The sequence below is a fragment of the Abramis brama genome (genome assembly GCF_963993115.1).
Source record: "Abramis brama genome assembly, chromosome: 17".
Taxonomy (NCBI): Eukaryota; Metazoa; Chordata; class Actinopteri; order Cypriniformes; family Leuciscidae; genus Abramis; species Abramis brama.
This window is the reverse complement of record NC_139979.1, coordinates 9,886,114-10,174,471: the sequence shown is the minus strand read 5'-3', so window position 1 is coordinate 10,174,471 and position 288,358 is coordinate 9,886,114. Positions and strand designations below refer to the sequence as shown.

At 36.9% G+C, this 288,358-nt stretch overlaps 2 protein-coding genes and 1 long non-coding RNA gene across 8 annotated transcripts; 2 read left to right on the top strand and 1 right to left on the bottom strand.

The window, feature by feature from the left end:
- Positions 1-33,008: 33,008 nt before the first annotated feature.
- Positions 33,009-123,108, bottom strand: adgrb1a (adhesion G protein-coupled receptor B1a). Of its 6 annotated transcripts, none has more exons than XM_084089453.1 (31): positions 122,611-123,108; positions 100,119-101,065; positions 84,958-85,116; positions 84,650-84,724; positions 82,737-82,904; positions 80,993-81,172; positions 80,315-80,644; positions 79,138-79,239; positions 78,833-78,939; positions 78,555-78,749; positions 78,394-78,462; positions 77,749-77,857; positions 76,066-76,209; positions 72,126-72,201; positions 71,038-71,140; positions 70,258-70,301; positions 59,001-59,127; positions 54,561-54,664; positions 53,182-53,284; positions 52,905-53,055; positions 50,424-50,493; positions 50,118-50,184; positions 48,728-48,813; positions 44,913-45,011; positions 42,222-42,393; positions 42,012-42,107; positions 41,885-41,924; positions 39,715-40,370; positions 37,085-37,120; positions 36,828-36,986; positions 33,009-34,643 (listed from the first exon to the last, which is right to left on the bottom strand). In XM_084089453.1, exons 2-31 carry the CDS (start codon positions 100,834-100,836, stop codon positions 34,449-34,451), a joined length of 4,740 nt encoding a protein of 1,579 aa, XP_083945579.1. In that variant the 5' UTR covers positions 100,837-101,065; positions 122,611-123,108; the 3' UTR covers positions 33,009-34,448. The 6 variants fall into 6 exon arrangements, with proteins under 6 accessions (XP_083945579.1, XP_083945577.1, XP_083945578.1 ...); XM_084089451.1 differs by lacking the exon at positions 84,650-84,724 and adding an exon at positions 84,091-84,195; XM_084089452.1 differs by lacking the exon at positions 84,650-84,724 and adding an exon at positions 84,091-84,195 and having other exon boundaries at positions 80,993-81,157.
- Positions 123,109-134,971: 11,863 nt separating this feature from the next.
- LOC311067404 lies at positions 134,972-140,148 on the top strand. Its single transcript, XR_014603219.1, has 4 exons — positions 134,972-135,786; positions 136,191-136,266; positions 138,384-138,449; positions 139,496-140,148. It is a non-coding gene; the product is annotated as an uncharacterized lncRNA (long non-coding RNA).
- A 17,102-nt stretch (positions 140,149-157,250) lies between these two features.
- Positions 157,251-281,811, top strand: tsnare1 (T-SNARE Domain Containing 1). Its single transcript, XM_084088506.1, has 12 exons — positions 157,251-157,338; positions 181,861-181,991; positions 190,229-190,306; positions 190,421-190,490; positions 208,529-208,619; positions 208,867-208,941; positions 211,957-212,013; positions 217,474-217,629; positions 242,484-242,556; positions 252,904-252,986; positions 262,733-262,842; positions 281,671-281,811. Exons 2-11 carry the CDS (start codon positions 181,907-181,909, stop codon positions 262,826-262,828), a joined length of 864 nt encoding a protein of 287 aa, XP_083944632.1. The 5' UTR covers positions 157,251-157,338; positions 181,861-181,906; the 3' UTR covers positions 262,829-262,842; positions 281,671-281,811.
- Positions 281,812-288,358: the final 6,547 nt, after the last annotated feature.

Sequence of the window (288,358 nt, the reverse complement as noted above, 5' to 3'; positions counted from 1 at the left end):
TATTGAAGCTGGGGTTTTTTTTCTTTCTTTTTTTTTCTTTTCTTTTTTCTCCTCTTTCTGTCACAACAGAGAGTCAGAAATCATAGTTCTTCTAACCGCTCAATAGGTCTAACTAATGGTAACTGTCTGTTTGGCGTTTTGGCTGAAGACATGCATATTGCATTGATTACACCATTGATTTACCGTATTATTTACCGTATTACACCATTGACATACCTGTATGCATGCCTGAATATACAGATGCATTTTTATTACTTTTGACATTGTTTTGTTCGACTGTTTTCAGGTTAAACTATATAATTTTGCATTCATCTCTTTTATTCTCTGGAATGGGTTGAGGGCCAACTTTTATACATCCATGTGTATGCAGAGACTAGCCTATTTATTTATCTTAAGGTTTCTTTTTCTTCATACTATTGTATTGCAAAATCACTTGGTTGCCTCATAGCTGGCAATTGCACCTTAAAAACTAATATATATATATATGTATATATATATGTATATATATATGTATATATGTATATATATATGTATATATATATATATATATGTATATATATATATATATATGTATATATATATATATATATGTATATGTATATGTATATGTATATATATATATATATATATATTTTATTTATTTATTTTTTATTTTTTTATTTTGGTGTGTTGAGGCTCTTCCCTTTTGTTTTATAGGGCTTACTATTGGAACAGGGCAATGAGATCCAGAAGGATAGAAGCGGTAGCGGAAGTCGAGATTAAGTGTTCAGGCAAGTTAGTTGTTAAAGGTGGGTGGGGGTGGGACGGGGGGTGTTGGGGAATTTGATCTCCCTTCACTTTTCACCGTTTTTTTTTTGTTTTTTTTGTTTTGTTCTTTGTCTCATTTTCTCTCCTATATTTGGATCCAGAATACTTTCTGCCAGTTCAATGCTATCCTGTTTCGTTAACCTCTCAGAATGGTTAATACCATCATGTTGGGGGATGGGAACCTGCACCTAGTGTCCTAGAACACCAAGGAGATGAACAGTGCCATCAAAGCTAGTAAGATTTTAGCGCATTTACGGGATCTTAAGGCAGATATTATGTTTCTACAAGAAACTCACCTGCGAATGGTAGATATACCATATCAAGAGATCATGGATGGGTCACCTGTTTCATTCTAAATTCTCTCAGAGAGCTCACGGGGCTGCTATCATTATTCATAAAAGAGTTATGTTTGAACACACTGAGACTATTATAGATTCAAATGGCCATTTTGTTATGGTCTCGGGCAAGCTCCGTAACACACCAGTAATTTTAGCTTCCATATACGCCCCCAACTGGGACAATGATGAGTTTTTCGTTAAGTTTTTTTCAAGCTTACCCAAAGTAGATGAACATCATATAATTATCGGAGGGGATTTTAACTTGGTTCAAGATGCATCCATGGACAGGTCTTCCTCTAAACAGTCTACTCTAACAAAATCAGCCAACGTGGTGCTAAACAATGCCTCACAACTGGGACTCTCTGACCCTTGGAGATTTAAAAACCCTCAAGGAAAGGCTTTTTCATTCTTTTCTCATGTTCATCATACATTTTCTAGAATTGATTTATTTTTGGTAGATAATAAATTGTTACACTATTACCACGTGCACTTATCACACATTAGTGGTCTCTGATCATGCCCCAGTATCTATTGACGTAACTTTGCCACCTAACAGACCGTCGCCCCCACCCTGGAGATTCAACTCCTCCAGACTATCAGATTCAAAGATTTCCTTTCCTCGTAGATTAATTTTTACTTCAAACTCAATCAGACTCCAGACATTAGCAGTCACACCTTATGGGAGGCTTTCAAAGCATTATTTGTGGCCAGGTAATATCATATTCCTCACAAGTGAGGAAAGCCAAAAAACTTAGACTATCTACAATAGCTGAGGATCTGTCTTAAGTTAGATGTCTCTTATGCCTCTTCCCCTTCGCCTGTCCTCTATGCTAAAAGAGTTCAATTACATTCAGAATTCAACCTGCAGTTGACAGATCTAACAGAGAGACAGCTTAGGCAATGTAGACAGCATTTTTTTGAGCATGGAGAAAAGGCTGGTAAGCTCTTGGCCTACCAGGCTCAATCGGCTAGCACTTCATGATGGATTTCTGGTATCAGATCCCCAACAGGTGAATTAGTAACGGAACCGGCTGAAATTAACCTGGTTTTCTCAGACTATTATGCCAGACTGTAAAGCCCTCCTAATAATACTACAAATTTAGATCTTCTCAACTCGCTTGAATATCCCACAATTGATGAAAACACTGCTAAGAGTCTAGGCGACCCAATCACAGAATCAGAGATACAGGTAGCAATTAATTCTATGAACCGGGAAAATCTCCTGGCCCTGATGGCTTTACTGTTGAGTTTTATAAAGCTTTTGCTCCCCTTTTAGTTCCTACTTTAGCAAAGCTTTTCAATGACTCCTTTAAGGATAAAGATCCTATGTCTTGGTATAGACCAATATCACTTCTTAATGTAGATTTAAAAATTCTGGCTAAAGTTTATGTTTTCGCCTTGAACATGTATTACCATGTTTAATTTTCCATGAGCAGACAGGCTTCACCCCAGGAAGACACTCTTTTTTTTAACACTAGAAGGCTTCTCAACATTTTCTCTTCCCGCCCATCTGACTTCCTACCCGAAATTATTGTGTCTCTGGATGCTGAGAAGGTGAGAAGGCCTTCGACAGGGTGGAATGGGGTTACTTTAAAGTTTGGGTTCGATTTTAATTTTATCTCCTGGATCCGACTTCTTTACTCCTCCCCTATGGCATCTGTACATACTAATGGCATACAATCACCCTATTTCTCACAGGGATGCCCCTTTTCTCCCTTAATTTTTAATCTAGCCATAGAACCTTTATGCTGACAACCTTTTATTATATATCTCAAACCCGGCTGCCTCTCTACCCCCAGTTTTGGATATCCTAGACAAATTTAGTCAACTATCTGGCTACAAGATAAATTTATAAATTCATAAAAAGTTAAGTTTTTTTGGTTAACTCTGAAGCTAAAAAACTTCCACGATCACTCTTACCCTTCAAGACTGCGCCTGATAGTTTCAGATACCTGGGGTTCTTCTTTACGAATTCATATAATAATCTATTTGCAAAAAAATTTCAACTGCTTGTGGACAAATCCAAACTAGATATGTGTAGGTGGGCCTCTCTCCCTTTATCCCTTGTAGGTCGCATTAACTTGGTCAAAATGGTTATTCTACCCAAATTTATGTACCTCTTTTAACACTTAGCCTACCTATTTGTATTAGTAAATCTTTCTTTACTGGCTTCGAGAGTCTTTTGCGTTCATTTCTATGGGGGAATAAACCTGCTCGCCTTAAGAAATCAATTCTGCAACTTCCTAAAGCTAAAGGAGGCCTTTCACTTCCCAACTTTCAGCAGTATTACTGGGCCTGTAACATCAACAAGCTTCTTTTTTGGAAGATACCTACTCTGACAGTCCACCATGGGTACATACGGAAACGTCATCAATGAAAAGCACTCTGTATTCGGTTGTCTGTTCTCAGCTTCCCTTAGTTGTAAACTGAGTTTCAGATAAACCAGTAGTCACTAGCTCCCTTAAAATGTGGGTCCAATTTAGGAAACATAGAAGCTCCACTTACAGTCACCTAAAGGATTATTAGGAACACCTGTTAAATTTCTCATTAATGCAATTATCTAATCAACCAATCACATGGCAGTTGCTTCAATGCATTTAGGGGTGTGATCCTGGTCAAGACAATCTCCTGAACTCCAAACTGAATGTCAGAATGGGAAAGAAAGGTGATTTAAGCAATTTTGAGCGTGGCATGGTTGTTGGTGCCAGACGGGCCGGTCTGAGTATTTCACAATCTGCTCAGTTACTGGGATTTTCACGCACAGCCATTTCTAGGGTTTACAAAGAATGGTGTGAAAAGGGGAAAAAAAATCCAGTATGCGGCAGTCCTGTGGGCGAAAATGCCTTGTTGATGCTAGAGGTCAGAGGAGAATGGGCCGACTGATTTAAGCTGATAGAAGAGCAACTTTGACTGAAATAACCACTCGTTACAACCGAGGTATGCAGCAAAGCATTTGTGAAGCCACAACACGCACAAACTTGAGGCGGATGGGCTACAACAGCAGAAGACCCCACCGGGTACCTCTCATCTACACTACAAATAGGAAAAAGAGGCTACAATTTGCACAAGCGCACCAAAATTGGACAGTTGAAGACTGGAAAAATGTTGCCTGGTCTGATGAGTCTCGATTTCTGTTGAGACATTCAGATGGTAGAGTCAGAATTTGGCGTAAACAGAATGAGAACATGGATCCATCATGCCTTGTTACCACTGTGCAGGCTGGTGGTGGTGGTGTAATGGTGTGGGGGATGTTTTCTTGGCACACTTTAGGCCCCTTAGTGCCAATTGGGCATCGTTTAAATGCCACGGCCTACCTGAGCATTGTTTCTGACCATGTCCATCCCTTTATGACCACCATGTACCCATCCTCTGATGGCTACTTCCAGCAGGATAATGCACCATGTCACAAAGCTCGAATCATTTCAAATTGGTTTCTTGAACATGACTAGTGTTGTTTTTGGCGGCCTGTTTTAATTTTAGTTTTAGTCTAGTCTTTGTGTCAAGCTTTCGTTTTAGTTTTTATTAGTTTTAGTCACGTTCATACTCTTTTTAGTCTAGTCAAGTTTTAGTCGACGAAAACTGATGACATTTTAGTCTAGTTTTAGTCAACGAAAACTGATGACATTTTAGTCTAGTTTTAGTCGACGAAAACTGATGACATTATAGTCTAGTTTTAGTCAATGAAAATTGTATTTTAGTTTCTTTTTAGTAATGTAATTCTATTTAACCCAGTCAATATAGAATTTCAAACAAGGTTATCTTATTATATTTAGTATAGGGCTGTGACGGTGGCAGTTTTTTTTACCACCGCGGTAATGGACCAACTACCGGCGGTGGTTGGGGGTTATTTAAAAAAATAAAAACTCGTTTTATATTTCCACACAAAGACGCGTGATAGCCTACCACTCTGCGCTTTGAGAGGGATGTGGGACACGAGCAGGAAAGAGACCATCGATCTCTTTATGATATCTTCGTGTTTTCTACTTGATGTAAATTGGTCTGAAGAGCGAATTTTATTCTCCACAAGGGCGAGATATTTAGGCTATGTTTGAGATTGCGCTGCCAGAGAAAGTGAAACTAAAAATCACCCGCGCGTGTGAAACGCGCTTTACAACTAAACTTGACGCGCCCTATGTCTAATATAACAAGCACAAACTGTGTTAAAAATAATTTGACATGCAAGTACAAATGTAGGCTATCTGTCCTACAGTGTTTTTCTACTTTACCACAGTAAAGAATACGAATATAATAGGCCTAATTAAAAGCAAACCAATGAAGACACGTTTATAATCCCTTTAGAAAATGGGTGAGACGTGAGTGAAGATTTGGGAAAAGAAACAAGAGATTCCATGCAGGGATGAGTCACGATTTTTGGATATTCGATTAGTTTATTTAATTCTAGAATATTGAATAGGTTGTGCGATTATTCTCTAAAATAAAATCTCCATGTTCTGGTGCTGATGCGGTGACGCGTTCATGTAACCAGAGACACTGCTAATAACGCACATAACAGCTGTCACAAAGAACCGGCAAAAGTAATGATTATGAATGTGTCAAATATACCAATGAGACATTTTAATGGAATAACTAATGGAGTAATATTGTTAAATTCGCTGATAATCGGGTCGGGTGACCAGATCGCAAACCAGAATTTAAAGCTGACAAAGCTGGGTTCACGCACAACGTTCTCATTCGTCGTGACGTTATAACATTTCGGGCCCTATCTTGCACCCAGCGCAATTGACTTTGTACACCGACGCATGTATCATTCCTATTTTGCACCCGCGCAAAGCGCGCTTTTCCCTCCACAAAAGCACGTCGCTAAACTAGGGAATGAACTTGCGCTCCCTGGGCGGTTCAGCGCAAAAAAGGAGGCGTGTTCCGGCGCAAACGTTCCTTCATGCTATTTTGCAGGTTTAGAAAACAATTGCGCCACTAACCAGGAAAAAATAGTTTAAAGTCAGTGGCGGGTTGCGCATGTTATTCATATGCTATTTTAAGGGCGCATGCTTGGCCATAATCAATGTAGCGTGTGCACAACGCGCATACACTTTGATTCTCTCATCTACACAGAAGCAGCAGTTTTCATTTTTGCAAATCATATATTATTACGATAGATAGATAGATAGATAGATAGATAGATAGATAGATAGATAGATAGATAGATGATAGATAGATAGATAGATAGATAGATAGATAGATAGATAGATAGATAGATAGATAGACAATTTATTATAAAAGCATACATCTAGCTTACACATTTACCCAAATTATCATACGCCTTTTTAACCGAAGTTAATTTGGGTGGGTTTCTCCATCCCCAACGTCCCTGACGAGAGCGTTGCTCTCCTTGGCTGTGAACCGCTCCTGGCGCGCGCCTGGCAAATACACCGTTATAATAGGAATCCGCTTTAGAACAAAGCGCGCCTGCTCTTAAAGGGAATGTGAGATGTCGCTCTGATTGGTTTATTTCACGATACGCCCAAACCAAACCTATGAATAATGAAGCTACTTCAGACCAACCCATTTTAGATTTGCGCCTGGCGCAAGAGTCATTTATCCCGCTGGGAAAATAGCAACAGCGCCAAGACCCGCCCACAAAGTTACTTGCGCTTTGCGCTTTGACACTTGGGTTTCAGATCGTTAAAATAGGGCCCATTGTCTCGTCTCGTTTTGGTCAACGAAAATGAAGAAACATTTTAGCATAGTTTTTATTGTGTAAATCACATTTAGTCTCGTTTTTATTCGTCAACGATATTGCATTATACATGTTTTTTAGTCATCGTCACATGACCAGCATTTACGTCTCGTCTCGTCTCGTTTTCGTCAGGTGATAACGGTTCGTTGACGACAATATTTCGTCATAATTTTCGTTGACGAAAGCAACACTACATGACAATGAGTTCACTGTACTAAAATGGCCCCCACAGTCACCAGATCTCAACCCAATAGAGCATCTTTGGGATGTGGTGGAACAGGAGCTTCGTGCCCTGGATGTGCATCCCACAAATCTCCATCAACTGCAAGATGCTATCCTATCAATATGGGCCAACATTTCTAAAGAATGCTTTCAGCACCTTGTTGAATCAATGCCACGTAGAATTAAGGCAGTTCTGAAGGTGAAAGGGGGTCAAACACAGTATTAGTATGGTGTTCCTAATAATCCTTTAGGTGAGTGTATATGCCCAACGTCAATAATTACTTTTCCCCCCCAGTCTAGTTCAGACCCTGCATTTCGCCTCTGGTCTTCTAATGGCCTTCTTAAGATTAGTAACCTCTATGAGGAGGGAGTATTTGTCTCTTTCTCCTCCTTATCTAAAAAGTATAACCTACCCAGTCATCACTTATTTCGGTTCTTTCAAATCAGACACTTCATACACAAGCAGTTCCCCTACTTTCCCAATTGTCCCCCTGAAACAAAAATTGATCACTTTCTTGCTTTAAGTGCCAACCACAGGCATTTAATCTCAGTCGTTTAGAATTTAATAAATTCTATTAATTCAGACCTTAATGACACTCTCAAAGATACCTGGGAGCAAGACCTCTGTGTTATTATTACAGAGGATCTATGGCATAACATCTTGAACTAGGTACATACCTCTTCCATATGTGCCAGGCATGGCTTAATGCAATGTAAAATACTATTCCGAGCGCACTTAACCAATGCCAAATTGGCAAAAAAAATTCCAGACAAGAGTGCTGCCTGCAACTGTAGTAAGCATTCACCTGCCAACTATCTACACGTTTTGGACTTGCCCGCAGCTGGTAACCTTTTGGTCTTATGTATTTCAGACGCTTAAAAAAGCTCTCAACACTAATATTGACCCTGATCCAATTATAGCCCTATTTGGGGTCTCAACTATGCCTGATTTGGTTGCCAGAGATCGTAAAGTCATTGCTTTTACTACAATCTTGGCCAGACGGGCCATCCTTCTTAAGTGGAGGCATGCTTCTCCTCCAACACATGACAGGTGGATACAGGACATTTTCTACTGTATTGGACTTGAAAAGTTAAGATACTCACTCTCTGGTTCACTTAAATCCTTTTACAAGACTTGGGATCCTTTTTTAAATTACATTAAGGGTTTACCTTGTTCACCTGTGACTGGCAATGGTACATCATTTTGCTTATTAGAAGGATCTTTGTAGGGGGAATTTATTTATTATTATTTTTAATATTTTTTTCAATTTTCAAATTTATGTTGTTTCCTTGTCCCATTTTTTCTTTTTTCTTTGATGGGGGGGGGGGGGGGGGGGGGTCAATTGGTAGCGATCACATCGTTATCTACATAGCACAGCTGATTGGTTGCTGTTGGACCAGCGGCCAATGAGCGGCGGCTCAACATTCAAATACTGGTAGTGTTGCTGTTAGCAGTCTGCAGTGCACTTTCAGAGAACCTCCACCTTCCCTAGCTCCACCTGAATAGATCTACCATGGGGGTTATTTCATACATGCTGTATGTGCAGAAGCAGCAGCATATCTGTGAATGTATTGGCGGTAGCAAGTCTCAGTACTCTGCAGCAGCAGCAGCGTAGCAGCATATCTATTCCGCCAAGACCAAATACATTAGCATTGCCCTATTAACATGCCAATCTCTTCGAGAGTTACAGAACTTCCCAAAATTCCACAAATATGACTCTATATCAAAACTATATCACAATATTAAAACTATATCACAACTTTAAAAGCTCAAATATAGCCCTTTTGTAATTAATTTCTGTTCTATGCCATACTAAGACGCGTGTTCTTTTCTTGTTACTCTCTTCTGCTTCTTTTCCCACATAATACACTGCATTTTAGTACTATAATCAACACATTCATCTTCATTCACATCCTAAACAAAAGCAAATGCAAGACAGAAGCTTTTTAAATGGTAAATGATGCTTGTCCTTCTGCATATTGATGTTCATTTCTTTTAATGTTTGTAAAAGACAAAGATCTGTCCCTTCTAGTCAAAACAGAGTGCTTGAGACAGACCAAACCATATAATGTACACTAACCTTGTTTAAAACATCTCATTTAATGTATAGGTTACCACAGCAATTGGGCACTATTCAGTGTATTTTGAATGATGTTAGCTTTTTTTATATATACTTTTGATCATGCAAATTGTATGAAATCATTTGCTCTGCCTTAGGACAACCAGTGTGGATGTTTTCCATGTATTTTTGCTGGATATGTAATGACTAAGGGGTTAGTTTGAGCATGTTCTTATGTTGGGCTTGGCAACAGACTATGCTTAACCAGAAATAAAGAACTAGAAATGCCACTGAGAAAAACAGGTGATAAAAAAGATGGGATAGTGTTTTCCAGTATGTGGCTGGCAGAAATTGTAGTTTAGAATAAGAAATATTGGTTCATATTGTGTTCTTTTCAATTCTTTCGTCAAATTAAAAAATACACAGCAAAGTGGAATAAAACACACACTTCCGAGTCACTGAATTATTAATGTTTTTCTCTTTTTAAGTGCTGAAAGACTAAATGCACCTACTTTTTTCCCCTTATCTTTCTTTTTTAGGTGTTTCCTAACTTAAAAGTGCATTAAGTCACTCCAGTCTGCTCTCTCCAGGTATCTAGGGAAGAGACGAGCAGTTTAATTGCTACAACATGATTTATTTGACAGAGCCTGAGGCAGTTACAATGTCCTATCCTCCTCATGCAGCACTGCAGAAATGCCAACGCCAACAGTTCGCTTGAAAAAGTGAAATAGATGAGGAAAAACTCCTCAAGAAGGGTGAAAAAAGAAACAATTTAGCCTAATAAAAAAACAATAACAATTACTTAGATTAACGAAGGCCTATGGAGCATTACATAAACTTGTTTTCTTTTTGAAGAGATAAGGAAATATCTGGTTAAGGGAATACTTGCGCAAAAATGAAGATTATGTCATTATCTACACATCCTCTTGATGTTCTAAACTGCTGCTAACCCTTATGCACTATTCATTTTAATGTACACTCAGGATGTTGGGGTCTCCAGAGACCCCAGGCAATTCAATGGTGATTTTGTAACATAATAATATAATACATAAAAAAAAGAAAAAAAAAAGTAATATCACTCACTTTATTAATGTTTTTACTCTTCATTTGTGCAGTGTTGGGGGAATTTAACTTTTTAAAAATAAATAAATTAAAAAAAAAATTTTAAAATAGGTTTTTATAATATATATATAAAAAAATTAACTTTTTATGTAAAATCCAGATGAATGCATCCTTCGAATGCAGCATTTTTAAGATTACGCAGCCCAAGATTTTGAACGAATTGTTTGAATGAACGTTCCTGAATGAATCAGCGTTTTTGAACTAATAGAATGAGCGAATGCAGTCATTTGCCGATTCAGGCATTTTGATGTAACATGCGAGTCTGAAAGATCTCCACCACGAATCCTGTGAAAACTAGTCCCAGTGCTGTCGGACAATGTTATAAATAAATAAATAAATAAATTAATTAATTAATTAATCGTGCCAATAAAATATTCATATTTTCATTTAACCATATTATTATTTACAAAATTCAGAAAGATTTTTTTTTCTTCTCCAAACTAACTACAGATTGTTTAACAGATGATGTCTGCTGTTGAATAATAGCCCTTGAGGACAGTCTACTGTAATATACTGTAACACAGAGGGAGGGCTAGGCAAGCTTAAGCCTGTGTAAAGCAGTGAAGCAGAGTATAAGAAAGGAATGTGGGGTGACCTCAGTGTGGGTTGTGTGGAAAGCCCGACTAAACGGCATTCACGGCCACATTATTTCAGATGTTGAGCAGCATGATGATGGGGCACATATGTGAACACCTCTCACGTATGGAAATGTTCTGAAGAGGAGACTGCTGAGGGTACTAAAGAATGCCTAACCTCTTATTGCCAATGTGACTCACAGGTTACTGAAAACTGAACCAATGCAAAACAGCTCTTATATGATGGACAATAAAGAATGATCCAGAGAGACTTGTGGGTCGGTGCAGTAATTTGACTCTGTGACTAAACCATCATGGCTGCCATGGTGAAATACAAGTTTCAGTTCTCAATTATATCTTATGCTCCGTCCCAATTTGCCTACTTATACTATGGACTAAAAGTATGTAGCCTACTGTTTTTGTGAAGAAAAAGTACATACTTTTGAGCGTGTAGCAGAATAGTAGGCAAGCTTTGGGATATACTAATTCGTCATAATTGTCTCTTTAACAGACTGCTCTGTCACTTAGTTACATGCATCCTGTTACCGTTTAAACTGCCGTCAATCATCTTGTCACAGTTCAATTTAATTTAATTTCCTACCATATCAGAGAGAAATGTAGTAGTACGTTGATCTGCCAGGCTGCGTTTAAGTCAAATTTTTTATGCCCTTCCCTCGCTAACTTCCCTTCGTGAGTCTGTCTCGTTACCTCGGATGTACGTCATTGTACGTCACTGCACGAGTGCCCACTACTGGTGGAACCCTTGAAATGTGTTTTAAGGAAACACACTAAACCCTTGATCACTTGTAATCTGCTATGGAGCAGATTTATTATTTACAGGTTTTTTCCTCCTTATGAATTAGTTTTATGCACCAGATTGCACACATACATCTGCAAGATGTTTTTTAAAGAGTGCTTTATCTGGAAAGCATATGCTGTGTACAAACATCTGAGAGACGTCTTTAAGATGTCAGTTTTACATAGTCTAAATCAAAAACATCTTAAAGACATTTTCTAAATGTCTATTTAACGTCTGACAGGAAACGTCCAAGAGACGTATGGCAGATGAGCAAACACTCTAAAAAATACATCTTCCAGATGTAAACACGGACATCAATTAGACGTCTCTGAGATGTACGTGATTTAATATTTGTTTATATTAAATTTTTTAGTAGCCCGAGGATACATACATGCCTATAGGCTATTAAAAAAAGAAATATAAAAAATATTAAATATAAAAAAATACACAAACAAAAATGATAATACAATAAACTATAGCTGTGTTAAAAACAGCCAGCTTAGGGAAGTTTGCGAGTGTATGTCTAAAAGTGAAGTGGAACACACTCTCTGTCAAAACCGAGGGGTCGAGGATCTGTCCAAATAAACTTCCCTTGTCCACTTGACGAAGTTGAACGCTGAAAAATTTAAAGAAAAATGATAATAATAATAAATAAATTAATATTATATGATTTAGAATTTTTATATTGTTTTATGTTATTTTGGGATAATTAAATACATTTCTATCGATAATACTTTCATCTATTTCTATATTTCTATATACATTTCTAGATAAAACAAAATATTATTAGGTAACATTAATATATACAACAATATGATTTTTTTTATTATTATTATTTTTTTTAATAAAATAAGTATCTTAGGAAGTAGCCTAGTTTAGTTACCTTTCTTTGGAACAGGACATTGTGAGTACACCTATAACGCTCTACAATGCTGAAAAGTCTTTCTTTTCAGGTGGGCTGAATAAGAAATGATTGATCCTACTAAGATGGTTGCAGACAATAGACTTGATCAATACGCCTCTTCATTGGTCTGGCAGGGGTTCTTCACAGAGAATCGAACTCTCTGTGCATTTGTCTTCCTTCTTCAGCCATGGCATTTCCCTCTCACCTGTCATAGACTGTCTCTAATCAATTTGGCTGCATGCCTGTCATTTCTGTTCACTTGCATTCATGTCTATAGCTATAAACAATAATAAACACATAGCCTGAGATGCAGGCTTCATATAATTCTGTTCAAGTCACGGAATCCTGAGATATTTTTTGTCATACTTGTTGCTGCAACAGAATGCTGCTGTGGCATATAATCGTCCGGACGCTATGTTCCAACTAGAATATTTTTCTTCTGGCACCATTCTGCAAGTCCCAGTGAAATATACAGTGTCGTACAAGGAGAGGTTATTTTCTGAGTAGTGCTGATAGGTCAGTGGCACTCACAGAACCATTTGCATTTAACGCTGAACACCATGACCTTAAGCGATGTCTGAGGGGCAGAAGACCATGCCGGAATGACATTATCACCGAGTCTGAATAAGAGATGAAAGAAAGAAAAAGATTTCCCTCTATGGACCAACATGCAGTCTGTACAGAACATAAACTGTAAAAAAATATGGACATAGACGTCCGTGACGTTACCCGTAGGTTTCTGAAGAGGCCGTCGCCATCTTGGTAGTGCATCACCACACATCACTCCCGGATAAACGAAAACGGGCAAAAAGGCGTGATTAGCTGAGATGACTTAACAGTTAACAGAAAGCAGACAAACAGACAAAAGTAATGACAGCAGCGACAATCCACCTGTCACTCAAGTGGCCACGCCCTTAATTATGCAGAAATTTAAGGCTTAAAGGGATAGTTCGCCCAAAAATGATATTTAAGCCATGATTTACTCACCCTCAAGCCGTTCGAGATGCATATGTCAATCTTTTTTCAGACGAACACATTTTCAGTTATTTTAGAAAATGTCTTAGATCTTTCAGTGGTTATAATGTGAAGCAATGGGGTCCAGCTGCTTCAAGTCCGAAAATAGCATGCATCCTTCACAAAAGTAATCCATCCGGCTCCAGGGGGATAAACGAAGGCCTTCTGAGGGTAATCCGTGCGGTTTTGTCGTAAAAATATACATATTTAAAACTTTATAAACAAAAATAACTGGCTTCCGGTGGCGGTCGGCGTGCGTTCATGGAGATGGATGCTGGCGTATGACGTAGGACGTAGCGTTATTACAAAATAATAATAATAATAATAGGCTAATAATATTGCGTGTCAATTATTTTGTCAAATCATTTTTATACGAAATAAAATGTGATGATTTTGACTCGCGACTGTGCATTAAAATCCATAAACTGGCCGAAAACCGTGCGATCATTTAGACACAAAAAACGTAGGCTACATGATTGCTAATGTCCATCGGTTCACCTGACTGTGGAGGAAACCTGTGATTTGAACTCCTATATGACAAACATTAATTGTTAATGTATTTTAATCTTGACTGTCTTCCGTAATAGTCTCTGCTTTAATGTTCCGTCTGTGTGTTTATAGTAGCCTATTCACGTCCTAGTCGATAGGCGTCCTGCAATTGCGCGAGGAACCTGATTGGTTTAGGCGCGAAACAGGCACCCTCTAATTCGCTCGCGCTTCCTGTCATTCAAGCTCAGGTTTTGACAGCTCGAAGATAGCGTTATCTTAAAGCTAAACGCCTACCACAACGACAGATGGATAAAATGGTAAGATGATACTAAAAACCACACACAATCAGGGAAAATAAATTGAATAAAAATCTAGTAGGCTGTACTGGCAGAATGAATGAATGAAAAATATTCATTAAGAAGAATTTTCATGAATTACAATTATAAAGATGAAAGTGTTAAGCATGAACGAATGAAATACATAAATCAAATAAATACCTTCACCCTCATCTTCTCTTATTGTCAATTATTTTACATATTGAATTACGATGTACAGTAGGATAAAAAGGGGGGGGGGGTCATTCAGAATCATTTCAGACAGTCTTCTTAATGTCAAAACAGCCATTATGCGTCAACAAAAGTGCCATGATGGTTTGATTGTTGATTTTCCAAACAGATTCTATGTATTTCAGACGCGTCACATCCATAACAGGGTTTTTGTCACATCCATAACGTTGGTTTTTCCTCATAATACACTTCAGAAAAATATATATATTTTAAACATTGATATTTTTATGTTCAGCTAAGACCCCTTCATCATGTGGATAGCAATATTTATACATTGGACTTAAAAGTTCACAGACTTTAAAGGAAATCGAACAGCATACCAAAAACTCTGTCATTTCCCGTCACATTCATAACGCATGCATATTTTCCTTTTTTGGGGGTGCTTAAATATATTTTAGAAAAACATATTTTGCCTGTCAATTCCCCAGATTGGGTGCTCTGAGAATATGCATTTCCAATTTAAATATTGTAAGAAGTTTTTTTTTTCTGAGACATTTCACCTGTCATTATGAGTTCAAATGTCACATCCATAACGCTGGAATTGCCCCACTTCCATGTTGGTTTCAAGAGACAGGAAGGTTGCCGCTTGGAACAGAGCAACAAAAAATAAAACACAAAACCAAACAAATTTCCTGAAATGGATTGGTCCTTAAATAGGCTTAGTATTGTATGAGGAAAATATAATTTCTTTTTTTTTTTCTCATTCTGATTTTGTTGTGAAATATTGTTCTTGACAGATTTTGTGAGATTCGCCAACTCGCATCAACACAACAGGTGTGAAATGAGATATGGGAAATTTTAACCTTCCTCAATCTCTTAATTTAGGGGTATTGTTTGACTCAGAACTTAAAATTGACAAGCAAATAAATTCTGTGGTCAAATCATGCTTTTTTAATTTGAGACTTTTAGCGAAGTTGAAGCCTTTGCTTTCTTTCAGAGACCTAGAGACAGTATTCATGCTAGTATTTTTTCACGTCTGGACTACTGTAACACTCTCAGAGGTGTAAAGTCCAGGTTCAGAAAGTAAAGGTCCTCCTCAGTATTTTGTTCCAATCACCTGGATTTGCTAATTAGCACAGTTTTTCAGCCAGGAGATTGAACTAATTAGTGAAATCAGCTGTCTGAGTTCATGGGTGGAATAAACACATGGCAGGACTTTTACTTTCTGACCCCTGGACTTTACACCTCTGAACACTCTCTATACGTTAGCCAGAAAGTCCTTGCCCGTCTACAGTTCAAAATGCGGCTGCGAGATTGTTGACAGGCACTCGAAAGTGTGATCATATTACTCCTATTTTATCTTCTCTCAAATGGCTGCCGGTCCGTTTCTGGATCGAATTTAAACATTTATTGTTTGTCTTTAAGTCTTTGAACGGGTTGGCACCAAAATACCTGGAGACATTAGTGAACTGGCACTCCTCTGTGAGGCCCCTGAGATCCTCTGATCAGTTTCTCTTTGTGGTTCCCAGATCCAGATTAAAACTTAAGGGGGATCGTGCTTTTTCAGTTGCTGCCCCCAAACTTTGGAATTAATTGCCTTTTTGCATTATCTGCTCAGATCATTTCCAGTTTTAAATCTTTGCTAAAAACTCATTTATTAATGACGGCTTTCAATTACCCGGATTATTATTTTTTAGGTGTGTGGTTGTTTTATGTTGTTTCCTTGTTGTATGTTTGTTTTTATTATTATTATTATTATTATTATTATTTGTATTATTATTATTAATGTACAGCACTTTGGGCAACCTTGGTTGTATTGAAATGTGCTTTATAAAAAAAATAATAATAAAAAAAAAATGTGCAGGATACACCCATAAAAAAAAGAGAGAAAAAAAAACCCAAGGCAGCTGGGTCATTTACGAGATTTACTCTAAGTAAGGGGATTTCAAAGATTGACTATGTGTCCAATACACAGAATTCAGCTGGCAGTAATGTGTCCTCTTTGTTTGCGAGAGAGACTCTATGTATTGAGCACTAGAAACACTTTTCCCCTGCCATTTTCCCCCTGCATGGTTTCTTCAACACTTTGTCGATATAATTATTCCATTTATTCAGTCCATAGTCTGAGATCCCTCATCACATACTCTTGAAAAAGAATCTCCTAGTAAGGACCTGAATTACAATGCAATTGATTTTAAAGAAAAACTCACTTTGACATAATGGAGAAAATCTGTTTTATCACCAGCTTGCAAAGGTTCATGACATATTCTGATGTGTGTGCAAATATAGACCATGCTAAATTGGGTAACACTTTATTTTGATGGTCCCCTTTGAACATTCTGTTGACTATAAGTAACTTTGCAATTACATGTCAGCTAACTCTCATTGGAGTATTAGTAGACTGTCTGCTTAATATCTGCTAACTCTTTATTGTAATGGTCCTCCAACAGACATTCCGTAGTCAATAAGTAACTTTGCAACTGCATGTCAACTTATTTTAACCCTAACCCTACCAGTCAACTAATACTCTAATGAGAGTAAGTAGACATGTAGGTGCAGAGTTACTTATAGTCAACAGAATGTGTTAAAGGGACCATCAAAATAAAGTGAAATCCTAAATGATCAGTTAAAACCATCAGGGCTCAATAGGGTGATACAAAGTTATGCTACTTTCCTACTCCATAATGCCTCTGTAACCCAAAATTCTATCCATTATTCACCCTCATGTTGTTTCAAAGTACACACACAGAAGATGAAATTCTGAAGAAAATTCTAGCCACTCTTCTCAGTATAATGAAAGCGAATGAGAATCTGTGCTGTCAGCGTCAAGCTCCATAACCTACTATAAAATCATCACTAGTCTACATGTCATCTGAAGCCACATGATCGCTTTGTATGATAAATAGATCCAATTTAATTATTACTCACTGGAAACTTTGTAATTGATTAATTTTTTGGTGAACCATTCCTTTAAGGATTCTGGCTGCCAAGATGAAGGTGGTTCAAACCTTTGTAAGGCTGAAATTTGCAAAGATCCCAGCAGCGTGCCTCTGCTGCTTTGATTTGAATAAAAATATGTAAATAAAGAATGATTGTCTCAGCTATACAACTTGAGTGTACACTGTAAAAATAAAAGGTGACTGGAGGAACCTTTTGGGGTTCTTCACTTTGCCACACCAGCGGAACCGTCTGTAGATCCTCTAGGCACCCTTTAAAAAGGGGCGGTTCTCTGAGGAACCACACACGTTTCCTGAGGAACTCTTATATAAGGCACTGTGTGGAACCACTTTGGGTGCCTCCAGGAACCAAATTTCACTTCTATTATAATAAACAAATTGAAACAAATACAAAATAAGAATTGTTTATTACATATTTGATATTCATTTTTATACATACACTTCCATGCACATGGGAAAAAAAGTACTATAAATATAAATTATAAATTATAAACTATAAATTAAAATCAATGAATACACAAATAAAATAGTATAATACATAAGCAAAATGAATAATCAACCATGTATATATAATAGATAAACAAGAAAATACATCTCAACAAAATGCATGGAAACACATATGTTCCACAAAATAAATCAATGTAAAAAAATTACATTTTGACTAATTAAAAATGTCCATCTTTACTTAACTTTAAAACATTTGTTTCAGTCTGATGGTAAGTCTGACATCACTGTTTCCAAGTCCAAAAGCTCTATCAGATGCCAAAAACAAACAAACAGTGCTAATATGCACTCATTGTGCTGTAATATTCCTGAAAATTATGATCCTAACCTTTATCTCTATACTGAAATCTTAGATGGTTAGTTATTCAGTTATTTTGAATCATAAAATGTTGAAGTCTGGGCTGCCGTGAGACTGGACACTGTAATGTACACTATGGCTTTTGAAAAGCTTAAATGTGTGACTTGAATCAACAGTATTCATAAATGGTTGTTGAGTATTCTCATGAAACAAGATAGAGGAAGTAGAAGTAGAGGCTTCGACCCAGAAACAGTATTAAGGTGCAGTAAAATGATCTGTTGTTCTGTGAATGTTCACTGGTGAATTCCAGTCATTTCAATAAGAATTTACATGGTCAGCAATTTCGTTTGTGGTCAGAAATGTCACTATGGGACCAAGTTGGTGTGAGGTACTTAAAGAGTTAGAAAAGTGAAAAGGTACAGCAGATTCGTTTTCCGTTTGTTTTTCCTCTGTTCTGGTGGATGGTCCAGGCACTTCAGTGATTTTCAGGTCTACAGGAGGATTTTTATTCTTGTTCAAACTTGTATTTCAGCTTACCGAGATCCCTGTGAAGTACAAAATTTACTGTTAGTAAGGTTATTAAAGTGATAGTTGTGAAATTTAAATAATTTCCTCAGCCTTGTGACGTTCCAAATCTGTTTGACTTTCTGTCTGTGGAACCCAAAAGCAGATCTCAGGCATAATGCAACCCCAGCCATTCAATTTCACTGCATGAAACACAAGCAGAAAACAATTGTGTAAATCATTCAGGAAACCATTCTTATGTACACTTGTCTAGCTCAATTCAATGCAACAATTTATGTAAAAATAGTTAAGCTCCAAAAATGTCCCAGAAAAGATCCTAAAAATAATCATGGGTTGTGTTGTAAGTCTTCTGAAGCCATATAATAGCTTTTTATAGTGATAATAATAATATAAAATAATAGTGATATTATTTTTCTGAGTAACATGAATGAGATTTGAGAGCATGAGGGAAGATTTTCAGAGAATAACTGATTAAAAAAACACAAGTACACAGTCAAACAATACAATTTCACACAGAGAAAGTTAGTAATAAAGTACATGCATGTGGTGCAGGTAATTTACTGTAATTCAATGTTGCCTCAGAAATGTTCAGATTATTTTAGAAATGTAGCCTAATGGTTGTTCTGGGGAAACAAAAGAACAAAGCTGATTATTCACAACATAATATTTATTGACCAGTAAATGGCTTTAAAATGGTAACGTTATTTGAGAGAATAAGGGCACCTGTAGTAAGTAAAGTTAGGCTAAACAAAAACAGACCAAACTATATTAACCTGCTTTTGTTATTCATAACAAACGCCAATGACGACAGCAGGAATCAGCTAAATTAGTTAGGCTATATCAGCAATTTGTACAGAATATGTTGAATTGAATGACTAAATCGATCTAAGACAATAAGTCAATAATTTGCATATGTTCATTAGATCAACGTAAGTTAGTTAGCATCGCGGCTAAAACTTTCATACCAGATACTGTGCAATAAACGAGTGGTAAACACTGTAAAAACATAGTAATGTATAATAAATTTAGTTTATATATGTGTGTGTGTGTGTGTGTGTGTGTGTTTGAATATATAGTGAGTAAACTCTGTATTTATATTTATTTGGCGAGTTTACAAACCTTGTAATGGAGAGCCGAACAAACGGCGGAAGCTTTGATGAGAGGAGCCGTTACTTTCAAACCATGTTTCAAACCTGATGACGTCGATCAGCTGAGCTTTGTTGCGCGCGAGCAGCGCGAGCATCACTGAAGCGACGACAGCAGCAGTTTCGTGACAGAATAAAACTTCTCTCCTCCTGGTTCTTCTTCTTCATATTATTAATATTATTATTATTTAGTGTTGTTGTTTAAGGTTTAAATTACTTAATAAAATAGGCCTATACTAAATAAATGTAAGCTACCCAGGTGAAAAAGACATAGGCTACTGTTAAATGTATTAAAAATGCATTAAAGTAGGCTATATTTGTATTGTAGGTCTACTAAAAACACACTCAAGTACATTTTTAATACATTTAATAGTATGTCTTTTTCACCTGGGTATGTATACTGAATCAAACTTAAGCAGCCTATAATAATAATAATAATAATAGGATAATAATAATCTTATTCTGGCCTCACTGAACCATTGGGTTACTCCAGATGCTGGCTTTAACATAAGAGATCTTCCAGGAACCACTTAAATGTTAAAAGATCTTCCAATAACCCTTTTATCGCATTCAAGTTCCTCTGTTTTCCCCCAAAGCACTTCGAGGTCTCATGGTAATGAAAAGGTGACTCCAGAACCTCTGAACTAAATACAAAGTGCTTAAAGGATCCCATAAGTTCCAGCAAGAACCTCAAAGATTGTCAATGCTCCTCCAGTAACCCTACTATAGGAGAAAGAGCTTTGAGGCACCTAAATTACATTTTGAAGTTCCTTGAGTATCTGACAGGATATTTGAGGCTCCTTTAGTTTTTACAGTGTCAATTTCTCTCTATTTTCTTTGTCTTGTGTAATTAGTAAGTTTCGAGATAACGTAATGCAAGAGCAGCGTCAGCGTCTACTGTTATTCTTGGAAATAACGTGATTTCCTGAACAGTAGCCATCTGTTGAGTGGGAGGTGCTGCGGCGATTAAACAGCTTTAATGACTGAGCTGTAGAAAACACCTAGCTGCAATGCCACTCACTAACAACAGCTTTACGCAAGAACATCCGTTCCATCCCCATGACTGTCATTCACCCTCAGTGTCAGCTGAAGACCTTCCTCTGATGAAGAGCATGCCAAAGCATACTTATCTTTCAGCAGCGCTGTCAAAACACCATTCTTAGCTCACCAGACAACTCTGAGAGTAAGGAAGAAGTAAAATGAACTAGTGGGAAGTGTTTTGGATTCTTTGATGGGTATAAAGATAATGGTTATACAATGAGCCGTTGATGTGAAATTTTGCCCAGTTTGAGCTAGATAAAATCATTCAGGAGTGTGATCCCAGCAGGGAGGTTTAAAGCACAGAGGTAGCGCTGAGGAGATGATCTCTGCATGGGGGTTTTGAGTCTTTGCAAAAAAAATCTTTAAAATCATTTTTTCTTTTTTCTTTTGTGTTTTGCACAGTGATAATTTGCCAAGGGAATCAAAAAGTCAGATTTAGCATATAAATTATTTATGCAAATAAATTGTATTATAATGAGTTAAAAATTAATGATGTAATTTGATCGTATAAAAATAATTAATTATATAATGTCAATTATATATGACTTTAGCTTAATAATTAATGATACAATTATATATAACTTTATCATAATAACAATTATACTTAATGAATTATATATCAGTTTATCTTTTATTAAGTACAAATAAAAAGCTTTCATTTTATAAGATGGTCCTCTTATTTTGGGGTTAGTATGGGGAAAAAAATACTATGGAACATAACATCAACTGTTTGGTTACCGACGATATTCTTCAAAATATCTTCTTTTATGTTCAGCAGAAGAAAGAGATCCATACAGGTTTGGAACAACTTGAGGGTGAGTAAATGATGACACAACGCATTCTCATCCCAAGACGTCATATACTGACGCTTTTGAAATTTCGTCTACATTCGACGCACATGGCACCCTTTAGCGTCAATATGTGACGCAGATTTTGGGTAGGTTTAGGTCTGGGGTAGGGTTAGGGTTAGACCGCTAGGAGGCGCCTTCTGGCCCATATTTATCTGCGTCTCATATTGACGCTAAAGGGTGCCATGTGCGTCGAATGTAGACGAAATTTCAAAAGCGTCAGTATATGACGCCTTGGGATGACAGCATTTTCATTTTTGGGTGAACTATCCCTTTAAGGAAGAAGAAGGAAAGAACAAAATTGAGGATGAAGGTAGAACAATAAAAATGACTTTTACAGAGAGCAAAGAGTGAGCCATGCCAATAAAACATCCCTACACTGCCTCAATATAGCCTGAATACAGAGGCAGTGCATCTCCCAGCCTGATATTTTCATTGACAGGCCCTTTTAAGCCTGTCTCACCATGTGAGATGGAAAGTACAAGGAATCTGACAGAACACAATAAAAATAGTAAAATTTTCTGTAGGTAAAGCATATCTTCCCTTGTTATTCCCCACACTGTTATAACGTTGCTTTGCGTCATTTCTCTGCTAGATTGCCACCCTCTCAATGCATTTAAAATGCAATTAAAATGTCTGTTGTGATCTGATAAATGTCTTTATCTGACTCGGCAAGGATAAATCTTTAATGCGTACAGTGATGACAGTAATTTTATGTACACCCAAAAGAGAAAAGCATGCAAACTAATTTGTTAAAGCCTTCTAGAATGCATTGGTGAAGCCTTCTAGAATGCCTAGACTATTAGATTGACTGTAATTTTTGTATAATAAAAAGGTATCATTTTTGTATTTACAAATACTTTATCTTGGGTTTTTATATCCAAAGACAAGTCATTTGATTTGCTAAAAATATATAATTGGTGTGACAATCTGTTTGACTCTGACCAGAACCCGGAAGTCTAATTCGCTGCTGGTTCCATCGAGACTTTCCGATCGTGTTTTATAATGTTTTTTTTTTTTTTTTTTTATGAGTAAAATAAAGCCTGTATTAAACACAATTTTACACAATTTTTACACAATTTTAATCAGTACTTTGAAGTTTTGTTCTACAACATACACTGCAGTGCACACACTCACACCCCAAGTTGTCTTATCTAGTTACATATTATAAATGTACGTTTTCAAAAAGTGGACATAACTGCTTCAAAATTCGTGTTTTCGGTATGGGTGTGTGTACTTAGGTTGTAGAACAAAACGTCAAAGTATACTTTGCCACAGGCTTTACACATAAATCGAAAAACCCTAATATTAAACCCAAAGGAAAATTTTGAAGGAACCAACAGCGAATTAGTCTTCTGGGTTCTGATGTCATACCTGCACCACTCTATTGAGAGCTAATTTTTGTAGTTCCGTTTGCAATATTGAACATAAAGAAACGATGACCCCTTTTTTTAGCTGTTGTAACATTATCAACAGTTTCCTCACCCTGAACTTAATTGTTGAGATGAAAAGTTCTATATGTATTTATTAAAATTAATGTCAGTTCCAGTCAATTCAATTCCAATCATTAAGATTTAATAGCAGTCTATAGAAATTATTTACCATTAAATAGGCTACATAAAGTGTGTGCAAATGCAATTTACTTCCTGTCGCTTGTGCTTTAAAAACTGGTGTATGGTGTTCTTGTTCCAAAAAGTAGTAATTATGATAAAATTAACTCAATTAGCCACTCACCTAAAACTACCCTTTGATGGCTACTCTTCCGGTAAAAATGTTCTCCCCAGAATTTATCTCCAAGCCCTTGGGGCATCATAAATATGTTTGAAACTATAAATAAAAATATTGTATGAATACATAATCATTTCTGTGTCATATTCCAGATTTAAATATCTTTTCTAAAACGCATCAGATGGTAATTTGCCTTACATCTTTGTGTGTTGAATGCTATAAGCGGACATGCTGGCGGTTGAATAATTGCCCTTTGGACAGGATATTGTGTTTTACAGGAAATGAAAAACTCAGAACAAAAGATGAAAAATGTACCCCCAAAGATTACGTTTCAGCCCTCATATTTTTTTAAAACAACACCCACGTCCATTTCTAAAAGCAATAAGATGACCCTTGTTCCCCATGTAAACCTTTCACAGACATGCGTTGCTGATTATTGACCACATTTCCGCTCTGTTGACTAACAGGGCGCGGTAATGGAATATCGTCATATCTTTATGAAGTCCCTTTTAAGTTGGCTCCCTTTCTCCAGGTAGAAATTGGGCTTTGACGGAAACAAAATGTACGGGGAATAGGCTGGCTCTGTTGCTCCTCATTACCGCCAGAGCCTGGCTATTCTAGCCCGACCGCAGCCCTGACTCATTTCTACAGTGAGTGAAAGCCACCGCTCCACTCTCCTTCATTAGCATGAAAGCTTTTCTGGCAGATCGCGCGCTCTGAAGAGATCCCTCGCAACGGCATCCATTTGTCCCTTTAGTGACGGCATTATTCGAACACCTCGGGAAGGTAGAGACGTCATTATTAATAATTGACTGCTCATGCAGTGCATTTTATTTTGATTTTGTGGAGTTAGTGTAAGCTGATCAAGAATGTTGCCTCGGTAGGAGAGTGCCACTTGTGCTTCGTATATTGCAGATTTTTAATGCACACTGAATTTTCATAGCTAGAGCTCTGGTTATACCCTAGCTCTATATTGTGAGTCTCCAATGAACGAATCATGTCTCACTCAGGCTCAGATGGCAAGGTGTAAGAAAAAGGGTATATATCTAAGATGAAAGCTGATCATAAAACACTAAACAACTCATAAACCTGTAAACAATCAAAGCAATTTCAAGTCTCAAACGTAGGCCTATGTTTGACAGCAACAGGCTACATGCAGTACAAAACAATAATATCTATTTAGACTGAGATAATCTTATTTAAATTTATTATGAACTGTTTTTCCCCAACAAACACAACATAAAGAATATTAAAAGTCAAAGTAAAACCTTTTTTCTAACTTTTTATGTTAAAATCATCATGAAATCAAAACTGACCCTATTTACTTTGTTGGCGCAAATTACTAGTCTTATGGTGAACAATGAATCTGTGCAAGTTAATACACAGAAAAAAAATTTTGTTTGGACATGCCTCTACCTACAGTACTATCACGATCTGTTGTGTTTTCTGTTTCATTTCAAGGACTTTTAGTTTGTCATTCATCATTTCCTGTGTTTGCAAACTCAAAATGTGACAATACTATTATTTCAGGTAGATTTTCGAGGGGCGTTGCTGAGTTTGAAATCGAACATCCCTACTTTAAAGTATGCGAAAAACAGTATGCCAAAAGAGTATGTCTAAATACATACTGTAGTATTCGAAAAACAGTATAGGCAGAAAGTCCCCAGATGACCTATTACATCTGTTCTGACCGAGTTCCGGAAGTGCGTATTCGATGTACACTTTACCATCCCATGAGGCCACGAGAGAGGATTTATGAATGGCAGTGAAGGGATGCAACTGACACTGGTAGGTCAAGTGATAACAACATGGCGGATGTAGTACATCTGAATTTCATTCATACTACCAATATTCATACTATATAGAACATACTTTTTTAATGGTCTCAAAGTAAGTTCAAATGTAGTAGTACGTGATTTCGGATGCAGCGTGTGTCTCAATCAGCTCCCTAGTTCAGTAATCAAGGCACTGATCATGGAGTCTCAGTCGCAGAATCTTTCCAATGCACGGACACGTTAGCTCCGAAAAAGTCCCACAATGCACTGTGAAAACCAGGGAGCATCGTATGACAATGATAATGTCTGGTGCAGATTATGTGCTTTATTTAATGTAAAAATAATTTAATGTGAGTCTGAATATAATTTTTCGTGACCTTTATTGATGTAGCCTACTGAAAGCTACGGAGCCCCTAAAGGGACATGGTGGTGGAAAAAATATGGGATGGGAGGAAAAATATTTTTCAAAGCTTTTCCGTTCTCTCGCAAAACTTTTGCATTCCCCCAAGACACTTTGCGATCTCTCCAACGCTATCTCACAACCAATTCATACGTATTCGTACGAGTGAGTACGAGGTGGCTAATTCGTACGACCTCGCTTGTACGAATTCGTACGATTTGTCTAAACCCCAGTGATGGGTATAGGGCGAGGTCAGGGGTAGGTGATTCGTACTAATTCATACGAATTGAGCAACATGTAAAATATGTACGATTTAGCAAAAATCGTACGAATTGGTACGAGTGAAGTCATATAAATTAGCCACCTTGTAAAATACGTACGAATTGCCGTGAGATCGGGTTGGTCTCTCACAAAAATGAATATATATGCCTCCACTCATGCTGATTGGGTTGATTTTCTGAACGTGCTCCTCCTGAACTTTGTTAATAAAACATTTAGTTCCTGTGTAATTCCCTCAGTTTCATTTGCTCATTGTCTGGATTACCCTCTTTTTTTTAAAGTACGCTGCAAACCTCACCTCATCTTCATCCCCAGCCCAGCCGTGACACCTACATTTTTGCAAAACTTCAAAAATATACCTATACATACAACTCACTGCAGTTTGACAACTTATGATAACAGGGACAGATTATCATTAGTGAGTGAAACATAAAAATAATATATTTTTATTTCTTTCATTTCTCGAGGGACTAAAATAATAAGACTTTTCTTCTAAAATATAAATATTTAAAAGTATAATTTTCCATTTTAGATGCTCATGTCTCAGCTATTGTACCTTGAAAAGGTGACTGATGTTTGACTAATACCGCTATGCACACTAAGAATTGTTGTTCATTTATTTTTAATAGCTTTTCCAATCATGCAAGCAACAATATTCATTAGAAGTTATTGCTGATGCAATTGGACATAATGTTGAAATTTATGTTTATTGTTGAAGTTTATGCTGAAGGTGATTTTACCATCTTAGAACTGTTTTTTTTCTTTGCTGCTAACCAACACTAACCGATCCATACATGGACAGTTAATGACCGCAAGATACTGGCTTCATCCAAAAGCGCATACTTCCCTACTATACAGTAGATGAAAAACAGTTTGTGACAAAAAAAGTATGTCCGAATTCACAAAAGAGTGGACAAAAAGTACCTGGATGACCTATTACTTCAGACACAACTGATGCTGGTAGGTCAAAAGAGAATGACAAAATGGCAAATGTAAAGTATTACGTCTGAATGACACACACATACTATATAGAACATACTTTTGCAGTCACAAAGTAATTACTTATTCAAATATACTTATTTCAGACGCAGCCACTGTCTTACTTAACACTATTTTGTTAAAGTCGGCATGAAACGGAAGCTGTGATAGTCTGTTCTTCCCTTTTGTGACGTACAGTGAATATACAAAAGTTGCAATAGTTCCTATTGTGACGTATATATCCGAGTGAAACAGCTTCTCGAACAAGAAAAATCGTAGGGTGGGGCTTGGATTTGTCCATCAGAAACAGATTGGATCATTGTGGTTTGCTATTGCTGTGATGTCATTTGAGTGACAGGTCGCCCCGCCTTCGTGCCGAAAACACGTCATCAGAAAAGAGAAGTCGCTGATTTCAATACGTAATTCTTCACTTAGGCTTTTTTATTGCAGCTGTATGTGTCAAGTATGAATAAGTCTGTAGAGTTGCGTGCGAGTCTTTGTATCCCCATCTGTCAATGAACGTGCATGAATGAATGTGAGCGCGTGTTTTCTGAGGAAGGTGTTAAAAATAGGGAAACATTAATCACTGACAGAAGCAGAAACAGATCAGTTTGGATGGGCCGTGGCCGCGCGTCTCTGGCAGACCTCAGTGTCTGAGAGTGAGACTGACAGGTTTTAAATCAGGGCCTGTCAGTGGTTGTCACAGCAGATGGATTCGAGACAGATTTACCACCAGGGTGGACCAGGAGGCTGGAGGGAGGTCAGTAAGCACAGACCAAAACGCTGAGTGGGACAGAAGGAGAAATCCCAAGGGTGAAATTCTTAAAAATTGCTTTTGAAAGATCTAATTTTTTTTCTCCCATTGGAAAGCGTTTGGAGCAGGCTCTTAAACAAACAAAAATCAATGAGCATCCAAATCCCCTCTAACCAGCAAATGGATGTGTGATGCAGTTCTCGTCTTCAATAGGTCAAATAGCTGAATTTCCTCTCATAAACATGATCATACTACACTGTAAAATATGATTATTGGAGTATGTTTCATAAGAAAATATTATTTTAGTGTTTGTACTTCAAATTTTTACATTTAATTCAACGTTTGCTATTTCTTTGTACACTGTAAAAAATTATATGATCAATAAGTCATAACAACATGTTTTTACATTGCTTTAACTTGTAATATTAACAACTATTAATAACTAGCATTGCTATTTTCAGCTTTTTTATAAGTTATACAAGATTCAAATCATTTTTAAGTCAGTAATGCAATTTCAGTTGAAATAACTTAAACATCCAAGTTGATTGTACTTAAAAATTTAAGGCAGCAACTTTTTTTTTTCACAGTGTAGTTTTTTGTGTGAAATTTACATGCAATTTCTGAGTTAAAGTTGTTTAAGAGTAAATCCTACACCTACAAAACCCCAAATCCTCCAGTTGATTAAATTTTGCATTTTGTAAAATAAATAGGCTAGTTATGGTGTTGACACCTTAAGTATCGCAAAACTTTTTCCACTTTGAAAGGGAACATCTTATATTAAACCAAAAATTTGGGAAAAATGTATATATTTATTTTACAAAATGAAAAAAATTGTCAGCTTCAAAGTATTATTTCTATTCTGTTCAATTCCATTCTATTGAGCTTATTCACAACAAGGCCATCTTCGATTTTTAACGGGAATGAAAGTGAGGCTGTGAGGGATACGCATCTCTTCAGTGGTGTGTAATGTGTTTTTGGATTGTGCTGGTGAAGAAACTGCAAAAATATCTTTCCAAGAGATTTCAGTAGACAAAAAAATACCAGACACATGAGCTGTGGAAAATTATAAGTGATCTAGGAGCTTCATACAGCTTTTTACAGCTGATGCCATTGAAAACACGGTAAGTCTATTCCTTCTCCAGCTTCCTGCTTACAAACTCTCAAAACAAATGAATTAAAATATCAGCAGTATAAACTGCTAAAGAGCTGCATATAAATAGAGGAAGATGAAGCTGCAAGTCAATTTTGATACTTTCAGACAGCACCTATCTATTTTTAATAATGCAATTAGATCTGGCTGGTACGCTCATTTCACTAAATTGGTCTCTGAGAACCAGAACACCCCAAGGGTGCTATTCTGGACTATTGACAGGCTTCTAAACGCCTCTCTTAGAAGTCATCCTGACACAATCCCAGGCTTTAAATGTGATAAGTTGGCAATGTTCCCTAGAAAAGTATCAACTGTTAGGTTGGATATAAACAGAGCATTTGAAAATAGTACATTTGAGACTGTTATTACATCATTTACCATGGCAAGAATCTAATTTAGTTTTTAATGTTGTTGAGGAAAGTGATTTAGTTTGGTCGTTTGAACATAAGCTCCTCATCAGGTTCAAACCAAATACCAAATCTTGCCTTAAAGCTGTTTAGTGCAGTAATTGCCTTCATTGTTTTAGAAATGTTGCATGATGTTGGTCAAGTCCAGGAAAAAATTTTGATATTGGTAAGAATTTTTAATGTTTTTGAAAGAAGTCTGTTATTATGCTCACCAAGGCTGCATTCATTTGAAGAAAAATAGATAGTAATATTGTGAGATATTATTACAATTTAAAGTAACTTTTTTCTATTTTAATATATTTTAAAATGTAATTAAGTCCTGTGATGGCAAAGCTGGATTTTCAGCATCATTACTCCAGTCTTCAGTGTCACATGATCCTTCAGAAATCATTCTAATATGCTGATTTAGTGCTCAAGAAACATCTTATTTTCAATGTTAAAAACAGTTGTGCTTATTCATATTTTTGTGGAAACCGTGACCAGAACAGCATTTCTTTGAAATCATTTGCAAATTATACATTTATTTACTGTCACTTTTTATCAATTTAATGCATCCTTGAATACAAAAGTATACATTTCTTATATTAAAAATATAAATAAATAAATAAATAACTGACCCCAAACTTTTGAACGGCAGTGTACATATACTTTTTTTTAAAGACTTTTTATAATGTTAATTATTAGACTTAAACTTATATTGTTATTTATTGATTTTTTTTAAATCCCTTTTGGTGTTTTTATTGAAAGGTGCAATAGAAATTTGCATAGATTTATTGATGGAGCTGCATCAGATGAAAACTAATGAGAATGACAGCAGCGAGTGCTTTCCAAGCAATATTGTCAATTTTACCTGATGAACAAACACATATGCAGCAAAATTGCATTGCTGAAATACTGAGAGTGGTGATTTCCATATAATTCAATCCAGATTACATTTAACTAGGCCTCATCTGACATTCCTGGAACACATCCCTGGAACACACACATACGCCTTTTAAAGCCTCAAAGAAAGTAATTTGTCTATTTAGATGTTATATTATGACTTAATGTTACTATGTGCTGAGAATTTTTTTTTAATTTTTTTTTACAGTTAATGGTCTGCAGCACACTGCAAAATATTATTTTGATTCAGTACGTTTATACATACAACCTGATTTCACCAAGTGCAACATTCTAATCAATTAATCAGATTTGAGGGACAAGTTTACAGTTTATATCAAGATTAGGCTTACAACCAGGGTTAGTCTCACCAATCATTTACCTCTAATTTTAGGGATAAGCTATGGGTAAGGTTAGGTTTAGGGGTAGGGATATGATTAGGATTACATTTTCAGACAGGAATGTTTTTCCAGGATCAACAAAATACGCTGACCACGCGTCTAACTCAGCAAAATCTTGACACAGTAGGACTATACGAGGAATGTTGTCCTGCGGTGTGACATCTAAAACTCTAAAACTATTTTATAAATGTATATTTTATAATTATAAGGCAAGTGCCTTTCATATTAATTGATATGGGTTTTTAAAAAATTGCTTGCCGGACTGTAGGACTGTTTAAAATAAACTAGTGCAAAAAGTCAACCCAAATAAAGCAATGTTGCAGAAAACACTATACAGAGCACCAGAGTAAAATAATGGCAAATCTGCCTGTTAGGAAGCTGCAGAAAAATGTCTGTCAGACTGACAGATGGATGGGTGATAATCTGTAGTCTATTGTCAGACTTTCCATATTGCTTCACTCCCTGCTATTTAAAAATGAATCCAGACTTACATTTAGTTTGTATACATTTGAATTATAATATTTTTAATGCTGTTGGCCTATTGGATGTTTATGATAAATGTCATGGAAGCTGCAGAATTGACTAGTTTGCATGGCTGACATTTACACACACACACACACACACACACACACACACACACACACACACACACACACACACACACACACACACACACACACACACACACACACACACACACACACACAAAAACAACTAAAAGATTCAAAGTATCCACCTATAAATAACCTGAAGCTTACTTATAGTGCAACTCATTAGTGCTTATTTAATTAGATGGTGGAATCAAAACATTCCATAAGGTTCTGTTCAAATCAGAGGTCAAATTATCACAGCATACATTAATTTGTCGGAACACACTTTCTTATGTCCCTATGAGATAAACATCCAGCAGTTTGTTCGGTCTCATCTTAACACGCTTCGTTAGCTCAGGGTGTTTAATTAGAATATGTTCTCCAGTCACCCGGCGCTTTGTAGCGTATATCTCACCAAGCTTTCCAGCTGCACAGGTTATTAAAGGTCCTTTTTTTATAGCATACACTTCTAAAAGATCTATTTAGCAGTACTGTAACTGAGCATTAAGCTTCGTGGACTTGTTTATTGGTCTAAACAGCCTGAACTTGTCATGATTAGCGCTCAAGTACATGGGAAACTTTGAAAACAGATGTCCTTATGCATTAGTGAACTGAATATAAAAAATTAACACACACCATGAGACAAAGCCAGTGGGGTTATGTTCATTTAATTATTACTTTGATGTTCCTCTGCTGTGATTTCTCCTCTCAGCTGTGTCTATGTACAGTATGTCTTTGGTTTGTTGTTTAATTTTGTTTACACGAATCATATATACAGTATACATGGAGCTTGTCTTTAAAAAATAACTCTCCGTGTTCACAATTGAAATCTTACGAAACCTTAATTTTCTAATACTGAAATTTCGATAAAACTGCCTAGTGTTTGTCAATTTTTATTTATTTTTATATTATACTATTTATCATATTTTGCTTTTACCTCTACTACTGCAACCTATAACCGTTATAATATTTTCCTTCTTGTCACTTTCCTCTGTGTTATTATTTATTTACAATTTATTTCATATATAATTCATAAATATTATTATTTGTTCTAGCAGCAGTGGATCTATTAACGGGCATTTTATAGATCCATTCACTATAACATTACTCTTTCCATTTTATTGCAACCAGTGATGTATTTAAAAAAAAGTGTTGAGCAACTAATGCTGACATAATTAGGTTCAGGACACTGGCTGCTCTGTGCTGACATGAAATTAATGTCCTTCATTTCCAGCACGGCCACAGTTTCCCTCCCACCAGATTCCCATGACTCCAATCCTAATGTATTCTTTTAATCGAATAATAACACACATTTATCATCATCAGCATTTGCAATTAGTTAAATCTTTATCAGTGGATTTATGGGCTCTTCATTTGAAAATGCAGTGCAGTGTTGTTTTAGGATTATATGTTATTGTATTTATTTTGAATTAGCAAACATTTTTTTATTATATATTTGTAGTTTAAAAAAAAAAATCTATCCTTCATCTATCTTTATATATAACAGTCTGTCCATCTATATGTCGATCTTACTACAGTATCTATCTATCTATCTATCTATCTATCTATCTATCTATCTATCTATCTATCTGACTTTATATCATCTATCTATCTATATTACTGTCTGTCTGTCCATCCATCCATCCATCCATCCATCCATATTACTGTCTCTGTCTTTCCATCCATCCCTCTATCTGTCGGTCTCTCTATCTTTCTATATAACTGTCTGTCCATCTTTCTTTCTATCTGTCTGTTTATCTGTCTATCTATGACACAGCAGCCTGGGCAAATTCAACAAGTTTTGCAGCATCAATATGACATATTTCCCTTTATTATATAGATATACTTTTTTATTAGAAATATGACACATTCATTTTGTGCTCTGAAAACTGTACAATAACAAAGAAACCCCAGTGAAATTAAAAAAGTAAGTGTGGAAAGGCAGGGAGTTCATGGTGGAGAATTCAGGCAAGTACGTATCATCTGGAGTGACAGTCAGTGATATCGAAATACACACTGTTACATGATGTTACAGAACACTCATATAGTCCAGTAACCCGATGAGAGTTGGGTGGGGGATCTCAGAATCGCAATGATATCTATAATAATGATAACAATAGTCCCCAAGCACAGTAAGAAAGATATTTATAGGCTAAAATTCATTTTGTAGAACTCTTCTGGAAATAATTACAATGCTGTACAACAGGACTCTGAGGAGTGAGTCTTGTGCTTGCTCTGTGTGCGACCACATCTAGCCAGAGAATAACACCCCTCTGCAGTTTCATATATAAGACTATTTATAATATATATTTATATATTCGTATTCATCTCCGTTTTCTCTTTCAAACTTGATTCTGCACATATTCTGAGACACAGCAGTTTGTTTCAGGTCTCTCAGCTCCAGTAATTCTGATGAAAACATCAAGCGAATGAAAACGTGAACCCACCAACTGGACTTCGACCTGCTTCCAAACTGAATCCCACGCCGATGTCACTTCGCCACTGACCGACTTCCGAAGGATCCGCAGGTGGATGCGGTGCATGGGACAGCACAGTGGCTAAGTTGTGGCTGTACTGGCTCAGGAGGGCTTTCGAGACAGATTAACAGTCATATGCAGATGGCTTTGGGCAATCACGTCACCTCTTGTGCCCCAAGCGTACGCATGTGTCACACTGATCAACAACGATGATGATAATACTAAGAATAGTCAAGAATTTGATTTTGAATGACGTGTAGCACACCTGATTCCTGTCGGCAGTTGTAGCGCTACGTCTCTCTCTCTTTCATAACGCTCTCAAATGTGACATGAACACTAATATGTATCCAGAGGTGTAAGAAATTGAAGGCCACTCACTAAGGCTCATCTGCTCTTAGCCTGAATTCCAGCCCTTCCTTTTAGTCAGTCATTCCCAATGTTCCCATGGTAACATCCCGGGTCACTACTTAACTTGCCCAGTTCAGCCGTTCTTGGTAGCGCCAGCTCATTACCATAGCAACAGACTCAGACCTGGATTTTCTAAAGTGTTATGATTTGCTTTGACATTGAGGAAAAGGCCATTCCAGGATTACCAAAAAAAAAAAAAAAAAAACACAAATAAAAATTGCACAGCCATGTTGCTTTCACTCTCTTTCAGTGTCTTTCTTGCATACTTTTTTTTTTGCCTATACTCTCGCTCAATTATCTTCCCCTCTCCTTATCCCTGTTTCCCTGCGAGTAGAGTTTGTTCTGTTTCTCTGTATGTTCTGTTGGTCTTTCAGACCTCCGTCTGCAGGTCCATGATCTCTTGGCCCACCAGAGGGATGGTGGCACTGGCCTTCTCCCACTCCACCGCTTGCATCTCCAGGGGAGAGGCCTGTAGGGGCTCCAGCTCCTTACGCACCCATGATGGTGGCGAGTGGGTCTTCCTGATGCCCTCCCACACCCGCTTACTGGGGGTCTGCTGCTTGTCCTACATTATCAAACATAAAAAAAATATATATATTTGAAATTTATGTGAAATGTTAAGAACTTTTTTTGGCTATACTTCAGCATTAAAAAAACAAAAACACAAAACCAAAAATGGATTATATATTCAATACAGGAAATTAATATTATTGTTAGGGCAATTATTATTATTATTGTATTTAATATACATTTAGTTGAATACAGGACATGAATATTGTTAGGACAAGTATTATTATTATTTTATTTAATATTTATTTAATGGAATACAGAAAATTTATATTATTGTTAGGACAATTATTATTATTATTATTGTATTTAATATACATTTAATTGCATACAGGCAATTAATCAATTATCAATATTGTTTTATTTAATTAATATTACTTTAAGGGAAAACAAAATGAACATTATATTTAGTAAAATGATTTAATATTATTTGTAATAAATTTTAATTCATTGTTATATATTATATTTAGGGATGTCAAATCTATTAATCGTGATTGTATCTAACATAAAAGTTTATTAATATATATGTGTATATATATATATATATATATATATATATATATATATATATATATATGTATATATATATATATATGTATATATATATATATATATATATATATATATATGTATATATATATATGTATATATATATATATGTATATATATATATATATATATATATATATATGTATGTATATATATATATATATATATATATATATATATATATGAAGAGTTCAGATGCAAAAGCCTCTAAGTGCCATCTGAAATTTTCTTCTAGAATGATCATTTTTATTAAGGTTGTATATTTAAGTTCAGTAATTTCACTTAAATGGCAATGAAAAGTTAAACATACGAGCTTGATAAAAATGATCATTCTAGAAGAAAATTTCAGATGGCACTTAGAGGCTTTTGCATCTGAACTCTTCATATATATATATATATATATATATATATATATATATATATATATATATATATATATATATATATATATATATATACAGGTGCTGGTCATATAATTAGAATATCATCAAAAAGTTGATTTATTTCAGTAATTCCGTTAAAAAAGTGAAACTTGTATATTATATAGACTCATTACATGCAAAGTGAGATATCTCAAGCCTTTATTTGTTATAATTTTGATGATTATGGCTTACAGCTTGTGAAAACCACAAAATCAAAATCTCAGAAAATTAGAATATTACATGAAATCACACAGTAATTACACAGTAATGGTCATTGAACCAGGTTTTGGTTCTTTTGGCAGTGTGGGCAGGTGTAAATCCTGCTGGAAAATGAAGGAAGCATGAAGTGCTCTGAAAATGTCCTGGTAGACGGCTGCGTTGACTCTGGATTTAATAAAGCACAGTGGACCAAAGTCCTCTTTTCTGATGAGAGCAAATTTTGCATCTAATTTGGAAACCAAGGTCCCAGAGTCTGGAGGAAGAATGGAGAGGCACACAATCCAAGATGCTTGAAGTCCAGTGTGAAGTTTCCACAGTCTGTGTTGGTTTGGGGAGCCATGTCATCGGCTGGTGTTGGTCCACTGTGCTGTCCACTCAACGCAGCCGTCTACCAGGACATTTTCAGAGCACTTCATGCTTCCTTCAGCAGACAAGCTTTATGGAGATGCTGACTTCATTTTCCAGCAGGATTTGCACCTGCCCACACTGCCAAAATAACCAAAACCTGGTTCAATGACCATGGGATTACTGTGTAATTACTGTGTGATTTCATGTAATATTCTAATTTTCTGAGATTTTGATTTTGTGGTTTTCACAAGCTGTAAGCCATAATCATCAAAATTATAACAAATAAAGGCTTGAGATATCTCACTTTGCATGTAATGAGTCTATATAATATACAAGTTTCACTTTTCTAACGCAATTACTGAAATAAATCAACTTTTTGATGATATTCTAATTATATGACCAGCACCTGTATATATAGTACAACCTTTTATGTTAGATGATTAATCACAATTTGACAGCACTAATTATATTATATTATATTAACTGTCAAGAAATTAATGTCATTTAACCTGAATTCTGCTAAATGCAAAGTACAATTTAGCTTTCCTTTTGATTTTGGGAAGAAACTACTTATTTTTTCCACAAGATCCCATTACCGACAAATACATTGAGACATGTAAGACGTGATTAATGTAAATTCGTACACTAAGGTTGGTTTTATCGCTGCCTCCTGACGACACACTCCATCTCTTCCCAGGCTTCCCATCCACTGGGGGAGAATCTCTGTCCTTCTCTGCATGCTGCAGTTTCCTGTTTAAATCCTGGAACATGTCCTGGTGGCGCTTCCGTGTATGCATGATCTTCTGCAAGACAAAACCGGACTTAGAACCACTGCAGTGATGAATGAATCTGCACCACGCAAGACTGCTGTCATTTGTGGAAAGATTTACATTACACTGACCTCAAAGTCCAGCTCTGCATAGCGTGATTTTCGTCTCTAAAGGACAAATAAGAATAAAGGTTGTTATTGTGTGTTCTTCCAGAGTGGTCTTGGGGAAAAACAGCAAATGGGTCATTCTCAAAATACAGTGATAAACATGTCCTTAGACATTTAAGTCATTAAAAAGATTTCAGATATTTAAAAACAAATACTTTATAAAAGACATCATTAACATCATAACATAATATTACAATACATAAATGTAATGGTTTAATGTTGAACAATCTATGTTGAAAACTATATTTATACTCATTTTGTTTTTCTATTTTAAACATTAGTGCATGAAGCAAAACAATTTTTTTAAATAAAATACAATTAACATTTAAATTCAATTAATCAATTTTAATATAATATAATGTAATATATGATTTTGTTTTTCCAGTTTAAACAGCAAAAAAAGTTTGAATATAAAATACTTTAAATACTTTAAATTAACATTTAATGCAACTAACATACAATCTTTTAATAATATAAATTATTAATTTAGTTATTAGTTAAACTATTATTCTGATTTTAAAAAAATACAAAAAGTTTACAAAAAAATGTATATAGGAAAAACTGAACTTCAAACATTTTATAATATTTTGTATGTCAGAAAGTCAATACTGTTTGAGAATGACCCAAAAGCAATAAGTAGGGGGGAAAAATTAGGCACTTAGGGCAGACTTTGAGAAAGCATTGTGTCGCTTGTATATTGCATGTTTCCGCCGAGCTCCTGGCAAGAGTGTGCAGTAAACAGCTTGTGACCGAATGGCCTTTCTTTAGCCTGTCGGAGAGCGTCTGAGGGCAGTCTGACATTCTGCCTGTGCTGTGCGTGGCTGCAGCTGTGTGCCCGCAATGCATTCTGGGAGCATGTTTGGCCTGAGGTGAGGAGGAATCCATGCTTGTCATCTGCTCCCTTTTAAAGCATGAGCAAAATCTGACCTTTGCAGAGACTTTCTTTTCTAAGCGGGATAATTGCAAATGCAAAGAGGCATAATTTATGTAGCCTTCTTTCATTTCTTCCTTTTTAAAACAGCAGGTCTTTCATTCCATTAAGCGTTCCAATGCAGTTTTCATTGAAACCGAGTGCATGTGCATTGGCTGATGTCAGTTGAAATGTAATTCTGAGCCACGTAATGACAGACACTCTCGACAAACATGCTTTTTTTCACTCCGCACATAAATTAGGACACTCGCTCCCTTGTGGCAGATATGACAAACATTGATGTGAATTCACAGCATCATAGGCAGATAGGTCTACAACACTTTCCTCTGAACCAGAAACCAAAGTGTCCATCAGTTTTCAGTAATAATCACGGCTGAGAAAAGAAAGTGTATAAGATGAAGATGAAAAGATGTCTTGATTTAGGACCGCGAAAACAGCATCCACAGAGCTGTAAGACACACGCAGATTTGTGCTGTTGGCCATCAAATGTTAATGTCACTGGGATTCTGAATCATTTAAGCTGTCAATCTTTCCATACAAACTGTGAAGAGCGTTTTCATTATTTAGACAAAATTAAGTCAATCATGCTCGTCTACAATGAGGAAACAGGTACAGGATATCTATCAGAACGTCTCTATGCAAAAGAATCGCATTTTTCTAGAAAATTTACCAGACTGAGTATGTGTAAAGTGTGCTTGAGAAAATATTGGTGGTCCAGTGTTTCTGTAAAAAAAAAACTTACTGTAATACTAATAAAATATTACTACCAATCCTACTAATTCTAACTAACTAATCAGCTGCAGGGCTCATGAATATTAAACATGTTGTCTGAAATCAAAACATGGATGTAAAAGGTGAGAGCAAGCCAATGAGATTGCAGCTTGCGCATTAGTTCCGCCCACTACCAAAGGATCTGGCAGTGACTTCTGCTTCAGTCATTTCAAACAACCTCAGTCACTTTGACAAGAAAAAAACAAGAAAGAATCCCATTGACATGTAGCACATCAATTCTACATGGTGTGTAAGACTCTCTTGCTTTCTCTCTCTTTGAGTGCATGTGAGAAAAAAAAACATTCTTAGCAAAGCGACAGAGTAGGCGCCCATGCACTAGAGTTTACAGTTCATCACAATACGCTGCGCATACATTTACATGATATCAATAGGAATAGTTTGCTGTAAAGATGGCAAGAAAAAAACTCAAACACTCAGTCAGAGTGGTAAGTGTAGGTGAGAGAACATATATCTGTGCTACATTTATAGTTTAATGTTGAACAACCCTTTTATTTGGTATACCACTTGTTACACAAGCACTGGCTGAGTGAGACCCTCTCTGGCTCAGCAGCGCTAATCATACCTGATCATATGTGATCATAAGTTAGACCAGCCTATAGTGAACAACTCTGATCTTTGGTTTTAGAAGGTAGCCAATAAAGTATTTTCAAGTCAGAGGGCTCAAGTCCAGGTCAAGTCGCAAGTCATTATTGTCAAAGTCTAAGTCGAGTCGCAAGTCTTCTTTGATTGTGTCAAGTTGAGTCGCAAGTCAAGTCCAAGTCATGCAACTCGAGTCCACATTTTTGAACGATACCCAACTCTATATGTGAGTGATTTACTTGTAATGTAGAGAGTTGCATTGTTTGATCTCATGATTATCGTTGTTTCTTACCTCCAAAGAGCTCATAGACAGTGTGGAGATGGTCTCGCTCTTAGACATCATGCCGGAGTTCCCAGAGTCCCCTTGCTCACAACTGTTTATCATCTGGGATTCGCTGGAGATGTTCTGAACTGTCTGCCCCGGGGAGTCCCTCTCTGAGCAGGAAATGCTGACTCTGTCAGTGGGCAAGCTCTTTAGCCCGAAGCCTGGCACGGGATCGGTGCCAGCAGGGTTGGCCAGGTGGATGAGCCTGGTCTGGGGTAACTGTTCGATGCCGATGCTGTACTTGGTGGCTTGGTCCTCCTTGCCACCCTTCGAGGGCCTAAGGGTGTTGTTGTTGTTGGGCAAGAGCACGTAACCCTGGCCCGACCCTCCTCCTCCGCCGCCTTCAAGACCGCCGCTGTCTCCCGGAGCTCCGTCCAGCTGCTTGAAGAGCTCGCCGTCACAGATGTAAATAGATTTGGCTCCGGGTAGTTCGGTGCTGACCCCCGCAATGCCGCCTTTGTCGCGGCGCATGGTGAGTGTGTGGCTGGAGTAATCAGCAACGTTTTGCAGGTGGACCTTTGCCATGCTGGCAGGAAGGGTGTTGAAGTTGGAGCCTTTCTGTACCGTGATCTGCTGTGAAGCTACCTTCTCCTCACCTTGTTGGGAGGAACGCTTAAGGGTGCCTGCAAATCAGAACGAAAAAGCCTTAGTAAGTGAAAAGGGATCATGCTGATTTGATAGCAGTGCTACATTTTACTGCCCTTTCAGCAGCTTAAATCATCATTTCTTCAAGTTAACAAGATTTTTTATTTGTTTTGGCAATGATGGTCATGAAGACCTTTGAGTTTCTGTAGGTATTTCACATATCATGAGTGTCACATGTGCTTAAGTATATGTGTAGTAGTTGAAACTACATCACTCATTCACAACAAGAAGATTCTATATTTCAGATTCCATTTGAATAATTACTGATGCTAGTCCATATTACATTTTACAGGCCTACTTTTGATTTATTAATGAAAAATCTGACAATCGCATACTTTCCTACTACATAGTAGGCGAAAAACAGTATGTGACAAAAGAAGTACGTCCAAATTCACAGTTCTCAAAAGAGTAGGCAAAAAGCACCCGGATGACCTACTACTTCTGGCAAGATTCTGAAGTGCACATACAATGGACACTTTACTATCCCATGAGGCCACGGGAGAGGATTTGTGAATGGCAGTGAAGCGACGCAGCTGATGCTGGTCGGTCACATGATAATGACAACATGGTGCATGTAATACGTCCGGATTACATTCATACTACACACATTCATACTATATAGAACGTACCTTTTTAGTGGTCATGATTACTTATTTAAAGTGCACCTATTACTGATTTTTGAAAATTACCTTTCATGTAGTGTATAACATAGCTCTAAGTGAATGGAAACATCCTGCAACATTTTAAATCTGAAAGTGCACCATATATAAAGTTATTGTCTTTCAAAAGTACGAGTCGACTCTGAGTTAATGAAATGAATCGTTTTTCAAACAAGCCTTTAGCCGTTCATTGTGACGTCAAGATGAAACATTAGCATATTGCCCGTCCACTTACTGCGGACACCAGGGAAAACTTGAACCTCAAACACTACAGCTGATTGTTCTCAGTGATGCGCAAGCAAAGTTGAGATTGTCTGAACTTTGAGGGTCTTGTAAGTATAATTTTTGGTTTGAATAATAATGTGGCCAAAACTTTAGCTTCAGCAAGTCATGTGAAAGGGTCTTTTGAGTAACCAAGTGAAGGGGGGCTGATGGAAGGCTTAATTTTTAGTCCTTCACACTTCAAAAAAGCAAAAAATATCACATCACGCGCCTCTATTTCTAGATGCTAGCTTGATGTGTCGTCTTGACAAATAATCAGAATCCCATTTCCGATAGATATCAGAGAAGAAAGCTGCTATCTGATAATGAAATGTCGGGAGGGACTTAATTAGGACAGGCCGGCAGATCTGAGGCACGGCAAGGGAACAGACAAGTCTATTTATCTGCATTTTGCTGCTTGCCAGCAATCAGATCGTGTTCTGAATCTCCTCGTAGAAAATGCATTATGGGGCCTGTAAAATGGCACTTGTCTTGTATAAACAGCCGGCTGCACCTCTCAGATGGACATCACAGCAAATTTAAATGACCAGAGAGTGTGTTGAGGGACTCACCTGATCGGCAAGCAATGTCTACATCCTTTTCAAAGTCAGTCTGGAGAAAACAGAGAGAATGAGAGTTTTTATTCCCAATTTTATGTTTTATGTGTAACAGAAATACAGAAATGTAGTCGGAAGTCACCATCAGCTGAGCATGGCCATTCTGGAAAGATCCACCAGAGTCACCGTTTCCATCTTCTTGACGATCAACAACGCGACACTTTACTGCCTCTTGGACCTAATCGATTGTAAAAATCGTGTCACGTAAAAAAGTATTTTAATTTGCATCTAAAATGGGAAGTCTGCCTTTAAATTTGAAAACCGATTCAGGTATGGGACAAGGTTCACGCACCTCTCTGCGTAGGATGCAATGCACCATCACGATAACGAAGCCCTCGAGAGAGTCAAAGACAGCAAAAAGAATCTGAAACAAGGCTGAGCGGCGGTCGGTGATGGCCAGGACCGCCGACATCCAAGTGAGAGCCAGCAGTGGAAGCACAACACAGGAGCTCCACAGCGACGCCCTAAAGGACAGGAGCAGAATTACAGTGAGTAAAGGTTTATATCACCGTTGGCATACAAAAAAGACAAAGAGGGCAAAACTAAAGGATAAGCCTCTCTTTCGGAGTGACTTTAGTTGATATTTAGAAATTTCTTATAAAACTAATTAATACTTATAAAGCATATTATTGATTTCTTGGATATCTGATGAGTGTTTTAAAAGACATGAGTCTGGTGTTGCAGTAAAAAGCATTAATATATGACTACACAGATCGATACAGTGCTCAATATGAGCTAGAGTTGCCCTTTTTGTTGATTATACTCTAAACAATATCAATATTCTCAAAACATGGTTCAATCACAGTTCAAAACATATGTGAACAGGTGCAACAGGTAAAAATAAGCCAAAAGAAGCAATAAAAAGGAGCAATGGATGATGAAAAAGAGGAAGACAAATGAGAGGGTGATAGATGAAGGAATGTAGACACATCAGTGGTCTTTAGAGACAAACTCTCCCCTGATCATGGATTTGGAGGAAAGGGCCAGCATGCTCAGCAAGTCCTACTTCTCACTATTTTTACTATTTTATTCCTCCCTTTTATTTTACAAATGTATTCTTGATCTGCTTCAGTTGATCACTGCATTTGTATCTTTTAAACTCACCAACAAACACACTGCCAATCACACACACATCAAAGAATGCTCACACTCTCTTAAAAATAAAGGTTCTTTATTGGCATCGATGGTTCCATTCTTGTTCAGTGGCTACACTAGAACACTGGTGTGGGAAATAATCACAATTCATTCATTTCATTGATATACATTATGGTTTTAATATATATTTATATTATGAACAGAAAAGGATGTACATAATCATCTTTATGAAGTACTTTGCCCTACAAAGCTTTCACCTGACATCCTTTTCACAAGCACTGCTAAACAGAAACGTAGTCAACCCCGGGCATCTACACACATATATCAACACATGCATAATGCGGTAAAACATCATCGACCTTTCACCCTACTGTACATGTCTGCTGAGGTATGTTTACAAATTTCTGCAATTTACCGTATTGCAGGTTGCATCATTTTAACCTCTGTTATTGTTTCTTAGCTGCCGCCACATACAAAAACATCCTACAGATTCTCACGTACATTAATAAAGGGCTGGTCAACTTTATCTCATATTATAGAGTAAAACACACAGCCAGCAGAAAGCTAATGACAGAAACCAGACCAACATGGCTCATTTCAGTCTCACAGTCAAAAAAGCCATTCTTGGCATGGCTGCTATTATTAGCCCTTAAAAAAAAAAGTCCCATGGCAACCATTGCTTCCATCAAAATACCACAGAGTCCAACCAAAATACCATTCAGTTAGTGTTACTGTGAAAAATGATAACTTGGCCACCATTCATCAAAAAAGAAATGAAAAAATATAATGACAGAAAGATGCAGAAAGATTCCTGTACTGTTTGAAGAATAGTGGTTGACCAGTTTGAGGTTTTCAATATCCTATATCTACAGTATACAGTATGCAGTATGCGATATAGGTTAATTCGTTCGAATTATAACAACTGAGATGTATATAAATGTGCTGAAATGTGTTTAATTTTAGCTCATCTGTGAAATTTTAACATGTTTTATCAGAATGTTTTTTGTATTTTATTTCATTTTTTTGAATTAGCTTAGTTAATAATTTTGTTGTGCTTTTATGTTTCTGGTTAGCTTTATTTTATATAATTTTATTTCAGTTTTAATTTAATTTAATTTTTTAATTTTTCAACTTATTTATTTTATTTAGTTGCCAAGGCAACATTAATTACATTTAATTTTATTTAAGCTTTTTATTTCCAAAAACAATTTTTAAAAGTTTTAATTAACAATAACATCACTGAATATTACTCAAAATGTATTAAAATATCTGAAAGTGCCAACACATATGTCAACTGCCTAAGCAGGCATTGCAGATTTCTCAAAATGACCAAATACTGTCAAATTTACCAATTTTAAAGCTGGATGATATATTGATCTATCGCTTATTCAAAAATTGGTAGAGCATTATACTAGCAACACCAAGGCGATGGGTTTGAACCCAGGGTTTTGAACATACTGAATGCACTGAAAGTAGTTTTGGATGAAAGCGCCTGCCAAATGCATGAACTAATTTATTATAACTAAACCTATGCTACTTTGACAGAAATTATGGTTACCATGGTACCATCTTGAGCAAGGAACTGTCTGGTCAACTGCGCACTACAAACACACTTGCACACTCACACACACATACACAACAGGGCTTCAAGATGGGCTCCTATTGCAATCTGCATGATTTAGCAGTGCAACAGCATAAAAGCTCTGTCTCTTTTTATCGCTTCTGACATAACAGCTAAGGAGCAATAGCAGGGTGAGGGAAATGAATGGGGGAGAAAACCAGAAAAGGAAATAAAGAGGGGTGAGGTAAGAAATATGCAGAAAAAAAAAGGAAAAATAGAACCGAAGGCAGAGCATCAAAGAGTTGGTAAATAATTAGCGGGACTAACATGGCGTTACTGGTAGCTGTGGTGGAAACGTCAGCCGACGAGATAACTCCGCACTTGGCACATTTGAGCGTCATATTGTACAGTGGCACTGTCATCTGACTGCAAAGTCAAATCAACACACTGAAATACACATGTACGCTGATATATAACCACACACACGCTCTCGCACACACACACAAACACAGAGACACATACACCTACATACATGTTGATACACAGACCTAGCGGACACAGAATCCCCTTCAAGCTCCCACTCAAGGCAGATCTCTGTCAAGGCTTTGGGAAGAGTGCAGGAATGATGGAAAAGATGCTGTCACGATAGTTTTATTTCTAAATAGGCCTGATTGAATATGTGGGACAAAGAGCTAGCAAGTAAAAAAACAAATCAACTCTATATGTCATGCATGTATGTATGGATTACCATCACTTATTTCCACTGACAGTCTACGTAAAATATTTCATGATAGGATTTTGATTCTGTCATATCAATGACATCAAAATCTTCTTTTGCATTAGTATGCCATACGGAATTTGCTTGATTTAGGCTGCGAGCAGTTTATCCGTCCCACACTGCATCTGTCTTTGGTCGCTGGAGAGAGACATGGGAACTCGAAAAAGCTGGCTGAAAAACATACACACAAACATTCATGCGTGCTGACAGCCGGAGATCGTGCATTCACAGACGCGAGCTAAATCACGGTCATTTTGGGAGACACATTATAGTCATCCACAGCCATAACTGCCAATATCCCGCATGCACGAACTCTCCATTATATCTATGTGTGGCTTGTTTCTTTTATTAATATTAAATAAACTGCAGTATACATTATTTAAGTCTGCAATGCCACTGTTGAGACAGAGACTATTTACTTTTATCCTAAAATATGCTTTTACTGAGAATCTCAAATGCATTTTAATATTTGCAGACAGCTTATGAAATGTGAAAAATATGCAAAATATGCATCTGCTTTTTGGAAAAATCTAGTTAAAATAACCAATAAATAATAGAGGCTGCATTAGCATTGTCCAACATTTTCCAAAAACACACTACTGTTAAAAATGTTGGGGTCGGTAAGATTTTTAAAAAAATGTTTTTGAAAGAAATCTCTTATACTCACCAAGGATGCATTTATTTGATAAAAAATACAGTAATATTGTGAAATGTTATTACAATTTAAAATAACAGTTTTTTTATTCAAATATATTTTAAATTGTAATTTATTCCTATGATGGCAAAGCTGAATTTTCATCAGCCATTACTCCAGTCCTCAAAGTCACATTTCTTATTACGTCACAATTGCGCAGCTCAGTATTTTTGTGGAAATTGTAATTATTTTCTTTTTTTTTCAGGATTCTTTGATGAATGGAAAGAAATATTATGTAACAAAAAATGTCTTTACAAGTCAATTTTGATCAATTTAATGTTTCTTTGCTAATTAGAAGTATTTATTTATTTAAAAAAAAAAAATCTTACTGACTCTTACGGTAATGCATGTAATAAAACTGTTGCACACAAAATAGCCACCTGCAAAAAACTAAAATAAAGATAAAAATAAAGCCATCAGATTGGCATGGCTGCCCAAACGTATAGGAAGTTGATTCTGTTACTGGCAGACATGTAGATTAAACCCTGAATAATATAAGAAATTCAATTCCAAGCAAAAGGCCAATGCCACCAATAAAACCTCAGTAAAGGCAGTGATATTAAAAAGCAATCAGCATTTTTTTTTTTTTTATACAAGACATCTTTCTAGTCCTCATGGAGGAACTTCAAAGACCTAGCTCATATGATCCTATATCAAACATTACAATGACGTTCTCATTTTTTTACCCTCCATTTTTGAAACAGTTCATCTGTTGTTTTGTCTTGCCACAGGTAGTAAATTAATGTGAAAGCTCTTGATGTGGACCACAGCAATTTATCAAAATGCCCTTTGTTATTCTAAAACTGAAGAAAATGGCATAATTTACAGGTGTACAGAGACTACCCAAAATGCTGCGGCTGCACTACGCATAATTAACAGCTGTGCTTATTAGTTAGGCTAATGAAAAATGTTTTGTTTAAGAACAAGGGTGAGGGAGGGAGGGAAAAGTGATAAAAATCCTCCCTCTAAATGTGATTCACCCTTCCCATCTATCAGCACCAAACAACGGCAGCCAGCCTTGAGTTTATCTATTTCCGCAGAGAATGCAATGCGGCTGGAAAATACTCAAACAAACATGTTGATAAGAGTTTCGGAATTGCAAAAATATTTCCCATTATTACTTAGACACAAACAGAACTCTGACTTTCCAAAAAAAAAAAAAAAAAAATCCGATCCAAAATGTCCAAACAATGAAATCCACATACTTTCTCATACAAGCGTACAATTGCACACTCCCAAACACACACACACAAACAAACTAATTTATGGATCCAAACTGAACCTACAGCTATTCTAAATCTAAATGTCTAATCTAAAGCACATTTAATCTAACCAGCATGCTTCCATCAGAATTAATAAGAAAGGGCTGAGTCCTAAAAGATTGCATCAGGCAAATGTAAGCGCTAAATTGTGGGAAAGGCTAAATTAGAGGATGGGCGGACCTGCATCTCAGCCAATCGGTGGCGGGTGGGCGGGGCAGAGAGGAGAGCCCTGAGTGTGAGCGAGGGGATGCTGTGGTAACTCTGATACAATGTCTCAAACAGCACAAAAACAAACACAATCAAGCAGAGAGATCATAGCAGAGGCAAACACAATGTAAATGAAATGAAATAATCAAAATAACAATCTAAAAACACAAAGCAAAGAGAAGGAACAAGAGAAAGAAAACGCTCGGATGCAAAAATGATGCCAGTAAGGGCACGCGTCAGCCTGCAGGCAGTGGAGCACAGCCCAGAAAAGGAAACACAGACAGTCAATCATGAGTCATAGCATGAGTAATATTCGTCTTCTCTGTAATAAATCGCAGGACACATTTCTGCTGTAAAGCCTGATTGGTAGAAGACATGTGAATCTTGGAAGATTAACAAATCCAGTGTGTAATTGATGGTCAATGGCACGGAGATGGACAGCGTACGATTGAGAAACCCTTATAATGAGGTCTATAATAACAATTCTCAGTTCATACTTCAGCTTCAATGGCATTTAATTCGCACGACTGAAAACTTGTTAAAATCAATGGATATAAATTGAGAAATTCACTCAGCTTGAGTGCTATCGATCAGACGCATGAAGCTGACGCCTTATGTGAGATTTCCTTTGCCGGCTCCTTTGCGACTGCCCCTCAAATAAACATTTCACACACAGAAACATGACTTTGAATCAAGATGCACAGCAACACCTAAAAATCAAGAGAAGCTGGAGACATGATTAAGCGACACATGGCAAATCGCCAACGGAAATGTAAAAGAAATGCAATGAGTGAGCAAAGGTGTCATCTTGCTTTTGACAGCACCAATAACCAGTCCATATCAATCTCTTCCCCTCTGAAGGACAAAAAATTCAAAGCATAAACATTTAAAGTTTGTTTGCTCATTTATATGTAAAACAAGATTAACTCAATTCAACATATATTACAGAAAAAGATCATGTAAGTAAATCTACTGATATTATGTGATATTATTTTAGTGGAAAACAAGACAAAATAATTTGATTTGATGATACATTTGGTAATAAATGCAGTGCAAAACAATTTTTCAATTTAATTTATTCATGCTAATTTGTGTCCTGTTGGAGGAGGGAGAGATGTTATGAAAGGTCTGGCCAATGAATGTATTTCCCAGAGCTGGTTAGAGGTCAGCCAATGAGATGAATGAATACTGTGAGGCATACCCGGCCCTCTCCTTGAGTTTCATATCAGTTATGCCATCTTTGGACACCAGTTTGTTAAAAACCAGAATCCCGATTACCATGTTAACCTGGTGAAGAGAGAGGAAAAAGGTGAACACATCACAAATACAGCCTCACAAAAGATACACGGTTCTAGTGACTTCTCCTGTGTGCTACAAAATGGCTGGTTTTTATCTGGTTTAGGAGGATTCTGTAAAGCCTCCTTTACTTTGTGGTTTTGTTGTATTTTAATAAGAAAATCTTAGATTTTAGAGTAAGTAGTGTTTTAAAGTCCCACTGTGGTAAATTTTTTTATATGTCTATGTGGTGTTTTTAATATGCTTTAAGACAAACCATGTACAAATTCATAAGTCAACACCATTGCTGAGTATTTTCTCTTTAAAACTGCAGTGAACCAAAGACAGTCTCAAAAACGCCATATGAAATCGCTGGTGTTTTTTTGACGTCACAAACTACCTTGTAACCAATCACGTCAACGTGTGATCGACAATGAGTGGATCTCTGAGCTGGTGTGAGCGAGTGGAGGCGGGGCTAATTTGCATATTCATACTGTAGAACCACGTATACTAAATGAGGCAAGTGTTTAGAGTTACATTCAAGCTATTTTAAGGCATGACAATTTATTTTTCAAGGAATTTTCTTTTTTAAATGCCATTTTGGTGATCAAAGAGTAGTTTTAAGGGATACAATTCCTGACTACAGGGGGACTTTAACGGTACTGTAAATTTGCCTTTAATTTATGACTTTTGCACTGTATCTCATATACTAGTTTGCTCACTGCTAACGTGTTCAGACATTATGAAGTCAATAAAAATATCAATAATAGTTGTTGTTCAAGCTACTTCTGATAATACTAATATTTTAGCAGTCAATTTCCAATTTTATGATTTTGGATACCGATATTTCACACCACAGTAAATACTAATATGCTACTAAATTTACACCTTCATTTTTCAACTGGTATATTAATATACAATTTTAAAAATGTACAGAATCCTCTGAAACAAGGTTGAAAAATGCTTTGGTTCTACACAGAAAAACGGCACTAGAATGACGTTACACCATATCAGTGTCTGACTAAATAAAATCTGTTGTCCAATAAAAGAGATACTGCTGTAATCCATGTTAATATTGTGTAAGCCCAGATCAGGTTTAATTAATCTGCAGTGGTTACTATGACCACACTAGCATACGCTGTTTAAACAGATCCACTAAAATACGTGTTTGCTAGATATTATGTTGTGGTGTTATGAGGGTAAAATTTGGATTGTCTGCATTCTCATTCACTTCCATTCTAAGTGCTTGTCACTAAAGCTGGAAATGAAGGACAGAAGATTTCTGTGAATAAATCAAACAGAGAGAGAAACTGTACCAAGACGACAGCAGCAGCTGGTCCCACAAATGCATACAACAATCCACCTTCCAGAGACAGCCAGCAACTAACACAAAACACAAAAGCAGAAAAGAAAGAGTAAGAACGAGAGAGATGGAAGAAATAAAAGGATAAAGAGACTAAAAGGAAAACAGTAATCAGTGATGTCATATATTGTGGTTGTCATTACTTGTTCTTAACATTTTCAAGTGTCTACTTGAAGGATACAAGGCAGGGAAGGACTGGCCATAGGGAGCACTAGAAATTTCAGAAATATCATGATCACTTCATCATGATCATACTTACTAGTTAACAGTGCCATATCCCTTTGCCTTGGTGAATCCAACAGAAATTGCAACAACAAGAGCAGGTAAACCTATAATAAAGGAACAGAAATGAGTGGAGAGCTCATGTCAGTATCAAGATGTTACATTCAGTTAAATTTAAATTTTAGATCAATTATAGCATGTAGAATCAAACAATGCTGCTAAAACAAACTGAAATGTTATATCAGCTACCCAGTTTGGTCATTATTTGCAGAGAAGACTTGCAGAGTTAAGCACTGACATTTCATGAAATCATTATCCAGAAGTTACAATATGTTTATGTTAATTTAAATAGAAATATTTGTAGTGGATGCGCTGCTTTTGAACACTTTTCCTGTGGAATGCTGTGTTTTAATGTTTTAACTACAGCAATGGCGCATGATAATTCCGCTTTGAATTGTGTTCTAAACAGCAGCACTTACGTTCTGAGAAAATATTTTCATGCAAATAATGAACAATGATGAGCACTTCGTCTAAGCAGATGGCTTAGCAACATAGACAGTAGGCCTATAATGAAAGACAATGAAGGACTCGCTCCGTGATCGAACGGTCCATTGTCCGGTTTGAATAAGTCCGATGACAGTAGGGTGTAAAACCTCTGCTGCACACAGGTGCTGTTGGTGTCGTGCACAGACAGACACAGCCTAATGAAAACAATTTTTGGGGTATTCCCAATATTCTAAAAAATTTGAAGGATAGAATTTAAAGGAAAACTTCAGATATGTACGTTTTATTTTTTTTAAATGTTTTGTCAGTGAGCTGAGTCAGACAATTATTTACACTGCAAAAAGATATGGCCTATCTGTTTCCATTAAAAATATATAAACCATCCTTAAATACATGTTTATCTTATAGGCAAAATTGCTAAAAAATATATTTGCATAAAGCAATTAAAAATAGCCTACTATTTGGCCAGTGGAAAAGATTGAGAAAAAACATTCTCTGAAATGTTTTTAAATCTATATATATATATATATATATATATATATATATATATAATATTGATTTATTTATTCTAAAACAAGGCAAGGCAACTGAATGATTTTTAATAATGTAATGTGACCTTATATGTAGTCCTTATTTCATATTTTCCTAATGTTTTGTGTTAAACATGGTATCACATGGATGGGAATATGCATGGAAATGATATGCAGATGCCGTTATGCATAGTAATAGTGTTATGCGTTGTAAGCTCCATATATGGTTATTTCGGGAAGGAGACGGGATATGCACAATCTTCCGCTGACTGGGTTTTAGAAAGGGAATTTTGTGCAGGTTCTAGGTTTTGTGCGTACACACACTGCACAAGGTTTCATACATGAGGCCCCTGGTCACTTCATACATTTTCTCTGATCAGATAGCTATCCAGTGTAGAGACAGTGTAAATGCCCTCTAAAACATTTGTGAGACAGATTAAAATCCGATCATTCAAACCACTTCAGGAGGTGGTTTGTTATGCATTACATATGAAACTGGACAAGTGTAAATGCATCTGGTTGTGTTAAAACCACATATGTAAATTTTCCTTCCCAAAATACCATTTACAGACATCCTACCGTGCAATATATAATTTCTGGGAGATGGCACGATACAACCACCCCCCACCACCATAATATAAAAAATTATATTAAACCAATTGTATTCATTCGCGTAAGCTGCCTAATATGGGTTTGTTCACTCAATAGAATTCCTGTGCCAAAAGTGAAAGGATGTAGTTGAGTGTGACTAAAAAAGATGAACAAATCTGAACCAAGTGGTCACAGAAGACGCATTTGAAAAGTGTGATAATACCATGTGTAACGCTAACGAATCTTGGCTGACTACTTGTGATCAGTTTTCATTGAAAACACATCTTAATACCAGGTGGAAACATGCTTTCTGTCTTACTCGCTCGATTTCTGCGATATTGTATATAATTTGCGGGCACCAGGGAGCAAATTATATACCAGTATGCGGAGTATACCATATCAGTATGCGGAAGACTCCTGGACCTTCTGGAAGAGGTGGGATGTCTGCATTTACTATTTCCCGAAATGGAAAAAAATTAAACGTGAGAGTGTGTTATACCAGCTCCTGTTACAGCAAACCGATGTGCAAACTGCAGCAAATGAAACTGAAAGTTCGGCATTGCATCATGAAGCTTGACACACAATCACCTTCTTTAAAAGTAGTGAGGTTAAATTATCTCACCAGTTAGTATCACTTTATCATCTATTGCAGCCTTTGATCTTGAAAGTAGCTGATAATAAATCAAATGCAGCTCATATCTGTTGACCTTGACGTGAATTCCACTGAATATAGCGAAGATCGGATTTATATTTGTTTTGCAGAGACAGATTTATTTGGCCAAGTGTAAATGGAACAGTTTTAACAAATCGGATAGATATTCGATCAGTAAAAACGCGTGAAGTAACTAGTTGTAAATAGGCCCATAATAGGAAGTCAAAGGGACAAGCCTCACCCCAACCAAGGCAGAGGAAACGCTTGCGTATGATGCGGTTTCTAAGACGGCCAGTCACGGCCATGTAAGACTGCCATGCCTCCGTGAGAACCCAACAGAAAGAGGACAGGAAGAAGAAGTGCAGAAATGCAGCCACAAGAGTACAAACAACCTGAGAGCAAGAAAATAGAGACAGAAAGAGAGAGTTATGTAAAAAGGAAAATAGGAAGATTATGAAACATATTTTGTTGTATATCAAGGATTTTTTATCAATTTATTTGTGTTTGTTTGGCCTGACCTTGTTCCGTGTCTGGGTTTGTCCAATAAGTATGAGTGCATTGGAGGAGATGATGGACAGACAAAAGTTGATGAGGATGACAGAACGTTCTGAGCGGATATACCTGAAGGAAAACACACAGAAACACTGAGCCAATACATCTGAATGACGCCTATTGCTCACAATCATTTACTCACAATGCTTTTAATAAATAGGCACATCAGTGGAACCTGAACTGCTGTATAATAGCCAGTGGTGATAACCAAGATGCCACACTGTGACTGCCTCTGTACAGACTACTGAAGCACAAGATGCTTTTTGGATTACTCTTAAATCAGGCTCCAGCTTTTGGAGTTCTTGCAGCTGTCATTAAAGCTAACAGAGCACATAACAAAGACTAAGACACTGTGAAATTAATTTAGACTTTTTAAAAACTTTTATTTCAAATATAATTTGTACGACAAAAAATAGGTTTTGTAAATGTAAAACAACAGTACTTTGGATGCCTCTATATATACACTACAACGTGTTTTTTATGTTTTTGAAAGAAGTCTCGTATGCTCACCATATCTGCATTTATTTGATCAAAAATCAAATAAATGCAATATTCCTGAAATATTGGAAAATATTATTACAATTTAAAATAAAATAGTTTTCTATTTTAATATTTTAAAATGTAATTTATAGCTTTGATGGCAAAGCTGAATTTTCAGCATCATTCATTACTCCAGTCTTGATCCAGTCACATGATCCATCAGAAATCATTATAATATGCTGATATGATGGTCAAGCAACTTTCTTATCATTATCAATGTTGAAAACATTGAAATATTGATAACAAATGTTGGGCTGATTAAGTGGAAACCGTGATACATTTCTTTCAAGATTCAGTAATGTTCAAGACAACAGCATTTATTTGATTTTTTTTTAACAATGTAAAAGTCTATTTACTGCCACTTTTGATCAATTTAACATATTCCTTCTAAATAAAAGTATTAATTTAAACATTTTTCACTGACCCCACATTCACTTAAATTTACTATTTACTTAAAATGAATTTAGAAATAATACAAAATGTGAAATGACCATGGACAAGGCTGTTGGTAGTTTTTGGAACTTAAAGTAAACTGCCTGACCACTTAGTTAATGTGCCAATTAAGCACAATCAAGCACACTAATAACCACAACTGAATCATAAATAACAACCTGACTTGTTTAGGATTACATCATGTCAAATAATTGATTTGAATCTCAAACTCCAAAGCATCACAAAGCTCTTTATACAAAAATATGTCGCTGTCCATGGTGCTGAAGCCCCTGTGGCTTCCCATTAATGTCTATGAGTTTCTTTTACTGGTGAACAGCCAAATTGTGTTTTAGCAGTGGAAGATCTTGCTTACCTCCAAACAGACACATAGATGATGATGAGGAGAAGCAGGGTGAGGGACGACACCCCGCAGCCCACGATCAGAGTCACAGATGGAAGCTGGGACTTATCCATGTTCTGTCAACACAAGAAAATAGACTCAGTTAGTGCTCACAGATGCAAACGGTGCATCAGGCTAGCCGCCTGCCGTCCTCCATGCGATTCTGTGCTGAAGAGAGCTGGGGAGAGTGGGCTGCTGTCCGTGTGGCTCCGGCTAAGGAACAAGGTGAGATGAAGGTCACTCGGCAAAGGGCTGATACTGAGATATCCAGAGGGCACAGCAGAGAGCTACAGTATAGCAACCTATGACTGCCTTTAATGCCATAAAGACCACCGGAAAAGCTTAATGCTTGATGATGTGAATTACTCATACACAGATTGTGAACCAAAAGCTTCAAATATAACACATTTGCAGGCTTGCGCAACCATTGTCTTGGTTGCCATGGTGATGTGTTGGAGAAACAGCGGCCACTGCAGTGGTGTACGCAGCATTAACTGTACCATAGGTGTGAGTAGTGCATGCCTGTGTGTTCATGAATATCTGCATCCCTTGCTTAAGTGTTAAGCCATTATAATGCATGTCCATAACTACTTGCCTTTCAACATTTTAAATACATTTATGTGGTACTGTGGAGTTAAGGATGTCCACAGGGTGTGGACTTCTCACCTTAGCTCAAAAACACACAGACTTACACTTACACACAAAGATAATTGGTTGCATTTATAGCCTGTCTTGTCTCCAGGTTTAATGTGCGCACAGGGCCAAGTTAATTAAATCCCTCTGATTAATCTGCACTGCAGTGTGGTCCCCACTGACAATCAAGAAAGAAATGCATCCTCTGAGACTAAGTTTGTCTTCCCCTAGCCAATCAAACACCTGACTAAGCCTAAGCTGTGGAAGACAGGCTAGTACTCAGAGCAACCTCTATCGAACCAAGGGAATTATTTAGTCCATCAGTGCAGATGGAGACCCATGGCAAGTTGGGAATAGAAACTCTAGAGTATCAAGTCCCGTCACTTCTGAAATGTTTGAAGGAGGCTTGGGAAGTTGAAATGATAGCACATATACTACATCATCTGCATACAATTTGTTCAGTTTTGTAATAATTTAGGCCATTTGTAATTATTATCTGCTGTCATAGGTGTCAGGACAATAAGAGGACATTTGCCAACACTTAAAATAGAGACTGGCCAATATTGCTTCATTGATGACCAATACAGATTATTATTATGCAAGTGTCTCATAACCAATATTCAGAACCACAATTGTTTTGTTTCAGATTGAGATGCAATAATCACTAAATGATACAATGAAAACATAATATGCATTAGGGATAAACAAACAAACAAACCTTACTGATAATGAATGATACAATGTATACCTTGAATGCAACGTTAGTTCCTTTGGATAAAAGCCCCAAATGCAAAAATGTAAATAAATAAATATAATTGTTAAGACAGAATATACTTGAAAATGTAGTGGGTGTTACATAAAAAGCTATTCTAAACAATACATAAGTTACTTTACCTTTGAATACTGCAGTTAAAATACAGTCATTGGTCTAACCATTTATTTTAAAACTTGCCAAACTGTATGCAAATGCATAAAAAGAACATAAAATCTAGACTTGCAAAGGCAATACTAAATCTTGTGCAAGAGATGAGCAAAAAGACAATGGCCTACCTCAGAGGAATGTACTAACATGAAATACCCCAACACAGCGTGTGGTTTCTTGTTCTCGCCATCTTTACTGACCCATATTCAAGAATGATGTATTCAGAGCTTCATCCAAGTACAACTGCAGTGTAACTGTGCATTTCTACAAGCTTTAGCTCATAAATATTCAGTCGGGGCAAAATCACCTCCCGTATCAAACTGCTTCTAAAGCGCAAGACAATCTGACCCATGTACACAAGAGTCTGGCTCAAAGCTGGAAACATCTGTAGAAAGACTGGCGTGTGATTAAAATAGCTGCAGTGTACTATCTCCCTTTATTGTTTTTCGTCTCTTTCCATGAGCACTGCAGCTGACTGTATATTCAGACTCAGAATGTGGGAGGGAAAGAGAGGAAGAGAAGTGTTTCTCTGGCTCTTTATCATTCTGAAGCTGTAGGACGCCAGTTGCCAGCGGAGGGGCCGTTGGATGGGCCATTTTGAGGTGGCAAGTGGAGCTGCAGGAATAATTAGCAGCAGAGCAGTGGGGGTCTGGAGCGAGAAGGCTAGAGAACGAAAGAGACAGACAGGGAGTGGAGCCAAGGGGAGGAGCGGTCCTCCTTTCTGCTGGCACACGGCAATACAAATGAAATCCCCACAATATGCTTCCCATGAGGGCACGGAAAGAGCTAACTGCGACACTCCCTTAGTTCACGTCCATCTGACCAGGTAGAGCAGGACATGGAGCCATCATAAGGCGAGAGATTAGCATACCGCTATGGCTCTCTGGTTCACCGTGAACTGAAGAGACGTGCAAATCATGCTGTCTTTACACACACATCCATGAAAGCAAATAGCAGCACATAAATGCACACAGGGGCCCTTAAAACACAGATACAAATGTGTATAATGTAAACTGGCTTCAAGATGGGGCAATATATCAATATGGTCAAATACATATTTTGTTGACATATTTTCAACATTCCTGCCTGAAAATTCTGTCCTAACCATATCCCTAAACCTAACCCTACCCTACCCATAACTTATCCCTAAAATCAGAGGTAAATGATAGGTGAATAACACTGATGGAGAAGCACCTAACCCTGGTTGTAAGCCTAAACTTGATATAACTTGTTGCATCAAAAGATTGGTTGAGAATGTTGAACAAAAAGAGTTGATCCAGGAACAGGTTGTACTTGGTGAAATCACGTTCACCATATCAATATATTCCAAAGACATTGCTTGAATGAAACATCAACCTTTGGTTAGCAAAAAATAAAAATGAACTTTCTTATTGCACTTTCCTGGATTTATTGTCAATGACCAGTCAGTACGTATGTTGTTTCAAATAAAAATATAGTTTGTCTTTTTAATTTTGTTAGCAACTTGTTTTTCCTCTGAAACAAATTTTTTTTTTTGCTGACATCACTTAGGCCGAGAGGGCAGTAAGATGTTAACAAATAGCCAAATAGCTATTCAGGCATAATTGTAGCGAATTCTGACTTCTAAAGCCCATATTTCCAATTGATTTCCAAAGCAAAGCATCACGCTATACAATTTTTTTCCTCTTTCACTTGGAAAACTTCACATTAAGCAAGTAAAATGTTTTTTATGGACACCATATTGCAGCTTTATGCAAAATGGCCTGTATGTAATAGTGAGATCATAATTCTGTTTTGTTATGATGTCCTTTTTTCGCTTGGTTTCCCAAATCAAAACAGTGTCACAACAGTGACTTCTGTTCTTGAAGCAGTCAATCTGAAACATCTTGGCAGAGCAAATGAGAGAAGACGTGGCCATTGTTTTGGCCAGTAGGGTGTCAAGCTTCCTCTTCCTCTTTTTTTTTTCTTTTTTCTGGGCTCTCTGGCTCATATCTGGGCCAAGCTGCACAAAGAGAGTGTTATAGCGTGTTCTATAGCTTTAAGAACTTCCACTGCCCATGCTGTTTCCAAGGCAACTGGTGAATAAACTGCTTCAGAGGCAGTTTCCAGTCTAATAATAACTAATCACACTGAATGAAAATTCCACACAAAGACACGACCCTTCCCTGCATTAAACCAAACCAAATCCCGTCATTTTATAGAAATATGGCATTTTAAAGGTATACATATTTACACAAAGACAACCCTCTAAGGCCCAAATGAACCAATGGTGTGTATTTAAGATATATACATTTTTACACTCATTAAATGACAACAAAAACACTATGAACATTAAATGTACCAAGTAAAATGTATTTGAGGTGTCCACACAGCACAAAATAAGAATACAAATATATATGTGTGTTGGAGTGTTTTAAACAAAATGTATTCCATTACAAATAATAGAGATTGTCTTATTTAACATATGTAGTTAGAGAGCTATTTTGAACCATTATATTATTAATCACATGTATTTTCTCTGTACAAACATTTAATGTATGCAAATCCAATATGAATGGCAGCATGGTTAATGCACTGCGTTCTGGCATTAAACAAACATAGCAAAACATCATTTTGTCATAAATATATATGCATATACTCAGAACACATTAAAGATGGAAACATGTCTTAAAATGTTTGCATTAAATCTGCTGTATGGTTCTGTCATGTCGTGAAGAGGAGGAGAGGGGGGAGTGAGAGAGAGAGAGGGATCTGTTGATACATAATGACAATGCCGCCTATGACCAAAAAGCGGTACATTAAAATCACAAAATATCACACAAACGCACATTTTTACATTCTTCGGCATAAAAGGATACAAAAGAAATGGCTAGACTTACCACATCGGGATTGAGGCGTGCTAAAATGGCGAAGGTGGAGAGTCTGTCACACAAGCATTTGGTTGTGCTGGAGTCGACGGGCACGGCTCTACAGCCTCGCGCAGACCAGGAGCCCAGCAACGACGAGCTGCGGAGCGGAGACACACAAGAGCGCGGAATGAGATCAAATCCCTACGCGATAAAACAGCTATTTTCCCTAATCCAGCGCACACAGATCCCACCGGATGAGAGCCGGAGCGCGAGAAAAGACAGTGAAAAGACAGATGAATGGACGATGTGATGCAGCGCACACCTCTGCTTTCTGCATGGCCAGGTTAGCTGATGTAAAAACAGCTACAAAATGTAAGAAATTATTAAGTTTTTAAGAAATTATTTAGTAAATAAGTGCTGAAATAAAATAAAATAAAATAAAATAACAAATACTGTTTAAATTGCACATAATTTAATAATTTACCACTATTGAATTTTATAATTATAATTATAATTATTATTATTATTATTCATTATTAGGCTATGCTAAAAAGAAGGCACATTCTTAACCCGGGGTAAATATAATCCTGGGTTATCCTTCCTGTTTCACACTGCACACATTTTATTCAGGGTTAGGCTAATCTTGGGTAGCCAGGTTATATTTCACACGATACAGTAAATACGGGGTTAACCTTCCTATCAGCTTATTTATGAAGATCTATATTTTTTTTATTTTTTATTTTTTATTTTTTTATGTCAGCATATTCATTCGGTGGCCGGAACGAATTTACGAGACTAAACTTAATTTTCTGTGTTCCGCTCCGTCTCGCGCACATTTTAAAGTATACTCTTTTGGTCGTGAGCGAGGAAAGATGCGTTTGGCGCGTGCGCTTATCCCGTGGACTTTTAGTTTTCAAGCGCTCAAGTCAGTCGAACATGTGCCGTTCTACACCGTCCGCGCGGTCACAAAAGACTGCGTCCGAAAACTGATTATGTTGCCTTCGGAGGACTCATTCCAAGGTCGGAAGGCATCAAGGCACGTCCGAATGCAATGCTAATTTCACTTCCTGTCTCCTGAGATACCTTCATCTGATCGATTTTCGAAGGCAGCATAGATGTATCCTTCACTGCCTTTGATATCCCACAATCCTGTGCTTTCCATTCTGTGACAGCTGAGCTAGAAAAATAAAGATGGCGTCTGAAAGTTGCGGCTGGTCGGTTTGTGTGTACATTTTTGATCAACGTTTTCCACTTATGTAATTTATAGTGATACATTTTTTCACCAAAGCTCGCTCTATTTTGCTGTAGATAATTAAACTGTTACGCTGCCTCAGACATCTGTTTCGCGAGATACCTTCGTGTGCAAACGCTGCCTGCAAAGTCATTGCTTGATAGGGCAGCGAGGCAACAAGCCAGCTGCCTAAGTTTTCAGATGCAGCCAAAAACTGGGTTTAACGCCACAGTGTACCTTCCTGATGATGAAAATTACGTCATACGGGGACGCGGACGGCTGAAGTAAACTTTGGCATCACAGTTCAACGGCATTATCACTCAGACGCTGAAACGTAAAAAAAACTAAAAAACAATGCTTTTCTGGGCACGAAAATTTGATGAGGGAAGCAGTTGTCTGTTGGTGAACAATTCACCATTCTAGCACCGCATCGTTTCACACTATCGTTGACACTGGAATTTGGTGTAACTGCCTACATTTTATTTTAATAATATTATAATAATAGGCCCATTGTTGTTGTTGTTGTTGTTGTTGCACTGGTTCTAGAGCTTGCTGCATTGCAAAACACCAAATACCTCCAGTCCAAACTACACAGAATCACTTTGAAATGAAAGTTCCCATAGGACAGTTTGGGGTAGTCTTTTCACACTGTGTTTAGCCTGCAGCAAGTCGATTTTACAAGTAGAGTAAAGAACAGTCTCTTTTACCTGTCAAAACTTTGCACGTTTATAAAGTATGGAGGAAAAGTGCAATGGAGCAGAGGATGGATATTACACTGGGACATTGAGACCTTGGCCAGAGGATAACTAGCCCCCCAACTGAGCCCGGTTTCTCCCAAGGTTTTTTTCTCTCCATTCTGTCACCTGATGAAGCTTGGGTTGCTTGTCACTGTCGCCTCTGGCTTGCTTAGTAGGGGACACTTAATATTCAACAATATTATTGGTCTGACTGTACTGACTAAGCTGGACGATGACATCATTTTTTGCAGAATTGCTTTATAGATGAAATCAACTAATTGAATAATTGATTATCTTTACAACTGAACTGAATCAACACTGTCCTGACTCCAGCCGAACAACAGCCAAAATGCCTAATTTTTCTGTTATCAATCTGTATGATGTTTGAAACATATTGTATAAAGACCTATATAAATAAAGGTGACTTGACTTAACTGGGGCACAACACAAGGAAAACAGTAAGTGTCTTATGTTTACTTTATTATCTATAATTTGGTAATGTAAGATTAGCATACAATGTCCCACATGTTCATATACAGAATAATAAACAAACTAATAATTTACTGGTTAAACTTCAATAAGGTTCCATTTGTTAACATTAGTTAACATGAACTACAATGAAAATCACTTCTAAAACATTTTTAAATCTTAGTTAATGTTAATTTCAACATTTACTAATACACTGTTAAAATCAAATGTTGTATCTGTTAATAATCTTAAATGGACTAAGCTAACATGAACTAAAAACGGACAGTTGTATTTTATATGAACTAACGTTAACAAAGATGAATAAATACTGTATAAAATGTGTAACCCATTTACTCAATGCAGACCCGGATGAATGTTTTTTTTAAATCACTATGTGATTGACTGGAACAGGAAACTATGAATAATATTAAAATATCACATAATATTATAATATATGGAGAGATTAAGACATGCGCTACAAATAAATGTTGTCAAAAAAAGCTGGCATTTCATAGGACCCAAAGGAACATCAATCCACATCTTTCTATTATTCTTTGCAAGAAATTGTGTCAGTTTTATGCTCGCCATTAAACTTGCATCAAAGCAGATGACAGTAAAAGCATAAATATCATAAATACAACTAAAGAAACCTTTATTACGTTGTGGGTGGTGCCAAAAGCCACTAAATAATTAGCCACCTACACAAATTTGAATCTCATAATCTTGACGAGGAACCCTCTTGACAGCATGATTCGGCGGTGTCTGATCTGATGCTCGAATAATTATAACAAAGACCTCATATTGACATCAATGAAAGTGATATGAAAGTCATATCAAAACATACCCACTCCATGCACAACTGATCCTAATAGCAAGCCATCAATCACGTAGCATCCTCTTCATGCAGCTGCAACGGGGAGTCAATATAGTCACGCACACACACAGGCGCTTTTCCACACAGACTCAAGGCTACCGGCACCATTCCAAACCCACTGTGCGGTAGAGCTCTGCAGTCTGGGATACCCACAATGCACTGGGGCTAGAGGAGCGTTGAGGGCCAAACAGTACAGAGCTGGAAGCACAGCGTGTTGCAGCCCCAGGGGAGGGCTCAGTGTTAACATTAGCACATAAACCTGAAACTCAATATATTATCACTCACTGCACAGACACTGTGCATGATACGATTAAGACTTTGTGTCGACCACACAAATATAAAGACAGCGCAGCACGGCTGTGTAATTGGATCACCGGGCTTGCAGTCCAGCTGTAGTGTGCGTGTTTGCGGACAACATGCCAAGTGCAAATGCATGAGAAAAGCAAGCTTGCATCATGTAAACAATTAATTATACAACAGTATATATACATTTATAGTATATGTAGTATAGTAAGTATATGAATGCACGCAAAATGCCTCAAAGTCAACAGAATATTACAGTATTAACTATAAATTATTTATCCGTGCTAATTTAAAATTCAAGTGTCCTCGTAATCTTTAATCAAAATAACTTCTCCCTCTTGCAGCGACATCTCTTCTCTGATGACGTGTTTACTGGCGCGAGGGCGGAACAAACTGTCTCTCACATAAGACTGCATCAATAGCAAACCACAATGATCCAATCAATTCCCGTTGGACTAAACCAAGTCCTGCCCTACATTTGTTCTTGTTTGAGAAGCTGTTTCACTCTGATATACGTCACAATAGCGAAGAAAAGGCTGTCGCAACTTCCGTTTCATGCCGACTTTAACGATGACCTATTATGCTTTTTTAAATTTTCAACTTTCTTTAGTGTGTGATGTTGCCGTTTAAGGCAAGACGCCCCAGGTGAATAGGGTAAAAAATAAAAAATAACTAATATATATCAACACTTCACTAGTTGATTGATTACATTGATAATTGCAAAAAAAAACGTTATGTTTAAATATGCAAATGAGGCATTATCTAATTAAATATGCACTATTTTGCATACATTTCTAGAACAAAAAACTGAACATTGAATGAAGTCAGGTTCAAAACTCTTGTTTTTTGATATTTTAGAGTCAAAGGTTTTTACTGAGGGGATTTTGGATATCTCTATGCAATCATCCACAAATCAGAAAATACTGTCTGAAATAAATAAATAATGTTTTTTTGATTTTTTTTTTAGGAATAAAATGTATAAAGTCAGGAACATTATATATGTTCAAACCCCTTACTGTATAGATACAATAAGAATAAAACTAAAGGTTGTGTAAGTGCAACTGAAGTGGAGATTCATGGCTCAATGTAAGAAAAACAAATTTTGAGAAAACAGCCTTTAAAGATATATATTGTAATTGAAATCTACAGACGCAAATAGATAAACTGCTCTAAAATATACAATTAAAAGTGTATTTTGGATGTTTTCTTTCCACTAGTCTGAAAAAACACTTAATGCCCAAAATCTCAAAATTGACAGATGCATGAAAAAACACAGTTTTTGCCTGTAGTGTCGCATGATAAAGGTCTAACAAAGTTACAAAACACAAAGTCCACTCCAAAGTGAGTTATTCTCTATATAAGCGAGCACCGTTTATGAACTCTGATTGTAGTCTTGTGCTTTCTTCCAGGAACATACATGTCACAATATTTCTAATTTAAATAATTCCTGCCCAAGGCATTCAAGCATGAAAACCTGTTCTATTAGACCCCAAAAACAAAATCAAGAATTTGTAAAAGGGCATTATATGGCTACTTTAAATAAATGTATGAATGAGAAGGATCATGTATGAACCAGCAAGAAAAATAAAAAATAAAATCCTGGCTTGTATTGCTATGGTGTGATTGAAGTGCGAGTCAACAGAAAGCCCACACTCTTTAAAGCTGTTAAGTAAAAGACAGTCGGTGACAAGGACGCCTCCTCGCATTCCAATTTCTCTCCCAAATATGAACTCATTAATCATAGCAGCTGTCCAAGATGGATTTTAATTTTGCACCGAACACACACCAGCCCCGACTCCTCTGCCTCGCTCAATGCGGGCAGATTACATTTCACTGTCCTCTTCCTGTCTCTCACCCTCTCTCTCTTTCACTCCCTTTATCTCACTCCTTCCTCTCTGTCACCCTTCTCCTTGTCTCTCCTTTTCGTCTTCTCATTTCTCTGGACTAATGTTTTTATTTTTTTATTCTTTTGTTATAAGTGGTGCTTGGTACGTCTTTTGCTTTTGTAAGAAATTAGATTTATGATGTTTTTGTCAGCTGAAAGTTAAAACGGGCAAAAAAAAATTCCGTAGACTTACATACTGCATACACTGTACCATTTACAAGAATAACATAAATGCTGACTTTCTAATGTTTTTGAAAGAAGTCTCTTGTGCTCACCAAGGCTGCATTTATTTGATAAAAATACAGTAAATCACAGTAACTGTTATATATATATTGTAGAATGTAATTTATTCATGTGATGGAAAAGATGAATTTTCAGCACACATTACTTTTTTCAGTGTCAGATGATCCTTCAGAAATAATGGATTAAACGACTTCAGATTCGACATTTATGTGATAAAAGTCGAGTCGACATTGACTAGTCGTGATGACGTCATTACTGAACAAATAAGCCTGAACCTTGAGCTGAGACTGGAACACGGGTTGCCTTGTGCACAGCTATGGCATATGACACAGTGCTCATACATAACAGCTTATTTTTATCAGTTCTTTTGCCTTTTGGTCGTTATGTTTCTCACAGGTTTGTGCTTGTTCTAAATCAGATACTGATAAAGTAGCACAGAAAAGATTACATTTCTATGAATGCATTAGTGAGAGAGCGACTGAATTTGACCCTTTTCACATTTCCAGGTTTCTCAGAAGCGGTAGTCGTCATAGTAGAGTAAAATTCTATATACCTTATGTAGCCCCACCCCTTTCCAACGCTGCTCTTCTTGTGTTCTGTCTTCCGGTTTGTATTTCCACAGCATGAAGGTAAGATCTTATGGATTTATGAATGAACCTCTCATTTTAAAATCTTTCCAGTCCCCTAACATTTGTTATGACATCCGCTTCAAACATTACAGTGCACATAACTTTCGTTAACTCTACAATAAATAAATCCACTTCACCAGCTAAATAATCTTCGACCGATGCCATGGAAATGCACATAGCAACCGCAAAAGCACGCTTGTTTCTCTTGTGCCATAAGGTCTATAGCGGTGAATGAGAGACTACATTAAACGCCCTTTAAAATCGTATTTACCACTGGGAAGCTCGGGGATAATTTTTTATTACCCAAGTTTCTGAGTTGCCATAAACTTTAAATATGGTGGAGGGGAGAACAATTGCTGCTGCGACTGCTATTCTTTCGTTTTTTCCACAAAAAGCTACATCACCTTGTTTTGTTGTTAAATTAGCACATATTTACATATCTGAATAACCATTTGAAGAGTATTGTATGTTTTATACACAGCAAAAATAGCCTGTATTTGACCAAAATTCCACAATCATCAGCAAGCTATCTAGATAGAGTTGGTTATTTGGTTGTCAATGAATGGGACGTTAAATATAATTTTGGCTTTAATACGATTTTTCCAATAGAATAAACCTGGTGTCCTCCACGAATCCTGTTCTTTCTGACAACAAAACATTTGAATGCGACAAGCTCGTAATCACGACTTCAGAAGTGGGAAATAGGAAATTTACAATAGCACGTGAAGGCAGCATTAATTCTACCTGGCAGCGTCTCTCTACTAATAGAGAAGCTGTGGGTTTTAGTTACTAAGAAATATATGCTAGAACTTTTCAGTTTCTAAGCAGTTTTACTGATAAATCACAGAACAGTGTTGACAATACATTTCTGCGCTCCTGGATGTTTCTGTGTGCGTGCGATCTGCACGTGATGTGCGAGCTACTGTCTGTGTGTATGTTACAATACAGACCATTAGTTTAGAACTGCGTTTAATTAACTTACGTTTACAATAAGCTGTTTAAAACGTGCATTCACCTGGTATAATCAAACATAACTTGTGGATCGCTCTCGGAGAATGCATTTATTCGTCATTTTAAAAGTTGGAAACGGAGCAAAAGATTTCTTATCCTGTTGCGCCCTCTATAGACCTTGTTCACAGCAGCGCCATCTTTGATTTTTAATGGGAATGAAAGCGAGGCTGTGAGGGATAGACATACATCTCTTTAGTGGGTTATGCTGTTATTTAAGGTGTTTTGGGATTGTTCTGCTGATGAAACACTGCAGAAATATCTTTCCTTAGAAATTAAAATACCCAAACAATATGAGCTGTGGAAAAATAGAAGTAATCTAGGAGCTTCATACAGCTTTTGGATGCTATTGAAAAACGGTTAAAGCATCATGGCAGAGCAAAGTTGAGTAGTGTGCAACCCCTATCTGAAATCATTATAATATTCTGATTTGGTGCTCAAGAAACATTTCTAATTTTAACAATGTTGAAAATGGTTGTGCTGCTTAATATTTTTGTGGAAACCATGATGAAAAAAAATTTCCCTTTAGGATTCTTTGATGAACAAAGTACAAAAAAACAATTATTTTAATGTATCCTTGCTAAATGATTGTAAAAAAAAAATGCACTGACCCCAATGAACACCCTGAACTGCACAGCAACACACTAAAAACCACATGAAGCACCTTAGCAATAATGGCACAGCAATGATAACCCTGATAACCACTAGCAGCATCAGTATTGCACTCACACTTTCTTCAGATAATTTTTTATTTTTATTCTATTGTTCTCTGTCTTTTTTTCCCCCTTGAGGCAACAGCAGGAAAAAAAAAACTTTTTATATCTGTAACATATCTATATGTATCTATCTAAATGCAAATGTTCCACCTACACTGCATTAAGTGCTATGGGCACAGACTAGTCTTTCACAGTTTTAAAAGACAAAAGAGATGTGTAGGGGGTGAAAGCACAAGCATGACCAGGAGGCCCACAGTTCTTTGTTAAAGTACAAAATAATCCTGGTGCTTCTCTGTCTGTCTCTTTCAATAGAACCTTGCTTCAGAGACGCAGTCTACATTTTTTTTCTGGCTCTCTCTGCAGAGAAAGAAGAAATTATTTTCAGTTCATGTTTGCAAATGAAACTGAACTTATTCTCATGGTAATACATACTGATTCTTCTATTTCAACTCTGCACTGTGTATTTTGAATGTGACAATAATAATTCAGATGTAAATTCTGCAGCTGAAGCACTTAGAGCGACGCTGTCATGATTGACCTGTTATGTTTCTCGACACTGGTAAAGACGAACCAATCATGTTGGTGATAACAGGCTAAGCATTCATTTATTCAGATGACTGAGATGATTATTGAGATGGCAGGATGGATTTGCATTTGAATGTCAGGTGCCAATCCTTTTACCTAATGATATAAGCCTTTATATATAGTGAATAAAACTTCCTGAGATCTGAATGCAGCTTATAGGAGGATTGTTTTGTTTTTTTAAAAGAACATATAATGAAAACATTTGATTAATTCTACATCTGTGTAACTGTTATTTCTTTAACACAGTCAGGAAATACATACTTTATAATAAGGTTCAATTTGTTAAAGTAAAAATATGATATAATGAATAATACAATAATTTACAGCATTTATGAATCTATAGGTTAAGGTTAATTCCTACATATAAAATGACTACTGTTAACAAATTGAACCTTATTGTAAAGTGTTATCATTATTTTTTATAAGTATAAAGAAGTAATAATGAATAATACAATAATTTACAGCATTTATGAATCTATAGGTTAAGGTTAATTCCTACATATAATACACTTTTAACATGTAAAGTTGTATAAATAACCATACACTACAGTTTAAAAGTTTGGGGTCTGTTTTTTTTCATATTAAAATTTCTTTTTCTCAACAAGGCTGCATTTATTTGATCAAAAATACATGAAAACAGTAATATTCTGAAATATGAAAATAACTGTTTTCAGTTTTATATGTTTTAAATTATATTTATTATCATTTATTTTTTATATATTTAGGCTTGCTCGCTTCAGGTTGGTGGAGAGTTCCTGCCTCAAGTGGAGGAGTTCAAGTATCTAGGGGTCTTGTTCACGAGTGAGGGAAGGATGGAACGGGAGATTGACAGAACGGGTGCAGCTTCTGCGGTAACGCGGTCGATGTACCGGTCTGTCGTGGTGAAGAAGGAGCCGAGCTGCAAGGCGAAGCTCTCGATTTACCGGTCGATCCACGTTCCAGCTCTCACCTATGGTCATGAGCTGTGGGGTCATGACCGAAAGGACAAGATCCCGGATACAGGCGGCCGAAATGAGCTTTCTCCAGTGCTCCCTTAGAGATAGGGTGAGGAGCTCGGTCACTCGGGAGGAGCTCAGAGTAGAGCCGCTGCTCCTCCACATCGAGAGCAGCCAGCTGAGGTGGCTCGGGCATCTGTTCCGGATGCCTCCTGGACGCCTTCCCGGGGAGGTGTTCCGGGCGTGTCCCACCGGGAGGAGACCCCGGGGAAGACCTAGGACACGCTGGGGGGATTATGTCTCCCGGCTGGCCTGGGAACGCCTCGATATTCCCCCGGAAGAGCTGGAGGAAGTGTCTAGGGAGAGGGAAGTCTGGGCGTCTCTGCTTAAACTGCTGTCCCCGCGACCCGGCCAGACAAGCGGAAGAAGATGAGATATTTAGTATCAAAAAGTAATTTATTCCTGTGGTGGCAAAGCTGAATTTTCAGCATCATTACTCCAGTCTTCAGTGTCACATGATCCTTCAGAAATCATTCTAAATATGCTGATTTGGTGCTTTTATTATTTTCAATGCATTTTGTAGCATTTTACATGTATTTACTGTTAGCCTACCTTTGATCAATTTAATCCTTGATAAATAAAAGTATTAATTTCTTTCATAAAAATCTTACTGACCCCAAACTTTTGAATTGTACATTATGTTATATATAACTAATATGAGCAATTGTATATCTATAAATAAACACCATTCTATATTAATAGATGCTGTAAAAAATTGTTGTTCCTTGTTGGTTCATAATACCTAATGCACTAACAAACTGAACAGTTTTGTAATGTATTTCCAAGTCAATAACACGAAAACACAAGTTGGTCTTAAATTATTCTAAAAATAGTTTTAATATGGTTTATGACAACCCGATCTTTTATGATGTTGCTAATTCGTACATATTTTACGAGTTGCCAAATTCGTATGAATTCGTACGAATGACCTACCCCTGACCCCACCCCTAAACCATCACGTGGGTCTAGACAAATCGCACGAATTAGCCACCTTTTAATCACTCGTACGAATTGGTCGTGAGATAGCGTTGGATATGACACTGGCTGTCTAACACTTTTTTGTGACATAAACAACACTAGCTGTATCATATATAAATAAGACAACATAAATAGAAAAATAAAATGTCTACATCCATAAAAATTCCTTTTGTTAACATTCCAACAACATTATCTTTGCGACGTAATTCCGTTCTTTTACAGAGAGCGCATGTGACGTCACAGGCAGACCCTTCTTGTCTCTTTCACTCTTTCTCCTCTTTCTAACTGCTTTTCACTGTAGCTTGCTTTGTGTCTCTCTTCTCTGCTTAAAATGGATGTGTGATTTCCATAATTGCTGCTGATGTTTAAAGTACAGAAGGAGCGTTGCGTGCGACAATCATCCGGTGTCAAAGTGGAGTCAAAGCCGGGTCATCTCAAGATCAGTTATCTGCAGCGTTCAGAATCCCCTGTCACCAACGTTCCATCAACATTTTAACATTCTTTAACAGCACGTTGTCTCTAACCCTTTATCAACACACCCCTCCTAAAGGGAAATACACCTACTGTGACTGAAGACTCCTTGCAAAAGCTCAGCAGACAGCGAAACAGAATTAAATCAATAACCGGGTTCTCACCTGTCATTCTCATCCCAGGAAATGCAGGTTTGGTTTGTGGTACCCTGTGGAGAGAGTAAGAGGGCGAGAGAGAGAAGAATGTCACCTTGTGATTTTGCCTTGCAAATATATATTGGTGATTCTTCAATTAGAGGCACTTTTGACCACCTGAAATCTTAAAATATGAAGCTTCTTCAAACCATTTTTCATTTAAAACAGTTTTTACATCTCCTGCGATAAAGATCTGATCATTACCATCAGCTTTCAAGTGGACTTTTTGATGCCGTGTGTGATGCTAATGATATGTGATGGTAATCTTTTTTCTTTTTCTTTTTTTTGGCAAAAAAGTTGGAGCCAAAGTCAATTAAGTTAATTCTAAAAAGAAAAAGAAAAACTTGGCAGAATGATAATGACAGCAGTATTGAGGACAGTGATTTTAACCATTTTTATTTACACATAAACACAAACCTAAATAAAAATAATTAAAAAATAATCGTCTTTTCCCAAAATAGTGGAATTCTGGTAAATGACTAAACACTATTAACAATTTTATAAGCTAAAGCTATTATAATCTAACCTTTAAAACTAGAATGAATGTTTCTAATAAGCATTTTTAAAATCATCCTACAGTATGTGAGGGAAAAATTCCTCTATGTGAAGAATTACACAAAAAATCAAATAAAAAATGAATTCATTTTAATGCGTCAGAGTGACAGTTTTCTAGTCTAGCCTAGTTTGAATATTATTAGAAAATGATCCCATTGGGTGCAACATATGGGTTTAAAGGGCAGGCTGACTTACATTGTAAAGGTGTGAGAACTCAATCTCTAGAGGAGTTGATAGAGTATTGGGAGTGGGTTTGATTGTCACAGAGATCATCTTGGAGTTCAGCACTGTGCTATTTCTGTGAAGAAGAAAAAAAAGGAAGATGAGAGAAAACATGAGGAGGACTGCAAAAAACAGTGGGGGAAGAAGAATGGAGGTCATGGCCTTCAGAGAAGCTGCCACTTTCCCGTGTGACACATGAGACTCTTCACTGTGCACTGTCTCACTTCGTGATGTTGTAAATGTACATGCCATTAGCTAATAACAACATATACTGTACACATTTATCCATATACTACAGTCATACACGTTTTGATCCATACAAAATAACAAAAAGTGTTTGTGTCACAAGATATCTGTTTCAAAATCACATTTCAAGAAATGAGGACTGCAGTCAGTTTAGAATAAAGAACAAAAAGTACTAACCTTTCTGCTGAATTTTAAATACATTTAAATAAATGTAGACATTTTTCAGCTATTCAGAAAGGCTATATAATATTACAAGGCAAAGTGTGTTTTCATGAATTTTTTATGAAAAGAGACACTTTGTGTGAAGTCCCTTCAAAGGAATAATAGTTCACCCAAAAATGAAAATTGTGCATTCTATAAAATATTCAAGAAAAACAATATAGTAAAGAAAAAACATTATTTAAATATCTTCTTCTGTGTCCTGTAGAATACAGAAAGTCGTGAATGTTTGGAGCGACACAAGGGTGAGTAAGATGATGTAAATGATGCTACTGTAAATCATTTTTAAAATATTCAGTTCACTTGGTGATAGGCATACAAGTATAGCTTCTATCTGCTTGAATTGTGGAAAAAATAAAAGCTCCAACAATGTTTGTCAAGATAAATAAAATATAAAATCTGACAACAATGGTATTAAAAATGATGCTACTTTAGCTTAAATAATGCTGTAACTAGAAAAATAAAAACAACTAATAACATGGTGCAGCTAAAGCATATGCAGCCTAAACAAACAATATCAAAAAGGCAGTCTTACTTTGTGTGCTACCAATTTATGTAAAATTAGAGAATCCAATTTGAAATGCACAAAGTCTCACCTCTGTAGAGAGAGAATACTGCCCAAGTTTCTGTACAGTACGATGCCAGCCACAAATGCTGATGCGTCGTCTTCATCTATAGCACAAACACATACAAAAAACAGATATGTTAATTCAGGTCCTGTGAAATAAGTAGCCATAAAGCAGAGGGATTTGGGAAAGAAATGCTATTAAAGATGAGGTCATTGAGATATATCCTTGATTTGTGTGTTATCAAACCCTTCATTTAGAGGCCTGTAATGTAACTGCAGGACTGTATAGCTGAGATTGCATGGTTGCCTCCAACTCCTCACCGTATGAGTTGGCCAACATGACTAAGCACTTAACATATGTGTATCACACACACACAAATGTGCATAGAATCCACTTTAATCTGCATTTTAAATCTCTATTTAAATTGGATGAATGGATGGATGGATGGAAACCACTTGTATTCAGCAAGGGTGCATTTAATTGATTATAGTTAACAGTAAAGTAATTTATAATTGTACAATATATATATATATATATATTATTATTATTATTTTTTTTTTTTTAACTTTCTATTCATCAAAAGAGCTTGATTTTTTTTATCTCAGTTTTCACAAAAATATTAGGCAGCACATCTGTTATTAACATTAATAATAATAAAAAAAAAAATCTGATTTCTGAAGGATCACATTACACTGAAGACTGCTGAAAATTCATTGTTGAAATGTCATGTTTGAGAGTTTGTATTCATTTTCTGTCAGTTTGTTAATTAGTTTTCCTCCTTTGTTTGTTAGCAGTTATCTTCCTCCTTGCCTGTTTGTCTCCTTGGTTACTGATTGAGTTAGTTCTGTTCAGGTGTGTCTTGTTCATCGGTCTCATTAGTCCCTCTGTTTTCTGTGTATTAAGCCCTGTGTTTAGTCCTGTCTAGTTGTCTGTTATTGTCATTACTAAGTTGGTTGTTCTGTTCAAGTCCCATGTGATTCCTGAATGTTGTGTAAAGATTTGAGTTTATTTCTAATTAAAGACCTAGATCCTGCCCACCTTCCTTTTAGCTGCAACCAGCGCCTGTGACATGAAATCACATGGATACCATACAATTTAAAATATAATAGAAAATAATGAACAGTTGTTTTGAATTGCAATTATATTTCACAATATTAATGTTTTTATGATCACACAAATGCAACATTGGTGAGCATAAGAGACGGCTTTCAAAAACATTTAAAAAAATCTTACCAAACTTACTAAACTTTTGAACAGCAATTTATATATAGCAAATCATGGTTGTATCGTAATGACAAGGTGATATTCCCTGTGCTAATGAAGAGACTGATGCAAGTTAAAAAGGCAAGTGTGAGGGTAAAGGGCAGCGGTCCAGCCTCTGTCACACTCGCACTGCATCACTGTCAGTGAACAGCATGGAGTAGAATCCCCTGAAATAATGAACACACACACACACACACACACACACACACACACACACACACACACACACACACACACACACACACACACGCATGCATACACATGAAGTCCATCTGGTCTGTAGCTACTGTACACTGCTCCAGCTCATGCCAAAACATGTGGCAGGCTGGCATGCGCTGTAGGGGGAAGAAAGAGAGAGAGTCTGTGGTGCCAGGCGGCAGACAGAGGCCACAGCTCCAGGACTGCAGCTGAGGTCCCATTGGCAAGAACACAGACTGATGGAGGGGGACAGGGGCTGGGGGCATGACAGTTTTGAGCACCCTCAGGGTAATTGAATTTTTGCTTGCCCACCCCTCTTCCCCTCCGACTAATATGCCAAAGCCACAATAATGGAAACAGATGAGACCCGAGGGGGCATTTACGTATAACAGAGAGTACTAGAGGAATGTACACTGTGTAAAAACTTCATATTAAGCTAGTGATTTTCGTGTTTTATGGTAAGAAGAACTGAAGAAAAATGATGTTTCAAAAATGTTAAATTTTTTTCAGAAATTGCTAGTAAATTTCACAATAATCACAAAACGGCAAATAACGCATACAATTAAACATGGCATTTTGAAGTAAAGACTAAAATATTATTTTCTTTTCAAATGTATTTCAATAATATTTGCTTTATTTACAACTTAGATTTTCTTTTTACATAATATTTTACGTACACACAAGAACTTTACTTAATTTAGTTCAATTTAAAATAATAACAAACAACAATTAACCATTTAGATGAATTAGATTTACCTGAGTTACTGAGTAACTCAATTTTTAAGTTGTATCAACTTAAAGAAGTGATGAAATGGAAGAAGCGACAAATCTTTTCTTCCATATTGTGGTGTACATCTGAGTGTAACAGATTTCATTTATGATCATTTGAATAAGCATTATGAGGTTGAATTTTTAAAAAAAAAATGAAACATGCACGGATAAGATATAAGATATATATAAGATAGACAATAAGATATATAAAATGCATTTAGAAAATATATAGGGTGAGTTTTCATTTCATGCAGACTTACAGTAAATAGTGTTTTTTTCATTAGGTGCACGAATCATACTCATATTTATTTTTATTCACTGCTTTGATGCCTTTAAAGACTGACTATAGAACCGATAGCAGTCAAGTAAAGGCTGTGAAGGCACATATTATTGGTTAGACCTACTAAACGAACACACCTCTTCACTGAATGAGTGAGTGAGACATCTTGTTTGACCAACTAAATAAGAGCAGATCCTGATGAAAGTGTTTCGTTCACTCTGTGAGAATGTGTTTCATTGGATTCAATCCGTCAAATCCCTCTCTCATTCGCCTCATTCTAAAGCATCTTTAATATAAAAGCTCATCACAGCATGTCCAAAGCTTGATGACCTGTCAATCCACCGCTGGTGGCATGGCAACAGATCTCCCAATGGGAAGGGGAATTAAACCTAATTGTGCCTGATTGGCTCCTGCCGACTCCTGATTAAGTAGCAACTCCTCTATTAGTATACTCGCGGGGGGAAGGAGCTTCTTTAATGGCCTGTAAAGTCGGACATGGCAAGGATTGATCAGCCTACAGCAATATGCTCTCAAACAAAGGAATGGAAAAAACCCTCAAACAAACACAAAGATTTGTTAATGAACCAGGTTTTGTACTGTTTTACAAGCAAAAACAGCAGAGAAGAGACATGAAATTATTCAGCAAGAAAAAAAGGGAATGGGAATACCGGTATAAAAAATGGATTTTACTGTATACTGTTAAATGTCACAGAATTTGGCAAATTTTGGATTACTAAATCAAAAGTAACACTGTTAAATTAATCAAATTGTGATGTGAACTACCGTCTGAAATTATTAAACAGCAAAAAGGACTGCTATTTTAATGTAATCTGATTGGTGCGTCTCTGAGTGAATAAGCGGCATCTACCACATACTCAAACACACTCATGGTGTTTTCAGTGTCTGCCATCTTACTATATTATGAGGACACTCCACGTGAACTTTATCTCCAGAGCTGCTTTGGGATTTGGGACAAGCATTTCACCATTTCATTTGGAAAAATGAAATAAACTTGTGGCATGTCAAAACGCAAAGATCTTTATGACAATCTGCCAAAATAAAAGTTTAACTAAAAAATAATGATAGAAATATATAACTATAATATAGTAAAGTGTACTTCTGGAAGTAATAATAACAATATTGATGTTCGATTATTATTATTATAAGGAATATCATAATGAAGAGATTTTTACATTCAAGTTTTAATTTAATTTAATTTTACTTTTCATTTGGTTACAATAAAAGAATGATAAATTGTTTTCCGATTAAAAACGCAAAGCACAGAATTTAAGAAAAAAATAAAATGGATTTCATAATGAACAAAAAGCAGGCCAGATTCAAACCTGCTTCCCATATGAGCACCACGGCTCATTGTATCTGTAGCATACGTACCACTAGACCACTGTGGTTACAAGCATATGTGTGTGCAGTCGTGTAAGATTGTGTGTTTCGTACCTGGATTTCCAGTGACCAGGATGTTTTTAGCCACTCTGACTCTGTCCTCAGTGTTGCGAGCCCAGTCCACCATCCCCCTCCATCCTTTCATTGGGAAAGTGATATCTGCATTTCCCATGACAGGCCTCTTCTGAATACTCAACACTAGAGGAAGAATCCAGAGGGAACTGTAAGATCCATGGCAACACCAATATCCTGACTCATTGCACAGCGATCACATCTCAGCTAGAGAAAGTGTCATGCTGTCAGACGACTCCGCCATACAAACTCTCTCGGCTCAAACTCTTTCATTCTCTTATGATCTCAGCCTTCTTCTGCCAGTCATATTATCTGTACCATATCACACTGACCACATTCCAAACACAGAAAGAATTTACAATACCCATTTAAAAACTCATTTATTTATTTATTTTTGAAACTCAAAAAAAAAAAAAAAAAATCTGTGAAATAAATGTTTCATAAAGCCATTTGTACTTTATGGTTGAACAATTGTTTATTATACATTGAAAGTTATTACATTCAATGTAATGGAACAATTAACATACAAATGGTTTTACGACTGATTTACTCAGATATTTGCTTTGCTTGTGTTTCTCAACTAACCAAACAACCAAGTAACCAACTAATTAATTCTCAGCCTCAGAAATTGTGTAAACAAGATACCGGGCTGATATAATGACATGTTGGACATGACATTTTTCCAAATTTTTATTGACAAAGACATATTTTGAATGAGATCGTCTTGCAGTGCAGGTCAAACTAGAACCTATGCTGGTTCTTAGCACCAAAAACTTCTTAGAAAACCATTTAAAAAATCATATTGACCCCAAACTTTTAAATTATATTCTATCTAGAACATATCCGCTAGACTTTAGCTCTGAAAAAACATCAAATAGTTTTGTGTGGAGTAAACATTAATTGTTTTGAGAATAAGAGCGAAAATGAATTGAACTTGCCCTCCCACACTAGAACCAAGCCTCAATGGGTGTGTGCGCTAACTGTTACTAACTATCCCTCATGACACAGTTCTATTCCAGTCTGTTGATGAATGTGTGCTGTTACGTATATATGTCTTTGTGCCTCAAAGCTATGTGTGGGACTGATAGGTCATTGCTGTAGGACAGGTGTTGGCACTATGGGACAATCAGAGCTCATAGGCAGCTCAGTGATTCAGAGGTAAACAGAACCTAATACCGCCCCTCACACCTCCTTTTAAACTCTACAGCTGCGGCCCACAACGTACTGTATGACCATGGCGGTTCATCTTCCCTCTGTTCTTGCGAACCTGGGGGCTGAGTAAACCAGAGTCTTCCTTGTGCAGGAGAGATGTGCGTGGTTTAGAGTGTGATTCGAAAGCTACAGAAATGTCTAGATCTACACATAGTTATTGTGTATCACTGCTTTCAGATAAGTGTGAAACTGTTCAAGGTGTATGTCAGTAATAGAGTTGGGGGATGTCAGTTGGTCATCTATTTCAGTACCATCAAAAGCCTATAATGATGTTAAACGTTATACACTTGTATACTTTTAATTAGCCTCTTGCAAATCTCCAGTTCTTTCTTGGGTTTGTAGCTGCAACTTCTAGGCTGCCAGCACAAATATTCAACCCCTAAAGTACATGACCACCATCCTCTGAAATTATTGCAGGGGTGTAAACCGAGGTAAATGTCAGCGGAAACTGACCCAGATTGTCGGTGACCTCATAAGTATCCTGGAAGTCCTTCATGCGGAGACTAATGACGTCCACAAAGTCCTCCACTAGACGAAAAAGCTCCTTAACATTGGGCCCCAGCTGTCAGAAAGGAAAACAGAGCTGAATGTTAAAATGTTTGTTAGCTCTTCTTTCACTGTGAGATTCTGTAAGTTCATTTTAAATATTTTTGAACAAAGTAATTATATATTTATCTAAAAATAACCATAATCATGCAGTTTTGCCGCTCTACAAGCCTAATGATATCCTTCCTTCAGAATGTAAACTGAAGCTTGTGTTAAGACATAAATTGTAAACTAACTAATGATCTAACTAAACAGCAGGAGACAAACAGCTGAAAGAAAGATGTGCAGTGAAGAGAAGAGAATTAGCCAATTAATCACCTTTAGAACCAGCTGAAACTCACATAATTACTAAGTGAAAGAGAGTGAGACAATACCAACATTAGAAAGACAGAATGAGTGCATGATGATTGAGTTAGTGAAAAAATGAATGAATGAATGAAATAATGAAATAATGAATTAATGAATGAATGAATGAATGAATGAATGAATGAATGAATGAATGAATGACAGAGACATGGAGATAGAGAGGAAAGAGCGTGAAGGCTGACTCACCAGTTGTGCTTCCTCCCACCTTTCCCTGTTTTCCTCCATCAGTAAGTTACTCACTGACTGCACAAAATTCTGCGAACAAAACCACATGAAAGAAACATTCAGGGTCAATCTGGATCAAAATGGTCCTTTATTTGGAACTAAGTAAATAACGCTCCACTAACTCTCATGTCTGTATTACTGGGGCTGTAGTGGGGCTTCCTAAATATCTCCGTCATGTTTTTCAGTACATCTATGATAGCCAGAAGGTCTCCACTGTAGCTTGTTCCATCACTGGACGTCACCCTCAGCTTTGTCATGACTTCAGAGACCCCATCGCCCACAAGCCCTCGTTGAGCCTTGGAAAGGTGATCTCTGGTCTGGAGAAGGAGCAAAACCAACCTTAGCTTTGGAGACACTTCTGGTGTTAGCCTAGCTAGGGTTTAGTTTGGAGATCACCAACCAGTGTTTGGATACTTCGGTAATCATTCGAGACACACTTCATGTAAGTCGGGTTCTCCCAGTATGCATTGCCCTCATCGTCCAACGAACATCGCCGAAGAATTAGTCCTGCATAACAGAAATGGTTTGTCATAACCATATCTTGAACAAGGATTGGTTAAAAACTGTATGCTACATGTTGTTTTGCTTGTTTCCTTGTTTCCAGCTTCTGGAGCTGTCCGTGGACCTAAAAATGTCTGTCTACAACATTAAGGAACGGTTTAGAAAGTTATTCCATTATTTGTGTTTGCATGAGTCATGTCTTACCTACAGCATTCGGAGGGCAGCGGACAGCCGCCGTGTCCCCTGAAGGTGTTTTCTTCCACACTACGTTTGAGAAATTCTCCTCTTCACAAATCTCATGCGGCTCTGCACAAAACCACAAGTCAGAAAAGACAAAATATCCCAATCAATCCCGCAAAAACTTGAGGTCTTTCAAATGTGAACAAAACAAAAAATAAGTTACAGCAATGGAACATCGTTGTTTCTAAAGGAACTTTAAGTCCATAAAGAGTGAAAAAACAGGGGTGGGCGATATGTTAATGGTTATATTTTTTCTGGGAATAAGATTGTTACAATGCCACCATTTTATATGCAATTAAATTTCACAATTTTTGATTTTAATATCACAGCAAAAACCATTACTAGCCCAACCAATATAAGTAAAATGTTCTTAATTAAGTTGAAGACACATAAACCATCAGTAATGAAATAAGATCAATGAAATTAATTATATGCAAATAAATAGGACAAATAAACACAATAGGCAAACATATAAATGAATGTGCTTTTAGCTTTTCATGTAGGTCAAAAGTAAGAAATGCTACAGAAATGATATCAGATGTAAAATCAAACACTGCATAGTCTTCACTGTATGAAATGAACAGTGATTCTTATTAAATCTACAAAGGGTATACAGTGATTTTCTCTTTTTCTTTTGTTATTTAACAGGACACAGACAGCAGCAGGTTAATTAGGCTTCTGTCACTTTAAGACCTAATGCATCAATGTAATATATTGACACACTTCTGAATTCCTTCCAACATTTTTTAACATTCAATTAAGACACCATTTTGACATAACTTTGTGTGTATTTGACCGTTTGAGTGCAATAAATCACAAAAAAGAACTAACAGCACAATAAGATGCTGAAGAGGTCTCAAGTTGGTATTTGCATGCTGTTCTGACAGAACCTGAAGCGTGTACACAGAAAACTGAATTGAGACCTCTTTCACATCAGTTCAAAATCATTTAAAGTGGAAAAATTTAAAAATACATGAAAATGATAAACTTCTGTGACGCCACAAATCTGCAACGCCACATGAGCATTACCATGATAGACGATGATTCAAAATGTATACCAGTTATCAAATTTCTACCAGTTTATTGTGTCTACCAGTATATTGCCCAATGAATTTTGGCTACAACCACTTGATCGTCTCACCTGGACACCTCTTCTCATTGCAACGTTTAACTTCCTCTCTGTCCCCTGGGCATTGCTCCCCTCCAAAAAAGGGCCCATGACACACCCTCTGTCTCTGCTGGCTTCCTCCACCACAAGTTTTGGTACAACCAGCCCAAGAGCTCCAGAGTTGCCATTGGCCATCCACAGGACACTCTCTGAGGAAACAATCACGTGTCTGACGCCACTCGCCCTGACACTCTAGGCCCCCGTACGAGGGCCCGTTACATTCCCGAGTGCGCTTCATTGTTCCATTCGAACAGGACGAGGAACAGGAACTCCAGATGGACCACTCATTCCACACTCCATCCACTACAGAGGAAAAGACATGAACTCAGAAGAAGACACTAAAGATTATTCTGAATATAGAGGATACAAAGCAACATTAGGTAGACAAAAGTGAGGGATTGAGAGTGGAATGTGATAAAGGGACATTATTGAAATATACAGTATTTTGCAGGGGAAAGGAAGAAGAGCTTTGGGTTGCCAAACTCTAGTTCAATCCGTAGTGAATCACCATCATTTGCTATGAACTTCACAGTGGTTCCTTTCAATCTCCTTCTCCTACAGTGCCTCACATTAGGCTTTAATTGTGCTCCTTGATGGAAGTTGTCATTAAATCTGTATGAGGCAGTATGTATTCAAAGACCCAAAGATCACCTGGGCATACAGCAATGTTGCAGAATTTGGTCTGTTTCTCCGGACCCTCACAGGGGTTTCCTCCGAACTGCGGTGGCTTGCAGGAGCGAGTGCGGTCCCTGTAGCCGCGGCCGCACGTTGAAGAACACAAGCTCCATGGAGACCACTCATCCCATGCCCCGTGCACTGCAATCAGAGCGGCTAGGGTATGATTTATAGAGAGAAAAACGCACCTCGATAACACACACACACACACGCACTAGAGGAAAAATAAAGAGGGGTTCACACTGACAACGATCTGCATTTATTTTAATTGATTTATTTTCAATGGGAGTTGAAGATTTCCCGATGTCATGAGTGACCGTTTGGGATGAAATAAAGTTGAGAAACGTATAATGAGAGGCGAAGTAATGGGGCGACTACCAATAGAAGTTAAGACATTGGAGCACATTGAGCAGTATGCATTGATCGTTGTAAATCTTGTATTGCTGCAATTTTACGAATATTTTCCACTCCCATTTTTTAGCAGCAAGAAATCTGATTCCCTATCCAAGCAGAAGAACATAATTATTATTTTTTACATCACAATTTCACGATTTCACAATACATCACATTTGTGATCAGATATTCTGAAGCTATAGCCATTTACGTAGCCAACCAATAATGTTGCGAAAGGAATACCTACTAGAAAAGACAAAATGGTTCACTTGTATTGCTATGTACTGGAGAAACTGCAACAAACAATATGGCGGCTCTAGTAGTCCCGACTGTGTTAAAATGTGTTATTTAAATGTGAGTTTTTAGCATGGACGAAGGCCTTGCAAATACGGCCATCAAGTGAACTTACTTTCGTTCCAAAGGGACTTTGCTACTAGCAACCAACAATACAGCACAAAACAGCAGTCAGTGTGAACAGAGAATTACAGGGGATGTAAAACACAAATATACATGGAACTCTTAAGGCCCATTCACACCAAGGACGATAGCTATAAAGATAACGATAAAGATTTAGTTCTATAAATCGTTCTCAATATTAAAGAATAGCAAAGTTCTCACCACAGCTACAACAATAACGGCACAGAGAAACAACATCGATGGAATCACTTTCAGCACGATTTTATCCAGCTGATGAACGATCTTTTTTTTTTACAGACAGCCAATCAGAATCCATCCTGCTGTAACGAGCTTGAGCATATAAAGTGGCAGACAAGCACGTGCTTAGGATAAACAGAACGATATTGTCCGCTGGTGTGGACACTAATATAGTTATCTTTATAGTTATCGTTCTTGGTGTGAATGGGCCTTTAGTGTTTAAAGACTACTATAATTTGCAGTTGCAAGTTCTGAATGTTAAAGTGAAAAACATTCATTTTATTCCTGCATAAAATGATTAGGACTTAATACAACATTGTGCTTGGCTATACACGTGTTTTTAACTGAATAACATGTTTATATGTCCCCCTGAGATGCTGAAATGGTGGAATGAAAAGAGACTGAGAGAGACCACCATACATGCAGTGGGAACTAAAGGGATTTAGCTGATAATGCTGCACTTAAACCCATTACCATCTTACCACGGCTCTCCAGGATCCAAGGTTTAGAGGGGAGTAGCCATACATGAAGCCCAGGAAGAGTTAGTCTCAGATGGGCAGCGACTGGAAGGTGAGTGGCAAAGCTAATGGACCTGAGTGTAGGGAGATGGGAGATGGGAGGTGGATAAGGACAATGGTGGGGTGAGGAGAGGCCTGAGGTGGGCTGTGCTTACCTGGACACACAGCAGTGTTATTGCAGGGTCTCTGTTCGCGCAGCGGCCCGCTGCACTGCGTGCTGTACGACACGGAGACGCAGAAGCGTGTGCGGCTCTGCCAGCCCTCACCGCACGTGGCCGAACACACGCTCCACGCAGACCACTCCTCACCCGACGGAGGATCCACTGAGAGGGACGGGGGGAAGTGGGGGCGGGGATGGGATGGGGTAAGGTGCGGAGGAAAGGGTAGGAAAAGGGCCAAAACTAATTAACATGCGGGATTAGCCACCTCATCTAACAGGGGAGGCTTAAATAATTTCATTGCTGATTCCATATTCTCAGCATTTCATTTTATGCTTTTAGTTTTAGGATATGTAGGTCAGCCATCTATACAAGGATTTCACAAGGCTGTCCAATTGATCAGACTTTAATATCTGAGCAACTGGGAAAGCCAAGGAATCATGTGTAATCCCAAAGAAATGTGAAGATATTAAATGTCCAATTGGAAACACTTGGCTATCCTGACATTCCAATAGATAATATGGGCTGTCATGGCAATCCAACAGGAAGAGTTAGGCTATAATTACCATCCAGTGGAAATGGAGAATCAAGAATGTCCAATAGAATGATATTGAATGTCAAAACGAAAACTGATAAGGAGGAAAAGATTTAATCTAATTCTGACAACATTAGAGGCATTAAAATGATAAGTTTCCATACTAATACCCTGCATAGGCATACTAAACAATATGCATTTACAGTAGTTGTTACCATCTCCTTCCAAAAGTAAATAAAAAATGGTAAAACCATGCACAATTTATTAAAACACAATTTCTGATTAGCTAAGTTTTTATAAGCATTCATAGAGGAAAATGACATTCATTTTGAACAGTTACTCATATTGGTGGTAACTGTAAATATGATAATTTGATACATTTTTATATGATAAATATGACAAATTCATGCAGTACTCACAAAGAAAAGACAAAATACAAGGGATTACATCATTATTAGTAGCCCAATATTTATTTTATATTAAAGCATGCAAATCAAGCTTCACCACCCCCTTGTTCTTGGTTGTTTCATAATACGGGGTTACGACCCTTTCAAAACTCTTTTATCTTCCTTGTAAGCAATGGTGTCCATGATTCATGGATATCACGATGTTCTGCCATGAACCATGCCATAATACACATGACAAAGACAAACAAAACTTAAATCACAAGGACAGCAGCATAAAAAAACAAGGCCAAAGCCACATACGCATCCAGTCTACTCCCCTGTATGTGAACTAGTGAGTGAAACGGTTGCAAGTGTGTGTATGCGTGTGACCCCAAGCTGAAGTGGAGGCTGATGCCACCTGTCTTCTTACCTGTTTGGGAAGACTGCTGTCCACTGCGGGTCTTATCAGAGTCCTCTCGTTTACGGCTGTCCACCGAGCGCAGGGATTGGCTACGAGTGCCAAGTCTGCCTTTGCCTGCAGGATGGGGTGGGGTTAGCAACTACAGTCGACTTCTGATCGGGCAGTGCTGTGCGAACTGAACATCTAAACCAGCATCAGCCATGCTTGGGATTTTGTGTGAAGTTTAAGGTTACATATCTGAGAAGTGGACCTGTGTTTGGTTTGATACTCTCCATGCGAACATGAGACTGTGTGAGAGTTTGGACACTTCTGAGTTTGCGTGACCTTGAAACGTGAGCTTTGAACATCGAAAAGTGTGCTGAAAGAGGGCAAGATGGAGCGAGCAGTGGATGGCAGATGAAAAATAAGCAGACTATGCGGAACAGAGACACAGACAATCGAGGTAAAGACATCTGCAGCCGATGGCCTTGACCATGGAGTGGGGTTTACTCATGGCCTCCATCCGAACTGAGTGAAAATCTACTCACTACAGTCACATTCATACTGACTTGGTCAGTGACGCCCTTACCAAGCATGGCCTCTTGCATTCCTTTGTATTTCACTGGACTTAAACCCTTGCCTTTAGAGGAATACTGCCTGTAGCCTATGGGTCCAATGAAAAGCACACAAAAACGCTCATTCTATCATTGGTCTATCATTGTATCATCCTTATTGCTCTATCATTACATCACACAGGAAGCAGAAACATTTTTTTTTTAAAGTGAAATGTGAGGAATGTAAAAAAATGAGGTGTCAGATAGTGATAGAGAGAGAAAGCAAGAGAACAAGTAGATGTGCGAATGGTCACATGCATTTGTGTATGAGCGTAGAACTTACCAATGCACGACTGAGAGTTGCAGGGACGACCTTCTTCAAGAACACCTTCGCACTGGTACGCCTCCTCGGGAGGTGATTGACAGGTGCGTGTGCGCGTCTGAACTCCGCCCCCACATTCACTGCTGCACTCTGCCCAGTTGCCCCAAACACTCCAGCCACCTGTATTAAACCCACACACAGACATGAACAATCCATGTGAGTGTAATTTCCAAGAAAAAGACATTTCTTAATAAATTTCCATGACACAAATTAAATTTCCATCCCTGCTAAGCAATAATGTTCTGATTTCGTAATCCATTATGATGGCACTAAGATGTAGAAATGGACCCATAAATACCAGTAGGATATGAGTCCCTGTGTTCTGCTCCCTCATGAATGTTTAATAGCAGACATTGCTGCCTGTCTGATCCCGGAGGCCCCGACAAATATGTATTAATCTGCATGAATAGAACATGAAGCTGGACCATGTCCAACTGCAGACATTTTTAATTACTCACAAATCAATTGTACGGGGGAGGGTATGTAATTCTACTCTCAGTGCAGCTCTACCAGGAAACTGGGAACTGAAATGAAAGTGAAAAAGAATCAGATACAGCCCATATTTAAAATGTTCATCAGAAGATTTGGGCATCTATGGGGAGTGTCCATATACAGACAATGTAAAGATCAGTTAATAGGGTCAATGGTATATGTTGAAAAGAAAAATAATAGTTAAAAAAAAAAAATGAAAAAAATGCTAAAAATGCATTTAAATGAAGTGTCAAGTTCCATATTTTTGAAAAACATTTAGAGTATTTTCAAAAACTCATAATAATAAATAATACAAAATATTTTATAAGAATTTATAGCCTTGATAGAATTTAAATTTATACTGTAGAATGTTTATTGAATTTATATTTATATTTAAGATTTATAGCCTTTTAATGAGACATTTTTACTACAAAAAAACAGACAACATAGAACCTACACACATTTTTAATTCACCTCCAAACAATTTTAAGTATTGAAATTGTCCGGCCTAGGAAAAATGACATCTTCACCCTTTAGTCAAACAGTATTAAAAATGTGTTCAAGATTTTGTAAGCATAGTTGTGCTTGGAGTCAAATTGTGTGGACATAATTTTCGACCAGGCTAATGAAATAATGAACACATGCAAAAACGAGAGAACTGGTGAGATTTTTTGTTTTTCTATTTATTTGTTTGCATTGTAAAATAAAACCTACTTTGCCTTTTTTTGGCCAAATTATTTTGTAAGATAAATACCTAGGTGTCTTGTTCTTCCCTCATATTTAAAATATTTAAATATATATATATATATATATATATATATATATATATATATATATATATATATAAATTATTTTCCTCATATTTTGATGGTTTATTCAAACTTGTAGGGTCACTAAAATCAAATATCCCCTCCCCCGGGCATAGCTTTTGGCCACTACTGTATGGATACAAATTAGGAATTGCATTTTAACATATCTTTTAATACCTTAATAAAGCAAGAAAAAAAGCAAAAAAAACAACAACAAAAAAACAGTGCCACATCACTGACCCTAAATATCAACCGACCCCTTCCTATACTGTTACACTCGAAACAACTCTCATGCAAAGCCCAAGTTAATACATTATGCTACATAAAGGCCAGATATAAAAATAATTTATGCCTTTTCTGCAGCGCTGATACAAATCTGCCAGCAAGCGTGTGCTGAAAAGCAGAATCAATATCTATTTGTTTGAGCAGGATGAGCGATTAATGGCAAATTGTTTACTTGGGGTGCTGAGATTGGCTTTGTCTGCAAAAAATCCATCATGTTGTGCGATACACATTCACCTGATAAAACATAACGGATTCTAATCTTCAGTGCCACGGCCTTGAATTTAGCATCACATGTCCTCCTTGCACAGCAAGTGACAATCGCATGCAAAATTAACCGGGACGGCTCTCAGCCCGCTGTCCTGATTAATCCCATCCACCAATCACGCTTCAAGTCAGATGGCTTCATCAACCAATCGCACATGGCATAAACAGCACGCTTAACCAATCCCTTCTCCAGGGGAAACTGTAAGTCCTGAAAATCAGTCTTAAATAAGCTTCTCAGCCTCTGTGCTGAATAACTTCAATCTTATTTTAAACACTGAAAATGGCTGGAATTAGTATGGTGAGAATATTCGTAAGGCAAGCAATCTTTAGAAAAGCAAATAAGTCAAAAAGTCCAAATAGGGGGGAAAAATACTCTATTTAGAGATAAGATTTTCTCTCTCTGTGAAAAACGATGGGAGACTGCGACCTTTTTTTGACTCAATAATCAGTGGCTGAAGGAGAAAAAGGGGGGCATAATAATGTAGTGTTTTCTTTCTGTATCCCCAAGGACATTTTATTATGCTTTCAATAATTTAGTGCGCTTCTCTTGTTCGGTGGTAGCTTCCTTACATCCAGACTCTTTGCAGCAAACGCTATGTCATCTTTAAACGCTCATATTCGTCCTCTGCTCGGATGTTTCTTTCTATTCATCAGCCCTTCCTCTATCATTCTGTCTTTTTCCCTGTTTTTCAAATTGCAGCTGCAGCATGCACCTGTTTTTCAAAGGATGAGTGTGTGGATATACATCATTCTGCCCATTAGTAATATCATCTTGTTGGAAGGCTTACGAAAACCCCAAAGTGACCTTCACTTTCCCTCAATGGTGTAATAACATCTCAAGTGACAGTGATCTGAAATCATCAATATAAGATCTAACCATAATCTGACCCACCACAGGCCCTTGCATATCTGCTACAAGCCAAGATCGGTCAGTACATCTAAATTACACCCTACATTTGACTTCATGCATTGTTTTTGTTCATGCACAGATTGTGGATCAGTGATGGATAGCGAAACATGGGAAGTGCTGACACCCAGAGGATGCTACTCGTCATTGGCATCCACACCGGCAACAAAAGAGCATGCAAGCAAAAAGAAAAAAGTTGATTTAAAAAATAAATAAATAAAGAATATTTTAAATTGACATTTTGGTTAAAAAAAAAAAAAAAACCTTATCTGATCTCTTTTAAAAAAGTTTCTTTTAACGTCTTTTCTTATTGATGTAGAAATTAAATGGATAAAATCTGATTTCTGAAAGACTTTCAGAAAGACTTCTGAAAGTGTTTGAGCGAAAAGAAATGAGCCATCCATCATCTCACAACTTTTTTTTTTCTTTTTTTTCTCTGCCCGTCTCTAACTGTCCCTCTGATGGCTGAAGCTCACAGGTCTAATCCACTGTTCTGTGTGTGTGCACTTCTTCTGTCAGTATCCTGCTTAGAATAAATATTTGAACAGCTGTGCTTACACATCTCATTGATTAACCTCACTCCAGGGGCAGGAAACACAACTTAGGTTTGCACCCTTGCCGCTTCACATAATCTTTCCTCTCTTGCGCAGCAGTGCCCAAAATGGTCCACGCAAACCGATACACGCATTTAGTACAAATCAGTATTATATTATTATAGGCCCCAGGCCCTACAGAGGATAAGCGAATTGGAGAATGGATGGATGGATATTATTATATTAAAATAAGTAATATTATTAATAATGTTTTTTGAATATACATTTATGAGTAAATTGTCCACGTTTATATTAAAACATACATTTTATAAGTAGCATATTTCGTGCTATTATTCATTAAACACTGCTTATTAATGAGCCAATGAGAGTGTGACTGACAACGTCAAAGATAATAATAAATAATTATTATGAACAATTAATTATTCACTTAGAATAGCAGTGGATAAAGTTAGTAAACCAGCCTTATTACTTATTCAACGTGATAAACAAAATATACATTTATAAGGCTTTCATAATAATAAAGCAAGGGATTTGGGTGGGGGTTACAAATAAACGAAGAGGGGTATTTTTATTCATCTTAACTTTAAGTTTCTTATCTTCCCAGCATGGCCTATTATTTGATCTTTATATATTTCAAAGATGGAAAGTAGCTGCAAACTGAATATTTTGTAAAAACAGAGAAATAAGGTTCTGTCTTCATAATTATAGATAATCTACCCAGAACCACCATAAAGTTAATACAAAAATTCTGCATTTTTTTTAATCCAACAACATTCCAATTACAATATGATGTCTAGAAAAAAGTAAGCAGTGATTGGACCATTGTTTCCAAACAATAAGATGCATCTTCCCAAAAAATATTAGAGTGCTGCAGCACACTACCTTAGTCTAATTGATTTCTCAAAACTGGCAACCATTCAGATGAGATTATATGTGGTGGATTGTCTATTAATCTCAATTAAAACACAATTATTGTTTTTATTTTTTAATAATGTAATTTTTTAAATAACAAAAACGAGTGATATTTACTCAAAATTCACACAGACTGACACAAAGCATGTTTAACACAATTAAACATTTTGTTCTGTTGTCGTCTTCTCTGGTGACATGTGATTAATCATGTTCTCTCATTGGCTCACTAATGAGCAATGGGCCTGGGTCTCTCTCTATCTCATAGGTTCATCCTGGTGACTGTGATACCTGTTTAGTGATGATGATAACCACTTCTGCTCTGTCTTTCAATGTTCACACAATGACAACAGCAGTGACTTCTCATCAGTGGAGTGTATGCGTTACAGGATAACTGACTGTGTCAGGTGGGGAGCTCAGAGTCTACACTGTTTACTGATGCGCAAGTAGATAAACAGATCAAAAGTACGACAGAGGTATGAATAGGGGTTTGGTTGAATGTTCTTTGGTTGCAGGTGCGGGTCAGAGAAGTCGACGTTTCAATTCCGAAGATGGATGCCTCTCCTCAGCAGGAACAAAAGGGGAAAAATCTAGCTCGAATCAAAAACACCTTCACTAAAAGGATCAGATGGGCCTCCCACTTTTCACAGGCCCAGATGAGTGGGAAAATAACAGGGTTTTCTTATTTTCCCCTTGCACATCAATCTTCAGCAGAGAAACATCTGCTCATAAGAGCAAAAGGATGTGGGTGCACATGTGAACACACACACAACAAACATGCCATCTTGCCCTCACTTCCACGCACTTTCAGCTCTTGGATCAGTGATCGCCAAAATGGATCATCACACTGGGGCTGAACTACCCAGAACAGCATCTAACTCTCCAAAACTCAGTGACATTTACAGAGAAATAAATGTATCTTAAATAAGTTTATTTTATTTTCTAGTTTTAAATGCTAAGGAGAAAGTATATATAGTATGTATAGGCTGCATATGAAATTGCAATTATGATACTGATATATATATACATAGAGATAGATATATATTAAGGTTGATTAAATGAGAACACCTAGGGAAATGCAGTATTTAAGACTGCAAAACCATTAATAGACATATAATGAAAAATAGCATAATCAGCACCAGTCAACTGTGAGAAAGTTGTTTTGCTTAAAAACAACTATTTGAATGATTTACTTATGAATGAATGTAATGAATTTCAGTGGGTACATCTTGTAAACCCGCCTTATAATTGCAGCAAGTTAGTTTAATTGATTTCTCAAAAAAAAACTGGCAACTGCTGGTACAAAAATGCAGATGGATGTTCAATGATGCTACTATTCCTAGCCAGATGTGATGATATGTGGAATGCAAAGTCTACTGATTCATCTTAATTAAAACACAATATATATCATTATGGTAAATGGATTTAAGGTGTCAATCTCAAATCATAAAAAGGCTTTCGATAAACGATTACGAATAACACTACACTGGACAACAAAACTAAATCAGAATTAGTTGATGAATGGTGTGACATGATGCTTCTGACTGAAATACAATTATTTTATAAAATCATGAATAAAACTGAAAGCAACTTTCGATTCTTTCTGTGTATGTGCAATTAAAATGTCTTGTTATACTAAAGCAGACCTTAAAACGTTTTTTTTTTTTTTTTTTTAACCAATGCATTTCCATAAATAAAATAATATAAAATTAACACCTGAAGCTACTAACTTGATGAATTTCAGTGGGTCAATGTCTAGTAAACTAGCCTTTGCACTCCAACAGCAGTTAAAAGAGATATAAAAGTGCATCCCAATTTTTCCCCATGTGCCCTCATAATCTTTAATCAAAATAACCTTCCCTCCGACATGCAGTGACATCTCTTCTCTGATTATGTGTTTCCGGCGCAAGAAAGGGAAAACCTGTCAATCACATGAGATTGAATATCAAACCACAATTCAATGATCCAATCAATTCCTGATGGCCAAAACAAGTCCCGTCCTTCATTTTCTCTGACGTGTAACTCTTAAATGTTATATAGGGAACAAAAAACAATTGCAATGTCCATTTAAAGGCACACTATGTAACTTTTCGCCACTAGAGGTCGTTTATTCAAAACAAAGTGAGACAGGTTGCTCACCTGTCTAACTAACACATAATATATTAAAGCGTCTTTGGTGTTTCCATGGTTTCTACAAAAATCGACAGAAAATTGAGGGTAACGCGGGTATGATGTAATTTATAGGCAACGCAAGGACATGGTCTGTGTCCTGGTTAGAACTGCTTATTTCTCTGGATTTAAACATTCTTAGAAATGTGGGATAATGTAAGTACACAAATCAACTAAATATATAACATTGTTCTAGTAGTTTTTGGATATTTTGATGCAAAAATCTTACATAGTGTGCCTTTAAAGGAGACATATCATGCTTTTAAATCATTCCTTTTTACATATAAATCATACATTTGTAGTCTATATAAAGCGGAACTGCAATGCTTGGGTGAGAATTCCTCATTATTATAGCTCCACAGGCCCCTTTTCTACCCCTTTTCTGATGTGCGTCTGAGAGCAACTCGTTTTGGTGCGGTCTCTTTAAATACAATTGAGACACTTCATACCCCGCCCCCTCTCCAGGTTGTAGCGGTGACACTCGGTTCAACTCCACCCCGTTCGGCCATTTTTGTAGTTTGATAGCAGAGATACGATTATCTAGCGGCACAGAAACGTTTTATTCACACGTTATTAACAAAATGTCAACAACGGAAGACTTGTCCAGCCAGCCTTACATGTTCGAGCCAGAGTCGGAGCCGGAGTGAGATGAAAATGAAGACGACGAACCTGCAGAACAACGTCTTCATATGGATGTATCGCAATGGTGTGTTACTCTATTTACACATGAAACTTTGGTCTTCCGACCTTTTACCACCGTGTCGATTTATTTTGATTAATATGTGCGAGGGAGAGAGAGCAAGACAGCGTCTAGTTTGGAGACGGTGAAGTCTTGTTTACACTTTCGCCTGGCTCCGAAGAGAGAGAGTGCGCGCGCGACCGGGTCTCTCTCTGCTCGCTCTTTCAGTTAAACATGCGCCCTGTCACAACCGCAGCAGTTCATCTACATTAGACGGTGTAATGAAGCGTGTGGGTTACTACATCCAACAACCGAACATTTTAACTTACCCTCTCGTAACTTCTGCATCCTTTAGCTTGGACTACAAAATTGCAGCGAGAAATAAAAATGGCGGATTGCTCGAAGTGTTGGGCCGGAAGTCAATGTCCTTATTTGGCAGTTCCGCTGCAAATACTGTGACGTAATAGTTCAAAAAACGTCATAGAGAACAGAAAAATCGGAACAGGTTGACAAATATGACCAAAACAGAATATAAAGATATCAACGAAGCACCTGAAGAGAATCATTTCAACTTTTCTGTACTTCTAAACACTCCAAATATACAACAAAATGTATTTAAGGGCTAAAAAAGTGGATTTAGCATGATATGTCCCCTTTAATGTTGACAATAAGAGAGAAGGAAAAAAGATGCATTAGTAAGAGTAAACTTGATTAAAACAGCCTTCAGATTGGGGACTTGACAGCGCACATACTGAGTGTCTCACTCTGAGCTAATGTTCCTATGGAAACCACTTTGGTGGCACATGCATGTTCCAGAGCCTTAGGTGCATTAGGCATTCCTACATGCCCATCTGTGGTGCCTCTCAAAAGTGTATGGCTTTATCAGACAAATAACCCCTAATCCCCCTAATCAAACCATTCATCTCTCCTCTCTCAATCTCCCCTGCTCGCTTTCACTGGGTCAATCTCAGCATGTTAGAAGAGATTTTCTATCTTTTATAGATTCTATTTTGTATGGACTGCAGGTTAGATGTGACTCTAGAGATGTGAGAGGGGGTAATCATACAGATAGGTCGGGGAGCTCTTAACAGCACTGTTGTCTTTCGCTCTCCATCACAGACACACACATACTCCCACACACAAACACAACAGGTCTATCTGCAGGAGCATGTGTTCACTAATAAGCAGCTCCCTTGGATTTTTTAAAGCTCATCCAGGGCCAGACAACAATCTGAGATGAGTGTATATGTTTGCGTGAGTAATTTTAAGCATTTTGATATTGAACAAGAAACATTTTTTGTCCGCCGCTTGATTTTGGCCATCGGGAATTGATTAGATCATTGTGGTTGTCCCGCACTCGCGCCAGTAAACATGTCATCAGAGAAGAGGAGAGGTGTCATCAGAGAAGGAGGGGAAGTTATTTTTGTTTAAGATTATGAGGGCACATGAATGTTTAAAAAAAATATTGTGCACAGATAAATTATTTATAAAAAATACTGCAAAATTCCATTAAAAAAAATTGTCGATTTTGATTTCATGATGACGTAATGTAATTGGTTGAAGTGTAATGATAACTGCCTTATCTGCCTCTACCTCTTCTTCTTTACTGGACTGATATATTTTCTTTTCAAGCAATTAAAGAAAGACAATGTGCAAAACTTCAAATAATAAATTATTAAATAATTGCAAAAACGTTTTAACTTAAAGGTTGGGTATAGGCAATTTCAGACAGGCTAGCAAAAGCAAGCTAGCTTTGAAAGCATAAGATCCCACCCTCCCTTCAGAGTGTCTCCAAAACGCTGCCTCCTTCAAAACACATGAAAGCACACAGCAGAGTCTGCAAAGCGTCAAGAGATGAGACAGAGCTAAATTACCTCATGTCTCAAAGCACATAACATTACATTAATAATGAAAACAGCTTACAGAGCTCTTACTTGTACCACCTGACTGCTGCATATTCATTTCAGCATTGATAGCGTTGACACAGAAACGCATATATTCGTGTCTGAGGACATGAACGGCGGGTAGAACATCACGGGTTGCCATGTCATAATTACTGTTACAACATGGCGTGAGCGCAGCTTAAAGCTCGTTGTTTTAGTTCAGGAGGAACTGTGTTGGAGGAATGTTGATATCCTATATTTTTACAATAAAACTTACGACAAACATGTCTTCTAATATCCTCAGTTGTTGCGTATACCGAGCTGCATCGAACACATTTGTAAATTACTTTCCTTGAACCCATTGTGCGAGTTCACTTTAATACCGCATGCTTTATATACATGTTGCTGCTGATTGGACTGCAGTTCTGACACACCCACCAAACAAGAGAAAACGTATCTCAAACCCCGTTGCACACCGGTCCACGCCGTTTCCAGGAAACATGACGTTCAACCTAGCCTAGAAATCTAGACGCACCCTAGCGGCAGCAAAATGTATTTCGCAGCCAGGGGGGTCTAGCAACTCTCAATAGACCTTCTAGCTGCAAAAACCTAAATTGGGTCAGGCCAATCACGTCGTGTATAGAGTAGGCGGGGGCGGGCTTAACATATGACGACAGAGTTGCGACGGCTGCCACTTGACAACAAAGAATGGCAGCTGCTGATGGAGAACAACGGTCTTTCGAATCGGCTTTGGCCGCGACTCTGGAGGACTTGGAGTTAAGTTTTTCTTTGAGAAAAGAGCAAAGAACGGCACTTAAGTCATTCTTAAAAAAAGGAAGATGTGTTCGTCGTTTTGCCGGCCAGATATGGCAAAAGTTGAATCTATCAACTAAGCTCCGCTGTTGGGAAAACGCTCTGGTTGGTTGAAGCGCTGTCCTATTGCGTGCAGAGGGAATTTGAAAGACAGCCATTTATCCCGCCCCTCGGATTAAACCGCGTCTATGGTGAGTTTCCAGACCTAACATCTTGATGTAGGTCTGGCTTGCCAGGCTACGTTCAACCCGGAAACCCGGTAATGAAATAAAAGGTAGGCAATACTCTTTACAACCAAAGGTGGAAAAAAATTCAGGAGGAGAAAGGAAAGAAGAATTTGAAATTTCCAGACTCTATAGGCCATAGGGTTAAATAATAATTACTGTGCATAAGCACCCGACAGGTTGGTGTAATTGGTGTTGAAAATGAAATAGAGAAACAGTAGAGCATGTAATTATACAGTGTAAGAAATATTCAAATGAAAGATATCATTTTTTGAGGAATTAATGAAGAAAGGAGAAGTGTCAATAACTCTGAAGAGTATTTTAAATCCTGATTATATGAAAAAAGAAAGTATCATCATTGATAGATTATAGGCTTTCTAAAGATAGCTAATCTGTAGCCTATACAATAATTTAGGATCGGAGCTTCACTAGAGCTGAACAACACGCTAGTGTGGCTTGGATCATTAAATGTCTTGGACGGAGAGAGTAGCCTATGTCTCTGATTCAGTTCCCAGTAGGTGGCGTTAATGTACATATGCAACCCGCCATTTAAACCAGAAAGAAGAAGAAGATCGACTAATTTATAAATCGCGAACCAGACCGGTACTTTTCTCAAGACAGACAAGAGCACTCCAAAAATTTCAAGCTGTTGATAGACTTCAGAAGACTTGAAATTTAGCACAAGTCATATGGATTCTTACTACAAAGTCCTTTTTGAAGTTTGAAGTTTCAGTCCCTGTTCAATGCAGTTGTGTCAAAAGAAAATGAAATTATGTTGTGTAGGCTATACCACAAGAAAGTTATATGGGTCGAACAAATGTCTTGAGGGTGAGTATACTGACAGCAGTTTTCCTTTTTTTTCCATTTTTTTTTTCATTTGTGACATTAATTTCTTGACTATTTTCTCTCAAATTTATATTACCATAACGTACCTGGATATTTTACAAAATACAGTAATTTTACCACAGATAAAGACAGTATTAGCCTATTACTTTGACAAATATGAGGATGTGTCATTGTAAACAGAGATTATATAGCTGAAACAACTTTAGTCATAAAGTAAACAATGAAAAACGGATATTCTCCTGAACAACAATGTAACAGCTTCTTGGAACAAACACCCTCAAAAAAATCCCCTGGTGAAAGTGTGCATTAAATAGCGATGAACCCCTACAGCAAGACAGATGTCTGACAAATCCCCCCCCCCCCCTTTCCACCTCCCCCCCCCCATCCCCCGTCCATCATCCATCCCCTGTGAATGTTTACAATGGACTAGTCACAGTCTCATAGCTAACATACATTCCTAAAACACATATAAACCCTAATGCGCACCCAACCTGGAGCGTTTTTTATTATCAAGCATTGAGGCAGTAAAACTGCTTAATTAAAACATTAATATTTCATGAGCTCTGGAGAGTGGAGGGGCCATGAGCTAGCATTAGCAACGTTAAGAGAACGAGAGCGAGAGAGTGAAAAAGATACAGAGACAGACTATCCCTCCAGTAGAGATAAGCACTGTGCTTATCCCTCTCACAGCAGTGGGAGCAGTTTTGTAAGCTGCACGTCTAAAAACGATTGTGCCCCTGGTGGCCAAACATGCTCATAACACATATAAACCCACACGCAGTGACAGAGTGCCGCCCGCAGAACCGTTTTCAGCCATCCACAATGAAATGGCTCAGCATGGAACGGCTCACTAGTGTGCAGGACTGTGTGTGTGTGTGTGAGATAGAGAAAAGAAACATGACAATAAAACAGTGATAAGTTAAATCTCGTTATTGCGTCTGATGAAGAACTGACGACTATGGGGGCAGTGAATTTAAATTCCTTCGTTTAGCAACATTACAGCCAAGCTATTATCAGCTCTGCTCTCAATTCAAAGCACCTCGCTGAGAAATAACAAGTATGTGCTTTCATCTTGCTTAACCAAAGCTCTGAGACGCATCGGTTTTGAATAGCGAAAAAGTGCAAGTCATGAGGACAGGATTTTCTTCTCTCTGGTGTTGTCACCTCACACCTCTTTCTCACTCGACTCCACTTCCATTCTGTCTCTCAAATCCAGCCTGTAATCTGTCACTGCTCTGAGCTGCGAGAGATGAATCTACTCATCTCCCATGATGCCTTGCCTCTGCGCAATGGGTCACATTCACACAATAGAAAGGCATTTAGCATTTTAAGATGGGATGCACACTCTCTCCCTCTTGAGTCCCTCTATTTAACTCTCCACTTTCCCTCTTAGGAATCAGAGGGAGGTGGGCCACTTACACCTATGGGGGATGTAGATGGGGCACATCTCCAAATTGGCCTCAGATAAAATGGACAGCCTGCCAATAAAGGGATGGTTCGGAGTAATTTCAACCTAGGGTCCTTTGCACCATGACCTCGAGCCAAACATGCCCCCAGAAGCTTTTTTTCCCTTGGTCGAACATTATTAAAGTTAGAGCTTATTTAGAGATATCAGCCAAATGGCTTAGTGCAGGCGCTAATGGATCCAAGGTTGTATCTCGTAAATTACCCCACTAAAAATGCTTGGAATGGTACCAAACTTATACAGTAGTACAAATAGGTTCTGTACTCATAAAATGAGGTATTGGAAAGTTTGTAAGTACATCAGGAGTTTATTTAAATAACACTTGCCTGATGGCTTATGCTACCTTGGATCCATTGGCGCCTGCACTAAACCATTCGGCTGATATAAATAAGCTCTAACTTTAATAATGTTCGCCAAGGGAAAAAAAGCTTCTGGGGGAGTGTTTGGCTCGAGGTCATGGTGCAAAGGATCCTATAGGTTGAAATTACTCTGAACCATCCCTTTAAGAATGAGCTGGGGATAACCATGGAGCGATAAATCTTAGAGAGTAGCATCGTAATGATGCACAGCCTGTCTTTCAAAAGTCATCTTTCATTTGCCTTTCTATCCTGGCTCCATCCAGTGGGCACAGCCGGACATTCCTGGCTTGCCTCCCAAGCTCACGATCAATTTATGAGATGTTCACTCTTTATCATGCCCTGCCCTCCGTCCATCTATTCATCTGCCTTGCTTGTCTTAGGGGCCATTCACACATGATAAGTTCTTGCTATGCATCATACAGTGTATTTGACTTATGATGTTATGTTATAATATCTAATTTATTTATTGAAATGCTGCAAAGCTCAACAATGAGGATGGGCCACTGGCCGCTGAGAATTTGACATACATTGAGCTTGTTCATCCATTTTTTTTATGCCTTGCAAGTTTAAATGTTTGGTTTTCTGCAATGTATTCTGCATTGTTGTAAATTGTATAAGATAATCAAATGTATTTCCCAATTTGCATACTTATGCTCTATTCTATGATGTTTTTTTAGTATAATTAGTGTGAGCAGTGTGCTCACACTGAAAATACCAAATAGAAAAAGTGCACTAAATACCTGGATGATGCACTTAATTAACCAAAAAATGTGGAATGTTTGTCACTTCATGCACTCAACTGTCGCAGTTTTACATAGTGGAGGGGCAGGGGCTATCAGACTCAGATGGTAAATGACAATAACCTTATAAAATTCATACACTACATGGTTAAGTACATAGTGTATAAGTGCGTATTGTGTAGTGTGTCATTCAGGACACAACTAATGTTACCTAGCTGGGCAACATAAATGTGGATTTGTTGAAATTACTAAAATAATCTGTGATTATTCTCAAGAATGTTGGTAAAAACACATGGGAAGCATCAATAATGTGTTGTTGAAAACTGCAAACTGTTTTGCATCGTTTGCCTTTTTTTTTTTTTCTTTTTTTTTTTAGCAAAAGTGTGTTTATGAATTTATGGAGTTACATTTAGGCTATAGCTGTCCAATTGTATTAAACAAAACTTCATATTTAATGAAAATATACATATTTATACTAAATGTATACACTACTGTTAAAATTATGATACTGATAATATTTTTTTGAGTCTCTTATGGTCACACATGCTGCATTTATTTGGTGAAAAAAAAAAAACAGTAATATTGTGAAATATTATTACAAATAAAAAAAATATATATATTTTTTTTCTCGGTTTGAATACATTTTAAAATGTAATGAACTCCTGTAATTGCAAAGTTGAATTTTCAGTAGCCATTACTTTCAACCTTCGGTGAGAAATCATTCTAATATGCTGATTTGGCTTTCTGATTATACTCAATGTTGAAAACAGTTATGCTGCTTAATATTTTTGTGGAAACTGTGAATGTGATATTTTTTTCTGGATTCTTTGATAAATAGAAAGTTCAAAAGAACAGCATTTGTCTTTTGTAACATTATAAATGTATTTACTGATCAATTTAATGTATCCTTGCTGATTAAAATAATTACGTTTTTTTAAAAAACAAATCTTACTGACCCCAAACTTTTGAATATGAGTTAATGCCAAAATGGACATTACAACCAAAATACACTTAAATTAATCTCCATTTCTGTTTTTGAATGCAAGAACATATTCTCTGAGAACGGCTTTCTGTTCAATCACTCATATTATCCATTACATGAATTTAGTGCTTTTTTTCAGACATTTTTGGACACTGTGAGGTGTGGAGATCCGTCACCCCCTTATGTTTTTTTTGTTTTAAACTAGCAGAAAAAAGGAAGGCATATAAGAAAAGAAGTCCACAGAAAGGTCACATGGTGCAATGGGGTGAGTGATCTTCCACTCCAATGGCTGTAGCCTCTCCTAGGGGTTGAGTTTCTGTGCCACATCTACTCTTGGAAAAGAGATCAAATCATAGCTTTGAACTCAGTAACCGGCCCCATTCCCTTCCTTATAATCAATCTCCAAGCGCAGCATCACTGCTATCCCATGTCACTCCCAGAGCATGTAAGCTGCATCAACTGTCCCACGGGCCGATCCGATATCCCTATCTGAACCCTCACAGGATTACACATGGTGCCAAGAAGCCAAGGTCACCCAGCTAGGAGACATCAGCTGAAACCTAAAACTCCTATTTTCCCTCTTCTTTTTTTTTAAACCTCCATCAGTTCTCTCTGAACTCCTGTTTTTTCAGCTTTAATTGTTCTGTTGTTTTGCTACTAAATATGACAAGCTACCAACTGCACAGTGGTAGAACAACATTTTTAAATTCAATAACCATTGAACCACGCTAAATAATAACTAGACAAAAACTGTTTAGCTCACCACTTGTGTCAGTGTCAGCGGTTCCTTCTTTCACAACAGGGATGCAGTTCTCCAAGTATACCCCATCTCGGTAGCATCCATTGGTTTCTTTGTCTGGCGGGGGCTGGTCCCAACATTGGCATGGTGTCTGCATGATGCCACAGGGCCGGCTGGAGGTACTGTAGGTAAGGCAGTCCTCCAACCATTGGCACAGCATTTGACAGGCAGCCATGCTGGGGTTACGCTTCCCAACCACAAGATACTCCACTTTAAATTCCCCATCCCCATTCCTGGACCCAGCACCTACTCTGGGCAGCCCTTTCCGGATCTGCAGGAATTGTTTCCCAGCTTCCAGGAAGGCAACGTGGGTAGAAGCATCACACAACTTCACCACCTCGTCGAAGCTCTCCATTCCGAGGAAGGTTCGTGTTGTCTCCAAGAAGGAGTCAAACTGGAAGGTCCGGTGTTGTCGAGGAATGCAGTCTCTGGTTGGTTTTGTGACCTTGATGAAGATGGTGTAGCGCCGTGGGTCGGGGTTCTGCAAGGTCCAAGAGCAGGGTGTGCTGGGATATACAGAGGACGAGAGGAAGAATCCAAAGAAGCGGCTCTGGACCAATGTGGAGCAGGTGTCAGACTCCGGACCAGAGGGAGCAGCGTTGAGCATGTCCAGCCGCAGCAGTTGGAGAAGAGGTAACAGCAGCACCAATGATGAACAGTTCCGTAAGAATTTTGATATCATGGCTGTAAACGACAGTACGGTTTGCAGAAAGGGGTGAGGCTGAAGATATCTGAACTCAATTTTTTCTGCGTCTTTTCTTGTGAATGTAGGATCAACAGCCTTGTTTTGTTGACAAGCCAATATTCTCAGATGATTGCAGGACTATCTGAACCAACAGCTCAGGATGAGAGGGAACTTTGGCTCATTGATCCAGTTTGCTGTCCATGATGCCAGTCGCCCTCAGAGAGATCTGCAGGATTAGAGAAGACACAAAAAATACTGTTTGAGCCAGATGGAAAAACAACAGTAAGTATCCATTGACCTGAGTGAAAGTGTAAGAGTGAACATAGTAACTTCAAAAGTGTGTAGATACCGACATGACTGACTTTGGTACTTAGGAATTACCACGCTGGGCTATATCGATCTAGAAGTGCCACACTTGTGCTTCACATTCAAAAAGAACTCTTTGTACCCTGCAAGCAGTCACTTTCTACAAAAACGTCATCCTCAATCTTGTATTTCATCAGTGAGCTCAATAATTTGTCCAATTATGGGGCAATCAATTACAAAAATATGAACACCTGCTGTCATTCATTATTTCCAGTGCATTTGCTTCATGCCAAAATGATCAATAGCCTCAGTCCTCAGCAAATCATTAGACTAAAAGCGGCTGGATCATTTCTCAGACGGGCCTGATTGGCTTTTCCCTGACAATTGAGTGTCTTGTGCAGTTTTACAGCACATAAAGACAAGAAATATGTGAGGTCACATGCAAGAGCAGTAGACAGACATCTTGGAGACTATTCTGACGTAATCGCAAAATTTCCATGTGCCATTAGTCACTTTACAAAGTGAGCGCCCCAGCATAGGCTCACCCCGAGAGCCATATACTATACAGGAAGATACCCTGCAGATTTTATTCTAGGTTAATAATCCTTATCTAAAGGCATTAGATTTGTTCCTCATATTCAGCATCATAAGAAATGAGATGAACCCAGACAGGGGAAAAAAAGTGCAAGAGTCATATGGGTTTTAAATACGCTAAACATGGGAGGATTCTGGAAATGGATGAAGACAAATGGGAAGCTTCACATTAAGTGATGTGATATTTATAATCATCATTTCTCCTTTAATATGTGTAATGAATATGTTCAGCAAACTTAGTACGTTCCTTCCTCTCAGCATTATTACTAAATATGGTAGTCCTATTGCCGTATATAGCGGAGTATTGTCTGAGATTAGGAGTTTCCACAAACATGCTGGATAAAGCTGTTATGAATGTGTGTGGGTGAGATCGATGTATGTGTCTATGAGAGTGTGCATTCTTTAGCAAATGAATGAAACCGAAAGATGCATGTCTGTGTGTATTACAATCACAGAACTGAATCCAGTTTTGTGAATGTGCAAGAGAGAGTATGTGTAATTAAGTGCTAATTTGTGCACCGTATTTTGTTTTAGTCATACAATTTGTCTTCGATGAAAATGTCCTTTCAGTCAGTAATTCATCATGCTTTATTCATTCATTTTAGTTCATTTTACTTTATCTGAAATGGCATATTAATTTGAGTGAGCAAAAAAAAAAAAACATTAGCAAAGAAGTTCAGTTAACCCTGTTCAGCTCTTGCAGTTCAAGCAGGATAAACCCAAACATATCATGACTGGATTATTTGAATTAATGCGGTATACATTTTTCTTCTCTTTAAAACTTTGTTGGTGCATTGTTCTTATCTCGCAGCAATGTTCCCCATAGAACTATTATGTATATTAAAACATACAATACTGCATGTTGACCTATGGACAACCAATAATTAATGATATTCATTCAAGTTTCACAAACCTGTTTCACAAAAGTTTTCACTGAAGCAATGTTAACTTGCTGTTCAGTAAATGAGTCAGATTCAGTAACCACTCTAGAGTTATTTTGTGAATCATTTTGACTGATTCTTTAAAAGAACCAAGTCATTTGCTTGTGAACTGGTTCATAGAAGCCATTTGTTTATAATTCAGACTGCATGAGATCTCAACACAAAGATCTGTTTTCTTGACATTATTTTATGGTATATGTTTTTTTTTGTTTTTTTGGGGGGTTTTTTGGTCAACAAACGTTTTCATCAGTAACTTTGTTGATGAGATTAAAAGTTTAAGATAGGGGTGTCCAATCCTGCTCCTGGAGGGCCACTGTCTTGCAGAGTTCAGATCCAACCCCAATTAAACACCCCTGAACCAGCGAATCAAGGTCTAACTAGGCATACTAGAAACTTCCAGGCAATGTGGTGAGGCAGGTTGAAGTTAAGTTCTCCAGAACAGTGGCCCTCCAGGACCTGCTATTATTTTTATTGTACTTTTGTAAAAAAAAAAAAAAAAACTAAACCCCCAAACCTTAACCTCTTTCACCACAGACTGTATCCTGGAGTCCCAGTGGCACAGCCTTGAGTGAAAAGCAGACCAAAATACATTGATGTGGCTGACTGCACAGGTAGTTTCATTTTTTTATGGGCTGATAATATAAAAAAACCTCCATTTGATCTCAGCATGACCTCAAACATTGCCTTACACACACACACACAATGGCACGTATCTGTTTGGTCAAAGATAAACTGTGTTCAGGATGCTCAGAGCAATAGTCTTTAAATGAAAGAGTGGGTGTTTTTTGAACAGAATAAACAGTGCTTTTTATGCCAGTAGCATCCGTAATGAAGCTGGAGGGTGTAATCATATAATCCATGGCTTAACTTAGCCTTGACGTTAACCAGGACATTCTCATGGCTGAACCACATGAAACACCTCTACTGATGCAGGGATGAGCACTCATCCATTCTCCTCTTCCCCAAGAAATGTTACTATCCCAGCATGTCCTGAACGAGGTCGGCAAGTGTTGCGCAGTGGCCTGCTCATTACAGGCATGTCTTGTTTATTGATCGGCAGCAGTGACACAACGAAAACTGCTATTCGGTTTATTTGAGCCCAAGATTGTACGCATATGTCACTCTGGGAGAAAAGCTGTAAAATGTACATTCTGGATACAAAAGAGCCAGGTGAGAAAAAAAAGATGACTGACTGACTAGTTGTAGCTTCAAGGCCAATTCACACTGCACCAACGCCGACAGTCACCAGATTACAGTACGTCACTTCTCAGACATTCCAAGACCGACAAATGCAGATTCAGCATGTTCAACCGGTGAAAACAAGCTCTGGCAACAGACTGCGACTGGGTAAACATATTTCTCAATATCCACTTTTGTGTCCACAGAAAAAGGAAAGTCATACAGATTTGTGCCGAGATGAGGATGATCAAAAAAACAAATTTTCATTTTTTGATAAACTCACCTGCATTGGCGTTCATAGTCAAAATCATTTCCAAATCTGTCAATCACGTGCATGTCAAGTAGGTGTGTGCAGTGGAGCCAATATCTGTATTTTTATCTCTAATTGTCCCAAAATGATTTCTGTATACTATTCAGATACAGTAAATCCGAAAGTGGGCGTTATGGAAACATACTATTGGCAGCATTGGATTCTGAATATAGAAGTGGCTCATGTACCGCCACTGGCTTCTGGGAAGGTGAGTAAAAAGGAGACCGCATTGAAAATATAGGTATTTTCTCATAGCAGGATTATGCCATGATGGGGCGTGCTTTCCACATTCATTAGGCAGAAAAGAAGCGTGATGTCTCCAACCTCTCGGAAAATGCAACCACCTTCATTCAATTAGACTTCTGCCCTGTTACACTGTTGCATGCTATTTCATTATTCTTTTCACTGTCTGTCATGGACAGCATGCCATCATAGTATATCATGGAAATTGTGCTTTAAGAATCGCTGTTAGTTTGTGTAAAAACATTGGGTAGGGGGGAAAGATGCAGGAGTTAGAGGACAAATTGACAGGAAAGAGAGTGACAGATAAAGTGAAAGATAGAGGGATAGAGAAGGAAGAGAAGACAGGCTGTCATGTCTCATGGGTACTCTCGTTCATCGGCGTCTCTTTCCGCACTCCGCCCCTTATTTATTTTTTTCAAATTAAAGAACAACAATGACACCCAGCGAACAAGGTTATTTGAGCAAACAGAAGGCAACAAGTATTGCAGCCTCTTTCAAGACCAACCTCATTCTCCTCTATTTGCACTCCAACGTCTGTGACAACAAGCGCTAGGCCTTACGCGGTCGTGGAATTAAAGAGATAATTATCTGTCTCTGGTGATGAATGTGTTTACCGTGCTAAATGCCAGGCCTTCTTTCATCAACTTATAAACCGTTGCTTTTCCTATCAGACAAAGTACATGATGAGGAGGGATCTTGCATCAGAAAACAGTTAATGTCAGCCGGAGGTTCTTTTGTTCTTAAAAAGTCCTTTTGAGTCCCTCTTACAGGGAGAGTTCAGCCAAAAAGTGATAATTTACTCAACCTTGTTCCAAACCTGTATGATTTATTTGTTTCTGCAGAACAAGCAACAATAGACTTTATGTTGTGTATTCACTATTGTGTATTGTATATTCTGTTGTGTTCAAAAAAATGTTATACAAGTTTGAATTTAAAATAGTAAGTGAATTATTATTATTATTTTAGTGAATTGTATTTTGTTAATAGTTAAGTTGACTTGCTCACAGCAATGCCAGATATAAATGTTTTTTGTTTTTTTTTTGCAGATGTTAAAGTGAAGTTACATTTTCAAAACTCAGTTTATTTAGTCATCTAGAATCATACAAACAAAATGTGGTTCCCCGCGAACAGTAGGAATTTAGAAGCACATTTTGAGTTGTTTGGACTATTTTTTGAGCTTGGCTTTGCAATTCTTTTTCTTTTTTCTTTTCTTTTCTATTTTATACTTCTTGTATGGAAAAGAGCAGTTTATTCTGCCACAAAAATATCTGTTTTGTTCCACAGAAGAAAAAAAAAATCATGGTTTCCAAATTTTGTGAGCTTGAATATTTTTCTCTGAACTAGGCTATCACATGTTCAGTGCTTCCTGGGTTAACCATAAGCTAGGTAAACAGATTTAGCAGTATTCTTGCTCTGGAAAGGGGTGCGGAGCAGACTTATCTCTGCTGTCTCATGCTCTCTGTGAACTATAGGATCAGAGCTTGCCTGGGAGATTTACTGAACAAAGCTAAAATCGTCTTAAGTCTAAAATTAGGAGAGGGGTTAAGGATAGAGATCAGCACACCCTTAAAAACACACTATATTGTTTATCTGATATATTTTGTAAACTTTTGTCATGAATACAGAATGTTACAGCTCTTTTTCTTCTCCGTAATTTTTCGGTTCATACCCATTTATTTTAGATGTGATTCTTGTGGAAGGTATTCATAACTCTTAACCTAAACCAACAGGTCAAGATCAGAAAAATGATAAATTACAATAGCTTTTCACTGGGACAATACCTTCAAAATGCACACCTCTGCACATAATAATACTTTATGGATGCATATCAGTATATACAATTACATATGGGACTGCTCCAGTTACAAGCTCTACACATAACACACCACCGTACTGTATGCATTTATGTGTATTTATTAATTGATTTAAGGCTCTTAAATGAGCCTTCCCAGCTCCTTGCCTTTATCACAGCTCAAGATCATTGCCATCAACCAATCAGTGTTGTCACTATAATTTCTTTCTGGCTCCAGAGTGATTAGTCACATGGCATTTACATCTCAGGTGCTTGACTCAAAAGATTCTGTGGTAGCATTGAATTCAAATGACGTACTTGATGAACCATTGGGAATGGGAATGCTTGAATGGGAAGGCTAAGATGGCTTTCGCTAGGTATTATAGACCTATATGACCTAAACCAAACCTGTTGTTTCTTAACGCAAAACTCAGATGGATGTATCGGACAGAGGCTGCTCAGAGACAGGCAGAGGTCGACATCATGATTTGAAGAGACAAAGAGAAGGACAAACTGGCAGGGGACGGAGAGAGTGTTAGAAGGACAAATGTTGAGGGGGAAAGAGATAAAACTGAACATCTGTTTGTGTGATGATCTAACAGGCTGCGTCTGCATGCACTCTTTCCCCTGGCACGCCTGCTCCGGCACTGTTTGTTTTCTCTGTCATCTCTGCCACAGACTAGTGCTTACCTGACGCTAATTTCAATTAGGTGTCTAACTGTCTGAAAAAATGAATAAAGCTGAAGAGCCACATCAGAGACAACAACAGAGGCAGACTGTAGGAGACAGATAAAATATAAACAAAATGGACCAATGCATGCCTAGGAAACCAACATCAAGTATTTAGTAGCGTCTTATCAAGTGTGCACTGTGCTTTAAAAAAAAAAGAAAAAAAAGGTCCTTTACGATTGTTGCGGTTCAAATTGTATGATATGAGCCCTGTGGGATCTTGTGTAAAAGCCAAGGCATAGGGATTTTTTATGTCAGACAATTTATCTTAAGCCCTATTCGACGGGATTAGTTTTACAAGGGTAGATGGAGTAATGTAATTTTACCACAGGACATCTGTAACAATAATGGCCAAGTCACACGGGATAAGAAATCTCAGTAAAACTAGCAGAAGTGGGAGGGGTAACTTGATTTACGCACCGCCGTCACCTTCCTGATATTATGTGCGCAAACATATAACCTATATTTATGTAAATAAAACAGTTGGGTCCGGTCGAACGATGTATTAATTCAATTCTGATTGGATTATGTTGGTAATAGGCACTTACCTAGCGCTAAAATAAGTTTCGTGCCTCTAACAAGTGCTTTCGACCTTCTTTTTGTTCTGAATGGTATGTGGAAAACACTTGAGTTTTCAAGCGGCTCCATACTTGAAAAAACATTCTTTTAATCAGGAAATGACGGAATATTTACGTACATATTTACAGAGGGTCTATTCGCAGGGGATTAGTATTACCTGAGGTAATTTTTCTGGACCTTTTTACAGAAATTAAAGTCGGCGTAATCTTTACTGACGTTGTCCGTAATGATTACTGAGATGGCACAATCGTACAGGACTAAAATCACTGACAAGCTCTGGTAATAATTGCTTTACCCCACCTCTCCATGTTAAACTAATCCCATCCGAATAGGGCTTTAGGATGCTTTTAATTAAAGGCAACTCAAACCACACATCTATCATTTTAATGACTGTAACTCAATCAGCTCCTTGAGTTCAGAACTGCACTGCAACTTTTGTGTATGTGTGTAAAGTGTTTCTGACCAATGGCTAAACAGGAGCAATTGTGTGGAAAGTCCCTATATGGAGATGTTTGGGGTATGTATTATGCTAATTACTTACTGTGGACTCCCTCATATAGAATAATCCAGATTCATCAACATCAGAATGAGGATAAGAACAAACCGAAATGCACACGCCACTGTTGTGAATCTGAAGATTCTGCTTGAGAATCAGTTCTGCATGCGTAAGACTTAGTGAATGAAACCCAGAGTCTCTAATGAATCTATTTTAAGCTCTTTTCATTTCTGGCTAACATGCGTGTAATTGATGCCTCTTCATTACCTTCACCGATTGATTATATGTGAACCAACAGTTCATTAAATAAATATTTCCTCTTCTTATCCAGCTTCCACATCTGTGTGCGCTTTGTCCATCCGTCCAGAAGATAACCAGAGGCATCATCCCTTCACATGAAAGAAAGCAATTATCTTCTCCCGTACACAACACCCGAGCAGGGGCTTGGGAAGGATACGGCGCTGAATACTACCCTAATTGGGTTTCACGCCAGTAGAATTTACAACATCTGTAACTCAGATTATAGTGGTGCCAAACAAAGGAAATTACAAAAGTTGTTTTACAAACACATTCATTGTTGCAGTGGGTCATCACAAACATTTACAATCGGGCTCAGTTAGCTTAAAAGGGGTCCTTTTTTCCTGGAAGCAGGATGACAAAATGAATCAAGCCTGGCTGGGAAAAACACTGGCCTCTGTGTGTGTGAGAGAGAGCAAGTGCATTTCATCGTGCAGACAGTGTTTGGGAGAGTTCGGGAGATGAAATGGCTAATCGCTCATAATTCATACATCTCACAGTGGGGCTGTTGCAGATGGCGTCGAGACTGTCCTCTTTTCTCTCCATCAGAATCAATCCCACAGATAATGAGTGCTTTGTGCCTGAACATAATCAGATACATATGAGAGGGAATTGTAGTGAACATCAAATCCAATCAAGCCATATCACGTCCACTGCAAATGAGCCAGACAGCGGATTTGGGTTTAAGAGCAGGGATAAAGGTTTCGTACTCTGAGGTCTTATGTTGCCAGACTGAACCCAGTTGTTCAGGGACAACATCGCATAGGTTTGATTTCATCATCTTCTCTCATGTTTCTTATTTCTTTTATCGTAATCTTTATTGTCATGTATATGTATTTATCATCCAGGTATAATTTTTATTAGATCCACCCTTTCTAAGATTCTTTCTTTCTTTCTTTCTTTCTTTCTTTCTTTCTGCTTGACATACCTCCTTCCCACCATTAGTTAATCCAATCATCCATCCACCCATCATCAATCTATCTAATCTATCATCATTTATCCATCCATTCATCCATCCATGTGCATATCTATAGGTTTGTCTATTTATCCTTCATCCATCCATTCATTTATCTCTCTCATCCATCCTTCCATCCATCCATCCATCCATATCTTTCTTTCTTTCTTGGTCCATCCATCCATCTTTCTCTTTCTTTCTTTCTTTCTTTCTTTCTTTCTTTCTTTCTTTCTTTTTTGGTCCGCCGTCCATCTTTCTTTCTTTCTTTCTTTCTTTCTTTCTTTCTTTCTTTCTTGGTCCGTCCGTCCATCCATCCATCCTTCTTTCTTTTCACTCTTACAGTTCCTTTCTTTCGTCCTTCTACAGCAGACCATTACACAACAGCTCATGCGACAATGTTTAGACTTAGAGGAAGACCGCAAGGGCTGAGGTTGCCATTTGGAAAATAACCTAAAAAGACACGCTCTAGCTAATTAAAAATTAAAAGCATCCACTCGTTCAGTATTATTGTACAAAGCTCTGATAGCACATGATGCAGAACTGAGGTCTTGACTCCAGCAGCTGAGAAACTAATGACCTCACATCATCCACAGGGTGACATTGGGGCCAAACATTGCATGCTTCTTCTAATACACACAGACACAGTATGGCTCTCATCAGTTCCATAACAGAACTAGCAATCCCACTCTGTTAGCATGAGTCAGTTCTCACCCAATGACAATGACTATAGGGGACATCTGCGGCGGGACACGAAAGGGGGGAGTAGTTTGCTAAGGACAACCCTTGGTACTTTGACGCACAAAAAAAAATAGTGTTTTTTTTTATACAGTTCTTTTCTTTTCTTTCTTTATTTTTTTTTTGTGTTAATCCAGAATAACATGTCCTAAATTTGAATGGCACTCTTTTAGGGAGAAAGGAAGAGCTGTCACACATAATCAGGCTTTAATGTTTCAGATAATAGCCTTTGTTAATGCATTAGTCAGAGACCTTATTATCATTTCATATTTTTTCCAGGTTCCTTCACTTCGAACACTTGTAAATGATATAGAAGACGTCCTAAGAACATTGCTCCTTTACTGGTAAATTGTAACATATTTAGATATGAGTTCAGTATATACAAATTAGTATATTAGTAGGGTTAATTAAAGGAAAACATTTGCTAATTTTGTAATTTGGTATTGCACAAAATTGAAAACCATATGCCAGAATGATACATCTATGTAATGTGAAATGTGAAATGTAATATAATATGTCAAATTATTTTGATAATTTCTTCAATGGTTTCATAAATGTATTCTTTTCATTATCTTTTGTAAAAACAAAAAAACAAATAAAAAAACAAACAAACAATTAATCTAAATGAAAATACTGTTAAAATCACCCATTAATTGGCAAAAATGTATTTAATATAATAAATACAGTATTATTCAATACATTATGTAAAATCAATTAACCTCAATTTCCTGGTGTAAAATCAGAATAAAAGTAAACTCTTAATATTTATATGTATAATAATTTATAATATAATATAAATTATGATATATGTATATGTGTAAGGAATATTGTGTATCTTTCACTCACCTTGACTTGATCTCACACTCAACCACACGTCACCCATCTCATACTTTGTGTATTTCTGTCTCTATATCTTTCTCTGTCTATAGCCTACTGACCTCACGGCTGCTCTAGAGAAACAAGCGCACAAGTGTGTTTGTAGATACGTGGGACTGAGGGTGCTCTGGGCGTACAATGCCCATCCAGTGATAGAGAGCCGTGGCAGACCTCGAGAGAGAGGGCGTTTGGGTGTGGGAGTGTGTGAGCGTGAGAGAGTGTGGGAGCTGAAGGGACCCATTGAGCCAGAGTCCCTCGCCTCTGCCTTCATTAACATGCAGATGGGAACAGCTGTCGACACTTTGCTGTGACGGCTGAAATATTTACGACTCGCTGTTTGCTGAAAGACTCTCGGACTGACTTGCCCACAAGTCCGTTCCTCGCTTTTTCTCCTCCTCGGCTGTTTCTCTTATTGTCTCCGAGTTATCTGGTCTTCTCTTCTCGCATCCGTTCTGAGCGCGGCACTCTCGTTTGGTTTGATAATGGAACAATTGAGTGACAGCTTTTAATCCAGCCTCCTCTCTAATTATATTAGCTTTTTTTTTCCCCAGTACATCTCCAGCTATCAAAATGTCACAGTCAGATTTACACAAGGCTGGTCTATCAAACAAAGCTTATTTCACCCCACCACTTTAGAGAGAGAGAGGAAATCCATATCTACTACAAATCAATGGCAGGAAATTTACGAGTTTTACCTATAGGCTAACATTTCACTACACAGGCAGGAATAAATGAATACATAAACAAGGCGGATGGGTTTCGAGAAGCTAATGGCGGATATAGAGGCTGAGAGTGAGCTCTGTCGCGGGGGTCAATGGCACTGGCACGCAGATGTCTTGCAAACAAACAAAAAGTCAATGAGTGTGTTAACATTACGCTTAGTGGCTAATTACATTAAACGCTCGCTGGGTTGATCGCAGTGCCATCGAAGCAATAAAAGTTTAAAGAATTATCCCTGCTTTGTCTTTTCCCCTTTTCTCTTTTGCTATTTGTCTTCATTCTGCCCTGCACAGCCTGAGGGGCCTGCCACTGTTGCTCATCACGAAACTAAATAAAACACAACAGACCTTCAGGGCACAATTACCCAATGTCAACAATTAGCTCTCCACGCAGGCATTTCACAGAGGGGTCTCTGAAGGCACACGCTGTCCATATGGAGCCCGAAGGAACTTGTGTGTATCCTTAACCTCACTTTAAAAAGTACTGAGGTGTTTTTGCAATTATTGTTATTTTATTTAAAAAAAAATTGGGACATGTAGCATAAATGTGTATGTAACATCATTCAGTACCATGATATATTATCTTTAGCTGTGAGCGATTTTGAGCCTGTCCACTTTATTTTCTAAAACAAACAACAAATTTGTACTCATTTTTCAGTGAACATTGTTCAGGATTTTATTCATTGTACATACAGGTCATGTTTTTTCCCCCCTGGAAGTCATGACTATTTCCACCACATCTGAAATTATGTATTGGAAATTATATATTTTTATTTTATTTTTATTTTTTCATTTTAGAATAAAATGACCAACACCTTTGTCTTAATAAAGCTATTTTCATAACTACCATTGAAAAATATATTTTCACAGTTTTTGCATAATTTTTCTAAATTGGAAATGATGCACTAAAATATTATATTATATTATATTATATTATATTATATTATATTATATTATATTATATTATATTATATTTTGTGGATTTTTTTTAAAGTTTTTGTCTAGAGAATATAAATAATATTATTAATGATTTTTTAACTGATTAAAGATAAAAAATCAGTAAAACTGTAAAATCTACATGTAAAAGTCATTGATCGCTAAAATAAACAACGGGATGGTAAAAAGTCACTCATATAACCATAAGAAAAAACTGCACTGTTTTTCCATTGTTTTTGTAGTAGATGGATGTCTTTGACTGCTTGTGTCTTGCGTCTTTTGCAGTGTCTCAGATAGCACAGCATTCTAAAAACAGAATTTAAGTTAAAAGAAGTTAAACTTTAAAAAACACGCCTTTTTCCCCAATTCCACTGCCCTTGTATTACAATACAGCGTATATTCTATGCGAATGACCCCTAAAACTATTAGTTCATGATACTGTTAATGTGTGGGTTTTTTTTTTTTTTTTTTTTTTTTTTGTAAATAACATCCAGCTAGAACCAGATTTGTATAGTATCTGTGTTTTGGAACTGGTTTCAGTTGGTTTCTAGCTGGTCCAAGCTGGTAATTTGTTGGTTCGAGCTGGTTTAGGTGGTTGACCAGCTGCACTACCAGCTGGTGAAGACCTGGCTGGACTGGTAGAACATATTGAACCAGCAAAGAAAAAAAAAAGAAAAAAGAAAAAAAAACATTCACCATGTTCCAAAAACCAGCTTGACCACCTTATGCTAGTATGACCTGGTTTCCCAGCAGAGTTGTGAGTGAGAAGCCAAGTTACGCAGACTCCACAGGGGGATATGGATGATTACACGCATTGACTGTACCGGTGGGACACTATTTAATGCCAGCAAAGACATACAGAGTAACCCAAACCTCTTTCTGAGGTAACCCCACCCCATCTGTCCTCAGTACAGTAATGATAACACTAAAAAGACAGGGGGAGGGAATGAGAGCAACTGAGCCTTGTCACTATCTGAGGGCTGACACAGGCTATCACTGTCAGCGCCTGAGAGATGACCTGCTTCATCCATCAAACTGTCCCGACCTGAGAGCGAGAGAAAGACGAAGACAGATTACAGCCTGTTTAATCTCTCTCGTTCACTCTCATTAGAAAAGATATATAGTCCTATTATAAGAATCTGTATGGACAATGTAGACAGATTGACATTTTCAAGACAGAGTGAAGTGGGGAATAAGTCCTTTAGAAGCAAGTCACACAAAAACTGTAGCTATAAAACAGGTAAGTTTTAGCCAACCTTGAACACCACATTAATCTGAATTCTTCAAGAACGGTGCAATCACAGTCTGGTACTCAATATGTGTTACTACGTGAACTGACGTGAATTTTTGCTTACATCTCTGCTAAATCTGTAAATTATGGTAAAGGTCAGTGTTTCAGACTGCTTTGGAACTGGTAATTTGTCTTTTTGAAACTATCCATTAACAGAATCAACTCATAAGACTAATTTGTGAATCAGGACACACTGGTCACACTGTATATTTTTGATTCACTACAAAGAAAACGGTTCATAAGAGTCATTTGAAATAGTGCTACGCTGGTCATGCTGTTTTGATTCACTAAAAAGTATTGGTTCATAAGAGTCATTGGTTATCAGCTTCAAATTCAATGCAAATGACAAACTCACATTCACAACTCAGGTCAAATATGAGTTTCTATGACTTCTGAACAGAAGCCCTGCAGTCGTCTATGCTTAATTTCCCAGTGTTAAAAACGTTAAATTGTTTTTAATGTGGATTTCAGAAAAGACACATGACCCCTTCAAATCTGGACCTCACACACACCACATCATATGTGCAGTAAACAGAAATACAGCTGCAGATTGCCTGAGGAAAACCACATTTGTGCAGAATTTGGAAATTAATGGGATGAAAAGTAAGAGTTTTCACTGCCACAGATACACATTCTACTTCACCAGAGTCTACAAAAAGGCTGACATGGCCAGATTGGACAGTCTGCACTTCCATGAGCAGATGTTGTCACTTTTCTTCTGCATTTCTCATCCTTGTACTTGTTTATCGAAGGCGGAAAAAATACAAAATACTTTAAACACAGAAAAAAAAAAAAAAAAAGCAAGTCTAATTACTCGCAGATGTGTATTTTGTTCAAAAGACTGATTTGGTTACAGCATGTTAGGCAGAAAAAGAATCACAGATGAGGAACACTGGGGTTCATCTGTTCTTGTTGGCCTTTCAACATATCCCGGCAGACGTCGCTTCTCTCATTGCTTTTTTTGCCTGTGTAGACATAAAAAGCAACAAGAAAACCGACGTCTGCCGCGATATGTTAAAAGACCACTATGAGCTCAGAACCGAAAGACGAACGACTACAGAACAGAAGAAAAATAACGCTGCTCCCTCAGAACACTGACGCTCGGTGACTTAAAGTCACAACCATGTCTTCAGGTAACAAACAGTTACTATGATGGAGTCAGGTATATCACAATAGCAAACACGCAGTGCTGACAGCTATTCAAGCATTACAACGGTGCCGAGAGTGACACACGGCGCAGTGGGGGAGTTAACACGGCTCCGGAGACGCAGGCCTTCTGAGATTTGAGGGGGCTTTACTCCGCGACAGAGATGCAAAGTCAGATACAGAGGATTATGCATGCACTTCACATCAAAGACAGCTTTGTTCTCACAAGAGAACATAGACAGGCGGAAAAAGAGCGACTACATTCATTCATTCGCTATTACAGACCTCTTTGATTGAAGTTTGTACACAAAATGGCCTTAAACCAATGTGGCACAAAGCCCCGAAAAGTCTTTAATAGAGGTGTTTTGTACAAAATTGCATAGGCACTCCAGGATGTAACGATTTTGAGCTATTCAGTCTTGCAAGCGTTGCTTTAGACAGGGACTCCCTTTGTGTAAACTGTTTTAGCATGAATAACACTCTATTTTATCAGAAAACAGATTACTAAAGAGTAAAGGGAAAAAAGAATTATAAAAAGTGAACCAAAGATAAAAGCAAGTCACTTTGCCGGTTTTTGTCTTTTTTATAAATGTTCTTGGTCGATGCAAATGAAGGGTGAAACTAATATTTGAAATTAAATCACAGAGATACAGAACGCTCGCCATCTGTGATATGTATCATAGCTTCACTCTAGTTTTCTTTCTCTCTTTTCACCTTTGTATAACTGACTCATTTTATGTGTTTAAAGGCAGCATGAAATGGAAATTGCAATCTTTTCTTCTCTATTGTTGACATATGTGAGCGAAACGGATTCTCAAAATGGAAAAAAATGTATGTAGACGGGCCTTGATATTGTCCAATACTTATATGCATGCGAGATGTATATATATATATATATGTGTGTGTGTGTGTGTGTGTGTGTGAATTTATAGGGTGAATTCAGTTTGGTTGGGACACTTTTTCCAATACATATATTTCCCCATAAAGTATTGTGACTCAAATGTATGAATATCATTGCCTTACATAACATAATATCATACCAAGTGTTTTTTTTGTTTTTTTAAAGAAAGGTTGCACAAGCATACTTTCCAAGCAAAATAATTCTGTAATTTTTGACGGTTTCAATTGTAAAACAAAAATGTAATTTTGTGATTAACTTGTGAACTTGAAGAGCTGATTTCATGCATACACTAAAAATCATCTTGAGACCTGTTGGTTAAAATTTTATTGCAAAAACGGCTTGAAAAAGAGAAGCTAGGCCTGAAAAAAAAAAAAAAAAAAACTTGGTTTGATATCTTCTTATCAAACTTATTACTTTAATGTGCCCACTGTAAATATGAATGGAAGATCACTATCTGACTTTTTACTGAACATGCTCAGCGACATAGCATTGGAAGTCGGTCCAATTCAGTTATGTATCAAATCAACAGAAAAACATATCTGAGCGTAGTCCTGCATGTCTGCCAGGCTAATATTCACTTCATAAATAGTGAGAAATACTGCTGAAAGAACACATGCTATCTTCAAGTTAGCAGAACAGTGGCCTTATTTGATGCTTTGCTTAGAGGAGAGAAGATAATTAATATTTACATTGTGTAGAGGTGGTTTGGTTGTGGCATCCATATGGATGTCAGTGAAACAATGAAACGCCTCTGTGCACATAGATTTGACATTTAAAAATATGAATATGCACATAGCCAAGAAAAAGCTTTCCGTCATCATGCTCTAGTCGTACTCTGCCATCTATAATTAGCTGACAAAGGTTTCATACAGCTCCGGTGTCCTCACACATTGTGTCATCGGCCATCCTTGCACTCTTGGAGTTTCACTGCATAATTTAGGTTAAAAAACACACATACAGAGAGCTGTGTGTATGTGTGTGAGGAAAGCGCTTTCAAACAAGGTGTTTCCCTCCCTGAAGCAATCACAGCTTTATTTTGAGCTCAGATCTGTGAGACTGGAGCAACACCATCTCAGCTTGACTCTCAGTCAAGACACAGAGGCTTCATGTTCTTCACCTTTACTTGGGGAACGACTGGTGAACCAATGAGTCAATGAGGATGTTGATTTTGGTTGAGTTGTTCCTAGATAGAGCAGATTGCCGACAATCACAGGAGAGGATAATGAGTTGGATCTGAAAAGATGAACTGGGTGATTATTTTTTATTTATTATATTATTATTTTAAAAAAGCTTTGCCTTTTATAATATAAACTTTTCAGAATTAAAGAATGATGACTTTAAAATAATTGATGATTTAATAAGTGATACAAATAATAATATTTATAAGAAATAAAGGGAAAAAATATTATACAAAGAAATGTTAGATTGATTTTACAACAAGCACACGGATAAAGTGAACGATATTTTATCTATCATTACAAAGCAATGGTGAGTCTGTGAAGCCAATGATTGAAAATGTGCACGATGTGATTTCGAGTTCAGATTGGATGGCCGCGTTTCAGTTTCCATTTTGTGTGCAGGTCTCAGAAACTTGCCAACTTAAACTTTCTTGAACTTTGTTTTTAACCTTCTGAGCAAGATATGCAATAACATGCTTCTGGCACACAAAATGTATTTTCTGAACAATAAGGGTTTTCCCTTCCTTTTTTCTTTTTGTTAATTTTATACAATGAATATTTGCTACATAAACAGTTACAGCTGTAGCTGTAACAGAACAGATACATAGAACTGTTAATGGAACAGTTATACGTCTAAACATTTTTCATTTAGATTTGACACACTTTTGGTTTAAGCCTCACCCACATCCGCATCTATCCAAATTAGATACAGCTCATTTTGTTATTGCAACATATACATAATGGCTTCATTGCACATCCATAGTACACTCACATTTACTCTTTTACTCTTAAGCAACCAAAGTTGCATCATGCGGCACCAAAACAAACACACACAGTGGCAAAGCCATCTGTGCAGCATTTGAAAACCAGCCATTAATACACTTTCATGGCAAGGATCTAAGATGGGATGCTGGATACCTCGCCTCCATATTCCAAGCCTGGTTTCCCTTTCTCTCAGCTCTCTGTCTAAGATTCATTAGACAGGAGCACAGGCTCTGATTAAGACCCTAATTAGAGAGTGAACGGCCAAATGCGCTGTGTTCCAGCCCTGATCATTGTGCTCAACGAGGATGGCTAGGGGCCACGGGCTCCTGCACAATCATGCCACTAATCGGTTAGCACCTTGCAAACATACCGACCTCATTCGCTCAACACCTGCCTCCCTCTCTGTACCAACTCCATCATAAGAGGACAAAAGAGTCAGCAACCTATAGTTTAACGGAAGTATGCAGCATCACTGAGTCTTAATTGGACCATGGTGCGGCTACATTGACTGTAAGTTTGGCCTGTAATGTGTCCCAATCCTATCCCCTATTTCTGTACACAGTCATTTCCAGTCTACTGTATATCTACACTACTGGTCAAAAGATTGGAATATTTACAATTATTTAATGTTTTTGAAAGTCTCTTATTCTCACAAGGCTGCGTTTATTTGAGGAAAAATACAATTAAAACAGTTGTATTGTGAAATATTATTAAAATTTAAAATAACTGCTTTCTATTTTAATATATTTATGTCAAAGCTGAATTTTCAGTAAAATTTCTTCAGTCTTCAGTGTCACATGATCCTTCAGAATTCATTCTAATATGCTGATTTGGTGCTCAGTTGGTAATAATGGGTATTCGTTGATGAATAGACTGTTCAATGAACAGCATTCATTTATTTGAAATAGTTAATATTTTGTAACATTATAAATCTTTACTATAAATCTTTACCTCTTGATGGAAATAACATCACAACATTTATTTCCATCAAGTGGTGCATACATTTTTGGTCAAGATCTTGTATTGACAATGCAAGAGTCAAGCAATCTATAAAGTCTACTCCAGCACATCCCAAAGACTTTCAATGAATTTAAGGTCTGGAGTCACAGGTACCAATTCATGTGTGAAAATGATTCTTCATGCTCCTTCCCAACCATTCTTTCACAGTTTGAGCCTGATGAATCTTGACATTGTCATCCTGGAATATGGCCATGATGTGTCTTCCAACATGGCTGTTTAAGAAATAAAAAGCTCCACACTCCATCAGTTAGGGTTAGAAGAACTGTTGCCAAACATATAACATGCTAGAAAGATAATAACCACTGCAATAATGATCCAATCATTTGTCTATTTATACTTTTGCCGGGCAGTATAAATACCTTTTTAAATTTTAATTACCTTCTTGAAGCAGCAAAAACAATATTGATAATAAGAAATGTTTCTTGAGGACAATATCAGCATAATTACCTCTAAAGATTTTCTGAAGAGTAATGGATGCTGAAAATTCAGCTTTGACATCACATGATTTAAAAAAAAATTGTTTTTAAAAAATATATTAAAATCGAAAACAGTTATTTTAAATAATAATATTTCCCAATATTACTGTTTTTCTGTTTATGTGATTGCAGCCTTGGTGAGCATAAGAGACTTCTTTCAAAAACATTAAAAAAAAATAAAAAATCATAAATTAATCTTTTGACCGGTAGTGTCTTCAAAATATTTATTGTGGCTTATTGAGTGAGACATCAGGAGAGCATTTTTTCATTGTCGATTGACTATCATTAAACTGTGTACTGAATTCCCTTCCAAGTTTCTCTACTACGAAAAGCCTCAAACGCTATTTTCAGAACATGAGGTGTTGTGTAAACCAAGGGAGAGAGTGTGTGAAGTGTTTCTGTGTAGGTCAGGAACCTGCCACAAACAGACCAGTCGAGAGGCAAATCTGGTGCGACTCTCTTTTGAATATTGTTCCTGTTTGCATTTGTGGTCTACGCACCTCATTTTGGATGAGGTGTGGTGATTTCCTGGTTATTTTTTGATTGTGCTAAACGAGATGTGCTCTGCGATTTCTGATTCATATTGGCTTGACAAGGAATGGAAGATGAGAAAGGGGAATAAGAAGACAGGAAGTGAACGACAGAATAAGGATGTACAGGAGAAAGACAAAAGCGTGACATCTAGGTTAAAAGGCATGCATGGCTGCCCTCTGAAAAAGCCAATAGTTCCAGCTTGCCCAATTTCACTCCAGCTCTTGATTCAGAACTATGGTGTCAGCCTGATCTATTTTTATTCTCAATGAATCATCCCTTCTCCTTTCCTCAGATGAAGAAAACACAGCCGTCCAAATATCTGTGGCCACAGGGCAAGCGCTACGTTCTATGTTTGCCTCTTAAGCTCAAAACTCCCTGGAGACTCGTGGCAAACATGTATCTCAAAACGGGCAGTCGGGCAGAACTGATATGACTGTGCCATTTAGATTTAACACAAAGATTGTGACATGCATATTTCACCAAAATCATTCAGAGTGATGACGTATCTTGTGTGATGATACTGAAAGAAATGCAAAAATAATGTTTTATTAATAATAATAGTAATGTGAGCTCAAATCATATAGCGTATTGAAGAGAGCAATCAGGCATACAAAAAGCGACTGAAATCCCACAGACTTAAATGGGATCAGAGGCGTCATATCTTCAGATAATAGAGTAGGCTAATAAAAACTTGGAGGTGGGCTTTTTAACTCAAGCCATTCACTAAAACACTATACTTCCAAGCCACACCCTAACAACCAGCCAGAACACCCTAGCAACCGTATAGCAATTCGCACCAGCCAAACTAGAATATCACAGACACATCAAGGTGGTCTCTTTTGACTTGGGCCAATGTACTGAGAGCCCTCGGTGTGCCATAGAGAGGCACATTACAACATTTTGGCAACGAGTTTCATAACTGCAAATCTAGCTGTTATTATTATTATTATTATTATTATTACGCATTTACCCTTGTTGCTATTATTGGTGATGCTGATGAAATATAGCTATAGTATAAATATGTTTAGTAGATGATTGAAAAGTTAGGTCGATCACCATCATAACCTGTTGTTGTGGAGCTTGGCTGTGTGCTTCAGACGTCTGCTGCAGTCAGAGGCTCTTGTGAGTCTCAAAGTGCGCAGTGAGGCATCTCCTGCTCCGTGATCGCCGTTTATTCCCCTATTCCCACGGAGGGAATTGAGCGCTGGCACAGTCCCCCCTACTGTACAAACACGGAACTTCTACACACTCACTCACCATCAGTAACTCTCCGCCAAACACCAGCAAACCACATCTATTATTATTACCAAACGAGAAGTTTCTATACTGTCGGTGTGTAATGGCGCATGCAGCTTTCTTTCGACACTGTAAGCAGCATGTGGTAATACAGTTTAACAGAAAGAGAAAAATGGAGAGTCAAAAAGAGAGCCAGTGGTGTTGTTATTGTTAATTAATACTTTGCTGTTTCCTACTTTATATTGTATATTGTAAAAAATATTTTAGTAAAATTACTGGCTTCCTTTTTTGTATATAGGAGATTATATATATATATATATATATATATATATATATATATATATATATATATATATATATATATAATGTACATATATGTAGGCCTATTGTGTGTGTGTGTGTGTGTGTGTGTGTGTGTGTGTGTGTGTGTGTGTGTGTGTGTGTGTGCAACAACATGCAAATAAGATAATCTGCAATCGAAAATTGAGAGATAGAGAGAGGCAAAGAGAAAAAGAGAGTTTGCCTTTTTATTCTCATTGTTAAAGAAGGACATCATCACTTAACCGGACAAAACACGAGCTCTCAACCTTTTCTTTCTCTCCATGTGCTGCTGAACACTGCACTGGCTCTACATCACAGGAGTTTAGTTTTTAATATGAAGTGACACACAGGTTCTGTAATACTATTTAAAGAAGACTATAGGCTATGTCACATAAAATGCTTCAAAACGCGAAACTGTTTGCATTAAAATAACCGAATACAAAATCCCATCTCGTTGGAATTGCGAAATAGGCAATGTGTTGTTGCAATTATAATGGTAAATCGATCTAAAAAAATGTGACCAATACGATTAAAAAACAGACAAAGTTGTGAAAAAAACAACCGTCTTATGGTGTAAAAATCTTAACTAGAGGAAAACTTTGTTCCTGGTTTATGTTGGAAACAGTTTTGCAAATAGCATAAAGTATTAGACTGTTTATCCATTTATGTTGTGTAGGGGAAGCGAAGGAGACACGAGACGGGAAGGTGTATTCCCATTCCACAAGGGAGATATGAGCAGCAACTATTGCGCACAATAGAAAACCAATGTAAAATACATAGCCAGCACCTGCATAAATGCTTGTAGCGAAGCTAAAATGATCAAATGTTGTTTGTTCTGAAACCATGTTCTCACGTCAAAACTGTTTTGGACACTGGACTGGTCAACAACGCAGTTTGGTACCTTGGACAGCGAAAGCTTTCTGACGAGAACCGCAAGCACAGCATAATCTTTTTCAAAATGAATTATACAGATTTGTCATGTCATTCTCTGATGTAGCACTTATAAATAGTAGACAAAGATGCAACAGAGTTGATGAGAATAACCCTATACCAATGCATGCGTAAAAGGAGATATCACTATCACTCAATTATTGTTAACAATAATTGATTCAAATGCATATATTATTATGTGTAAGCAAACGCATTTCATTCAATTGCCCTGTCATGTGGGTCTCTAATCACATTATAAATATCAGCAATCATAATGAGGGTTTACCTCCAAAAAAGTTGGCATGTCCCATCTGTTTGTCTGCACATAAAAAGCCTTCGAATATTCCTCCAACTTGTTCAAAATAAGTTCGGTGTATTCATTCTTTCAACAGGCAATATCTGCTTGAACAATGACACAAAAGGAGGTCTGTTTGCTCCAGTGGAAGAGAGGTGCTCATAGGACCGAATAAAGCAACAAGCATCCATAAATTCACAGCGGATCCTGTTAATGTGTGTTTCTGTTCTGTCACTTCTGATAATGTTACTCTTTTCCCCAAATGTTTATTATTTAATCCAGACCGCAAGTCGTTATGGTTCTCCCGTTTTCCGGATAAAAAGTCCTCAAGTAGTGTGTGAAGGCTCCAGGGAAGTGTGCGGTGAGTGTAGCCCAGGCTCGGGTCGGGTGTTCTCTCCTGTCGAGGCAGTGGGAGTCTTCCTCTCCTCGCCCGCTCTGTCCACACAAACTGGATTCAGTGTTTGAAGGCAGGGAGTTGGGCACTAAAGCATATATCCAGCAGCCCCCCCTTGTGGAGCAACAGCATTGCGTGGGTCACACAAGAATGAAGGAGACACAACGATGAGAAAGTGAAAATGAAGCGCACAGAGAGAAAGAAAGGGAGAGAGAGAGAGAGAGAGAGAGAGAGAGAGAGAGAGAGAGAGAGAGAGAGAGAGCGTGCGTGTACGGAGGCAGTTGTTTAACCCATTCAAAGCCGATTTAAAAAAATTATATTACAAAAAAAATATTAAAATTATATTTTAATTTAAACATAAAGATTAATGTATAATTTCAGGCTATATATATATGTTAAACAAATAATATATAGGCTATATATATATATAACTTAAGTATGTTTTCCATCACTTCTGTGAGACTTATTTTAAACAGTGGTCATACGGATTCTACCGCATACAAAAATGCATTTTTGTGGATATTTATTAAATTGTACAGGGGAAATCGTGATACACAACAATATGCATCAACTTGAACGTAAATTGTGCTTTCACAGATATTTGACCCCTAACCACCGGAGGTGTGCTTGGAAAACGCGCTTCGGCTTCTCGCGGTTTCTCCAGCGTTTGGCTCGTGGGCGGCCACCTGCTCACCGCGCGCGCTCGAGCTGGAGACTCTGGGTTCTCCAGCTCGAGGGCGGGGAGTGGGAGGATTCTGATGCTTAATCTGTTCCTCGTGGAAGCGATCGGAGTCTGACAGAAGCGGGGAGAGCAATATTACGCAAAAAAAAAAAAAAAACATGTCGTCATGGCACCAGGCTCAACTTTCCTGTGCGCAAAGGATGCAAATCTGGATCAGCTGCTGGGCTACCTGTGGGGAAGTGTGAACTCTTTGCAACATAATGTGTAATGATGATATAGGGTGTTTAAAAGAAAAAAAACGATTAGCGCAAATAGCCTTAAATACTGTTCCATACTGGTTCATACATCTACATTAGGGTGTCATACCTTCATGTTCCAATAACTCTTTATTTATTAGAGCTTAGTGCTCAAACAGCACAGCTGAGAAAACTCTCTGATACGAGATGTGAAAAGAAGGGCTTGCAGGAACATATATAATAAGTAAAGGTTTCCTGTTCTTTTCTCATGTTTCTACAATACAATACAAATATACTCTGAGTTTTTCTCCGCTTGGAGCATTTCTCCTTTTGTGTTTCACAGAAAAAAAGGTCACTTGGGTTTGGAATGGGGTTATTAAATATTGAAAGGATTTTCATTTTGGGGTAAATAATTCCTATAAGTGCCACCCTGGGGCATACATATCTCTATTTGGGTTTTTATTGATCTATATTTTAACTTTCAGTTAATGCTATCATCTTTTCCACTGCCTATTCAGATGCCAGGCACAAATGTGTCGCCTTTATGTTCAAATAACTTGTATTTATTTCAGTTTTGCCCTTGGCTTGGACATCACAGCAGGAAAAACCCTCTGATGTGAGATTGAAGGAGAAAAATGTGTTTCCGAGCAGGAGCACGAGTAACGGTTTTCCAGTTATTTTCTCACATATCTGCATGAAATACAGAGATACACTGAGATGCATATGTTTGTAATGTCAGCTTCAATCCCTTACCCCAACCCACACAAATCTATATACACTCTGCATTTTCAGCCATTACAAGTTATGATTTATTCACCATAATATAAATTTGTCCAAACGTTTAACCAAGCATAACTGCAAATACTGTCATTACAGATGGGCTTCGGATTTGTTCTTTCACATGCATATTTGATTTATATGTAGACAGAAAAACGAATGTCCACATGTATGATAGATGCCTGAAGAAGCTCAAAGTAAGCGGCGATGCTGATGTCATGTCTCAGCTATTAAACTATCCTCTCATCTCATCTCATCCTTCAGTTAGATTGGAGTTATTGTTTTGCTCTTTATTTAGTCTCAGTTATAAATGGAAGCGTACTGTGAAAAACGTACACTTCAAGCTTTCACCTTAGAAGTTCCTGTAAATGGATCTAATGTTAGATGAGAGTCAATGATGTGGTGTAAGTATTCTAATTATAATCTGGGGGCTACCAGAACAATCTATGGAACAGATGAAGAGTTATATTACTTCTAGTTGCCAGGTGTGGTTGAAGCAAAGGTCCTCCCTGCTGAAAATACAAGCTTAGATTATGCTGGTTAGTGCTGGTTTGATGTATAGGCATAGCCGTGCATCTATCCATCCATCTGGTCTATAATTCACACTTTAAGGCTTTTTAAAAAAAAAATTCAAACAAAGCTTTGATTTTTAGTTAAAGACGACATGAAACGGAAGTTGTGTTGGTCTTTCTTCCCCAATTGTGACGTATATCCGGGTAAAACGTTTCTTGAGCAAGAAAAAAATGTAGGGCGGGATTGTCCATTGGGAATTGATTGGATCGTTGTGGTTTGCTACTGTTGCGATCTCTGAGTGACAGGTTGTCCCGCTCTCGCTCCAATAAACGTCATCAGGGAAGAGAAAAGATGTCATTTCAAGAGGGAGGGGAATGTTTTTGATTAAAAGGTTAGTTCATCCATAAGTTTTAATTCTTTGAGAATTCTTTGTTATAATTTACTCACCCTTATATCATTCCAAACCTGTAAGACTTACATTCATCTTCGGAGCACAAATGAAGATATTTTTTTATCAAATCTGAGAGATTCCTGTCCCTCCTTTGACAGTCCACGCTACCACTTTGACCCTTCAAAAAGTTCATAAAGAGATCGTAAAACTAATCCATATGAATTGCGTGGTTTAGTCCAAATTTTAGAACACATAAACAGAAGCTCAACTGAACAATCCTCATTGGTTCTTTGGGAAGCTCAGAAGTGCTGCGTAACACGAGAATGAACCTCATTGGTTCTTGCAGAAGCTCAATTGTGCTGTGTAACATGAGAAGGAACCTCATTGGTTCTCGCATGTCAAGTGAATAAGCTTGAGCTTCCGTTTACCACAACTGATCTGTGAGTTGAATGTTTATATGTGAATAAAAGCATAAATTAAATCTGTTCATCATATAAAGCAACCGTGTCTCTTCAGAAAACTTGGACTAAACCGTTCAATTAATTTGGATTAGTTTTACAATCTCTTTATGAACTTTTTAAAGCATCAAAGTGGTACAGTAGTTGCATAGACTGTCAATGGAGGGACATTTTGTTTCGAGGATGAACGAAAGTCTTGTGGGTTTGTAACGACATGAGGGTGAGTAAATGATGACAGAATTTTCATTTTTGGGTGAACATCCCTAAAGATTCTAAGGGCACATGAATTAAAAAAATGAGCACGGATAAATCTTTTATAATAAATAGGCTACTGCAATATTCCATTAAAAAATAAGAATTGTCAATTTTGATTTAATGGTGAATTTAAAAAGGATGGTTATATTCATTTCTTTGAATATTATTTTGTTTTAATAATTCTTCTTTATTACATTTGCAATTGCATCCAGTTTGCTTCCTCAATTCAAACTAAATTCAAATTTAAATGGCTTTGATGGACAACCCTGACAACCCTGTGGGACAAACCTAGAGTTTTAGAACACCATTAGGTCACTTGATGGAGTTTTTTCGGTTCCTTGCCACTGTTGCCTTTGGCTTGCTCAGTTGGGGATATTTTGGGGATATTTAATTTTATTTTATCAATCAATAAATTCCACTAGAAACAAACCTTGTTGTATTATTTTATTTTAATTTAATACTGTGAAGCTGCTTTGATACAATCTGTATTGTGAAAAGCGCTATACAAATATACTTGATTTGATTTGATTTGGTGAAACACCAGCATGTTAAAAGCACAACATATGCAAGTTCATGAGAGATTATTACTATTTTATACAACTAAGTAAATGCTTTGAAAATATAGCTTAAACCTTTTGGCAGTAAGTTGGTGGTTGATTGTTTTTGGGAGGTCATTCTCACATTGAAAAGCAACAGAGTTTCACAGCTGCACCGGAGGCCAGAAAAGCTGTCTTGAGTCTTATTCCTGCCACAAAGGCATAGCGTGTGAAAATTTTCTGCAGATTGAATACAAGTCAGACAGCAGGCAGTGTTTTGGTTGTGCTCAAGGGGGGCTAATGACGGATGCAGGCCAACCAGAAACGAGTGAGCTGCAATAATCTATTGGAGAGATAACTAAGGCCTGGGTGAGGCAGGAATGTACAAAGGGCATAAGTTTTGAATTATTTCTTATCTATGTTAGTACAATCTAACTCGTCATTTTCACAGCCCAAGCTTGTTAGAAATCCTATTACAGACATTAAAGGCACGTCTGCTGGCATACTTGCGTAAAATTTCCTCAGCCGTACCCTGAGGTTTTTCAGTCATTTAAAGTCAGATTCGGGTGCATGCAAACTGTGGCAAGATATGGGGATAAACAAATACTGTATGTGAATAAAATAAGTGCAACACAAAATACTGTCGGTTAAGCACAAGCTTCATGTAAACATGGCTCGGAATCTATGGAGCATACAAAAAGTGTTTTAATCATGCCTTATTTATGAAGCAAGTGACTTTGTTGGTTTGCTGACTTGTTTGTTTATTTGTCTTAGGTGTGTTTTTTTCACTGGTGTGGCTGCTGCAAAGATGGCGAGGCTTTGGTTCTATCTAAGCGTCTCGTCTTGCTGGAATACGGGGGAGGTTTGGACGTGTGAACGCACAGCACTGTGGGCCGTGATTCTGCTGAGAAAGGAAGAAGGAGAGGGGGATGAAAATATGTGTCAGTTTTAGAGTCTCAGATGAGTAATGCAACCATCTGCCTCTGCATGTGAGTGTTTGCATGCACAATCTCGGATATGGACCTTCAAACGCACAAAAACGCACGTAAACACCTTGTTAGAGAAGTAGCTAAAGAAATAGTTAAACAAACAAACAAGAAATGTTCCACAAATCACTATAAAAGTACACCACAAGTCTTGAAGTCACACAATTTTTTTTTTTTTTTATCAAAATTTCATTCATACTTACAAACACAGCCAGATCACTGAATCAGTTGAATTTGAGAACCAGATCATTGAACAAATTATCCTTGTTAATTTTTTTTTTTAATGAACCAGTTCACAAAGTGGACTGAACAACGTTGACTGAACTCACTGATTTGTTCAAGATTCAACAATCACCTCACTGAATCATTGATTTGGTTAACACGTTGGATAGAATGATTCAGTTGAGTGATTTGTTCAATAATCAAAGGTCAAGTCACATAGACTCACTGAACCAGTTGGCTTGGTTCACAAACTGATGTGTTCACGATTTAGGTGGGGGCCGTGATGATGGTTTTGTCCAAACCCTAAGAATTGCCAACTGCAGACTTGACTTGATGTAACAAGAAAAGGAAAACAATCTCTAAAGAAAAAATAAAAAAAAACCTTCTTCTGAGTCCAGCATGTTATGGAGGGGTCAGATGTAACTTGGCAGGGTTTAGCTCTGTTCCTGTGCTGAAATGTGCTGTGCTAGTCATTCAGCTGAATGCTCGCTCTGCTCTATTTGGTTCAGCATCCCGACTGTTTTCCCTCCAAAGGAGAGCGAGAGAAGTGATTCTCCATGTTCGGATGAGTGTCAGACATTTTGACCTCAGGGTAGAAAGGTCATGGTTGTGGAAACAGAGTAAGCATTTCATGTGCTATTGTGAAAGCCTAGAGGTCATTACAATCCTCCCTCTCTCAGGGAAAACCTGTATAATATACACACACACAGATATAAACAAACAGCCGGCCCATATGCTGTCACAGCTGAAAATAACAAACACTTTCACACCATGCATATGGATGCTTTTCTCAGGGTTAAACCCACCGGACTTCCTTTTTTTTTAGATGGATATTATTAATCTTGCTGATCTATTATTCCCAACACGCAAGAAAACTTCAAAAGCTAGCATATTTCACATGAAAGACAACCCGCTATTTCAACAGACTCAACGAATCAGTTCCACATGAAACAATCTGATAGCTTTGAATATGAGAATAATCCAGATGAGATGAACTTGAAACAGCAACCATATGCTGGCACTAAATTCAGGAAGGAGACACATCCACCGTTCGGCTCTGATGGGAGGAATGGTGTTTGATGTGGTGTGATAATAATTGTTTCCTCCCTTTGCTCACTTCTTCATATACTTTCATTCTTATACACATCTCTAATCTCCTTCATTGACTTTTTCCTCATCTACCTAAAGCCTTTGATTCTGTAAAACCGCTGATTGATTTGCCTTGAAAAAAAGAAATGGAGACACTGTTCAGTTTAACTAATTTACACTGCCGTTCAAAGGTTTTGGATCGGATATATTTTTAATGTTTTTAAAAGAAGTCTCCTGTTCACCAAGGCTGCATTTATTTGATAAAAAAAAAAAAAAAAAAAAAAAAAAAAAAAAGCTTAATATTGTGAAATATTATTACAATTTAAAACAGCTCTCTATGTGAATATGTAAAGTGTAATTTATTCCTGTGATCAAAGCTGAATTTTCAGCATCATTACTCCAGTCTTCAGTGTCACATGATTCTTCAGAAATCATTCTAATATAATGATTTGATGCTCAAGAAACATTTCTCATTATTATCAATGTTGAAAACAGTTATTTACATTTTTATTTCAGGATTCTTTGATGAATAGAAAGTTCAAAAGTACAGCATTTATCTGATATAGTAAGCTTTTGTAACATTAAACACTAGCATTTTTTAGGGTCATTGTTTAGAGCTTTTTTTTTTTTTGGGGGGGGGGGGGATAAAAGAAATCAGTACTTTTATTCATCAAGGATGAATTAAATTGATCAAAAGTTACAATGTTACAAAAGATTCTATTTCAAATAAATGCTGTTCTTTTGAACTTTTTATTCATCAAAGAATCCTGATTTTTTTTTTCACAACTATTTTCAACATTGATAATAATAATTAATGTTTTTTGAGCATCAAATCCGCATATTAGAATGATTTCTGAAGGATCATGTGACACTGAAGACTGGAGTAATGATGCTGAAAATTCAACTTTGATCACAGGAATAAATTACATTTTAAAATATATTAAAATAGAAAACAGTTATTTTAAATTGTTATAATATTTAACAATATTACTGTTTTTTTTTTTTTTTGTATTTTTAATCAAATAAATGCAGCCTTGGTGAGCAGAAGAGACTTCTTTTAAAAACATTAAAAATTGTACCTTACCGACACACCTACACACACACACACACACACACACACACACACACACACACCCCGGTATAATACCGTATAAAATACAAAAACAAAAATTTGGAAAGTTTTTTTTTTATGTTTTTGAACATTGAAGGCTGCATTTATATATATATATATATATAAATCCGAATTCTCCATTTAACTCAATGCCATCTGGGGGGCACAGCTTAAAAATTAAAGAGATCTTAGAGATCTCATAAGTTAGAAGAGTGGTGCTTTTTCATTTGACCATAAAACAGCTCGATAAATGTGAGAACAAGGAGACTCTTTTCAAAAATCTGTTCTGTCTCTCTTTAGCCCTTCAGGAGGGATTTTCTCGCCCTGTTCTTTCTATTCTTGGTGTTCAGTGAGTGATGGATGCAGTGAGAGGCTGGCATGGAACCTTTCCACACCTTTAATTAACAACTTATCTTAAACAGGATCAGTCAGTTAAAGCTAATTCACAGGATTCTGCTATTTTGCTGCATGTGAGTGATTCCTTGAAGCTGTAGCACCTCACACATTTCCACATCCACTTCCATCTTACAAACACATGGTAGAAAAAAGACAATTTTTCATGCTTTTCTAAATTTGATCATTTAGAAACGTCTGTGTAAGGTTATTCGACTGTGACCTACGCTTTTGGTTTACGGCGCAAGAAATGTTATCTGATGAGAAGCTAGTCTGCAATTCACAAAGCTCTTAATGGAAATTGGTCTGTTCATTGAGAGAAATTGTGAAGATGATATCAGGTTCCTCCTACTTTAATGCGGCAGTCCAAGGGAAATTAAGTAGTTGTCCAGAAGCACAGGGGAAAAAATGAAGATTAAGGGAGAGTGCTTTTGAAATATTAAAGGGATAACCTGCTGAAAAATAACAGCATAAACCAACCTGAATTCCATGTTGGTCCAGGCTGGATTATGCTGGTTAGATATAGTGCTGGTCAAGCTGGTAGACCAACATTGTCATGCTGTTCTCAAGCAAAATTGAGTCCATCAGCAACCAGCATCCCATGCTGGTCCCAAAACATGCCTTATGCTGGTGACCAGCAATGTGGAATTTTTCAACAGGGTAGTTCACCCAAAAATGTAAATTCCTCATGCTGCTTCATACCCATTTGACTTCTGTGAAACACAAGAGAGGTTTTGAAGAATGTTCACACCCCTGTACAATAAACAAATGGATGTGGATCAGGTATTGTCAAGTTAAAAAAGGCTTCATATTATTATTTTATTCAATTTGTGCCATATATTCAAAGTCTTCTGAAGTCATATGATAATCTCTATATGAGCAACAGATTTGAATTGTTATTCAATTCTACATTCTACATTCAATTCTATACATATATTAAAAAAAACGAAGTTTTTGTCTCATGGAAGATGAGTCATTGTTGGCAGTTGCATCAGATCTAGCTGTTTCTCAGCAGTTTTCTTAAAATGAATCACACTAAATAAATTGTTTGTTTCCACAAAATATTGAGCAGCACACATATTTCAACATTTATAATAATACGAAATGTTTCTTGAGCAGCAAATAAGCATATTAGAATGATTTCTGAAAGATCATGTGACACTGAAGACTAGAGTAATGATGCTGAAAATTCAGCTTTGCCATCACAGGAATTAATTACAGTAATAATATTAAAAAAGTTCAAATAGAAAACATTTATTTAAAACAATATTTTGCAATTTTTTTGTTTTTACTTGGTGAGCATGAGACACTTCTTTCAAAAACACAAATCTTACCAACCCCAAACTTTGGAACGGTCAGGTTATCTGGGTTCATGGGCGAGGAAAACAACTTCACAACGAGGACAACTTACAGTCAGAGGTTATGAGCAGTTGCGCACAGCGGGATGAGGAAGAAGACAAGGAACCAATGTTGTCTCATGGCAGCAGGTGGGAAAAAAATCTCCAGGAGGGTTTCTTACAACACTGTGGTAGAATAAATCAGTTTTTAAAGGCACAGATCATTACAGAGAAGAACTGCTTGTAATGTTCTGTTTCATCATCTTCTCTGCCACTCTCTCCAGTGAGTCCAGTGTGAGACCATTAAGACACATTTATTTTTCTTCATCAGCTGGTTCAGGTATACAGTGTAGTATTGCAACACCTCCACAGTATCTCATAGAACAATCATTGTAGCAGGTCTCCAAAAGAGATCCTCTGTTTAAAATTTGTGTGGTTTTACTGTCACCATGAAATCAAAATTCATGTGCCTTCATAATCTTTAATCAAAATAACATGATCACATGAGATCGCAGCAATAGCAAACTACAACGATCCAATCAGTTCCTGATGGACAAAATCAAGTCCCGCCCTACGTTTTTTCTTTTTTTGAGGAGCTGTTTTACTTTGATATACATCAAAATATGTGTTATATATATATATTTATTTATATATATACAACCATTAATCGCGATTAATTGCATCTAAAATAAAAGTTTGTGTTTACATAATATATGTGTATAATTATTTTGTATATATATATATAAATACACACATATGCATGTATATATTTAAGAAATATTTGCATGTATATACTGTATTTATATTTATTCATAATTTATATTATATTTAAATATAAATATTTTATATATAAATAACACATTTTTCTTAAATATATACATGTATGTGTGTGTGTATTTATATATGCAAAATAATTATACACAGTACACACACATATATTATGTAAATACAAACTTTTATTTTAGATGCGATTAATCGCGATTAATCATTGATTAAAAATATTATTTTTAAACCATTAATATAATATTATTATATTATAAAAAAAAAAAAAAAAAAAAATATATATATATATATATATATATATATATATATTATAATATAATAATATTATATTAATGGTTTAAAAATAATATTCATTTTAAAGTTAATATAATATCCTGATCTCAGTTTTATATCTCATGGTAAAATTGGGAGTTGTTGTATAATTAAAAGATAGTGTAATTTTTAAGTGTAAAATTGATTTTAATCAGCTGAGGTTTTACCATCTGTCTACAAACAACAGCTTTTGAAATAAATTTGACATGATTAAAACTGTAATGCTTTCAATGTCATTATACTGGTCTGTGATGCAAGATAAATACCACACACACGCATGCACACACAAACGCACGCACGCACACACACAGCTTTCTGCTTCTGATGACAAGTGGAGCCAGTTTGCGATGTCATCCATTCAGGCAAGGTGAAGCCGCCTGGGGAGAATTGGACTGCACATTGCATAATTCACCACAAGATGCTCAAAACTGATAAAAGATTAATGTTTATAGAGTCTTTGTGGAGGCAAACAAAAAGGAGTGACGTCAAAAGAACAGTGTACACTTAGATTTGGAACATAAACTAGTATGAAAAGACTCAGAAGACAATGTTAGTGCTCAAAGGTTGCTCTGTCAGAGATGAACAAAAGTATGTTAGGAGAAATAAAAATATAAACATATGAGATCATTGTTATCATAATCATACCGTAATTATGAAATTTGCATATACTCCATATAATTTGGTCTTGAAAGAATTGAATGGGAAATGTTTACGTTTGTGATCTGAGAGGTAGGGCTAAAGGAAAATGAAAGATCTTCTTTAAGATGTTTTCTTTTTACAGTACTACAAAATTTGAGTGGAGGATCATGGCTTTAGAAACAGCAAGCAGTCAATAAAAAACAAAACAAGAAAAAACAGAAATGCATCAATATCTTTTTAGTAGCATTCTTGCTGCTAGAACCAAAGCTGTTTTATGAGAAATAGACAGTGTATAATCCTAATAGCCAATCGAAACCTCTGCAGTGAGTCCCATTCATAGACGCATATGATTCAGCGTTGTGTCCCTGGGCATCATCAAACCAATCAGGCAACTCAACAGACCATGTTTATAAGCTACCAATCAGACACGCCTCACCAGCAGCTCTACCCCCTCAGTCACCGTGATTTTGCCAAGTAAGACATGTTCCTGGATCAACACCTTTTTACTGGAATAACATTCCTGTACAAAAACATAGTCCTATCCATATTCCACCCCTAAACCTAACCCTACCCATAACTTATCCCTAAAATCAGAGGGAAATGATTGGTGAATAAGTATGGTGTAGAAGCCCCTAACCCTTGTTATAAGCTTAAACTTGACATTAACTGTAAACCTGTCCTTCAAATCTGATTGGTTAATTGTAATGTTCTACTTGGTGAAATCACGTTCTGTCATGACAAATCTCGGATAGATTGGCATGTTAATGGATATGGCAATGCTAATGTATTTCGGTCTTGGCGGAATAGATATGCTAAGCTGCTGCTGATTATTTCTGCTGCAGAGAAAGTACAGATACTTTCTATTGCCAATATATTCACAGACATGCTGCTGCTACACATAACATACATAAAATAAGCACTGTAGCAGATCTTTACAGGTGGAGCTGGGGAAGGTGGAGGGTTTCTGAAAGTGTGCTGCAGACTGCTAACAGCAAACAATACCAAGTATTTGAATGTTGAGCAGCGAGCTCATTGGCTGTTGATGCCACAGCAACCAATTAGCTGAGCTATGAAGATAATGATGTGATCGCTAAGTGAGAGACAGAGAGATATCAGGGAAAATGAAGAGACTGAACAGGAACATGGAAGTGAAGTTGCAGTTCAAGAGAGAACTTTTAATTATTTTGCACTGCCTCAGCCTAAGGATTTAAAACCTATTTATGTGATGGACATACACTCTCAGAAAAAAAGGTACACGGTGGTACAAATAATGTTCCTCAAAGAACAGTTTTGTACCTTTTCAATAATAGTACCTTTAATGGTACAGGAAAGACCACTGATGATACTGTTTGGTACCTGTTAAGGTACAATTGAAATGAAGGTACATAATTGTTCTCACATCAAGGGTACAGTGATGGACCAAATTACTGTTTCATTCATGATTGGTTGCTGTGTTGAGTATTTTGCATAGCAACAAGACACTGATTGGTCGAAATCGCTTCAGCCACGGAAATTTCCGAATTGACAGCTGGGAAGCAGCACAGGCTAACATTACACACTGCAGCGCGGTCGAGATTATTTTATCAAACTTGAAGACGAAATTTAAAGGTGAGTTCTGATAATTTATGTATATATTTAGTTCACAAGTCTAAAATATAAATGTTTCAGCCACTTAACGTTATTTTAGCGAGTTGCTTTGCTCCAAATGCTTTTTAGCCATTTGACTTGTAAGTTATAACGTTACACTTTTTAATTTTTTTAATGCAATTATTGACTATTATTAAGTCATCACGTGTACAATATATGGCGTTTGTTCTCCATTATCCACCATAACGTTAACTGTTAAATGTTAACTTTGCTATTAGGCGACATGAAACTGATTGCCCAAGGTTGCTGCAGCCGTTACTGCATTTTCAAATAGACCGGAGAGCGGGAACTTCGCGAAGCAGATTACGAGCCCGGAGCACCACCACAAGCCATGGCTTCGCCCTCGTCAGAAGTACTTTAGTGGCTGGACTCGAATTATAAGACGAAGAGAAGAGGAAATTCAAAGGTGGGTTTTATGTTTATGTTTAACCAAATAAAATGTATAAAACGTTACAGCTACTCAACATGATAATAGCGAGTGTAACGTTAAATAGCTTAATTGTACGAATCCAGTCAGTGATAGCCGTCTGCATATGTTTTAAAGCAATTGAGTTTCTGTGTCGTAAGTTCACATTTAAAACATTGTTGTAAATGAATGCTCAACCAGAGGTGCCATGCTGGTGTAGCCTACTTTACATTAGTCCACAATACTGTATGCGGTTTTGGAACAACGTGATTGAGCGCCAACGAACAGTGCGCAGATAAAATAGTTGATCACTCGTTCTGTTTTTGAATGCGATTACCTGATTCTGTCCTAAGTCATATAAAGTTACATGTCATATACTCAGCTAATGTGTCTTTGATTTTTAGATCATGATGGGGTAAACTGCATGGTAAACTGTCAGTGCTGGTCATCTGAAAGTCTTCCTGCGTCCTCAGCTGTGAGGCAAGTATCAGTACAATGTGTTATTTGAGTTTCTTAATCTTATGATATTCTTTTTTCTGATGAGGTTGAATTTATATTTCTAAGACAAAATGTTTGCCATAATGACAGAGTGATGTCAATCTTGATAAAGCACAGTAACTGCACTTCAAATGAACTCTGAAAGATTTCTGTCACTTAACTGAAAGTATATTCACCTAAAACTCTGACACTCACAAAGTATGGTAACGTTAGCATACCGGTACCAAATGTCAATATGAAATGTAACGTGCAAAATGGCAATGTATTTCTGTATTTATATTAACATTTTCTATATGATATGTGCAACATCTGGAGCAAAAAAAATATTCAAAATCAATAATATAATAATTTGCATTACTACACTAGCTTTAACATAAAATTAAAACATACATTGAAAATTTTTTAAGTTCAAAAATAAAAAATGAAATGTATTACAGAAATTAGATGTTTAAAATGTTCAAGCAAATATTATAGCAAAACTATAATTTAGGTTATTTTTCCTAGTTGCTTTTACACTCAAAGTTAAGGCACTTGATGCAATGATCATCTTGGAATCCTTTTTTTAAATCCAGATTGAATTTTGCCACGTTCATCGCGGGTATTTAATAAAAATGCAATCATAAGTGTCTTAACTGTGAGTGTAAATGCAATTAAGGAAAATAGCATTTAAATGATCATTTTGCTACAATTTTACGTTGAACATGTTAAAGGGTTAGTTCACCCAAAAATGAAAATTCTTTCATCAATTACTCATCAATTACGAGCTTTCTGACCCCCCATAGACAGCTAAGCAAATACCACTTTGACGCTTTAAAAAGTTCCTAAAGTGATTGTAAAACTAATCCATATGAATTGAGTGTTTTAGTCTAAATTTTGTGCTTTACGATGAACAGGTTGAAATTAGGCTTTTATTCATCAATTCACATCAGATAATACGGTAAAAGGAAGCTCTAGCATGTTCCCTTGACATGCGAAAATAAATGAGGTTCATTCTCGTGTGTTGCGCAGCACGTTTGAGAAAGAGGTTTGTTCTCACGTGTCAAGCATGTTCGGTTGAGCTTCTGAAATCTGTTCATCATATAAAGCGATCATGTCTCTTCAGAAAATTTGAACTACGGTAAACTGCTCGATTCAAATGGATTGGTCTTACGATCTCTTTATGAACTTTTTGAAGCATCAAAGTTTTAGTTGCATGGACTGTCAATGGGGGGACAGAAAGCTCTCAGATTTCATTAAAAAGATCTTCATTTGTGTTCCAAAGATGAACGAAAGTCTTACAGGTTTGGAACAACATGAGAGTGAATAATTAATGAGTTTTTTTAAATTTTGGGTGAATTATGCCTTTAAACATCTCTAATCATTTTTGTAATATGTTTAAATTACCGGTATATGTTAAAACAAGTGTAGGAGATGGCTAATTTAATTATATTATTGATTTTGAATTGTCACTTTGCCCCAAACATTGCACATATGGTATGGAAAATGTAAATTTAAATAAGAAGATTGCCATTTTATATATTACATTGCCATTTTGCATATTAAATTTCAAAATGTCTTTTGATACCTGAATGCTACCATAATAAAGAGATCGTAAAATAATTTGAATTGAGCAGTTTAGTCCAAGTTTTTCTGTAGAGATACGATCATTTTATATGATGAACAGATTTAATTTAGGCTTTTATTCACATAAAAATATACATCAATTCACACATCAGTTGCGGTAAACGGAAGCTCAATCATGTTTGCTAGACGTGCGAAAACCGATGATGTTCATTCTCGTGTGTTTTGCAGCACGCTTGAGCTTCCGCAAGAACCATTGAGGTTTGTTCTCGCTTGTCAAAGCAACTGCGGTCGAGCTTCTGTTTGTTCAATGTTTAAATGTGAATAAAATCCTAAATTTAATCTGTTTATTATACTAAGCGGTAGTCTGTTCAGACATTTTTTACCAAACTTCTCAATTCAAATGGATTAGTTTAACATTTTACTTTTCTGGGTATTTTATATGAAGCTTTAAGTGAATCATTTAAAACTTTGTGGGAAATGTAAAAATGCAGAAAGTTTTTTTGTGTGTGAAACTTGTTTTCTTATCTGCATTTCAGTTATTCCAGAAAATGGACCGAATGCATGCTGTGGTTGATTTAAGGTGTTTCCAGGATTCCTTAAAGGTATAGTTCAGCAATTTTTTTTAATTCTGTCATTAATTATACACCCTCATGTCATTCCGAACCTGTAAGACCATCGTTTATCTTCGGAACACAAATGAAGATATTTTTTATGAAATCCAAGAGCTTTCTGTTCCTCCATTGGTAGCCTACGCAACTAATACATTCAAGCCCCAGAAAGGTAGTAAAGACACCATTAAACTAATCCAAGTGACTCCAGTGGTTTCACCTCAATTTTATGAAGCGATGTAAGCTTTGTTTTGCCAAAAAAAAAAAAAAAGCATAATTTACCTCTATATTTACAAAATAATATTATCTAAAGCACATTCACGGAACAACACCCGGTCTTGAGTCAACACAATTCGCATGCGTCGTAGTGCTCCCCCTACTAAATAAAGTGTTAAATTGTGTTTTTTGCTAAAACAAAGCACCTGCACCGCTTCATAAAATTGGTTAAACCACTGGAGTCACATGGATTACTTCAATGATGTCTTTCCTATCGTTCTGGGCCTTGAATGTGTTAGTTGCATTGCTCCCAATGGAAGGACAGAAAGCTCTCAGAATTTCATTAAAAATATCTTCATTTGTGTTCCGAAGATGAACAAAGGTCTTATAGGTGTGAAATGACATGAGGGTGAGTAATTAACAAAATCATTTTCAGGTTGAGGTTGTTTATTTGAGGTTGGCTAAGCTGAAATCCGTTATAGAAGCACATTACATGGATGCCAAACGAGATGTTGAAGGATGTGTAGTTCACCCAAAAAATGAAACAGTCAATGGGGCCCCATTGACTTCCATAGTATGAAAAATATTCTATGGAAGTTAATTGGGGCCCCATCAACTGTTTCACTTTCGATTCTCAAAATATCTTCTTTTTTGTTCAAGTAAACAGATTTGGAACAACTTGAGTGCGAGTAAATGACAGAATTTTCAGTTCTAGGTGAACTATCCCTTTAAGTCTAGAAGTCAAATTTGAGCTTGTCATTGGGAGTATAAATTTAATACATTTACATCTGTCTTTACTAATATTGATTCTTCATTATGTTCAGGAAGAACCGGCTATCTCAACCCACTGCAGATCTTGGGAACTTCTTGACTGGACGTGTCTTCAGTGAGAGGAGAATCTTCAGCACTGTAAAAATGGAGGGATCTGAAATTGCCGAGCAGTTCGGTTGGATGATGGTGTTTTAAAAAGTTAAATAAATGCAAGGGTATTGTGTGAAAAGTGGGGAAAAAAAAACAAGTCTAGCTTTGTTGTAGATGAGAAAATATATTTTATGTACTGTAACATTTTTGCATTTTAAATTCTTTCAAATCTTTTTAAAGAAGTGATATTCTGTTAATTTTGCTAAGTCTTTATTGTATTGTGAAGTCTTTGATGTATTTACACAAAGAAATACTTTACTGTAAGTTGGAATGAAAGTATTCAAATGTTCATATGAATTTGATATGTATTTACAGAAATTATTAAATTGATGCCTTTTGGATTCAGTTGTTGAATGTGCTTGTTATTCAATAGAAAAATAGCCTTTAATAGTTCTCGTAGGAACAAATTTGACACAGTTAAGGTACAAAGGGGCTTGTCACTGGGGCGGTACCTTAAAAGATCAAATTTGTACCTTTGATAAAAGGTACAATATTGTACCAACAAGTTTTTAAAAACAAAAGGTACATTTTGGTTGCCCATGGTACAAATCATGTCCTTTAAGGTACAAACTGGAATGGAACAAATTTGTTCTTCTATATTAAGGTACAATTTTGTACCAGTAAAAGGTACCGCCCCAGTGACAAGGGTTTGTACCTTCTTTGGTACAAAATTGTACCTTTTTTTCTGAGAGTGTAGGCAACAAAAATAGGGTTGTCTGTGGTTCCAATCCAGAGGTATTTAATAAAAGAATAAACTCAGATAATCCAACACAGTATAACAGCGTATCTACACACAAACAGTAGTCAACAATGAATAGAGGAAACCAAGGAACTTAAGTATACAACGATAATGAACTAAAAGAATAACAGGTGTAATGATCAAATGAAATGTAATGGTAACTGATAAGAGCAGGAACAAAGGAACTTAAACAAAGGAAACAGATGACTGCTGATAAGCAAAGTTCATGAATAAGAAACTAAACAAACAAATGACTAAATATATGTGACACATACACTGTGATCAGGGTAGTGAGATTCTGAAATGACTCATTTAAGTCAGTTCGTTTTACTGAATCAAAAACATATAGCCACTGTAGTCTAATTCCTGAAGGAATCACTATTGTGAGTATGTTCTTTTTAGTGAATCAAACACATATCTAAACTAACTTTGAGATTTAAACCAGTGTAGTAACTGAATCACTGAAAATCATGCCCAGTAATGTACACTGAAATGTATTTCTTATAAAAAATCTCATCAGCATCTTCTGAGCTTCGTCTGTTAGTTGGTCAGTATTACTAATTACTATCCCTAACCATGTGACTAACCGACTTTACAATATCCTTACAATATTTGTAAAGTTCTGCTTTAGCTACTGTATGTTTTTGTGATAAAGTTGGTTGCATATTGATATGTTTGCTTGTTCTCATTGCCTTGCTTGGTTTTTTCACTAATGTTCTAATGTGTCTTAATAATTGCTGTGCTCATCAACACTCTGATCCAAGTCAAGTAAGGCGTGCATTAATTTAGCAATTTATTACATTATAATCTGTCCAAAGGAAACACATTATTGGCAGACATGGAACACTCTAACTACTATTCACGTTTTTATTGGACAGTTTATGTGTAGGGCTGCCAATGTGTAATTTCAGCCTTTCAGTTCACTTTACTTCCTCTGCCAGTGTATATGTGTGTGTGTGTGTGGGACTGATTAGATGGGTGTTTTTTTGCTGTGTTTAGTGATAATAATTACAAAGGCCCATCCAGATTGATCAGGTCCACAGAGCATCTGAGCAGGCCGCCCATAGGGACGCATGGTGGTGAATGGGCACACTCTGCGAAAAAAAAAAAAAAACCTGGACAGGATTCCCAGAGCCTCTTCATAAACCCAAGGAGCGACAGGAAATCCATTTCTGTCGCATGCAATTATAGCCATGCTGATTCAGTGAAAAAAAGCTCCTTTTTTTATTTATCATCAAGGCCATGGAAGAGCTGAGGTGGTCCGTACCCTGACAGCCAGGTTCACGGGGCAATCCAATTGTTTCTCACTGAAGCACACCAACACGGTGACACATTCACACTACTGCGCTCATGTGTACACAGAACCTACATACGCAATCTTCACACTGTCACAAGGAAGACATAAATACAAGCAGTTTCTAGACAATGATGCACACACACACACAATCTGGTCAAGGATGCATATTAAACTGAATTCAATTATAATGAAGGACTTAAAATCTTGTGTATCTCATTGGCATACAAGACACTTCCAATTATATTGATATTGACCAATTATATTATGGTAAATTGCCTGTCTAAAGCTATTTAATCAAGTGGGAAATATCTCAAATAGGCCTACATTTATTTCAGTTATTTTCACAGGAAACAATGTAGATTGCGTTTCAGTGACTCTTTCTGCAGATTCCATCATTACAACAGTAGGAGACGACAGGTGACTGTCTTTATGAGAGAGTGAGTCATTGAATCACTCATTCAACCGATTCTTTCAAACACAAAGATAAATTGCGGTCATTGAGTCATTCACTCAACCAAAAATGCTTATTCATTGAGGAACAAAACAAGTAACTTTCTTTATGAGTGAGGCACACTATAAAGAAAGTCAACTGATTTGTTCAAACACACTGATTTAATGAAGTAAATAAGTGTGTTCGACTTGAAGCGGCATTGCACAGTGGCGTTTTATTTTATGATGATGATGATGATGATGATGATGATAAATTTGAATCTGAGATTTATTTTGTGTGTGAATCCCCTGGCTGTGATTAGTCAGACAGATATATAGTTCCAAATACAGTAGTTTTGATAACATCACAGTGTTTACACTTACAGGGGAATGATTATAAATAATAATAACTTAATATTATTTGATATAACTTTGTGGCTGAGAATAAAACTTTTTTTGTGTGTGTGTGTCCCTTGGCTGTATTTAGACAGACATATAGTTCCAAATATAGTAGATTTGATAGCGTCACAGTGTTTACACTTTTCAGAGGAATCAGCGAATGCTTTTCTTACAGTTGGCATAATAGTTCTCTCTGCATATTAAACTAGAATAGGAAAAGCGTCGTAGCACCGTCAAACAGGTTTTAACCATGGCGGACAAACTAAAGACAGATTATACTCTATTGTCCAGTTAAGACTATTTATAGTTAAGCTCATGTTAAATTATCTCGCCAATAGTAACACACACTGTCAAGGCTGAATCATGAAGTCATCTTCTATAACTCAAGACTGTACCCCCGGCCGGGCGGATTCCATGCCGAGGAGGAAGCAGAAAACAGCCCAGCTGACATACATTTTCCCCAGTCCCTTTGCCAACCCCCCTCCCAGTTAGTCACACACCACCACGCCAACACTGCCTCTGGCACACAGGAGCTGGAGCAGTACCAAATGATTATATACGCTTATTTTCATACAAACACACATCATCCCTCTCTCACGTACATCTGTAGACAGTCAGGAAGACTGTCGCACTTAATGGATTTGTCATAAATGGATTCCATGTTGTGCACACAATTGTCTCACTTGCTGACCATGTTTTATGCGCACGGCCTCTTGTTACCGATTGCACCTGGTTTGCCAGAACAGAAGAAGGAAAAAAATCCACACAGCCTAATTAATGTACCGTGTCAGTAAAGCCTCTTTGCTTGTAGCCTGAAATCTTTCACTGCTTAATACAGGATAATTATGCTGGATTCTCCCTCTCTAATAAAGAAGAATGCTTTGAAAGCACTGGCAGGCTGAGCATCAGCCCCTCTGATGAGAGAATAAGAGATATCTGTGTAATTATTCACTTCTCTTTGTGCAAATGGCATGATTACGGTGCGATCAGACTAATGCACCTGAACCAGTACAGACATATACATGAGTACAATGCACAAAAGATTCTCTAAAAATACACACACCTGTGTAGACACACACACCGGGGTAAGTGAGAGGTGCTGATTGGGGGTTTAGGTATAAATACAATTGGCAGTAGTAAAATGCTAAATAGTCTACAAATGAATCACCATCACTAAGTTTCTGACAACACCTTCATTTTTTTTTTTTTTTTTTCTACATGTTGGAATGTTTGAGGTAGAATAGTTGGTAACACTTTATTTCAATGGTCCACTTTAGACATTCTACTAACTATAGTGACTTTGCAATTACATGTCAACTAACTCTCATTAAAGTATTAGTACTGTCTGCTTAATATCTGCAATAATTTTGATGGTCCCCCAAAAGACATTCTACTGACATTCTACACAGACAAGGCTTAAGCCTAGTCCCAGACTAAAATGCATGTTTGAGCTGTTTTAATTATCGGCAACTTGCACTGACATATCTTAAAATAGCCTATGCCATTGTTTTGTCTCAAGATGCACACCAGTAATGTTTTTTCCAAGGCATGTTTATAAAAAGCTACTTAAATGTCCTGGTTGAACTAATCCTGGCTTAGTCTAAGCCCTGTCTGTGAAACCGAGCCAGAATGTCTAAAGTGAACCATCGAAATAAAGTGTAACCAAATAGTTTACAAGAGCACAAGTCTAAACATGAAACTGTAAAAGTGGACTAGCGAGTAGATGAGTTTACCTGTTAAAAGCTTTGACGTTTAATGTACCAACAACCTCTTTAGTCCCATTTAGAGTTGGGTTTTACTGATGCAGTTTATGCTGTAGAATAAAATGGGAACATGAGCTTGTGTTAACCTCAGACATTATTTTAGGCATTTAATCAAAAACCAATTAACTTTGCGATTGATGATGGAACCAGAAGTTCAAAAAGGATTTCCCCTCAGAGTGAGAAATGGAAAACCTGGAATGGACTCAGAGCGACCAAAAAATGGTTCTTCCATGACATTGCATGGAAATTTGTTTATGAACTGCAAATTACATACAGTAGGCCCCATAAACAACATGAATATCGTTCTGTTCATTGTCTTCAAATAACCATGGAATCGCGTGTGACTGTTTTACTAAGTGAAAGTGTCACTTCCCTGGATTTTCTCAGCACCCAACTCTCCAAACCCCGACAGGTCTATCCCCACTCCTGCTAGGTGAGAAGGAGATGACAGAGAAGCAGAAATTGAAGTTTCTCAGCAAGTGGGAGCCCACGCAGACACGCTTTGACACTTGTCTGGAGGCTAAATATAAATGCTTGTTAGCTGAGCATCATATATCGATCCTTTGCGCTCCTGGCACCTGTCAGGGTGTTTTCTTTCTTCACATGGTTGACGTGTCACCCTTTGCCCAGTCACTCTTATTCTTATATATTGTGTTTACTGTATGGTCCTTCCACAGCCCCTTCTGAGGCGCTGATATAGATGTTGTCAGCTCAGTCATCTGATCGAACGATATGCTGAACGATTTAATAATAAAGAGCCTGATATGTGTGACAAGGCATCAGCATTTCTACACGGATATGACAGACGTCTGTAAAAGGATGTCTTCACAGTCTGAGATGTGATACACAGGTCAGCATGTCTGGCTGCTGATATTTTCATGCTTAGCTACTTTGAAACTGCTAAGATAATTATAGTTTAACAGTAATCAATCTAGTAATCTTATCGACACTCTTTGGCTTAATTCAATCATATAGTGACTCCATAAACTGGAAATAAGTTTTCTTAAATACTTTGTGGTAAATAACTGATTTAAATAAAATATATAAAGTTAAATGTGAATTAAAAAAACTTCACTGAATTTACACACTTATACATACATCTAACTCCACGCAATACATCTAACAATTACCCTTTGATAAAAACATACGAGAATATACAGTAAATGTATAGACTTTATACCTTTACACATCCCTAAGATCCAAATCCCCTACATAAACTGTTCTGAATACCAAAAAATGAATGAAACATCAACAATTCAAAGGAAAAAATGCAGTCCCAACTGAAATTGAGTTTACACAATGAAATAAAATTTTACAAGACTTGTTGTATTAGACTATTTAATTAGTTAAGCAAACAGCTAAATTATTTTTATATCTCAATTAATTTTATTTTTTATTTAATTAATTTTTTTAATTAATTTTATTTTAATGAAAAATGTGGCACAAACAATGACAAATTTAGACGAGAAACCACTAATAAAACACTACTTTATATTTAATAATTTAAATGATGTATACAATACTTATTTATAATATTTGTATTTTTTTATGTACATTTTTATTCACAATTTAAATTTTCTACACTTTGTTATGTTGTATGTGGTATATTCTTAAACTAATACAACTATAAAACAAGAAAAATAATAATATTTAATCCATCCATTCTCCATTCTGCTTATTCTCTCTCTCTCTCTCTCTCTCTCTCTCTCTCTCTCTCTCTCTCTCTCTCTCTCTCTCTCTCTCTCTCTCTCTCTCTCTCTCTCTCTCTCTTCCATATTCTAAGGGGACATTCCATAGACATAATGATTTTTTATACTGTACAATCTGTATATTCTATTCCCTTTAAACTAACCCTACCCCTAAACCTACCCATCACAGAAAACCGTCTGCATTTTTACATTTTCAAAAAACATCACTTAGTATGATTTATAAGCTGTTTTCCTCATGAAAAAAAAAAAAAAAAGGGGGATAATGGGAATTCGGATATCTTTTCTTCACCTTTGTTATTCATATTGTTCACCTACATTAGCCAACACCTACATTAACCAACATATCCTTTAAAAATATGAATGTGTGTTGTAGCCACGTCCTGTAAAACTGGAAACGCAGAGCATTACAGGTCGGAGAGATTTCCAATATTGCCCCGCTCCTCTGAAGGTCCCCTTCAGCCTGTAGCCCGCCACATGAGATCAAAGCAGCAAATCGATACGCAAAACACAGGAATACCGGCAAGACGAATGGGCTTTGAATGGGGAAGTGAAGAGGGAAATGGATTTTTAAGTTGGCCTGGAAAGCATTTGCAAGTGGCATTTAAAACAGAGGGGGACTATAAGGGAGAGGTCGCTCGGGCAGTAAAGAACCTCTCCGCCAAAGTGCATGTCCATTATGATCACATTCATTACACAAGCTTAAGCACCAACACATGCCCTGGCTTGTTGATTCCTAACTAAAGAGAGTAATTGTAGAACTGTGCAGTCTGTGCTTAATGTCAAGTGTCAAGCTTTTATTGAAAGTAATAAATAAGCTTGATAATTGAACCTGCACTGATGGGACTACAAGGTTGTAACTAAATCACAGTGCCAATTTCCTTATAACAAATTAGCCTCAACCTTGAGAGGGTTTGGTGTTAAAAAATAAGTCCTATAAACTTCCAGAACAAACCTGAAGAATCTCAAAGACATATACGCTAATGAGAGCAATGACTTCACTCACAGTTCTTTAAAATGATTGAAGTGACCTGGAATCTAGTGGCATATAGATTTATTCTCCACTTAGGGACAAACGTTTGGTTTCATTAGAGCAGGACCCTTCACTTCAATACTGATGCTACTGATAAAAGTTGTATTGATGCTTTCCCTCGCTCATTAGCCCTCTAGGATAGAATGCTAATATGTGCTATCCTGTTGTTACTTTTTCATTGGTTGGTGAGAAAATTAAGTTTCTAGTTATTTCTTCAACTATGGGCACTTTTGGCCCTGTGGACTTTAAGAAAGTAAACTCTCTTAAAATACTTTTCACAGTCGTAATAGTTTATTTACGTTGCGCACTAACAATGTCCAACATATACCACAGGAGAATTATATCTTTTTTCTGAAAGTGATGGCAAATCCTTTCTGAAATGAATGACAAATTTAGTATCGTTCCTGCTTAAATGATGTAGTGTTGGAGAGTGTTCTGTGGTGGAAATGCCGTTTAAATTGTTTATTTTTATTTAGATAAAATGGTTGACACCTTATCCTACTGAGGTTTTATTGTGATATTTTCACTTTTCAGGTGGATCATTATACCAGATTGCATTGCTAGATGTGTATGTAGATCGTTTTTTTCTTTTTCTTTTTTTCTTCATATTCCTCATATTTTAGCCAGCTTTAAATGCTTTGCCAGGAATGTGATGGACACGTAGTAAAGCATCATAATAACAAGGTGCGAATATGAGAGAGATTGAAGATGGACAGCGGGACAACCATCACGTCCAAGTGGACATCCGAGCATGCAGTCCCGGGCCATTATTCCAAACTTCAAATTCATCCAGTGGTAATTTAACATTTCATTGTAGCTTTGGGCGCTCACGCAGAGCGAGGACTGAATGTAGTCGATGGCGAAAAGCTGAAAATTACAAACTGTGTGCGAGTGCCAATACCCAGCCGGCGTTCCCAATGAATAAAGTCTTTTGGATTACACCAAGCTCCTGCTGTTCACATTTGCAATTCCAACTTAAATCTCTCTCCGTGCCCTTGTTTTGAAATAAACGTGTGTTTGGAGCCGGATGAGCGCGAGTGTGTAGGCCTATGTGGAACGTTAAAATGCTATGGGCGCTTCTTAAGTGATATACGCACCCCTAATTTCAAAACGCAAGCGTTGGAGTCGAAAGAGCTCAGAGTGCTGACTCGGATGCAAATGTTGTTTTGGCATAAGTGGGAAAAGATGGCCTTCTTCGTAAAAAAGTGTTTTAGTAACATTCCATAAATGTGCTGAGCGTCTTCTCATAGTCTGGTCTGCATATCTGCTGAGGAGGTTTGGGGAAATGTGCCCCCGTAAGAGGTTTTCTATGCATCTGTGTCTTGGTGAGAAATGATAATGGGATATGTGGCATGTTAGCAGTTTCAGTGCAGCATCAATAGGAATAAACGCTCTGGCAAAGCGCCTCACTCTTATTATCAGACCTCTCAAAGAGCACGCGGGATTCATTAAGTTTTCATTTTCATTCACTTAACGGAAGTTGGAAGCTAAGAACAATATTATTAAATCTTAACCATGACAAAGTCTGTCGTTTAAGAGTGAAGTCAAATAGAAAAACAATCCACGCACACTCCTCCAAACAACTCCTCCACCTCGCGTGGAATCAGAAAGTATTTTTACCGCCACCTCGAACTGCCTCGTGTCGCCTCATTCATCTCTCCGCAAAATTCCCTCTTAGCCCCTTGCTGGACCTAATCCATTATCTTTCACCCACAGAAACAATATCCCAGACTGCCAAGCGGCAGACATGCTTCTCTCCGCAGGATGTGAGTGGAAGACGGGGACCTCGGCATTAACCTTTCAGTCGGCTCCTCACAGAAACGCTTAAGTCCACAGTTCATGTAAATCACCGCACCACTGTTGGCAGCTCACAGAATAGACTGGTGCCGATTTCATTTCAGTCCTTTTAATTAATGTCATCTAATTCCTTCACCCCCCATTTCTTAATTGTGTCAGCATTCTTTGAAGAAAATCACAATGTGTAATAGCAGCCAGTGGGAGCGCCTGAACTGGTTGCTTATTGAAACTTTAACCCAATAAGAAGACATTTTCCATAGGGTGCAGTTAAAGTGAACGTGCTGCCAGAGGTGACTGGATCATAAAAGCCGCTTTAAAACTATCTTAACAATGTTTAAGATGTTATTCCACTGGAACAAAATCTCCCCGAGTCTCGCGGCTAAAACTCATTAAGGTTACCTTTTTCTTTGTTTTCATCTCTCTGTGCAGACATAGCCTACAATTATTTCTGATTTCCTGAGTTTTATCTAAACATCATTTCAATGAAATGTATAGGCTATAGAGTGCTGCAGGTATCATGCCAGTGACAAAAACCCAAAAGGATTTTTCCATAGGCTTTTGGATTAAAAGCTAAAGGTAGGCTATAAACAAACTACTCCAGGGCAGGGTCCCAAGACTTCAACATCACCATAACTAGGCTTCCGACAACTCTTTCCGTTTTTATCCAAAAATCCTTTTCCCAGAAAGTTTGAGTTAGAAAATTCTACTTGATCAAACTGATCTGATTACTCTCTAGAACCCCAATGCCTGGATTCACAGATATGGCTTAGATTAAGCCAGGATTAGGCCTTAGTTCAATTAGGACATTAATCTTTTACAAACCCGATTCCAAAAAAGTTGGGACACTGTACAAATTGTGAGTAAAAAAGGAATGGAATAATTTACAAATCTCATAAACTTATATTTTATTCACAATAGAATGTAGATAACATATCAAATGTTGAAAGTGAGACATTTTGAAATGTCATGCCAAATATTGGCTCATTTTGGATTTCATGAGAGCTACACATTCCAAAAAAGTTGGGACAGGTAGCAGTAAGTGTCACAAGTTTGTCCTGTCTTGTTTTGCACTTGGGTGTTTGTTATGTTGAGCCATGTGCTCGTGTTCATTGTTAGCCCCGCCCTTCTTGTTATCTTGTTATTGGTTTAATTAATTCCACCTGTTGTCATCGTTACCTTCTTTTGTTTGCCTCCCTATTTAGTCTCCTTGTGTCTGTTGTATTGTGCTGTTACGTTGTCTAATGTTCTTGTGTTTTGTTTCCAGTGTTTAAGTTTGTTAATATATTCTAGTGTTTTCCCCCCGCGTGGGAGTTTTGTTTTGTTCTTGTATTTTTGCCTTTTCCTTTATTAAATTCCTATTTTTCTGCAATTGAGTCCTCAGTTTTGTTTTTTGAACCGATCGTGACAATAAGAGGCCGAAAAAGTTAAATGTACATATAAGGAACAGCTGGAGGACCAATTTGCAACTTATTAGGTCAATTGGCAACATGATTGGGTATAAAAAGAGCCTCTCAGAGTAGCAGTGTCTCTCAGAAGTCAAGATGGGTAGATGATCACCAATTCCCCCAATGCTGCGGCGAAAAATAGTGGCGCAATATCAGTGAGTTTCTCAGAGAAAAATTGCAAAGAGTTTGAAGTTATCATCATCTACAGTGCATAATATCATCCAAAGATTCAGAGAATCTGGAACAATCTCTGTGCGTAAGGGTCAAGGCCGGAAAACCATACTGGATGCCCATGATATTCGGGCCCTTAGACGGCACTGCATCACATACAGGAATGCTACTGTAATGGAAATCACAACATGGGCTCAGGAATACTTCCAGAAAACACTGTCGGTGAACACAATCCATCGTGCCATTCGCCGTTGCCGGCTAAAACTCTTTAGGTCAAAAAAGAAGCCATATCTAAACAGGAACCAGAAGCGCAGGCGTTTTCTCTGGGCCAAGGCTCATTTAAAATGGACTGTGGCAAAGTGAAAAACTGTTCTGTGGTCAGACGAATCAAAATTTGAAGTTCTTTTTGGAAAACTGGGACGCCATGTCATCCGGACTAAAGAGGACAAGGACAACCCAAGTTGTTATCAGTGCTCAGTTCAGAAGCCTGCATCTCTGATGGTATGGGGTTGCATGAGTGCATGTGGCATGGGCAGCTTACACATCTGGAAAGGCACCATCAATGCTGAAAGGTATATCCAAGTTCTGACAATGCCAGACCACATACTGCATCAATTACAATACCATGGCTGCGTAGAAGGATCCGGGTACTGAAATGGCCAGCCTGCAGTCCAGATCTTTCACCAATAGAAAACATTTGGCGCATCATAAAGAGGAAGATGCGACAAAGAAGACCTAAGACAGTTGAGCAACTAGAAGCCTGTATTAGACAAGAATGGGACAACATTCCTATTCCTAAACTTGAGCAACTTGTCTCCTCAGTCCCCAGACGTTTACAGACTGTTATAAAAAGAAGAGGGGATGCCACACAGTGGTAAACATGGCCTTGTCCCAACTTTTTTGAGATGTGCTGATGCCATGAAATTTAAAATCAACTTATTTTTCCCTTAAAATGATACATTTTCTCATTTTAAACATTTGATATGTCATCTATGTTGTATTCTGAATAAAATACTGAAATTTGAAACTTCCACATCATTGCATTCTGCTTTTATTCACAATTTGTATAGTGTCCCAACTTTTTTGGAATCGGGTTTGTATAAATTTGCCTTATAAACAAACATTACTGGTGTGCATCTTGAGACAAAACAATGGCACTGACATATAAGAAATGTCCGTGCAAGTTGCTTTCAATTTAAAACAGCTCAAACATGCATTTTAGTCTGGGCCTAGGCTTAAGCCTTGTCTGTGAAACTGTGGGTAGTGTGTGAAATGGGTTTAGGGGGTATTCTTATATTTCAACATGCATTGGTTGTTGTAAAAATGTGGTGCTGGCTTGTGCTGTATATAATGCAAGGAAATTAAGTTTTCTGAAACTTTTAATCAATTGGTTCACAAACTGATTCACTCTACCAAATTCACACAAACCAATTTAAAGAGTTCTATTGAAAGTGTAATCTATTAAATGCAATTAAAAAATCATCTAATACCATTAAACAAGAAGTGTCTGTATAATTTGTGTTATTTTATTAAATCGTAGGGCTTGTTGTGTTTTTTTTTAATGGAGAGCTTGGTTAATCAGGTCAATATGAGACTTCAATGCAACGCTTCCTTTTTATATAATTATTTTACAAATATGCCTTTTCTTTCTTTCTTCTTTTTATTTTTATTTTTATAAATGTATAAAACTGATCCCAGATCAGATAAAAACCATATAGACACTGGTTCGTGTGTTCACAGAGATCACCCTGGAAATCAAAGGTCTGTTCTGTGCGGACCTCGAACCCGGGTCTCCGGCGTGGGAGTCGGGCGCTCTAACAAGGAGGCTAAAAACTGATGTTTCTAGTATCACTCGCTAGAGCGCCTCTTGACATCAGGGAAGTGAGGTTTTACTCGCACAGCGACTGCTAGGCCTCCGTTACACTCACCCCCCTAAACCACACTCCCATCCGGGTCACGGCACCAATGTAACCCCTCACCCAGGACCTACTCGCCCCGCTCTCTGCGGGCCTCGAACCCTGGTCTCTGGCATTGTGGGAGCCGGGCATTTTATTTCTTACCTTCAAATATTCTCCCATAAGAACAGCATACATAAAGCTCTCTTTTTTATAATTTGGGCTTAAGTGAGTGTGTGGGTTGCATTATATCCTGCCAGACTTCTTGGCAGATTTACAGGTCAAAACCCAGGTACCCGTTGTCAGGGGTGAGTGATAATCGGTTCTGGTTTGTTCCGCTCATTTTTCAGAGCAAACTATGCATCATTACATTTCATTACCTGCACTTTATTATGTATTATTATCAGGGCCAGATAACTGTGCATGGGTAATAAAATGAAACCAGCTGTACAACCCACTCCCACCTGAGAGACCACATCTCTGTTACAAATTAAATCTCTGTTTAGTCTGGGATGGCAGAGAAGCACACTTGGCACTGTATTTGTGAAATGAAATATAATTTCTATATTCTCCTTATGGAAGCTAGTGTCAGGGCACATCAGCTTGTGAGGCTAAAATTGTTGGCACAGTTTGGCAGGAGAATATATTAAACCATATTGTAAGTGAGTGGGTTTACTATGTTCATGTTCAGATAGAAATAAGCCAGCTGGGTGTGTTTGTTGTACTCCATGGGGACCAGCCAGGTTTGAGTCCTGAAACGGTAGATTGGTCTGATGAGTGGTAATATGAGCTCTCATTCAGCAAGATAATGGAGGGTTTGGTGCATACTTGTAAATGACTCACCAACATGTGCATACAAAAGTGCTCATTTTTACTTAAAAAATATTTACACAGTCCTCCCTTGCCAGATTTGACACAGAAGTGAGGTTTGCAGATTTAGCAAGGTGCTAAGGGCTCCACACAATAGAAAGAGAAAATTACTGATAAGAAAGGCTATTTTTAAGTGTGAAAATATTACTCACATTTATCGTATTCACAAACACCCTGCTCGGAAATTAAACCCTGCATGTTAATGTTACTTAGCACTTATTTACTGCATGTCACAATGCATCCCTTTCCCTCTCTGCCTTATTAGTCTTTTGATACCTAATGATTTTGTCAAAGGACATTGACTAAGGGCTGTTTTGCTTTTTGGTTATGGACAGGGCTGTGTGAGTTATTCATAAATGAATGGTCAAGCAGGAGTCCAAGTCACTATTGATCGTAGAAACACAAATTATAGTTTGAGAGGGGTTTGCATTTTGTGGGAAATGTAAAATTCACCTGGGGAAAAACAAACAGGAATTCAGACATACAGCAGTTAAATGCAAAAGATTTCGCAGGGCAACCAAACTTAGCTTATAAAACAGACGTGACAAATGTAATATTGATATTTCCTCCATATATTTCTTTATATTTCGTATTAAAAAAAAAAAAAAACTGTTATCAGCTACACACAGGCACTTCACAGGTCTTCCTTCTGTTTTTCATCAAAATAAATGTTCGAGATTTTAACCAGACTGCCTTGCAGGTCATTTATATAAATAATGAAATGCTACAATTTTATACAAAATTACTAATACTAATATATTTAAAATATATTTGTATAATATGTAATATATTTAAATAATATATAATAATAATAGATAAAATAATAAATTTTATAATAATAAAAATATTTATATATTGCTATAATTTATAATTTATGTAAATAGCTGAATACAAGCTGAGTGCAATGTCAAGGCAAAATAAATAAATATTGTTTTCTTTCTGTTTTCTTCAGGTCAACTAAGCTGTGTTTGGTTCTTCTTTTAAATAAGTCAGATGTGAGTAGAAATTGCAGCCAATTTGGCATCATTTTGCATAGTCACTTTGACCCAGAAACACATTCTGAGTTTATGTACTAAAGCAAAAAGGAAAGTCTCAGCCAACATTTAAATGATCTTGGCAAACGGATTGGAGTAGAAACGCAATAATTATATAATTAGAAAGCTTTTTACCTGGAAGCAAAATGTGTTTCTGGGTCAAAATGACACAAAATATTGAAGCATGTAAATGCTTATGCCTATATAAAAAAGTTCACACTTTTGCTGTTAAATTACTGTATATTTGATGCATTTGTGAATTATTTGTAAATATAATGACCATTAACTGTTAGTAATTAGTTGCTGTGATTTGTTAATTATACCATTCTCACTGCTGAAAAAGCTCACTTCTCCAAGAGAGAACAGGTCAAGAGGTGATTCTCTTATTTCAGCAGGAGGTGAGAATGAGTGGACCAGGATCTCTGAGCCCCCAGAGTGGTGACACTGAGGAGGCCTGACAGACTGCTCCTCTGTCAGCAGATGGGCGACATCTATAATTCAGTCTGGGGACTGTTGCATGCTGGTTCATTTCATGTTCTATCACCACAGCTCTCCACAGTCAGTGTAAGGAAACACAAGGGCCACATCTACCTCCTTAGAAGTGACCTCGGAATCTGTATCACACATGCGCACCTGTCAGACAGAAAAACCAAAGGAGAAACAGAAGATAGCTGTAGAGCAGTGTGGTTTGTGGTAGGCTTCAAAAAAAAAAAAAAAAAAAAAAACGAAAAAAAAAAAAAGATATATATATACACACACACACATATATATATATATATATATATATATATATATATATACATATATATATATATATATATATATATATATATATATATATATATATATATATATATATATACACATATATATATATATATATAACTATATATATATATATAAAATCTTATCTTACTTTTTAAAAATTCACAATTTTCTTTGTGAATGAATAATGTATCGTAAATAAATAAATGTTCTTACTTAAAATACATGGTGCATAAGTGTGTACACCCCTATGTTAAATTCCCATAGAGGCAGGCAGATTTTTATTTTTAAGTATTTTTTTTAAATTAATTTTTAGGATACTATGCATCCTGATAAAGTTCCCTTGGCCTTTGGAATTAAAATAGCCCCACATCATCACATAGCATTCACCATACCTAGAGATTGGCATGATTTTATTTCAGTTAGCCTAAAAGCTAGTTTGATTTGCATTGAGAGATGATCTTATGGAAAGTACCCCATGCCAATCTCTAGGTATGGTGAAGGCTATGTGATGATGTGGGGCTATTTTAATTCCAAAGGCCAAGGGAACTTTATCAGGATGCATAGTATCCTAAAAATTAATTTTAAAAAAATACTTAAAAATAAAAATCTGCCTGCCTCTATGGGAATTTAACATAGGGGTGTACACACTTATGCACCATGTATTTTAAGGAAGAACATTTATTTATTTACGATACATTATTCATTCACAAAGAAAATTGGTGTCCTAAAAGGTTGGATTTTTCCTAATTTTTTTAATTAAGGCATTAAGTTCAATTTCCAAAATATGATTTTTTATTCCTCTTTTTAGTCAACTTTAGCATGGGTGTATTAACTTATGCATTGCACTGTATATATATATACAGTATATATATATATATATAAATATATATATATATATATATATATATATATATATATATATATATATATATATATATATATATATCATTAATTTTTTGGTCACACTTTAGATTAGGGTCCAATTTTACTATTAATTAACTATTAACTACCACTTTTGCCTCAAACTCCTAATTATTGCTTATTAACAGTGAGTAAGGTAGTTGATAAGTTTAGGTATTGGGTAAAATTAAGGGATGTAGAATATGGTCACGCAGAATAAGGCATTAATATGCGCTATATAAAAACTAATAAACAGCCAATATCTTAGTAAAATGCATGCCAATAAGCAACTAGTTAATAGTGAAAATTGTACCCTAAACTGAAGTGTTACCAATTTCTTTTACAGACATTTTTTTAAATCCCCATGTAAACACTGCAGGTGTCATGACGGTCACTGGACCTTTAATGTACAGAGCTGAGTGGTCATTAAAAAACAGCTCTCTTACAGATTATTATGTCCATTTCATTTCCATTTGGATATGACCGAAAGTAATGAAGAGTTGTTTACTATGCCATTAGTCTGTCCATTTCCACCATTTTCTACTGATTTATTTATTTGGTTGCAAACATAATTTTTGACTTCAGCTAATGACAGTGAAGTAAAGGAGTTGCCTCTTCCTGTATTACATGAATTACTGCCGGTTCCATTCTGTTGATGATGATTTCTCAGTGTCGCATTTGGCCGTTGGTCCTGGCACTGTCCTAGATCCGGGCTTGAGGTTGACATGCATTGCATATGCAGACGGTGTGAGTGTGTGAAGGTCAAGGGGTGGCGGGAGTGACATCCTGTTTCACTTAATTCAGTTTCTCTGTGTACAGCCCCACTCGGAGGCTTTTTAACAATTCCATCCACTTTCTAGGAGAAATGTGCGTGTGTAGCAGGAGGGAATAAGAGGACAGTGGGCTGTCTTACTCCTTTATACTCCTTTATGTCTGTATACTCCTTTAACCCAGAGGCGTTTACTGACCCACCAACCCCCCACACATTCATACACAGACACGGGCTAATGTAATATTAACAGCCCGACCCAGAAAGGTCATTTTCTCAGTTCAGCCTTTTCTGTATTTGTATTAAAATGTATTTTAATAATTTAGATTCTACTATGCAAAGTGAAATATATATATATATATTTTTAATAATTTAAATGCATTTCAAAAGTCCCATAATTGTGAACAAAATTATTTTTTATTTTTTATTATTATATAATTACTTAAAATAATTATAACAATTCCTCAAGTTTTTATTAATATATGCATTTGCTGTCACATTTTTTTGGGAATTTGTGTAAGTGATTAAATCTAAATAACAAATGACACTTTTAATGCATTCTTAAGATTAAACTACATATCCCATAATCCCTGGTTTTCATTCAGGTCACATGATAAGCAAGGAGCAGATGGTACAGAGTCATGTGATGTTGTTAGCCAGGGTTGAATCTGAGAGGTTCTGCTGCATCTGATTTGAGTGCTAAGGCTAAGTGCTCTCTCAAGAAAAAAAAAGGTAAAGTATGACAATTAGCTTTGTTCAGTTTATGCTCTGGTTAAATGGATTGTTCTTTTTTTGCTGAGATTGTGTCAGGCGGAGGTCATTGTTTAAGGATGGAGAGGAGGTGAGAGGAAGGAAGGGGGAGGGTAGGCCTGAAAGGATGCTCTGTCGTTATCGTGTCATTCAGAAAGAACAGTGTGTTTTGGGATAATTGCATGTGATGTAATAAATATAAACATAGTGTCCTATCTGTTATGTGGGCTGAAGACTGTATTTATGAATTTCTGTGTTAGTCTGCAGTCCGTTTATTGGTTTATCATGGCTGCATAAGGGGCTGAATTTTTTTTGGAGAGCTGTTGTGTGTGTGTGTGTGTGTGTGTGTGTGTCTTGTCTTCTTTTGATGGCCAGTCAAATTTGGTTGAATCATTTGTTGACTGTTCAACTGACCATTCCATTAAGTAGATCTTGCATAATAACCCATTGTTTTCCTTTTGGGTATCTTTTGTTTTGCAGTGTTGGTCAAGTGAACTGAGCTTTGTTCCCAATGTTTTTTGTGAACATGCACATGATGCTAAAATATGTCTATACATTATTTTACACAATTACAGGGTTGTGTGTCTTTCAGAAATGAATTGAGCATGCTTTTTAAATTAAAAAACTTAATTACTGACTTTAAATCAAATTTGAATTAAAGTGGCAAACAAAAATTGCAATTTGAGTGTAAGGAAGTTCAATGTTTTACATTTAATATGTAATGTCTATCCAGAAAAGCCAAATTTTTAAAGACAGACTTTGAATTGTGCAATGTTTGAAGGTTTAAAGGTTTTACAACCCTGGTAAGGTGTTTTTTTTTTTTTTTTTTTCAAATGTTGATCTTGTCTTTTTTCTTTCACTCTATTATTGCTCATAATATATCTCAATGTTCTCTCTGCTGAGGCAAATGGGAAACTCACCTGTTAAGAAGGAAGTTGTAATTATTATAATATGTTTTCTGCCTTTAACACAATAGGTTTTTATTTCTATAAGTACATAATAGTTTATACGTAGTTTAATACAATTAAATTACAGCCCTTGATTTTATCACATTATTTATTTATTGCACACTGATAAAAAGTTTCATAGCAATTTCCAACATTTTGGGAGATATATGTTGCTTGCCCACATGGCTAATGCTTATCTACCAAAATCTGCCTATCACCAAATTATTTGGGGTGATTTTATTATCATAATTGTCAAAAAGCTTATATGTCACGGCGTGGTTGAAAAGGATGAAAAGCAGGATCTATGTGCAGCAGTCTAATTTAGTAACAAAATATAAATAACAAAAACTCAGGTTACTTAGAACTTCTCCAAAACCACAGACAGAACAACCACTAACTTCTAAAAATGGATAAAGCCTAGGGAAACTGTTCGAAATCAGCCCCATACCCCCATTCACTATTCCCTACATTACTCCTCTATAGTTCACTTGGAGTAAATGAAAATGAGTGAGAGAATCGGACACTGAGTGCGCCGGAAGGGCAGCCATTTTTGCATAGTTTGTGCTTTCTGTTTAATAATCATTTGAAACTGGCAGCTCCATTAGTAAGATGAAAAGATTTATCTTGAATTCTTTCATGGAAACTAGCATGTATAAACCTTATTTAATAATCAATCAAAAATGAATTTATACCTGTATGATATTACGCTGTACACAGATTTGATCAGCGGTTTGGAAAATTATTGGATGGATAATTCAGCTCCGGGCGCCTACTTCTGGCGAGAGGCGGGAATTCATTCGGCACAACCCTCACAGTGCATTATGAGTATTCTCTAACTGTTGGATGTACATCAGTTGGTTACTTGTTATTGCGGTGCATTATGGGATTGATTGAGTGCACTCTATAACATCCACTATGGTTTCGGACACCACTACAAATGGCTGTCCCCTCATATGGTGTCCTATTTAAGGATATAGGGGGCGATTTCGCATTCAGCCTGGGACTCAACAATGTAATTAACAAGACACAGGTGAGACACATGAGGGCAAATCAAAAACCATGGCAACAGATGAGCATGAACAAAGAAAAACAGGAAACTGAACTTGCCAAAACGACCTTAAGTCATGGCTTTCAAGCAATTTTTTAAACTAAGATGAAAACAAATCTGAGTTTATTATTTTCGGCCCCAAGGAAAACTGTGTTTTTGATTTTGATCTTGGCTTTCTCACCCCATATAACACAAAGTGTGCCAGGAATCTGGGCTTCCTATTTGGCTCCAGTTTAAAGTTTGACAAACAGTTTTCAGCTGTTGTCATGCTTTTACCAACTTCGCCGCCTTAGTAAAGTGAAGCTCACTGTAATTCTCTGTATTATGGCATTTGTCAGGCTTCCATCTCTTGTCTGCAGTTGGTTCAAAACGCAGCCGCTAGAGTACTTGAAGAGAAGCAAAAGTACGACCACATAACACCTATTTTAATGTCTCTGCACTGGCTTCCGGTAAAGTGTAGGATTGAGTTTAAAATTTTAATATTTGTCTACAAAACCCTGAATAATTTGGCACCTCAATACTTAACGGATCTTTTGATTCCGTACACTCCATCTAGAAACCTGAGATCCTGTGACCTTGGCCTTCTCACAGTTCCTAAAGTAAAACTTAAAAAATCGTGGTGATTGCGCTTTTGCCGCTGCTGGGCCGAAGCTGTGGAACAGCCTTCCTCCTTCTATTAGGCATGCCTCATCTATCTGTACTTTTAAATCTCATCTTAAGACTTATTTATTCACCTTGGCTTTTAACACTCTATAGTTTGTCTTCCTGGATTTCTCTTTTATTCTGTTGAATGCGTTTTGGCTTGTCTGGTACTTGTGTATGTATGTTGGTTTTATTTTTGAACAAACTCAGGGTTACAGGAAACTTTTTGAGTTGACAAATCAATCCAATCAGGCTTTGTTGGTACCATGACGCTGATCATCAACTCTCTCTGTCAACTCAGGCTTTAATCCTGAGTTCATGGAGAGTGTGCACAAGCAAGTGTGACATCAGTAGCAAACAGCCAATCTAAAACATGCAAAACTGAGATTCGCTTCTCTTGAGAGAGTCAGCGCAGTTCAAATCTCTCTTCTGCTGAAGATTAAGATTTTAAAGAATATGAAGGATATAAATGCATTTACACAGCAAGAAGAACATATTTTGCTATATCAGTGCAAGTAAAAGTTGTGAAGTTATATAGTTCGGTATGTAGTTGGTATGGGTATAGATTTGAATATGTAAGCTCACATGTAGTCCATTTTAAAGCTTTATCTATTGATTCTAAAACATATTTATATATTATCTGTACATATTTATATACATTTAAACTAAATGCGTAATAATCATTGTTAAACTAAAATTGCTTATGTGTAATGGATTAAGTTTATAGCAAGCGAAACTGGGGGAGTGACTTTATTTCGTCAGAGATGTCACTTTGCTCACAGCTGATTGGTCCAAATTCAGTTTGAGATTTCTTATCCAGAACATACAGGTAAGCAGGTAAGCCTTGGGGCGCAAGTTATTATGGCGATGAACACAGCTAATAGCCAAGACACTTTTATGGTGCATAAAACACAGGGTTGGCGCAAACTAAACTGAAACAGGCCTGGCTAGCCACCTAAACCGGGGCTTCATAGACCTTCGAAACCTCACAAGCTGGCTTTGATCTAGTGGTCAGAAGCTAATTAAATGTATTTTCAAATGCAATTCTAATCAGTTCACACATATGAAAAAGTTTGTAAAAACTGTAGTTTTATTTCAGTGGGACAAGGAAATGAAGTGGCCGAGTAGCTGTGCAGTGTTGCAAAACTCAGACCTCTTGTTTTCTGTTGCTGTATATGTTTGTTTACAATTACACTAAATGAGAAATGATGCACGGTCCAGACAGAACCAATCTGGGATCCGGATCTAGACCATGGTCTGCTAATTGCTGACCTCTGTGCTGACGCTTCAGTAAATTTTAGTGTTTAAGCTTGTATATGGTATACCTCATATGGGAGTATCTTTTGGATGTACAGTATAGTGATTAAAGTCATGAGAGGTTTGATGAGATTTATAAAGCCCCCCCTCCTTACTGATCACTCCTACACCCCTTCTGATAAGACTAATTGCAAAATAAGTAAGTTTACCTCGGCATAGATCACATTTGTTCAAGTAGGATGGATATCGCACAATCACATTAATTAAAGCTAGTCTTTTTGGTTCAAGTGAAAGATAAAACTCTATAGAAGTGCAGCACATTCTGGGAAATGAAATTAGTTTGTATCCCCGTCACGTTGCTCTCTTTCTCCACTTCACCTTATCAAGCAAAACTGCTCTGGTCTTGCTGTCAGGCCAAGACAGTTCACAAAGTCCTACATGGGTTTTAAAGCAAACCTTTAGGCCCCTTTTAGTTCCCGAAGCTGCCAGACATCTCTCTCTGACTTAAATTTTAAGAAACTGATGAGATAGCAAGAACCCATGTTCCCTACACCAGTGTGATTAAAATGCAATTACAACATCATGGTCCATATCTCAGGACCACTTTCATGATTACACATGCTTTTGATTAGGTTGAGAAAGCAAGTTGACACAATGGCATCATAATTAAGAAGGCAATTGTCACATCTCGAAAAATGGTGCATCATTGGACATAATTTCCCTGCCAATCTAAAGATTATGTTGTGCTTGCGACTCGGGTGAGATTGGGTTGTAATTACTTGATTGCATAAGTAAGTAACTCGAAATCTGCGTAATTGGACTGCATAGCAGCCGGTTGGGAAAGAACCAGGCTGTGATTTAATGTGTACCCCTGCAGACAAGAGGTTTCACCCAACAAGATAACAAGCCCTGTGCTTTGGAGATGTGTGAGTAATGAGTGGACAAGGGTTAGGTCTAATTAAACTAATAATTATTGTAATAAAAAGTGTTTAAAGATAATGTATGAGACACATGCGGAACTGGTCTGGTTTAAAGCAGGGTCATTTTAGCTTTAACATTTTTCACTTGTGTAGCCAGATAATTCAATGAATATAAAAATTACGGTATATCTTTTACATTTATTGTATATCTCCCTGTACTCTTTGAGGTCGGTAAATTTATGTTTTTGAAAGAAGTTTCTTATGCTCACCAAAGCTGCATTTATTTGATTAAAAATACAGTAAAAAATAAAACTTCCACTAAAGATTTCAATATATTTTAAAATTGTATTCCGTTTTTTGATGGCAAAGCTGAGTTTTCAGCATCATTAGGCTACTCATTACATCATATTACTCAAATCATTATAATATATGATTTGGTTCTCAATAAACATTTCGTATTATTTCATTGTTGAAAACAGTTGTGCTTCTTAATATATTTGTGGGAACTGTGATACTTTCAAAAGAACAGCATTTATTTGAAATATACAATTTTGGGATATTATAAATGTCTTTACAGTCACTTTTGATCAATTTATAACATCCTTGCTGCAAAGAATTACATAAAATTGTACTGACCCCCAAACACTTGTATTCAGTAGTCAACATTTGAAGTAGATCAAAACCTCTCATCAAATTTATACATTAATTTTGAACAATACCCGTTCTTGTCTTAGGACAACTTTGATGAACTTCTTTGATCCAGTTCAAATGTTGATGAGTTTGGGGTAAGATTTTATGTATTTTTTAAATATATAAAGTAGTTTGAGTGTGTAAGGAGACCGGCTTGATAATGACATTGGGTGGTCACTTCTGAGCACTTTTTATCCTGATTTTTTTGCAAAGACTCTGATTGGTGGATCTTTTTCTCTAAGATTCAGTGTATTTCTTACCTGGATTTTGGTTATATATGGCTTAATGAATTATTAATGAAGTTGAAGTTTGAATTTACATTGGCAAATGGCTTCAACAGAAGCATATATCAGTAGTTACTAATCATATAGCTCATGGCAGGTTTGTCTTTTAAAGCTTTGTACAGAATCATGTGAAATTTATTTCTATTTGGAGAAAATTAATCAGGTTTTTCCTTCTGCAAACCAACTGGAATGTTGCATATGTTTTATTGGATATTTGTTCATTCTAGATACTACAGGTTTCAGTAGATGAAATGTCATTTGAACCTTTCTTGTGATTTCAGCCCAGAGTATGAGGTGAAGGTTCAGATCCTGTTGTTCTAAGTCCGTTTTAAGCTACATCCATATGTGGTTTGAAATCCTATTTCTCCTACGGTTCTGCCGCTGCCTCAGAAGACGCAGTAGTCCAGCTCGGCGGCTACACATTGTCATGTTGAAAAAAAAAAAAAAAAAGACAACATCTCTTTTGCAAACCCCTCCATGTTGCGGTTGAAGTTGTTGTTGTTGTTTTTGGTGTATGCTTACCAACACTATTGTCATAGAAACCAATGCAGATATTCCTAAAAATGAAAGAGCTGCATGCACACACAAATCGGCTCTGAACAGTTGCGATACACAATGTGGACATCAATAATTTTAGATCAGATTCCAATCGGATACACAAATAATCGGATTTGGACTGGCAGTGTGAACGTAGCCTTACAGACACAATGCTAGTTGCATTCACCTTGGCCTGTTATGCCTCAGCTCAGATATCCTAGCGATTTGATAGTCGTCGGCTCCATTTTTGTCACCTCATGTGATTAGAGGAACCCATTGATTGTATCATATTAGTTGAGTAATTGATTGTAACTGGTTATTAACCTCTAAGAACTTTATGTCCAGTGTGCCATTGAATGAGGACAGACCTTAATCACTCACAAATGGCAGCCATTAATGAGATTAGTTCCTGGTTCTGCTCTGTAACTTTATTTGTTCCAGGAGGCATTGACAAGGGCATCCAGATGCTGAAGTTTACTTTTCTGTGAATTGATTTCACCCCCCTTCCCCTTTCTGTTTAACCACATTCTTTCTCACCTTAATAAATAGGCTCTTACTGAATGCAAACTACAATAAATATGACTTAAATGCAGCGAGATATCACTTTCACAATCCAGGATTTTGAGCTTGCATGTGAAGCCAGATCAGATATGATCTCAAAAAGACATTTTCTGGCTTTGATTATAAATGAGATTGCAGGAGATCTGAGATTCAATACCTGCACAGCCAATCTGTTGTATAGATAAGGCTACTGCACACTGTTTCACTGTTTATGTGGTATATATCACTGGTTATTACTTTCATAAAGTGATTCCAGAGGACGACTTTGTTATCTGGTAATGCTTGAAGTGTAGCATAATATAACAAGAGCCAAAGCCCCAAATAGTTTCTGCACATTATCAGATGGTGCATTGAAATAACACACACTTTGACAGGTTATGGAAAATGGGCAAATAAAGTGACTCATCGATGGCAAATTTTACCATCTGCCACATTACTTCACAGAGACTTACCAACACATGCATGCTTTAAACAACATCTCATAGCATGTACTAATGAACACCTGCAAACTTTTTTGAGTCATTGTGGCTTTTTTAGATTCATCTGTCAGTGCAGACAACACTAACAAAAAAGTGCCATTGTATTGCTATGGTTTTAATGTTAAAGTATACAGGTATGCAACATTCAGTAAGATGGCATGCATATCTAATTACTATTTTGGGGAACACTTTATTTTAAAGTGACATAGTTACATGTTACTAGTAAACTAAATAATCTCTCTTAAATGTAACAAATAATGTATTTCAAGTAAGGCATGATTTCACTGGTTGTGTTTCAGATTCTCTAAAAAGAGCCGGCTCATGAGTCATTTTCTTTGTGAATTGTACTACACTAGTTGCGGCGTATTTGTTTTTGTGTGCAATTCATGAGGACAGCTCAGTAGAACAGCATGCTCATTTATTTACATTATGTGGTCTTTGTATCCATTGATTTCAAATTGTGACCCCACAGTGAATGGAACACAGCGTGAATGATAATGCACATATAATTTCTCACTTGATTGACATGAGTTTTTTTTTTCCCCTTCACATCTGACTTATTTTGGGGAAAATATCAGAGACGTGTTTAAAAAGTATTGTAACACAATTTTATCTGTGATAGATTCGATTTTGTATTCATTATATCTATTCTTTGCAACCCTGCTGCACATTACCATGTAAAACCCTCACTGTACCTCTGTGACAAGTTCAAAGAATTCATTCCATTGACTTTTATCAACCTCTTTTTTTTTTTCTACTATGATGACATTGCCAGACCCTGCCAAGGAGACGTCCTGTGTGTCCTTCCTTATCCTATTTGGGCCAGATATGCCATGAGTATGTTGGATTGTGGGAAACCCATCACCAGGATGTACTGTAGCTGTAGGGGGAAACATATGTGGTGTGAGGAGAGAACCAGAAGGTTGGAACTTGGAGGTCCAGTGTACCATCTGTCTCACTCCCCTTCATGAGCCAGGGAGCCCTCGGAGCTCATAGTGAGATCATCTCTCCCAAAGTCCAACCCTAAAACAGCTTGTAATCCCATAGGGATGGTTATAACCATGTCCAGCAGTGGCATACAGCACTGGCAGCCAAAACAGCCTTAGGTCCAGTGTAAATGTCTACATACATCACATGCCATCATCTCGTTAAATGGCAGAATTACCGCTATTATGCAAAAACCAAAGATGACTTGCGCCAGAAGCTCATTTTAGACCCAAATTGCTATGTTCTTATGAATGCCATGCTTACACAGTGCAGAAATCTTTAAGTATGCCAATGCATGGCCTCAAGTTTTACCTTGACATATGCGCTTCCACAAATAGAAACAAGCTAGCATTACTAATTTGTTTTATTCTGAGCTGACATTGAGTAAACACTTTTTTATTTTATTTTTGAACAATTTATACAGTGAAGACTATGTAGTATTATTTTACATTTGATTATTCAATTGCTGTACCTGGATATTGTTAGACTTACCTGAAAAAAACATAAAGCACCGTTTATTTAATTTGTATCTTTGTTTTATTGTATTTATCTATGCTAGTAATTTGTTTATTATTTTCTATGCAGATTCACTCCCCTACAAAACCACTCCAATAATTCTAGAATGATTCATTCTTCCCAAATAGAGCTATTCGTCTGGTGAAACTGTGACAATGACTGGTTATTTATGCAAGAGTATGCAAATTTCCTTTCGAATTCATTTGAATTTTTTTGTATAACTTTTTACCATACACATTGTTCCAAAGCAACTTTACAGAAAATAGGACAAATAAAAAAACTACCTTTTATTTGTATTTAAAATCCTTTTACATTACATTGATCAGTGTTATGCACGTTAGTAGGTACATTTTATTAATATAACGGTTCATTTTTATCACTTAACTTGTTTTGCATTTTAAATACACTTTTGAGGAGTGTCAGCCTCTCTTTCCTCCTCTGCCAATGGTTGCATAGCCTGCTGTGTTGGAATATGCCAAATAATCTTGCATTTTTCACCCAGCTCTGCATCATTGTTTGTGCTTCAGGCTAACATTTGTCCAGACACCCAGACTCGCCATTCAAACTCTCTCTCCCCTCCATCTCTCTTTATAGCTCTTTTCCTAGCTCTTTTGATGTGGTGACTTGTCCTCGTACACAGTGGTACACATGTTGACTTGCTGAGACTGTTTTACGTTCCATTCCCACATTCTGAAATTGAATTGAAATGAGTAAGACTGTGTTTAGCCCCTAAGCGTCACATCAGCGGACTCCTACCACATCTCCTCTGATTGACCTCACCATGCGTTATTGCCCAAAATAAAGCTGTAAATGTAGCGTGCAATGTTGTTGTTGTTTCAGTCCGTGCAATTGCAAACTTTCTTTGGCTTCATAATTTTTTTTGTATACCTTTTTGTGTGCGCGCAATATTTATGGAAGCCTATATTTCTGTATCAGATTAAAAAAAATATGAAAACTAATTGTGGCTATTTCTTTTAATTCTTGTAATAAGACTTCATATAATAATTAATAAATAATTTCAACTTATATCACAGTATTACTTTATATGTCATAATTTAGTTTTTACAATTGTAAATTTTGCATCTCATAATTCTGACTGTCAATTTCTACTTTTTTATCTCATAATGACTTATGCCATTATTTCTACTTTGTTATATAATTCACTTTAACTTATAATTTTATTTATTTAATTTAAATCATAATGATGACTGTCCATTTCTACTTTTTTATTTCATAACTATGCCTTAGGCTACTATGTGATAATTTCGACTTTGTCATATAATTGACTTTAACTCATAATATTTCTCTCAAAATAGACTTTTTATCTAATAATTTTGACAGATTCTCATTATATTGACTTTTTATATCATAATAATGACTTTTTTGTCAGTTTCTTCTTTTTAATCTCACAACTATGACTTGTATCTCATAATTTCGACTTTGTCATATAATTGACTTTTTCACAGTTTTTTTTAGTTACTTTAATAATTTTGACAGATTCTCATTGACTTTTTATATCATAATTATGACATGTCAATTTCTACCTTTTATCTCATAATTCTGACTATCTTTTAATTGACTATCTCATAATGTTTATCTCAAAAATGACTTTTTATCTAATAGTTCTGACAGATTCTCATTATTTTGCCTTTTATATCATAACTAAGACTTGGTATGTCAGAATTTTGTCTTTTTATCTTATAGTTTTGACATTCTCATAATTTCAACTTTGTGTATCATAATTATGACTTTTTATATAAATTTCTACTTTTTGTCTGATAACTTATGGCTTAGTAGCTATGTCATAATTTCGACTTGTTTTACGACATGGCTATAAATGTGCCTTTTTAAACTGATCTCACATTACCTCACATTATTTGGTGGAAACATGCTTCTTAAGGTTCATCTGTATATTTTCATAAGCATTTATAGTTTTTTTAATAGATGGATATAAAGCTGGATGAAGTGTGCGTGGACCCATTAAAACCATTAACTCAGCATACACAAATATGTGCCCGTTTATCTGCTGAGTGAAGCAAAACACCTAAAAGGAAAGATTGTAAAGATATAATTTGCAGCTAAGTGCATCTGCATAACAAAGTTCTGTAGCCTGCATCACATGCCCTGCTGTGCCATTATAAATCTAGAAATGGTCATGAACCATTTTCATGTGTTTACAAATTTCACATTATGTGTGTAGAGAGATTTCCCTGTGGTTTTGAGATTGTAGTAGAATCAATTAATCTTCATAGCATATCATAAAATCATGTATAAAAGCAGCTACAAATAATAATATAAATAATAATAATTCAAAATACAAAAGCCGCACCGACTTTGCCGTTTTGATACAAAGGGCTTTGTGGTACTGGGTAATTTAGGCAGTGGCCATATGCAAATGGACTGTTGCTTGTGAGCTGCACTCAGATGAGGGCAAATTGGTCTATCTCGAATTTGAAAACTTTCCAGCCGGGATGGTTTTGTGTGTTTTCCATTCACAGTGGAAAAACTGCAGAAAGGGCCTTCGGATCCCAGGTGACTCATTTTAAATAAATTATGTGGCAGAATATGTTGATAAAGCCAAATGACACATAAACAGCAGAGCCAGCCTTGCCTTAACTCATCCAAATGCACTGAGAGGTTTATTGAAAAAAAAAATGTGTGGCCAGTCATCTTTGAGCTCTCTAACAAATGAAATCATTAAGGTCTCTGTGCTCCACTCCCTTTCTAACTCTCCTCCTAAATTCTCCTCTCGCCATGTGGACAGACTGTTTTAAAGTGTTATTGATACTTACCTGGCCCAGCTGTCTTCATATCTTATAAATGTGACAGTATCATCAAAAACAAGCCAGCCCATATTTTTCTAAATAGACCAGCTGGTCTTATACAGAACAAGCTGGGGAAAAAAAAAAAAGAAAGAAAAATAACACATCATCAAGAATACTCTGTCTGCTCAACCACTTCTGGATTTTTAGGTGCTGCAGTCCACAGACACAGATTTTTATTATATGTACGCTGTCCGAAACAAGGTCTCAATCACTAATAATTGCGCATACGTTTTCTTATCTGCAGTGAATCCAATACAACATTTCCGACGGCTCCAATTTACCCTCATTCTGATGTTGATGAATCTAGATTACTTTAAATGAGAGAGAACATGGCCGCAGGTGATAATTATCATAAGACACGCCCAAACTATCTCCATATACGTGCTTTCCGGACAACCTACTGTATATATAGCCATTTGTCACTCTCTGCACACATCATTATACTCTCCAAAGATGCTGTCTCTTCTGAACTTCATGCACTGAGTAAAGCAAGTGTGCCATTCACAAAACCAGTTGAAACACAATAAACATTTTCTATGAATATGCAAATTAGCCCCGCCTCCACTCGCTCACACCAGCTCAGAGATCCACTCGTCGTCGATCACACGTTGACGGGATTGGTTACAATGTAATTTGTGACGTCAGAAACACCAGCGATTTCAAACAGCGTTTTTGAGACTGTCTTTGGTTCACTGCAGTTTTAAAGAGAAAATACTCCGCAATGGTGTTGACTTATGAATTTGCACATGGTTTGGACTTTAACAAATACAACTTTTGATTTGAATGATATTACACTGAAAAAAATGATTCTGACCCCTTGTAAATGTTACATGTTTTTATCTGGTTAATTTCACTGATTATAATGTGTTATTTAATCCTACTTATTTTTTATTATTAATTTTCAAATTCACTGCTCTTGTTTAAAACAAGTTAATTTCATTCAATTAAAAGTAATTAGAAAAAAATAAGTTTAATTTAATTTCCATATACACTGTCAAATGAATACGCTAATCTACTCAATAAAATTGTGCAGATTACAAGCAATATTATTAATTAAATTTAACACATTAGAATTGAGTAATAATTAATAAAATTAATTCCTTAAAAGTTAACCATTTAACAATTTTTAAACAAAAATATCTGAATAACAGACAGACGTCAAAGATGGATTAAGAACTATTTATTTTGTATTGCCAACATTGAAGACACCTGATGTTAACAAGCAGAATCACTGAAGGAGAAAACTGTAATGTTACAACCGTAATTTTAAGTTACCATCATGGGGATCAGTGTGTGTTTTAGTTGGGCTCTTGACCCTGAAACCATTAACTTTAGATTTTGTTTGGCTGCTGTACCTGAGTTATAACAGCCTATGAACAAAGAGAAAAGGTGATCTGATGGTGTTGGTTGTGTTTTAACAATCATTATTTCACAGTCATTTGACCTGAAACACTGAAACCGATCACCTCTGAACATAAGCTCATTATTTATTCATGCAGCAATGCATGATGGGAGCCATGAATGAGTTTTGATTGGTGGCACCCAGAATGCACTGCAACATGCTTTATAATTGTCACCATTGTTGAGATTCACAGGCTGATTCTTGAAAAAATTTAGTAAATTCAACTTAAAATAGTTTAGCTAAAATTATGAATATTATTAATCTGAAATTACTTATAAAATATAAGTACAACCAATTTACAAAATATAAGTACACTCAACTTAAAAAAATATATCTGGATTTAGATAAATTTATTTCGTGCAACCCCTTGACGTAAAAAAATTAAGTAAATTCAACATAACATTTTTTTCAGTGTAGTTAATTTTAATATTAACATTAACTAAGATTAATAAATGCTGTAGAAGTAGTAGAAGTTCATTCTTAGTTCTTGTTAACTGAAGTAATTAACTAACTTTGCAATTAAAAAAAAAAAAAAAAATAGTGTGATGAACATTTTTAACATTCACAGTGCTGTAGAATTTCCCAAAAGGCTTTCATTTTTGTTCATTGCTTAGTGTAAAATAAAAGGACAAGTCAAAATTATTTTAGTTAGTTAGTTGACAGCATGTCTCACATAATGTTCTTTTACAAATATATACTCTTTTACAAATATTGCTTGTACAGTAAACGGAATCTGAGATCAAATGCAGACACATTATTGTCATTTTAGAAAGTCTCATAAGTGCTTTTGACTTTGCCTTCTGTGCCAAACAATACAGCTCTAAAGATAAGCACCTCTGGCATAAAAGAAGCAGACACAGGCTAATAATTTTCCCATTGTACTATTTTCAAAGCCATGTTTTTCCCAGACCTCTTGTTAACGGCCGATTACTTGGAAAATTGTGTTGAGCTATCCGTGGATATCTCAACAGAATCCGGTTAGGGAATTCTCAGCAAGCTACGAGCGTGAGATAGAGGGAGAGATTACGTTTAGCTCGCATCCTCCCCCTCATCATTAACAAGCTTGTTAAAAGGGCCGTTTTAATGATGGAATTCCAAACTTGTTTGTTCGCCAGTTCCTTTTGGTGGCTGATTTGGAGACAAATCATGAATGAAATCATGACCCGGTGTGCTCTGTGAATAATTGTGAAACGGTGAGTCATCAGCTTAGCCACTGCTTCCTTATTTTATCTAAAGGGGCCTTGTTAAGACTTTAAAGATTGTATAAAAGCGCTCACTAGTGAAGTAACACTGACATCTCTCTACTTCCTTTTTGGCTGAATGTCTAAATGACGCTGGTGTGTGGTAAATGTGTGAGTGCTGTGAAGTGGCCGATAGGGGTGTGGTGTAAAAAGGGTGAATCACTCGCACTAGCTCACAGACATGACTTAGGCCGCATCCCGGTATACCTTCATCGATGATGACCATTTTGCTCTGATGGAGGTTATTTTTGGTCGAAAACTTGGCAATTTATCTCAATAATAAGTTATTCTTATAGGTGACAGGGTAATTGTACCGTCTAAATTTGGGTGGGTGAGTGCATGTGTCCTTCACTCTCTAGTTTTGGGACTGAATGTCAACACCATTTTAGAGATTGAAGCTTTTAAAATGTAACTAGCAATCCCACTGTTTACTAGGCTTACAAGAATACAGAGAGACAAAAAGCAGTGGGACTAAATATCCCAGACAGCAACATCGTGTCGGCCCAAATCCGGCCCACATCTGGTACGTTTGGATTCCACGTATACCAGATGTGGGCCGGATCTGGGCCGACACTATGTTGCTGTCTGGGATATTTTGTGCACCATGTTGCCTAAATGTGAAGTTCCAAACTCAAGGTTAATAACTTCCCTTCATGTTAGAGGGATCGTTTCATACCAAAAATTAAAATTTGGTTATCCTATTCACCCTCATGTTACTGTTTTTCTAGTGAAAAAACAGATGTTTTACAGTGTCCAGGCTGTACTTTCCATACAGGAAATAAGAGGTAAAAAAAAAAAAAATAGAGTAAGCACAGATGGAAGCATTACGGCTGATAAGATCCAAAAATGAGGGGAAGATGGTGAAAGATGTCACTAAATTGAATCTAAACACATTATTGGATGGCTATGCTCTTATTTATTTATTTATTTTTTCATCTAAACATTTATACGATTTATTCCTGAACAGTTTTGAGGTAAAGTGATCATATTTTGTCACTGAATAATCTTATGGTAGCACTTTTATTTTACAGTCATGTACATACTATGTACTTATTATAGTAATAACTGGGTAATAACTACTAACCCTGAAGCTACCCCTAAACCTAACCTTAACCCATATAGTTACCTTATATTACCCAGTACTTTCTTAGGTAAGTACACTGTAAGTACACATAAGTGCAACCATCTTAGATATTGTTTTTATTAATTTTTGTTTGTTTTTTAATAGGGGACACAGTAATTCATTTACATATGTAGAGTAAAACAAGAGTAAAACTTTTTTTATTTTTTTATTGGGACCCCTTCAAAATGTCCCCCGGTGGCATAATGTTGGTGTTTTTATTATTTAATAATTATTACAATTTATAAACTACATTTGTCATGTGATGGACCTGTCTCTGGTCTCCATTTAGGCTTAGGTTTTTTCTTTTTTTCTTTTTTGGTAATATGATGGAGAGCCTAGATCAGCTAGGGCCAGATCAGACCTGCTTTTAACCTAGCAGACAAGCATTTAGCATGATAAAACATTAATATTAGATCATGTTGAATGGTTAGAATAAGCAATTATGTTAATGATTTACATTTTTTTTTGCTGGGGTTTCCTTATTTTTCCTGCGTCAAACAAATTACACCCTCATGCGCTTTGACGCACATTCATGGCACCATGTCAAGCTGCTGTTCCCTTTGCTGCATTGTTATATTTAACAATAGGCGATGAGCAGGCCCACACGAAATATGTGCCCACAGAAATCTGCAGAAAATCACAGAACAGGAGCAGCCGCCATTCATAAAGACATCCCTTACACTTTATGTTTTTTATTAAATATTCTGGCTTATTAGTTGTCTTTCGATTTGAATTCAGTGTTGTTATTATGACATATCTTCAATTAAATTATGGGCAGCTAAATAAGTACATATTCATAGGCCTGTATGTAAATCAAATGTACCTTTCAGATTAATCTCTTACTGGGATTTTGCTTTATATCAATGGTTATTCATTTGTTCGAATAATAATAAAAAATGTTGATTTAGTAATTTATATTAATTGCACTTAAGACATATGCCTATATATTTATATTAATAAGCCCATAGGGGGCCATCTTAAGCCCAAATAATTTTAATTTTATGACAAACTAAAGTTGTAAATGTTTCTATTTATTTCTTTTAATAACACATTGGATGCATCATCATCATCATCCCGTACATATCTGAATAGGTTACAATTTAAAAGTAAATGCACATTGTTGTAAATCTTCCCCCAGCTTCCTCTACTCTTAATGCTGGTTATTGCCCCAACAAACACAAACATTTTAAATATTGAAGATGGATGTTGGATTTAGAATATGGGACAAACATAATTTTCACACTGATCTAATAATCCCACCAAATCTCCTGTTTATTGGTGTTTGTTTTGGCCAGTGTGCCATTTTAATTCCATTTTAACCAAATCTAAATCCATTTCAAGGAGTTCTGCAGTTTTTCTCAATGTCCATAAAATGTTGATGAGGAAGTCACGTCATACATACACAAGGATGCTTTGGAATCAAAACAGAGTTGGATGAAGATTTTATCATCTAATGTTCACACAGCAACAGAATGCGGTTGTTCAATCCTCTTTTACATTGTTAAATATTGTTAAATTGAGTGTTTACTTGAATTCCTATTACATGCAGTTCAGGTAATTTTATGTTTATGTAGGCTTATAACATGTAATGGGATATAATGATTTCACAACTGTATAAAAATATAAAACAGCACAACTGTATTCAACATTAATAATAATAAGAAATGTTTCTTGAGCACCAAATCAGCATATTAGACTGATTTCTGAAGGATCATGTGACACTGAAGACTGGAGTAATGATGCTGAAAATTCAGCTTTGACATCATAAGAGTAAATTACAATTTAAAATATAATAATATTTCACAACATTACCTTTTTTTTTTTTCACTGTATTTTTTTATCAAATTAATGCAGCCTTGGTGAGCATAAAATACTTATTTCAAAAACATGAAAAAAATCGTACCAACCCTGAAACTTTGAACTGTTGTGTATGTTAATGTACATTTAAAACATTTCACAGTGTTAGGCCATGTTTTGTGCATATATATATATATACATACACATATGGGGCCCTATTTTAACGATCTGAAACGCAAGTATCAAACGCGAAACGCAAGTAACTTTGTGGGCGGATCTCGGGCGCTGTTGCTATTATACCGGCGGGATAAATGACTCTTACGCCCAACGCAAATCTAAAATGGGTTGGTCTGAAGTAGCTACATTACTCATAGGTGTGGTTTGGGCGTAACGTGAAATAAACCAATCAGAGCATCATCTCACATTCCCTTTAAGAGCAGGCGCGTTTGTTCCATGGCGGATTGCTATTATAACGGCGGATTTGCCAGGAGCACGCCAGGAGCGGTTCACGGCCAAGGAGACCGACGTTCTCGTCAGGGCCGTAAAAGACAGAGAAGTGACATTGTATGGGTTTGGGAGAAACCCACCCAAATTAGCTTCGGTTAAACAGGTGTATAATAATTTGGGTAAATGTGTAAGCTAGATTTATGCCTATTTTTTCACATCTTCATAGACACCACAATAATTTCGCTCGTGTGGAATATTTTTCCTTGTAATTATGTATGGTTTGCAAAAATGACAATTGCTGCTGCATTTGTGTAGATGAGAGAAGCAAAGTGTATGCGCGTTGTGCACACGCTACATTATGGCCAAGCATGCGCCCTTAAAATAGCATCTAAACGCGCCACTGACTTTAGACTAGGTTTTTCCTGGTCTGTGGCGTAATTGTTTTCTGGAACTGCAAAATAGCACCAGGGAACGTTTGCGCTGGGACACGCCTCCTCTTTTCGCAGAACCGCCCCCCCGGGAGTGCAAGTTCATTTACCGACGTGTGTCTGTGGAGGGAAAAGTCCGCTGTGCGTCGGGTGCAAAATAGGAATGATACATGCGTCGGTGTACATGTACTGTAAACATCATTGCTAACATTTTAGGGAAGTTGTGCTTTCTATGATATTTTAAAGCAGTCGCCAATGTGCCACACTACTAGTATTATGAAAAAAGTAGCTTGTTGCTTGTTTCCTGAAAAGCAAAGCTATTTTTACAACAGCTGGGCTTACTACTGAAAAATGTAGCAGTCAAACCTGTTAGAAAATGCGGTCAATCCCAAACACTGGCAGTATGTAGCCATATAGAGTGTTTGGCCAGATTGAGAGTGACTGGTCTGACATCCTTAATGCCTGTAAATCACGCCGTAAAAATATGGATTACAGGCTTTGAGACTGTGCACCGCTGGTGTTTACGGACTCTGTGAATGATATGGTACACACACACTCACATAAAACCCTCAGGTTGGCACACTGTTGCTGTGTGTGTGTGTGTGAGTGTGAGTGTGAAATAAGCAGGCCATGTGACAGCAATGTCCTGAGTGTTCCGCTTTGTGACTGTGCTCTCGTGCTGTGCTAAGCCTCTCCATGGTGATAATGGGAGACGGGCGGGTAGCGGAGTGAGGGGACAAATTCAGAATGAGAGGAAGTGATGAAGCATTCTGTCGGCCCCCTGTCGGCCCACAATCCTGCACGGCCTCTGATGGCTGTATTTATTGCCGGCCCACTTCCACCGCCCCCCTGATAACACGCATTGACAAACTCTCTCTCCCACACTTGCTCACCACACACATGAAAAGAGACAGAAGACACCTCAATGGCAGCTGTGGGATGACACATATGCCCCCCTCCTTCCTTTCTTTCCCTGCTTCTTGCTTTCTGTTTCTCACCTCAAATCAACTTCTCTCAAGGTCTGAATACAGTGTGAGCTCCTCTTCCCTTTTGCAGATGCTTTTTTTTTTTTTTTTCAATAAGTAGTTTTAAAGGGTAACTCTCGCTAAACTTGAACCTAGGCTCTTTTTGTTAATCTACCCGAGTCAAACTTTCGTGTAAAAGCATAATTAGAATGGAAACGCCACTTTTAAGATTGACCGTATTTTCGTTTTTGGTCAAAATGCCTTTTGAATGGGAGTGCTTGGGGCACTTCTATGATAGCATCAAAATCACTATTTTTAAAACACTAAGGAGGCTCGACACAACATGAAACTGTGCTCAAAGTATCACCAGGGGCTCTACACATGAACTTGAGCATTGACAACATTGTTTGTGTACACAAAGTTTACTAAAAAGAGAGGTTTTGTACGACTCACTTTATCAGTTAGTGTTTCCGGTGGCTGGAATTTTGTCAGTCAAAGATAGTCGATCTCCGAATGCAACGTGACATGAGGAGAGTAAAGATTTTTGTAATTTTTGTATCTAAGTTATCATGCTTTTCATTGAAATTACAAGTTCATGACATTTCCTCATATGGAGTCAGTTCATTACGTTGCATTCGGAGATCGACTACTTTTGACTTCTAGGTTCTAAAGGGTTAAGAATACGATTTTTTTAAATATTCTTATATTATATTATTTGTATGTTCATTTAATAATTAAGTGCATTTATTTGATAATGACCTACAATCAATGAGTTCTATAAAACCTGAAGAAAGATCACATTGCATTGGCAGATGCTCAGCTGGCGAAGTATGTATTTTTAAATTGTAACCATTGCTCAAGGCCGAATACATTATTCATACTAATTAATTTATTATAATACTTATTATTATCATTATTATTGGATATTTTAGGGAACTATTTACATTTTTGTGTGCATTCTGTTCAATACACATCAAATAAATAAAATGTTAAAATATTCAATTTAGTTAATTAATTTAGCTGTCTATTCATTTACTTAAATTATTCATTTACTTAAATTTGTTTAACTAGCACTAGGAGTTTCTCTCTCTCTCTCTCTCTCTCTCTCTCTCTCTCTCTCTCTCTCTCTCTCTCTCTCTCTCTCTCTCTCTCTCTATCTCTCTCTCGCATAGCTGTCTCTCTCAGTTTCTGTCTTTGGAATTGACACACGTTTCCTGGAAAATACAGAGCACATTTTTTTGCAGAAAAGGTTCTTAATTACCATATTTCATAAGGGCGATGTTTGATCCATAATTGACCTCAAATATCTTTTGTTCAAAAACAAATAATCAAATTATTGAGGGTTACTTTTGTACAGCATTCTAGCTCTTTAAGTTCTTTCTTTTCTTTCTTGCTTTAATGGGCCTCCTCTAAGCTGGCATGCTATTTATCATTATCACTAAATGTATATCTTAGTTATATTAAATGTATTACACATTGTATAGGTTTTATATTTTGTTGTGGAATAACTGTTGAAATAAATAAATAAAAAATCACAAGATTAAATCCATTTTGCTAAATGTAAAAATAATTTAAACAAAAATCTTTACTTCAGAATATTTACATATGATACCCATTAGATCGAGTATGTAACTTTATCTACGTAATGACTTCATTGTAAGGTTTCATTACTAATAGTCTATATTTATCGCATCCTGAAACACCACCCAAGTACATTTTATAAAGACAGTTGGCCATGTCCTTCTGCCCCTTCCTGTCTAGTCACATGATTAGAAGAGGAACAGACAGCTGTCTAATTGTGAGTGACAGACTGATCTGAGACCTGAGACCTGAGTTAATCAACCGCTGTGTTTCATATATGAGTGACCTGTCAGTCAAATCTCTGCCCGGTCCATCCAGTCATGATGTGAGTCTTTGTGACATCAGACAAAGGGTGGAAAGGTTAACAGAACTAAGCTCTTGTTTTATTACCATCTGAGAACTCCGATACCATTAACAACTTCTTTTAACATCTTGTTTTTGCCAATTTGATCACAAGCTGATCTTTAAGCTACTGTAATTACAGGTTTTGTTATTCAAAAGCATAGTTATTCGAAAACATGTCTTATTTGGTGTGAAATAATCATGTTTCCAAGTTGAATTAAAGGGATGGTTCACCCAAAACTGAAAAAAAAAGAAAGAAAAAAAGTCATCATTTACTCGCCCTCAAGTTGTTTCAAACCTGTTTGAATTTCTTTCTTCTGCTGAACACAAAAGAAGATAGTTTGAAGAATACGTGTAACCAAACAGTTGATGGGCCCCACTGACTTCCATAGTATGGGGAAAAAAAACTAAACAAAAACACAATCATGTTTGGTCCATCAACTGTTTGGTTCCTGGCATTCTTCAAACTATCTTCTTTTGTGTTCAGAAGAAAGAAATTCATACAGGTTTGGGTGAACTATCCATTTAAATGGGAAATAACCAACAACAGCAGGATTAAAATTTGACTTCATTTCTGTGAACTGTGCAAGCTAGCACAGAAGAATATATATATTTTTTTTAATTAAAGAATGTAGTCAAATATAGTCAAAAATAGTCGAAGTAAACATCTCCCCGGATCTGAGTGAGCATGAGCAAATCATTGTCTGGGCTCGAAATCAAGAAGCACAGAAATGTTTTATTGCTGCCAAAAGTAATTAATCTTCCCGCTCTATGGAAATTAATCGGATTATTTGGCCACGTGGCCCGGCAAATTTCATCTTCCATCTCATTCCTCCCGCAGGCTTGGCCACCTCGCCCACTTTCACTCTCTGCTTCAGAAACAACACAATCTTTTCAGCTGAGACATCTGTCATTATCTCCACAGGTCCTCACACATTCTTCGGCACTTTTATAGTTTTGCATGCAAATCTTGCTTGAATCTTCAGAAATACCTTATAATAAATGTCTAATTATTTAAAATGTTTACTTTTTTTTATTTTATTTTTTTGCTTAAAAGGCGTAGCCTGGTCCTACCAGACTCTCGTACATTTCATTTGTACAGAGAGTCTGGCCACTCTCCATTGACAAGCGTTAACTTCCTTGAAGGCGGGTACTCTGTTGAAGTTTAAAACTATTGGATCTGCCCAGAGCCACTCTGGATCTGCCATAACCAATCGCTAACGTTTGGTCGTGACGTAACCCTACAGCTCAAACTAGCGCACAACCTCAACGTCATCGTTCTCAGCCACTCCCTCTGTTCGCTGATTGGACCGGTAAAAAATTTGCTCGGAGAAAACCCACGAATATACCGCAAACCAGAGAATGTCTAATAGGAAGAGAATTGGCACTCTCTGCTTACTTCCGGTTTCTGGACACGTCTCTGTCCATGTGGGGGCGCTCGCAGGCGAGTGCAGAATGAATGGAGGTCTATTGCGAAATACCCATCAAAATCCACTTGTCTCAGGATATAATTTTTTGTCTAGTAATTTGAATGTTGTATTCGAAAGGAGATGCAAAGAAATTACACATTGCTGGGTGTTCGATTTTTTAGAGTCACTTATTTGCTTTAAAAAGTCTTTTAAAATGCCAATGACGTCATACACATCGTACGACCAGAGATACTGCTTTATGGCAATCCTTCAGTCGCTTTGGTGCTTTCGCACTCTGCACGTTCTTTTCTCTCGAGGCATCGACAACACAGCTGACACAGGTAAATACACATGCTAGAAGAGTTTTTGTTTTGTTTGTTTCTGGTCCCGCTTCGGATGCCACGATGCCATCAAGCGGTATCTCTGGTCGTAATCAGTCCTTCACTGACCAATCAGCGTTCATTAGCAGAATGCTAGTGTGTTATGGGCAACAACAACTCAACCTGTAAGAAACCGAAAGGACATAAGTACGCGTTCATTCAACTTTCGACCTATAACCCATGTTGAACTTGCAAAACCTACAATTAAATCTGACGGCAATTTAATTTCTCAACGGCAATCGGGTGAAAGAGACACATTTAGCCGTCTAGCCCCATAGACTCCCATTCAGTCTGTACTCGCCCGCGATCACCTCCAGTGGAGTTCTAATGGAACTGCAACCAAGATCGATACAATGGGGCTAATATGAAGTGCCAAGGCTCTCCGTAGACGGGCTCTGCGCAAACCCAGACGGAGTACTGAAGGAAAATGAAAATTGAACGGAAGTACGTAGGAGGGTGGAGCCAGGCTATAAAAGGCGTAGTTCACCCCAAAATGAAAACTGTCATTTACTCACCCTCATGTCACTACAAACTGTATAAATACAAAGTTCTGTCATGAAACCCTAGATGGCGCAGGCTAATAGGTCCTTTAACTCAACCTGCTCATAATCACATTGTTATCTATAGGGCGCAGTTGATTGGTTCCTGTTGTATCATTATCTATTAAAATATATTATTTAATTGCTTTATTTGGCTTATTTCTATTCATTTGTTTAACTAGCACTCCAAAAATTGTAACTTTTTAGTTTATCCTTCTATGACAGGTGAATAATGACGGAATTATCCTTTTAATTCCACCTCTTGTTAAACATGCAAGAACTGTTGAAATGTCATTTCTGTATTTGTCATGCATGATTCAGATGATGACATTTGATGCTGTACTGTATGTAACATAATGGTACTGTAAACGATTTCATTAAGCAGGTTTGTTATCTCACTGTGCACACTGTGACAGACATTTTCCCAATGCATTCTTTAACCTTTTTAACCATGTTACACACCCCTCGCAAAGTTATTACGGATGCTAACGGACAATGCAGATGACTAAGCCGTTCGCGAGGACTGATTCATGTTGAGTAGTGTAACTGTGTCACAAGCGGTTTAATTCATGCTCACACTTACACACACACAGAAAGTACATGTCACTGTGGGGTGAAGTCGTGCCACAGATGCCCCATATCAGTTCACACCTTCAGCACTTTGCTAATGAATGTAACTGACACACAGTCCCAGTGCATGGATGAAGTAGCACATGAGCCCCTGTTAATTGCGCACTAGGCCCCATGAGTTTGACGGGTCAGAGTTACGAACGACCAAAACGCATAAAGTTTTACGTTTTTAGTTGAAAACCGTGTCGTGTAAACAGTCCCTAACTTAGTTCAAGTAGAACTGTCAGACATGTGGGTTTCATGTTTTTGACCTGAATTCCTTATTTCATGAATACATCGGCCCCCTGAGAGTTCTGAAAATGTTTTTATTTTATTTACAAAAGCAACAATTATTACTGTCAATTTTAGCCAACCCTCACCATTTTTGTTTGCAATATACATTAAACGGTGGCCATTTTATAGGTGTGCTGCCAAAAAGGGTTAAAATATTTCGCTTAGTTGATTTATTTATGATTTAATTGATTCTTTCTCTTTCTATTATAGTGGTTATACCAATATTCATTCTTGTTTCTTTGTTTGCCTGTGCAGATTAGTTCCATTTGACTGCTCGAGAAATTATCGGAGGACCCAGAATGTCGTACGGATCCATTGACGCAGGCTCTTTTGGAAGCAGAAATCCATTTGGTGGGCCCACAAGGCAGGGATACCAGCCAGTAGGTAAAGACACATATTTTTTCATGCTCACAGGCAGGGGTTCTCACTATTTATCATCAGGCTTTGTTGAAAAAAATATTATAAATCATACGACGGAGACAAAGATTTTGGTCCCTCCTCATTTACTAAAGCACGACATTATGCGTTTATTCCTTCTGCATAAATCATCATGGGATTAATAAGCCATATGGCTAATTTAGTGAAGTTCTGCCTCGTCTGAGTTCTGATGTGTTTAGTAACGAGTAATATGTATGTATGTTGACAATTAAACATCGTCTTCGATAGTTATAGTACAGTGTCATGGTAACAGAAGAGCTTGTTAGATCTTTCAACAAAAAATAGCTACAGGCCCAAAAAGAAATATGGAAATTAAATATGGATAACACTTCTTTTGTGGGCAGAGTAAGCCTTAATGTGATCGAAAATGCCTGATTTTAATATATAAACAAGACCTTGACTTACTTACAAATGGTGTCTAGAATGTGATTAATATCAGAGCAGCAAAACCAAGTACATATTGGGTGACTTTTTTTTTAGGTCACTCTGTAGTCACATAATCTGGGTTGACCTTGACCTCTTTTGACACACTTCAGCCATAGGCATAAAACTAAACATAACAAGCAAGGAAGGAAAACTAAATATAATGTATAAAGTGTTGTTTACTTCTAATCACACTTTCCTTAAACACTGTGACTAGCTAGCAAGCTAAGTCATTTACTCACTCTCGTCATTCCAAATATTAAAGATTCATTTCCATAATAACTAAACGCATAAATATGAAAGTGTACTTTCATAAAGTGATGGGTGGTGATGGCGCAGTGGATAAGACACATGCCTTTGGTGTGAGAGACCCGGGTTCGAATCCACTGTGAGACACCAATGTGTCCCTGAGCAAGACACTTAATCCCTAGTTGCTCCAGAGGCGTGCGACCTCTGACATGTATAGCAATTGTAAGTCGCTTTGGATAAAAGCGTCAGCTAAATGAATAAATGTAAATGTAAATGTACTTTCCTTAACTAGCAAGCTAAGCTAACTTAATTATGATAGGTTGAAGGATGGATGGATTGGTTGATAGTTAGGTGGATGGGTGGGTGGATGGATGGATTTAAGTATGTAATCTAAGAAACCCTACCAATGCTACTTAAAAAAACAAGAAAAACAGTTGCGCACGTTGCCTTCCTGCGGTTGTTGTGTAATGCAGATAGTGCTATGCATGACGGCCTTTTAAAAGACATATTCAAGACATGAATTCATTTGCATGAATAAAAGAATGTGTTGGTAAGAAAGTGATCATCTGAAATGTCAGTCTTATCAGCATGTGCCTTTTGTTGGCTGTTTTCGTTAGTAGAGTTTATGTTTTTATCAGAGCCATGCTGGATGGAAGGGGTTGCGGCAAATGTAAGAGAACACCTTAAAATGGAAGACAACTTTTTTCCTCGCACAGAACCTCTCACAATCAAAACATGCAAAAGCAAATAGCTTCCTCTTTCACGCAGCATGATCGGAGTAAATCACACATTCTGAGATCTCTCTCTCTCTGTGTGTGTCTGAGCATTCGGCTGCTGTCAGTCCCACAGGACAACAGCGAGAGAGAGAGAGAGAGCGCGGTTAGAAGAGACAAGGCTTTGATCACTGGCAGACCTGCGTTCAGGAGTCTGTCAGCTCTCTGTGTTTGTGCGCTCCAGCATCAGGCTGGCTGAAGAGTGGCTCAGGCGATGATCAAAGCCAGGGTTAAGTCTCTAATGGAGTTGTCAGTCGAGCTAATCTTTCCCCACCTCTCCCCTGCCAAACCTTTTAACTCCCCTCCAGCAGCATATGCATTTCTCCGCCGTTCTCTCGTTCTCTCTCTGTCACTCCGTTTACCGCTGTTGTTTTCCTTCCTCCTCCTGTCCTTCTTTACTCTGTTTTAGCTAAGCATTGCCAACACTCTCCTGTTTTTCTCTTTTCGTCTGGTGCTTGTTTGCAAGATATTTCTTCTGTTTTTCATTAATTTCCTCTTTTCTTCTTTCTTTCCTTTCTGGCATCTTTGTTTAGATGCCAGGTCTTTCCTTTCTTTCTTTCTTTCTTTCTTTCTTTCTTTCTTTCTTTCTTTCTTTCTTTCTTTCTTTCTTTCTTTCTTTCTTTCTTTCTTTCTTTCTTTCTTTCTTCCTTCCTTCCTTCCTTCCTTCCTTCCTTCCTTCCTTCCTTCCTTCCTTCCTTCCTCCCTCCCCCCCCTCCCCTCCTTCCAAACTTCCTTCTTTACCTCCTTCGACATCACTCCCTTCCATACTTTCCTTCCTTTCTTGTGTCATTTCTTCATTTCCTTTGTTTTTTGAATCTTTCTACATGTGTCTTTCTGCCTTCCCTCTATTTCTTACCTTCTTTCTTTCTTTTCATTTTCCTTCCTTCCTTCAATCATTCCTGCCTGCAAGTACGTCACAGCACAGTCTTGTCATATCTGGGGCCGTCATGTTCCTCACAATGTGATTTCTCAGTATTGGTTAACTGCACTGTTGTCTCACTCCCCTCTCTCAGCACAGAAAAAGAAAAGCTCTTGTCATGAGGCGACCGTCTGAGCAGAGCCCAGCACATGTGGTTAGCCCTTGTCTGGATGAAGCTTCAGCTTCTGCTGTGTTCATTAGGGAGGTTTGCGGGGGTGGGTCTGTCTGTGTGGAGAGACTAATGAATGGACACTGAAACACCAGCAGGGACCACACAGCCGTCATGAGCGGCCAAACCTGGGGCGTGCTCCACGTCCATGCTTCATTGATCCAAACAGAAGGAATAAATGAGCTCAGGTGTCATGCCTCATTCAGAGAGAGAAAGTGGAACAAACAGCATGTAACCACACACATATGCAGCTACAAAACATAGGCCTGATTGTCTGTGCTGATCCATGTGGTGTGTTTGTAAGCCATCTCTGCCTGTTTCAGCAATCTTTGCCACTGTAATTCTGACACATAGAAGTCAAATTACTGCACTTTTGTCTGATTTTGTGAATTGCAACCCTCTCAGACTTCCACTAGTGCAATTTTGCGTAAACCAGTATTATTGTCTATAACCATATTGCATGTTACCGAGACCAAATGTGAAAGACAAATGACTACGGAATAAAGGTTCTTTCGCTCATAGACGTAATCAAGCATTCCATGATTACCTAGAAAGGCCATGTCGTGCGTCAATGTCTTGATTGCATTCTAATTGGTGGGCTTGGGGAGGTGGGGGTCTTTTAGTACATTTCAGTATGGATTGTGAGATTACATCAGTGTAATGAGAGAAAATTTCATAACGTTTAGCGACAAGTTAAGTGCTGGGAAAGACTGGAAATGTCAAACATTGTGTGTTAAATACCCATTAACGTAGCTGTCCAAGCTGAATAACCCATACATTATTGGGTACAATGTGGGTTTTATCTGGACCAAAAAGGTCTAAAATACCTGAAAAGAGCATTCCCATTTATTTTAATGATACTGTAGTTTCATTGTACATAGTACACAGATACTTGATTAGCAGTCAATATATGGTGCATAATAGTGACATTAAGGCATCAACCTAAACTAATTTTAATATTTTCTTATCTGCATCCCTTTCTCTTAGAGGGGGTTGATTTAAACGAATGAAGTATCCATGCATGTTCTATGTGAGGATACAGCTCCTGAACTCAATAACCTCCTTTGTGTGCTGTTCTGATTGAAACTTCTTAGTACTCAGAGTTATCTCATGAAGAACCAAGCTTTAAATTTGGGTCTCGCTTTTCTGACAGAACCACAAAGTTCTCTTCACAGATTAGAGGAGTTGCTCGCCCCAAAATCCCCAGAGCTAAAGATTCTATATGTGTAGAGTGCACGCGTGTTAGTGTATTTGCAGAAGAAAACTCAAAGGAGGGTGCAAAGCACTGCCAGATCCTCCCAATGCATTAACTGGAGCTGCACATGCTGTGCACGCAACCTAAAACACACAGTGACTTCTGGTGTTGACGACAGTGAATAAACACGCCTGCAATAAGCAATGCACTTCAGGCTGGGTTTCTAAGTATTTTCTTTTTTAAAGCAATCATCTAAACTGAGCATACTGTATTTAGCAGTACTAAAACATTCTGTGATGTGCTTGGAGCCTTTTTGCACAGAATTTTTCTTTTCTTAATCATTATTTTTGTCTTGTTCTTCATCCTTAAAACAACATACTTTTTTTTTTTTGAGTAGCAAGATATTAAGACTTATTTTCAGAAAATATACAATATGTAGATTTTTTTTTTCTTGCCCCATTGGCAAAATGTTCTCGTTTAGAAAGGTCTAGGCTAGAAAAATAAACACAACTCAAGATACACTACCATTCAAATGTTTGGGGTCAGTAAGTTTTTTTTTTTTTTGGAAAGAAATAAAAATTGTATTCAGACACATGAAATTGATCAAATTTGACAGTGAAGACTTTTACATTGTTACAGAATATGTCTATTTAAAATAAATAAATGCTGTTCTTTCAAACTTTCTATCCATCAGAGTATCCTGAAAACAAATATCAAGGATTCCAAAAAAAAACAAAAAAACAGCCCAGCTATTTTTAACTTTGATAATAATAATAAAAAAATCTTGAGCACCAAATCAGCATATTAGAATGATTTCTGAAGGATCATGTGACTGAAGACTGGAGTAATGATGCTGAAAATTCAGCTTTGCATCACAGGAATAAATTACATTCTAAAATAAGATAAAATAGAAGATAGTTATTTTAAATTGTAATATCTTACAATATTATGTATTTTAATAACAAAAAATGCAGGTAATGCTCTAAGAGTCCTTATAGAGAAATTAAACCACTCAATGCTGCGATTGGCCATTAATAATGGCACCATGGTGTCATGGTGCATAGACCATGGTGTCAACACCTCAATGCATAGACCGATAAAAACGGATAAATTATGGTTCAGCATTTTTTGACTAAAACTATCCTGTCAGTGCTTCAACCGCTCATACATGCATTGCTTTCGTTAGTTGAGTCATTGTGCGACAGGCCTGGATCTTGCACTGCGGGGATAAGGACCCATCTCACACTGTATCACACATATCGTCTGACAGCCATCACTGGCCTGTAAACCCCTCTCTCCCTCGGCTCATCTCACCCTCTACAATACATGGGGATTACTTTCTATGTTTGAGTTTGCGTTTTTCCGATAGGGTGTGTGTGTGTGTGTGTGTGTGAGAGAGAGAGAGAGCCACATACTGACCTCATGCATAACAAGGAGAAAGCTTTTGATTAAGTCATTTCCTGATTTGAGAGTATAATTGAACACCCTGCAGAATCTGCATTTACAGCCTCGACGAACAATTCAGAAAGGGCAGAAGTTAATTTGTCCTTTGTCCCAGATATTTCAGATCAATTTTCTAACCCCAGACTTGAGAAAAGTGCTTTGTGGCTTTGTTTTTCAGCACTTTAATGCATTTTGTGTCTGTTTATTTCCAGTGGCTCCTACACTCAGACCGTAAAAATGTACTGAGCTCTTCTGCATTCCATCTAACTTGACATACTGTGCATGTTCCCCTTTGATTTTGACTCAACTTCCCCACTTTTCTATTATATTTTAATGTAAAAAGATTGGAAAATGGACATTATTTGTTGAGCCAGCCTTGTAGAATAGGCAGTGCTGTTACTGTGTGTGTGTGTGTGTGTGTGTGTGTGTGTGTGTGTGTGTGTGTGTGTGTGCGCGTGCGCATGCGCGTGTGCGTGCGCGTGTGCGTGTGCGTGTATTCATCTTCAAAGCTGATTCATGAAGGATCTAAGAAGTATATGATTTAGTAAAAGTATTGAAACATCTAGATATTATAGATAAGCAGATTTCCATTTCCACAAGGATTTATCAGCAGCAAAAGTTTCAATCTCAACTTGCCTCAGGTTTTAGGATTTCATTCTGTTTCAAATCAAATGTCGCTTTAGAGCCGCTTTTCCGTTTTCATGACTGTGTGTCTATTTTTCTGTTGAGTGTGCACTATTTATTATACAAAATAGTTATTATACAAAATAATCATATTACAATGACCCAGTCAATGGTTACATTTTGAATGCCGTACATTTTAACTATGTAAGTTTAAAGGAGTTTCTCAAGCGTATAGTTCATAATAGTTTATAGTACTATACATTTTATTTATAAAAGTATACATTTTATTTTTATTAAAATCCAAAATACACCTTATGTAATATATATATATACCATAAGGTGTATTTTGGATTTTAATAAAAATAAAATGTATAGTACTGTGTAAATGTGTAAAAATACATTTAATATCTTCATTTACCACCACGTAGAAATGAATTGATTGCTTTGTTAAAAGAACGAAAGTGATTACCATTCTGTATACATGAAAATATTTTTTCTTATATTTCAATTCTGAGATGTTCCAGCATTAGATGGGACCACTAGAATGTTCTTTGACTGTGGCACAGACACAAAACAAATAACAAATAGACAAATAGCACCATGGGCGACAGGAAAAATGTCAGAGATTCCCAACACAATAATTGTGTGTGACGGGAATTTAGTGTTGAGAGGGATCATGTTGGGTCTTCACACATACTCACAGGAAGTAGTGCCCTTGTGTTTCCCCCTCTTAGCCCATATGGAGGTATAGTGCTCAATGCAGAGTGGAATGAATATGGAACATCCATCTATCATGATGATGGAGGAGAGAGTATGAGAAGTGTGCACATAGCTGGAGGCCAGTGGAGATAACAGTAAGGGCACAAAAGGTTGTTTCCCTGAAAAATGATCCACTGAGAACAGCTTATCACCTTTGTAGTGCACACACCCACACACACACACATAAACACAAGCACATCTGGCTGGAAGCAGTCAGATAGATAATGTCATATGCTTTTCGCTGTGATGTAAAATTCACACCTACAGTAAAATATTTTTATTTTTAATCTGCTCATGCTAAACTATTAGTCACATGTGCAATGTCAAGAAGTCCCCATTTTGTGATTATTAACACAATTCATCATGTTTCAGCTATATTTCGGCACATATCTATTGATACTGCCTATACAGTTCAGCTCACAGTCAGTTCTATACTGGTGCTTTGGTTTACTTTGGTGAAACAATCTTAATAGACTGATTTTTCATATATATATATAATTTTTTTTCATATATATTTCATATATATATAAATAAATAAATAAATAAATAATAATATATATGAAAAATAAAATAAAATAAAAATAAATATATATTTTTAAAAATAAATAAATATATAATAATATATATGAAAAATTTACATTTACATTTACAAAAATAAAATATTTAAAATATTTAAAATATTTTAAAAAATAAAATAAAATAAAAATAAATATATATTTTTAAACATAAATAAATATATATAAAAATATATATATACACACCTTTTTACCTGCTTCCTGTATCAAATCCAAACCCTCTCTTAGAGTAGAATATGCATATGGAAAAGATTGACTGTGATTTTCCCCTCTCAAGTGCAAGTGCATTAGGGCACAGATGAAGAGTTGTGAAAAACAGCACGTCAATTACAGTCATTTGGAGGGCAGAGGAAGACAAAAACAGAGAGACGACACATTTATGTGTATGTGTGCGGGGCCTGTGGGTTGTACTTTGATACAGAGGTTGTGAAGTTGATTTTGATTAAGAGCTCTTGATGATTACCTTTTCCTACCAGGGTGTGCATGATACGTGCATTTGATGAAGAAAATGGCTGTGCCCACACTCCCATTTGGGTGGCTCACGACTCAGTCTGTTTAAGCAAAGCTGCGGTCCAAAAACATGGTGTGTTTTTGATTCTGCTTTGTTTGGCTTCTCTTAGCAGAAATATGGAGGCCCTCATGAGTATGGGGTGCCAACTAAGTAAAGAAAAAACATCATGTTCGAGGCATGATTTAAAAAAAATATATAATAATTTTTACCGCAGGTAAGGGTTTAATAAAAAAAAAAACCTAATGTAAAAACATTACTTTTCTTAGGTTTTTGGGTGTTTCTTAATCCTACTTAACTACTTTATCAGTACACATTATCGGTGATAATAATTTAAAATGATGTGTGCGTATGGTTTATTTTTTTTATTTTTTTTTTTACAGTTTTGTACAGTGCTCATCCAAGCAGATTTCAGAGTCTGAACTATTCGTTTTATTATCATTAATTTAGAAAAAAATTTGTCTGGAATACTATTTTAGCATAAACAATCACACACATCAACATTAAACGCTGTGTTTACTAACCCTCATCTTCTTTCTCCTACAGCTACACAAGTCAGCCCCTCAGAGCTTCAAGATGTGTTCCAGGAAACCTCCTCTAACATCTTTCAGATCAATGCTAATGGTGAGTTTAAAAAGCCTCCAAATATTCTGACCTTGATTTTAAGCCATAAAGGATGGCATGAGGTGAAAGTAACAAAATGAAATACACATGGAAGTTTCTGTCTGTTCTTTTCAGTGGTAACACTAGAGAAGAATCTTCAGTCGATGGGAACATCCAGAGATACGGCAGAGCTACGGCAGAGTTTGTAAGTCTACACACACACACACACACACACACACACACACACACACACACACACACACACACACTGTGCTACTGCACGTCCCTGTGTGTGTAATAAGCAGAGTGTATGCGCTGTGGACCCACCTATAGGCACATATTACTAATGTGCCCTTTAAATAACAAAACAATACTACAATAATACTGACTTTAGACCAGGTTTTTGTGGGTCAATGGCGCAGTCTATTTCAGTTGCCTCAAAATACCAATGCGCCTGAACACAACTTGTTTTCAGACCAGCAGACCATGGGCGAACAGATGGGCGCAAATGCATTTGCTATTTAAACAACGTGGCACAAGACGTGAAAAAGATAACTGCATCGGGCTGAAACTAGCAAGAAACACTTGCATCGCGCCTGGCGCCACATTGTGCCGAGTGTTTGACAGGGCCCACACACACGTTGTGTTTTCATGTTTTATGCGGACTTTCCATAGACATACACTATAAAAAATTTCTAACCCTCCCAAATCAAAAATTTCAAGTGACCGATATCATCTACATTTTTCAATTGGCCCAAGTGAAATTCTTGTTGCAATAGTCTGTTAACATTGGCTCAATGAGAAATAATACGTCAGACTAATTGAAAAATTTAGATGTTATCGGTCACTTTAAATTTTTGACTTGGGGATGTAATTTTTTTTTACAGTGTAAGGATTTTTATACTGTACAAACTGTATATTCTATCCCCTTACACTAACCCAACCCCTAAACATACTCATCACAGAAAACTTTCTGCATTTTTACATTTTCAAAAATCATCACTTAGTATGGTTTTCCTCATGAGGACCACAAATTTTTCCCACAAAAACAAGGATTTCGGATATTGCCATCTTTGTGGAGACATTTTAGAGACACACACACGCAAACCTATGCAAGCTAAAGGTAATTTGACCTTTTTCATATATCGATATCGATATTTATATACTCCCAGGACCTTTTATTGCAGCAGAGAAAAGCAGATTTGTGCTCCATTATGATGTCATGATATTCTCTCACAGGCCTTCAGTGGTTTTAATAGCTTCCCTTTTGCTGACTCTCTATAGAGCACTTTGAAACAGAGTAACATTTTGAGCGCTCACTCTCACTGTTTCATCACCTTCCGCCCAGCATGTATTGTTTACTCATCTGACTGTTGTAGTCGGGATGCCACAATTACTAAATTATTTTCCGATGACAAAGTAGTTGGTCTGGAATTGCTGTTGTTTGAAATGCATTACACAATCTGTGTCCAGTGGCGGCTCATCAATTATACCGGCCATTTTTTTGTTAATGAAAGCATTGCAAACCTAATACTGTTTTGGGTGTGTGTGATTGTTTATTCCCCCCCCCCTTGAAGAATCACCATCCCTAAGGCACAACATGACATCTATTGTTAGCTATAAAGCCTTTGGGCAGATTGGCTGCCTAAAACTAAATGAGATAAGCAGCAATGTCTTTCTACTGCTACACCCTCTGCTGTTCTTGTGGAGTGACTGCACATTATACAATAAAGAATTATGAGCTAAAATTACATCACAAAAGCATAACAGTGCAACATTTCCCTGCCGCAGTCTTGTCTTGTGTGGAATTGAACGAAGTGTAGGTTTATTGCAGACAGCCAGTCTCAAGCACACCTGAGTCATTAGCCAATGTGAATGTAGTGTGCAAGATTTGTGTTTTATTTCATTTTTTTTATCCACTTCATTAGCGTCTGCATGTATATTCAACAAAGTTGCACCTGCTTCTCTCGCTTTTTCTTTGCATCACATTTTCAGTCTGTCTTAGAACTCTCCATTAGGGATGGGCATTCCCATTCAATTGCAGTTCCTTAATGATTCTGTTAATGATTCTTTTAATGATTCTTTTAGTAATTTAAGAACAATTGAACCAAACTATATACTATTATTTGGTGAGAGTGAGATATTTTAATTACAAAATGAATTACCTTTTCGTAGGACAAAATTCTGTTATTGTGTACATCTTTGACTAAATGTTGGTGTAGGAACATCCACCTGAAATTACAATGTTTTAAAGGATAGTTCACCCAGAAATGTTGTTTCAAACAGGTATAAATTACTTTCTTCTATGGAACAGAAAACTTCTATGGAACAATGCAACAAAGTTGTGCTGGTCACTCTTCTCCATGCAATTACAAAGAATGGGGGTAAAAAAAAAAAAGAAGAATAATAAAAAAATAAAGGTAGTTTGTATTACCCATACCCTAGTCTCAGCCTCAGACGTCAAGCCCACAGACCATTGGCTAAACGTCTGATACGTACGGCACACAAAATTGGAAACTCTTCATGAGTTTTGAAATAGTCATCTGATTGGCTGAATTCTACAAGATTTTCAGGAGACGCGCGTGTCATGTTATTTAACGGTCCGCCTGGAAATAAAGATGCCGTGACGGGTGACGCCAAACCCCCTTATGGAAGAAGCAAGCTGTTGTGTTTACAACCGTGACAACGAGCGCTTATCAAGATCAACTAAACGCTGGATTTTCAAAAGTATGTGAAGTATTTAAAGTTCACAGCATAGACTCTTTACAATACGTCAAAGAATTTTACACACTGTTATTGTAGGGGCATCGACGTTACATTTTCACGCCCCTAAACATGAGGCAGGAAAAAAATCAAATGTGATTGGTTGCTTTACATGTCAGTCAAACTGCCTCTGGGCGGTCCTTGGCCAGTGAAAGCTGCTATGGAGTCCAGACCTTCTGCTGTCAGTCTGAAGGTCTGGCTATGTGAGACTAGTCATATCCTATATTCCAAGTTTTCTGAAGCCATTTGATACAAAGTGGTCATTATTCACTGTAAATCTTGGCTTCTGTTCTACTGTATTTGGCATGTTCATGAGGGATCATGAGTGATGTTTTGTTTTTGTTTTTTAGATCTTTCCAATGAATCCAGTTCACAAGAGTGACCTGTCAAATTTTTTAGTCCTTTTTTATGTTCAACAGAAATCTGACACTTTATTAACAGTGTCCTTGTTACATATGTTACATGTAGCCTACTTACCATAGCATAATTACATGCAACTAACCCTCAACCAAACCCTAATCCTACCCTAACCCTATAGTAAGTACGTGTTGTTAATTTTTTTTTTTTTTTTTTTGCTGTTTCTTATTTGACCTTGAATGTGCTTCCTTTCATGCCAGGCTTAATCCTGCTGCTCCAAACAGGGCACTTGACAGCAACCCCTTCTCCCGCTCTCTCTCTATTGCTCGCTCTCTGACTCTGCCCGTTTTCTTACTCTTTCTGCCCTTTGCTGCACCCCAGCCATGATTTTATTACATCCAGTTTCCACGGAAACCTTGCAGTTTCAGGGTCATACCTCCCAGATGGCGATATGTCGCCCAAAGGCCCTGGCAGACTGCCCCCCACCCCCTCCTGCCCAAAACTTCCTCACACACACAGACACACACACAAACATTTGCACGCTCTACAATGTCACAGGCAAGCCAAGATACAGACTTCCAGTGCACTAAAAAGAGTGTACTTCAGAGACTGGCAATATAAGAGACAGATGAGGCACATGGCTACTGTTTTGTGTGTATTTTATCTATAAATGAACTGAATCTATAAAAATGTTTCTTATTAACCTGTAGAAATGGAACAATATCTTAATCTCTTGAGTAAACATCATGCAATCTACTGTTCAAAAGTTTGGGCTCAGTAAGAATAATACTTAATAAGTTATACTTATTTAGCAAGGATGCATTCAAATGATTTACCTATTTGAGGTAAATGATTGAGGTAAAGGTAAAAGATCTATTAAGATTCTATATTCTAAGATTATATTTCAGGTAAATGTTGTTAAATCTTTTTGAACTTTCTATTCATCAAAGAATCCTGATGGAATCCTGATTCCCACAATATTGAGCAGCACAACTGTTTTCAACATGACTAAAAATAATAAATGTTTCTTGAGCAGCAAATCAGTATAGAATGATTTCTGAAGGATCATGTGACACTGAAGACTGGAGTAATGATGCTGAAATTTTAAGTTTGTCAATCACAGGATTAAATTGCATTTTAAATTTATTAAAATAGAAAACAATTGTCTTAAATTGTAAAAAAAAAAAAAAAATCACAATTGATTGATTAAATGCGGCCTTGGTGAGCATGAGACTTGCTGATAAAACGTAAATCATCATAAAGCATTTTGGAATAAAAAGAGAATAATTGATTATTAAAACAATTGCTACTGTAGTTGCAGCCCTACTCTCAAGTGTTAGCTTGACAACTTACAACTCATAAGTGTTTGCACACGTTCGATGCGTCTCATTCCAGTGAAAAATCACTTGGCTAATTAAATTTGACCCATCTTTGTAATCGTAGAAACACACGCAGCAAAACTAAGTGGATTAATCGTTCACACCCTCTGTTTGTCATTGTGCTCGTTAGAGCATTACACATTCCGCTCTTTTGCATACGGGGCTTCTGAGAGACGCTCTTCGTCTTTAGAGTGGAGGACACACTGCACTGTCCGTCCTCTTCTATGCTGAGGATTCTGTAGACAGAAGGTGAGCCTTATGCTGAGAAGCATGTGAGGACCAAAACTACATTCAAGTAGATGGTGGTACTGAAAAACTCCCTTAAACCGCCTTGAATGTTGACCCAAATATAAAACGTGTGGCATTATTTACTCTCTGTGACTTTCTTTCTTTTGTAGACCAAAAAAAGAGATGTTATGTGTATGAATGCCAGACCTGACATATTAATTAATGAATAAATAAATACATAAATGAATATATGAAGAAATGTAAAAAAATAAAAAAAATAAAAAATAAAATAAATAAATAAATACATAAATAAATATGCAAATAAATGTAAAAATAAATAAAAACAAACAAATGAGTATTTATACTTTTATTTTCTTATTTATCTATAATTGTATTTATTTCCACTTATTTATTTTCACATGTATTTATATATATATACGTCTACTTTATTTATTTCCACATTTATTTGTTTCTACATTTATTTATTTTTTTATTTCCACATTTATTTACCAATGTGAAAATAAATAAAAGTGGAAATAAATAAATGCATAAATAAATAAATGAAAAAAAAAATAAATGTGGAAAAAAAATACAATATAGATAAACAAGATTAATATTTATATATAACAATTTATTAAAAATAAATAACATTTATTTGTTTTTGTTTTTTTACATTTCTTCATACATTTCTTCATGTATTTATTTATGTATTTATGAATTAATATGTCAGGCCTGGCATTCCATATACGTGTACATACCACACTTTATAAAATTCTGGGTTTTTTCAACCCATGTTTGGGTCAAATATGGACAATCCCAACCGTTGGGTTTAAAAAATTTAATTATTTTAACCGACGGTTGGGTTTGTCCATATTTGACCCAAAAATGGGTTGAAACAACCCAGCAATTTTTAGAGAGCATGTTTTATTAATTTATATGCAAACATGAACAAGATTTCACAAGAACTAGCAGATGAGAGACTTTTCAGTGAGTAACGACTTAAGTTTATGTGTTTTTTCGCTCACACAAAGCTATCGTATGACTTCAGAAAAATTGGCTGTGTGAATTTTTGGGTGCCTTTTGTAGTTTCTGGAGCTTGACAGCCTCTAGTCACAATTCACATACTTTCATTGTATGGAAAAGAGCAGTACCATTCAAAAACTTATTTTGTTTTCAAAGGAAGAAAGAAAGTCATATAGGTTTGAAAAAACATGACGGTAAGGAAATGATGACCAAAGTTTTCATTTTCTGGGTGAACTATTCTTTTTTTAAGTCCCCCCCCCCCCCCCCCCCCACCTCACTCTTTTTAAAAAACCCAACATGAATAATTTAGGGTAATTTTTTTTCCTTGTCCCATATCAGCTACCTTAGTTTAGCACACATTGCATATATTCAGTATAATACAACACAACATTTTGGTGAATGGTGGCTAATTATGAATTTGTCTCATTTGTTCTTTTTTTCGGATGATCTGCTTACGCACTGGAGACAAGTATAGGGGTGGAAATTCATGCTTGCTTTTTTCCTAATAATAGTACAAATCCATATGAAAATGCCTCCTTGAAACATAATCGGGGTTTCCCTTGAAATCAGGTTTGTATATCATATCTGTGATTACCTTTCTTGTATACAGGCAATCATATGTATTGTAATACTTATGTAGAAAACATACCCAGTATCAGAAACGACACTAATATTATGATTCAGAAATGCAATCTTGGCAGAAGACCAAGCTCGTGTATTATTAATCGTCTGATCTCCTAACCAAATGCGAAGTTAACTATGCATTATCAGAGCAATCAGAAAATGAACAGATGATTAAAAGCGACTTCTCCATCACCTAAAGCTTTCAAAGCAAAACAAGTGCAATTTACTTGCAAACTCCTCTAGTTAATTTCACTTCTATTAAAAACCCCACTTAATCAATGTAGTGTGAAATATATTATTCATAAAACCAACATGCCAAATATGCTTAATGAAAAATGCACCATAAAGACCATTAGCTAAATTAAGCCGCTTCTGAAACCTGTTGTGAATGTTCTGTCCCCGCACAAAAATAACTAATCACGAGTTTCTTTTTGTGAGTATAATTTTTTGAGCCATTGTGAGATAGTCTTTGTCATTTTGATTATGTTTGGCATCATTGCACAAACTTTGCCTTACCTGAAAATATCAGGATGGTGTCCGTCAACATGACTGATCCAGTATGCGTCATTACCCCAGGTCGGGATCGGTGCTTAATGGCACGTTACGATGGGATAATTGTTTTCTGCTCATTAGCCTTACATCTTCTCTGCTCAGTGGGCAAGTCAACCTGTGGACACTCAGTTCTTTCACAAAGAGTGCAAGATGAGTACACCGGAATATTTATCAATGCTCCAGTTCTGAAGTGGAGACCTTTAGTTTTAAGCTGTTGGGGTGACAACATATAATTAGTTATGTTTATTTTTGTTTGCCGTGCAGTTAAATGGTGAAACCAAAATCTTTTAATGAGAATGGAGAGAAAGAAGCCACAATACAAACACATTTAGACAAACATTGCACTGACTTGTTAAAACTAATAACACAGCTGCTAATAGCAGGTGAATTGAGAACATTTACCAGCCTATAATGATCTAGGCTGTGTTTCACGAAACCTTCTTAACGCTACGTCGTTCTTAAGTTACACCTTAAGCTGGACCATATCGATAATACGTGTTTCCCGAAACGTTCTTAGTTAAGTATACCTTCTATAAGTCATACGTTCGGAAAGTTGGTCTGGACTACTCTTAGCTTTACCTTATCACTGTTGCAGGACTATACGAATATAATTCTGAAGTTTTAATACACACAGACAGTGTTCAGTTAGGCTAATTCATGCAAAGTGTTTTCATGCAAAGAATAAAATTGTCATTACACTGACTGATTGTTGTTAGATTTTTAATTATATTATTAAATATATTATATTATTAATTTAATTAAAGAGCGCTTTTAAAGGCCAGTGAAAGCATAGGCTACTGTCAGTCAAGTCCTATTCGGACGCTAATTGTTTCTCATGGGCTGTATTTTAAAAATTTACAGGGGTAAGTCGGTGATTTTATTGCCGTCCGAATCCATAATATCAGTGTTTTTTCACCCAACCTGCGTAAAAATCCCTGGCCAAATTAGTACCTACTGTTTTTTGACAAACAGGTCATGTGGTAATTTAATTGCCGTCTGAATCCACATCTCTGAGTTTACAAGAAGAGATTCAAAATTCACTGTTTTAATCCTTTTTGATCACTGCCGAGCACCGTGCCTAAGATGTACGCTTTTATTACTGAAATGCTGGAAAGTATTTACAAGAATAATGTTTCATCGCAGCTCCACCTCAGCGAACAAAAATGGGAAAGAGAAGAAAGCACTTAAAAATTTGAAATGGTTACCATGGCAGCAATATATGATACAATTTTTAAATATGTAGGCACCGCTTTCTCACATAATGCAGTGAAACAGCCCCTGCACGAGAGAATAATTGATTCTCGAGCCATCGATATCAACCAATTCAGCACCATCGCCACGGACAGCACCGGGTAACATCGCGCGTAAGAAGGTATATCTTAAGCAGCTTCCTAAGGTATGGTTCGGGGAACACGCCTAGCAATGGTATACCTTTAGTTAAGTTATACCTTAAGAGTCTTCGTAGCGCGCTAAGAGACAACGTTATCGGGAAACGCAGCCATATACTGATCTATATACTGATCTATACTGATTGTAATTTTAATGGTAAACAACTAAAAATGCTTTGGTAAACCTGATAATCAATTAAATCAATTCCCTTATTATATATGGTGAGAAACTAACAATTAATGTCAAAATTAAAAAACGGAAATTAAACGTACAGTTTTTGAGTTATCTTATAATTTACAGTGAAAAACCATAAAATTACATTACTAGAATTCCATGTGTGACACTTCATATTTGATGGTTTTTCATATAAATATTAGTTGTTGTTTTTGTTTTGTTTTTCCAGTTATGTGCATTAGTGTTGTATGCTAAATCTGCATTTTTTATGTTGTGCTAACACAGCATAAACTATCTCATGACCAATTCGTACAAGTGAGTACGAGTTGGCTAATTTGTCTAAACCCCAGTGATGGGTAGGTTTAGGGGCGGGGTCAGGGGTAGGTCATTCGTACGAATTCATACGAATTGGGCAACTCGTAAAATATGTACGATTTGCCAAAAATCTTACAAATTTGTACGAATTAGCCACCTCGTAAAATTCGTACGAATGACCTACCCCTGAACCCCGCCCCCGCCCCCGCCCCGGCCCCTGCCCCTAAACCTACCCATCACTGGGGTTTAGACAAATTAGCCAACTCGTACTCACTTGTATATATATGTATACACATACATACTGTAAATACAGTGTTTTGTATTTGTGTGTATGATACAGTGCACCTTCTATATATTTAGAGTTACCTCAGCTTGTGGAAATGCAAGTGATAAACTTTTGATTCTTCATGTGGCTTTCTCTTTAACATCTGTGTTTTGTGAAGGTAAAAAAAAAAAAAGGTTTTACTTGGGTGTATTCACATTATATCTGTTGAATGTACAGTTAATTTTACTGTAAAACTTAAAGTTCTACCATATGTTAAAGTTCTGGCGACCTGCCTTTTTTGTAAATTATGCCAATTTATTTACTTTTTCATCTTGCATGTAATTAAGGCCATCGGAATAGTGTGCTGATTTTTTTGTGTATGTGTAGTCCAAATTTTGCTTCTTTCCCCGCATTTAGTGTTTGCCGAGTGTTTTGAATACATACTTTCACAGTAATCACAATCACAGGAAATAATGCATCCCACACTTGAAAGCAGATCGTTGATTGCAGAATGCACGCTGGTTTTCATGACAACAGCAAAGTTTAAGTGCGATGCAGTGCAAGAAGAAGGGGTAGACCTTAGAGTACACTTGCTTATATACAGTACTGGCTTACAATACTCTATTCCCAAAAGGAAGGATGTAAAATATAGGATATTCACAGGTCTTTTGTGTGTGGTTATACTGCATCTGTTAGAGATTATAGGTGCTATGTTTCTATCCCTAGACTTGTTAAACTCACAGAAAGAGAGCTGGGTTTATAGAAGGCAAAAAATAGAACACTGTTTATTAGATTATGAATGCTTTCATGGTGCTGTATGATTCATATAAAGCATAGCATAATGAAGGACATGGTTCACTTAAACTCAGGCTATATGACCCGGACCAACCTTTTTACTAACAGAGTAGTCATCATAAATGTGCTCTCATAATTTTTCACAGCAGCGTTCACAGTGCCCAGTATCACAAAGTGCAGATATTATATATATATATATATATATATATATATACAGTGCAATGCATAAGTGAATACACCCATGCTAAAGTTGACTAAAAAGAGGAATAAAAAATCATATTTTGGAAATTGAACTTAATGCCTTAATTTAAAAAATTAGGAAAAATCCAACCTTTAAGGACACCAATTTTCTTTGTGAATGAATAATCAAATCAAATCAAATCAAGTATATTTGTATAGCGCTTTTCACAATACAGATTGTATCAAAGCAGCTTCACAGTATTAAAATAAAATAATACAACAAAGTTTGTTTCTAGTGGAATTTATTGATTGATAGAATAAAATTAAATATCCCCAAAATATCCCCAACTGAGCAAGCCAAAGGCAACAGTGGCAAGGAACCGAAAAAACTCCATCAAGCGGCCTAATGGTGTCCTAAAACTCCATCAGGTGACCTAATGGAGAAAAAAAAAAAACCTTGGGAGAACCCAGGCTCAGTCGGGGGCCAGTTCTCCTCTGGCATTTATGAACTAGAGGCCGGATTGTAGTTTGAAACTGTGAGATTAACAATATTATATGAATGCCTGGCTGAAAAGATGCGTCTTTAATCTAGTTTTAAACTGGGAGAGTGAGTCCGAGCAACGAACAGTATCAGGAAGGCTATTCCAGAGTTTTGGAGCCAAATGTGAAAATGCTCTCCCTCCTTTGGTGGATCTGGATATCCTAGGTATGACCAAAAGCCTTGAATTTATTGATCTTAAAGAGCGCGATGGATTATAGGGTGATAGAAGATCCGTTAAATAGACTGGAGCTAAGCCGTTTAGGGCTTTATAAGTCAGTAGCAATACCTTGTAATTAATACGGAACTTTATAGGTAACCAATGTAGTGATGATAAAATCGGTGTTATATGATCATGTTTTCTTGATCTAGTAAGAACTCTAGCGGCTGCATTTTGGACTAACTGTAGCTTGTTTATTGAGGATGCAGGACAACCGGCTAATAAAGCATTACAGTAATCTAGTCTCGAGGTCATGAATGCATGAACTAACTTTTCTGCATCAGAAACTGATAGCATATTACGTAGCTTAGCAATGTTTCTAAGGTGGAAAAAGGCTGTTTTTGTAACATACGAAATATGATTTTCAAAAGACAGGTTACAATCGAGTATAACACCTAGGTCTTTTACTGTAGAGGATAAAGTAACAGGACATCCTACGATGTCAAAGTTGTATTGTGAGAGGTTCTGTGGGCGTTTTTTTGAACCGATAAGTATTACCTCTGTCTTGTCTGGATTTAATAATAGAAAATTACGCGTCATCCAATCTTTTATATCTTTAACACACTCTGTCAATTTGGATAATTTAGCGTTGTATCGTAAATAAATAAATGTTCTTCCTTAAAATACATGGTGCATAAGTGAGTACACCCCTATGTTAAATTCCCATAGAGGCAGGCAGATTTTTATTTTTAAGTATTTTTTTAAAAAAAATTTTAGGATACTATGCATCCTGATAAAGTTCCCTTGGCCTTTGGAATTAAAATAGCCCCACATCATCACATAGCCTTCACCATACCTAGAGATTGGCATGGTTTTATTTCAGTTAGCCTAAAAGCTAGTTTGATTTGCATTGAGAGATGATCTTATGGAAAGTACCCCATGCCAATCTCTAGGTATGGTGAAGGCTATGTGATGATGTGGGGCTATTTTAATTCCAAAGGCCAAGGGAACTTTATCAGGATGCATAGTATCCTAAAAAAAAATAAAAAAAAATACTTAAAAATAAAAATCTGCCTGCCTCTATGGGAATTTAACATAGGGGTGTACTCACTTATGCACCATGTATTTTAAGGAAGAACATTTATTTATTTACGATACATTATTCATTCACAAAGAAAATTGGTGTCCTTAAAGGTTGGATTTTTCCTAATTTTTTAAATTAAGGCATTAAGTTCAATTTCCAAAATATGATTTTTTATTCCTCTTTTTAGTCAACTTTAGCATGGGTGTATTAACTTATGCATTGCACTGTATATATATATATATATATATATATATATATATATATATATACAAATATATATATATATATATATACACAACTAATGTATATATACAACTAATGTATGTACTAATGTAATATATATATTCTAATGTAATATATATATATATATATATACAACTAATTTAATATATATATACAACTAATGTATTCTATATATATATATGTATATGTATATGTGTGTATATATATATATATATATATATATATATATATATATATATAATATAATATAATATAATATATATATATATATATATATATATATATATATATATATATAATATATATATGTGTATATAGTTTGTGCTTATTTATAATTTTATTTTATATTATTTATTGCATGTATCACTCTATTCGAGCAAACAACTTTGTCCCTCTCCATCCACATTTTTGGTCAGATCATTTCTATTAATTATGAGAAGCTTTTATAGAAACAAGACTATAAGAACAGGCTATAAATACTGTATGGCTGAGAAACAGGCTAAGCAGGGAGGAAGTGATGTGAGAAATGCAATAAAACACCTTACAAAAGAAAAACATTGTGTTCCTTGCACAGCTGTCTAAAACGAAATAAAAACTAACAAAAGTAAATACCCATTAGACTTCACACAGCACGACCTCAGTACATCACACATCTGAGGGAGAGAAGAAGCTTTTGAGTCACTTTCACAATTCTCTCTGTGATATATTCTGATCTGACCTCCAGGTATCCAGTCAGGATTTGAAATTAGATTTGAACCCTAACCCTATCTGTCAAGGTAGAGTGGAACTATGAAGTTTTATACTTTGTGTTTATCAGGTTGTGTGAGGTATCCCAGAACTGAACAGGAGGAGACCAGGGCTAGATGTCACACTTTTTACTCCAGTGAATATTTCTCAGGGTAGGATTTTTAAATGTAGGCTTACCTTGCACCTTACACCTTACACACCTTAGAAAAAGATACAGTTTATTAAAGGGTAACTCTCACCAAAATGCAACCTAGGGTCTTTTTGTTAATCTACTCGAGGCAAACTTTCGTTTAAAAGCATAATTACAATGGAAACGCAATTTTTAAGTTTGACCGTATTTTTGTTTCAACGATAAAGATATAGTTCTAAAAATCATTCTCTATATTAAAGAATAGCAGCATTCACACCATAACTATAACGATAAAGATATGAGGAACGATATCTTTGGGACCACTTGCTGAACAATTTTTTTTTTATTTTTTTTATCAGCTATCGAAGGATAAAACACTGACAGCCAATCAGAATTTAGAATTCAAATTTAAAGGGCTCGCACATTTAAAATGACAGACGACATTGTGGAGAAGTTAATCGCCGAGGCACAGAAAAATCCACCACTGTTTGACAAGTCGAGCCCCTTTTCAAGAAAATGGATATGGAAAACAATCGTTCATACCCTCTGAATAAATGGTGATAAGTATTACCTCAGGTATCCAGTGCTCGTTTTGACAACATTGTCTTGCTTCCTTTGAAGTTGCAGTGAAAAAGATTATAGGTATTGTTTTTATTCCACTATATTGACTACGTCAGCTAAATTCACTGTTAGATTTTTAGATCGATTACATTAGCTTCACTCAAAACTTAGCATGCAGAGGACATCTGCTGGTTAAAGCCGTGTAAATGCAATAAGAACAGCAAAAACATGTTCAGTGACGTTGTACAAACTTTGAAACTGCAGCGCGCGAGCTTACGAAGACTACAGCTTCTAGCATCAGTCGCTAGTGCGCCTCTTGAGGCCAGGCCAGTGAGATTTACTCGCACAGTTTTTACTAGCTGGCCTCGGTTACACTAGCAAAGTTAGTCAGTAGAACGTCTGTTGGGGGACCATCAAAATAAATTAATAGCATATATTAAGCAGACAGTCTACTAATACTCTAATGAGAGTTAGTTGACATAGTTGCAAAGTTGCTTAGTAGAATGCCTAAAAAGGACTATCGAAATAAAATGTTACCAGAATGTTTTACACACATTTGACAACTTGCCTCAACAGACATTTACCTCTCAAGCTTAAACACAAACGTGTGTGTGGACTTTGCCAGAAGTGGACATCTGAAAGTTTTCTATGGCTTCTATTTCATTATACCATCATTCAAATGTTTGACTGATTCTGCGTCTATTTGACCTTGGACTTCTCCTGTTGCATCTTTTCATTGATTCAGTCGATGAGCTTCATTTAGCAAGTAGCATCCCACCTGAGCTGTAGAAATGACTCTATATGTTCAGATTGAAGATGGCCATAGCCAGTCAAAGCAGAGGAAGATTCATATTCTTCTCCGCCAACTCAACAGACACGACACATGGTAAATGCGGACCATGACTAAACAGTGTTTGGGGAAATAAACTTCTGGGTTTTGAATATGTGGGATGAGTAATAACATAACTTTTCCACTGCTGCGTGTCGACCCTTGAGATTGTGTAGGCCATATTGCGTTTCACATGTTACCGTTGAGAGAACACAGGAAGCTGTAATTGAGGGCGTATTGAAGGTGTTCAGTGGATCACAGTGTGCAATATAATGAGGTTGAGTCATGGACATTTCAAAGGGCTTTATTTGTACTGCTGTGACTAAACCAAGGCATTATTGTTGAGCTATAAAACGATTTATAGCTGCATTGACAGCAAAAAATGTCTCTGACCACAGGTTTATTTCCTGTTTTTTTTTTTTTTTTTTTTTTGTCTTCACAGGACTTTCTTCCCTCCTTCAATCGCTATCAAACAGAGCAAAGTCAATCTTATGCATCTGCCCTTGTCCTTCTGGTCTTTTTTTCTAATCTTTTTTGGTGATTTCTGACTCTGCTTCCTTTTCAGTCAACTGAATTTCTGTGATTTATGTTCAGTTATCTCGGGCACCAGGTTAACTACCGCCAATGTGGCATTGGCAATGGCATAACACGTATGCAAATTATGACACGCTGACCTTTTGTCTGTGTATCAGACGGTGTTGTGTTGGTGCATGTGATACCTGTGATTTTTCATACTGTCATTTTCTTAAAGGTATTGTTCATCCCAAAATGAAAAATCTGTCATTAATGACCATGTTGTTCCAGACCTGTATGGCTTCCTGATGACTTATCATTTTTCATGCTTTTCTTCCTCAATACAATTGCAATGAACAGGGACTGAAGCTGATCAGTTAGCAGTTAACACTAACAGCCCACCTTTAGGTAAAGATTATATGTGGAAAAATCACTTACATTTTGATATATTTACTTGGAATTAATTAAATGTATACAAAAGCAAAATATATATCCACATACATACACACATATATACTGTATATAGTTCTTTAATCTTTTTGTAAGTCTTTAGGTGCTTGTTAATGTAAGAGTGGTGGGAGAAAATAGCACAAAAGACAAGACAAATTAAAATAATATTGAGTCTAAGTAAAGAAATGGAATGTAAATAAATAAAATAAAATATAATTAGAATTAATGAAATATGAATATTATATTTTTTTAAAAAGTTTGGCATGTCCCACACAAAGTTATCATATTATGGTTTTATGCTTCCCATTCATTGTAATTTCATGGAAAATAAAGGTCTGCACAGTATTCAGAATTTCCCCTTTTGTGGTCCACAGAAAGTTATACAGGTTTGGAACAATTTGAGGGTGAATGTTGAGGGAACTATTCTTTTAATACTCAAACTATCTGCCGAGTGATGACCTGTCTGCTGCAGATTTATCCATTATTAATTCACCACTAATGACCCACTGATACATCCAACAAGGCACTATCATCTGTGTCATAAAACCCAACACCAACCTATTCAGCAATGCCATGGGTTCTCAGATTAAAATAACTGGTGGAGAAAAATAAACGTTTTTAGATTTCAGTCCTCGTTGTAGTACACTTCTGGGAAGTTTTTAAACAGAAAACCCTATGGTCTAAACCCTAACCCTAGCCAGTAATATTGAGTCCATGTTTTCAGAACTGTAGAGGAGTGAGTCATTGCTCATGTTCAGCCTTGAAAAGGACTGATCATGTAAAAAAAAAAAAAAAGTACCCAAAGTCAAGCTTTATGGTTGAACTGCTTAGCCACGTTCCCCTATTCTCTGGCGTGTGATTAGAACGTTCACTGTGGACCTCTTCCTTTTTTGTTCACACAGCACGACTGCTGCTGCCTCTATTGTTACAGGTGCTTTTCCGCTCGACTGGTCTCGTTTCTCTCTCGTGGACTGAGAACGACAGTGACATGCCCCAACCCATAACAAATGCACGGGAGATGTTTCTGCCTGACGCCTCTCTCTTCATTTCCTTCCTCTGCGTTTTAAATCAATATTTGAGTGGGAGGTGCGCCCGCGTTCTCCGCCACATATCTCTAGAGAGCAGGAGGCGCTCTGGCCGGTGGTCTTGGTTTGGGTTTTAAAGGAAGGGATCAGGCGGAGCAGGGCACAGACACTAAATCAATGGCCTTATCCAAACCCCTCGCTCCGCATGAGGAGAAAACAGAATTTCTATCAGGAGATTATATTTGTTCACAAGTTTCTGACCCGTTGGCCCCTTTTTCTCCCTCTATCTTCCATCCAGCTCAGAAGTGGAAATAATGTATAGCCAGGCTCAAGTTTTCAATGTCTTTAATTATTTCACTCTTGCCTGCTTTCCAGTCTCTTTCGGGCCACACTTCCTCCTTTTCACCCCGATTCCAGAGATGGATTATGACGTTGACATACCCAGGACATGAATGTCTCGGGGTCCTTCACAGAGGATGCATTCTAGCATTAAAAAACGGCTAGACAGAGCGTGACAGAAGTGAACCGAAGGCGTGTTTATGGGCGCATGAAATCCTATACAGTGTTTATCCCACCCCCAGATTGCTTTGATTGGTCAATGGTTTAAAATGGACTTTGATTCAATGTGCAGCATATGAAATCTTTTTAACTTGCCAAAGCATCTTAAAAACTTGGCATTGCTCTGTTATTTGGCATAAAACAATACATGTTTTAAACGTAAGTAAGTGTAGCAGTGTTGGGCAAAATTCAGAACTGAAGAATTGTCTCCCCTTTAATTCATGAATGTGAATATGAATTGAACTGGCCATATCCCGGAGGAAGTAGAATCTGATTTTGGAATGTAATGACAAAAATAGGAGCCAATTGTCAATTCAAAGGAGGTAATGCATTCTGGGAAGTCAGCAAACAAATCCTGTTTGCTACGTCAATTCAAATTCAAATTCAATTCAATGTTTGGAATTGAGACAAAGGGTGCGTCTCATTCAACTCCCTAGCTTACGTCAACCAGTAGCCTACATTGTGTACGCAAATCCGGGCACTGGTAAGGACAGTAAGGACCAACAACCTTTCAGCCGTAAGCAAATTATAAATGTTAGCTAGCTTATGTTCATTACCTGTGTCACTTGCATTGTGGGACTTTTTAGGGAGCGAACGTTTCAGTGCACTGGATGGATTTTGCTATTGAGATGGCCTTTAAAATGGCTGAATCCCTGATCAGTGCCCTGACAACTGAACTAGGGAGCTGATCGAGACACACCTAAGAAGTAATTCTGAATTAAATTCTGAGTGGCTCACAACCCTGAAGTGTAGTAAATATGAACTGTTTCTTAAACCCTTCAGGGACCCCTGTTGGTCTGGAGCTCTGGGCAAATGTTAGACAAGCCTGTGCATTGGTCCAGTCTTTCACATACTGTTTCCTTTTCTTCCCTTTTATTTGTGCAGTCATAAATATCGCCCTCTATAAACCCAATTTATGCCGTCTTGATTTCCATCTGCTCTGTTAATGCATTCAGTACAGCAAACCTCTTGTTGTGCTGTGCTACCTTTCCTCCGTTTGATTTGCTGTCTCTGTACACAACGTTTAATCTTTTGATTCTCCTCCGGGGCGGCAGATTGACTCCTGCCTGGAGCCTAAAGCCTTCCTGACATCATCTGAGCTCTGCAGTCATGACACACAGTCCCTCACTGCACAATGCTGTTCCTCTGTCACACAGTCATTAATATTGATTTACTTAATTGGTTGAGCCTTATCCATCCAATAGGGCTGTAAAACTAGCCCAGCCTGGAGAGCATTGCACCTTGGGATAGTTGATGAATCATTTTGAATCGTCTTCTGCGGTTTGTAAAGCATGATTACCTGTCTCTTCACCCCTCTCTCTCTCTCTCTCTCTCTCTATCCCCTTCTCCCTTTCTTTCAGACATTCCACACAGCAGCAAACCAATAAAGTCATAACGAGCACAAGCCAGCTTGTTAAACAACTCACTGACATCATCAGCGGATCTTCACGGGTAAATGTCATGCTTCTTTGACTTTTATAAATCTCTCATTTTTCTTGCGTTACTGGAACAATATTCCTTATATAATGTATATCCAGTGATATTGGTTTCATCTGAACATGGTAGAGAGACATTCCACTGGCATGTGCAATGACAAACAATAATGTTATAAAATGGTTATTTCATTTCATTTAAACTTGGTGTTGTCAAACTGACCAAGTGTTCATTTAAAAAATTATACCATTTTGTTTTCCTGCAGCAAGACAGGCTCCGTCTGACGAGACTCAAAACAGAGCTATCGGATTCTGTGCAGCGATATGGAGACCTGCAGAAGGTACACATGAAATATTGGTTTTCCTTTATTTGTCCACAAGATAACATATGCGATTAGGACTGTGAGAGCTTCTACAACCGATGTCAGCCTTGGGGAATATTTGTGGCATTTCATTTTTTACTGTTTCCATCATATGAGAAACATTATATGTGCCAAACATGTCATTAATAGATCATAATATAAAATTTAGTAGTTATAATTGCCCCCATTATATTAATTGTGAAATTTGTCTTAAGTCTTTTCAAGTTGTTTTTTTCTAAAATATATTTATTGACTGACAAGTAAGGAGTAAATACAAACTAGATGTTCATACATCTTTTAAATTAGTAGTCACAAAATTATTTCTATGGCATCTAACGAGATACTTTCTAACTCAGTTTTCCCCATAGCAGTCAAGATAAAAATTGATTATTGCAACGTGATCTCATGAGAATACGTGTGTATTTTTACGTAAAGTGTAATTCTACCATACGTACATTTACTTACGTTTTATACACACAGAAACGTATAATACTGACGTATTTACAGCACTAAAACGTAAATTATTTACGTATTAACATCTCTACCGACGTACGTATTTGTACGTATTCTTATTTATGCATATTAAAATCGTGGCATTAATGTTTTGACTCTATTGCATTCAAATGTCTTATCAATTACGTTTTCAGTGCATTTATTAAATGCAGTTTACTCAAGAAATAGGCTAATAACATTTCGCTCTGTTCGTGCCTTCTGCTGCAAACTCGTTTCGGAGGATTAGCCTACATGCAGTTAAACAAGAATACACTTTAAAACCTTACAAATACCTTATTTAATCGTTTAACCATTTTGTAATATTTAGTTTATTTACAGTGAGACACAAAATGCGTTTTCTCCAATAGAACAATAATACACCAAAACCCAACATAAATTCAAAAAAGACATCAATTTTATTAGCTTGATATTATAATCCAAATCTTTAGAATCCATACGTTTGCAAGAAAGAGATCCAAATTCAGCCCTTTATCCAGTGAGTGATCTTCATCTCCATTTCACAGGCTATCACAGCAGCACAGTCCGTAACTGTCAAATCCCGCGCTCGTGATGAATTCAAATTCAAAAATTGCGCCCTCAAGAAGCGTTACGTTTTACGGCAGTGATATCAAACGCTCATTGGCTCTCGCCACAGATTGCGACATGCCGTATTTCAATTAGGGGTGTTCGGTTCCGGTTTTTTTGGAGTCGACTCCGACTCCCGACTCCTAATTTTGGAGTCGGTGGAATCGACTCCTCGACTCCATTTACTTTGAATTAAAATAGGGTCAGGATTCAGAAGGTGCGTCTCAATATGCTTCCTCGTTTCCTCACTTCTCGCTCGTATGTCCTACGACCCTGAAACCGATCGAGCTCCGCTCTCATGTAGGACATCTAAATTCTTTAATTCCACCGGGAGGAGGGCGAGGAACGAGGAGGCTTCCTGAGGAGTCAAGAGCGAGGATACAAATGTTTCCTATACTAAAATGTTTATTCAACTAAACCTTATAAATCCCCCTCCTTTTCACATCGCAGCTTCTTCAAATCATATTTAAGTGTGCAATATGTTAGTACTGAATTACGTGTTTTATCTTAATTAAATATTTATCTGGGACTGTACAGGAAAACATATAACTAGCGTTACAGCGTTTACCTCATCCATCTCATCTTGACTGGTGCTTGGCCTTTGAAGACTTGCGAGTTCTGTTCGATGAAACGCTTTCAAGTGTTTCCACATGCACGACGTTTAACTGTTGAATTTTAAACAACGTTTACAAAACTATCAAAAAAAAACTAAAAAACTATCTAGGCTATACATTATTGTTCTTTGTTTTCCTGGCATTACTTATTTTTTCCTCTCATTTCTTTATCTTTTTGTTTTAATTTCCGTATCTTTACATTCATTATAATCTTTTCGTTATAATGAACTGTTGCTGTGTTGAACTTGAAAAAAACACTCGACACTGGGAGTCGATTCCTGACCTGGAGTCGATTCCGACACTAGGGCTAGTGAGAGTCGAGGAATCGACTCTTTTGGAGTCGACTCCCCATCTCTATTTTCAATCGGTATACTACATTTGAAATGGAGAAGCGCGCGCGCCTTCACACAGAGCGAAGCCGGATGAACATTTTCATGGATTAATAACTTAAATTCTGCTCTGTATCTCATTCAAAACTATTATATACTGAAAGAGAGGACTGTGACTGCAACACATCGTCATGTGAACGACTTTTGGTAACGTTACCGGTTTTGACATTTTCGCAATAAATAAATTATTGTGATTACACGTATGTTGTTTTTATTCATAATTGTAGCCTAAGTTATGTAGTTTTAAGAAATTGTTATGGGTAGGTTTAGGGGTAGGAGTAGGATTAGCTGCTAAAAAAAACTTTTAATGCTATATTGTTAATAAAATTGCCATTTCCCTACACATCTCTGTACGTTTTGTCCTTTTTATATTCTGTATAAAATGGGTAACGTTATGTTTAGGTTTGGGAGTAGGATTAAGGGATCTTCCATTTATCTATAAAACGGTAAAAGGTAAATTATACAGATATCTTAATGATATGAAAGATTTGTAAATATTTTACGTTTTGTAGCTGTAAAAAACGTAATAATGTTACGTTTAATTGTTGCAGATACGTCCATATCATACGTTTCAGCATCTATCCAAACGTACAAAACGTACGTTTTCTATCTTTGAAAATTACGTATTAATATTACGTATTAACAATGAGACCAGGCTGATTATTGATTGATTATTTTAGCTTCCAGCGACAGTGAGCATCTGTGAAATATTATTTAGCATTTAACGGCATTATAATTTTAGACAAAAATACCATTCCCCAGGGAGAGAGATAACTCTGTTATCATGCTGAATAAGTGTCTTTACTTTAGCTTGTTTGTAATCAAATACATTTTGTGTTACAATGGTTCCCAGCTGCTGTCACAAGTCTGGCACTATTTGCATATTAATGTAATTTTTTTCTTTTCTCTGACAGAAAATTGCTGATCGTTCGAGGGCCTTGCTTCCTTCTGCACAAAAGGACAGGAAACAGGTGAGTGGGCTTTAATATCTCAGAGACCAGAGAGAGTCCACTTCTTCCTCTTTGTTCTTTCATGAGCTCTTCGACATTCCTGTGACAGTAAGATAAAGAGTGAGACTGCGTGTGATTGCATGTGGATGAGGAACTCTTTGATGCCCCTTTTCTCACCACTTCATTTTCTAGCAGGTCAGATATTAACTGTCAGAATTTCCTGACACATACAAACCTCAGCCCTCATTTTAAGTTTGTTTGGAACCACTATGTGGTTTGTGGTACAGAACGTGCAGCCCTGTCGATCAAGAGGTGGTCAAAGATCTGTCCTGGAAGCAGTATAGATGCATACCTCCTTTATGTCATTTAGCAAGACATTTAAAGTCATAATTCACCCAAAAATTTCAATTCTGACATCATTCTGACAGCTCAACAGTGTTCCCATTCACTTATATCTTATGAAAAATAGTGGCTGTACATTATCTGATTTTTTTTTTTTCATGTTCCACACAAGAAAGAAATATTTGTGGCAACATGGGGAGAGTAAATGATGATAAAATTGTCTTTTTTTAGGTGAACTATTCCTTTAACCCCAGTTTTTCCCAGGTGATATCTTAAATTTGGTTCCAGTGTGAGAACAAAAAGAAAAGTAACAAGATGTCTAAAAGAAACAAGATGCCTTGAGAATGACCACATATGACAGTTCTAGTGATGTTCACTCTCATTGGAAGCGTTTCATTTGATGAAACACACTAAAGCTGACATCTTCATTGCCACACTTTTTCCAGATCCCATCAAACTTAAATTTTCAGTTCATCTGAGGTGGCTCAAGCATGTGCTGATGATTGAAAGTGTTGACTGAATGGTAGGAATTGCGTTCAATATTACCTGCAGTACAACAGCAGCTCAGATTGGCTGGTATGTGACTATAGCACATACATACACACTCCTGTCTTACAGTCTCAAGTCTGTTCAAATCTGCTCCTATTCCATTCCCTCCCCTCCTGTTGTTCTCTAGAGATGTTGCTTTTATGTGAGACTCTGTCACCTGTAGCTATGTCTCTGATCTTCCTGTCTTCTTCCACAATCCCCCCTGGAAACACCCGACCAGAGCAATCAAACAGGATGTGTAGTTCCAATATGAACGGGAACACATTCAAAACAAACAACATTCGGAGTTGTTAGTCAAGAGTAAGATGTTATTAAGGAGTTGTTTGATCGCCAGGTTCCACCAGAGTTCAAACGAGAACAGGGTTTGTTTTCAGCACTGCCAATCTGTACTATGATTCATGAACATGACTCACTATTATGAATGTAAAAATCACAGCAGTGTATGTTTTTATATATCATTTAAACATTTCATTTATACATATAAATCGCCATGAGTCACTAGTACTCATGATAATGTATATGGTTCTCAATCTCAAGTGTAATTTGTAATGGACTCACATGCCATTATGTTGAATAATAAGAATAGCAATGCACTGGTTGTTATGGTAGTCTGTTTCTGCCTTATAGATTAAACAAATGTATTTATTAATTATGAATTTATTTGTCATTTCTATCTCACAGTGTGACTTTAAATCTTGCAATTGAAATTATTATTCCTCAGATTCATATGAAATTTGTCATTTTTATCTCACAATGTCACTTTGTATCTTGCAATTGGAACAATTTCTTAAATGTTATTATATTTCCCACTTAATTTTATTTCTTTTCTAAGATTTTTTTTTGTAATGGTGACTTCATATATTGCAGTTGTGACTTTTATATCTGTTGTGAAACTTTATCTCACAATTACCTGAGGAAGAAACAGGCTTACATAGATTGAGTACTTGGACAAAACAGAAAAGTTGGATGTATGAAGGAATTATTTTGCATTTATCTGCTGTTAAAATTGGTTCAGGGTTATTTATTTGGGTAATTTATTTCATTGTGGTTGCTTGCAACCTCTTGCTTTTTCTATTTTCATACTTTCATTGCATCCATACAAAAATAGCATACAAAATAATTGAAAAGTCTTTAACATCATCCAGTTTGTATGCTATAATTTAGATCTGAATGTGGTGATGCAAGGCTATAGAGTTCCAAGCTCTTTATATACAGTTGTAATCTAAATTATTCAACCTCCATTGCAAATCAGGATTATTAACAAAATGTACAGACTTTCAGCTGTTTGCAGTGAACAAATAAAACAAAAGTAATTGAAATAGGTTTCCCTAATTCAACTGAAAATGCAACTTTGAATGACTTTTGCAGTCTCAAAATTATTCAACCCCTTCATGGCAAGCATCTTAAGTACTTAGTAGAACACCCTTTTTGCTGTTCTGACCTGCTGAAAACGAGATTTATAACCAGACACGAGCTTCTGGCAGCGATTCTGAGGAATCTTAGCCCATTCCCCATGAGCAATGGCCTCCAGTTCAGTAATATTCTTGGGTTTGCGTGCTGCAACCGCCTTCTTCAAATCCCACCAGAGATTTTCTATGGGGTTCAAGTCAGGTGACTGTGATGGCCACTGTAGAATCTTCCAGGACTTCTTCTGCAACCAAGCCTTGGTGAAATTTAAGGTATGCTTTGGATCATTGTCCCGTTGGAAGGTCCTTCCTCACTGACTGCGTGATGTTTTCTCCTAGGATTTCCTGATACTTCAATGAATCCATCTTGCCTTCCACACACTGTTGGTTTCCAGTGCCAGAGGATGCAAAGCAGCCCCAGAGCATCAACGAGCCACCACTATACTTAACTATATAGACATAGTGTTCTTTTCAGCATATGCTTCATTCTTCTTCCTCCAGACATACCACTGATCCATAGGGCCGAAAAGTTCCAGTTTTGTTTCATCGCTCCACAGAACAGACTCCCAAATCTTCAGTGGCTTATTTATATGATTTTGAGCACTCTTCTTGTGCTTTTGTGTTAGTAGTGGTGTACGTGTGGAGTTCTGACAAGTGTTTAGTATGCACCTTACTGGGCAAGCTGAAACCTCAGTGCCTGTTGCCACCAAGTCTTGCTGCAGATCTTTTGCAGTCACTCAAGGTTTTTCTGAACCTGCCTTCTCAGAAATCTGGTTACAGCCATTGATAGCTTCCTTCTTCTGCCCCGTCCAGGTAGTTTATCCACTGTTCCTCTAACTTTGAACTTGTTAACTATGCTTCAAACGGTGTCTCTATGAACATGTAGTGCCTTCGCTATCTTTTTGTATCCTATTCCTTATTTGTGAAGGGCGATGATACCTTCTCTTAACTTTTTGGACCATTCTTTTGACACGTCTTTCTAACATGCGGTCAAACGTGACACTCAACAAACCTAGCCAGTTCAGATATTTCATGTGCTGTTGTGAGGGATTCTGTTCAGGGGGTTAAACAATTTTGAGACTGCAGAAGCCATTAAATGTTTCAGTTAAATTTGGGGAAACCACTTGAAACATTTGTTGTGTTGAGCTATTTCAATTACTTTTGATTTGTTAATTGCAAACAGCTGAAAGTCTGTAAATTTTGCCAATAAACCTGATTTGCAATGGGGGTTGAATAATTTCGATTACAACTGTAGCTGCAAATCCTATGCTAGGAAACAGAAAAAAGTAAGTATCTTTCTCGCTTGTTTAACCTTTTAGTCTTCTGATAAAGGAAACAGTCGTTAGAAATAACCTGAGACCTTTCTTTTTTAAAACCGCTGGGGGTCAAGATTATTTTACTTTTTATTGATTGGCAGAAAAATGCTTCCACTGATGTAAAGATTTTGGTCTATGCCTTAATCTAACCATCTTTCAGTCTCAAGAATTTAAAGGATTTACGCAGAGGGCTGACTTCTATTTTAACAAATTTAAAACAAAATTTGTAAAAATAAAATAATAATAAAATAAAATAAAATGCATTAAAGCCACTGTGAAACGATTAAGTCTTCAAATCAGAAGTCCTTTACATAATAGCACATATCCTCCAGAGAATTTAGATTAGTGAGACATTTCCGAGTAAACGCCTTAAACTGGGAATATCCCGTCTTGAATGAGTCATGCTGATCCTTTGACTTAATGTGATTTGGATCCATTGCCTTTATAGGAGACTCCTCTCTCTCCATCATAGGGAATCATGTGGGAACTGTCTTGTACATTTTGAGGAAATTCAAAGCAAATTTGATTGTACTTTATCTAGTCTAAATTTCAAAGACCTTTTACATTTTTAAAAGAATATAATGGTAATGGGCTTATTTTATTTTATTTTTTTAATAAGGCAAAGTTCATTAAAAATGTATTATACATTTAGAATTGAATAAACTTTAGACTTAATTTCAGGGCAAAATATGCATCTGAGGTACAGATACAGTTAAGAGGATAATTTATGCTTTACATCTTGTCAATAGATGAGAAAAACCTCCCAACTACAAGCCACTCTATGACCTAATAGACAATGATATCCTTAGTGAGTGGGTCGACAACAATCTCGCAAAGCAGATGATGTTCTCAGGGTGGTATTGTGCTGGACCGAGATGTATTGGATGTGCTAATTCTGAGAGGGAAGAATACAATGAGTCATCCAACACATTGCAAAAAATAATAGCACGCCTCGGGCCTTTATCGATGTCATGCATATGCAAGTCGAGAAATTAGCAGATCAATGTGGCCCTCTCTAAGTGACCAACTCCCACCTCTTCAACCTTCAGGCTGACAGAGAGTTCAACCTAAATGACTAACAAAGGCGGCAAATTCTTCTGCTGCAATATGAGCTGGCGAGTCATTATCGTTGTATTATATTATACATAGCCGTGAAATGTCAGTGCTTTGCTATTATATAAGATGTTTACAAATGATCTCAAGGAAAGTTGTGTCATTATAGAAGTTTAACCAAAGTCAGGTCTGATGTCTGAGAATATCCGCAATGTCCTCTGATGATGTAAGCAGGGGCATTGACAGGGTCAGTAAACATTCAGGGCTTCACACATGTATATAGACTCATCCTTTGATTAAATACTACTATTGTACACTTTTAAGGGAACGTTTTCACAAGAACAATGTACTAAAAACAGAACAATGTACTTTTTCCTTTGCTTTTTTTCGGGTACAGATGACAGCGTTGTCAAAACGAATGCAATTTAAGTTGAAATGACTTAAACATCGAAGTTGATTATAAAATTTAAGGCAGCAACTTTTTTACATTTTATATAGTTGCCGGATTTGACAAACTGGTGAGGTTTGTTGCATTTGCAAGAATCACAAATATCCTTGCTTGTGTCTTAAACTTTGCAAACAAATTGCTCAAGAACCTTGCCTGTAAAATATCCTGTGCTTATAATGTGTAGATGGAGGGAAGCTTTGACCATAAAGTCAACAAAAGATTTTGATAGGAGTGGTAAGACTGTGCTGTAGGCTTCTAAAACATTCAGCTCTGGAAGCCCACTGTTATGCTGATTTTGAGTATTGTATGTATTCTTAAAAAAAAAAAAAAAAAAATGAATCTCTTATTTTGTGTGTGGAATTGATAGAGCCTACAGACTCCATTAAGTGAACTGGTTGAAGAGGGGCCGTTGTTCGGAGCGGAGGAGGGCGTTGAGGGTGATGCCCAAGCATTCCTGTCAGAGATCAGTGAGGAAGACGTGGAGATCCTGAGGCAAAGAGAAGAAGCACTGCTGCAGATTGAGGTACAGTAAGAACTCAATAGCCACACCCACTGAAAACCTCCCCTCCCAACACTTCTCTTTTTTTTTTCTTTTTTTTATATTGAGCATTTATTTTCTTATTTGGAGATATTTTGATGTACACTACCATTTAAAAGTTTGGGTCAATAAGATTTAGATAAGAAGTCTCTTATTCTCACCAAAGATGCATTTATTTGATCAAAAATACAGTAAAAAAAACAGTATTACAATTTAAATATTTTATTATATTGTAAAATGTATTCTTGTGATGGAAAAGCTGAATTTCAGCTGAATTTGCCCATCTTTAGTGTCACATGATCATGAAGAAATCCTTCTACTGCAATATGCTAATTTGGTTCTCAAGAAACATTTATTATTATTATCAATGTTGAAAACAGTATTTGTGAAAACTATTATTTATTCATTTTTAGATACTTTAATGAATAGAAATCGCGGTAACACCTTACAATAAGGTTTCATTAGTTTACATTAGTTAATGTATTAACTAACATAAACATTTGTTACAGTATTTAGGCTATTCATCTTTGTTAATGTTAGTTAATAAAAATCCAGCCATTCATTGTTTGTTCATGTTAGTTCTCAGTGCAGTAACTAATGTTAACAAATACAACTTTTGATTATAATAATGTATTAGTAAATGTTGAAATTAACATTAATTTAGATTAATAAATGCTGTAGAATTATTGTTGATCCTGAATTCATGTTAATTAAAGTAGTGAAACCTTATTTTAAAGTGTCTCTGACTCACTTCAAATCTCTTTATTCTCTTTTGTCATTTTTGATCAATTGAATGTGTCCTTGCAGAATTAAAGCATTCATTTCTTAAATGTATGTATGGGTCAATATGATTCTTTCTTTTTAATAGTTACGAAAGCAATTTCATTTGGTTCTGTTTATGAAGTATTCTTAACAGGGTTGCACCAAACTTTTGAGGAAGGATCAGTGTATATTTTTAGAACCCCTGAAAAATTATTTTTGTTATCCGTCTATACGGTACAATCGTTCCGTGTCCTGCATTGTCCTTTTATTCAAGACTTTAGACAAAAAAAACATGATCATTGGATAGAACAGTGCTGCGTCAATTACATTTCCATACAAACAGATCCATCAGGCCCGTATTCTTTCTGGACTCAACATCATCTTAAGCAACTGTCCTTTTACTAAAGCTTTCAGGGCAATTTTCCATAATAGTTCGGTTCATTTTGCTGTCTAGTCGCGCACACAAGCAGAAGGCTTTTCATACACCATTGAAAAACAGCATCACGTTGCTCTATTGAAGTATGTCTTGTCTGTAGCAAAACAGCTGTTTTCCTCCAGATGTGCATTCGCACAGATGTGAACCAGCAATGATGGGGTCATTCTGTTGTTCTTTGACATCCGTTTGGTCCAATTTTAAAGCCATTTGTTTTAGACTTGCACCGTGCCCTGGTTGTCTTTGATGCGGGGTGTTCAAAGACAAAAATTTAAATGAAATAAATGTCAGCCTGTCGTGTTTATTGACAAGGCTAGACGGAAAGCGAGTCACGCAGATGGCGCTTCAAAACAAATGTCTCTTTCTTGCTTGAATAGCAGGAGTTGAGAAACGAGAGAGGCCGCACGTCCTAATGACCAATGACAACCTTGAGAAAGCATTTATGAAGAAATGAAGACACATGGCTGTTCACTCTTGAAGACCTGTCTGAAGTTCATAGACACCCGCTCGCTAACGCAACTACCGCATCTGGCTAACAGACAAGCATCAAACAATCCCACATCCCACAACACTCTTAATAAATTCCCATTCATCACACGGACAAGACCTGAAAGGCTCAAACAAAACCGACAGGTTATTTTAGTCATGGATAAATTGGACGAGGGTTTTTTCTTTTCTTCAGATGATCAGAAGGGTGATGAGGACGAGGCTGTGCTCCGAGAGCTCTGTCACGGGTTCTAGAGATGTCTCTGGCCCCGGGCTCAGCCGAGCTGATCATATCTGACAATGTGCTTTTCCTGTCTAGCATCTTCCCTGCCTTCCCAACCCCCCAAACCTCAAACCCCAAACCGCGCCGCCTCCTCACGCAACTCTGCTCAAGTGAATCACCAGCATTTGCAGCCCTTTCTGAGCCCTACTCTCTCTCTCTCTTTTCATCCAAACCTCTCTCTCCCTCTCCCCCGTTCACTGTTAGATGCGTTCCCGAGGGAAATGGAGAAGATGGAATGTCTGTTATCCGTGTAAAGTACAATCAGTCCCCCCCTTATTCTCTCTCTCGCTCTCTCTTTCTCTCCAAAAGCTGATATGTCCTCCTGAGTAGTTCACATTTACTCTGGTGGCATGTGCGTTCAGGCGAACCCTTCTCCGGAGAACCGTGCAAAGGGACATGCACGCACACACAAGCCGGATAGAGGACGGGGGGGTTATTCCGCATGCCGTTATGGATTCTCCGTCTTGATTTTCTATGAGGCGACCCACAAGGGTAATGAACTGTTCCTCTGGGATGACTAATTCGATTTGCATTCACCCTATATTACAGTGAAAGGAGGAACACATTTGAAGGGAGGAGCCAGGCTCCGCCCTCCACCACTTATGACATCAACCCCAGACGCAAGTCTCTGACACTTTGGCACCGGTCATCATTTCATCAAAATGAATTTGTTAAAAAAATAGAAAGCATAGGGCATGACAAAGGACAACTTTCAAGGGGAATCTGAATGCAACACCTGGCCCATCCAACAGAAAAAATACACACACGTGTCTCCCCTGCAAATTTGTCCAGTGCATCCCTTTTGCCCTTCAATGTGAAATGGAAGTTTCCGACAGTAGTAGAGCTACAGTAAATGGCGCTAATGGCAGACAAGCACTGCTGTGTAGATCCTGCATGTCACTGCCTGTGAATCTCTACACTATACAACTCTTAACTCTAGGTTAAAAATGTCTATTTATAATATTGCATACATTTTGCTGGAGTAAGACAGAAAAGAAAGAGAGAAAAAAGACTCAGAAAAGACCTTTTATAATCTCGTATTTTGTTCCCAAAATTTCAAGGGGTTTTCAAGGGGACTTTAGAGAGATTTAGTGTTACCTAAGTTGTTTATAGTTGCTAACAGTATTATTTTACTATGTATATTTATATACTATTATAGTATTTATTCATTTATTTTCATTTTAATAAATTTATGCCATTTTTTTATTAGTTCTTTTTAGCTTTAATTATTATTTAGCTTTATTTTTTTTTAATTAAGTTTTAATTTAATAATTTTAGTTCTTCAACTTATTTTATTTCAGTTAGTTGTAATGGTTTTCATTTCAAGTTTTTTTTTTATTGAGGTTTTTCATCTAATAATATTTTTATTTTAGTTTATTTCAGCTGTAATGCTGTAATTTTGCAATGAATGCAAATTAGTTTTTAATATAGATTAACTAACATTAACTAACAAATGGAACCTTAATGTGAAATGTTACCAATACTGATAAGATTGTGGTCATACTTCCATATTAATTTGGAACTTAACTGAGTGCTCTAATACTTTCAAACCATTTGAACAATACAATTATTTTCTTTATGGCCACAATACATTATATCTAGTGTGTTTTGAGCACATAGTCATGATGTTATCATGTGTTGCTGCACTTTGTTCTTGTACTGTACATGTATGTTGTTTTGACCGTGACCAGTCAAAGAACATTGCATGTTTATCTATTCTGATACATGGAGGCAGAGACATTGCTATTCTTATAACAAAACAGCCTGACCCTTGAGAGAACACTGACTCTGTGGGGGTGCTCTCTCTCTCTCTTTCTCTCTCTCTCTCTCTCTCTCTCCTACACATTTTCACACATCTTCTCTTCTCAATTAAATCATATAGGCATATGAGGAATCTAAGTATTTATTATTCCGAACTGGTAACAGCAAGAAACATCAAGCAATCAGTCTTATTCCCAAACAAATGACTCTATGAGTCTTTTCTTTTCATTCAATCAAAAACAAATAAACAAACAAACAAAAAAAAAAAAAATCAGTAAGAGCGATTACTGAATTAATCAAACTCACTCACTGAACCGCAAGTCATTAATTTCATCATGTCTGACTGCTGTAACAACACTATACATAATGCAAATAGTCTAAACTGTCTAAAACATGGGAAATGTTTTGCAAACCATCTGTAAAGCATGACAATTTCGCAAGTTACTTCTAAACAACAGCTAATACTTGCTCATAATGTGCTATTAGGAGCTCTGGTTTTATTTACATTGATAAATCTTTCTCAATTTTTACTTATAAAACTGTGTTTTATGTTTGAATATTTTGTTAATGTATGCTTGGTGAACTAAAATGTTATTTGAATGCCTTCTTACTCTGAGTGCTCTGAGTCATTTGGACTAAAATGAATGAAAGATGACAAAATGAAAGTAAATTTAAAATATTTTTTTTCTCCAAGACAGTCTTTACAGCCATCACACACTCTTAGTTTTGCTCTTACGACCAAACTAAGAGGCTCTTACTGGTCTTACATTGCTGTATTGATTTTCTTTTTTTCTGAAAGTATTTTCTGTCCTTTTTTAAACATTAATATCTGTCTTGCTTTCTTAGTGTTTGTTATTGCCTTTATTGTGCATTCCTGTGATATGACTGATTTTTTCTTTTGTCACAATCAATAGCAAGTGCTGTTGAGCAACTCGTATTCTAGTCTTCATCTTGAACATGACATACACAACATTTCCCCTTCTATTTCTTTATTTCTCTCTTTCCTGTGGATAAGATGCAGAGACACATTCTTTGTGCCCTAAGACTGTGTGCTTTGAGTTTTGAGGTCCTTGGGCTGTGACGGAAAGGAAACATTTGATTTTACATTATAAACCGTTTATTCAGCAAGGGCAAAAAAGAGACGTTTCACGCTTAAGCCCTCAGCAGGCTGCGCACGGAAATGTCATCATTTTTTGGGGGGCTGTAAGCGTGCGCGTAAATCTGCTTAACAGTTTTTCTGCTGTGGCACTGACACCGCGTCCTGTTGCCCGTTGCCTTTGGGCCGAGGGGTGGGGTGATGTGGAGAGAATCTCATATCAGCATTAAACACATTTATCTAGGAGAGTGAGAAAAATAGAGAGAGAGAAAAAAGAGAGGCAGGGGAGAAGGGTGGTGGCAGGGATTCTGGGAGGAAGATGGAAGGGAGCATTAGGAATGAAAAAGCAAAGTGTTCCACAGTTCAGGACGGCACCATTACATTAGAGCAGGGGTTTTCAACCTTTACAGACCCAGAGAGCCACCAACAATCTTTCTGCCAACCCAGTGACCTCCAGTAGAAATAGTACACCATGCATCAAAATTGACAATATATATATATATATATATATATATTTTAACAGAATGTTGCAATGCATGTTATAAATGATTTATCCATGCACATCATTTTTATAAATTCATATGCCCTCATAATCTTTTAAGTCCCCTTGTAGTCTCGCGGCTCGCTTTAAATGGTACCACCTCTGTTGAGGTTCCAAGCGTACCGTACCGATACTAAAATGTGACGTGAAAACACTGCAGATCACTGATTGGTCAGACAGAATCATCACTACCAGCGTCATTGTATTTACGACACGAGACACTAAACCCGCTAGATTTAAATAGCCAGTAGAGTCGACAACAGCCAATGCTGTAGCACCTGTTTTAAAAGTATTTGCTATCAAAAAAAGAGTATAAACTTCAAATGGCTGAATCGTGGTCAGTGGACGAGGTGCAGACGTTCCTCTCGTTGGTTTCCGAGGAGCGGATGGGGCAACACGGAATGAAAAATTCGAATTTAATATGATGATATCACGGCAGTAGAGATGCCCACCCACTTTGAAGCGGTACTAACTGCAGTGGAAAAGCAACCGAGCTAAAGCGAACCGAACCGAGCTGTACTGTACCATGCAGTGGAAAAGCGCCAAAGCGTGCCGTACTGAACCGAGCCGTACCGTACCATGCAGTGGAAAAGCGCCATTAGTATACGCGGTTCTATGAATGTGCAAATTAGCCCCGCCTTCACTCACTCACACCAGCTCAGAGATCCACTCGTTGATGATCACACGTTGACGGGATTGTTTACAACAGTGGTTCCCAAACCTGTCCTGGATTACCCCCAACACTGCACGTTTTCTTTGTCTCCCTAATCAAACACACCTGATTCAACTCATCAGCTCATTAACCCATGTGATAATGAGCTGATACGTTGATTCAGGTGTGTTTGATTAGGGAGACAAAAAAAACGTGCAGTGTTGGGGGTACTCCAGGACAGGTTTGGGAACCACTGGTTTACAAGGTAGTTTGTGACGTCAGAAACAACAGCGATTTCAAACCGCGTTTTTGGTTCACTGCAGTTTTAAAGAGAAAATACTCAGCAATGGTGTTGACTTCTGAATTTGCACATGGTTTGTCTTAAGGCATATTAAAAACACCACATAGACATAAACAACATTAAAAGCCTGATTTTCACCACGGGAACTTTAATCAGAAACGTTAACCTCCCATCCCCCTCGAACTGACATGTTCTCTTCATGACGTGTCTCGGCGAAGGGTGGGATTAAATATCATCCTCAAGTGACTGCAAACTGGCTTTCAGATCTGCCTCCATTTAGTTACCAACCAATTTCCTATGATCCAATCAGCTCTCTCCCTGAAGGACAAAATCAAGCTCCGCCCTACATTGTTTTCTCATTCCAGAAGCCGTTTCACTCAGATATACGTTACAATTGGGAAGAAAAGACTATACTTCGACACCCCATTGACAACCTGATTTACTTTTGGAAGCTGATGTATTCCATATGAATCAAGATATTCAAGGTCACACTTTTCGTTTGGAATTGTTTGAAATAGTTTGAAATTATTATATTATTATTATCATTATTGTATACCTTTTAGTGGTAATTTATTTATTAATTTAGTATTAATTTAGAACATTGTGGTTTTTAAGGTGCTTTATAAATAAATTTTACAGAAGCAGTATTAGTACCCTTTAGTGGTATGTGTATGTATTTACTTTCAGGTTGAAAATGCTGACATTGAAGCAAAAAAACACTTTGTAGAATAATGGTATATGGGTATTTTTTTCCAGTTTGTGGTTGACATCTTTCTCTGCTGAGCCCAATACTTTGTAGAGTAATGGTATATGGGTAGTTTTTTCCAGTTTGTGGTTGATATCCTTCTCTGCTGAGCCCAAATCATTTAAAACTGAGGCTCACATTGATTGTTTTCGCAGACAGCTGGATTTTTAGGGGCCTTCTGTCAGAGCATTGTCATTTAAGACCACTTTCCGTTGCTCACCTGCGTAAACTTCTCCTGTTCCTTGAATCCTTTGAGCTGCAGCAATCAAGCAATAAATAAGCTGTCCATTTGAATGCACTGAGGCTGTTAGACTGGCAAAGATCAAAGCCTTCTGTGTTAGCACAGCAAATACAGCACAGAGCCGAGCACCTCCCCTCTCTAAAACAAAACCTACACGCCGAGCATAATTAGCCAACGTCTCCCCAGGCACAGCTTAGCTGGCGTACTCTTCTCCACCTCTGTCAGAGCAGCGGTGACGGCCATCAGTACAGCTATCGCAAACACAATATGCTCTTTAATTTTCTTCTTGTTTGCAAAAATCAGCCATTCTGTGCACAGCCCCTTGACATCATTCTTGGGATTGCTTTATCATACGGTTTCTTGGTGAAAGCAGCCTTACGTAAGTCTAATTATGCCCCTCAGGACGGCGCAGGCCACTCAAGAAAACTCAAGAACATTTAAATGAAGAAAGAAGAGGTGCGCAGACTATCACTTAAAGCAATAGTTCACCCAGAAATGAAAATTCCGTCATTATTTATTTACCCTCATTTCATTCCAAACCTGTATGTTTTTTTTGTTTGTTTTTGTTTTGTTTTTTGGAACAATTATTACGCAGCTTTTCAGATACAACGACAAGGAGCTCTCAAGCTCTAAAAGAGTCAAATACCATAAAAGCACCATAAAACGACTGCAGTACATACAAGAATATTTAAGTTGTTATTCTATTTTGTGTTCCACACAATAAAAGCAAAGCCTTGGAACAACACACACTAGAGTAATGTAAATAATGACTGAACTTTACTTTTTGGGTGAACTTTCACTTATGAAGAAGTCGGATAGCACTAGCTGTAAGTGTTTTGGTTATTGAAATATTTTGATAACTTTTTCCATATTATATAATACGTCTCTGTGCTTAGAGCATGTACTATGCTTTAAAGGGCAGAAGTTACACTATTCACTCAACACCCGTATTTCAAAACTCCAGTGAAGTGTGTAGTGTTACTTAAGAGTGGAATTTTGGGCACATGGGTCACACAAAACGTGGGTTACTGGATGTTTTTGTGAGAGCAGTACAACCTGACACTGAGCACAAGCTTGGGAATCTGATACTGAGTTTGACTGACATTTCAATCTGTCTGTGGCTGGTGTGGAGTATAGTTATGCAGTTAATACCTCTGTTTTCTGATCAGAAGCTGATGAAAGACTAGCCCGTTTATGCAGCCGCCTTGGATTGCTGAAAAACGTCAGTGACATGGTTTATCGTCAGTGACATCCTGGCTTTCTGAATATTGGGGTCTTTAAAGGTTCAGATAGATAGTAGTTCAGATGGTATAGTAGTAGTTCAGATGGATTGCTAGATGAATATTATATCAGCTAATTAAATATATGGTTGTGGACAATATAGGCACCAAAATTACATCCTGAAATGCCTAAAATGTTGTCACATACTGTATTCTGTTGATACTGAATACTGAACTTTGTTCATCAAAGAATCCTCAAAAAAAAAAAAAAAATTCAACTGATAATAATAAGAAAAGTTTATTGAGCACTAAATAAACATATTAGAATGATTTCTGAAGGATCATGTGACACTGAAGACTGGAGTAATGATGCTGAAAATTCAGCTTTGCCATCAAAGGAATAAATTACATATAAATTACGGTATACTGTATAAATTACTGTTTATTTGAAAACACACACACACACAAACCCATATATATTGTGCTGGGTAACGATTAATCACATCCAAAATAAAAGTTTGTGTTTGCATAATATATATGTGTGTACTGTGTATAATTATTTTGTATATATAAATACACACACATGCATGTATATATTTAAGATAAATGTGTTATTTATATATAAAATAGTTATTTATATATATATATATATATATATATATATATATATATATATATATATATATATATATATATATATACAGTGTGTGTATATATACAGTAAATGTTGATGCAGTCGTTGTGGCATTCACACAGGGTTGGTCTCAGAGTTTGACTGAGAGATAGACTGGCATTTTGGAAAGGTAGAACAGCTGTAGGCTCCGTCTGGGTGACAGGGCTTCTGAGGAGATGTGCAGCAGGGGTGGACGGATGGATGACTAGAGTAATGACAAGTGCTTCAAGCAAATGATGACTAACACATTTGCAGTGTATGTATTTCATATAGCATTTAAAAAGTGCATCGATGTGGCAGTGAAGTAAGCAGTGCACTTGAGATAGCCATTCAACACTGCAGAGCCTTTAATAAAATTCCACAAAGAAGTCGGCGTGTCAAACAGCATTGCTTAGAATTAAGTTATTTAGTTTGAATGATAGCTACATTTATTTGAATTACAACACCAGTGCTCTGCTGTGTGAAGAAATGTTCTCTTCTCCAGCTGTCTTCTGTTAAAGTTATGGTAAAAAGTAGTAGATGTGGTTTCCAGTAATTCATTGTAAAAAATAGTGACATTTCTCTCTGTAGGAGATCTTTCTGCAGTATTTGGTAGTACCGTAAGGCTCCTTTGCATATTTGTGTTTTTATTTACAACACGTTTTGCTGCATTGTGCATTATAGCCAATCACATTTCTGTTGAGAGCGTGAAAACAATGGCCAATCAAAGTCGTAGCGCAGTGTCCCTCTTAAAGCAATATTTATTTAGTTGTAAAATATTTGAAGATATTTAAGGAATGCATTTGTATTGATTTATTTATTATTATTGTTATTAGCATTAATAATTCATTTTTTTTCCTTTTTTTTTTTTTGATGTGGTATCAAAACTGATAAACCCCCACCCAAAAAATCTGCCATATATGTTGGTGACTTAGCTGTATTTTACTTTAGATCAAATATTTCAACAGTATTTATGTAAATCATATGTACATTTTTATACTTCCATTGTTTTCTCTCTTCACAACATTTTTTTTTAATTATTATTATTATTTATTTTTTTTACTGAAAAACAAACAAAACATTATCACATCTTTTTTTTTTTATGATGATGATGAATTTTCAGTCTGGCAGATAGATAGGGTACGCAGGCCTTGAAAGTGTTTACGCAGACATATCTCTTCAACCCTTAAGTTCATTTTGTGTCATTTTTGTGTTGATTAAACTCCACTTATGGCAGCATCATAGACTGGTCAATTATCTTTGTGAGGTAGAATGCTGAAAAAATAGAACCTCCACTGTGAAGAATTGTCTGTCTTACAGGGCATGTTGTCTTTTTATGTCTTGTTGTAGATATGACAGTACCTGTGATGATTTATGATACAGCCATAATCTGATATTCCAGTGCGTCACCTCATTTGTGTGTTTCACCCACGCATTAGTTCCCCACACAGGCCAGAGCAACTTTTATCATGTACCACCAAAACTTAATTATATTCTCACCTCAGCATTTTCACCAAGATTTATCATTCCCAGCACATATGCATTGTACTTGATGGGCAGTAAATCTTGAAATTAAGTGGGGTAAAATAGAAAAAGAGGGTGTTTTCTCTATGAGAGTATCAGTCTCTCACATCTTTCTTGAGGAATTTTGGCTCACTCTTTTACAATGTTGCTTCAGTTCATTGAGGTTTGTGGGCATTTGTTTATGCACAGCTCATCCTGCCACATCGTTTCAATCAGGTTGAGGTCTGGACTTTGACTGGGCCAGTGCAACACCTTGATTCTTTTCTTTTTCTGTGGTAGATTTGCTGGTGTGCTTGGGATCATTGTCCCATTGCATGACCCAATATCAGCCAAGCTCTAGCTATCTGACAGATGGCCTCACATTTGACTCTATAATACTTTGGTATTCAGAGGAGTTTGTGGTCGACTCAATGACTGCAAGGTGGCCAGGTCCTGTGGCTGCAAAACAAGCCAAAAATCATCAACCATTCATCAGCGTGATGAACAGTTGGTATGAGGTGTTTGTGCTGATATGCTGTGTTTAGTTTGCTTTAGTAGGCTAACTTGGTGCTGTGCATTATGGCCAAACATCTCCACTTTGGTCTCATCTGTCCAAAGGACATTGTCCCAGAAGTCTTGAGGTTTGTTCAGATGCAACTTTGCAAGCCTAAGCCGTGCCACCAAGAAGCTGCTTTCTTCTGGCAACCCTTCCAAACATGCCACACTTGTCCCGTCTTTTTCTAATTGCACTGCCATACACTTTACGAGCCTCAATTAACATTTTAAAATGTTAATTGAGGCTTGTAGAGTCTGAGGTGTAAGTATTGGGTGTTTTGCGATTTCTCTGAGCATTGCACTGTCTGACCTTAGGGTGAACTTTGCTCTGACATCCATTCATGGTTTTGAATGTTTTCAACTTGTGAATAATCTTCCTTACTGTAGAATAATGGACTTCATATTGTTTGGAAATGGCCGTATAACTCTCCCCAGATTGATGGGCAGCAAATGATCATTGCTGATGACTTTCCTCCTTGGCATTGGGTTAACACACACCTGAATGCTCTAGACCAGAAAACTGCCATAACGTCTGCTTTATAGAGGTGATCACTGATCACACTTGCTGATGATCAATTAATCAAAGGCATTTGATTAGCAGCACCTGATTGCTACTTACACTCTTAATTCCTAAGGAAGCAGTAAGGATGACTCGCCCATAGCTTTTCCAGTTGGGCCTAGTTTTTGTTAAATAAATAATGATAATATAATGCCATGTGTTGTTCATCTGAGGTTGTGTTTACCAAATTTTAAGACCTGCCAAGGACCAGGGGCCTCATTTATAAACGTTGCGTACGCACAAAAGAAGGTGTACGCCGCTCTCTACGCAATAATTGGTATTTATAAAAAGCAAACTTGATGGGAAAATGTGCGGTCCTTCACGGAAACTCTGACCCAGGCGTACACACAAAAACGGGCTAAATGAGAAATGGCGACACCGTCGGCAGATGGAAGAAACACGTGAAAGTGTGTGGAAGTGTGTGAAACTGTAGACCGTTGTGTAAAAGAAATGGCAATACTGCCTCTCATAAATAACATGAAGACTTCACAAAGCAAGTCTTACAATTAACAGCCTACACGAACACCCGTTTGATCGATCTGCAGTGTAAAACAAACAAAATCAAACGAAGATTACAACAGAAATGCAAATGAACACATATTTTGAAATATGTTCTGCAATAATATTGGCATGTTATGCAATTCATCCTCATAACACATCTGTAGCTTGTCAGATGCAATCAAATGGATGGTAATAAAATGCCATGATGCCATCACAATGCGTAATGACGTAATGAAAGTTACGTTTCTTGGTTTTCCTCTCTGTGTTTGCCATGATTTCGCAATCGGTGAATATTAACTTGTGGGCGTTTCACAGACTATTTATGGGCAACTATGGGCGTGACATGAAGCCGCAAAAGCTGCGCTACATTTAGAATTGATTGTGATTTATTAAGGGAAAACTGCGTAGGATGTGCGTGCGCACGGTTGTATAAATCCGAATATTTCTGTGCGTACGCACGTCCTATGTTTCATCTGTACGCCACTTCTGACGCAAATCCTACGCAAAGTTTTATAAATGAGGCCCCAGGTGATTTTTATGTCCTGACACATAAAACCCTAGAATTCAATAGCGTGTCCTTTATTTTTCTCATGACTGTATGTGTGTATATACATATACACATATATTGAATATATATCATGTTCCATATATTTGTATTTTTTTCACTACTGGTGCTCTCACTTATTTCTGATGGTCAGAGCTCTCAGAGCTGATTGTCTAGCAGTGTGAGCGGACACTGCTTTTTCGCAAGCTATTATGAAGCTATCAACCACCAACTGACTGTTCTAGGTTTCCTTTTCTCATTCTATCACTGCAGTTCACGCTATACTTTCTAACCCACTCTTGGAGTTACACATGCCCAGCTGGCAGCTTCTAAATATGGAGATTTCAGGTTGTTAGCCCCAGGGAAGCTTTGATACATGCTGCGTTTAGTTCAGGACTTGAAATCAGAAACACAGAGGGTAGTTATATCACATTATCTTCACCCAGCGCAAAACGTCAGCATCATCCAGGGCACAATTCAGCTCTTATAGATGCATAAAAACACTGCATTGTTGCTTGACCATAGCTCCTTTCACTGTGATATTTACTGCAATGAGGTTATCACCTTTTATATAAAGGAATTTGATTTCACCTCAAGTTATTTTATTTCATGTGTTCCGTTTTCAAACATGCTGGATGTGGTCCATTCTTATTTCCTGTGAAGGAGTAAATCTTTATTCTATCGTATAAATTAATTCTAATTCTAAGGAATAATTAATTCTTAATTCTAAGGAATACGCATTGCAAGTAATTCAAAGCTAAATTAATGAACGGATGGATGGTTAAATGGTTTGCCATTGGGAAGAGAAATAAGTTCAATATATATTGTTAGGTAAATTTAGCTTGCTATTATTTAATAAATATTTATATATTATTATAAAATGATGATTCGAATAAATATGCACTAGTTTGTAATAAATTAATTTACTATCCTTTAAAAAACATCCTTAGCAAATTTTCCTCAAAAGTGAAGCGCTAAATCATAAATGATTTAAAGTGGCCTTGGTTAATGTTTTCTTATTGCCTATACTTCACTTTTGACTGTTCTTGTATAAGACTGCCCATGTGTAACTTCTTTCCATTATGTTATTTGCACATCGTGGACAAGACAAAACAAGAACAAGACCTTGGACACACTGTTACACTCAAACACAAACGGGAACTCAAGACACACAACATTTGAACATCTGACCTCTCTTACGCGCAGGGCATCCTGGATGTTATTGTTTAATTGTGTGTGTGTGTGTGTGTGTGTGTGTGTGTGTGTGTGTGTGTGTGTGTGTGTGTGTGTGTGTTACATAATGGTTACTATTAGGCTTGTGAGGAGAATCATAGGGACATTTAAAGCCTTCAGGTCCTAAAAAAAAAAACATTTTGAGCCTGTGCCCAGTCATTTTGTTGGGGCCTTTTTTTTATTTTAGATCATCACCTTTTATCAATGACGCTGCCAGGACTGCACAGTGTACAGAATCTCAGACCAAAGCCAATATATTCTTTATTAAGAGACATTTATTTTGTTTAGAGCTTTCTCATTGTGTTAGCTTTAGCAATAATTTTGTGCTTTCAATTAAAGGAGACATTTAGCAGATGTGTTTATCCAGAAAGACTAAAAATACACTTATTACAGGACAATCCCCCTGGAGCAACCTGGGGTTAAGTACCTTGCCTTTCAATTACCAGCCCTGAGCTTCAACCACTGCAACCCTATATTGTATTTTAAAGGTAATGTGTGTCATTTTGTTTCACAAATACGTTCTCCTTACTTTTTCCCTACTTTATCCGAGCTTAATATGCAGAGATAACAACAAGTAGGCCGTTTTTTGGTTAATCTCCCAAAAAGTGGAAAGGTGTAAACCCCATGATTATGTGGCACTGTTCCGTGTTATTTTTAGTATTATTTATATACTTCTATAGTATTTGTTAACATTTTTGAATTTGCTTTTATTTTTATATTTTTAGTTTTCATTTTTAGTTTGAATAATTTTGTCTTGTGCTTTTGTCATTTGTTATTCATGTCATTTCGATATATTTTTTTGTTGTTGTTTTAGTCATTTTAGTACTTAACATAATGATTTATTTTAGTTTGTTGCCTTGTCAACATTTCTATTTGATTTTTACATTTAAGTTTTTCATCTATTTGCGGCTATTTTTTTAAGTTTTTATTTCATTTCAGCTTTATTTCACTCACCGAAAACTTTTATTTTTTTGTTTTAGCTTCAGATTGATACTGTTCATGAAACCTGACCGAAAACAACAGTTATTTGCTCTTTTGTTTAGTGATGCTAGGAGCAATCTGTACAGTAATGTTTGTGCATCTTTTACCAGTAACACAAGAGGGCTCTCTTTTGACTTGAGAGATAAAATATGTCATATTGGACTTTATAAGATTATTTCCCAATATTTCACACATCTTTTCCATCCATCACCTGTCAGCAATTTTTAAAGTGGACACAAACCACAAATAATATCTCAATTCACTGGGAAACCTCAGCTGCCCTGCGGTAAAGTCAGTCCATCACTACAGCTCTTCACATATCTTTCTCTTAGTGTTTTCTTGTCTTAGATAGGCCTTCTGATGGCTTGCTGTCACTCTCACATTCGCTCTTGTCCATCTATGCTCCTGCAAAACTTCCTGGCATGTTGCATTCATGGAAGTGTCAGTCATCTTCTGTTTGGGAGTGTGTTTTTTCCAAGACATCTATAGTCTTATCAGTCCACACATTTAATTGTGTGACTGCTGCGGTTCCTGTCAGCGGCTCTCGCTGAAGTGTGTGTGCGTTTGTGGTGCAACGCAGACCTGTGTGTCAGATGCTGCAGATGTCTGACATTTTGTATCTAATGAAACAAAGGAAGACCCTTTGAGTCCTATCAGACTCCTGTTGCCGCTCTCTCTCTCTGTTCCTTTATCTCTGTCTCTATCTTTCGTTTTCTAAATAAAAACAGGATGATGTTTGACATGAGCAACTTAATCGCAGCACAAGGGAAAAGAGCATCGATGTGATCCACATGACTCTTGGACTGTCTTTTGCTGTTCAACATTAAGATGGTTAGGTTTTGGAAATTAAATTCAAGCACAATTCTTGTTTGTCAGAGAATGATTAAAATTTCCAATGTCATTAATAATGAATTTAAAAAGATGGAACATTTTAAAGGTGCAATGTGTAATATTTCTGAGGATCTATTGACAGAAATGCAATATAAGATCCATAACTATGTTTTCAGTAGTGTATAAAGACCTTACTTAATGAACCGTTATGTTTTTATTACCTTAGAATGAGTCATTTATATTTACATAACCGCGGGCACCCCCCTTCTATGAAGGTCGACATATTGTGACGTCGTGTTTCTACCGTAGCCGACAGCGAACAAACAGCGCTATAGAGCACGTTTCGTCACTAACTTGAATGAGAAGCAGCAGAAAAAGATGCAGCAGAATACTCAGGTTGTCCCTGACTCTGCAAACGTGGAGAAAAACATGCTGTCGTATTTGATCGGTGAGTAATGTAGATGAACTGCTGCTCTTGTGACAGGGCGCATGTTTAACTGAAAGAACGAGCAGAGAGAGAGAGAGAGCGCCAGAGTCCTGCACGGGTCCGATTTTGTAAATCCGCACCCGCCCGTACCCGCAGTGCTTCAAACCGCATCCGACCCGTTAACCGTCAACAGCACTAATTAAAATCCGCACCCGACCCGACCCGCTTAAAATAGAACCGACACCCGACCCGCACCTGAAATAAAATCAGTTTAGCCAATCACATTATAGACACAATTACAAAAATGTTTATTGCCAGGTCATACAGAAGTTATAACGACAATTAACACAAGGACAACTTCAGCCGAAACTGTCAAAAGGCCGGTACATGAAGAACATGGCTAACGTTAGCCTAACAGATGCGGCTACAACACTATATCTGCCACGCAATTTCGTCTAGCCTACATCTGACAATTTTGGGTTCAAACACGCCCTGCACACCACACATACTTAACAGTGTTACATTTGAAAAATACTGTTCGATAGAACTGCTTGGTTTGTTACCACAGTTATCTGCGTGCTTCCTCAGCGATGAAGTTCCACATTTGCGACTATCCAACACGAAAATGCATGCAGCAAAGCCTTTCACAATATTGTTTTCTTCAGATAACTCCAAATTTCTCCCACACACTGGACTTGCCTTTTGATGACGTATTGTCACAACTTTACAATCTCCACTAGCTATTCTTTTCTTCAACTCCTCAGCATCCATCTCGACGACTGCAAGCAGATCGCGCGCGCGGTTATGAGGAATTTGTGAAAGTGAAAGTAGCCTAGGTAACGTTATAGATCCTGGGAGGGCGTGGCGCGTGGACACAAATAAACTGATGTGGATTTTAAATTATTTTATCAACTTGAAATACAGGAATATTTTTGTAGATGTGTTCCTAAAAATATGCATATATTTTTACGTTTGCATGTGATTGTTTTAAACCCGTGTTTAGACCCGTGTTTCCCCCGTGTCCAACCCGACCCGCACCCGTATCCGACACAGTTGGATATTTTTCACCCGTTTGAGCAAAATTTGCGGGTACCCGAACCCGTGCAGGACTCTAGCGTGCGCACGCACACTCTCTGTCTTCGGAGCCAGGCGAAAGTGTAAACAAGACTTCACCGTCTCCAAACTAAGCGCTCTTGCTCTCTCTCCCTCGCACATATTAATCTAAATAAATCGACACGGTGGTAAAAGGTCGGAAGACCAAAGTTTCATGTGGAGCATTCAGAGATTTTTTTTTTTTCTGAATTACCGCTGGGTGTGAATTGTGCTAAATAAGTTGCCTTATCTTCTCTGAAAGCGTTCCGGACATTCAGCTGACATAAAACAACACTTTAATTAAACGAAAAAAACTATCCAGTGATGAAATGTTTTCTGTGTTGACACAAGTCTTGGATGTCCATGTCCTAACTGCTGGGATAATCACACAACGCACATGACATGTCCAATTCGCGAACTAATGACTCCTTTGAACCGATTAATTTTAATGAATGGTTAAAACAACTGATCTTTCCAACAGTGAACTCACGAGACGTCTGAATCGGTGTATAACTAATCAGTAACACTTTACAATAAGGTTCTATTTATTACATAAATTACATAAAAAGAACAGTTTGCTTACTCAAGCTTAAGCTTTAAAATAAATAAAACCACTTGTTTTTTTGAAAAGCATATGACTACATTTTTCCACATAGTGCTATCAATAATCGATAAGAGAATCGTTAAAGAATCGGATCGATAAGCAGAATCGTCAGTGGCATTGATATTGATAAAATCTTATCAATTCCCATCCCTAGTAAAGTCAGTGAATAAAAGACTAACACCATGAACAAGTAAAAATAACAATCGCAATAACATGTGGTTTTACTGAATAATTAAGTAAATATAATTTAATATAAAATATAATATAAAGAAACCTCATTGCTTGACTTGCTACTCTCTGCTGACTCAGACTCAGACGACGACATCTTCCGATCCTATGTCGACCACCGTATAGCTTCTCCTTCGAGTTTGCATTTTGAGGGATAGGCCGTGAGTGACTGACTGTTTGCAATTCGCAATCCTCACCACTAGATGCCGCTAAAAATTACGCACTGCACCTTTAATATTATAGATTTTGACTATATTTATTAGGGGTGCACGATTCAGAAAATTTCACGATTCGATTCGATACCGATTTTTAGTCTCAAGATTCGATTCAAAATCGATTCTCGATTCAAAAAACGATTCACAGTATGTAAATGTAGTTGACTTTTTCCTGTGTGATTGCAGTAGACATACAATTTAAAAGAAAAGAAATAACAAATTAAATGAAGTTTGATATTACTTTGTCTTCATAAAAACTTTTGCAACTAAACAGTGCAAAGTGCCAAGCTTTGGCCAGCTTTCAAATACATTTAATTCGTTTAAATTAAAACTTAAATACATTTTTTTTTTCACATTTAGCTTTAAAGTGCTGTAGTCAGATCAAACAAACAATACTGCTAAATGTAGTTTAAGGAGTAGGCTATTGACGGCAAAATAGGCTACAGAATATTTCGTTCTGTATTGACAGGTGCAATTTTTGAAAATCGATTAAAAAAAATACAATAAGCCTACATTATATCTGCATTTATGTCAAAACCTAGACTTTCAAACATCAAAATGTCATTTATTAATATGAATATTCGTGTCAAAATTACATATAAACATTCTATTTTGCCTGGAAACGCTTCCAACACGCTTGCGTGTCGCGAGAAAAATAGGCGTCGGTTCTATTTCTAGCATGCACGCATTTCCCGCACGACTCGGGCCACACCTGAGACGCGCGTGTCACGCAGGCTGTGTGCAAGCTCTAAGGCCGGTGACACACTGGCTGCGTGGCGTTTCTGTTGCGTGTCAGCTGCGTGGCGTTTTCCATGTCTTTGCACACCAGAAGCGTGTCTGACGCGGCGCTGCTGCTGCTAGGTGACATATGATAAGCCTCAATCGCCACCACACAGCCAGCCAGCCTTCCTTCTGCTCCGCTTCTGCTGCAATTCTTCTTTTGGCTATGACAAGAGTGTGCAGGCGTAAGTGTGAATTCGATGCAGCGCCATCTATGGGAATGGCAAGCTAAACTCATTTCAGGACAATACTAAAAAATATATATGTAAAAAAAAATAAAAAAAATCGATTTTTGGAATTCTATGAATCGATTTTGAATCGGTAAAGTTTGAATCGCGATTCATATGTGAATCGATTTTTTTGCCCACCCCTAATATTTATAGTGTAAATAAATAAACAAATAAATACATACATAAATACATCTCAATAGTAACAATAATATTTTTACAATACCATTCAAAGCATTGGGGTTAGTGACATTTAGTAAAAACAGTAAAACTTAAAAAGAAATTAATACTTTTATTCAGCACAAATGCATTAAATTGATCAAAAGTGACAATAAAGACATTTACAGTATATCGTTAAAAAATGTATCACGGTTTCCACAAAAATATGAAGTAGCTTATCTGTTTTCAATATTGTTAATAATAACACTATAACAATATTGTTTCTTGAGCTTCAATTCAGCTCTGAAGGAGCCTCTAACACTCATTTAACTTAAAATTACTTTAGATATTTTAGAAATATACAACAACATTGCAGTTAATCTTATTTCATTCTAAGAATTTCTATTTTTGTTAATAAATTCAACATTTTTTTTTCTTTACCATCAACCTGCTAGTGACTACAGATGAAAACTAGCCTGTATGGCTAAATCTGGCACATTTACATGATGGACTTGAGTGCTCATGTTAATTAATGTCCATTGTCCCTTTTAAAACAAAGAATAAAGAAATCACATTTTACTTTAATTGGCATTAACTTTTTCTTTTTCTTTTCGTTTTCTTTTTTATGTTTATGCTTAAAGCACTTCCTACTGGTTACTGAAAATGGTGTTTACCCCTTATTTCAACCAGGGACATAAGCCACAAAATAAGTTATCATAGTTTCGGGATTCTTTAGATCTATGTCCCCGATTGATCTGGGCCAGGAAGAAACAGCTGTGAAACTTCCAACTGCTTAGTTGACTCATGTTACCCAAAGCACTGAACCGCATCTTGACCACTTGACTGCTCAAAGTGGCACTGGCGGTCTGTGGAGCTGCCTCCTCTGCACACAGTCTCAGGGGACAGGGCCACTGTCTGGGGTCTTCATGAAAGAGTAACATGAAGGATAACTGTGGGTTCTGGGTCATATGGGAGCTCTGGAATGCTGTGTGCTTATTATAACCCTTATAAATGATGTAAACTGGCACACCACAGCCCCCAGGACTACCCAGACTCCCCCTGGGCAGAAGGACACAGAGTGCTCTCAAAATCAATATGTCACTGTCTCGCTCTTTTATATTTAAAGGAACTCAAACATACTCGTGTTTACTTAGTCGAATTGATAGAAGCCATAGATTTATTTATTTATGTTGGTGAGTCTCAAATATCCATCCATCCATCCATCCATCCATCCATCCATCCATCCATCCATCCATCCATCCATCCATCCATCCATCCATCCATCCATCCATCCATCCATCCATCCATCCATCCATCCATCCATCCATCCATCCATCCATCCATCCATCCATCCATCCGTTTGAGTAAGATTTGTCATGTTTTTATTCAGAGAGGATGCATTAAATTGACCAAAAGTGACAAAACATTGTTACAAAATAATAATAAAAAAAAGTATAAAAAAGAAAAAGAAAAGATGGATGGATGGATTATTTTGTCTGGAAGTTTTAGAATTGTAAAGTTTGTTTAGGTCATTTGAGTAATTTCTTCATATTTCATCAGACTTTTTTCTCCTCCCCAGACTTTATTCAGTGTGTTGAATTGTGTTTGCCCATATGACTTTGTGCTTTGATTTAAACTGGATTCAGTGCCTGTTAGCTACAAACCCAATTCTCAAAGGGGATGGAGCTCCGTGGAGTGGTGTTTACTATTCTGTACATTACAGTAAATTAACTTATGATTGCTCTAACTTGATGTGTATCTTGCTGTTTTTATATTCGCCATCCTTTAAGTTCCACACTTCTAATCATACGTAATGACACTCTACGTCCTGTTGTTACTACATGCTAAATTTAAATTGCACTAACACCTTGGTGGGTAAAATAAATATGTTGCTCTGTAATGGTGTTGACGACCAGTGAGAGAAAAATGTGTGATTTGCTAGGGGCCATTTTGGCTCCGGCCAAACGGTTTGTGCCAAGAGCCAGGATGGCTGCCAGTTTCTCAAACAATTGCAGACACCTGTGATGAATGGCTCAATGGTTTCAGCTCCACTGACCCAGCTGCACTTGTATGGGGATTGTGTATGGAGACAAAAAGGCCTGTGAGCAGGAGATAGACTCAGGGTTTAGAAAACCCCATGTTGCTTCAGGCCTGTGTAGAAGGATTTTGACATGAAACGGCAATAGTGGAAGAGGTTTGGTTTTAATTGTTTTGTTCTCCATGTTGTATGTTTTTAAAAAGTTATGTCTGAGTATATTATGATAGTTTTGCCACAATGGCACACTTTCATTCATCAACATTTCTTCATATCAATTTTGATTAATTTATTAAATAAAATTGAATGTTTTGAAATATTGATGTTAGAATCTACTAATTTCAAAGATTAAGGCCTGTTCACACCAAGAATGATAACTATAAAGATACAAAATAATGATAACTATATAACTGTACATACCAGAGGAAGATATTGTTCTGTTTATCACTCTGGCCGAACAAAGTGCTGTACACAAAAATTAGTAACACAAAAAATAATAAACAGTTTAAAACAGAACAATCATTGTAAGCTAAAAGCAACAGAAAATAAATACGTTGTGAGGCATGACTTGAACTCAGACAGAGAGGAAGTCGATCTAATATAAAGTGGGAGCTTGTTCCACAGTGTGGGGCCAGCCACTTCAAATGCTCAGTCTCCCCTTGATTTTAGCCGGGTTCTAGGTATCTGAAGAAGTTTCGTTTCAGATCTAAGACTTCTAGTGGGAGAATAAAAATGGAGTAAGTCAGATAGCTAAGAAGGTGCTAAATCATTTATACACCAGTATTAAAATTGTATATTCAATTCTAAAATTTATCGGTAGCCAATGAAGGGATCTCAAAAGGGGGGTGGCATGGTCAAATTTCCTCTTTCCCTTTAGGAATCTCACCGCAGCGTTTTGAACAATCTGTAGCGTGCCGTTTGGGACTTTGATACACCAAAATAAAGGGAGTTGCAATAGTCCTGGCGCGAGGTAATAAGAGCATGGATCGCAGTCTCCAACGAGCGCTTAGGGAGATAAGATTTGATTTTCGCTATAGAGCAAAGATAGAAAAAGCTAGATCTAATGACAGCACTAATTTGCTTATTGAATTTGAGGGAACTATCTAACATCACACTTAAATTCCGTAGGCCTACCTGGGGAGAGATAGATACTGTAAATCTAGAGATCCAAGGTCCTTATCATGTCTGCCTGGTTTCTGACGGGTTAAAAACAATAACTTCTCTTTTGTCTGAGTTCAAAAATAGAAAATTCTTGCCAAGCCAAGGTTTTACCTCCTCAAGACACGCTGTCACACTGTCTAGAGCACTCTTATTCTTGCTAGATAAAGGCATATAAATCTGCATGTCATCAGCATAACAGTGAAACGAGACATTGTGTTTCCTAAAAATAGAACCCAGAGGAAGAAGATATAGAGAAAGTAAGACAGGAGCTAAGACAGAACCCTGAGGCACACCGCAAGATAAATTTTGGAGGGAAGAGGAGAAACGTCCCATTTTTACAGAAAAAACATCTATTAGTTAAAAAAGATTTGAACCAGCTTAAGACCTCGCCCCCTAGGCCAACGTAAGATTCCAGCCGAGAAACGAGAATCGTATGGTCAACAGTATCAAAAGCAGAAGACAAATCTAACATTACTAAAATGACGGAATCTCCCGAATCTGTACCCATATAAATGTCATTGAGAACTCTTGTAAGAGCGGTTTCTGTGCTATGCAGAGATTTAAACCCTGATTGAAACTTTTCAAAAATATGATTGTCATTTAAGAAGGTCCGAAGCTGTAAAAATATCATTGTTTCTAATACCTTGGAAATGAACGGCACAATGGATATAGGATGAAAGTTTGATAAAATAAAGGCATCAAGTGAGGGTTTCTTTAGTACAGGTGTAATTGAGGCAATTTTCAAACTCGAGGGTATAGCTCCTTCAAGCAAGGATTTATTATATAATGACACCAACCCAGGGCCGACAGTATCAAATAATTGTCTCAGATAACGAGGAAGTAAAGTGTCATACATACAAAAGGAAGGTTTAAGTTTAAACATTACTTCCTTTACAGAATGTAGAGAGACAGGATTGAAAGAGGTCCAGAGGGTAGGTGAACTCATGTCTGTCGGTATTTCCTGATCGGAGACTTGAAATCGGGCTCTCAAATTAGAAACTTTATTGCCAAAGTAGCTAACAAAATCCTCACAGAGTGCTAAAGACGGGCAGCGAAGAGAGTTTATAGGGGGATTTAAAACGAAGTTAAGCTCCCGAAAAAAGTGCTTTTGGGGTGTGGTGATGTTTCTCAATCAATTTAGTAAAATAGGAAGCCTTAGCTTTCTTAACCGCATTCTGATATACCAATAGGCAGTCCCTTAAGGTCTTTTTTCCACTTCCTTTCTGCTTTCCTGCACGACTGTCTCAAGGAGCGTATACTATGATCAACCCATGGCTTCGATTTGGATTTAGATTTTGACTTGAAAGACTTGAATGGAGCAGAAAGACTTAAAGTATCTTCCCAAACAGTATTTAATAGGGAAAAATGATGCTCCACATTATCGTTACAGTTGTGGTGTGGACACTGCTATTCTTTTAAATTTAGAACAATTTTTAGAGCTATATCTTTATTGTTATCGTTTTAGTTATCTATTATCAAATTATCTATTACATTTATTTAAATTTTATTTTCAATTTGTTTTTTCAGTTTAATTTAGTTTTCATAGTTTCAATTTATCATCAAGTTTTAGTTTTGTTTTAGTTTTTTTAGTGTTCTAGTTTCAGTTTATTTACTTTTAGTATAAGGGCTACCCAAGTTCATGTGCTAACTGGTATAATTTTAATTTATTTTATATTAGTTTGTTTGGGAGTCATGGGAATGTATTTTAGTTTAATTTTTGTTTTTATTTTAAACTATGTTTTTTATTTACATTACATTTGAAAACTGATGGAAAGTCTATTAGATACAATTATGAGATGTACTTTGATCTGATCTACAGCCACTTATTAAGCATCAGCTACTGTGTGTGATAATGTGTAATTGATGTCCATTAAGTCCTCTTTTCTTTTGTATCGCTCTGTTGCATTTGTTGTCGTTTAATTTATTGCAAACTAACACATGAACCATGAGATTGCATGAAAGACCTCTTTAGAGCACTATGATGTTTGCTTGACTCACCTCTGAGCTGCAACATTTGTTTTGCTTTTGCAGAGAGACATGCTGGACGTTAATCAGATTATGAAGGACTTGGCCAGCATGGTGCATGAACAAGGAGACACCATAGGTGAGATCTTATGTGTGTGTATGTGTTTGTGACTCTTTGTTTCCATTTAAGAGTCTATTGACTCATCCTTGTTTGTCTGGCCTTTTATTGATAATCACTCCTCCCCCCCCATATCCACCCCATAATCCCCTGCTGTGCTGATCTGAAGTTTCAGGGGAGAAAACAAGACATCACCTTCACTAGCTCAATACATGACAGACAGACAGAGAGTTAGTCTCTGCAACGCAAGGCCTCTAGAGGAGACTAAGATCAGAGAAGATCCTCAAAGATTCAGTTTATAGATAACCGGCAGAGAAAGACAGGGGAAGCATGATTCAGGAACTGAAGGTGTTTTCACATAGTTCATTTTAAAAGAACCAAACCCAGTTCACTTAAAGTGAACCAGAAAGGGAACCAGCCGAAAGTGAACTCAGTCCTTTTGGTGTTCACAATATAGTGGACTCAAAAGAGAACCTGGTTCTTTTTTTGGTCTTCTTCAGCATTGAAGTGATCTCAGACCCTTTGTTGTTCACACCACAACCTCAAAAGCGCTCACAAGCGCTTGCACCCAAAATTGTATCCAGGTTGTCGTAGAAGGGACAGGAATCCTTCATTTCAGCTGACTCCCCACTTCGACACATTTTGTCACAGGTGCTTCTGTCGTAGGTTTTATTTTTTATTATTTTCATTTTTTACGCGGCATTGTAACACGGTTCTGTTATAGCCTCTTTTAGGGGTGGGCGATATGGCAGGAAAATCACGATTCATGATTTTATCACGACTCTTTTCATGTTGTTTTTACTATTTTGCAAGTGACAGAGCAGTAACAGACAAACTAATTTCCCTATTTTAAAAATGTAGCCTTACAACAACATAAAACAGAACTAAACCATGTAGGCCATAGTGGGCGAAGATAAAAATATTTATTTCTGCTATTATCTCTGTTATTAAAAATAAGAACAAAGATGCACATTACAAATACACAACATAATAAACAAAGGAGCTGTATGTAAGATTGTGGCCAAAACTGGTACTGCAATCACTTCGGTGTATCCCCTCCCCCTCCCCCCTGACTCGAGGTTGCCAGATAGGATGCAGGATCCAGCACGAACGTTTGTAGCTGCAGCTGTGGTAACTAGAGCAGAGCTGGCAACCCAGATGCTGAAACACAACTGACTTCGTGATTGGTAGATAGGTGGAGGGTGGCGCTTCAGGCCAAAACACAACATGACAACATCAACATCAGTTGAGGGCTGCAACTTCACTTTTTAAATTACAATATCCTGGCCGGACTACTGTTGTCAGTGATATAAGTATTTGAAATGAACATGATTTCTTAATGTCTAGTGACATATCAGGGCCATTTTATGATTAATTGAAATACATTTCTTACATACAGCTCCTTTAAATAAACAGTGCTTTAATTTTTTCAGCCACAGTAGGTGTAGACCTATTGAATAACAAATCTAAAAAATAAAACACATAGACTAAAGTACATAGACTTCACTGTATAAATTATACATGATTCTTATTTAAGCTACTGAAGTTGATAATGAAGTGATTTTCTCTTTTGTTGTTTTATTAACATTAAGGGCTAGTGACAGATTTAGCAAATCTCATAATGCATATCCATTGTCATACTTCACATTATGCTTAAAAATGCACTTGTAGCATTTAAAACAATAGATTTTCATTGTTTTTTATTTATTTAGAAATAATAGTAAAGAAATTATACAAAACAGCGTTAATATAATCCATAATATTAAAATAATTATCAGTTTATCTGTATCAGCCAGATATCAGTGGATCTGAGTATTTGTCTCAGATGTTGGAAACACATTTAATCCTATTTTAAATACTTTTCACTTTATTTAGCCTTTTCTGTGCTGAAGTATATAACCATATGACTGGAAAGAAAGTCATACAGTATGTAGAGCTGCACGATTTATGCGAACTTGATTCAAACACCAATGCTATCTCATTCCTAAATGACAGTGATTCTGTCTATTAAACCTTTGACACAATCACAGTGAAACAGCGTTGGCGCTGCCGCTGATCCAGAGAGAGCAGTGTCATGTATAGGTTTGAAAACGCTTCACAAACAGTCTTTTCAACCACACAGTATCATTATTTCTCTTACAATAATTCAAATGATCACAGTACTGGAATAAAAGTTTATAGTTTGTATATAAACACTGATGTCTATGCTAGCGATCAAAATCACCCTTTAAAAAGGTAGGTGGCGACAAGTGACTGTTTGTCATTGAATCATTCATTCAAAAGATGGTAATTCATCCAGTAATGAAACGTGTAGTCTTTATGTGTCATTGAATCATTAATTCAAACCATTTTTTTTGCAAAAAATAATTCAAATTCATTAAATATTTTTTAAATAGAATGCAGCAATTTACATTTTGTGACTTAAATGTCCCTTAAATATTTTTCACATTTTGTGCGTTCCACTCATTCCTGTTCTCCCCTATATATTGTTGATCACAGATTGCTGTGCATGTGCGTGAGCACACATTGGTATTTCATTCACTTCAGTTTATAAAAGTCATGTGTTTGAGAACATCAAATGTAAAAGATTTTATAGAGTTGATTATGATATAGTTACGTAAGATCAGAGACCCTTAGCCATGGCTTCTCTGTTGGATAATGCCCATTCCTGTTCTAATTGGTGCCCATCCAGTCCTGTGTCCTTTCCTCCGGCTGTTTTAATTAATCCTGTGTGTACTGTACATTCAACAGGCCAGATGAGAAAAGACACTATGATTCCTTCAGGAGAGGTTAAGGATGTGTTTTGCATAGTCTTCATTCTTATTTAACACTCTCACGGTCACAATACAACAGCAGCTCATGGGAAAAGGAGAGAAAATGGAGGAGTAACACAATAAGGAGTTCACAAGAGAAAAGGCATATTGACACTTTCCTCGTCCCCAGCATCTTCCTCGCACGGACACTTAACATTTACACAGGGAAATGATGTCAGACATGCTGAAGGTTATCACAAGTTATGACTAGCAAAATAGCTAGATTCTAGTGGGACACACAGTATACAATAAACCACCCCCATTAATGTCGTTCTGCCCTTTAGAAGGACACTTGAGGATGTAGGTGGACTATATTTTGTTTTCCTCTGTGCTACTTTGGGACTTCTCATTACGCTACATGCATTATTATTTACTATATTTTGTCATTTTCTGTTTTTCTTGTCCTGCAAACTTTGTTTAAAAGATGATGCATTTGTTCTGTTCCAAAACTGTGCCTATCTGGGCAATATTCTTGGATATCTTAAATGCTATCCTAATACTTTTTCACAAAATTATGCCACTGTACCTAATTTTGATCATGCTGTAGGACAATATTTTTTAATAATATATGTTTTAATATTTCTATTTTATATTTTCTATACTGAAAATAGTTTCTTCCAATTAAAATAAAATGACATTTTACACTGAAAAAAAAAATGATTAGTTGAATTTAATTTTTTTTTATCGTAAGTGGTTGCACAATTGATTTTAGCTACATTTAAACAAATGCATTAAGTTGAACTTAATCAATTTTAGTTTTTTTTTAAAGTTTTTTTTGTCAGTTCAACTTAGAAAATGTACTTCATGATGTAACATAAAATAACAGTTTTTGTTGAAATAAAATAAATTATTTAAGATTACTGATTATGACTGAATTCAACTAAACTGTTTTACTGAAGCATAACTGATTACCTGATTTATCCGGTATGGTAAAAATTAATACTCTTCAGCACAATGGTAACCACAAAATTCTTAAACATAACTGAACATTAAACATTAACATAAACTACAACATCTTTCCCCTTTACTGAAAAACACATAAAATAACACTTAATCCGTGAATTTACTCTCCTAATGCAGTCCCTTGCAAAGCATGCTGGGAACTACAGATCCACTGCCAGGTTAGTTGTCAACCACAAATATTCATGTAGGCTAGTTTAAACACAAATGAAGTAAGTATTTAAATATATTTGATGAATTGGACAAAATTAAGTTGTGACAAAATGTTAAATTGTGTTAGAATGTATTGTAAAGTAAAGTTTTCCAAAATAAAAATACTTAGATAAAGTAAAGATACTTGAAAAATGCTTTGTTACGGTATTAAAAAAAATACATACATTTAAAAATGATTGCATACATTTCAGCTAGTTGCCAAAGTTTAGTTTTTTGTTTGAAGTTCTAAATAACTTAAACTAAACAAACTAAAACTTGAAAAAGTGACAAAAACACACAACAAAAATGGAAAAATAAAAAAATAAAATGGAATTCAAAATATTAACAAAGACTTTAGTATACGAATGATACTAAAATAACACTAATTATGAGTTTCCATTTTGGTTGCTTATGTAGACGGTTTACATTGAGGCAGCTCAATAGGTTTTGAAACGGATGTAATGTCAGTGGATTATATACTGAAAGTTTTCATGGAAGTAAAGCCATTCAACTCCCTCATACTCTTTTTCTTTCTCTTTTTTAACACTGAGTACATGCAAGGTTTGAATTAGGGGGTTTAGGACATGTGTGCAATTCCAACTGTCATCTTTCACATCCCAAAGATTTTTTTTTTTTCCTTTAAAGCCACAGCTTAAGGATGAAAAGCGGTTGTAATATGTTCCTGGAACTATGCCCTGCAAAAACACTCTCTTAATCATGTTTTTGATGGTTATGAGATTGTAAACACTTATATGCACACGCAAACATTTCATGGATGCATGTTTAAAAAAAAATAATTTATATATATATATAAATATATATTTAGCTGTTGCATCAAGACGTGAGGTTTACAGGCCTTCCTCAGATCTGTGCATGAAGGTAAGGCCAGGACAAAAAAAAGCATTTCAGTTATGCTAAGTGTCCATTAGAGTTAAAAGAGCCTGAAATAGAAATGGCTAAATTGCTCTTTACCATTGTACCTAGGGTGTTTCTTAGGAGGTGGATGTGAATAAAGTCTCTGTATGGCCGTGGTTGAAGGAGGAGGGGGAGATTGACAGATGAGGCAAGTAAACAAGTGCAGGAAGTTTGGATATGTGCTTTTAGCACAGCTTTATAGACAGGTGGGCTTCTGTGACAAAGCCAGAACGACATACCTGAAGGAACCAGTCATGCTGTGCTGAGCTGTTGTCCAGTGGAAAATGCTCACTCACAAACAGGACTATGTTATAAGGTAAAAATAAAATAAAAATTACGATATATTTACTATTTTAAATTAGTATATTTATTATATATTTAGTATATTTTTATAGGCTGCTTTTTAAATATAGTTATTTAAAATGAGCTAATATCAACACAGTTCTTGAAAAGTTTGTCACAACTTAATTTCATTGCATGCAATCTTGTTTAATTTGTGAAGTTTATTTAATTAACATTGGGATTACATGTATAATGTTTTTTTTTTCTCTCTAAAATGTAATATTTGACTAAATTAAAATATAATCATTTATTTATGCCTTGTTGTATACAATGAAAAAACTCAGTTGTCAGTGTTCTATGAATATGCAATTTAAGTGTATTAAAATTCGTCAAAGACTTTAGATATACAAAGACGGTGCACTCATATTACTACAAATGGGAGAAAGTGCAACCCGCAATATGACTGAGTAAGTCCCGCCTTCTAAATAAAAGAGCCAATCAACAACTGGTAAAGGTATTATGTAGTAATATTATAATAGTGATATGTGGTCCCATTCTCTGTCAATAGCATAGCAGTGCATACGACACAGCTCACACAAGTCACTTTCAAACCAAGCAGCTTTCTGTTGGTCAATCTTGAAATCTTTTTCTTTTTTCTCCTCACGTGAAACTTTCCATTGCGCAGATTCCTATTAAAATGACCTGATTTTGCCTATACAATTTAGCAGAAATGTGACCACACTATTAAAGTACGATAACTTCATTGGCACATAGCCTGACATGTTCTGATATGATGCATATGTGCAGAGTGCAGCCATTTTCTAAATCCTGTTGCTGTTTCATCTAGTTAGTTACTATTTCGTATAAATGTTAATTCATACTGTATCATATGCATATGTTACTTCCATGTTTACATTTCCTCAAGTGTGCTTGTATTGCCACATCTGTCTTACTGCATCTGTGTATTTACTGCTTAAGCATTGCTTAAGATTGTCTGTGTACATAGTGCGCCTATTCATTCCGTAAAGAGGTGATTTGATTCTGCTTCTATACGAATGCTTAATTGTGTTCCAACTTAATTGGCTGTTTGTTTTACGGCTCAGCTTTGTGCCTTTCTAATTGGTTGATTCTTTAATTATTTATAGCCTAATGTTTTCAGGAGTATTCAATGTGCGCTCTTGTGTGTGTTTGGTAGTGACCAACTGAGGAGTTTCTAGATAAGAGCTCGTCAAGCCTGTTCATTTAGAGTCATTGTAAAATGTGTCCCTGTAATTCTTAAATGAATTGAGGGTGATGGAAATTAAAAAGCAACAGTTGTTGTATTATGTTTTCAGAGCCTGTTTGCCCATGTTTGGCAGTTGATAAGGTTGTATTACACAGAGTAGGACTCTGCATATAAAAAATGAATTAACATCTCTTCCTGTGAATCAGCTAGTTTTAAAGCACAAACAGTACAGGCCTTTTTGGATCCCAGTGCTACACACTTCATCTCTACAGTTGTTGTTTTTATTTTTTTATTTTTTTTATTAGATTTGGTTTAGTTGGTGAATTAAACATTTAAGCTATACACTGTATTTCTGTTCCAAAATCTAGCTTACTTAGCCAAACCTTATCTTGGCAACATTTCAGGCTTTATACTGATGTGAGGCAAGTTCAAAACAGTCTAGGCAAGTACTTTTTATTTACTACTGAGAAAAATGTATTTTGATACAAGATAAATATCTAGTCCAAAATTGATTGATTGATTGTATTGTATTTTTGTAGGGTATCAAGACATTATCTTAGTGTTCTGGTAACGTCAGTGACAAGTAAAATCCCATTCATTACTGTACTGTATGTCTACATTTTAACAATAATGCATAAATCGTTAAAGACAAACAATATGATGATGTAGAATCCAAAAGTATGTGTGATTTCAACTTAATTTTAACATTCCTTGTTTCTGATTCAAATGATGTCATTTCCAATGCTTCATGTGATGTTATTCATTCATTCATAGCATAATGTAGGTACCTAGTTTTGTACATTTGTCTGATTTTTATTTTTTTGCTTGAAATCATTTTGAAATATTGTGTTTTTCCTCTCAGAGCTGTTTGACTTGGTTCATGGCTTAACACTCTTTATTGTGGAATATTTTAAAATCTCTGTGGACAACATGAATGGAAAGAATTCTGTACTTCTGGAACCAAGGCTGTTGAAGAAAAAAAATGGGCGGTCACTGTTGAGCTCTACTGAAATCAACTAAGCGCAAGTCGAGTCTCTTGTGTGCTTCGTGCATGGATCCGTTTGTGCCACGTACACAAGTGACAGTTTATGGAGTTGCTATTTGAAAAGCATTTCCAATCATTCACTTACAAAGTTCCATTTCAATTGGGACGCCGCTATTGAAGATAAGTGCTTGTGTAGACTGTAAACAGTGAGGCGGCTCTATAAGTTTTGGAACTGAATTGCTCAATAACTTTGATAAAATTCCATTTCGAATGTCTTTTTGACACGAGTGACGCTAATAAGAGGTTGGTTGCCCTGCAGGGTATCTTTAGCAGACATGGCTGATGATTCATCAAGCACAGAGCCCTCTTTTCAGTTTCGCTATTGAAATATTGATTGATAAGTCTCTGTATGATGTGTCATCTCCCTTCAGTGTTTCTAAATGAGCCATTTCTCATTTCCACCCAGATTCTGTGTGCATATATTGGTTTTAGATGACATGTCAGTAATCTCAGATGGAGACAGAAGAAATGTTCACACTGGTAGGTTACATTGGTCACCGGAGAAGGTACTGAGCACTTCCTGAATAACGTGCAGCCCACACACACTTACTGATAGTGCTTTGTGTAAACTTTAGTTTGTTCGTTCCAGTCTGCTGTACTCTAAACCTTATTCTTGCTATTTTTCACATTTGTGACTCAATGAATCTTGTTGTCCAGGAGAGCGGGCTTGTGACAAGAACATAAACTTAAAAAACAAGAACTAAATGGGAAACTACACTGTCCGGCAAAAAAACACAAAAAACAAAACATAGGCAGATGGTTAAGAGTCCAAAAATCGATGCACATCTTGATGGAAATAACATCACAACATTTATTTCCATCAAAAGGTGCATCAATTTTTGGTCAAGGTATTGTATTGACAATGCAAGAGTCAAGCACTCTGTAAAGTCTACTCCAGCACATCCTGCTTTCAATGATTTTAAGGTCTGGAATCAGAGACGCCAATTCATGTGTGAAAATGATTCTTCATTCTCCCTCCTAACCATTCTTTCACAATTTGAGCCTGATGAATCTTGGCTTTGTCATCCTGGAATATGGCAATGATGTGTCTTCCTATATGGTTTGAAAAGCCACACTCTCCATCATTTAGGGTTAGAAGAACTGTTGCCAAACATATAACATGCATACATGCAAAAACATAATAATCACTGCAATAATGATCCAATCTCTTAAGCATTTGCCTATTCAAATCCAGAAAGCAACTTTATTTTTGGACGGGCAGTGTTGTGGTACAACAGCTTCTACACAGGTTTAATTATATCATGGAGCGACTGCTCTCCACCCAGCTCAATTAATCTCTTACCAGAAATAGAAAAAAAACAAAAAACCATGGGGTTGAAATGAATGTCAGGAAGGTGGGATGAAATATTACAGGTTGATAGCATGTTAGAGCTCTTGTTAATCCATTTAAAAAAGGCCACCTAATGGAAAGACGAATAAAATAAAAATATTCTTTCCATGCAAACCCCCCTTCACCTCCCTTTCCACATCTCACGGCGACGGCTCAGACCAGCACCAAATCAAATCAGAGAAAGATAAACAAAACTTCATTAGTTCCTCCAGCTAGGCGGAGGTGAGGTCTACAATGTTCCCCTCAGCTGAGCCTGCCCTGCTTTAACCCCGCTGTAACTCCCCCGCTTCTGCTTTCGTTCTGCTCTCCTGTGTGGTGAACCGCACATTTGTTTTTAATTGGGAAGGGAATTGACTTTGCATTTGAATCAATGTTCTCACTTGCTCGTATACGTACATGCGCATTGAAACAAGACGACTCATTTGGATTATTCAAAGTTAATAATTGGCTGACTTTCCTATGAATCAAGGAAGCAAGGACATAACCGAGTCTTTGTGTGTTTCCAGCTGATTATCATACAGTATGTGTGTTTCTAAGCACAATTCTCTTGCGGAAAATGTCTTTTTGTGATGTGTTTCTTAAGTAGAATATTAGCTAATCTTGCCTTGGTATTATAAGACATGCAACAACTATTTGTGTATGCTTCAAATGGTCACACTACTGATAATCATTAAAGTACTTTCACAGATTTTTAGAATAACACTCTCATTTCACAGACCAGTAAGGCAGTAAATGCTTCCCAAAACAAGGCAGAATTGAATCTTAATAATTCATATGGCACAACTGCATCCTACAAGGCTAATCCCTGTGATAAAGAGCACCTTATAATTCACCTAAAAATTAACATTCTCATCTGACACCAAAACATTTTCTGTTTTCAGTTGTAATTTAATGTGATGCCCTTTTTTATTATTATTCTCACTATGAATGTAGGCAAGGTTATGCAGTGAATAATGACATTTTTGGGCGGTTTCATCTAAATGCAAAGTTATTGTATGGCTTAACTACTTTTTTGATTGTTTTTAAATAATGTAAAAAACATATTTACATTGTTTTTTAATAAAATAATAATTAATTTATATATTAGTATGCTGTTGTTGTATGGCATCTCTAGTTTTGTGTTCAACAGAAAAACAAATAATAGCATGCTGGTTTGGAACAATATGAGGGTGAGTAAATAATGACAGAAGTGTCTTTTTTTTTTTTTTTTGGCTGAACTCTTCCTTTCAACATGGCCTTTTGTGATGATGGTGTATTGAGACCACAAAATGTAATGCAGCTTTAGTTTTTGGCAGCGTTAACATTGGGCACTTTGCTCTGTAATCCATTTCTCCCTGGGAAAGAGAACATGAATGAGAGAGTGGGTATGTTAATAAAGGTGCTGTGGTACAACACATGCTTGGGCTTTTTTTTTTTGTGTGTATGTGTATGAGTGAGTCACACATTCTCTTATGAATTTTAAGGTTTTGCACATAGGCTGAAAATCACTTGGAAATAGTTTGAATAACCTGATCACATTGTAACACTGTGTACCTCAAAAAAACATGACAACAATAGTAGGCTAATGCTTGTTTTCTTTTCACAGACAGCATTGAAGACTACATTCAGACCACTTCATCACACGTGGACTCAGCCAATCAGGAGCTTGCAAAAGCCAGTCATTATCAGGTATGTTATTGACTTTTTGGAAAGCTACTGCATTATGTCACACAAAAAGCAGTTTGGTACAGTGTGTAAAAGGAGTCTTTCGGTAACTATGAACACGGTTATTGTTACAGGTTTGTTTATTAGATTCAGTTGACATCACACAATGAGATTTTCAACATGCTGTACCAATTACCTGACGGGTAGACCATAAACCTATTTGAAAATTTCATTGATTGTTCACTTGCTCAGTTTAAGTATTAAATATTGTGTTTGTTGAAACAGAATGGCTGTGTATTACACCTTTGTCTATCCTGGTGCCATGCATAATTAACTAATTTAATGGATGTTTTTATTCAAATTGACTTCATTTGCATTTAAAGAATTTATTTTATCAGCCATCAGTTTATGCATTCCCTTGAAACCAAATCAATGTTTTGGCTATATAACCTTGAACATGGTGGTTGCAAACACTGTTAGATGAAATTATAAATTAATCATTTGAAATGATAAATAAATTATTAAACATGTACAAAGCACGTAGCTTTTTGTGTTGCCACTTTTTATTGCTCATTGAACAATTTTAAACAATTGTTAAACTTGATTTTGTTACCTATGAGATACAAAAGGGATTTTTATACTAAATAAATTACTCATTTCAACAATCTACTCGATCACAACAACAGGTTACATATGATGTCCCTTGGCTATCTTTAATAATATATTGACAAAATTGTCATTGGTATAATGAAAAATCCCCACTTGCATGCTTCCAAACTTTTGAACGGGAAGTGGTATGTGTTCATTTTCTTTTGGATATTTTGGTAACACTTTATTTTGATGGTCCCTTTTGAACGTTCTGTTAACTATAAGTAACTTTGCAACTATAACTAACTCTCATTAGAGTATTAGTAGACTGTCTGCGTAATTTCTGCAAACACTTTATTGTGATGCTCCTCTAACAGACACTATACTGACTATAAGTAACTTTTCAACTGCATGTCAACTTATTCTAACCCTAACCCTACCAGACTACGAATACTATACTAATGCTCTAATATGAGTTAGTAGACATGTAGTAGGTGCAATGTTATTTCTAGACAACCGAATGTGTTAAAGGGACCATCAAAATAAAGTGAAACCGAAATTTTTTCTTCTTCTTTTTTAGGTTTCTCCACCTCATTGACTCCCCCAGTCGGCCTTATAGAAATCATTTCACCTCATCATCATTTACTTTCTATCTCTGTTGTCCAGTCATAGTGAGACACTTTCAACCGTTGTTGTCTGCTTAGAGCATATGTGCACCTTTTTCTACTGTACTTTGACAACCCCAAACTTACACTTTGACCTTTGTTTTCTTATATTCCTGTCTGATTAGAGCAGTTGGTGTTGGTTGTGGCCTTTTCGCATCGTTCTTCTCTGAGGTTCACAGTAAAAACACTGGCTAATAATGGGTGGTCATGCACGTGTGCTCTCACACGTTCATGCGTTTGTGTTTCTACCCGTTCACCGGTTCCCATCTATGTGAGTTTGTGTGTCAAATCAATGAAGGTCCCAAAGAGGTGCTTTAGCGTTCCTCTCTTGGCCGTAGTTTTCTCGCCTCTTCCTTCCTCCACTTACAAGAGCGCAAGGGAGTAAATGAGTGAGTAGCAACAGCTTTTGGATTAATTGTCATTTCATTATCTCAAGGAGAGCTCAGCCGTGACCACACTCACGCAGAGCAATTTAGCACTTCGTCGGTCCCGCTGCCGCCCACCCCGAGGGGAGGAGGGAACCGCTCCTGGCTTAGGGCGCTACCCCATTTCCTTCCGAACATCTCCCATAAACCCACAGTGTTGAACATTGCGCACGCAAGTCAATTAAAAATAGCAAGTCATTTTCTTTCTGTGGCCCAAAATGTCAGTTAACCGAACGCAGGAAATAAATTGAATCTATAATCCATCAAGCCAAAAGCAGTTCCTCTCCGCTCATGGAAGGTCTGTAAATGACAAGAATGATGTTGTATCAGCCCCATCAGAGTTCAATGGACCACGATGGAACATGATTGTTCATTACCATGCTGCTGCTCCAAACTCTAAACTCAAATGAACAGACAGTGAACAGAGTTCACACCATAATACAGACTCCAGACTTCAATTACCATTATTCATTTTCTCACTCTCTCCATTACAAGGCCATTTTGTGATGTGGAAAAGTGCTTTACTGGGTGCTTAGTTAAGTTAACCTTAACCTTAGTTAAGTTTATTCAATTCAGTTCTAAGATCAGAAGTATTTTCTTTTACAATTATTATGTCCATTTTCCCGATATACTGCTTTATACAATAATGGCTTTACTTTTATAATTAACATACATTTTAGACTCACTATTTATAGTTATTTTCTCCATGTTTGCTCCTCAATGCAAATAGTGAACATAGCCACAGCAGAGGCTTTGCATACAGTATCTCTAAGAAACACTCTTTCCTGAATTAATCAGATTTTTTGTATGAATCATTTGAACAAAAGATTCAATGACACACTCATAAACATTCAATTGAATTATTTTTACACTGTACCCATTCACTATTTATACAGCATATATATCATTCACTGTACTCTGTCTATACCCATATTGTGAGTCATTGATTCACTCATTAAAGCAATTCAGGAACGAAACAATTGACTGTATTTATGAGTGAGTTTTTTTGAAACCATTCAAAGTTTTGGTTTTTGGTAAAAGAAAAAACAAATCTTGGTAAAGTTTTTGAAATAACACTCTTAAGGTCACCAAAGCTGCATTTATTTAATATTTTGTTAAATTTACAATACCGGTTTTCTTTTTTCTTTTTTTATGCAATTTATTCCTGTGATGGCAAAGCTGAATTTTCATTCTTCCGTGTCACATGATCCATCAGAATCATTATAATTTGCTGATTTGGTGCTCAAGAAACATTTATTATTATTATTATTATTATTATTATTATTATTATTATTATTATTTATATTTATTTATTTATATTTTTGTGGAAACCATGATATATTTAACAATTCTTTGATGAATAGAAACTTCAAAAGAACAGCATTTATATGAAATATTTTTTGTAAATGTTAAAGTCTAATTTTTACTTTTGATCAATGTATTGCACTGTTTAACTGTTTAAAAGTTTTCTCAATTCTATTAGATGAAAATGTGGATGCATTCATAAAAATGAAGTGGTTTTCAAGGAGTGAGGAAACATATGGTATGACTAGTAAAAAGATTTTTTTTTTGAAGAAGAAAAGGTTGGGAGTCACTGCCCTTGTTGAGATAAGACATAAAAAAATGAGCATGGTAATCTAGTATAAAAAACAATAACATAACCACTATTGTGCAACAAACATTTTTTCACAGATTATTGCTTACACATAGCTCATATCTGGTGTGTACTAGAACATTTTTTTGTGTGTGTGGGCCGTGTTAGGCTGTATTTATGTCAGTTGGATGATCTCGTGGCCTGCAGAGTGTGACAGTGAGCGTGGTGTTGGATTATTATTTGCTATCTGGTTGTACATAAGCCGCATGTTGTCCCGATTGCACTGAATCCATGCAGACCAGACGGCTTATGTGTGTGCCCAGAGCAGATTCACTGCTTCGGCATACCCTCCGTAACCCTTCCTCCCACACGCACGAAACATATGGGAGCCAAAGCGTGATCTAAGGGGGCAGAATGAAATTCAATTTATTAGTATCACTATTACTGTTGCGAATACTTTGGGTTAGGGACTTGATGATACCTCATATCATGTAGTTTGTGGAGGAGAGGTGTGCTGTTACTTTACTGAGCAATCAGACTTTTGATTTTCCCCTGGTAGATGATAAAATGGGCAAAAAATACAATGTAATTTATTTATAGTAAAGGATGGATCCGAGTTATATCTGCGGACCATTATCTGTCGCATTTGGCTGGTTGGGTTTGACAGTTAGGCCTGGTTTCACAGACAGGGCTTAGATTAAGCCAGGATTAGGCCTTAGTTCAATTAGGACATTTAAGTGGCTTTTATAAACGTGCCCTAGAAATTACTGGTGTGCATCTTGAGACAAAACAATGGCACTGATATATTTTAAGATATGTCAGTGCCAGTTGTTTTCAGTTAAAACAGTTCAAACATGCATTTTAGTCTGGGACTAGGCCAGTGGGGAAAGTGGGGGTGCTGTTTTCACAGGATTGTAAATGTAACGTAAATATTTGTTCATTTACATTTATTCATTTTAAGCATTTAGTCATTTATTTGTAATAAACACTTTAAGTGGGCTATTTAAAAAGTGTTAGCACTATTTATAGCCTATGTTAAATTATGTTTTTTAAAACATACGTGCAGAGTGTGACGTCATATTGTGTGTGCGCGTAGAAAGAATTCGCTCAAATAAAAAAAAATTGTTCGCAGTCGCTCTACTCCTGAGCACAGTCAGTGTTGTGTTAGGTAGGCACTAGCAGGTTTTTTGTGGTCATTTCTATTTCCTGTCACTCTGCAGGTTCTTTTATTGTATATGACAGTGTAAACAGCCCAAACCCCTTTTATTTAAAGGCTTAATTTATGTCCCGTAGACCGGTTCGTTGCATTACTATTGAAAGCAGTGTCAATAATGTCAAAAATGTGATGTGCAGTCAAGTTCGGGTGTGTGTATGCTGTTTAAATGAGTGTTCTCACCGATACGCTTATTCAAAACTGAATCAACATTGAATTTCAGAATAATGAATTGTTTGCATCAAATCTGTTATGTTCCTGTTTATTACATAGAAGCTGCTTTGAAACAATCTGTATTGTAAATAAAGATGACTTGACTTGATTTGACCATTATGCCTTCTTTTGACCTGGCAGCAACAACCAAGACCAGCCTAACACCACTTAGTAACCACATAGCAACACTTAGCAACCACCCTAGTAACTTTACATTAGTAAAAATGACTTCGAACAACTTAGCATCTGTATACTGTAGCAATGCCCTGCCAACATTTTTGCATGGAAAAGCATCACCCACATCTTCTCCTGAAGATGTAAAATTTTGTTACATCCAATATTTGCTTTACGCTGGTGACAACTCTCGTTGTCAAAATGTGGTGTATGAATAAAAATAGGCTTATATTATAACGAGAAAACATCTTTGTGGTTTACTCGTTCTGTACAAGTGAATTGCTCTTTTTTGTTGAAAGTTTGTCAGGTTTGTGTAATGAATGCAGAAAGCAGCTGATCAGTGCTATGTCATGCTGTGATCAGGCACAGCAATGCAAATCAATCATGCTGTGTAATTTAGGCAACGGTGATGAATGGAGTTTAGATGGTTGTGATGACTGCCACATAGGCCTGTATGTAATATTGGAGCTGAAGTGTAATGAATATGTATGTGAATGAGGGGACGCTGTAGAGAGTTTAGCATAGGAACATTATTCTCCATGAGTTGAAATGTGGCAATGTTGGAATGCAATAGCATAGCTTACTTATAAAAATACGCTACAGCGATTGAAACAGATGGTGAGACTGTGGTACTTATAGGGATGTACTGATGCAGACATTAACTGATACTGAAAGCCCATTATATTATATTATATTATATTATATTATATTATATTATATTATATTATTCCCTTTAAGAATGTAAATAGATTTGTTTTATTGTCATAATGATTCCTAATGACTTAAGTGCTACCTTTTTCAAAATAATCAGCACCAAACTTTTCAATAACTGTCCCTCTTAACAATTCATATAAAGCAGCTGCTGCATTTTCTACAATTACGAAAACTGTAATTCAAACATTTGGCAATCTAGAGATGTCCAAATAAAAATAATTTGCTTGTCGTCTCAAACTTCTGTAGGTGTCAGGATCAAGGTACAACATTAAAACCCTCCTTGTTCATCTGTAACGCTTTCTTCCACTGAGTTTTCATGTACTTGTGTACAGCAGCCTAAGGCAAAGAACGACGTGCTTTTTTATTCATTTTGCCGAAGGCTGAACTGCAAAGTGGGGACCTCAAGTTCCTGTTTATTTGCTGTGTCTTTTAAACATCATAATCAGGAAGACTTGGATTCTGAATTTTTATGTAAATTACACGTAAGCCGATTACAAGCCAGGCAGTGGCAGCGCAAACATTATTTATTTTATGGACCTTCAATTTTCTGAGGAGATGAGATAAAGGCAGAATAATATAATGACGGTAATCATCATGCTGCGTTATTATATTACAAAGATGTTTCTCATGTCACACAAGGCAAATTACTCTCTACCCCCTCTTTCTCTATCTTAAAACCAATGTCGTTCACATGATGAGTTGGTCCAGCAGAAACAGTATGTTGCACTTCCCCTCATATAAATGTCTTTTACAAGTGGAAAATTGGTTTTCATATGTTACATCTAATGTAAAACCATATTAATTTAGGGGAAAAAATGCCCAAGAATTAAATGACCCTCCGACTTCATCCTCAGGTGGAAAATAGTTCTACTAGTGGCCTAAATATAAAGTAGTTCTGATAAAACCCATTACAATTAAAACTACCCTATACAGTAAAAATCTACTCTTGTCATTCCCAGGAATAAAAATATATTTTATATATTTAAATATATATATATTATAGATTTAAGAGATTGTTTCAGTGAAGCATATTAATGTTTTTGACCATCAAAGAGTACTGAAAGGAAAAATATCATGGTTTCCTCAAAAATATTAAGCAGCACAACTGCTTTCAACAATGATAATAATGATAATAGTAAGAAATGTTTCCTGAGCACCAAATCAGCATATTATAATGAATTCTGAAGGATCATGTGATACTGAAGACTAGAGAAAAGATGCTGAAAATGTATTTTCAATTGTAATAATTTCACAATATTGCTGTGTCAGAATTGATGAGCATGAGCCTTTTTTCAAAAAAAGTAGTGACATCAGTGCATTTTTGCACAAAGTGAAAATATTGAAGAACTTCTAATGTTGAAAAACTTCTAATGAAATTACCAGCACATATTCATACAGTATTTTAATCATTTATAAGACTACCCTAAAAAACTTTTTCTATATCAAGGTGCTTTAGTTTTAGTGCCTCTACGGCAGCTTGACTAAATTGGGTACATGGAGAGGGAGAAAATTCATTTCCTTTTTCCTTTTCTCTCCTCTCGCCGGCACTTCACTCCATCAGCTTCCCTTTCATCCTTAAGTCATTTTCCCTTTCTCTTTCTCACTCTGTGAATGTCTGCACTCTCCATCTCCACCTCCCCTCCCCACCGCAGCATCAGGAAAAAATCCAAGCTCCAAAATGGAGCAACAGTTGTATTGTCACCTAAAGCTTTTTTTGTTCCCTTTTTACCTGATTTATTTTCCTGTTTTCTCTGAATAACAGAGCAGGCCTAGGATAACACAGAGTGAAAATCAGCACCAAGAGACTGTATGCTGAGTGATAGAGCGAACGAGGGAGAGAGAGAGAGAGAGAGGGAAAGTTTATAAGGCGCGGTTTTGGAGAAATGTAAGAAAGAAGCGAGGGAATCTATGGTGACCAGCTGCAAGAGAGGAGATAGCAGAGAGAGGCTTTTAATTCCCAATCCCTACAGAGCCTTTGAAAATTACCAATCTTCTTATCACAGACGCAGGGCTGCTTATGCAAATTGTTGTGGAGTGGAACGTTTAAACGGAAAATTACTCGACAGCAGTTTTTTTTTTTGCCTTCTTCCCTCCCTCCCCCTCTCCCTCCCCCTCCCCCACATGCACACTTCCACATAGAAAGCCTGTTTCCAGTCTCAGATAAGAAGATGAATTGCTCTTCGCGCTTTGAAGCACGTCAGGATTTAAAGACTCCAGCCTAGCTGTGGTCTACAACTGGTGCTCTTTCTGGCTTTGTCAATAAAAAAAAAAAGGAAGGTATTTCAAAACAACACAGAATCTGCACTCAGTCCGCGTAATCGGAAAACAACATTTATTGAAACGCACTCAGCAAGCAAATTCTATTCACTGTTGTTTGTTTTTCCCACACTTGTTGGTCGCATTGGTTCTGAACTGGATCTCAGACATGACACAGCAATGGATAGATTCCAGTCTTAGATGTTGAAAGTCCAAATGAAAGCAGTTTTCCAAAATTCTTTTGAAAGCAGAGTAGGGCTTCCTCCCGCCGCGGCGTCTTATCAGAGCTGAAGAGCATCAGAGAGCCAGATGGGTTTTGCGAACGCTGTTCAGTCAGAACTCGAGCGCGGTGGAGAATGCGGCTCTCTCATAGTTGTCCAACCGCTCTTGACTTTAGGCCACAATTCAATTCTGTCTTTGAGAAATCATTTTCAAAGCATGTCTCTGTATTGAGGAGAGCGCCTATAGAGGTCAATTGATGGCAGCGCCTTCATTTTGTATTGGGGTATTGCGTTGGTGACGAGAAACTGTTTGGAAAATGATGGTGTAATTTTGTTCTTTTATTCCATGCATGTCCTTTTGTACCTAGACTGGCCAGTTGTACTGGATAATGACTGTTGATTTATTGATTTTAACAGTGGTGTGCGACTGAGAAAGAATTTATTTTATGGATTTTTTTTTTTTGTGCAAATCTATGTGATATTACAGAGTCTTTCTTTCTGTTGTTATTAGTCTATTAAGAGTAGCTGGATGGTATCTGAATGCATTTTCAGTAACTGTGTCCATCCTCACAAGACTCTATAATTTAACTAGTATTTTCTATATCTTGAGAGTACGCTGAAAAAAAAAAGGTGTAGAAACATGTTTCACATGTTACGCCAAGTACCGGCATGAAATTTTGACGTAGACAAACTTTAGAAACTGTAGAAAAATAGTATTTTCTAGTAAAACATACTCCAGTAATCTTTGTTATATAATTTTTTTTACAGTCTAGTTTGTTTTTGTTTATGTCATATTTGCATAATTTACTCACCCTCGTGTTGTTTTAAACTTGTGTGCCTTTCTTTCTTCTGTGGAGCACAATATAGCAGAACACTGACACAGCATTATGCTGTAATAAAAAGTGAATGGTGACAAGGGGCTTCCAAGCTCCAAAAAATAATAAAAACAAACACAAAAATGCTATGCTAAACGTCTCCACTGCAGTTCACAACTCAATGAATGTGAATATTTGCATATTCAAGTGTAGAAATAAGAATTGAGAGCTACAGCAACAGGAAATATGTTTAAGCAATGCATGCATGGCTTCAGAAGACCTGGAATATAATGCATGTTGTTGAATGGAATACTTTTATAGTGCTATAGACCTTATGTAGCTCCGCCCCTTTTGAGCGCTGCGCTTGTTGTCTTTTGTCTTCCGGTTTGTATTTCCACAGCGATCTTAAGTATTCATGAATGAACTGCCCGTTTTAAAATCTTAACGGTCTACTGACATATGTTAAGACATCTGCTTTAAACATTACAATGCTCGTGATAACTTTCGTCAACTCTACAATAAGTAAATCCACTTCACCAGCTAATTACTCTTCGACAGCGATGCCATAGAAATATACAGAGCTACCGCTAAAACTGAAGTTCAAAGACAATATTCTAAAGATGGCTGTGCAATTGTTTCTCTGGCGCATAAGGTCTATAGTGCTTTATAGAGCATGTATAGTGCTTTATAGAGCATGTAAGAGCATGGTCACCATTCACATTGTATGGAAAACATCCTGCCAATCAATTTTTGTGTTAAACAAGGCAAGTTAAAAAGGTTTATAATGACATGAAAATGAGTAAATTATGACAAATTAAATTTTTAGGTGAACTATCATTAATCGAACAGTAACATCTCAAACCTTTTTCTTCTTTTCTTCTGTCTTCCACAGAGGCAGCTAAGGAGGAGGAAGTGTTATCTGCTAATCGCTGGAGTGCTGCTTCTTACTTTGCTTATCATCATTATTGCAGTTTCAGCCAGAAAATGAGAGCAAGACCACTGGTAAGCAATGTCTGTTGTGGCCAGTCTGTAATATAAACAACAACATTAAAAAAAGAAAGTGAGAGAGGATACAATAGGGACAGCACAAATATATATATATATTTATATATATATATATATATATATATATATATATAGTATATGTGTGTGTGTGTGTGTGTATATAACATATAATACATGTAATCAAAGTCCACTGAAGGCGAACAGAGTTGAACCCATGTACAGTGTTTATTAAATCCCAACATGAACAGATACAGAGTAAACAGATACTTGGCTTGACTTGATCCATGAACTAAACTTGACCATGAAACAAAACTCACCATCAGCGGTTACAGGAAACAAACAAAGCTAGACAAGAGAAAATGAGGGCTACATATACACAAAGGCTAATGACTACATGAATGACTAAACAAACACAGTGAACCAATCAAAACGTGACACACAAAACAAGGAACAAATCAGAACATGACACGTTCAGCAAAAGGGGCACATGACAGTATCACATTATGGGATAAAGGAATCACATGACAAACAGGAACATGACTATGAGAATTATAGAAATCAAAGACATGAAAACAAACTAAACAAATCAGATGTGACTATAGCATAGTATTTATAGCAAGTAGCAATTTAAGAAAAAAAACTTGCTTCCTCATTTCAGGAACTAACAACACAGTCAATCAAATTGTAAATTTACCTGCTGTATGTATACCCAAAACACAGAGCAGATCATTCTAAACAATTCATTTTGACTGTAGCAGGTCATTTAGAAATCTGTTGTCATCACTGAATACTAGTAAAATATCCAATGCCTCCAACTGGCCCTTGTTTAAAACTTTTAAAGACTATCATCTCCATGAAAAAAAAAAAAAAGGTTTTAAAACAATCTTGCTTACCTAATTGTTTCTTGACATTTGTGTAACCTGAACCGGCGTATCAGGATGCTATTTTTCACTGCGAAAAGCCAATGCGTGAAATCGCTTCAGACTAATATTTCACCCATGGGCAGCCTCTCTGAGGGGACTGGGATTTTATCAGTTAGATGGATTACCTCCTCATTCATCTCTGAAAGGCCAACTGACAATTACACTCTTCTGTTATTCATTTATCCTCACAATCTACTTTTATTCGTTCATTGACTCATTCATTAGTTCATTGGTTTTTCTCATTCATCTATCTGTGTGAGGAGGAAGAGTGTTGGAAACTGGGTGAGGACTGACTCCATTTCCATGATATGTTTATCTGTGTGTTCGATCTCTCGCGGCCTCCCTCGGGGAGACGAGGCTGAGTGACAGCCTGGACTCCCTCTCGTATCGATCCGTACACTCTCCGCTCTCCCGCTTTTCCTCTGGCAACACGCACACACCTCCTTTTATGTGGTGTGTGTGAAACTGAAAGTAGATAGCATCTTTAATTAAGTAGCTCTTAACTCGCATTTGTGAAATAGAGTGAAACACTGAGCATAAGTTGTTTGAACTTTAGTGCTAAGATCTCATCTTTTACCAAGCGCTTGAGCGAATAAGAACAGTTGAGAGATTTTGTCACTAAAAACATCACTCAACTCAAGCATGCTTGGCCATATGCACTGTTTGCAAATGGAGAACTCTTAAGTACTAATTGAAGTATTGATGTATATTGATGTAATTTCAGTATTCCAACACTCCTGTCGTTTTGACCTACAACTCATTTATGCTGTTATTATCTCTTTTATAATTTAAATACAATTTTTTTAGAAGAAACTGTAAGTGGTGCTTTTGCTGTCATGTTATGTGGTTGCTAGGGTGTGTGTTTTAGGTTGCTGGGTGGTTGGCTCAATTCAGAAGAGTACCCACAATATTGATTTCTGTATGGCTTGGGTCCCATTTTTGAATAAGAATAGGGAAGTTCACACCACTGTGATGATAATGACACAAAGGAACAATATTTCAGAATGATTTTTTTTCAGCTTATGAATAAATAAAAATCCTGCCTGAAAGAGCTTAAGCATATTAGATAGATAGATAGATAGATAGATAGATAGATAGATAGATAGAAATATTAAAAAGTAACTAAAAAACTGTAATATTGAGTTAATGCATATAAAAACGCAAAACATTCTCACCTGTGAAAGGTTATCCCATTTCTGTGGGAATTTAAATCTTGGTGGTTTCCCAACCAGAATCTGCGAAAGATTGATTGTTACGGTGAGTGATGACACACTAGCTATGTTTCCATCCACACGTTTTTATCCGAATTAAGTGATATCGAATGAAAAATGCCTTATGGAAACAGTAAAATTCGATTGAATTTCATGAATATCGACTCAAATGAAATGCGTTTGGTCTCATCGGATTTTATCTTGATCTATATACGGCTTATGCGATAAACGCTGATGGAAACGTTATTTGCCGAATATCGTCGGGCATTTACGTGCATCTGCATCATCATAGCAATGTGTTGATAGCGTCGTTGTTTTCTTATTATAGCTTGATATGTCGCTATCAGCTGGCACATAAGCACTATTACAACTTGTGCAATATTGATCATTTGTTGGTAGATGGCGCGATCCATTTTGTCTAGCAAAACTTTGTTCGCAAATGTTTGCTTGAATGTTGTGCGATTCAGTGCGAAAATGAATGGAAACACTTTAAAATGTCTCAAATCAATTCAATATACCAATTTGATCGCAAAACAGCATGTGACGTCATTACTCACAGGTTTTTATTCGCTTTAAAGCCGTTGGATGGAGACACACTTTCACCAGCTTTATTCGGTTTTTTCATACAGTTTTTTTACCGAACTTCAGATAATTCAATTGACAAGTGGATGGAAACTTAGCTAGTGTCCGTTCCAAGATGGTGGGCTCCTCATCTGAGCAGTCAAATGTGGAATCTATGTATAAATTGAAATGGTCTATGGAGTTTGACAAGGAAGGCATTTCAATAAATAATCATGTGCTAATCTTGAACAACCTAAACGTCACCTAGTAAAAACAACTTGATCATACCTAGATTTGAAATCACATAAAAGGATTTATATCTTATGAAATTTTCCTTATGAAATTTTTCGGGTTTCACCCTAAGCTGCACTGTTTGGTATAGTGCCATAACAGACTATACGCTCAGGAGAACTTGCCAGCTTGTGCTAGGAACCGGCTCCAAAAGCTGCATATATTGAGAATTAACAGCTCTGAATCTATGTAAACATGGGCCATTCAGTTCTGCTGAGACTTTTTTTTTCATGCACGGCACAGTTTGTGATTATCTCTTTCTACATTTTCTACGTTTAATTATCCCTGGTTGCCAAACACTAAAAAAGGTACACCTTAGACCCCCCTTAACAGTTTTTTTTTTTTCCCGAACTTTTTATTTACTTTCATTTACTCAAACTTTTCTCTTATTTATCTAAAATGTACTTTTTTTTTTTGCTTTATTTATTTGTTCACTGTAATTTCTTTATGTAAATTATCTGGTGTGTTTTTTTAGTTAGTTTTAGTTAGTTAGTTCCCTCAACAGAATCAGTGGCCGGTTGCATAAACTGCTTAGACTAGTCTTAAAGTTAGTTATCATATTTTTTATTTTTTTTTTCCATTTAAGACTAGTCAGTTATAAAAGTAGACTGGTCTAATTTGAAACTGAAAGTAAGACTGATTACACCTGGGCTAACTTCTAATTGGTCAGACTAGTTCTTAAGACAGTTCCCTTTCGAAAGGGAACAGAGGTTACAGTCGTAACCTAGACGTTTATGTAACTGGCTCCTGATCAAAGGTTCACAGGAGGTGAGATAAATGTTAATGCCAGGTGTAAATATGATTTTGTGATCTGATTACCCAAAAATTACGTTAATACCAGGTGTGCACATGGCCTTAGATGGTTAGAATAAGTTAGAAGTGACAGATCTGAGGGGTTAATAGTGAGAACTTGAATAAAAAGGAGCACAGGATGTTGGAAACAGACATGGTGGCAGAGGGAAGAGCGCAGTGCATAATATATCAGTTTAATGATTCAGCAATGACAGAAATAACCAGAGAGCTGCTTTGCCTCTCAAATCAATAGCCCTGCACTTTATGGTGCTCTAAATAATGCAATAACTGCTCCTTGACACTTATTCCTGCGAGTTGTGTTGCCAGTGCTGCCCTCACATCTTGTTTACAGACTCATTTGGGTGAAAGGGATCTTTTAATATGCATGTCAGCGCCATGAACTAACTACAGCCATCCCGTCAACTCTGAGCTGTTGAAATTGAGAGCAATTTGAGAGCAGCCCCAACTCATTTAGTCACCAATTGCTTAAAATGAACCCTCAACAGCAGACAACAGACTATTACTGCATGCGTTTTAATGTTGTGACCGTTATGCATTATCTTTAGAAGCATTTAAATCCCCATCTGTCAGCCGGTTTGACAAGGGACGTGAGAATCTTTGAGCATTTTCCGACCCCATGGTGTCTGGACCCCTGAAAAGCATCACCTCTTATCTCATGTCAGCAAATGTCTAGATAGAATGTTATTTTTGGAGGGTGAAATTTCGATTTCGTTTAGTGAATTGGCACATTTGTTGTTATGCTGGTGGCTGAGTGAAGAAATGTGGTTTTCATGTTTTTCAAATGTACCTATTTTATGTTGCTTTCTGAAAAAAAGGTTTTAGTTTTTTTTTTTTTTTTTTTTTTTTTTTTTTTAGTCTGTGAAGCATTTCTTATAGATATTATAGAGCTGTTCATTCATCATGCCACAATTTGTGGTATGATGGTTATCCAATTCACATAAAGCCACATGCTTGGTAGCTGAAGTCCTAATCTACTGTTAAAAAGTTTGTGTCTGCAAGGATGCACTAAATTAGTCAAAGGACTACTACTTTGTTACAAGAAAAAAAAAAAAAAACATTTCAAATAAATACTATTCTTTTAAAATTTGTATTTATCAAAAAAAAAAAAAAAAATTGAGCAGCACAATTTGATGATAATAATAGGTTACGTTACTTACTTAAACACCAAATCAGCCTATTAGAATATTCAAATGATTTCTGAGGGATCATGTGACACTGAAGACTGGAGTAATGATGCTGAAAATTCAGCTGTGCATCACAGAAATAAATATGCACATATAAATAAATAAATATATGTGTGTGTGTATTTTATGTATTTTATGTATGTATTTTTTGGTCAAATATAAGCAGCCTTGGTGAGCATAAGAGACTTTCAAAAACCGTAAAAAAAAATCTTACCAATGGTACCGTAAATTTGAATAAATTTAAACTTACATTTTTAAACGAAATGCTTAAACTTCATACTTGTAATGTTCACTGCATGTAATTTATGCTGTCAGACAAAGCGTGGATGTAATGACACTGTAATCAAGTATAGCGTATATCATACAGGTAGAAATACTTTTTTATTTATTATTAAATTGTTTAATTAAGGTTCATAGTTTCCATGACAGGTTTCAAGACCAATATTTTCATTACTACTGGAACTGTCAGTTTCCTAAGTTTTAAATGATTATTAAACAGCAAGCACAAACTATGCAAAAGCGGCAGCCCTTCAAATTCACTCACTTGTTTTCATTCACTCCTTCAAGTAAACTATATTATGGACTAATGTAGGGAATAGTAAATGAGGGTATAGGGGGTGATTTTGAACACATATCCCTTATTTTACTGATAAACCACTTTAAAAAAAAAAGTCTCATTGAGTTTTCCTCATGGAGATTTCAATGTAGGTTTTTCAAAGGGATTTCTATCTTTGTGGGCACATTTGGCACAGCGAAATGTAGCAAAATCTGACTAGACTCGAAATAAAACAGGAGATCAATCCCATTGTGTTGCTTACAGTTTTATTGCTAGTAGCCTATATTTCGCTCTAGATTAAATGTCAGAACACTATTGCAAGATATATATTTGCCTTTTTCAAATTGGCTTCCTTGTATTTATATACATAACAACAGTCTGCACATTGTAATATCAGCTTATGGCACATTTGGAGGTGTTTTATGATGATTTCGGTCACATCATGTCTTTATTTACAGGGTTTTGTGAATGTGTAAGTACGAAAGAACATGTAAATATACATTCTACATTACAAATATGACTTGTCTTTTTAATATTGTACACTTCTCTTTTTTAAGGTAAAAGTCTAGGTTTGGCCGTGCTGTTGTATAAAGATTGTTTTGTGACACACTCGCAAAACACTCAACACTGTGTAAAAAGGAAATTGAATTATGAATTGGCCTCGGATACCTCTATTCGTACACAACAAAGCATCCCACAAGCTCTTCACTGACTTGTTTTGAATTTCTAGGAAAAGTGTTGCCAGATCCGCTAAAAAGAATTAATATCTGTGAAGAGATTGCTTCTTGGAAGTACAGTACATTGCTGCCATAGAAACAGAGCATTTAGTTTATGATGCAGATTAATTGCAGACAAAATAAGCACCAAATATATGCACAGTGTAGACCAAGAATTCAAAGCTTATAAAAACGCTGATATTTTTCCCAAGAGCTTTTTATTATACAACATTTTTTTATAGTACAAAAAGGACTCCCGTTCTATTACCAAGGCTCTTTCATTCATTTCTGTATTACCCATTTTTTTAGCTTGTTTGTGTTTTTGGAATGTTCACACATGCAGCCCACATAAAAACAACAGCCTGTGTCCAACCTCACGTTGTCTGCCTCTTTTTGAATGTGGCAGAAAGGGCGCAAAGCCAGCACACTTCCCCGTTTCTCCCCGGCACAGAACTGCACGGCCGGGCCAAGTCTCTGTTTGACCCTTATCATGTCTGAAACTGACCGCTGAGCGCAGGATTAGTGGGCAGACCTGCACCTGTGTGGGCAGACACCATACCCTCCACTGAAGCAGCAGCGTGGGCTGCAGTCAAACCGTGCTGCCAGGCACTGTCACAGAAAGAAGGGACATAACAGACCCAACCCACCCACCACAGGCATGCTGTGAAGGGCAGGGGGAGGAGGGCAGAATTTACCTCTGCTTATCCTTAGAAGCCTTTAATGTCTCTCTTCCATCACTGCTGCTCCTGGCTTAGTGTGTTGCCTTTGCAATCGTTGACTGTTTCAGAGGAAGAAGGTATTATAGGAGGTAGTGGTGAAGCTTTCCAATATAATATATATATATATGCCAAATGCGTGTGGATTTCAGCAGTGGCGTGTAAAGCAGATACTTGCCACTTTGGCAGGTTGAATTGTATATATAATATATACATTTTTCAATAGTCTTTTGAAAAGGCATCTGAAATAATAAACTGAGTGCAATGTAGTCAGACCTGGCGCCAGACACAAATTCACGGACGGGCATTACATTTTTTCAGGGGGGCACAAATGAGATAACTTTCTTGCATAATAACATTAATCGATTATGATACAGTGATGATGATCGATAGAGCATGATATTATACAGTATAATGTATAATGCACCGACGCTAAAGTTTCTTGCAGACTGAGTCCAAAATTCTTGTATATAAATACGACCTCACATTGTGTCAATCACGTTTACACACTGCCTCCGAAAATTTCGTCCGTCATAAAAATTATGTGAAAAGATTTGGGGCAAAAAATCGATTTTCGCATCTGTCGCAAGTGTTTAAGAGGTGTTTTTACAATTCACAGCAACCGAATGACCAATGCGAAAAAATGGATACGAATGTTTAAAACTCAATCGAAAAACAAAAAAGAAACTCAGTTAACATACTGCCGTAAAAATTCAAAATGTGGAGTTTTTATATTTATAATATGATACAGTTAAGCAACATCACACGACCAAGAGTGCTGAATACCATCACGATTGAAAATGTGACACTGACATATGACAGTTCAATAAACAAGTCATTAATATTGTCACTTACATTTTAGACGAAATATTGACTGTTTTTGTTCTATTTTAGCAGCGAAAATAGTTCCAATCCAAACAAAGATCACAGCAACACTCACAATCCTGTTTTCATCACTGAATGATTCAGCGTTTTGAACGAGTCAAAGATTCAATGACTCGCTTAATAAGACCGCTTATCACATGCATTTCTGCACTCACTATCGACAAACCAATCAAATCCATTTACCATAAAAAAAAATAATAAAAAAATCAGACCAAACACATTTTTATTTTTATTCAGAAGTTATGTATATTCAAAACGATAACTTTTGAGAACAGTAGCCTATTGATTAAAAAATATATTGTGCAAACAAGCAAGGACTGGTGGGACTTGACATGGAGTTGTTGAAGGGAGACAGACTCGTCCAGGGTGGGCACTAGTGACTCACAGGATGGGCCAGGCCCCCTAATGCCCGCCCATGGCGCCGGGACTGAATGTAGTGTTGTCTAAAATACTGATTTTTCGATACATGGGCTATCGATAACGCTTCCAAGTCCAATACTCATTTTCCGCTGAATGATACCAGCTGCGCTTTCTCGCTCTCTCATCTCTCTGACAGCGAGCTGACACACAAAACTTCCTCCCCTCATTTGCTCCGGATGAATACGGTTGGTGTTACAGGGCTTGAATTTTGGCATGGGATTGTGCGTATTGCGCATAATTGTATTCATTCAACAGATTTTGTTGGAATGAGTGCACACCCAAAGTGCGTGCACATAAAGCCACCTCTCAGTTCTAAATTGAGTTCTTTTCCACTGCTTATTGCGCTTAAAGCTGCAGTCGGCAAGTCTGGCAGATTGAGTCGACTTAGCCAAAATTTTAAATGTTTACAACTCTCGTGCCCCTCCCCCACTACCAGCGAGCACCCTCCCATCGAGGTCGTGCTCGTGTACCTGATTTTCTGTGAACGTGTCCGTCTCTTCAGCATCGATCAACACCATGGACTCGGAGGTAGGCTGCCCTGGCTAATCTATCCATAGATAGCAATAACCGAGGAATTGGAAGCTTGTTAATAGATTTTCTCTCCGCCATCACGCTTCGTACAATCTTCAGGCGAACTTCAGGCGTGTCGCGTTCATGTGATATTGTAACGTGCGCGAGGAAGGGGGGATCTGACTGGACCCAATGATCCGGGAGCGGTGGATTTTTGCAAAACAAATAACACGCTCCTGGTGGAGTTAGAAGCTCGGGTTTTTTCTAAAACCACCTTATTTATGTTGTTCTGTCGGATTATAGTGTCGATTTCACTGAATATGATAAAAAAAAAGTCAAATACACACAATATAATGTCAAAAAAGCCGGTCTTGGTGAGTATTCACCGTCAGTTATGTTTTAAGTGAACGTAAACAGTTGAGATTAAGAAAGAAAATGCATGTGTAACAGTATAATGTATCCATGTGTCAGGTCTTAAAGTGACAGCAGCCTAATATACCTGCTTCCAAATTATGAGATAATGTTAAAAATATCTATATGGCAGTTTTCCCCCATGGTGTCGATGTCAAAATTGTGGCCAGTGAAAATGCTGAGTAACTACTAGGAAAACCACTAGCCACAGGGTGGTGAGCAAAAAAGTTAAATTCAAGGCCTGGAAATATATATATGCCAAGTTTTTCAGATCCCTCTGAACCATTATAGTGGAAAACATCATTCAGTGTGTAGCTAGTTTAACCCCAAAGTTGCCTGTGGTTTCACTTCTTGTTCAGTATTTTCATTTTCTTTTTTTTTATCTGACATTGAAGTTGCTCTCAGCTAGTTTTTGGTAATGTTATATAATATTTTACCCCTTCTTGGTTAGTTTTTTTCCTTCTTCTTTCTTCATTGCATTTTTAGGAGAGTTTAAATTTCTTTTTTAATAATAACATTGAAGTGTAACAGCACAAGTCATGCTACACACATCCAACTCCAGTTTGAGTTTTTAGGATCAACCGAGGCATCGAAGCTTATGTGCAGCTTGTCATTCTCTCTGAACTGCTAGCGGGACTGAAGCAGAATTTCAAGCACCTTTTTTCGCTGATAAATATTAAAGAATTAATGCTCAGGAAACATTTTTATATTTAGCTGCTAAAGCTGATTTAGCCTCAGTGAAACAGAGCAGACAGGTTCCTGCAGAAAGAGGCTTATTCAAATGAAAAAGCTAAGTTGACAACACTGAGCTGGTATTCACCGTGATGAGACATTGCAAAGATGAAAAGAAAGAAATCCGAGAGAGGCACAGAGAGAGCGAGAGAATATTTAAGGGTGCCTAGAGTACTAAACATCAGAGCCTCTAACAGTGAACATCTGATTTAACATATTTCCATACATGTTGTCATGTCATCAGTCATATTATTTACACTGTTCATTAATGCATTTAATATTAGTTATTAGAGTATTAGTTATAATATTTAATATAGTATTAAATGCATTAGAGATGTTTATCAGAAGTTAAATACTTTATTATTACTACTGTCAAATGAATGAAAAAAACTTGAAACTGACACGCAAGATTGAGAATTGCACTTTGCAAATTAGCACAAGGTTTTAGCTGTTGCAATGTTGCAGAATTGCTTTAATATGTTATTTTAGTATCATTGAGATACTATTATATTTTGTATTGATATTTTTAAATAGATCTTATATTTTATATTTATATTATACCAATTAAAGTTTTAGTAATTTTGTTGCGTATTTTTAACATTTTACAGTATGTGCATTTGCGTGTACTAAGTGTACTTGCCTAAGAAAGTACTGGGTAATATTAGGTAACTACAATGGGTTAAGTTACAGTAGGCTTAGGGGTAGGTTCATTGTTAGTACCTAGTTATTACCCAGTTATTGCCATTATTATAAGGCATTGTAACAGTGTAATTATATTTATGTAATATTAATTAACTACATGCACTTACTTTTGGGTTAGGGTAGGATTAGGGTTTGGTTGAGGGTTAGTTGCATGTAATTATGCATAATTACTATGGTAAGTACATGTACTGTAACATGTAACAAGGACACTGTAAAATAAAGTGTTACCATAAAGTAATTTTTTGTGGTTGTTTATTTTGTCCAAAGCAACCTAGTACACTTGCTGAGGAAGTTACCATCAGAACAGCTTGGGGTTAAATGTTTTCCTCGAGGGTAGAATGGCAATAGAGAACTCAGGAGCTCGATTAGCCTGCAGTCGGTTGCAACAAACTCCTTAAGTTAAGAAAACCCATAGTGATAATTTCACCTGCAGTTTTAAATAAGATTTTGAGGGGTTCATTGCAACCGGCCCCTGATCTTTAACCGCCCCACAACCACCAGCACATTCATTAGTGAAGGTCATTTTCTACTTGCTATAGCCAGTAGCAGTCGTCAGAAATGAAAGACTGCTTGTGCATCCGCACTTGGAGTTAGCATAGCGCACTAGTCCTAGTATATTTAATCCACGTCCATGAACAAGTGTGACAATAAGCCCTCTGTATGGACTAAAATCCTCTTAGGCAAAGCTTTGTGGGTAAACTTGCCTGATGCAAATTCTAAACCCCATTAGCTTTGAGGAACTAGTCAGCTGCATTGAGATTAATGGCAGGGCGACTACTGGATTTAATAGGGTTATTTCACTGCTTCCGGCCAAGAATAAACAACAAACTTAATGCAAGACATTACTCACTTTCTCCACTGACTGATAGAAGTTTCTGAGTTCACTTGTGACTGAGGTTTGTTGTCGCTCTGTTTGGTTAAATTTGCTCTACTTATACCTTTTGTCACCTCTCTTACTTTAGAATCAGCAAGAGATCGGTGAGTGAAAATTTGACAGTTATTTTCCAGAAAAAAAAGTTTATGAAAAAAACCTGTTATGTAAAGTATATTTTAAATGTTTTTATATCGATTTCTCTGGCATGAGTGGGAAAAAAGCAAGAGGGGAAACAAGAGTAGGAAAAGGTTTAACAAACTGTGTTTCCTACCTGCAAAAAACGCTTGTTTCTCTGCACTGAAGTGATTTTGTGAAATTAGGGGATATGGATTTGCAGCCGCTATTAGGATAAATGCTGAGTGAGAAATGTTATGTGCAATTTTCCATTACAGGGTGAAAAATGAAAATCCTTATTTATCTATTTTTTAGTGCTGTCAGCTCACTCTGAACTTTACTCATGGGGATTACCGACAAACTCTTCGAGTGAGAGACAGGCGCTGAAGCTCCCATGTGAGAAACAGATGTGCGGCGGAGGTATTATAAGTTTGCAGAGTCCCAAACCTAAATGTTAGTAGCTTATAGAAGGAAACAGAGAGATAGAGGACATCTCCCTGAAATGGAGGATGACACAAATCACACGTGTCTCATATTTATTTATTTATTTTTTTGGATATGCTTTTCCAGGTGTCACAATGAGACAGCCCCCTCCTAGCTTCAGCTGCTGGCTGGTGTCTCCAGGAAGAGCTGAGATTACCTAAAGCTGATTGGTCACCCTAATGTACTAGACACCACATTAAAAAGACTTAAAATGCCATTATAGCCAAATGATCAGCGCGGAGTCATCGAATACATGCCGCTGAGGGGACTGCAAGCAGGGAATGATTTTAAAAGAATATAGTGTTGTCAGTCTATTGAAAATATAACTAAGATGCCCCCTTTAGAACAATGTACATTGCCATTTTAATATAATAAATTATCCCAATCTTCAAAATATATACTGTACATTTTAAACTGTTTAACTGTCTATTTTAATATATTTTAAAATGTAATTTATTTCTGTGATGGCAAAACTGAATTTTCAGCATCATTACTCCAGTCTTCAGTGTCACATGATCCTTCAGAAATCATTCTAATATGCTGATTTGCTGCTCAATTATAATCAATTGTTATTGGTGCTTAAACATTAATTATTGTTTTTATTATGGTTCTTATTAGTCTCACATCATACTTCAAAAATCATTCTAATATGCCGATTTTGGTGCTCAAGAAGCATAATTATCAATGTTGAAAGCAGTTTTTGGTGCTTAATATTTTTTGTGGATACCGTGATACACTACCTTTCAAAAGTTTAGGGTAAGCAAGAAAAATAAACACTATAAAATAGAATAATATAGTAAATATATGTGTCCTATATAAAAGAAGACACAATAAATAGATCAAAAGTGTCTGTAAACACATTTAAAATGTTACAAAAGATTTCTAGTATTTCAAATAAATGCTGTCAATAGTGGTCAAATACTGAAACTTGAGTCTTATATATTTTCAATGATGTATAGTTTGTCAAGGTAATAACATTAAATCTGATAGGAACTATTTAAAGGGGTGATGAACTGAGAAATCAAATTTTCCTTGATCTTTTGACATATAAGAGGTCATCATACTATAAGAATATCCTGTAAGTTTCAGAACTGAAAACGTCCTTGTTAGTCCAATAAAAGCTTTAATTGACACCAGGCACAGCGAACGACGTTTTTCAAAGTGGGGATCTATGACGTCAAAGGGTCTCAAACACCACCTCCGCAGAAGATCAACGCCTACTTCAACACTGCCTGTTTAGCCCCGCCCACCGATTCGCACATTACATGAAACTCATTATAATATGCAAAACTGTTATCCAATCATAGCAGTGGGTGTTTACTTCCAAGTCTTCAATGCGGCACGCCCATAAAAACCGAGCGTTTCAGGAGCTAGGCTCAAAACCAGGGTAGAAAATAGCCTATTACTTTTTCATTTTGATGTTTTTGAATGTAAAAACCAAGCGAACGTCATAAGTTGACCTCAGACATCAATATAAAAAAATTAAAAAAGCCAGTTCATGACCCCTTTAAACAAAAAAACGCTTCACAGTAAGGATGTGGTGGGGGTGGGGGGGGAGCAAGTGGGCAGGTTGACAGAAGGATGGTTGACTGACTCTCAGATAGCTTGTCTATTCACTGTTGGAGGTGTAAAAGCTTATGCACTTAGTGAGTAGACTGTTAGAGTGTGTCCAAAAGTGTGTTGCATTGTATGCGGGCAGCTGGACTAGAGCGTGAAGTTCCAAACAGCTCTCTGCCTTCAACTCATACAGAGCACTCGCTCTGCATCTGTGGAGGTGCTGAGGTACCATTTAATTCCCTCTCTGACAATCAATACTTTGGCTGTGAAGAGTGCTTGGCTTTGATTGATATGTGCTATCGGGAGAAGGCATCTGGACGCGGACTGGAAATGGGGCGAGACGGATGCTTTTGGAGTGCAGGGGCCCATCTGTCCACATTGATTTGCCCAGAATAGCGTCTGACTACTAAATCTTAGAACTCTTGGATTAGGGAAAAAAGAGCAGAAAACCCTTCTTATCCAGGTCTGGAGTTTAATCTGTTATATGAAAGTTTTAACATTCTCAACAGCTGTTTTCATCTGTTGCTTGAATTCCTTTTAAAACATGATCATGTTGTAGCCGCAGACTTGTGGTTAGTGCATATGTTCTGATACGTTCAGCTGTTGTTTTCACGCAGGTAACACATTTGGGAATGGCATGCAACATTTCCTGATATCCTTCCACATCTTTTTTTAATGTCGTTTATATTGTAGCTTTTAGCCACTTGAGTCTTCTCTCAAACAACTTCTTGAGATGCATTCTGGGATGCTTTTTAAACAGTATAGAAGTTGGTGGTATTGTTGGAAGTTTAGAAGGTATTTTCCAAATGTAGTTTTAATTATCATTTGCTCCACTGAAGCACTGAAGTTGCAATGTGCTGAAACGTTTGCTTGCTCGTGTTTACCTGTAATTCATATGCACTTTGCACTTTTTGCACGATGCAACTCATTTTTTTGCCAGACTTCTTCAGTCTGTAATGGATTTTTAAATCATGCAAATATAAAGGCAATATATTTTGTCCCCTAATACTTAGCTTAGCAAGATTCTTAAATAACATTTAAGTGCACACTTATTCGAAATAACCACATCAGCAAATGTTGAGCCAATTTTATCACTTCTTAATCACTTTTGAGATTTCATAACCTCATGGCTAAGTATTTATATAAGAACTCCTGTAATATTCTGATTTTAGTGCAGTACTGCCTACATCTTAGAACTAAAATGTAAATGCAGGTATTTCCCGAATTAAAGGCACAATATGTAAGGTTTTTGGATTAAAATATCCAAAAACCACTAGAACAATGTTATATATTTAGTTGATTTGTGTACTTACATTATCCCAAATGTTTCTAAGAATGTTTAAATCCAGAGAAATAAGCCATTTTAACCAGGACACGTCAAACACACGTTACCCTCGATTTCTGGGTTTTTTTTTGTTTTTGGTTTTTTTGGGTTTTTTTTGTAGAAACCATGGAAACACCAAAGACACTTTAATTTATTATGTGTCATGTGACTGGTGAGCAACTGTTTGGATACATTCATCGACAGAAAACGAATCATTGTTATACAGCTCAACACAGTTAGTCTTTTTGTTTAAATCTCGTTTTCTTGATTTAACGCGAGTACCAAATTTACCATGCCTAATATTGATCTAGCTCACTGCGGTGTGCAACAAGTGTCTCATATAGTGGCCGCCGAGCGAACGCACAGAGTAGCATTATAAAAACTTTCAACACACTCAAATGTACTGTATCTAATATGATAAAACAGCGCTGAATTACCCCACATACTCATGACTTCATACATAAACAACCTCTGTTGGCAGAAAATTACATAGTGTGCCTTTAATCTCAGTTGTGATTGTGTGTCAGTGTGTGCCAAATTAAACATCCTTTGCAAGAAATATATTCCTTTCCAATTATATAAAACAATTACATGTATTCTGCATCTTTCTTTGGCAGCAGTTTTAGTTGCATGTTTTCTATTATTTTGATATCTTCTTTTGAGATCCATAGAAGAAAGTCATGCAGGTTTGGAACGATATGATAAAGTAAAGGATGACAGAATACACATTTTTGGGGGAATGATCCCTTTAAAGGGGTCATATGATGCTTTTTTTAATGTTTTCCTTCTCACTCTGAGCTTTTTGTAGGAGGGGCTTTGTAGAAATGAGCACTTTTCAGACAGACTGGGAATAGAGTAGACTATTTTTTGTACACTGTTGGATTATAGGATAACAAATAGGTACGGTAAATCTTAAAACAGTTTAATCTGAAATCAATATCTCTTATCCCCATAATTATTTATGTGGCGAAATTCTGTGTAATAAGTGTTATGACTGTATCCCTTAAATGTCCATCTAGTTTGAACTTGCTGCGCTAGCAACTGCTCTCTCTGCGGAAGCTTTGCGTTTAAAGAGCTAATCAAATATTTAGACTCAGATCAATATTTTGTGTCTAATTATTTACTTACGTGGCAAGTAGCCTTGTAATAAGCGGGATAATGGACATCCAGCTGGTTGTTATCTAAGAATAAACCCCTTCAGGCTGATGCAAGACCCCCCCTCTTCGTGTCCTCATCACCCCATCAGGGGTTTATTCTGAGATAACAACCGGCTGGATGTACATTATTCCTAACTTAACCTGTTCTATTACACCCAATAAACAAAATGGTTAATTTTTAGAATAGCATTATATGACACCTTTGAGTATTTTCTCTCATTCATTTCAAAATATATTTCTTATGCAACATTTCAAAATGATGGTGCTCAAATGATCTTAAATTCAATCTTTACTCATTGCACGCGATATACCTTATACCTTAGTATAAGCCCCATATACCTTAGTCTTCAGCTATTGCTCTGTTTTGCCATTTTATGTGCTTATGTTTAGAAGATTCCTCATCACTTCAACTCTGTCTCGTAAGCCTGCGAGTTGCTTTAGATGCTCTCCAGCTCCCCTCATGTTATTTTCACTCAGAGTATGATGCTGGTATAATGGGTATAGTGGCACAGTTGGCACAGAGGAAGAGTGAGACTTGTGAGCTCGGTGGCAGGGGGAGATCCTCCCCGCGGTGGCTGTGAAGCAGTCTTTGATGTGGACGTACCCAGCAGAGCGAGCTTCTTGGCCAGAGAGACAGCCTGGGTGGAGGTTGCTCTCTGATCTCTGTCACTTCAAAGCAGGTGTTCTTTCTTTCTCAGTTCTCCATCCTTTCATCCCTTTTCTCCTTTACCATTCCCCTCACTTACTGGCTTGTTCACTCCCCCTCTGTCTCTCATCGTCTCAGCCAAGATTCCCACACAGTGACAACAATGACATCAGGACTGATGGACGTTTCTGAGACCTTTCTGTGAGACGTTCACATAATGCTCATCTGTCATTTCTCTCTCTGCCTCGCCTTGTTATTTTTTCCTGATTCACACACACATTAAAAACCTCCTCACCCTCTCTTTGGCAGAATCATCAGTTGACATTTATTTTGTTGTTCTCAATATTACTGGAATTCATATGAGATGCTTAGTCACACATATCTGGCTGTTTTTAAAACAACATATCAAATCACCAAATGTGGCAGTAACAAAACACAAACAGTTATGTGGAATTCAAATAAATAAAATAATAAATATCACAAAGCAAGAGTGCTGTTTTACTGAATATCAGCTGTAACTTTAAAAAAAAAAAAAAAAAAAAAAATGTTTTATTTTTCTTATCCCAATGACAATTCTTTTTTGCTCTTAAATCATAAAATACATTTTAGAAAAATCCAGCAGAGTTTGTTTGTTTGTTTTGTTTGTATACTTTATTGTCCTTTTTAAGGAAATTTGTCTTGGACTCAAGCTGCATTGATTCACAACATATACATACATACACATATACACACACAGCCAATAAAAAGCTAAAATATTAACAGCATCAACAGTCACCTCTTTCCACCATATAGGCAAATAAAAAAATAAAAAAAATGGATCCGATAATGAATTTACACTACGGTCCCTCTTCCCACCATATAGGCAAATTGAAAATGGATCCAATAATGAATTTACACTACGGTCCCTCTTTCCATAATATAGGCAAATTAAAAGAAATGGATTCAATAATGAATTTACACGACATTTCAACATGACTACATTACTACATCTTGCTATTTAACATATTAATTGATACAGGAATAAATGACTTTTTGTAACGGTTGCTCTTACACAATGGGACTCTATACCGTCTCCCTGATGGCAGAAGCTGATACATTGGGAATAAAACATGGCTTGAATCACTCACTATTGTCTGTGCATTTTTAAAGATCAACGATTCGTAAATTGATTGAAGTGATGAGTACTCTCTTACACCCATAACTTTCATTGCAATTTTCACAAGACGAGCAAGCTGTGATTTTAATTGGACCGAAAGATTGCCATACCAAGTTTGCATCCCATAATTCAAAAGACTACCTAAGACAGCATAATAGAATAATTGCATAATTCTCTGATTTACACCAAACAGCCTAAGTCGTCTCAAAAAATATAAGCGTTGTTGAAATTTTGAACAAATGTGAAAGAGTGTGTAGATAGATAGATAGATAGATAGATAGATAGATAGATAGATAGATAGATAGATAGATAGATACTATTTTTATACTTTATCTTTATTTATCTTGCTTTTATGTTTAGATATTTTCACTGGAAAGCAAGACAAAACTGATTAAGGAATTAAGAAAGGTTTTTGTAGCTACCATAAAAGTTGAAAGCGTTTGATGTTGGATAACAAGCATGTGATACTACCCAACATCCAGTGACAGGGAATAATGCCTCCATAACTCTCATTTACTTAAAGGTTTTTTGTTTGCACTCTGAATATAGATAATTTAGAATTAAAGTGATGAGCTATGGCCTTTTTATGGATTGCCTAGTTGGATGATTAATGAACCACTTCTGTTCCAAACTTAGGCTTGCACTTAATTAAAACTTTAGGTCTGACCACTAATCATAATTTACATCCCCAAACCTCAGGACAAATTAATAATAAAATGTGTAATTTGCTTCCACACCAGTTAATGTTTTAACTGGCTAGAGATATCATGCCGGGGGTGAAGCAGTTTGCCAGTGCATCCACCGGTTTTTGTCCTTCATTCTGTCCTTCATAATGGTGTTGACCTGCTTTGTGACATTCAACCTTTTTCTGTTATTCTTTCAGAGATCTCTGTTTCCACTCCAATTTCCCGGCAAAACAAGAGTCTGTACGTAGTCCACCTGCGCTCACTTCCTCTCCTCTTATTTATATCTGTATTTCTGTCGGATTGTGTGTGGGTTTTTTTCTGTGTATGTCTGTATGGAAATGTGAGTGTGTGTGTTCATTAAAAGAGTCTATTTTTAATTACTTTTAATCAGAGCTTTGTACTGTAATGTGCATTTAATTGCTCCTTACCTCTTCAAAGTGGACTCGAATCAAAGAACAAAATCCAAATAGAGTAAATGTTGCTGTGGGCTTCTATGCCAACGTTAAAATCTCTTTTCTGTCATGTATCACTGATTCTTGAGTACTGAGACAAAACTGGCTGTGCTTTTGCTCACCTATAATTCAATTTGGGAAAAAATAAATAATAATAATATGTGAAATATGTAATAGAAATTTACAAATCTATCATTAATTTCAATGAATCAATGAACTGATACTACATAATGTGTGTGTGTGTGTGTGTGTGTGTGTGTGTGTGTGTGTGTGTGGTGTTGCTACTAATATGACTTATTTAAATGGGGAAAATAATCTAAACAATTGTTAACATATCCAGGTTGTGACAAAAATATATAAGCACAATAATTGAAATGGTATATTTGTGTTAAAATCATTAATTGCAAGGTACAAATGTTGATTTTATTTGTCAAAATGTTGTTTTGTCCTGTCTCAAGAATCAGTTTTATGCTAGTTCTCATATCAGCTCATGTTGATCTTTTGCTACACTGTGCTCAAAATACATGTGTATATTTATTTTTCTAGGGCGCAAATATGTAATCTGTGGGGGAAAAAAACCTGTAATTGTGACATTACATTCTTTTTATGAACCTTCTTTATAAGTCAATTTGTTTGTTAGAAAGACATAATTGGTGTACATTTCTCTTTTAAGATTGTAACCTGCTGTCTGTGTTGACCAAAAACTGGTATTATAAACTGACATTTGAATGCAGCAGGTAGCCTGCCGTTATAGAACACCTGTTGAGAGAGAACAGGGTTATTGTTTTCATTTGCATAACCATAAAATCATAGGCTTTCTTTCCAAAATGAATAATATTTAAAATGTTCAGTATCGTGTTGTATTGCACTGCTCATATTTAGGTTGAGGGTTAGGGTTAGGCTATAACCCTAACCCGTATATTGTTTATTTGCCGGCTTTGATTAAACAGTACAATTTAAAAAACAATCTCTCCATTTATTTCGCTGTCTGTCTTTCGCATGCACACTTAAAGCTCATAAAACTTCAATAGATTCTGATGGCAAGAGAACTGACATACAAATAATGGAAATAATAGGTTTGTACTGGTTCAGTCATTCACCTGCTAATCAACATGAGACAGAAACTTCATGGCACACTGTTCATTCAGAGACAGCAACATGCTCACTATGCTTCCCTCTCAGAGTGATTATCTTCACTGTCGGATGATCTCTGTTGTGAGCAGAGAAAGTCAACATGCAATTTGAATGGGGTATAGTTATAGCTTTTTCTGTCATAGCAATTTCGTCTGGTACATCGGTGATGTCTGCAGCAGAATGTTAATGCTTAACTGCTGTGTTTATGAATTACTGTAGAAGCTGTTTAAGCGTATGCATTGATAAATGTTAAGTACATGAGAAGGGTTAGCCTTCATTCGAGCATTCAGCTTCTTTTTTTTTCTTACAATTTAGCTTGGGGAATATTTAGGATATACTGTATAGGAAGGGGTCAAAGTTTGACAAGTTAGCTTGTAGATGTTATATACACAATTTGGCTGATAATCTTTCTAAATTGGTCACCATTCAAAAGATGGCAGATTTCAAATTGCATACATTCAGCTGAGCAGCTGCCATTAAGATGAGTGGGAATCCACACGGTCCTAAATTAGAGGCCTTTTCAGATTAGTTATAACTAACATTTACTACTGCTAAGTTAGAAAGAAACGTTATCACTGGGAGTCTGAGAGCCCTAATTTGTAAGATATTTGTAAAGTTTGGATGATAGCCATGCATATAGCTTAATGTTGCTATAATGTTTCTTGTTTGCTAAGAGGCTGTTTATACGGCACCGTTTTTAACTAAAAACGTAAAACTTTTTATGCGTTTTGGCCGTTCGTTTACTCGACAACGGCGTTTTGGGTGGCTGAAAACGCAAACTTTTGAAAACAGGTTTCAAAGTGGAAGTTTTTGAAAACGGTCTCCGTGTAAACAATAAACGTAAAACTTTGTATGCGTTTTGGCCGTTCATTTACACGACAACGGCGTTTTGGGTGGCTGAAAACGCAAACTTTTGAAAACGGGTTTCAAAGTGGAAGTTTTTGAAAACGGTCTCCGTGTAAACAATAAAAACGTGAACCTGTGAAAACGATGACATCATGCACATGCGTATTACATGTTCAGTCTATAATGTTTCATCGCCATCTAATGGCCTGGCAGCAGAATACAGCGTTTTTAGTCGTGATCCGTGAGAATGAGGATCGTTTTGACAATGGAGTCGTCTGTATAGGTGGAAAACTCAAAGTAAAAACCTCTCAGTTTTAAGCATATTGTTGTCATGTAAACATACCCAAAATCTGTGTATGAATTTAAAGTTACCAAAAATGTGTATGAAAATTGTAACATTTTCTTAATGTAACATTAAGATGTTGCACAACAATGCAGCTTTAGATCTTTAGTCTTTATTTTCTGTCACCATGCTAATCCAAAAGGTGCAAAGAACTTAGAGAGAAAGGTTTTAAATATATGAATGTGTCACATGTGGCAGTGGTGAAAGAAGCGCACAATGATAGAAATACAATAACAACAGTCTTTAATATAACACTTTTGAGATAACCGGAGGAGAATTGGATAACACAGCCACTAGCATAAACAACGCAAAACAGGACCAAGGACTGAACAAAACAGAGAAAATATATATCAGACTAAACGAGGGAACTAATGAGATAATTAACAAACAGCAGGTGAACAGAATGAAACTGACACAGAGGAAACTAGGTCAACTTAGAATGACCAAAACAAACACACTGAACAGAACATAATCCTAACAGAGTGTTAATTAATCATTATGGGAACCAGGTACACTACCGTTCAAAAGGTTGGGGAGACCAAAAAAATGTACCAACCAGGTTGATAATTTTTTTTTTTGGTCTCACTTTAGATTAGGGTCCAATTCTCACTATTAATTAGCAATAAACTCCTAATTGTTGCTTATTAAAATTTAGTAAGGTAGATGTTAAATTTAGGTATTGGGTAGGAAGGATTAAGGGATGTAGAATATGGTCATGCAGAATAAGGCATTAATATGTGCTTTATATGGACTAATATACTGCCAATATCCTAGTAATATACATGCTAATAAGCAACTAGTTAATAGTGAGAATTGGACCATAAACTAAAATGTAAAAAAAAAAAAAAAAAATGTTTACCTAGGCTGCATTTATTTATTACAGTAAAGTGTGAACATGTATTATACTTTAAAATGTAATTTATTGCTGTGACAGCAAAGCTGAATTTTCAGCATTACTACTACAGGATTTTCAGCATTATTACTATAGTCTTCAGTTACATGATCTAAAATGCCGATTTTGATGCTGGAAAACCTGCTATTTTAGGATTCTTTGATGACAAGAGAGTTCAAAAGAACAGCATTTGTTAGAAATAGAAAAGTTTTGTTACATTATACTTGTCTTTACTGTCACTTTTGATCAGTTTAATGTGTCCTTGCTGAATAAAAGTATTATTATTATTATTATTATTATCATTATTAAATCTTACTGACCCCAAACGTTTGAACAGTAGTGTATGTGTACAATAAACAAACAAACAAACAAATAAATAAATCATTTTGTAATATTGAATGTTTGGTCACCAGAGATTTTCAACAAACCATGTCTAATTTTTATTTTTTCCCTCATGTGCAAAAATCCCTTGGGACAAGCTAGTAGAAATATAGATGCTAACATGCTATTCTTCCTAAATCCATCTTTGTTTAGGTGGTAAAATGTTGGCTAACTGGCAGCAACAGTACATCATCAGCTTCTCTTGGCTATCCCATTTGCAACTCTGTTAGCAGGGGATAAATCTCTGAGTTATTGCTCCTCTAGGACTCATGAATCAGGGAGCCCTCTGTAGTGAGAATTAAAGTCCTTCTAATGGGCCGAGCTTCTGCAACATATTGCTGTGTTTGCGATCACAATAGCTACCAAGACTTGAATACATTTTGCAAAACAAGTCATTGGAGGAAGCACAAATATTAGAAAATAATCTGCCACGGGCAGTTTGATAAGTTTGGCAGGAACAATGCTGGGGGGGAAAAACTAATTTTTCCCTAGCCTAAATTTTTTTTTTATAGTTTAAGTTGGTCTCCCAGACTAATATAGCCAAGCAGAATCCCAATGAATCCATAAACATGATTATATCAAACGGTCGCATTTATCTTTCCAAAGTGTGCATTTAATAGTTACAGCTGCATAAAAGGACATTTAGTAAACATGTCAATGGAAAACATTTGTCACAGCCCTGCACTTCCATTAAAGCTTCCATCATGATGGCAGTCATTTACACACACATAAATGCAGACAGCATGGTCAATAACACAACACTGTCTCCACTGCATAGGCAATGGGCAAATTTGCTCTTGACAGATACAGGATGGAATAAGAAAGAGAACGGAGGTGTGTTTGTTATCGATGATTTCTAAAATGCCTCTAGCTGGCATTGATCGCACAAAAGAACTGTCCGCGTGCAGTCAGAGAGAGTGTTTACGCATTGGGTGGTGCAGTTTAGCATCAAGGCTTTGACAGGTTGCCTCTTATCACTGACATATGGATAAATGTTTTCCAGCACTTCATAAATTCTCTCTGACCAGCCTGCTCACTCACTGCTGCTTTTTAAAGAGCAGCAAAATGTCAGGAATCCCAATCCATAAGCATGAATATGGGCATGATGTACATATTGATTTGGAGTGCATGTTGGTCATTTCTATTTTAGGTTTGACACTAATTGATTTTGCTCTTCTGCATGTCATGAACAGGTTTTTGCTGTTTAAAACGCAAGACGCAGGTCAGTGAAATGAAAAAAGTGCAAGGTCTTAAAAGATGAACTTTTTAACTTGAGCGTCTCGATTTTAGAATGAAGTGTCATGCGCGAGATGCTGCAAAAGAAACGAAAAATGTCCAACTAGCAATAATAAAAATAATAAAAATTAGTGCAGTGGAATGGAAAAACACGCTTCAGGATAGACTTGATGTTCTTACTCATAAAAGATGCCTGCTTTCATTGAATCACCATTAAAAGGCTTTGAAAATACAAACCCACATCAAACGTCCACATAGTTTGGGCACTATCTATATGTACCATGTGGAGGACAAATGCATTCTGCCAATTACACAAAATCATACTTGGCCAACTGAAAGAGGCATACCTGAGAAGCTTTTCATGGTTGAAAAGGTTGAAGAAACGGCAAACATATTATTTGATAACTCTGAAAATAAGTATTTCAGGGAAGAGGTGTTTTCATAATCACATCTTGAGGATGTCAGCAGAAAAGCAAGTATTATGCGTGTTGGACAACTAGCAATCGAGAGTGCATAGTGTATCATTATGTTAACATGGGATGACATCTTTGGCACTTCACACTGAAATATCTCTGTCAAAATTAAATGCAATCTGTCACTTCAGTCATTTTATTTATTTACTTATTTATTTATTTTTATGAAATGGAGTAACCTACCTTTCTTTGTCTGTGTACCCCCTGTGTGAAGTATGAATAGAATCCTGATTGTATTTGCGAGTAATTATAGGCTTTGGCCGGTAACATTTTTATAAATTTTAACAATGCATGAACGTGAACAAATGTGAACGACGCTTGGGACAGTGGACGGGGCCAGCGCTGCATCGTCATGAAAGTTTAAGCTTTGACAAGAAGACGCAAAGGGAGCTCATTTTGTTACTGTGTGGAAAGCTTTATGTGAGCAAACATCCGAAGCGAGCACCCAAAAAGCCGCATCTCATACAGTGCGTGAATACTAAACTGAGCTCTCTCTCTCTTTATTTCTTTCTTTCTTTCTTTTTTTTTTTTAACTGAGCTCTCTTTCATGTTTTCTTGCAATTGACTTGAGTGGACAAATTCACACGGCGCCGGCGCCGCTGGCAAAACCAGCAATGCAGGTTTGAGAGGTGGCGCCCTGACAAATCTCGCGAGAATCACGACTTGCTTTACGGCACGACGTCACATACATCAACAACATATGAAGCAGCCTCTATGGAAGACACTAGCACGCATTTCAGACGTGAATCATGGCAGAGTCGACGAAGTAAACGCGGTCGGAAGAGTGCAGAGACGGCTCTGCGTGAGTGGTATTTACGACAGTAACGTTAAATACAAGTACTCCACAGCGACTCTAGGGGGCGCTGTTTGAGAAAAACGGAAACTGCAGAGTGTGTCTTTAACAGTTGAGAAAGTAAACGCATGTGTACAGTGTCAGTATATCAGATTCGGGCATTCGTGAAAAGCACTGTTTATTATGACCGCCGCTAGCGTAGCTAGCGAAAGCGGTCATATAGGGATTGTCAAAGTTTTTTTTTTTTTTTTTTTCGTCACCTTACTGAATTTTTCGTCAACGATACCAGGGACACCGAAACACCGGGGAACATGAAATTTGGTGGGCATGTAGCC

Coding starts and splice junctions, on each gene's coding strand:
- adgrb1a (XM_084089451.1), bottom strand. CDS start 100,836: ATGATATCAAAATTCTTACGGAACTGTTCATCATTGGTGCTGCTGTTA. Junction 36,987..37,084: donor ATGCAGAGCTGGACTTTGAG/GTCAGTGTAATG, acceptor TTTGTCTTGCAG/AAGATCATGCATACACGGAA. Junction 34,644..36,827: donor GCGATAAAACCAACCTTAGT/GTACGAATTTAC, acceptor TTGATAATGTAG/GACAAGCAGCAGACCCCCAG.
- tsnare1 (XM_084088506.1), top strand. CDS start 181,907: ATGTCGTACGGATCCATTGACGCAGGCTCTTTTGGAAGCAGAAATCCA. Junction 181,992..190,228: donor GCAGGGATACCAGCCAGTAG/GTAAAGACACAT, acceptor TTTCTCCTACAG/CTACACAAGTCAGCCCCTCA. Junction 190,491..208,528: donor GCAGAGCTACGGCAGAGTTT/GTAAGTCTACAC, acceptor CCTTTCTTTCAG/ACATTCCACACAGCAGCAAA.